The 288,358-nt window shown below is 38.9% G+C and overlaps 1 protein-coding gene across 3 annotated transcripts; it reads right to left on the reverse strand.

Moving 5' to 3' along the window:
• Window positions 1–78,426: 78,426 nt before the first annotated feature.
• DNAJB6 (DnaJ heat shock protein family (Hsp40) member B6) lies at window positions 78,427–197,542 on the reverse strand. 3 transcript variants are annotated; one of them, XM_044678731.1, is made up of 10 exons: window positions 197,409–197,542; window positions 162,823–162,913; window positions 160,246–160,355; window positions 151,249–151,314; window positions 149,586–149,696; window positions 134,768–134,896; window positions 133,157–133,298; window positions 132,481–132,551; window positions 89,911–90,162; window positions 78,427–78,588 (listed from the first exon to the last, which is right to left on the reverse strand). In XM_044678731.1, exons 2-10 carry the CDS (start codon window positions 162,885–162,887, stop codon window positions 78,506–78,508), a joined length of 1,029 nt encoding a protein of 342 aa, XP_044534666.1. In that variant the 5' UTR covers window positions 162,888–162,913; window positions 197,409–197,542; the 3' UTR covers window positions 78,427–78,505. The 3 variants fall into 3 exon arrangements, with proteins under 3 accessions (XP_044534666.1, XP_044534667.1, XP_044534665.1); XM_044678732.1 differs by having other exon boundaries at window positions 89,947–90,162; window positions 134,768–134,899; XM_044678730.1 differs by having other exon boundaries at window positions 134,768–134,899.
• Window positions 197,543–288,358: the final 90,816 nt, after the last annotated feature.

The raw sequence follows: 288,358 nt of genomic DNA on the forward strand, positions 1-288,358 counted from the left end.
AGATGCAGTTTAAAGGTTTCCCTTACATGATTGGGGATGTAGACTCGAAACTACCACACCAATGCAACTATCAACAATTTGGAAATAGGTCTTGATCAATGACACATGTTAAAACCAATGGAAATGCGCATCGGCTATGGGGGAGAGGGAGAAGTCGGGGGGGCGGTGAAGGGGAAAGTAAGAGCATGAATCATGCAACCATGTTAAATTTTCTAAAAAATAAAAATTATTAAATAAACAAAAAAAAAAGGTTTCCCTTCTTTCACAAAAGGTTGAGGTAAAAAACACTCAAAAGAGAGCAACAACCTTACTCTCCCAGCTCAGGACAGGAAGTAACAGTTGCTTCCTCCAGCTCCCTGTACATTCCAAGATCCTTTCCAGGATTCTTGGAATGAGCTCATGCTAGTAACCCTGGAGACAGCATCCAATATTCTTAAACTTAACCCTACCAAAATTTAGCTTTCTATAATCCCATTCCTATAATACATACATATATAGATGATATAGTTAGATAGACCATGGATACCTAGATAGATGAATAAATGAATATAATAGAATCTATATACCCAAATGAAAATCGAAGTTATATACTTACTACAATGATAAAGACATTGGTCAACATTTTTGGAATTCCTCTATGGAATGGCCTTCAAGGCCCCTCTATAAGACACCAAAAAAATCAATTACAGTAATACAGTAATTACTAGTCATTCCTCACTTTGTATAAAAAATATCATTATCCATCCTTACTTATCATTCGCTTTACTCATCAGAGGTGATTCCAGGTAGCATCTGCCCATTTCCAAAATTCAAATGGGCCTTTGGAGGAAGATTTGCCTCCACTAAGGACATTCAAAAGAATGTGCTATAGGCTTTAAAGATTTCACCAATGATTTTGAACTGGAACATTGTTGGAATCCGTGGATGGTCTCCCATAGGGATTACTTGGAAGAGAATAACATTCATTTGGACAGCTATGATCTGGTGAGTTTTCTAAAACATAAGTCTCATTACCCTTTGGTCACACCTCATCTGTGTGTGTGTGTGTGTGTGTGTGTGTGTTTATCTTACTGAGAATAGTGTTGCCGAAATATGTTGCATTTGTTTTTCACAAATAGACTCTGGTTATGTTTAGTCCAGGACATATTAATACATAATTATCTTACAGGCTATCCCATAGGATTTGTGGAGTCAGCAGAGCAAATACAGTTCTCAGAGGGAGAAGTCCATAAGCAGCCACGGAAGAGAGAAGCAGTTAGCAGAGGGCGAACATGTACTTTATATGAGTTAGAACATACTTAGCTATGTAATATGTTGGAACACAATATGAGGTATTTCCCTAAGACGCTCCTCATGGTATCAATATAGAAGCAGCTGGACACTCAATGAACATTTATGGAGAATTTATAGTGTCGGGCACTATCTCAGACCTGGAAAGAAAGCTAAAAAACAGTCCTTCTTCTTAAGGAGTTTATAATCTAATGAGGGAGGGGATATGCAAATAACTGTATACATAGAAGATACACTATAAATGGAAGATAAGGGAAGTGAGGAAGAAGAACATTCTAGGTATGAGAGGTAGTTGTTGTTCAGTAATTTCATCATGACATTCTCTCACTGACTCCACAGGGGATTTTCTTGTTAAAGATACTAGAGTGGTTTGTCATTTCCTTCTCTAGTTCATTTTACAGATGAGGATACTGAGGCAAACAGGGTTAAGTGACTTGCCCAGGGTCACATATCTAGTGTGAGACCAGATTTGAACCAGATTTGAAAATGAGTCCTCTTGATTCCAAGTCCAGTGTTCTATCCATTGTACCACCTAGCTGCCTAGGCATGAAAGATAGCCAGTACAAGTGCATGGAGTTAGGAGATGGCCTGACATGTATGAGGAATAGCAATGGAGATAGATTGTAGAGCATGTGGAGGGCACTAAAATGTAAGAAGATCAAAAAAGTAGGAGGGGCCAAATTGTGAAGGCTTTGAGTTTCAACATAATATTTTATATTTGATCATAGAGATAATGGGGAGCCAATGGGGTTTATGGAGTAGAGGAGTAACACGGTCAGACAGGGGTTTAATAGAATCATTTTGTTAACTAAAAGGAGAATGAATTGGAGTAAGAAGAGGCTTAAGGCAAGTATACCATTTAAAAGGTTCCTATCTAGGAAAGGAGTAACAAGGGCTTATACAAGTGTGCTACCTGTGTGGGTGGAAAAAAGGGAACCTATAAGAGAGATGTTGTAAAGATCAAAACATACGGTTTGATGACAGACTGGGTGTGTGGGGCAACAGAAAATGAAGAGCTGAAAATGACACCCAGGTTGGGAACATGGGTGTCTGGGAGGATGGCCACACACTCAACAGTAACAGAAAAGATGGGAGGATGGGAGAGTTGAGGGAAGGGGAAAGATAATGAGTTCTGTTTTTGATATGTTGAGTTTGAGATGCCTACAACTGGACAGCTAGATGGCCAGTGGACAGAGTTCTCGGCCTGCGGTTAGGAAGATCTGAGTTTAAATCTGGGCAAGTCACTTAACCTCTGTCTGCCACAGTTTTCTCATCTGCAAGGTGGTTGTGAGGATCAAATGAGATATTCATAAAATACACTTAATACTATGCCTTGCACATAGTAGATACTATATAAATACTTATTCCCTTCCCCTTTTTCTTTTCCCTTCTCTATAGGACATTTAGAGTTCAGAAGAGAAATAAGAGCTAGAAATATAAATATACAATATATATGTATTTATATATGCACATATACACATACACATGTATATGAGAGAGATGAATCTTCTTCTGCATTATGACAACGTTATAGCATTAAAATTTCTCAAAGATCTTTGAGATCATCCTGTCTCTTCCAACTCTCATGTAAATCATGGTATCCCATTCATAGAAGTATACTGAAATTATTCAGCAGCCTGTTGACTTTTCCCCCCCTAAAGGGGATAAGGCCTTAGAACAGCCTGATGTTTGATCAGATCTAAACTGAAACACATTTTTTGATATGACAAATGTGGAAATTTATTTTACTTAACTACACATAACATGTTATAAGGGTTTAGTTTTGTTATTCACTGGGGAAAGAAGCAGGAGGATAAGACAATAAATGTTAATTGAAAAAGAATGGCAGGCTCCTTGCTATCAGTATTCACTCTTCAAGAGCACAGATTAGGGGTAACTGGATGGCTCCGGGGATTGAGAGCCAGTACTAAAGACAGAAGATCCTGGGTTCAAATATGACCTCAGACACTTCCTAGATATGTGACCCTGGGCAAGTCACTGAACCCCCATTTGCCTTGCCCTTACCACTCTTCTCTCTTGGAACCAATATACAGAATTGATTCAAAGACAGAAGATAAGGGTTTTTTTTTTTAATAAAAATAAATTTTAAAAGAGCACAGCTTGAGGAATCAAAGGGATCTTCACGGTCATCTCATCTAATGTCCTCATTTTATAGTTAAGAACACCAAGGCCCCAAAGGTTAAAACATTTGCCAATGGTCATAATGGTAGTAAAGGGCAGAGAGCCAAGACATGAACCCAGAGTCTTTTGATGATTCCAGATCCATCACACTTTCCACCATACCAAGCTGCTCCCCAAATCATTGGTTAAGTGGCAAATTATCACATTGAGAAGAGTTAGAGGACTATTTTTTTTAATGTTAGGATTTATCTTTCCCTTTCCTTCAACTCTCCCTTCTTCCCAACTTTTCTGTTACTCTCTAGGGTGTGGCCATCCTCCCAGACACCCAAGCTCCCAACCTGGGTGCCATTTTCAGCTCTTCATTTTCTGTTGCCCCACACATCCAGTCCATCATCAAATCTTATGTTGTGATCTTTACAACATCTCTCTTATAGGTCCCCTTCTATCTACTCACACAGGTAGCGCTCTTGTATAAGCCCTTGTCACCCCTTTCCTAGACAGACCTTTTAAGTGATGCCTTTGCCTTAAGCCTCTCCCTACTTCATTTGTTGGCTTCCATCAACTCCAGCAAAAAAACAGATTTCAGTTCAACTCAAGAAAGTATTATTGAGATATTAAGTTCCTAGTATACAGAACACTGAACACACTCCAAAGCAGGTACAGAATATAAATGGAGCTCCTCATGGAACATGGGATCTAGATTTGAAGGCATCATTAAAATTGTGAATTTGGCCATTAGTTTCTCTAGGAAAGCTTAGCCTGTGTGTCAGTTCCCTCTGGTAATGAAGACTCCTGAGATTAATTCAATTCAGCAAACTTCTATTGAACACCTTACTCTGTGCTGGGCATTGAAGTAGAAACAAAGTTGAAGACAGCAACACTAATTAAGCTTGGTCAGGAAGAACTAGGTACATCAAGCAATATGATGTATTCTTAATAAATGCTTGTTGACTGCCCAACTGCTTCTATATTGCATAATGATACATGGCTACTCCATAAAAATGGAATAGAGGAGGGAGCCACCCCTTGGTTCCATGGGGAGGAATTCTAATCCAACACGCCTCTCATATAAAGGAAAACACTAAAAAGCAATTTAATGCTGATAAGTTTGGATGACCCATTTCAGTTCCAGAAAACTGATAATGAAACACATTTCCCTTTTCTCACAAGAGAGGAAAGGGATTACCAGTGTGAAATGTGATAAACACTGTCCGAGAGCCTTGTTAGTTTGATTTTGCCCAAGTGGTGGTAGTGGTGGTAGTAGAGACGATAGTGATGGTGGTGGTGGTAGTGTTACAAGGGAAGGATCAACGGGGGGAGGGAAAGAAGGGGGAATTACTAAGTATACAAATAGACCATTAAAAAAAGGGTGTGTTTTTTTTTTAATGAGCTCTACTAAGGAGTCTACAGTGTAGTAGAAGATCAGTATGTGCATTCTTAAACAAATTCAAGGTGATCTGTAAAATAGCCATGAGATTCTTTAAGAGACACTAGAAGAGTTGCTTCATCTTCTAAAATTAGGAGCATCTCCCGAGTGAGAAAAGCATTCCACCATACAAAAATCTTAGTTGTTATTGCGATGGATATAATTATTCCCACTGATCAAATTTAAAGGCACAAAATAATAGACAGTTTTCCGAGGTGCAAATCTCTTTTCCCACTGAATCAATTCCTCTTCCCCTAAAACCAGAAGTGTTTTCCTGTTAATAGCTACCGAGATAGAGAAGGGGAAGGAAAAGAAGAGCAGCAAGTTATTACCCAGATGCCCCACTCCAAACTAGTTTGTCACAGTTTGTCTAATGTGAGTAACATTAACACGTTGAAACAGAAACTGTTTCTGTGTCATCAGAATCAAATATAGAAAGGAGACCAGATTCTCAGTTTGGGGAAATTTCTGAAATTTGTTGGTAATAGTTTTCCTCATTAGTCACCACAGATGGTATGTGACAAAGGAAAAACATACCTCATTTCCAACGTTGCATTATTCAGTATTGATTGCCCCGAAGGTCACTCCAGTTCACTTTGATGATTTGTTTCAAGGGAGTCGGTGTATTTTTTTTTTTTTTTAACTTTAGCTTCCAATATTCTCCACTTTATCTAATGTACTTCACCATTTACAAATGTCATTTAGAACCCAAGGAACAAGTGACAGGTATTAAAAACCCATGTATGTACCTCCAACAATGCTATTAATTTTAATTGAATATTCAACCAGTCTGTGGGAATACTTTCAAGTTTAAATTCTGTTCTTTTTGTGTGTGTGTGGCAGCTTTAATGCATTGATATTCATATCAAATTAGGAACTTTTAAGTTGTTAATCTGTATCACCTAAAACTGATAATAAAAATATATCTATATATTTCAGGGCAATTACAGTTTCAGTCAAGAGAGCTCATTTTATGAAATACCTGCTTGCCAAAGACTACAATTTACTTTTTACAGTTCCATTTAATGATCTGACATTTGAGACATTTCCTAATTAATTCAAACTCTGTCTAAACCAGCTGTGATAAATATAACCTGTACAGAGAGGATTATAATGTCACTTCTGGCAAATCTGGAGAGTGGGCAAAGATGAGAGTCACACAGAAGGAAATTCATATCAGCCCGGTGATTAGTAGAGGGACAGGTCTTGGGATTCTGACCTGGTTCGCTGGAGAAGGATGGTATAGGAAAATAAAATACCAGAACTCCTCAGGCAGCCTCTTAATTTGAAATGAATTCTGTTGCACAGTGATAGATATGCCATGTATCAGAGACTGATAAAAGTTACTGTAGCCAGCAAATCAAACTCTCTCTTTTATATTCTCCCAAGGTGCTTGGTGGGAATAGCTAAGCAGTCTTCAATGTAGCCAGATATTAAAGGAGTTGGACTTTAAAAGAGTGCCAGAAAAAGAGGAAGGACGGTCTTCATTCCAGGCTAAGCAGATTTCATTTATTTGTTGGTTTGATTGTTTGTTCGTTTGTCATGTACTTCTTTCCAGATGTTAGGGGAAGCCATCATCATTCTAGACTTTGGGATATCAAAGAGAATCAAGATAATATAGATGTCAAGTTTGAGGAGGGGGTTGGCTGAGAATGTGAATATTGGGGATTTTTTCATCCTCCTTCTACGAATCATGTTTGGTGGAGGTTTTTCTTTTTGTTGTTATTTTTTTACAACCGCACAAAAGGCTAGGCATTTAAATTTAAAGAAGGCTTTTAGAGACGAGCCTTCAAAATGTGAAATCCCATTGTTGCCATCACACACAGCACCTTCAAGCTTCAGACAATAAATCCTTGAAATATAAGATTGAAGTTAACAAAAGGACCACATAAAAACTAAGTTCTCCAATTGAAATGAATGCCATTTTCACAGGGGGGACTTTTTTTATCCCCCCCCCTTTTTTTTTGGAGGAAAGAGGAAAGCTACTGGGATAGGTCCCAATGTTTAAAGAATTCAGAGGTTGCAAGTTTTATTTTTTAGTCCTTTGAGGGGGGGAGGGAAGGGGGAAGGGAGAGGCATTGTTGTTACTGTCTCCTCTAAATTCTACCACGTTTAAAAAGAAATTTTTTTATCCATATCTATAGATTCTCGCTTTTACCAGTAAATATGGAGGTGAGGGGTGATTTTTGTTGTTTTGATCCTTGATACCACACACTCCTGTGCTACAGAGATGTCAAAAGTGAAAGACTCTAACCTCGTTCCTGAGGATTTTTATGAGAAAACTAAAAAATCTTAGAAAGAAAATCAGCCCCCGGAGCTGTCCATCTCAGCATTATTAACTAGTATGTTAAAGAGCTTCATTAAGAAATTACTAATGGCTAAAAAACTAGATTAAAGAAACAGTCGTGTGTTTCCACCAGTGCTGCCAGTAAACAAGTTGAAGGCTGATTTTGAAATGCATGAACATGAAATTTCTTTTCCTTCTGTCTCAAGCAGCTAGAATAATCTGCCTTCCTAACTGCTTGGTGATAGGATTTAGACAGGCTTGACATTTTCTTCCTATTATTCGCCCTTATTTTGGAGGGGGGAGAAGAGGGAAAGGGTTATTGAATTATTTTAGCTGAAAGGTTCTGGAAATGATGGCCATGAATATTACTTTCTCCATTTGTCCTGGAAGACACAAATTAGGAATTTGTTAGGCAGCATTTAGTGAGATTGTAGGTGCTTGGGGCTCCTTGCCCCTGAATGAGTGGCAGAAGGGGAGGAAATGAGGGTTTCATGTTATCCCAGAAGGTAGGAGAACTTGGGCAGTGGTTTTTGATGGCTTTACATTTTTTTAATTTAAATTAAAAATATCCATTTATTCACTTGAAGATTCTGAGTACAGCTCTGTATTATCTTATCAATTGCATTTGTGTAAATCCTTCCATGGGGGAGGGGGTGGAATTGATTAGGTGACGGGAATGGGTGGCAAATGTGAAACAAACAAAACTCCTCGTCCTGGAGGATCTCTCACTCTCCACCCTGAAAGAAATCCCTTTTCTCATTGGACCAAAGAGAGGCTATCTCCCAGGTCCCCTTGCCCCCTCCACTTCATGCAGAACCTCTCTCGATTTTGTTCCCAATTAACTTAAACACAGTCAAAGTAATGCTGACTAATTTGCTCCATCTTCTGCATGTGTGTGCGAGAGAGATGTTTTCCTGTGGGTGTGGGTGTGGGTGTGGGTGTGGATGGCTCGAGCCCTGTGCTGTTTTCTTTTATGGAGGTGCCCTCCAGTGGCTCCCGAGAAAAATGCAAAGAAAATGTTAATATCACAACCACTGGGATTTGTACCCAGAAAACAGAATAATTTTTTTTAATTTCTATTTTTAATCCTATGATGCCATTAATATGAGGACATTTGCTATTTATGGTGAGCGTGTATCTACACACACACACACACACACACACACACACACACAGTTCTTTAGAGGCAGGAACTGCCTCACTTTGGCATTTGTGTGTCCACAATCTAGCACAGTGCCTAACACAGTAGGCACTTAATAAATTGCTGTAAGTAGGGCAAAAACCATAGCAAAGCTCTCAACGCTGAAGGCCGTGAAGTGATAATGACCAAGTTTGGACCCATAGAAGAATTCTGAGAAAGCCTCTCCTCCCCACCTTCACTTCCACCTTGCCTCCTTTCCAGAGATGGGGGACTATGGGTATAGATTAGAATGTTGCATATAATATCAGTCTTTTTTGATATATGGCTTGGTTTTTGTTTTATCTAGGGTTTTTTGTCCTCCTTCTTATTCTTCCTTATGAGAAATAGATCCCTAGGAAGGGAAGGAGGAGGAACACAATGGGAAATGGAGGTGATGTACAAAGAAAAATACCAATAAAAGTTATTTTATAAAAAGAGAGCTGGGTGGCTCAGTGGACTGAGAGCCAGGCCCATAGACTGGAAGTCCTGGGTTCAAATCTGACTTCAGATACTTCCTAGATCTGTGACCCTGGGCAAGTCACTTGACCCCCATTGCCTACCCTTACCACTCTTCTGCCTTGGAACCAATACACAGTATTGATTCCAAGATGGAAGGCAAGGGTTTTTTAAAAGAGTGGATTGAGGTAAGGCAACTAGGTAGGGCACCTTACCTGGAACCAAGAGGACATCGGTTCAAAGCCAGCCTCAGACACTTCTTAGTTGTATGACTCTGGGTAAGTCACTTAACCCCAATTGCCTAGCCCATGCCATTTCAAATTGATACTAAGATAGAAGGTAAGGGTTTTTAGACAGGGGAAAAAGTGTATTGGGGACATTCCATGAACCAACCAAAAAATACTTATTCATTTCTTGGTTCCCTTGGATTTTGTTTGTTTGTTTTAAGACTATTGAGCTACTCAGACTTTACAGGAATTCTTCTGGAAACAATCTTGGCTTTGAATTTTTAAGTAGACAATTCATAGGACCATAGATTTAGAACTAGACAGGAACTTTGAAGACATCTACTTGCATACCTTTCTTTTCTTTTTTTTTTTTTTAAACCCCAGGCCTGTTGCTCTATCCACTATGCTACCTAGCCACCCCTCATGCCCTTATTTTCAAGTTATAGAAACTGAAGCTTAAAGAGGTTTGTGGACTGATTCAAAGTTATACAGGTTGTCAAAGACAAAGCAAAGATATGAACCCAGTTCTCTGACTCCAAATCCAGCACTCTTTTCACTATCCTGCATGATTTCCCCAGTGCTAGCTAAGAAATTGAAATTCTTGTCCCCAAAGCCTAAGAATAGTATGTGTTACAAGGTAAGAAAGGTCTCAGGGAATGAGGCAGGAGTGGGGTTGGGGGGAAGAATAAATTGCCTTGTGAACTGAGCACAAGAGAACAATTTGAATTGTCTCCCCTATGCCCATCCTTTCAACTTTCCACAATCCTGTCAGGTTAAATAAAACCAATACCCTTGAAATCTCTTGACATCCAGGCTTATTCTCTCTCCCTCACCTCATCCTGCCAGGTCTTCCCATCCATTTAATGGGTTTGCACATACATTTCCCTGTCACTGTTCCTTCAGAGTTAATTAGGGCTCTTAGTCAGCCCCAGATCCCTGTCTGTATTTTCATTGGGCTTGTTGTAGTTGAGCTGAGTTTAGAGCTTATTGTGTGTGTGCAGATTTAAGGCTATAGAACAACACTCAATTCCCAATCAAGTCTTTCAAAAACATCTTGGTCATAATAAAAATTTGGAAAAACAAAAGGTCAGGAATATCAAAGGAGATAATGGAAAAAATGTTAAATAAGAATGTCTAATGGTATCAGGTTTCAAATTATATTATAAAGCAATAATTATCAAAACTATTTGGTACTCACTAAGCAATAAACAAGTAGATCAGTGGAATAGCAATAGGCATATAACAAACAGTCATGAAATAATATAGTAACCTTGTGTTTGACAAAAGTAAATTTCCAAGTTTTTGTTATAAGAATTCATTATTTGGCAAAATTTGTTGAGAAAACTGGAAAGCAGTTTGGCAGAAATTACATACAAACCAATATTTTACAATATTGGCCAAGATAAGATCAAAATGGATACATGACCTAGGTGTTAAGGGAAATATTATAAGCAAATTAGAAGAAGAGAAAATATATTATCTATCAGGTTTATGAATAGGAGAAGAATTTATTAATAAATAAGAGATTGAAAGCCTTGTGAAATGTAAAATAGATAAATCTGAATAAATTAAATTGAAACAGTATTGTATAAATAAAACTATGGAAAGCAATAAGTTGGAGAGATATTTTATAAACAGTTTCTCATACATAAAGAACTATGTCAAATATACAAGAATATGAGCTATTTCCCAATTGGTAAATGGTCAAAAGATATGGAAAGACAATTGTTAGAAGAAGAAGTCAAAGCTATATGTAACTATATGAAAAAGTGTTCTAAGTCATGGTTGATTAGAGAAATACAAATCAAAGCAAATCTGAGATACCATTTCATAACTATCATATTGGCAAAATTATAAAAGGACAAAATGACAAGTGTTGGAGACAATGTGGAAAAATAGGGACACTCATACATTGTTGGTAGAACTATAAACATATCCAGCCTTTTGGAGAGCAATTTGGAATTATACTTAGAGTTACAAAACTGTGTAAATCTCTTGGCCCAGTAATACCACTATTAGGTTTATTTCCTAATGTGATCAAAAAAAGAAAAAGAAAAAGAAACTATATGTCCTAAAATATTTATAGCAACTCTTTTTGTGATAGCAAAGAACTGGAAACTGAAGAGATGTCCATTAATTGGGAAATGGCTAAACAAGTTGTGGGTTATGAGGAATAAGATTGTACCATAAGAAATGACAAACAAAATGATTACAAAAAGCCTGAAAAGACTACTATGAAGTGATGCAAAATGAAGTAAGCAAAACTAGGAAAACAGTACACAGTAAAAACAATAATGATGTGTGATGATCAATCACAAATGACTTAACTATTATCAACAAGGCAAGGATCTAGTACAATGCCAAAGGACTCATGACAAAAAAATGTATATCCACTGCCATAAAAGGAGCAGAGTCCAAATACAGATTGAAACATATCATTCTTCACTTTATTTCCTCCATGAATTTTTCTCTAGAGTAAATAATGTGTCTTATTTCACAACATGATGGACAGAGAAATACGTATTATTTGATAATATATTTACAATCTATATCATATTATGTATCTTCTTGGGGAGAGTTTGGGGGTGAGAAGAAAGGAGAAAAAAGAATGAGACAAATTTTTGGATATAGCTGATGTAGGAATTTATTACATATTTATAATGATCATATTGTTACATTATTATGTTATATATTATATTGTTAAATATTTTTAAAATAAAAATTAATCATAACTCAAAAAAAAATATTGGACCTGAGGATGGAAAGAGTATTATGGATAGACTGATATAGCTCTATCTACACTACTTAGAAAAATAATCCAAAGTACATACTTTTGAAAATTGAAGCAAGCACAACCAGGACTCCATTGTACACAGTAATAGCAATGCTCTACTCTAATCAACTGTGAATGAGTTAACTATTATCAGCAATGCAAGGATCCAAAACAACTCCAAGGAGCTCATGATAGAAAAAGCTATCCATTGCCATAGAAGAAACTGATAGAGTCTAAATGCAGATCAAAACATACCATTTTTTCACAGTTTTTTCCATGAGTTTTTTTCTTGTATGTGCCATATTTACAATATGACAAATACAGAAATAGTATTGCAGGATAGCACATGAATAACCTACGTCAGATTACTTGCCATCTTAGGAAGGGGAAAGGAGAAAGAGAATTTGGTTGGCAAATTGTCAGGAAACAAATGCTTAAAACTGTTTCTACATGAAACTGGAAGGGAAATACAATAAAATATCATGGGGGATGGGGGTGAAGTATATGTTTTGTTGATGGGAAGTTCAGTAGTCAGTAGCTCCCCATTATCAACTAAATAAATTCTAAACTTATTCTGGGCTTCCAGACTTCCACAGTCAGGTTCCAACCTCTTTTCCTCCTCTTATCTCTCATTATTGTCTATATAACTCTCTAATCTGGCCACAGTGGAAGAAATGCCTCCCACCCCACACCACCCCCACCATTTACAGTTATAACATATCTTTGCTCCTTCCTCCTACCCATTTCTAAAAGACCAATCATGGAGATTTCCGCAGGCACTCAGTCAGAAAAGCTATCTCCCTTCCATTGAATTCAATGGGACCTTAGATCATCCAACCCTGCGGTGTCAAACATGTGGCCCACGGTCCATAGGCAGCCCAAACCAGATTAAAATATAATCAGAAAATATTTAACCAAATAAAAATACAACAAAACTTAGATATGAATAATAATTCTAAATCAATGCGCACCGGAAAGTATCTTATGTATGGTTTAGTGGTCTTTTTCTATTTGAGTTAGATACTCCTGATCTAGCCCAACTTATTCAACTTACAGTGGTTCCCAAACTTTTTTGGCCTACTGCCTCCTTTCCAGAAAAAATATTACTTAGCCCCCTGGAAATTAATTTTTTTTAATTTTAATAGCAATTAATAGGAAAGATAAATGCACCTGTGGCCATCATCACTTTCCTAGATGGCTGCAGCACCCACCAGGGGGTGGTAGCACCCACTTTGGGAATCACTGAACTAACAGATAATAAAACAGACAAAGAGGTAGAGAAAGTACTTGTCCATGATCATATGGCTAGAAAATGGTGTCACTGAGACTTGAATGCACCTAATTCTTTCCATTTCCAATTATCAATGATGTTTCTGCCACAACACATTCCTATAATTCATGTGGTGCTTATCCATATTCCTTTGTATTGACGCATATTTCTTATCTTCTCTATCAGATCACAAGCTCCTAGAAGGCCAAGTGTTCTGTCTCTTAATCTTTCTTTATCTCCTGAAGCATCTAGCATATAGTAATCACTAAGGAATATCTGTTAAATGTGTGATTTTTGTCTTCAGGCGTGAAGTCCTATATCACTCCAAACACATAATGTCCCAAAAGTCTTAGCAATCAAAAGTTATTCAAGCTTAAAATTGCACTGACTCCTTAGGTAACACCCTTCCTTTCCCTGTTCTTACTCCATCTAGCTTTTACCACGCCTGGCCTATAATTGCATTCTGACTGACTTTTGCTTGATCTTCCCTAGCTAGCCTCCCCAAAAGAGCTTGATCCAGTTCTTTTATTTTTCCTTCTACCCCTGTCTCTGTGTGTTTGGCTAATGACCTGCCAAAGGTAAATACTTGTGTGGCCCTTCATAAAGGAGATTCCCATTTACGTGGTATTATAAGCCTCTCACCATTGTATGTAGATCCTAAGATGCCATATAACAGTAGCCTACCTGTCCTCTCCAATTAACTAACCATTACACTTTGCTTGTATATTTTCTAAAGCAATAAGGTTATATGACTTCTTTTTCAGTATATAACTATACTCTTTCTTCCTCTTAGATGTCATTTTCAGGGTACAGCCCACAGAGCAACCTGCCAATATTGAAACAAATATGATATTCATACTCCAACTTGATTCTCAAAGGGCTAAATATGAGGCTCTTGGACTGGATCTACTCAAATTGGAGTGGAACAGAATATCCAGGGTATCTGATACTCAGATCCATTAGTGACATGCAACTGATAGAACTGATACAACGTAGTCTCATTATTAAAAAGGTACATTCTTTTTTTTTTTAGAAAAAGGCACATTCTAGTGTAACTTTACCACCTTCCCCAAATGATGCCTTCTGAAAACTGAGAACAGAAGAAAAATGTAACAAAGCACAGTTATTCTGAGAAGATGATGCTCTACCTTCCTCTCAATAGAAGGAAGAAAGTATAAGAAAGAAAGAGGAATAGAAGGAAGAAAGAGGGGAAGAGAGGGAAGGAGAAGAGGAAGGGAAGGAGAAGGGGAAGGGAAAGGAAGGAGAAGAAGAAGGGAAGGGAAGGGAAGGGAAGGGAAGGGAAGGGAAGGGAAGGGAAGGGAAGGGAAGGGAAGGGAAGGGAAGGGAAGGGAAGGGAAGGGAAGGGAATAAGAAAGACATGAAAGAAGATGGTGGCCATGTCAGTGAAAAGAAAGTGAGTGATGTGAGAGATCTCGTGGAAGAAGGAAGCTTGTAACTTGACAAGAGATTCCATGTGGGAGTTGGGGAAGGGCAAAGAGTCAAAAATGCCTTTGAGTTCTAAGCCTAGTGGTCTGTTCCATGGGCTTCCAGGACCAAAGAATTTATATCACCCAGTATTTAATCTTCTGGAGATGATTCTTTCCCTATTTAGCAATGCAGGGCCCCAGACAGCAAATACTCCTTTCCTGGAATCATCTTCAGAACTGTTGCAAGTTGGCAGGACCTGATGGAGCTTGAGCTCCACTAGCATATCCTTCAAGAATCCAGGCTCATTTTCTCACCCGAATAAGACATCATAGGTGGAGAGACAATCACTCACATTTATATGTGTTTTAGGGTTCATGAAATGTATCATGTAAATCTTCTCACTTGATCTTCACAGCAATTTTGAGAATTAGGCAGCATGCATATTATTGGAATGCATTCAAACACTGTAATCATATAGACTCAAACAAGCTCCCTTATCTTTTATCTCCCCACAGAGCCTGGGCACATGGTGGATTTTTCAATAAAGATTTGCTGGGATTTCATCCAAAAGCCAATTCAATTCAACCAATATATATTAAATGCCTACTAGACTAAGCTATGGTTTTTTTCCGGTAGCAATGTATGGCTATGAGATTCAGACTAGAAGGAAAGGTGAAAGCCACAGAATCGATGCTTTCAAAGTGTAGTGCTAGAGAAGACTTTTGGACAGCAAAGGGACTGAATCAATCAATACTTAAAGCAATTAATTCAGATTATTCACTGCGGGGTCAAATACTGAAGCTAAAGCTTAAACAGTTTGGCTACAAAATGAGAAGTCGGGGCTCATTGAAAAAGACCCTGATTTGGGGTAATACTGAAAGCAAAAGGAGAAGGGGACAGCTAAGGATGAGATGGAAAGTGTCATGGAAATAATGTACGTGAACTTGGAAAGACTTTGAGAGATTAGTGAAGGATAGAAGAATCTGGCATGCTATGGACTATAGGGTCACAAAGAGTCAGACACGACTGAACAACTGAACAACAAATTCATGGGATGCTGGACTGTGTCCCATGTACAAAAGTAAAGCAAGCAATCATTGCCCCCAAGGAGTTTAATTCTTCTTAGAGACTATAATATAGTAAATGCAATATCATTTCAAGTGGAAAGAGAACACGAACTGCTTAAAAGGAGAGCAGGAATCAAGAAAGGCCTGGAGGTGGAATATGAGTCATACTTTGAAGGAAGCTACATGATTGAGAGTTTTGGTTTGTTTTCTTTTTTAAAACCTTTACCTTCCATCTTAAAATCAACACTATGTATTGGTTCGAAGGCAGAAGAGCAGAAAGGCGAGGCAATAGGGGTTAAGTGATTTGCCCAGAGTCATCCAGCTAGGAAGTGTCTGAGGTCAAATTTGAACCCAGGACTTCCCAGCTTTAATCATGACTCTCAATCCACTAAGTCACCCAACTGCCCCCAATCAAGAGTTTTTTGATGTCATGCCAATGATTTGCTGTCTACTGTGGAAGAAAATAAAGTGGAATACATAGGTTCTGAAATAGAATGCTAGACAGTGAACCCTAATGAAAGTAGCATGCCCATTGTTCCATCTAAATTAAAGCAGTCTGCCATTGCTGGTTTGGGTTTGTCCTCCCCATGGCTGGCATTGTTTTATGAGGTTAGCTGCAGGAAATTCTAGTTTGCACTAGTAAAGCACCAAACTTGAGATCCCAAGGGAAAATCTTTGGAGGAAGAAAAAGCAGAGGTAGAGCTGAGATACAGATAGCCAAAACATGATATTTCCCAACAAAGTACTTATTTTTTCATTCCCTGCTGTCCTAGGACTGCCCATAATACCTTATCATCCATTCATTCATCCATCCATTTAACATGAATTTCTTAGGAGTCTTCTATACAATCTCAGTAGGTGATAGATTACAAGCAAAGACAAAAACAGTCCCTGCCCTCAAGGAGTTTACATTCTTCTCTGGGAACTGACATATATACAAATAAGGAAAAGCAAACTATATATCATCTATAAAGTATATAAATATATATTCTTTATGATAGATATGCACTATAATTAGGTGCGTGTATACATGCAATTTATTATGTGTGTTATATTTTGTGTGTATACATACTTGTATATATGCTATAATCATGGCTGATATTTTTTAGAGTGCTTTGCTATGTGCTTTATAAGTCACATCTTATTTAATCTTCACAATAACTCTGAGAAGCAGGAAGGATTATTATTTCCTTTTTAAAAAAAAACTCTTACCTTCCATTTTAGAATCAATACTGTGTATTGGCAATGAGGGTTAAGTGACTTGCCCAGGGCCAGAATTGAACCCAGAACCTCCCATCTCTAGGCTTGGCTCTTTGTACACTGAGACACCTAGCTGCCCCCTATTTTTCCCTTTTTACAGATGAAATTCAGAAAGACAGAGGTTAAGTGACTTGCCCAAGGTCACATACCTAATAAGTGTCTGAGGTCAGATTTGAACTCAGTTCTCCCTAATGTTAAGTCCACTGATCCACCTAGTTGCCACAAAGTATTATTGGGGATGGAGGGGTCTAACAATTAGAGATCAAGAGAGACTTCATGTCAGAGTTTCTACTTTAATTAAACCTTAAAAGAAACCAGGGGTTCTAAGAGAGGCTGTGAGGAAAGAAGTCATGGCAGACATGGGGAATAGCTTCTATAAAAGCTCTTTATCCAGCAGTCAGTGAATTTCTGGGCTACCAATCAAGACTCTTGAATTCTTGCCTACTAATGACATGCTGTTTGACCTTGGACAAGACATATCTTTTCTAGGTTTCATCCACCCCCACTCTAAAATTATCAAATCTAAAACAAAGTCACCACTGTTACCAAACACTCATGCATTTGGATATGCACTTTCCTGAACCAAAATGTCATTGAAAGCTCTTTTCTTAATGAAATACAACACACAAAACCAACAGGGTTCTTTGAAAAGGCAAAGAAAAAGAAAAAAGAGAAATCATAAAGTAAAATGAAGATGCATACAGAGAAAATATTGATCCTTTTGGCTGAAGTAGGATGTTAAGGAGAAAGATTCAGTTCTCACTTCAACATCTTGATAATGAATATTTTCCTCTCAAATGCACATTGTCAATAAACATCAGTAAAAGGGGAAAATCTATAGGAGTAAAAAGAGAAGATACCATTTTACAACATTCTAATAAAAGAGAGTTGGGAACATAGTAGGCACTCAATAAAAAGTGCATTGTCAGTTATAGGATGAACCTGAGTCCATGGTAGTATTTAGGACAGACCTCTCTGTAGTAATGCTAAATATACACATTTTTATATGTGGAATTCAAACATCTTTTCACTCATACTTAAACCTTATTAATAGCAAAATTAACTTGCCTGCTTCAATGTCATCTGCAAAAGTATGGTCCTGGTAAACCAATTTTACAAATGGAAGCCTAAGGTCCAAAGAATTGGTGAGGTGGCTGACAAGCTCAGATGGCTTCCTTTTTTAGGGACTAGCATATTTTTTAAGTGTCTTGTCCCCATGCTCCAATAACTCCTTTAGGGATAGTTGAAGAAATCATGGGCCCACAGAAGATGAACATGACTAGGAATTTTTGTCCCTAGGGCAATACAAACTAGGACCAGAAGGAAGAGGCACCAACTCAGCCTTGACCCTGATCAAAGATAGGAGTGGAGCAGGGAAGAGCTCACCTGTAGCCTGGCCTCCAGGGGGAGGCAACAAACAATCTGCTAACTTCCAATTTTAAATGGTAACTAGGTACTAAGCTCAATTGTTTCTAGCTGCTGTTGGACTAAAAGGGCATTCGGTGCCTTCTATATTCAATGTCCTGAAGGAATGCCCTAATTGCCTCTTTTACTGCTGGTTCTGCACTAATAATAAACTGTGCTAAGTGCTTTATTAATATCTCATTTGAAGGTATGGGAACATAAACAGAAAGCATTCATTCTTTATCTCTGATGTTAGTCCATAAAAATAATTAAATCTTAGTCTTGGATAAAATGCGAGAGGTCAATAAGCTAGTCTCCTCCTACATAAAGAAATTCCTTCCTAAGCAATGCTCAAACACCTCCAGGGACAGGAAACACTACTTGGCTATGATTAGAAATATCTTTTGGATATTAGACAATGCCTGCCTGCCTTGTACTCTGGTCCAAGGTCTGTCCTCTGAAGAAACACATAATCAAATCTATTCCCTAATATGATAGTTAACCCTTCAAATATTTTAAGTCAGCTATCATGTTCACACTAAATCTTCTCTTCTTCCAGCAAATCATTTCCAGATTCCTAAATTACTCCTCATAACTACAGGCAGTCATCTAAGGGAGAGGAGAAGGGAGAGAAAGAGGGAGAGAACATGGATCTCAAAATGTTAGAAAATGACCACCAAAAATTATTTTTATATGTAAATGGGGAAAAAGAAAATATAACAAATAATAGTGATAATAACTGCGGGCAGTGCCAAACAGTGAATAGAAAGTTGGTCTCAGAGACAAAAAGACTGGTTCAAGTCCTGCTTTTGACACATATTGGCTGTGTGATCCTGAGCAAGTCATTTGACCTTGATAGCTCAGATGATTTTCTCAGAGTATAATAAGTCACAGAGCAGGTACTGCTCCATATTGGTGAAGGGACTATCTTCACTAGGAGTTCCCTAGACCAACAAAAGAGATCATTTCTTAACTACTAAGCTCTTCTGAAGGCACTTCAGTTTGTCGCTGCCTTTTTTTTTTTTAATGTGTCCCTCATAATATTTCCAATTGTACCTAGACAATAAAGAATAAAGTGGAACTAATTCTTATGCTGATCTGGCCATGATCATTGTACAAATGCAGTCTAAAATAACAACAGTTTCTTTAACTTCCATGTCATACGTTTGCTTCATTCATATTAACCTTGAGGTCAGCAAAAACCCGTGTGAGCCCTGCCTTTATCAATCTATTCTGTCTACTGGCAGCTAGGGATGTCAGAGTAAGAACAGAGGCCTATGAATGTATAACATTTGGGAAAACCAAAAGAATAATAAGGAAGGACAGACCAACTCTAAAATGAAGTCCTTTCGCTACGCATCCTTGTTTGGAAGGGAAGGCAGGGAAGAGGGGAAGGGAATAAATCCACCAGATTTTCCTGGACAATCCCAGCAGCCCCTCAGGCTTTCCCACATATCAGTAGTTTCCTTCTTCGATATTTCAACAGATTTGTGATTCTCATTAATGAAATACAGTATTATTCATTTGTTTATCATATATTTATTGATACTTGCCAGCATAGGGCAATGCTAGTTTCTGGGGAAAAGATCAAGAAACCTAAGATACAGTCTCTGTCCTTTAATGGATTGGGCTTTGATAAACCAGTCTTTGCCTTCCCAGCCATCCAAGGCTCTTCCTACATACCTCTTCCTCCTGGCCAGCTCCCCTTTCTGGGTGATCTTCCCCATCAGAATGGAAGCTTTTTGAGGGCAGCGAGTGTCTGGCTTGTATTTGTATCCCCAATACTTAGCACTGGACCTGGCACATAGAGTAAGGGCTTTAAAAAGTCTATATCTATATAATGAACTCTCTACTTCCATTTCTATGTGTGTCTTATTTGATCCTCAGGAAGACCCCTTGAGCTAGGTAGACCAGTCCAGGTATTTCAAGTCTTATTTTATAGATTAGGAGATAGAGCCTTTTTCCAGAGGAAGAAACAAAGAGATTAAGCAATTTCACCAGTCACGCAGCTTTGAAGTGACTGAGACAGGACTCCCACCCAAGCTTTTGGGTTTGGTTTTTTTTTTTTTGGGGGGGGGGGTTGTTTTTTTTTTTTTTATTTCCAGGACGAGTTCTCTTTCTCCTTGACAATAACAATGCAAAGCAGCATCTGAGGGGTGCAGACAATAAGTGCTCTGGGCTTTCAGAGGAAACTTGAGTGATCAGGGAAGAATTCCCAAAAGCAGGGAAACTTGAAGGGGAATTCAAAGGAGGGTAGGATTTAAAGAGGTAAAGAGGAGGAGGAGGAGGGCATTCCAGGTGGAGGGCACAGCTTGAGCAAAGATATTTTCTCCTTTACCCACTAACTGAGACAACTGAATGAATATAGAAGGGCAAATGAAGAGAACTGGATAGCAAGATATTGGGCACTCTCTCTCTCTCTCTTTTTTTTTTTCTTTGCATTTGACAAAGTACTTTCCTGCATCTGTGCTTGGCCCCCATCTCATTTATATGTCTCCTTTCAGCCTTTAGGGCTGGGATGGTGTCATTCTTTCAGCTGCTGAGAGTTCCCAGCTCACCATGGGTGTTCCCTAATTTGCTTTCTTAAATTGCAGCCTTTGTCTGAGGGTGGCCAGACGGTCCATTTTTGTGGGCTTAGCCTGCTTTTTAGTACAATAAAAACTCGATTAACCAGAGCCCAGTGAAACAGAACCCTCCAATGGTGGGAATGTTTTCAGTGTTCACTTTTAGGAGAAAGAGCTAAATCATAAGAAAGAAAGCAAGGACCTCCATATCCCATAGGCAGACATTCCTAGAAAGACGGCTCTGCTTCCCAGCCTTCTCAGCTCCATCAGGACCTTTCCAGAAACCCTGGGAGCCCACATTGGGCTTCTCTCTCCATTTTCCCTCCCAATGCTTGAGGATGGGAGGCTGGCAGGCAGGCAGGCAAGCATCCATTTTGCAGAGGTTAATTGATGATGGTTTTAACTGAGTAGTCCTCACATTACCCGTGTCTAATTCGTTATAATATTATATGAACAACCTGATGAGCTGGCAACTGGATGAAGGTTTAATTAAGTTGAGAACAGGGCTAAATTGAATACAATTTAAGATGTGGCTTCCCTGTGCCAAGTACAATCCAGAGGTAACATGATATGTAAGAACTATGGAAACTGGCCAATCTCACCTTTGTTGGTCATTTTTGGGAGGTGAAGAGAGATTACAAGAGGAATGTGTGACCTTAAATGAACCAAGAAAATCTTTTCTGAGACCAGTGTGGATGATCTTCAGAAAGAGCACTTTTATCCTTCAGAGAACTCCGGGACCTCATATTTTATTGTCCATAATGAAAGAGGATCTTCAACACCCTCTGCCTTTGCTGAGACCAAAAACCTGTTAATAATGGCAAAAATGTTTTATCTACTTGTTTTCCCTCATGGAGCCTCCAGAAAAAGTTCAAAGTTTTCTCTGGATCAGCACTATAGCCCCCATCAATGGGTTTACTTTTACCAACCAACCAGAAGGTACATTCGCTCAAAATAAAAGAGATTTCATCAAATATCATAGCAAATGGAGAAACAAGAAAAAAATCTCATTCGTTCTAAAGTATACTCCCTCCTAGGTTAGCCCAAATAATAGCAAAGGCAGAGGAAACAATAGCAAAGAACACACATAACCTAGCAACATGAGTGAAGGGGTACACAGAGACACATGTATAACCAAGATATGTGTGCGGCTGAGGCAACTATTCCCTCCAATGCTACAGAACTGCTGACATCCTCTAGTGATGCCAGTGAACTGCTCTTTCCTGTGCTCTGAGGAATATTGCAGCCCTTCTGGGTATCCGCTGTCGATCACATCATCTCTATTGGGTAGCTCTTCTGTTGTCATGGTTTCAAGCTGCACCTTGCTTCATTTGCTGACTATCTGCTCTTCTCTGCTACCATCTACTGGAATGGGCTGACTAAAAAAAAAAACAAAACTGCCTGTCAGGGAGCTATGCACAGGGAAGAAAGAGAATTATCAATCAGTGTAGAGGTTAGAGAGGAAGGAAGAGAACCAGAGAGTAACAGTATCACAGCAGCCAAGAGAGGAAAGTATATCAAGAATGAAAGGGGGGAGGGGGCAACTGAGGGACTCAGTAGATAGAGATCCAGGCCTGGAAACAGGGGGGGTTCTGGGTTCAAATCTGAACTCAAACACTTCCTAGCTCTTTGTATCTGGGCAAGTCACTTAACCCCAATTGCCTAGCCCTTACTGCCCTTCTGTCATGAAACCAGTGCTTTTAGGATTAATTCTAAGACCAAAGGTAAGGGTTTTTAAAGGGTTTTTTTAAGGGTTTAAAAAATGAAGGGAAGTTCAGAGGATCGAATACTAAGTGTCAAAAACTAAAATGCTAAGAACTAAAAAAGACCCATAGATTTAGCAAACAAAGGTCAGCCCATTTGCAAGGAGTTGAGTAGTGTGTGGATGATCAGGAAGTGGAATTAATAAGACTACTCTTCCTAGAAGTTTGAATAGAAGAGAAACAGGAAGATAGTTTGAGAAAGTAGCAAGATCAAAGAAAGGCTTTTGAGGAAAGAGAAAAACCAGAACAATTTCTAAGCTGAGAAGAAAGATCTAGCAAGTGAAAAATCCTCAAGATGAATAAAAGGGAGGATGAAGAATTGTTGGAGCTCAATTCTAAAGGAGAATGGAGTTGGGATCAAGGCACAACTTTCTCGGGAAAGAAGAAAATCCCCTCATTCTCTGAAACTGAAGGGAAGGAGAAGAAAATGACTAAAGATAGATTTTGAGGAAAGGACAGAAGGGAGTTCATACTCTATGGTCTCAGTCGTCGCAGTAAAGTAAAATGTGAGATCCCCTATTAAGAATGATGGAGTAGGGGTTAGGTGGGTGGCTCAGCAGATTGAGAGCCAGGCCTAGAGATGGGAGGAACTGGGTTCAAATGCAGGCTCAGATACTTTCTTGCTGTGTGGCCTTGGACAAGTCACTTAACTCCCATTGTCTAGCCCTTACCACTCTTCTGCCTTGGAACCAATACACAGAGTTTAAAAAAAAAATGATGGCGTGGAATAGAGCTAGAATTTTGAGGAGAAAGATAGTTTGCAATATTTGGGGACATGATAGGGAATTTGTATAAAATGAATTAAAGGATTGTTAGACTCTTTTAATCTTTCCACTGAACCAAACCACTCTATCCAAGACTTCCTTGGAAGAAATTATTTAATTCAGACTTGAAGTGAATGAAGATACCTGAAAACCATGTTCTAACCCATTCTCTAACCAGAAATATATTCTACAATATGCCCACAATGTCCCAGCCTGGAATCCAGTTTTCTCTTCTTAGACTGATCAATCTAAAGAAATTCAAACAAGGAATCAGATCCATGGCCCTGCAGAATTTAGGACAGTAGAGTTATTCTATGTCCATTTGCTTCCCAAACACCTAGAATCTTACATCTGAAGAGGACCTCAGAAACAACCAAGTATAATCCTCTCATTTTATAAATTAAAGAAACTAAAATCCAGAAGGGTATATTGCATGAGGCCAGATAGCTTGTTAGCAGCCTAGTTGGAATTAGTACGGAGGAAAATTTAATGCTTTTTTTCCCCCATTCTACTTTCCACTGTGATTTTCAACAATGTACCAAGGAGAAAATGCACTGCAATGTGACAGACATTTATTAAGTGCCTACAATGTGCCTAGCAGGGTGCTGAGCACTGGGATCACAAAGATGAAAAAAGACAAAATCCCTTCCCTCAAGGAATTTATAATCTAATTGTCTATAACATGTACACAAGTAAGTACGAGGCAGAGTGGAATATGATGGGGCAAAGCAAATATACAGACAAAAAACCAGCAAAGATCAAGACCATGAAAACACCAAGAGAGAGCATCTCAGAAAAGAAGGTGATAACAGTGACATGAAGACAGGTAGAGAAGGATCAGCCCCAAGAAAAGGCCATTGGACGTAGCAATCATGAAACTCTGTATTTAACAGTCTATATTTGAAGGTCATCTGATTAAGGAACCTAAAACCTCCCAAGTCTAGAAGATGCTCAAAATATTGGAAGTCTCCTTTCTGTCAGACCCAATTAGATCTTCTGAGGTCCTGATTCTTACCATTCCCCTGGAAGAGAGTATAAAAATTAAGACCATGCATTGCTCTCATTCAGAGTAAGGTGTCTTCATGCTGTTTGCACCATAGTTGGAAAGAGAAGATATATGTATAGAAAGAGAGAAAGGGAGTAAGGAAACAAGAGGAAATACTGTCATTGCTTGAGGTGAGGAAAGGGATCAAGGCTCCTCTGTTTCATGCCATTCTCAAATGAAGATCTTGAGAGTCATCACTGCTCCAATCTATTAGCAAATCTGAACTGAAGGAGGCATAAGGAGTGAGGGAAGGGGTTCAAGAAATAGAGACTATAGAGCTAGGAGTAAGGCACTATGCAAGGCATCAAGGGTGAGATAAAAAATTGTAAGGTAGGTTCTCTGGAGGATTTTGAAATCTGCAGGAGATTTCAACATACAGGAGAGGGAGAGAGAAGACTCTCCAATAATTTAGATGTCTGTGATTTCATAGGTATAGGAACTCCCTCCATCAAGAGGTTATCACACAGCTGGTAAATTAATAAGTAATCTGAGAGAGTTGCTTAAGATTCAGAGACTTTTAAATAACTTGTTTGTTGTCCTACAGCTAACAAGCGTCAGAGATAGGTCGGAACCCAGTTCTTCTTGACTCCAAAACTCAGACTGTGTGACATAGATACAGGTGCATGAAAAGAACATTAGTGACAGAAAAATACATGTCAAATGAATAGTACATACAATAAACATTATAATTCAGAAAAAGAAGGGATCACAGAGGAGTCTAAGAAGGAAGATATAGTCATGGAAGGCTTCAACGAGTAGGTAAGGACTTGGACTGGGCCTTGAAGAATGAAATTATTATAGATAGTTAAGGAAGGAAGGAAGGAAGGAAGGAAGGAATTGAGGGAAAAAGAAAGAAAAGGAGGAAGAGAGGGAGGGAAGAAAGGAGGAAAAGAAGGAAGGAAGGAAGGAAGGAAGGAAGGAAGGAAGGAAGGAAGGAAGGAAGGAAGGAAGGAAGGAAGGAAGGAAGGAAAGAAGGAAGGAAATAAACATTTATTAAGTCCCTACTGATCCAGGCACTGTGCCAAGCACTTTACAAATTTCTCACTTAATCCTCCCAATAATCCTGAGGGAGGTTCTACTATTATCCTCATTTTACAGTTGAAGAAACTGAGGTAGGCAGCAGTTAAATGATTTGCCCAATGTCATATAACTAGTAAGTATCTAAGGCTGAATTTGAACTCGGGTCTTCCTGACTCCAGGCCCAGCACTTTATTTACTACATTACCTAGCTGCCTTCTGAAGAGATAAGGGGCGGGCATTCCAGGCAGAGACACAGCTGAGCAAAGGTTCTTAGATTTGGGAAAGTGAATGAGGAATCTGATGCTTGTGAATTCTGTCAGACTGACTTTGCATTTGGCCTCAGCATCTAAATCTAAGTAGAGGGTCTCTGCAGAAGGGTGTTTGTATGAGTAGAATCTAAATTGAGACCCACTAAATTCAAGGAGAAGATTGGTCAGAAAGAGCACATGAATGTGAATGTTCTAACTCATTCTCGTGTGGATACCCCGCTTGTTATCACTGGGGATCAAGAGAGTCCAGCCCAGCACTCAACACCTTCTGATTCTCGATCCACCAAATGGCAGCTTCTCTCTTCTCCAAGAAGGCAATAAACACTTGCTTGCACTAGTTGGTGCCTGAATGGTGATTATAGCACAGCTCTGTCTGATAAGAGCTTGAAACATTTTCAGTAATTACCATTGTCATTCTTTCCTCTATTTCAATTACAGGCATCAAACTTCCAGTTCCTCAAATCACATCTCACAGCTGCAGTACAATGGTGGGAAGGCTAAGCTCTCCCTGGTGCCCCCCTTCACATGATATCTACTGCAAGCTGCCCTAAAGCCTCGGCTAGGTTGGGTGGAAGCCATGGGAGCCAGCTCAGATCCTGGGGGCTTTCAGAACCATTCAGAGCCACCAGGACTAAAACAGACATGATTACAAGTCTGAAACAGGGATGCGTGCCTCGTGGTAATTGCCCAATATTGTTCAAGTGCTATTATGGGGGGAAATGGGTCAAGGAGAGATGAGAACTTTAAATACTGGGCTCTTATTCAGTGAGTCACAGGATCATAGACTACAGCTGGAAGGTCATCTAGCCCAACCCCTTTCTTTATTTTACAGATAAGGAAACTGAGACTCAGAGTCATTCATATATTAGGGCAGGACCAGGACTCAAACCCAGGTCCTCTGATGAGACCCAGCACTCTTTCTACCACATCCTGCTCATTCTTAGCGTTTCAGATCTTTGGTGTAATGAGCAATGTGATCTCCTCATTCCTTTGGTTTCTGCCAGCATGGGAGTAAACTAAGCTATTGTGGTCAGTGTTTTCTCTGAGGCAGGAGGGAAGGTATTCTTCTACCTCTTCACAGGAGGGATGGATGCCATCTGTCTACCTTTCAGCAGAATTGTCCGAAAGGGCTGTGCCTGGTGTCAGGTTGTGGACCTGACAGGATGCTGGCCCTTTCAGAAGAGGATCCAATGGGGGCCAGCCAAAAGGTAACATCCTATCTACTCCCTCAGAAACCTACCCATATGCAATTCCCCTTCATCTTTCTTTTAAACCAAACAAAAATAAATAAACTTACTTTCTGGCTTAGTAATAACTCTAAGACAGAAGAGAAAGGGCTTGGGAAACAGAGTTAAGTGGCTTGCCCAGTCACACAGCTTGGAACTGTCTGAGGTCACATTCGAACGCAGGTCCCCAAATTTTAGGTCTGGCTCTCTGGAGCCACCTTGCTGCCCCTTTCCTCCATCTTTATAGCTAGTTGTTGTTCTGCCCTGACTAGGACCTGATCCTGCTCTTTGACTCAGTGATCACAAATGTTCCCATGCAACGCTGTTGATTTTTATTTTATTATTTATCTTATTATTTTTTATTAGACTGCTTCACAAGCTTCTGAGATTTAGAGCTGGATAAGATCTTAGAGTCCATCTAGGCCAGCTCCCTCATTTTTCATATGGAGCCCAAAGTCACACAGCTAATATGTAACAAAAGCAGAAATTTAACCCATCTTTTCATTCCAGATCTGATTCCATCCCCCCCCCCAACACACACACACACACACACACACACACACACACAGAGCATGGCTCATCCAGGCTTGGCATTCTTGCACATTTTGCTAAGCTAACCACCTCCCCCAACCCCCCACCCCTGGGGGGGCCTTAGCTCTGTCTTGAGTTGACCTGCCCAGTGTCCCAGTGAGTGAGGCTTGCTTGGGCAGTGTTCCTAGAGCCAGGGCACTGCTCAGCTGCCTGCCAACACCAGGCTGCTGCTGCCCTCTGCTGGCTTGCCTCAATCAAGCACCACCCTGGCTAACCCTGCCTGTCCCCAAAGCCTACCTTGGTTTCCCGACTTCCTTCAATAATCCAAGGATCTGGTCCCAGTTGTGGGGGCTCCTACTGCTGACATAGACCCCAACCCTCATATACTCTAGTTCTCAAATCTTGAGAGCTACAATGCCTCCAACCCCCCCAAAATTCAACACCCCACGTCTACCTCTGGGTAACTAGCCTTTCCTAACCAGCCTTTCCAAACTTGGCTCTCCTGGTACCTGATGACTGGCAATCCCCCTGAAAACCTTTCCTCAGAGCCTTGGTAGGACATACCAGAGTTTGGGTGCCAACGGCATGGAAAAAATCCAAAGCTCACCTCCATGCCTTGAGGAAGCATTAGGAGAGAACTGGTGGAAGGGACTCATGAAGGCTGAGGGCCAGCTCTCTCATTCATTATTCTTCCAACTGAAATCACAATAATACCTTTCCTTTGCCCTTTGAAGGTTTATGACACACTTTCCTCACAAAAAAAAAAAAATGCTAAGAGGATAGTTACCTAAGGATTCTCAGTCCCAGGAAACCAAGGCTCAGAGAGGTCCTTCCTTTGTCACTGATTACCCAAGTAATAGGTGTCAGCAGCAGTGCTCCTCCCACTCCTCAGGCCACCATCTTACTTGATTTGTTTTAGAAATCTGACTTAAAGCATTGAATATGACTACAGGCCCCTAAATAAGCTTCCAGCAAGGATGGGATGAAATTAGGCAGCAACAGGCTAAATTGTAAGACAAGAGTATTTTTCTGTTTATTTTCCTTCCTTGGAAGATAGGGAAGAACCATTTCCTATGACTCTGGTGACCTAGCATTTTCAGAATTTGTCCAGTGTATTCTGGCCACGCCTTGCTCTCCAGCTATGCCCTTCACATGATAGCCCAGTACCTCAAATCCTCTTAGGTTCTTCTAAGAGGAAGAAACACTCAAAGATAGCACCAAGACATTAAGTGAATTAGATTATTTTTAAGACTAAAAGGCAGGATGTCTCAAAAGGAATGTAAGATTTAAATCAATGTCAATAACTCCAAGGATTATATTTTTATAAGATTTATTCATAATCACTTGAAATAGAAGAAATACAAGAACAAAAGTAAAAACCTGAGTAAAATTCTCCTGCCTGGCACTCACCCAATCGCCCCAGCCGCGTTCCCGAGAGCATAGAGCAAGGGCAGAGCTACAGAAAACTTATATCTTCCCTACATTAGTATGTTTCATAGAGTCGTAACTAGGGATGCTCCCTGGGGAGCAAAATTCTAATTACACAGGAGCAAGTATATAATAGTCTACTGCAGTGGTGTCAAACTCAAATGAAAACAGAGGCCACCATACTGTCCATAAGGATCCCTGCAGTCTGGACAGATAGTGACTATGAAAATCAGATATGTGTGAATTTCTTTTTTACAACAACATAAGAAAATCATAGTGACATCTGGTAAATTGAAAGCCAGCCAAGAGGTCCAGGGTTCAAATCTAGCCTTAGATACTTCCTAGCTGTGTGACCCTGGGCAAGTCACTAACCCCCAATGCCACTCTTACCACTTACCACTCTTCTGATTTGGAACCAATACATAGTATTGATTCTAAGGGTTTTAAAAATATATGAAAATCAGATAGAAACTGCATTTTAATCTGGTTTGGGCTACACTCAGCAAGACTGTGAGCTGTGCAGTTTGACACTTCTAGGCTATAGGTTAGAATCAGTGGTTCCCAAACTTTTTTGGCCACCTGCCCCCTTTCCAGAAAAAAATATTACTTAGCCCCTTGGAAATTAATTTTTTTAATTTTAATAGAAATTAATAGGAAAGATAAATGCACCTGTGACCATCACTGCCCCTCTGGATCGCTACAGCACCCACAAGGGGTGGTAGCACCCACCTTGGGAATCACTGGGTTAGATCAAAAGACAAGAAATTCCAGTATATGGCTTTTCCAATATATGGTCAGTAGGCAGAACTTTGGGGGCAAGGTCTATTTTTTGTTTTGTCTTTGTACCACCAATACCTAACACAGTTCCTGGTATGTAGTAGGCATTTAATAAATACTTGTTAAATTTATCTAAATTGTTTCTTTTGCAAGTCTGTTTCCTACTGTAGTTTAATTTATATCCAAAAAGCACACACATGCTTTTTGAGGTGGTAAAGAATTAGAAGTTAAAGGGGTGCCCATAAATTAAGAAATGGCTGAATTAATTATGATATATGAATGTAAAAGAATAAGATGGTCCCATAAGAAATAATGAAGGGCATAGTTTTTTGTTAGGTTTTTCTTTTTATAATCCTTATGTTTTAGTAATCCTTTATTTTATAATTTATAATTTATAATCCTTTAATGTTTTAGTAATAACTCTAAGACAAAAGAGCAAGGGTTAAGCAAACAGAGTTAACTGACTTGCCTAGGGTCACACATAGAAGTCCATAGCATCAAAAGAAACTTGGGAAGATTTATGCAACCTGATGGTGAAATGAGCAGAACCAGGAAAACAATTAATATTATCACAAGTGCTATACATTGGATAGGCAAGCAAGCCTAGCCTAAGAGAGAGACAGCAGGGAATGTGTGCATATCTGTTGTAAGAGTTTTCTTTTTCTTCTTCTTTTTCTTTTTCTTTTCCCCTAGAGGTCTTCAAGCAAAGGTCTGATAACCACTTGCTGGTGATACAGTACTGAGTAGACATTGTGGGTAAGTTTTGAATTCAGTGACTAAAGAGGTCCTTTCATCTCTCAAGATTCTGCCATTCAGTAATCCTAATGAGATTTCTGATCCCTGGATTCTATGTGCCCTCTTAGTGGCCAAAGAAGCCTGCTCTCCTTCCCAACTCTGTGCTGTAGAAGGGAGAAAGCACCAGTTCTAGAGCCATAGGACCTTGGTTCAAACTCTCACCTCTGGCACTTGCTACTTTGAGGAAATCCCTTAACCTCCTTTGGCCTCAATTTTCTCATCTGTAAAATGGAGATTTTACAAAGATGGGCTCTAATTTCCCTTTCAGCTCTAGTTCTATAACCCTATGATCCATTCCAGCCACCTCAGTCTTTCCATCCACTTGGAAGGGTATCAGTCTTTCCACATGTCCAAATCCAGTCTCCCCTGCAAAACCCAACTCAAATCACATCTCTTGTATTTGCCCTTTCACTAACAATTCTCTGCCCAAAGTGAATCCCTCCATTTTCTAAAGCTGGTGGTGCCTATTGTCCACGTCTATTTCCATTTGCTCTCCGTTGGGTCCTATCTCCTAACATTTCTCCCACTGTTATCTTGAACTGCTATTGAAATTTTGTGTTCTTAATTGCTTAATCCATATGCTTTACCTCCCCAACAATATTTTTAATCTTCTCAAAGGCAACGACCTTGTCTTTTGTCTCCCCCATAGCCCAGAACCTTGGATATAATAAGAGCTGCATAAATGCTTGTTGATTTGATCTTATCTGAAAATGATGCCCAGGCAACTAGATATGAAAGTGGCCAAATACCTCTATCCCTCATCAGTTGGCAGGGAGCTAAGAGAACAGGTGCTCCATCGCTTAGGGAAACCTGTCAAAGGTGATGGCAGAACTGAAAGGCTGACCTACATTGAAACTGAAATTGATGCCTCTCCCCACCTCCCTCTGCCAGACTCTTGACATAAGGAAGATTGTGAGTGGTCCACCCACACCTTGGTCTTTGGCCAACCTCTACTCCTCTGCTCGGGTTTCTTCTCTGGTTTCTTCACAGAAGGCAACGAGAATGCCTACATTTGCTAAAAGACAAACTGGACCCCGTGCTTTGCTTCATGTTGTCTCCTATTTCTCTTCCAAGGGATAGGGTGAGCTCCTTGAGGGCAGGGACTGTCTTTTGCCTCTTTTTGTACCCTCAGGACTTTGTGCGGTGCCTGACACTTAATAAGTGTTTACTGATTGATAAGAATAATTCGAATGTCTACAGTGCTTGAAAGTTTACAAAGCACTGCCCATAATACCCTGGGAGGGAGGTGATAGAAGTGTCAGGGAATATTTGCAGTGGTTATAATCTTATTTCTTAAGGGAATATTTATTCATTCTGTATGGCTTTACCAGAGTTCTACCTACTTAGGAAATTGAAGTAATTTGTTGTTCAACAAAGGTTTATTGGGCATGAAGTATGTGCCCATTACTGTGTGAGGCACGATGGAAATGTGAGAAAGTCTAAGACTCAGTGTGTGCCCTCAGAGAGTTTATAATGTAGTTCTAGAAACAAGAAACAATTACAAAACAGAGGTGGAGAAAGCATGTAATTTAGAGTCAGAAGTGCTGAATTCAAATTCAGGTCCTTCCATTTAATACCCGTATGACTTTAGACAAGTCCTTTCATTTTCATAGATGTCATTTTCCTAATTTGTAAAATGAAGAGGTTGAATTATGCATCTAAAAATCTAGCTAGGTGGCAAAGTAAATAGAGATCCATACCTGAAATCAGAAAGATCTAGGTTCAAATCTGACCTCAGACCCTGGACAAGTCACCTAACCCAATTTACTTAGCCCTTGCCCTTCTGTCTGGAGTTGTTACTAAGACAGAAAATAAGGGTTTGGTGGTTTGTTTTTTTAACTCCAAATCTATGTGTCTATATTCAAGGGTGAAATGACGTGGAACATTCAAAGACGTCAGCTCTGATCTGAAGAGTCAGGAAAGGTAATACAGATAGAACTTAAGTTGGGCCAAATTTGAATGGAAAAAGAGGAATGAGAAGGGCACTTTAAAGAAGGGAAATGAGTCTTATTTTATCATGGCTGCCAGGAGTGAGGAATTTTCCAAAAAGGTTCCTTAATAAGTAACTCACCTTTTTAATATCCCTTTAGAGTTTGCAAAGCACCTTCTCTACAAAAGCCCTGTAAGAAGTGGGTAGCACAAATAGTATCATCTTCATCTCACAAATGATTGCGAAAAGGGGAGAATTAGATGGTTCCATGGATTTAATCCCCATTTAGTCATTTAATCCTCATTGCCCTTGCCATCTCTCCTGCCTTGGAACTAATGCACAGTATTGTGTAAGGTAAGGGTTATAAACAAAATTCTTCAGAAAGATTAAGTGACTTATCCAAAGTCACTTAGCAAATTCAGTTTCCTACTGAGATTTTCTGACTCCCATTTGACTGAGTTGCCTACCCAATTTGGGGTCCTTTCAGGCTTCAGGGTGTGTGGTTTGAGCTGCTTCTGCATTTATACTCACACTTGAAGAGAGATTATAAAATTCCAGAAATAGACTTCAAGGTCTCCATTGGGGAAATCGTCACTCCAGAATCTGTCAGAGAGGGAACACTGACCCGGTTGCCAGGAAATGTGGGTCTGGTCCAGGCTTTGCCAATAGCTCCCTGGGAGATGAGTATCAGTCTCTTCCCTTCCCTGGGCCTCAATCTCACCATCTGTAAACCGAGGAGACTGGCTTAAATTATGTCTACGGTCCTTCCCAGCTGAAAGATGCTATTAGTCTATTATTCATGATTAGGGTGGAGTAACTTGAGTCACTGGGTACATCTACAGATTCCTAAATTAAACACCAAGTGTCTAATGAAAAGGGGATTGATGCAAGGTAATTCACAGAGACTGTCTTGGTGCCTTAGGTGCACATTCTAGGCTGGAATGATAAAAAAGAAACCAAAGAGAGAAATACGAGCAGGAGGCCCCCATTCCCTGGGTCTCTCTCATGCGTCTGTCTTTAAGGTCTTCTAGCTTTGCCTGCTTCAGATGACAGCCTGCCTGACGCAGTAAAGTCGAGGTTGGCAAACCACCACCCAAAAGCTGAATCTAGCCAGAAAGTGTTAATGTCTTAGCTTGGGAGCCACACAGAAACAGGCTGCAGGCCAGATCTGGCCCCTGGGCAGTAGTTTGTCTACCCAGAAGCTAATGGAATCCTCTCTCCAAATGTAGAGAAATTCAGGTAATCTTAAGATTGGTCAGATTTAAACCACGAGCTATTGATCATGAAAATTTTTCCTACAAACATTTTTTAACATACACAAGGCACCAAAGGATTGTTATTATCATTGTTCAGTCAAATCTCACTCTTCATAACTCCATTTGGGATTTTCTTGGCAAAGATATTGGAGTGGTTTGCCATTTCCTTCTCCAGCTCATTTTTACAGATGGGAAACTGAGGCAGATAGGATTAAGTGACTTGCCAAAGGTCACACAGCTAGAAAGTGTCTGGAGCCAGAAGAAAAGAGCCCCATAACAACTGCAGGCTATCAGAATGACATTTTCTAGGCTCCAAAATAACGTGCATTTCTAAAACATTTAGAAGCTTTAAATTTAAAAGATTTTCTTTAGGATGTAATGATGTGGCTCAACGTGATGGAGACAGGGAGTAAGCAGTAATAGGAACAAGACCCTCATACTCTGAAATCTTGTATTTCCTACCAGTTACACTAGTTAAACATCTGTAGTTTCAGCATGAGTCAAGCATGAATTGCAGGATCTGTATTATTGATCAGTTCATCAGTCATCTAACCTGGATCCCTGAGAGTCTATGCTGGCTTTCACCTTTGTGCCTAATCTGTGTGGTTTTTTTTTAATTACTTATATTGTTCTTTATCTACTTTAGTTCAGAACTGTAAGACATAATTAATTACCTATAGTGTTCCTCCAATGTTCTGCTTCATTCTCCCACCACCACCAATTCTCATTCCAGAAGGGCAGCAAGACCTCTCCCACATTGACAAACGATGGCAAGGTGGACAATGGGGGGACCTGGAACCTGCCCGCTGGGGACTCTGGCATTCCAGAAGAATCCCCCAAGCTTGCACATGGTTCTTATTCCCTATGATGTACATGTCAAACACAAAGAAAGCACCTCCTCCTGAATCTGGCCGTGCCCATTTTCCAGGGTTTTGGGAAGAGGCAAAGATTTCTATGAAACAGGAGATGACTAGCTCCCAGACCCCAAACCCTGCTACACACCTCGGGCTGCCACTCCACAGATGGGGTTACAAGTCCACACCTGGGGCTGCTACTCCATTACTAATTGGGCTATTCTATCACCCTGAGAATCAGCCCAGGGCTGCTATTCCAGTAGCTGAAAAGGGATCCATAAGCTTCGAACATTTTGTCAAAGTGATCCGTGATAAAGAAAAGGTTAGGAACCCCTGGTATAGAGCAAACATTTTTATTTTTTCTCTAAAATGTTTATTTTATGGAAATAGGCCTTGATCAATGGCATATGTAAAACCCAGTGGAATTACTCGTGGTGAGGGGAAGAGGAGAAGAAAAGAACATGAATCATGCAAGCATGGGAAAATATTCTAAAATAATTCATTAAATGAAATTTTTCAATTAAAAAATAAAATGTTTATTTTATTCTATTTATTTTAGCATATATGCTATTAATATAAATATGATTTATTTTAAATTTTGTATTTCAGAGCTCAGTAGCAGAGCACATATTTGCTCTCATGAAAGCTTTCCCTGGCTATGACTCATTTTGGACTTGAAGACATCATCATCCGTGCCTGAATGCCCCCGGTTTATTCTGCCCCCCCATACACAAAGGTGCAGACCTGGCCTCAGGGTCTCCAGGACCCCTGAAGTGATTAGCTGCTTTTTCCCATGGGCATGACTAAGTTGGAACATTCTTGTCAGGTGTGGCTTCCTCTCTCTTGAGGGAGCGCTGAAAAAGCAGACGCCAGTCTTTCGGAGCCTGAGGATGCCGACTACTGCAGCCTTGTCACCTGGGAATGGCAAGTCTGTTTTGAGCTGTGGCAACCTGCGGCTGACTCGCTGAACCATCAGAATTCATAGACGGAGTCAGCAGATGCAGCGCCTGAAGACAGAGCAGCGAAAGAATCCTCACTGGACATCCCAAATATTCTCAGAGTAGTTAGGATGCCATTGTTATTTGTAGAGCATCACTATCAAAATGTGTGGATTTTATTCAAGGCAGATCTATAGATCTACTGCTCTCAGGCCATTTCGTGGCTGAGTTGGGATGGACGGGGCATAAAAATAACCCTATTTAGTTAAGTTCATCATCACTCCTCCAATGGAGCCTGTCCTTAGAGTACTCCTCTCCAGCACCCGGACTCAGCCAGCTCTTTTCCTTCTCCTTGTAGTTTATCACTATCTGGGACTCCTCATTCCTAGCCTCCAAATTCACAGTCCAATCTCTTCCATCCTGCTCTAGGACCACCCTCTCCTTTTCAGGTTCTAGACTCTAGAATCTAGAGCATCTGCTCCTACCCATTGACCTTTTCGTAATATCCCCCATCACCATCTTCTCCATGGAAGTATCTCTCTTGCCTCTACCCCGCCTTATCTCTCCCTTCACCTCCAGGCTCCAAACCTCCTGCCAAATAAAGCCCCTTTACAATTTGAGCAGCTGAGTTGCAAGCAGACACTGGGTAGCTGCCATTAGCGAGTGAAGTTTCCTTCATCTGCCCAAGAAAAGCCTGAAGCAGTCAAATTTCTATGAAGCTCCTCTGCTCAGGGGCCTCTTCCCACCTCCTGGCAATACTGTGATCTTATGCACAACAGAGGGGCACCATGTATCCTCAGGGTGGCTCCCCCTTCATCCTGAAATTTGTTCTGCACCTGCGTTTTACAAACTGTTCTTGCTTCTTGAAGAACCCGGACGATTTGAGAGTGTTTTCGCACGGATTTTTTTTTAACATCCAACTAAGTAGAATAGGCTTTATTGAAACTTACATGGCAGTTTTTAATAATATATCCATCACTAGTACTAATTTTCCCATTTTAATGATGTTGAAACTGAGGCCCAGAGAAATTAGTATTACAAAGCTGGTTTCTTACATCAGATTTGAGCTGAGATCTTCCTGAACACACAAGTCCAACACTCTTCCCATTATGCCATGTTGTCTCTTGAATCTCATTCCTGACACATTCTGCCTGCGCATCTCTTGTAGGTCAGTTGGTCTTTTGGTATCCCCGGCAGCCATTTAAGATGAAAAATTGCAAAGCTCTGGATATTCTCCCCCAACCCCTCTGGATGGGGGTTGGGGAGAATATTCCTCACTAGGACTTCCCTATATCAATAAAATTATAGGTCCAGTCCAAAATAATAGCAATGAACCATTATTAGTAATCTTAAATATTCAAATAGATTGATGTTCTCTTCAATTGAGAAATTCTCTCCAAAAATATGGATAGTAAGTAATCTATCCTAGAGAAAGCTTAAACTGGGTGAGTTCAATAATACAGACTAGTAGAGTTGGGGAGTGAGGAGTGCTGAAATGCAATGAGGTGGGGACAGTTAGGTCACTCAATGGATTGAGAGCCAGGCCCAGAGACAAGAGGTCCCGGGTTCAAACCTGGCCTCAGAAACTTCCTAGCTGTGTGATGCTGGGTAAGTCACTTAATCCCCATTGCCTAGCTCCTATCACTCTTCTGCCTAGGAACCAATACACGGAATTGATTCTAAGATGAAGGGGGGGAGGAAAGAAAGAAAGGAAGAAAGGAAGAAAGGAAGAAAGGAAGAAAGGAAGAAAGGAAGAAAGGAAGAAAGGAAGAAAGGAAGAAAGGAAGAAAGGAAGAAAGGAAGAAAGGAAGAAAGGAAGAAAGGAAGAAAGGAAGAAAGGAAGAAAGGAAGAAAGAAAGAAAGAAAGAAAGAAAGAAAGAAAGGAAGGAAGGAAGGAAGGAAGGAAGGAAGGAATGCAATGAGGCATTTGAAGACCATGAATACAATAATTAATAATAATAAAACTTTATTAATCATAAGAAATTAAAAGAATACACTTATGAGTTAGTAATTCAGGTCAAGAACTCCTTCCTTACAGACAAGAGACACTGATTAGAAACAATAACAACAAAACTTCTGATAGAATTTCCCTCTTGACTGGGTCTCTTTTTCTTCAGGCAGCAAAGAAACCAATGGGCACACCCTTAAAGAACTAGCTCCAGCCTACCTGTAGCCAGCTACTGCCCTATATGAGCGTTGTGCCAGGTTACCAATGAAGAAGAAAAAAGGAAAGTAAGGGGGTGATGGAGAAAGGGAAAAGTTGGAAAAGGGACTCCAGCTGCAGCTAGAGGGGGCCACGACTTGTCTTCTCATATTGAGCTTCCTAGGGCAGGAATTGTCTTGCTATCCCAAAGACTTAGCAGTGCTTAATAAACGCTTTATCATTCACTCATTCATTCAGGGTCCGCAGACTGTAGTCCTGGCTCTCACCCTTAACTTATTGTGTGACCTTAGACAAGTCCAGTTTCTACTATGGCTAAATAAATAAGAGGATTTCCTCCCCTGAAAAAATGAGAGGGTTAGACTAGATGACATCCAAAGTCCCTTCTTAGAGCTCCAATGTGCTGATCAGTCCTCCAAGGGGAAAGGATTCTACCTTCATCCCACCTTGCTTCCTAGGAAGTGCAGCTGGAGGATCTCCCAGCGATTGCCCAGGGCTCTTTCTAAGCCCGTTTCATGTCTCACCTTTAGCGATGGGTTAAGAAAGTAATTCTTACCCAGCTGGATTTCATTTTATTATTTAAAGGTGACAGGCAAGACTTCTCTCATCCCTATTCCTCCTCTTTTCGGGCGCAGTCAATGTCATTTGGATTCTGTTGCTGTTTTCTTCCCACATCTCATTAACCCAATGACTGCTGCTGCTGCTGCTACATTTGCTGAGGAAGTGTGGGCAATGCCAAGAGTTTCTTCCCTCCCAATTAAGGAATTTGCTGAAACAGATTCCCTAGTCCTTGGAAACTCTTCTCTCCTCCCTGGAGTCTTATAATTCCTACCGGCACTCAATAAAGCCCCACTTTCAACTAAGAAAGTCCTGTCAGAGGCTCTCTGCATGCTGACAAGGGCAGCAGGGCAGGATCCTGTCAGGAAGGCCATCCTTAAAACACCTTGGACAAACAAACAAAAAACATCATCATCATAAAAAAGAGAGAGCTAACAGGCTTTGTCATAGAGGGGACATCATAGCCTCCAAAAAGAGAATTGGCTAAAGGATATCAGGCCTTCGCTGTAAGTGGGGTGGGCTTATATGATATGATCTTGGGGTAGACCAGATGTATCCTTATTTACCTTCCTGCTGATTCTTAAAATTCTACCATGAACCCAACCATTCCAAGGGGCAATTTAGAACTATGCCCAAAGGGCTATAAAACTGTGCATGCTCCTTGATCCAGTAATACCATTACTAAATCTATATCCCAAAGAGATAAAAAGGGCAGAGGGGGCAGAGGACCTACTTGTGCAAAATATTCATAGCAGCTCTTTTTGTGGTGGCAAAGAATTGGAAATTGAGGAGATATCCATCAACTGGGGAATGGCTGAACCAATTGTGGCATACGTTGGTGATGGAATACTAGTGTGCTATAAGAAATGATAAGCAAGATGATTTCAGAAAAAGCTGGAAAGATCTGCGGGAACAGATGCAGAGTGAAATAAGCAGAACTAGGAGAATGTTGTACAAGATAACAGCAATATTGCTCTATGATTATCTTTGAAAACTTGGCTACTCTTAGCAGTGCAATGATCTGGGACAATCCTGAAAGACTTATGACAAGGAAAGCTATCCAGCTCCAGAGAAAGAACTGTTGGAGTCATCTTTCACATCAGTGCATTTAGGGTTTTGTTTGGGGGTTCTGGTTTTGTATGAATGTGCCCTTCCAACAATGGCCGATATGGAAGTGTGTTTTGCATGACAATAAAAATAATTGTTTTAATTCTACCAGGAAAGCTGGGCTAAGGGTCTATAATATCCCTGAAAAAGAAATGAACACACCGTGCCATTATCAGTTATCACCACCAGGCTGTAAACTACAGCTGCCATAGCTTTTAAATTATTTTTATTTTGTCTAATTAATTGATTTTTCAAGTTTTACTTATGCCTTTTGTTGTCACAGTAGTGCAAGCAGATGACATCCAAGCGCCCTTCCTCAGAGCTCCAAATCTGGTGGTCAATCCTCCAAGGGGAAAGGGTTCTGCCTTCATTACCTCGCTTCCCAAGAAGTATGACCAGAGGATCTCCCAGCTATTGCATAAGGTTCTTTCTAAACCTTCCCTTACAATCAAAAACAAAAACCTCCACAAACCACAAAATAAATAATTCAGCAAAGCCAAACAACACATCAACTGTCTGGTAGCATAGACAGTATTCTATACCCATAGTTTCCCACCTCTCCAACAGAAGAGAGGAAATAAGTTTCCTCATTTTTCCTTTATAGTCATTACGGTTATAAGACTTCACCTTTATTTGGTTATTTTTCATGTACATGATGGAAATCATTGTTTATTTTGTTTTTCTTATTGTTTGCTTGTTTCATTCATCCAGATTTTTAATATCAACTCCCTTAAATTCCTAGGCTTTGAAATTTCCCTGCCTCCTCTAAATCCCATCACCTACTGCTTTATTCCACCTCAGTCACCTATAGGAATAGTTACTCTATTTTGTTTAGTCATTTTAGTCTCTTTGTAAGCCTATCTGGGGTTTCCTTGGAAATGATAATGGAGTGGTTTGCCATTTCCTTCTCCAGTTCATTTTACAGAAGAAGAAACTGAAGCAAACAGGGTTAAATGACATGTCCAAGATCACACAGCTAGTTATTGTCTGAGGCTGGATTTGAACTCACAAAAATAAGTTCCCAATTCCAAGCATAGTACTCCACTTACTATGCCACCTAGCTCCCCAGTTACCCTAGAGATCTCACCCATAAAGGATTTACTTTCCTAATGAAAAATACTGGCATGCCTTCACCTGACTCTAACCTCCTAAATCTGTTCTTTGTCTGTATCAAGAATTTCAGACCCTCCAAGACTCTCTCAGGCTATCACTGCTTTGACTTCACTTTCCTCTCTCTCCAACCATTTCAGCTCTACGCTGTCCCCTGCACTTTGACCCCTCTTTTCCCCTTTATCCTATCCCTAATTTCTTGCTAAATCTCAGCTCTGGATTTCTCCCACCATCATCTTCCTCAACCCCTACTCACAAGTTGCCCCTAGACATCTCACAACTCCACTGAATGGATACCTTACAAATTTGTATTTTCCAATCACAACTGGACCCTCTCTGCAGCAAGGGCAGTCCTTTTATTGTCCCCAAATGATTCTCTAAGAGGCAACTAGATGGCTCAGGGGATAGAGTGTAGGGCTTGGAGTCAGGATAGACCTGAGTTCAAATCTAACCTCAGGCACTTAATGAGTTCTGTGACACTGGCCAAGTCACTTAACCTATGCTTGATTTAGTTTTCTCATCTGCAAAATGGCAATAATAAATAACAACTACCTCCCAGGGTTGTTACAAGGATCAAATGAGATAATAATTATTAATTATAAAATTAGCACAATGACTGACATGTAGTAAGTGCTATGTAGATGTTAGCTATTATTATCTTTGACATGAAGCCCTTTCCTGATTCCTTTATAGCTCTTGGGTCAAATCTGGCTGTGTGATCCTGGGCAAGTCACTTAACCCCCATTGCCTAGTTCTTACCACTCTTCTGCCTTAGAACCAATACAGAGTATTGATTCCAAGATGGAAGGTAAGCATTTAAAAAAAAAAAAAAAAAAAAAGACTTTTGGTTCAGCTAGGTGGCTCAGTAGATTAAGAGCTAGGCCTAGAGATAGGAAGTCCTGGGTTCAAATCTAGCCTTAGTCACTTCCTAGCTGTGTGACATTGGGCAAGTCACTTAACCCCAATTGTCTAGCTCTTACTGCTCCTTTGCCTTGGAACCAATATTTAGTATTGATTCCAAGACAGAAAGTAAAGGTTTCTTTTTTCATTTTTTTAAGTTAATTCTCTCCTCTCAAACAACCTCTCTCCTCATCTTGAAGAATCCTCTGGCTCGGCAAAGATAGTATATTCTAAATCCTAAGCATAATAATAGCTAATAATAATAATAACAATAACTAACACATATCTTTTTAAGGTTTGCAATTTATTTTACATTTATTATCCCATTTGAACCTCCCAAAACTCTGTGAGCTAGTTATTATTATTATTCCCATTTCCAAGACAAAAAGGTTAAACCACTTTTCCAAAGTTGAATAGCTAGTTAGAGGCGAGATTTGAACTAAGATCTTCCTGGTTCCAGGTCCAGCCTCTATTCACTCCATGACTGTTTCTTAACATGGGAACAGAGAAGGTCACTGTAGAGCAGAGGAAGATTTCACAAAAGCTGAGCAAATGAAAAAGGGACAGAAAATGGGAGGGGAAGAACGAGCATATGTTGAAAATATATTGCTTTTTTCCCCCATTTATGAATGCATCCCAAGTACAATCACCCTTCCCTTTTGTTTTCCCTGCATGGAGGGAGCTTTGAAAAATGACACATCTCCTGCATGATTTTCACGTGTAGAAGACTCTCTTTGGACAGAACTTCATGACAGACCATGTTGGTCTTTGGCATCCTTCCTTCTCTTCTGGAGTTCCCTTTTTCCTCCCTCTGAGCTGCCCAACTCTTCCCATTTTGCCACCTTCCCAAGCCTATACTCCTCTCTGTGCAGTTTAAAACCCTTCTGAACCCTGGGAGACAACATCTCCCAGGGCTCCCTACCACAACTTCCTCAGACACCTCCCACTTCCTTTGTGGGAGGTGTCTGAGAAAGTATAAAAGAGAGAGAGAGAGAGAGAGAGAGAGAGAGAGAGAGAGAGAGAGAGAGTGGTGCCAGTGTTTGGTGCCTTTTTTGGAGAAGGGATTTGGAGCTCCTTTTCCCGGGAACCAGAAACAGAGGAGAGCCTTGGTCCCGACATAGCTGTAGGAGATCTACCTCCTAGCTTCCCCAGACCTTTTGTGTCCTAACCTAAATAAACCCAGTTAAATATCTCTAAAGTGTAGCCTAAATTTTGTTGGGCTCCGAAGGGCTGGGTTTAATTTCCCCACCAGGGCTGAGGGCTACCCTGGCCACCTACCTTCCTTTTCCCTTACCTTCTTCCCATCTACATCCTTCCTCCCTTTTTCAGCATCAACATCTCCCTGCCTCTCCAGTACTTTAAATTCCAAACTTACCCTCCACTCCTCTTCAGATTACCTATACCTGTTCCATTATGTGGGGATCCTCTCAGAGCAGAAGGTCCTTCTTAGTTGGAGTTTCAGGCAGTATGAAAGTGAAGAGAAACCTGAGGGGGAAAGCTTTGGGGCAAGGGGACTTCCCTTCCTGGTGGCCCTCAGATCTAGAGATGTAAAGTTTCTAAAATATTAAAAGCATAGCAAATGAGTGCTGGAGGGAATTAGTTTGGAAGCTTTTGTTTTTAGAGAGAAGGAAAATTTAATAATCCTAAAGAGATCTCTTGTTTTGATTGTATTTTATGACTTGCAATACACTTTCCTCACTATGTTGCTGCAGCAGGTGGTGGTCATGTTATTATTCCCACTTTACAGGAAAGAAAATCAAGGTTCAGAAAAATGAAAGGCCTTGCCCAAGGCCACACAATTAGTGTCAAAGTTGAGACTCAATCCCAGCTTGATTGTGTACATATTGTTTCCCCCCACACACACACACCCTTCAGCCCACTAGAATGCAAAGTCTTTGAGGTCGAAGACTGTTTTGTTTGTCTTTTAGTGCTCTGAATTTAACAGGTACTTAATAAATAAGTGTGTGTGTGTGTGTGCATGTGTTAGCATGTTGAACTGAATAGTAGGTGTTTAATAAATCTTTGACAAATTGTATAGAGCAGCTTGTCACCTCTGACTTAACTAACCAAACTCCTCCAGACCAGTGACCTCACCCATCCTTGGACCCTGCTGTCTTTGATTTGGTGCTGACTCATTTCAGGAGAGAATCCTTTTGTCTTCTCCACAACCACACCCCATGGTGGAACACCCACTATCAGTGAGTCCCACCCATGCCTTACTTCTGAGTACCGGAAGAAAAAAAGAAAAAGTTTCTGGGAACAACCCCCCTTGTAATAAAGGAATGAAAGGTACAGACAACAGTGGAAAAGTCCAAAAAATTACAAGGAAATAACCATGTTGATGGCACAGGAAAATTCTTGAAGGGGGTGTGGACATTACTAAGCCTATTTCTGGAATACTAAATAATCTCCCAGACATGATCCATGGTGGTGAAGTATGAAACATGACTGTCTCAGAAGAATCCGAATTCCAGGTGACACAAATGGAGAATGATGGGAATGAAATGCAAAGAACACTGACATTGGAGCCAAAAAACCAGGACAAAAGGATTATTAGATAGATAGCCTCTGAATTTCCTTCTAGCTCTAAATCAATGATCCAATGGGCAATGGAGAGACACATGGAAGATGTGAGCAGGCTATGACATATTTTAAATGATTTGCACTCAAGTAATTATATAAAAGGCCTCATATTAATTTTAATATTTTATATAATGGCTTGTTTTCATTTTCATTTACAAAAAGATATGGATGTACAGGATGGGAAGGAAAGGAAAGAGAAAAGATGTCTCCTCTTAAGATGACAGAGAGAATCAGTGGCTTCCATTCTCTTTTCTTCGGTCCTAGACTAGCCAAGTTCTCTCTCAGGTAGCCTCAAGAAACAAAGCTCTCTTATTAGGCTATCAGGGAATAAAAGGAAAACAGTAAAAACAGTAGCCATATAAAACCCTTCCCCTTCCCCAGCCTGAAACCCTGGGGCTCATTTTCCCACAAACACACAGAACCATCACTGAAAGAAAGTATATTAGAGAGTTGCATTCTTAGAAAAGATAGGTGGTCAAAGCAAATGATGCCTCTGATGCTATAGATACAATAGATGAGAAGCTCTGATATTATCTTGGTACCCTTGTGGTATTAAAGGAGAAAGAGGAAAGTCCTAGCATGTTGGAAGAATCCTTTGCAGAGGATTTGCAAAAACATATGGATGTGCAGGATGGGAAGGAAAGGAATGGAGAACCTTCAGGCTTCATTGATGGAGGCTCTACTTAGACCAGTGAGAAATCAGATCCATTTAAGTATCTAATTCCACAAATTTTTTAGACCAGTATTCCCTGGGGAGTAGTTTAATCTCTGGAAAGCTAGTGAGCTGGTTTTCCTCTGAATAGTTTTCAAATTACTTCCATCTCCTAAAAAATCTCTAAGCATATAAAGGACACACCCTCCCCTACAACATCTTATCCTTACAAATGCTGTCTTCTGGACTGCTTCCAGTCTCAGGATATTTAGGATCTTTTCTGAAAGACCCAGCAACACCCTAAAGACATGATTTTAAATTGAAGCTCCCTCACCCCTCCTTCATTACTTATGCTTATACCATCTACAAAAGATGTTTTGCATAAACCAGCAAGCCTCAATTGGGCTGTACAATTCCCACTTGACCATCAGGCCTTACTGTTTCCTACACAGCTGCTCTATTTCCCCAGAACTCCTTTTTACCTAACACACATTCTTTTCTTCATGATAAAGTAGACGGATCTGGGGTTCATATGTTTATTTCTGTTATTCCACAACCCCACAGCCCATTTTCAGAAACAGGAATAATAATCTCTGATTATCTCAAAGGTTTGTTTGGAGGGTTAAATGAAGCAATTTATGAGAAAGTACTTTGTAAGCTGCAAATTCCTCTGCAAAAACAAAGCCTTATTGCCATTCAAATGGCTATGGGTAGGAGAATCAACCAAAGTATTTGTATACCTAGTTAGATCATGTTTTCTAAGGACTGCCTACATTTTTGGACACCCTGTGGGAGTTTTATAGATCCTTCTTGACTGACTGAGTGATTGTGAAGTTATAGGTTGGGCCAACCCAATGATTTCCTTAGGTCTATAACCATGACTAGGAAGGAGAAATGTTTTCTTCCCTGGCTTCTCTCCAAACTTCTTACATCATTTATGCATCATTTGCCTTCCTATATGCCCACTCTCTTCTACCTGTGCCCATCGATAGCACTTGTATTACTGCCACCACCTTGGGAATCTTGGGGTGGAAGAAGAGTTCATAGCTTTTCTTCAGTGAATTACACACATCATAGTCTCAAGCTGCCCTTTAGAATATGAGCTATTTGACTATCTGTAATATGGAAAATGGCAGGGGGTCCCCTGGAATTCTGGGTGAAGTTTGACCCTGTATCCTGTAGGAATTCCACCCTGACATTTTCCATATTACAGTATTACAAGAGGAAACTCAGAATGCGTATTCTGGTAGCTAAATTATAGATTCATAGCAGTTATAGAACCCAGCTTTACTCAGTTCTAATGGAGACAGTAGAGAGAATAGTGATTCTGTGGAGTTAGAAGACCTGAATTTGAATCCCGATTCTGACTCTACTTCCTCTGTGACATAGGGCAAGTTATTTAATGTCCCTAGGCCTCTGTTTCCTCATCCATAAAGTGAGAAGGAATGGACTCTATCTGTGATGGGAAAACCTTTGACACATATGCTGGAAGGAGTTGCTCCCTTCCCCTTCTCCAACATATCTGAGGACATTTCTCTCATCACCCATGCCTCTTCCCAGCAGCCCAATAGGAGCTTTTCCTCCCTCCCCTGTCTGGGGTAAGGAGACAGCTCATATGTGGCGAGAGGGTCCAGTTTGGGTGCTCAGTCTCTAAAAGGTTCGCCATCACTGGACTATATGATCTCTGATTTTCCACCTCTGAATCTATGATCCTATGGTATAATCATTTAAAGCTAGAAAGTATAAAGGTGAAAAAGAATTGTTGACTAAAGTATATGAAGATTATAAATAATAGTAGTGGTTGCCTATTCAAAGTATTATTACTCAAAGTTGAAATGATTTTAATAGCTTTTATTTACAAAAGAGGTGGAAAGAGTGAAAGCAGAGAAATACAAAAGGGTAGAGAAGACATTAGCCTATCTAACTAAATATTGCTCTGATGCTTGACTCAGCCAGGACTTGTTGACCTTCAACAGGAATTAAACTCTCTCCATAAGACGAGAAGAGAAAGCCAGCTATCCACTCACCCAAGTCCCTCCAAGAGGCAGGTCAAGACAATGACTCGAGCTGAAGGTGATTCTTGAGGCCGACTTTCTTCCTTGAGCCGACCTTCTTCTTGAAGCTGACTTCCCTCTTGAAGTCCAACTCCTTGAAGTTGACTTCCTTCCTGGAGTTGACTTCCTTCTCTAGCCCCAGAAATTCAGGGCCTTTTATAGTGGGTTCTTGTCCCTTCCTTTTTTCACAGGGGCCAATCACAACTTCCAAATTGTCTAGCACTGCCCAGGGGGCAGTGTTTGTGGGAACCAGTTCTCACCTTCTGGAGAAGTGAATACTCATCAAAAGGGTTCACAGATTACTGGCAGATTGACTTTCTTCAGGTGTGAATTCTCTAAGTGGTTTGTGAGCTCCTCCACCTAGTTCAAGTTTTTGTTAATTCAATCAAAAGTAGACAAAGGCGAGTTAATCCTGTCTTCACAATGTGGTGAGGTACTAGGTAGGGATAGTTAAGTTATTGTTAACCAAAGTGTTAGCTCCAACTAGGCAAAGAGAATAAGGGATTCCTTTTCATAAGTGTAAACTCAAAGAGAACAAAGAATTCCCTGTTACAAAAGAAACGCCTTAGAAATCATCTGGTGCAATTTCCTCATATTTTTGTTGTTTTTCAGTCATGTCCAACTTTTGTGGTCTTCCTGACCACATTTGGGGTTTTCTTGGAAAAGATAATTAAAGAGGTTTGCCATTTCCTTCTCTAGTTCATTTTACAAAGGAGGAACTAAGGCACACAGGTTTAAGTGAATTGTCCAGGAGCACATAGCTGGTAGTATCTGAGATCACATTTGAACTCAGGAAGATGAGTCTTCCTGATTCTGGGCCTGACACCTTGCCCTTTGCCACTTCCTTTGTTACCTCCTAGCTGCCCTTCTTCCTGTCAATTCAAGATGACACAAAGAATCAGTGGCTTCCATTCTAATGCCACTTTTCTTCAGTCCTAGACTAGCCAAGTTCTCTCTCAGCCTCAGGAACTAAAAGAAACAAAGCTCTCCTATTGGGCTATCAGGTGTAACCAACAAACATTTATTCATTTGTTCTGACCTAGAAAAAGACTCTTGTGCTATCAGTAGTATAATTTATCAGTAGTATAAGATGATAAGCCCGTCTTGGGATACCTCTACTAAAATCAGAACACAGCTCTAACTATGCTAGGACAGTTATGATAGGAAGGATGGTCATTGTTGAATTATATACATTAGTTCCACCCACTGAGATTTGGGGCTTGGAAGAGATAGAAGCAATGCAAGTAATTGGTAAGGGCTTGGATGGCATAAAGGCTAGCTTATGGAGCAATCTTATATCTATGGCTTTAGCAGACCTACTTGACAGGATGCAACTAACAGAATAAAGCTTATAGGACAGGAAGAAGAGATGAGCTTGGGAAAATCAAGCTGTTAGAACAAGCAGAGTGTCTCAAGCCCACACAAGCCCAGGATCAGAAATTTTGGTCCCCTTCCTATTCACCATGGCCCAGGCTCCCAATGCAGTATCCCTGACAATCTACCTTAGTAGTATCAGTGAGACTGGGACATGGACCACATGCTATAGGAGAGATTTTTTTTAACCCTTACCTTCCACCTTAGAATTAATACTGAGTATTGTTTCCAAGGCAGAAGAGTGGTAAGGACTAGGCAATGGGAGTTAAGTGACTTGCCCATCACTAGGAAGTATCTGAGCTAGATTTGAATGCAGGACCTCCCCATCTCTAGGTCTGGCTTTCATTCCACTGAGCTACTGAGCTGCCTCCCCCAAAGGAGAGAATTCTTCATGAATCAAGCAAGACCTGAGACAAGACAAGGAGAGAGGACCCAGAAACCTGATTTTCAGAGTATGGCCCCAATAGGCTTGCCAAGGCAAATGCTTCTTCCAGTTCCAGGGCTTCAATCAGCTGGCCCATGGGTGTTAGCAACAACTGAGCAGAGAAGACCCACCAGTTTCTGAGAAGAAAAATGTCCTAAAATGAAAGTTACCATGAAAACAAGCCCCCAGGATAGATGGGGAGGGAGGGGACATTTCACTGGCCTTCGAGCCTATGTCACATTGGGTGTGGCCAACATCAACTCAACAAGAAAATATAAGAGTTGCAATGACTCAGGGAGCATAGTCCCAACCACAAATGTAATTCAGGTCGATGTGTTTTCCTTCATCCTAGTTTACAGTACCAAGGCTTCGAGCCATCCCTATAACAGCCTCTACTTTAACAGCTGAAACCTGAAGGCAAAGTTATCTGTGATCATTTAACAGGGCATTATAGACCCTTGCCACTACACTGATATTTTGTCATAGCTTCATTTGCCCGGGTTACTTCCCAAGAATCTTAGCACTGGAAGGATGACAGAGATTAGTGGCATCAAGTGCAGGGTGGTGCAAGTTTTTCAAAGTGAGAGATAAGAGATAAAAGAGAGATTCACTGATGCCCCGTAGTACACCTGTCCCCATGCCACATTGGACAGTCGATTTATGGCAGGCTCTGCCCATGGACACGATCTTTGGACCATAATATCAGTACCACACTTTAGTGATGAGTTTGCAGGGACAGACTAAAACAAAGAAAAATTTCAGGTCCTGGAGAATAGTATCACTGAGGCCTTGGAGCAACATTCTGTTAGCCTATGTACAGGACATCCTGCACAGCTCCAACAAGGAGATATATGCAGGTTTTTATGGTTTCTTCTTTCATTGGGAGCCAGGATATTTATAAGCAGATACTAATTTTTACTGACCAGGACCAAGATCTTGGGGCAAGAAGTCAGAAGCGGTAAGTAGGGGAAATGGACAGCAAGCAGACAGGGTTTCTCCAGTCTGGGGAGTAGACGTGAGGATTAAACTAAAGTCACAGTTTGTGATACAAGCCACCATTGCTTTGATATTAACTCACTTGGATTTTTTTTTTCCATTTTGATTAAATGTTTTTCTGAATCACTGTCCTCTGTAAAGGTGATTCAATAGCTCAAGGGGATAGAATGGGAATGGCAAACTGGTGGGAAGCCAAGCCGAGTAATTAGATTTGCAGATTCATCTACATACATCTTGTAGACATAGACCTCATCATCCACTGTGACCCATGCTAGGGGTGAAGCTAGGGGATGATTAGCAGTAAGCTGCCTCAAGATTTTGACAGGGAGGATCAAATGGCTTGGCTGATACTCAAAGAACACTCTGGTGTTGAGTGCGTAGAAGTAAGAAAGCTCCTGGTGAGGGGCTTTTAACTCAAGTTCCTGCCCCAACTGGGGAAGACAAGAAGAGGAAAAAGTGCAGAGGATAGCAATTTACCCCTCCTGGTAGAACCCTTAAAAGTACAAAAGAAGCAAAGGGAACAATCCAAACGGCCATTAGCACCGTCCTATTCCACCCAAAGGAGGGTTCTCACACGCTGGTCATCAGACAAAAATATCCATGGAGGCAAAGGGAAAGAAGGGCCGGGTCCAATTTGGGGTCAATCCAAGCATAAATCAAAAAGTCAGGCCAGTTTGGTACCAAGACTTCTTTGAGGGTGCAGGCAGGGTGGGTGGAACTAAAGTCCAAAGTGCAGAGACAAGCTGAAAAACTATTTGCTGAAACAGGTCTTCCAGCAGGTCAGGATCAGGAAGAAAGATGTAGGGTGTGTCACAGGAGTTGACTGTTTTTCTGACTCAACCGATCTCCCCAGGGCTTCAGTCTTTTACAGCCTCCTTTCTTTTCACCACCCTGCCCCTGCCCTTCATTGATATGCCAAAATGGCCCTAGACTGGGTCTGCTCTTGCCCCTTCCTAACCCACTTGTATGCTATTTAGGGAATGGGCTTGGATATTAAAAAACCCTTTAAGAGAAAGTCTGGAAGCAAGTCCTCGGGAAGAGATTAAATCTATCTTAATTATCTCCACAACTAGGTGTCAGCAGTGAATAGAGCACCAGGCTTGGAATCAGGAGGTCTCTCATCTTCCTGAGTTCAAATCTGGCCAGACACTTACTAACTATGTGAACCTGGACAAGTCAATTAATTCTCATTTGCAAAATAAGCTGGAGAAGGAAATGGCAAACTATTCCAGTGGCTTGGCCAAATGGGGTCACGGAGAGTTGGACACAACTGAACAACAACAAAAATAAGCCAGTTCCCTGGAAGGAAAGAAGTATTTATGTAGAGCCTACTATGTGCCAGGCAATATGTTAAGCACTTTACGAATATGATCTCATTTGATGAGGACAAATTCCATAACCCTGTGAAAGGGAATTTTGGAAAGAAGAAACAGGTTTGCAGCAAAGGGGAATGGAATTCTGATGAAACTGCAGACACTGGGGTAAACCTGGTTGGAATGTAGCAGGAGAGAGTCTGGAGATTCTAACTGCCAGCCTGGGGGGAGTTGGCTCCATTCCCCTTTGCTGCAAACCTGTTTCTTCTTTCCAAAATTCCCTTTGGCAAGCCCTCCCAGGTAATGGGGAGTAGGAGGTAGATACATCATTAACCCTGGAACATATTCAAGGATCAAGAGCACCTGGAGCAGTTTAACTTTTCTCCTAGAAGTCTGCAAAGGTGGAAGGTCAGTCAGGAGCTGAGACAGTTAAGGAAGGAAAAAGGAGAGCTATTAGCTGTAGATAATTAGGGTTGTAGTTGTAGATAAGTTGGTGCCTTTAATCATTTGGGGTGATCATATTATAATACTCCTCCTTCCCGAAACCTTGGGAATTTGGAAAAAGTAGGGTATGGTTTCATTGTCTAGGTCCAGAGGAAGTGGCTTTGATGTGAGGATGTCTTTCCTAGTATGATGATCATCAGGGAGATAGTTAGGAGGGCAGCATATATATCTTTGCTTTTCTGGTGATATTATGTCCTATGACAAAGTTTTGTATATTCTTCCAATAGCAAGAGGTTGGATTTCTAGCAAGGGATGAATCTTTGATGATAAGGACTTTCTGAAACATCTAAGGCTGCATCTCCTTAGGCTGCAAACCTTAAAGCAAAATATTAATGTCAGCTATTATTATCAGAGAAGTAAGACTTTTATCATCAAAGACACAGCCCTAACCAGAATATTTCTAGTGTAGGTTCCTTCCTTATCTCTCTGTTTTTTGAATGTTTGCTTTTTAAGACAGCATGATGGTAACTCTTGCTTTTTCTTGGTTTCATTTGGAAAATTTTCCCCATTTTTTCACTTTTATTTTCTACATGGCTTAGTGTTTTTTAATGTATTTCTAAATAAGGAATAGATTGAAGGTTTTGTTTTCTCATACAATCTGTCTATTTTTAGCTTTATTTGACTGTTTGATCACATTTAAAGTTTGATCACATTTAAAGTTATGGGTTAGGTTTATATTTTCCTCCATTTGTCTCTAATATTGGGTTTTTCAAGTTATGATTTTCCCCCTTCTCTAAATAGAATGCTATGGGGTTTGGTTTTTTGTTTTTTTGTTTTGTTTTGTTTTGTTTTTTCAGTTACTTTAGCTTAATCTTTTTTAAGGTGGCTTTATTCCCACTGACTCTCTTCCTTTCACCTCCAGCCCCTTCCTCCCCTTCATTACCTCTTTCTTTTATTTTAGGGTTTTACTTACTCGTTCCTTTTTCTTTCCTGCTTTTATCTGGTTCCTCAATCCTTGCCCCTTTTTTCCTTCTCAGTTTGTAAAGTAGATTTTCCCTTCCTCTCCAACTATTTCTGTTCATTAGTTTTTTAAATTTCACCTTTTCCACTCCTTTCCATAGATTTCCCTAACTCTCTTCATTATCCATCTGTTCTTTCTGCCTATTCCAGGCCTTCATTCTCTGGTTCATGAGCCTTATAATTATCTAGTCTCTCTCTATTCTCTATATGCCTCATGGAATCAGAACTTCAAAGGTACCCATTCTGGGCTCTCTCCTCTAGGCAGTTATTGTCCCTGCCTTTGTAGAACTTGCTCTGAGGAATCCCTTTCTCCATGGTGCCTCACTCCCAGAACAATGTGAATTTCTGCAGGTGACAGAGAGGATACAGCCTTGTGGTAGGACACCTCCCTCCTCCAACATCCCTGATTATTCAGCCTATCAACAATCTATACTAGTTACCTTCTTTTCCTATTTCTCTCAAAATCTCTTCCCTAAATTCATACCCTCTCATTCTTCCAAGTATCAGTTGTCCCCTTCCTAGATAGTCTTATGGGGGGAAAACTGGGGGTTAAATTAAATATTTATCTGGGATCAGAAGGGTGAGTAGGAGACAGGAATGGACAATAAGGGGGGAACCTACAGTTCAATGGGGAAATACAGTTCAATGAATGGTTTGGGCAACTGACAGGAGTGACAATTGGGCCTTAACTGCCACACTGATCCACCCAGTCAGAGAAACCAGCAAGTGAATGATAGGAGGGTTTATCAGCACAAGTTTTAATAATAATAGGGGGTCAGGGTTAATGGGGAAAGGTCACATTGAATCTAAACACTAGGGACTACACAGGGGCTGGGAGAATGGGTTAAAGCCTATACTGCACTATCCGACTATTACATACTAGAAGGGAAAATGGGTCCCTCACAAAATCATGTCTTCTTCAGCTCCTGTTGGTGGCACAGGAAACGGGTCCACAGAAAGGTAAAACCAGGAAATGCTAATCAAGGAGCTTGTCTCAGACTGGGATGTCCACCACCCCAGCTAGATCTTCCTGCTCACTTGATCTTCCCTGGCAGGTCTTCCTTGACAGTGGTAACTCTACTCTCCTTGGGCAGATAAAGGCATCCACACCTTCTCCCTTTCCCAGTTTGACCAGAGTCCACAAGGGCAAAACAGTTTTTCCCTTCATTCTATTTAGAATGTCCTTGGCCGGCAGCCAAGGCTTTTCGCCTTAGTCTGTCTGCAAAAATCTGCTTTTCTACTTCTAAAGCCTATACCTATTACAGTAGGATGAGTGGTCTTTTCAAGCACCAAATCCCCCAGATAATGCCCAGCACAATGTTCCAGCTCTCTTCACAGAACATCTCTCTTGACCCATAGAAGCATTCATCTGTGGAATTGCCTCCCACCACCAAAACAAGTTTTCCTTCATTTGCCTCCTTTTTCAAGTCATTCTCCCCTCTTCCCCAACTATTCCCCTGCAGGCTCTTCTCTCTGAGAGACCACAAAGCCACCTTCCCCTCATCACTAGCCTTTGATTTGACCCAGACACATTACATATACCCTTCTATTCTCCTATTCACTTTCCTCCTTTCATGCACCCTCCCTCAAAAAAAATATTGATTCACCTGTAGGTAGGGTGTTACAAGGCTCTGTCCATGATGTCCAAGGCCATTGTTTTTATCTCAGTCTCCTAGTGTACATTTAGAAAAAACTCTCTTGCCAGACTCTCTCCTGTCATTCTGTTGCTATTGCTGTCCTTGACAACTGCATTTCATTTTTATTGTCTGGGGTATTCAAGAAACAAATAATCTCTTCAGGCCTGGTTTTCTAAGAATGTTTCAAATGCTTTTTATTATTGAACTTCTATATATTTTTTCATTTATGGTTCAGCTTAGATTTTTCAGGGTAGTTCACCCTGGGCTGCATGCTGAGCTCCATTGTTCTTGTGAACATATTGTTCCATTCCCTCCTGCATTTTCTGGTTAGTGCAGAATAGTCTTGTATTATGCCAATTTCCTTTCCTTCATATTTAAAGGTCTTTTTCCTGATCCCTTGAAAAACTTGTTTCTGAAATGAATTGTTAAATTTAACTATTATGTGTCTTAGAAATGAATTATGGAGCCAGGGCTAGACACAGGAAGTCCTGGGTACAAATATGGCCTCGGATATGTCCTAGCTATGTGATCCCAGGCAAGTCACTTAACCTCCATAGCCTAGCCCTTGATGCTCTTCTGTTTTGGAAATGATACATAGTATTGATTCTAAAATGGAAGGTAAGGGTTAAAAAAAAAAAAGAAATTGTTAAATTTAACTATTATGTGTCTTAGAGTTTATAGCCTCAGATTTCGGTTTGGTTTGATTTTTTTCCTTTATATCTATAAATTCTTTCAATTGGAATTTTATTTTTTGGGTTCAGAAATTCTGGGCAGTTCTCTTGCATACTTTCTCACATTATTATATTCAGGTTTTTTGTCTTGTTATGCCTTTCTAGGAGACTATGAATCTTATGGTTGTCCCTACATATCCTGTCTCTGGAAAACGATTATGTTTTCTTTTAACATTATTATTTTTGCTTCTCTTCTTCTAGATTGTCATTCTTCTCAGTGTATTTGTATTACTAAACAATTGGCTTCTCTTGTTTCTTTGTTAAAACTTGCCATCACAGATTCAAGTTTTCCTATTCTGCCAATTTTGTTTTCTGCACTGGTCCTAATTCTACTCTAATTTCAATCTTTTTCTCTGCCCTTATTTTCTCCTGTTGCTCACGTTTTTGACTCCTCTCTAATGGTAGTTTCTCTGGGGATTAGATCTTGTTCCAGTGTCCAGTTCAGCTACTTCTGTTCTTCAATTCTTTGATCCAGTATGAGCAGTTTAAAGAGATTCCAAGCTATCACTAAAGAGTTGATTTCTGTAGTTTGGGTCTCCAAGGTTCTAGGAGGTGAGCTGGAGGGTTTTAGCTCTATTTTAAGCCTAGACATATATCTATCCCTTTCCTTCTGTTCTTCTGCTCTCCTGAAGAGATGTTTTGCAACATAGAATGCTGCCGCAGTGCTGGCTATTTGTTCCCCCCAGAAACCTCTGTAACCTGAATTTTCCTTAGCACTAAAAAGAGGGAAGGGGGACCAAAGTGTGGGACTGGGTTTTGTTGCAAGTCTGTGGGTCATGTTCTTAGATTGTGTAATGACTAAAATTAATCTTGGAGACTTTATTATTATGTTATTATTAAAATATTTTATTACATTAAATTATTATTATTTTATTAAATTATAGGCATATTACATTTTTATTACTATGTTAAATTATATTATTTATTAGTTAAAAGTGTTAGAGAGAATGAGAAGAAAAATCACCAAGTTGCCCTAACTAAAAAACGGCTTCAGTGCTTCCCTGGATCCAGTACCCAGATGAGGTTCAAATGAAGTGCTCCAGAGAAGAAAGAGAACTTGAACTCCATTCGGGGTTCAGTTCAGAAGAGCCCTGAGCCAAAAGGCCCACAGTACCATTTGGTCCTTGTCTCTTTATAAGGTCAATGATATCACTCCTACTGGGGCGCTCTGACTGGACAGCCTAGGTCCCAAGTCCTGATTTCCAGACATATCACTCACCACGCAGGGACTTCTGCCAGCCCCTCCTGGAAGTCAGGACTCCAGATGCCCATATGGCCCCTTCATTACATGACTTGTTGGCATCCTGACTTAATGCTCTGAGGTCATTTCCAGTTCTAGTTCCAATCTATTATCCTACAGTCCTCTAACCTCCCTCCAAGTTCATATCAATCCAGGAAGCTACATTCTCGTGGAAGGACGTCAGCCTTTCCTCAGGCTGTCTGTGGATGATTGTTGAGTTCCTAGGACAGAGTATAGTGCAGTGGTTCCCAAACTTTTTTGGCCTACCGCCCCCTTTCCAGAAAAAATATTACTTAGTCCCCTGGAAATTAATTTTTTTTAATTTTAATAGCAATTAATAGGAAAGATAAATGCGCCTGTGGCCATCACTGCACCCCTGGATCGCTACAGCACCCTCCAGGGAGCAGTGGCGCCCACTTTGGGAATCACTGGTCTAATGCCAGGTCCTTGTCCTGAAGAATCTCCATGGAGATTGGAGAAAATCCGCAAGGGGTAGAGCTGAGGATGACTTCCAAGAAAGATAAAGATGTTTCTGGTGGGTGGAAGGAACCCACAGTTCCTTATACTGTCCCAGTTAAACCTCAGACAGATAGCCTTCCTAAATCAACCTCAGGGACTTTCCCCTTTGACAATAGGGCTGCAAAGTGTTAAATCTGAATGAATATAAACATAGCCTGATTTCAGTTATTCAGGAGTTGATGATCTAATAACGTCTATTTAATAGGGGGAAGGATCAAAAGAGATAACACAGTGTTTGGGTTTTTTGTCTGTTTTGTTTTTAGTTCAACTGTTCTTTACTTAGAAAGATACTTTTAGGTTTCCAGACTATCTAAAAGAAACAAAAGCGTTATAAAATAAAGTCACTCTTGAAACTAAGTCTTACTGTTCAATCTGGAACATTCCCATGGAGATTAGACGAATTCATACTCCCAAAACAGTGCCCAGAAGTAGTTACAGACATCCTCAAGATAACAAAATAACTCTCCCTTTCCAAGTTGACTTAATATCCTATTAATATCCTTAACAACATACTATATTTGTAACATACTTTTGTAAGTATGTTGTAAGACGTTTTACAAACCTTAAGGTACTGTATAGCTAATAGTTGCCTGCTGAGTGTTCTTTTAAAAATTCCTTCTCTTCATTCATTTAATAAGCATATATTGAGCACCTACTATGTGCCAGAAACTGTGCTAGACACTGGGAATTCAAAGACAAAATGAAACCAAAAACTCAAAAGCTTACATACTACTGGAAAGGCTCTGGCTCCTTCTGTCTGCCTCATTCTGGGGCACTTCTTTCAGAAAGTTATCATTTGGGAGATAGGGTGAAAAATCAATAGAGTAAGAGTGTAGACTAGTTGTGTGGCCCTGAGCAAGTCATTTAAGCCCAATTGCCGAGCCCTTGCTGCTCTTCTTCTGTCTTGGAAATGATACTAAGACTGAAGGTCAGGGTTTGAGGGGAGGTGGGCAAAAAATAGGACTCAATTCCTATTTGTGAAACCTGTATAGTTGCAGGTAAGACCTGTAGCAGTTGCAGGTTAGATCTCCGAATCTTATTTTCTCCATCTTTAACAACGTGTGCATTGTATTCTGGGGTGTGCAAAGAGCCAACTTGTGCACTTATGCAAGCGTCTGGTTGAATTTTTCATGCGAGTGTTTATACCTCTGGAGTTGGCAAATGCTACAAATCAGGGCTCTCAATTTATAGTTTTGTTGGTTGTTTAGCCTTAAAACTTGAATGGAAAATGGTGATAAAATGTGGATTAGGCGTAAATGGGCAAACATTCCATTTTGAGAACTGTCGTTAAACATTTACCCACCGTTCTAGCCCCCGGTTTTGTTAGATGATTTCTCGAGTCGTTTCCCAGTTCATATCTTATAAAACAAATATGTTCATTTTGCTATTGACTTTACTGCAAATAAACCTTGCCATCCGGGGGCTCCAGAACCACATCTACCCAAAGAGTGTATTTAAAAAAGAGATAGCCAGAGCTTCCCTCTAGTCCCACTTTGCCACCACATGCCCGCACACAGACCTACAACCTCAGAAGACCCTAAAGAGAGCCCTGCCAAGACTCAGAGACAGAAACCCAATTCCTGATAACTGCAGTAACCCAAGACGAATGCTGCCTTATTTATGAGCTCCCAAACGCCAATAAACTGAACAAAGAAGGAAGTGCATTAAGACGGGCAGAGGAAACCCAGTCTATCTCTGGACCCACAGCAGTAATATAGTATTAGTACTTGGAGTCCCTGCTGAAACTAACTACTCAGAGCAATAAGATCTGCACCAGAAAGCCAGTTATGTTGGCCAGAGACTCCCCTTTTAACTTCTCAAAGTCACTCATTCATAGCTAGCTCTCTTAGCTACCTGGGAGCTACAGAAACCAAAAGCAATCGGCTTCATATTGGGCAGAACAGAACAGCTCCAGAAAGAGCTGCCTCCTCACTTCTATATTTTTGTTATGCTTTCAGAGGAATAGAACCTAATTTTAGAAGAAAAAAAATCTACCAAAACAATCTGGCCCCATAATCTGGAGTAATAAACAGAACCAAATGTCCCAAACCTTCCTTTATTTCACGTCAAACAACCATCACCACCAGGCAAAAATCTCAGCAAGATCCCCCCTTTTTGTTCTTCACAATGAAATGAAGCTATCTTTATTAATATATTAATATAATATAAATAACTGCAGTTTTTTTAATTTTTTAAAATATTTTTCCATGTCTACATGATTCATTTTCTTTCCCTCCCCTCTACCCTCCCCCTTCTAAGATCCAATAAGCACTTCCACTGGGTTATACAAATGTTATCACTTATACCTATTTCCATATTATTCATTTTTGCAATAGAGCAATCTTAACCATAACTTCAAAGAACTGCTGTAAAGCATGTCTCCTTCCTCTTGGTGGAAAGGTGGTAGATTACAGACGTGGAATAAGACATACTCCCAGACTTTCTCTGTCACTACTATTTTGTGATCTTGAGTAAGTCACTGAACCCGTGGGCCTCTGTTTCCCCATATGTAAAATGAAGAGGTGAACTAGATGATGTCTAAGGTTCCTTCCTTATATCTGCAGACAGGGCTATTGCATTGACCAAATGAGATCATATCTGTAAAGCACTTAGCATAGTGCCTGGTGAAAAGTGGGTGATTAATGTCGGCTCCCTCCCTTGTCTTGTTTGGCTTTGCTGTGTTTCTTTGTGGGTAGATTGGGGGGGTGGGTTCCAGTGGCAGAAAAGCCAAAACAGAAAAGCATTAATGAAACATTTATGTCAAAATTTAAAAATAAAGATTCCACTTTTTTGGGGGAAAGTACTCCTCTGCCAGGCACCTCCTACAAAGAGTGCATTCACTTTTGTGGGTGGAGGGTCCCAATCGTATAGTTTACGGAATTACTCACTGCTTATTGCTGTGGCCCTACCTAAAGAAAACGCCGAAGAATTTTAAGGAAGAACTAATGGGATCTTGTATCCTGAGTCTACTTCACATCCACTTTCCCCTCCTTCCCTCATTGCCCGCCTTTAAGCCATAGTCCCACAGAGAAGTTACTCAGCTCTCCAAGGAAACATCCAAGGAAAAGGGGATTCAGGCTCAGGAGGCTATTGATTCTCACTCCCATATATCAAATTTACTTTCTTAATAACTGGAAGATTCATTGTCTCCTGACAACCAGTGTCACTGGGTAATGGCCAACCAGTCAGAGAAACGATAATTTTTATGCCATAAAAACTGAATTCCGTTTGTTCACTGAAGAGACTGAATGCTGCTTATCAAGCAAAAACCTATAAAATCCCAAGTGACAAAAGGCAAAGAATTAAGCCGTGATGTACGGTGGACTGACAGACCTTTCATTATCCATGTCCATTACCCAGTGGCCTCCCTCTCCCTCATTTGGGGGAATTTACAGCTTGGCCACTCAACAACCCCTGCTCTTCCATCGATTGTGTCTGGAGCCAGCACTGACTAAGAAGCATGGAATCTTGAAGTTGGAAGGGCCCCTAAAAGCTGTTCTAGCCCAATCTCCTCTCCTATGCAGCTCCAGGAGCAGGAAGCCCACACCTTCTTTGGGATACTTCAGCAGCAAAACATCCTGTAGGTTGACCACAGGTTGTCCAGGACAGGTACAACTAGATTGTCCATCCCACGCAGAACATGTTGTGTGACCTCACCACAGGAGACCTAACCTTTGAAAAGAGAGTGGAAGAAGTTCCAGACCACAGAATCACACTGGAACCTTAATGCACTGCTCTCCCTAGGATTCCGTATTAGGTTAAAGGCTCTTTATAGGTATAAATTGTCCTATAAGAGTAAAGTCAGTCCTGCTATAACTCAACACATTCACTCCTAAAAATCACCGGCCTATGCAAACCCTCACAATAAAAACCACAGGGCTTATGGGGGAAATGATTTAAGGGACAAAATGCTTAAAAACTTCATTAGTTTAAAAAAAAATTAGGCAAACAGGGTGAAATACTTGCCCAGGGTCATACAGCTAGTAAGTGTTTGAGGCTGGATTTGAACTCATGAAGATGAATCTTACTAATTTCAAGCCCAGAGATCAATCCATTGTGGCCGAATTTACAATTTTTTTAAAATATAGGAATCCTATAAAAACAGCAGCATAATTTTATTCATGTCAAATGGTTAAGAAACACATAAATACCATAATAAATAGTGGTGGAAGCCTCAGCTTGAGGCCAAGGATTCTCTTTGGGGGGTTTGGGGAAATACGTTAGTGTATAGGTGCTGCCCATCCCTCAGTCCACAGTTCCTACTGCACCAGAAGATATATAATAAATCTGCTACTTTACTTTGAAAACTGCTACTCACAGCAATTCAATAATCCAGAACAATCGTGAGAGGCTTATGAAAGAGAATACTATCTGCCTCTAGAGAAAGAACCGTTGGAGTAGGAACGCAGATGAAAACATAGGATTTATCACTTGTTTATTTGGATATATAATTTGGGAGGTTGGATTCTATAAGATGACTCACTAACAAAAATGAATAATATGGAAATCTGTTTTGCGTGATACTACACGTATAATAACCCAGACTGAACGGCTTGTCAGCTCCCTGAGAAAGGAAGGAAGATGGGTGGGAAACAATTTAGATCACACAACTTTGGAAAGCTTATGTGGAAATTTGTTATTAAAAATAATAATAATCAAATGAAAAGGACCTGAAGTTTGCTTGTGGAAGTGGGCTCCTAATTCCATCCCAGCTTGTCCAAGACCAAGTACAACTGGATTGCCCATCCCATCGGGTACGTGAATTCACATGGGAGAAAGAATGCATCTGTGCTTGACCCTCTAGGAAACCCTACAGAGAAGGCAGTTTAGTGATGGCAGGGATCAAAGTGACTGATTCATCAATTGGTTTTTGGTGGTGTATGTGTGTTTGGGGGGGGGGGAGGTTCCCAACATCTCTTTCCCACTCTATTCTTTCCAGCGTTCATGCCCGGACCTCTCAGGGCCACACTGGATGACAGGAGAAGTTGGAGCCTCACCACAGGCTGGGATAGCTTTCCCCACCACAAGATTCTTGAGGTTACCCTCCTGACAGAATGCCCCAGTACCCACCATGGTGCAATTTTTTGTTCTTCCTGTTTCTAAAGGACACAATCCCACATTAGCAAACACGAGGTTCAAGTCATGCTCAAACCGTTTTGTAATATTTCAACTGTGTTGGAACAAATGCATGTTTTCAATGCAAGCATTATAGCAGAACTGACTGTACTGCAGCAAATTTAATAAAAAGCATTATTCAAGAGGCATAAGCTTTGTACCAAATTTTGTACCAAATTGTCCTGTAGCTGCGTAATTCAGTCATTAAAATCCCTAAAAAAGGTATTTAAGAGTACTACGCCTTATTCCATATTCTACAGATAGTAATATTATTTCAAGATTCTGGAGAAAAAGCTTTGCCATTTAAACAATACCCTTCGAGCCTCCCAAAATCTTTGTGAGGACCCCCTGATACACGTCAGGCTTCAAAGCCATCATCAGTGTGTTGGCTAGTTTACTGAACTGCTTTATTTGGACTCTCTTTAAGAAAATATTATTTGACAGGCAATTATCTCTCCCTCTCACTGGTCCCTCATTGAACCATTTTTTTAAATGAAAAAAGCAGAACTCTCCTAACAAATATGTGGGGCCTAACAAAATAAATTCCCAGTGCCCATGTCCAAAACAGCATCATTGTGTGCTCTTTAAGTCCATCTCCTCTCTGGCATCTCCTCTCTTTCTTTGACTTTTTTTTTTTAGTTACAAAGGATGGTCCGAAAGGAAGGAAAAGGTGGGGGGAGGTCTATATCAGAAAGCAATGTGATATAAAACACAGTAAAATAAGACCATTTTTAAATGAAAGAAAAAATAAAACTTTCAAAATTAAAGGCATTTGACACAAATTTACAAGATTAAAAACGATTCTTCAAAAGATAAGTGGACAAAGGACATCTGTGAAAGGCGTCACCAATGGATGGAGAGTTGGGACCAGACTTGAATATGAGTAGGGGAGAAAATTAGATTTCCTTTGTGAAATTGCTCAGTTCTTTCCATGATCTCAAGCTTCTCCCTAAAATGAAGGCCCATTTGGCTAATTAGCGTCAACATTTCTCCAGTGATGAGGAGCAATAAGCCCTTTGATTTGACACATTAAGAGCAGTAGCTGTCGCATAGTAGATACAGAGCGAGCCTTGAAATCAGGAAGACCAGGTGCAAATCTTGCCTTTGCCATGTATTCTCTGTGCAGTGCTGGGCAAATCCCTTAATCTCTCAGCACCCTCAGGAGAGAACAACAATAACAGCAATAATAATAATTACAGCTTACATTTGCATCACACTCTAAAGTTTGCAAAAGGCATACATTCTCTCATTGGTTCTTATGATCTATAGAGCAGCTACCCATCTGTTCTGGTAGAGAAGAAAAATAAAAGGAATTCTCAATCCCCCAAAAGCATAAATCTGGTCCAAAAGAAAGAGGAGGGAGAGAGAGGAAGGCCATGTGCCTTAATTGTAGACACCCAAGGGAGTACAGAGGAGGAAAGAGAGACAGCAAGGGGAATCGAGGCATCAGTTAACACCTCCAAAAATAGGGCAGCCAACCTCCAAGGCAGGACAGGGAAGGGCAGGGAACAGATACAGCGAGCAACCGCGCTAAGAGCCTCAGGAACAATGGTCTTCAGGCCCAGGCAGGGGGAGGAAGTCCACAGCATCCTGTGAGATGATGCTCCCAAGACTTGGTACAAGTTATACCCCACTCTTGCTGCTATCACCACAATGGATGTCAGAGCAGCTCAGAGATGCTGAAACGGGGCAGATGTTTCCTAGGAAGGGGCAGGGTCTTGCTTGGACCCCTCTGATTGGTCTCACAATTCTTATGTCATAGGCAGGAGAGATTGCATGGAAATTGGAAGATTCCAGCAAGATTCCAGAAGAGGAAATGCCAAGCAGGGGAAAAGAGTATATATGGCTAGAGTAGCTACAACCGGTTAGAGAAAGACTAGACTCCTAGCACCAGGACCTCTGATTCCTGGTCCAACTTTTTTTCCCCCTATATTACACCATACAGAGTTTGGAGCAGCCAAAAGCAATTGATCGATAAACATTTATTTAACATTAAATGCTGGACAGCATTGGCAGTATGGTTGACACTAGGGGGAGGGAGAGGGCAGAGGGGACTAGAAGGAGAAAGCATGGCTAGAGTTAAGAGGAATCTCTGCCAAAAATAATTGCTTCCACTGCAACATTCCTTGGAACTGGGCTGGCCCTGGGAGAAGCCGTTGATAAGCTCTAAGAGAAACAGGACCTCATTTTCAAACTGCCAAATTGACTAACCCTAATATTGTGAATTTCCCATAATCCTCTTCTGATTCTAGAATTAGGACCCAGGACAGATGTGCAGTAAATACACTGGCTCAAGAATGTGTAAATAGTCCAAGAAAAATCAGAGCTGCCTGACCAATGGGGCCCAACTCTGTGTAGGTGTATTAAGGAGTCACAACTTGAGAAAGTTCAGAAATAATGTACTGGGGTCATCCTACCTGCGTCCCTGTGCTGCATGCACTCCATCACATTAGAGCTCTCCAGCATGAGGTCACAGGAGAAGGGAGCTAGGCACACTGACCCAGAAAGGATCAGGTTAAGATGGGGTCAGGGGGTAAAGGAGAAGAAATAAAAGAGGGGGTTCCAGGAAATGAGGTCTCTCTATTCCCTTGGATGCTGTGGTGGAAGGATGGTGCCTGAGAGAGCCATAAGAGCCCACATGACTAGTTTGAGAATAGACTTCAATCTCTCTCTGTCTGTCCTATCTTATTCAAGGAAATATTAATAAACTCTATGGGAATTAAGAACTGAAGGGTTTTTTAATTTTGATTAAGAAAATTTTTCCATGATTACATGATTCATGTTCTTTCCCTTCCCTCCTCCCACCCGCCTCCTGTAGCCAATGGGTTTTACATGTGTCATTGATCAAGACCTATTTCCATATTATCAATAATTACACTAGGGTGATCATTTAGAGTCTACATCCCCAATCATATCCCCATCATCCCAGGTGATCAAGCAGTTATTTTTCTTCTGTGTTTCTGCTCCCACAGTTCTTTCTCTGGATGTGGGTAGTTTTCTTTCTCATAAGACCCTCAGAAATGTTATGGGTCATTGCATTGCTGCTAGTAGAGAAGTCCATTATGATTGATTGTGCCACAGTGTATCAGTCTCTGTGTATAAGGTTCTCCTGGTTCTGCTCTTTTCACCTTGCATCAATTCCTGGAGGTCGTTTCAGTTCACATGAAATTTGAAGAACTGGAGTTTTAATTCAGCTTTAACACTAGCATGGGAGTGACAAGGGAAAGATCCAGTAGGTAATTGCATTGATTGTTGAAAGGAGTTATAGGGATTCTACAAGATAGAGGTGAAGAGAGGATATATTATAGCCTTGGTGGACAACAGATAGATGGAGGATGGAATACTGCATGTGAGCAACAGCAAGTGGGATGGTTTGGTTGTAACATAGATTGTGAAGTGTAATATGCAATAAGTATAGAGAAATAAGATGGAACCAGGGTGAGAAGAGCCGTAGATGCCAAACAGAGGAATCTGGATCCTAGAGGCAATAGGGAGCTTCTGTAGGTTCTTGAGCATGGATGCTACTCAGTTTTTTAGAAATGTTGGTTTGTCAGCTGTGTGGAGGATAGATTGGAGAGGAGAAAGAAGAGACAGGGAAACCATTGGATAACTAATGTAAGGGTTCAGTTGAAAGGGCTATGAATGGAAATAAAAAGATGGAGATGAGAGATATGGAAGTAGAATTGGCAAAACTTGGCAACTCATTGGTTCAGGCATTTTTTCCAGCTATTCCCCCACACTTGTAATGCTCTCCAGTCTCTGCTCTATCTATGAAATTCCATCTTTTTTTTTTTCTTTCAGGAATATTTTATTTTCTTCCCATTTAAATGTCAAAGTAACTTTTAACATTTGTTTTTTCACATTTTGAATTTCAAATTCTTTCCCTCATCTCCTCTCCCTGAGACAATAAGCAGTTTGATGTAGGTTACACATGTGCTAACATATCTCCATATTCGTCATATTGCAGAAGAAGACATATCATTAATTCTTTTTTTTTACCTTCTTAGAATCAATACTGTGTATTGGTTCCAAGACAGAAGAATGGAAAGGGCTAGGCAATGGGGGTTACATGACTTGCCCACAGTAACAGCTAGGAAGTGTCTGAGGCCAAATTTGAACCTAGGACCTCCTGTCTCTAAGCCTGGCTCTCCATTCACTGAGCCACCCAGCTGCTCCCTACATCATTAATTCTTTTTTTTTCTTATATCATTAATTCTTGAAGAAAATAGAGTAAATAATGATGTGCTTCAATCTGCATTGGAATTTGATCAATTCTTTGTTTGCTGGTGGATAGCATTTTTTATCATGAGTCCTTTGGAAGGTTTTAGAAACCTTCTCCCACTATTCTTTTTTTAAAAAAAACCTTTAACTTCTGTCTTAGAATTGATGTTGAATAACAGTTTCCAGGCAGAGAAAGGTAAGAGTTAGGTAATGGGGGTTAAGGGACTTGCCCAAGGTCACACAGCTAGGAAGTATCTGAAGCCAGATTTGAACCTAGGACCTCCCATCTCCCGGCCTGGCCCTCAATGCACTGAGCCATCTAGCTGTCCCCAACTGCTCTTAATTCCAGTGCCTTCCCTGTCAATTATTTCCTATTTATCCTGTGAATAGCTTCCTTTGTTTATATTGATTTGTATGTTATCTCCCCCATTAAATAAGCTCCTTGAAAGCAGGAACTATCTTTTGACTCTTTTTTGCCTGGCACATAATAAGGGTTTAATAAATACTGATTGATAGATTGATTATATAGAGAATGAGGAAGGGGAAGGAGTCATGGATGATTCTGAAGTCAAAAATCTGGGTGAATAGAAAGATAGAAGTGCTCGCCACAGAAATAGGGAAATCAGGAAAAGGAGTTTGGTAAGAAAGATGAGTTCTATTCTAGATGTTGAGTTAAGATGGTGGAATGCATTCTTGAGGCCAAAAGGGATTAAGTGACTTGTCTAAGATCATAGTGCTAGTTTGGTCAGAGGCAGGAATGTTATCCACGTCTCTTCCCTCTGAGTTCCCCACACCTGAAATTCCCACTTGTTATTTTCTCAATACCTATCAAAAGCATCACAGATCTGGGCAAATGGCCACCTGTGCCCTGCCTCAAAAAGCAGACCTTATTCCAAGTCAGTGATTCCCAAAGTGGGCGCGACCACCCCCTGGTGGGTGCTGCAGCGATCCAGGGAGGCAGTAATGGCCACAGGTGCATTCATCTTTCCTATTAATTGCTATTAAATTTTTTTTTTAAATTAATTTCCAGGGGCGCTAAGTAATATTTTTTCTGGAAAGGGGGTGGTAGGCCAAAAAAGTTTGAGAACCACTGTTCTAAGTGAACTCATGCCCAGAAGTCCAGCACTGTCCCCACCTGACCCCTGGGTTCCTTGCCAGAGCCTATCCAGCTCTTCCAGTTTCTAGACTATATAAACTATATAGTATTGGCCAATTCATCTGAACAAGTCAAGGTTACCCTCACTTAAAAAGTCTTCATGAATGCTTCTCCCGAATTTCAGGAAGAAGAAAAAAGAAACTAGTTTTGGTCACTCCTTCCATATCCCTGACTAATTTGCCTCCATCCTCTACTATCCTCTGCTCCTGAGGTTACAAACGTGCTTTTGTCTTAGATGTGGTCCTTTCCAACCCCATCTACTGGCCTTCACTGAGACCTGATTCCCTCCTGATGAAACAACCTCCCTGGCCAACCTTACCAATACTAGTTTTATTTATTTCCTGCCCCATTCCCATCAATGGCAATGGTGGGGGACAAGGGGATGACAATAATGTTCCCCATTGTCACTTCCAAGCTCTCCCTCTACCATCATCAGTTAGGAATCTGTCCTCCTTTGAGGTTCATTCAAACTACATCTACCACCCAATCAAAATTCTGATTTTGGACAGTACCCTGCAGGACACTGCCCTTCTTTCTTCAATGAGTTCAAGGTCAGGCTCACCATCTTTCTCTCTTCCCCGACTCCTGCTTTTGTGCTGAGGGTCCAGATGCATTCTCCCTCAAACAGCCTAATGTGGCATTTCCTGATAACTACTCCTCCACCTCACCTCAGATACACACAGAGAAGCTCAGACCCTGGTTCTTTGCCATCACTCCCTAGTGTTTCACTTCCATGTTCATGAACTCTGAAATCCCTTTATCTAATCACAATGTTATCATTTCACTCCTCCTTCTGCCACGCAAGCACCAATGCTGTTCTTTGCCCTTTCCATGACTTCCTATTCTCTTGACCTCTCTGTTCTTTCCCAAGCCATCACCCTCGTACTGACTACGCTCTATTTCTTTCCCTATCTTGACCCTTTGATGAACCGGTTCAATCCTACACTATCCTCCTCTTGCCCCCTTGTCCTATTGCCAGTCTTGACCTACCAAGCCTCAGCCTTGGATAATTCCCACTCTCCTTTGTTCCTATTCATATTGTGCTGAATGAACTGGAGAAAAATGACAAAACTTTGCTGACTAGATTTACGATCTACTAAGTTTAAGCTATATAATCTCAACTGGGCCATTATTGTGGCAAGGCAATACTTTTATACCTTCCTAATTGTTCCATTATTCCACTCACCACAGCATTTCCACAGCCCTTTCATTCCTCTTCCAACCACCCATAGCTCTCCTTCCCTCCGCCCTCTCAGGTGGGAAATGTAACTGCTATTTCACAGGGTGGGAAATGAGGTCATTCACCTCATTTATCTCTCTTCTACTCTCCTCATCAACTCATATCAACTCTCTACTCCTTCACCCAACTGACAAAAAGCAGTGGCCCACATCCTGGACATGGCAAACCTCTCAAGATGCCAACAGATCTCATTCCTTTCAGTCTTCTCCAGCATATTGCCTTTCTATCATCCCCACTCTCTCACTTATCTTCCATCTCTTCCTGTCTACTGGCTTCCTCCCAACTGTCTCTTGTTTCCCTCATTCTCAAAAAGACTCTCTTAATCCATCCATCCCATTTGCTATTTATCTCATATTCCTCCTCCCTTTTGTGACTCCTCCTTGAGGAGTCCATCTACAATCAATGCCTTTACTTCCTTTCCTCTCACTTTCTATAATCCTCTACAGTCTGACTCCATACTTCAGCAGCAAACCAAACTGCTCTCTCCAAAGTTACAAATGATCTCTTCATTGCCAGATCTAATGATCTTTTCTCATTCTTTATCCTTCTAGACTTCTTTGCAGCCTTTGACCCTCTCACTCTCTTTTTCTTGATACTCTCTGTTCTCTAGGTTTCCATGATGTTTCTCCAACTTGATTTCCCTCCAACCTGATTGTTCCTGCTCAGTCTCCTTTACTGGATCTTAATTCAGGTCACTCCTCCTTAATGGTAGGTTTCCTGCAGGGCTGTGTCTTAACTCTTCTTCTTCCTCTATACAATTTCACTTGGTTATCTCCTCAACTCCCATGAATTCAATTATCATCTCTATGAAGAGGATTCTCAGATTTATTTGTCTAACCCTAACTTCTCACATTTCCAACTACCTATTGAACATCTTAAATTGGGTGTCCCATAGACATCTTAAACTCAACATGTTCAAAACTGATTTTATTTTCCCCCAAAACCTTACCTTCTTTTCTAACTTTCCTATTACTGTAGAGAATACCATCATCCTCTCAGTCACCCAGGCTTGTAACCTAAATATAATCCTTCACTCCTCTCACTAAGAGCCATATCCAATCTGTTGCCAAGGCCTGTCCACTCTATATTCCTAACATCTCCCTCATATCCTACCCTGTTGTCCCCCATGATGCTACCACCCCATTGGGTGTAGGAAGTCATCACATCGGTTGCAATAGTTATTTGGTTGATCTCCCAGCCACACATCTCTTCCATACCTAGGCCATTCTCTCACTTAGCTCTCAAAAATGATTTTTCTGACTATGTTATCCCACCATTTAATAAGCTCCAGTGACCTATCACCTCCAAGATCAAATATAAAATCCTTTGGTGTTCAAAGCCCTTCATAACTTAACCCCCTCTTACCTTTCCAGTCTCCTTAACTTTACTCATCCCACATATATTCTATGATCCAGTGACTGGCTTCCTTGGCTCTTCCTCAAATATCTACCAACCTCCATCTACCAACTCTGGGCATTTTCCCTGGTTATCCCCCTGGCTTAGAATTCTCTTTCCTGATCTCTGCCTTCTGACTGCCCCACCTTCCTTCAAGTCCTGCTATGACTTCACCTTCTACAAGCCTTTCCCAGTCCCCCTTTACTGCTGGTGCCTTCCCTCTGTTGATTAACTCCGATTTATCCTGGATACATCTTGTTTGCCCATAGTTGTTTTCAGGCTATCTCCCCCATTAGACTGTGAGCTCTTCAAGAGCATGGACTGTCTTTCGCCTTTCTTTGTATCTGCAATGTTGGGCACAATGCCTGGCACATAGCAAGTGTTTATGGACAGTTTGGATTGAAGAGTTCAGGAGAGGGAGTAAGATGCAAGAAGGTTAGAAAGATGGTTTGAGGCTTGCTAATGGACAATGTCCTTCCCAATGAAAAGGAGCACAGCTGTGGTACATGGCCAATAGAGTCAGGAGACCTGAATTAAGAGTCTTGTCTCCTACATTTAGAGGCTATGTGACTTCTGGTAGTCTATTAACCTCCTGGAGCCTCAGTTTACATATCTGTAAGCCACACAGAATACTGCTTACATTATCTCCCTTTTGAATAAGAACTGCCTCACTATTATTTGCCTTCTTTCCTTTTGAATCAAAGAACTCTTCCTGCACAGCAACAAACTGGAGGCTCCTTAGGGAGAGGGACTGTGTCTTCTCTAAATTTAGTATATCTCAGAACTAAACAAAGCAGGTGCTTTATGGATGTTTGTTGAGTGGATGATGAATCAATAACTTCCTTAGACTCTAACGTGTTTCAAGAAATTGTATTCTCATTGCATTAGTGGAATAAACACCCCTTAACTTTTTACTAAGGAAAGAGACAGATACCATCAGAGGAAGCTCTTGTTACCAAAGTATCACTAGGGATGCTACTCTTAAGCTATTTAATAATCTATTTTTCCACCTGGATAAGGAGTGTGATTGTACTTCCTAAATCTCTCAACAGGTGCTGAGGAAAATTTCCACGGTCTAGAAAAGAGGGCTTGGGAATAATATCCCTTTACAGAGTCTTGGTAAAAGAAAGGGGCCAGTGTTAAAAGCCTATGAAAGCCAATCTAACTGAAAGGCTAGAGCTCACTCAAACTATGATCAAGGATCTTAAGACTCCACAAAGAACACCCATTTCTATAACTTTGTATAGCATCAATTATTCTCTTTCCTCTTCAGCTTTAATTTTTTTAAAGGTCCAAAATTTGTGCAGTAACTTCAGTATTGTAAGGGGAAATAGCTTTGAAATACTTCAGATTTCTGATCATTTCTGTGATCCATCAGACTCTAGAAGAATGATAATGAAACATACTTCCCACCTATTGACAGAAGAACTAGAGTACAAGGGCAGGGTGAGACAGGTACTTTCTTTTTTTTTTTTTTAACCCTTGTACTTCGGTGTATTGTCTCATAGGTGGAAGAGTGGTAAGGGTGGGCAATGGGGGTCAAGTGACTTGCCCAGGGTCACACAGCTGGGAAGTGGCTGAGGCCGGATTTGAACCTAGGACCTCCTGTCTCTAGGCCTGACTCTCACTCCACTGAGCTACCCAGCTGCCCCCATGAGACAGGTACTTTCTGAAATGACCAATGGATATGGATCGGTTTTGCTTTATTATACTTGTTACGAGAGAAGGCATTTTAAAATTTTTTATTTGCTTTAGTGAGAAAGAATGATAGGGGACGAAAGTAAATAGAGGTGTCAAAAAAACTCAGAAAAGAATATTAACGAAACATTTCTAAAATATGCAGCTGAGAGAGCAAAAGGAAATTCAGAGACGAATAGGATACTTAATAAGAGATTCACAACTTCCTATGCAATTTTTTTTCAAGTTGTTTGAAAATGGAAATGATTGTGTTTTCTGACTTCTCTGTCAATGTCATTTTAAGAGAGGGAAAAAAACTTCCTTTTTCCAATTTTGTCTTAATGGAAATGGAAAAGAAAAGGGATTTTTCTATACTATATCAGCAAATATATAATATATATACATATATATATGTATCAGTAGATATGTACTATATCAGTAGAGTTAAATGTATCAGTAGAGATTCTAGAGGAAGTGATATAGTAGTGAGTTCAGACTTGCTCCAGAATCCAGACAGGGAGAAAAACCCTCAAAGGGCTAGAAGACCTCTGCCCATTCCCCTCCAATACTTCAGCCGTCTCCTTCCCAGCATCCTCAGTAGGAAAAGAACCTCTGTTCAATGACAAAGAACCACAGAGAGAAGAGCTAAGCCAGAATTCTTTTTTTTTTAATTATTTTAATTTACCAATTATATGAATTAACAAATTTCCACACAAATTTTCCTAAGTTATATGATTGAACTTACCTCCTCCTTCCCTCCCTTCCCTTCCCACTCCCAATGCTGGCGGGTGATTTGATCTGGGTTATACATGTATCATCATCTAAGCCAGAGACCCATTTCAAATTGTTTCACAAATGAATTGACTTCAGCCGATCCAGTAGAAGCTCCCAGAAGGCAAGGTATATCTTACATTTGTCATTATAGTCCAAGTGTCTGTCACATAGCAAAGTTTTAATAATAAATGTTTGCTGAATTAAATTGAAAATCCTGTTTCTGTGGCCTTATGTTTGTTTTTTGTTTTTTTGTTGGTTTTTTTTTTGGCTTTTTTTGGCCAATCTATTCCCCACCACTCTCATTCTAGGTTCCCATGTTATCTGAAAAAACCCTATCCTTAGCTGCCCCGGTCATTATTATTTCGCAGTAACATTCTTCTACAGCTGCTCCCTTCCCTGATTTGATACTCTCTGGTTTTCCAGTCCTGCCATCTGCTTAGATATATAATCACCAGTCCAGCACAGCTCCAATTGGGCCCCTAGCCTTTGATACTAGTTGCTATTTTATCCTCTTTATCCTGTTGTTTCCTCTTTCTGCAAGCTGCATCTTTCATCTCCTGCCTTCATCCCAGCCCCCACTCCTAGTTAACCTCCTCTGTCCTCACCCTCATCTTAGCTGCTTGGTTTGGGTCTAGTCTCTGAGAGCACAGCTTTATTATCCATTCTCCCCATCACCCACCAAAAACAAAATTAAAAGGGGAGATGGGCACTGATGTTCTTTCATGTTTAATGGGCAACCCCAGGGTGTTGGAAATTGGAATAGATCACAGTACGAGGGATGAACTTTAGCTCTTTCTGTTTGTTAAGTTTTAACTCTAGATCAGAGGTTCATAATAACCTTTTATTGTTTATCATGGACCCTTTGGGTAATCTGGTGAAACCTATGGGCCCTTCTCAGAATAATGTTTTTAAATGCAAATAAAACCCCAAATAAATACAAAAATAAAACTATAGGAAAATCATTGTTAAAATATTTTTTATAATATTGGTACCTCCCCATCCTGCCTCTGAAATCTATTCCTGTGGAGTCTGCGTTAAGAACCCCTGCTTTAGAGAATGTTTAAGTGCTTAAACTACTGTCCCAGCAGAATTCCTGAGATGGCTATGCAAGATCTTCACTGGATCCCAATATCCCTGACTTAGTGTTAGAGTAATGCATACCTGGGGCCTCCTTCTGCCACTCAGGGATTGTGTTCATTCATTATTTACGAGCACTTCTTATGAACAAGGCACTGAACCAGGTGCCAGAAAACACAAAAATCATCCCTGCTATCAGGGAACTCACATTTTAATGGGGAAATATAATATGAAAAAGGGTATGTGTAAGTTCAAGGTAATGGAAGAGAGCTCTAGCACTAAGAGAACAGAAAAAGCCCCTATAACATGAGATGATACTCGAAAAAAGAGGATTTTAGGAGCTGGTTATGAGAAGGAAGTGTATTCCAGCCATACAGCTTATTGGCTCTAAATGGAATTTCAAGTTTATGTAATAGGCCCACGGGCCAGTGTGAGTGGGACAAAGAACACCTCAAGGAGTCATGTGAAATAAGTTTGGAAAGATAGGCTGCTTTGATTGCATTTCTCTAATCAATAATGATTTAGAGCACTTTTTCATAGTTATATATAGCTTTAATTTCTTCATCCAAAAACTGTTTGCTCAAAACTTTTTACAATTTAGCAATTTGAGAATGGGTCATAGTCTTAGAAATTTGACAAAGTTCTCTATATATTTTAGGTTTGAGACCTCTATTGGAGAAATTGCCTATAACTTTTCCCAAAAATTGACTGCTTTTCTTCTAAACTTGGCTATGATAGTTGTATTTTTTCTTTTCTTTTTTTTATTTAGAATATTTTCCTTGGTTACATGATTCATGATTTTTCCCACCCTTCTCCCTCCCCCTCCCAGAGCTGACAAGCAATTCCACTGGGTTGTTAGTTGTATTTCTATGAAAACTTCTTTAATGTATTCAAAATCATCCTTTTTACATCTCACAGTGCTACCTCTTGTTTATTCATGAATTCTTCTCTACCTTCTAATTTGCTAATGATATCTCCTTTTTCTTGCCTATTTGGGTACCCATTTTGATCTCATGTCATCCCCTCCTCTTTATCACCAGAGTAGCCGCCTGTTAGGTTTAGCTCTCCCTTAACAATCATTATTTTGAAACTCATCCACTTGTTCCCTTGATCTATTTTCTTCTCTCAAACCACCCTTCCTCAACTCCCCTCTTTCTGTCTCTTTGTCCTTCCAATGGTGCTAAAGTGGAAAGAATACAAGACTTGGAGTTGGAGGGCAAGGATTCAAATTTTGGTTCTGCTGCTGAGTACCCAGATGACCTCGAGCAATGAGGAGATTGGATTCTGGGCTTCTTCTGGATAAATGTGACTCTAGGATTAGCCAGGCTTGCGGATCTCTCAAAGTCATGCTCAATTCTTTCCTCTCCCCCAACCCAAATCCAATCAGTTGCCAGTCTCCATCACTGGTATCTGCTTGTCTCTACACTCACCACCTCTGTTCAAGCCTTCACCTCTCTCAACCAGGCACCCACAATAAGGGATCCTTCCCTAATCAGACTCTTCTCCATTCTCCATACTGTCTTCTATACCTCTTTTGTTGATTCGAGGGAATTGCACCTGTAAACTCTCCCCTTCCCCACTTGGAAATCCCCTAGTCTTTCCTCCAATTAGAAACTAGATGACCTAATTTTGTATCCTGGTTATTTTTATTCTAATTTACTTTTATATTAATTACAACTTACATGTTTAAAATTTATATGCTTATTATATTGTAAAAATTTGCTTTACTCTGTATTCAAGGTCTTTAGACTGACTAGGACATCCATTGACCCATATATTCCGATTGCCTAGCTAGTGAAGTATTTGTGTTCAAAAGATTATTTTCTTAGCCAAACGATTTCCTAAAAGTCCAAGTGTGACTGTTTCACTCTCCTGTTTAAAAAAACCCTTTCAAGCTCCAAGTTGCTTCTAGGACCAAATATAAATTCCAAACTTGGTTTTTAAAGCCCATTACTATTGAGCTCCAGTTTACCTTTCCAGATTTATTCACATTATACCTTTAACTCATTCCCATGTGCCACTCAAACTGGCCTACTGACTTTGCTCTAAACCAGCAACAGGCAAACTTTTTAGAGGGGCCAAAGGAAAGAAAATGTTCATCTGTCAGTCTGTTTCTAAGGCAACTCTTCCGAAGTTTCATTGTATTGTATCCTACTTGTTGTATTCTTCAGTCTCACTGCCAGATAGAACATTTTAGGGGGCTGCACCTGGCCCATGGGCCTTAGTTTGCCCATCGCTGCCTAAACTCTAAATTCTACTTCCTACCTCCATGACTTGGCATAGTCCCCATGCCTAGAATGTATTCTTTTTCTATTTTTTTGGAAACCTTAGTTTTTATCAGGTTCAGCTCATATTCCATTTTCATGGGGAATAGCCATTTTTGAGTATTTTCTAATTTTTTTTTAACCTTTACTTTCTGCCTTAAAATCATTACTCTGTATTGGTTCCAAGGCAGAAGAGTGGTAAGGGTTAGGCAATGGGGGTTAAGTGACTTGCCCAGGATCACACAGCTAGGAGGTGTTGAGCATTCTCTCTCTCTCTCTCTCTCTCTCTCTCTCTCTCTCTCAAAATAAGAAGCTTCAGCACCTGGGGTGAGTACTGTTGAGCAGGTTGATGGGGAGGGGTGCCTTTCACAGAGCGGGCAGAAGAACAGAAAAGCCAGTGGGTGTGAAGGGGCAGGATTTGTGATCCAAGTCCTGAACTTATTGAGGAATAGGGAGCGTGGCCTAAAGATCCACAAATGACACCAACAAAGATCTGGATAGGATACAGTTGGCTTTGAAGAGTGCCAATTTCTTTCCTCTTGTGGTCAGAGGGGACGAGAGGATTTCTGGACTTGGAAAAGGTGTCAAGAGATTTGATGTCTTCAAGAGGAAGTTAGGTTTTAATGGGAACCATTAAAGATATAAGAAATATGGACACTGATAGGATGAAGGAGAGTTAAAACAACAGAGTGAGGTTCCCAGGGGCACAATGGAAAGGGAAAGCAGAGAATTATAGGAACTAGAGATGACTAAGGCTGATCTGAATAGGGAGAATATGTGGAGAGAGAGCAGGGGGAAAGCTTTTGAAGGTAGATCAATCTATTAAAAAATGCAACAGGGCAGCTGTGTAGCTCAGTGGATTGAGAGCCAGGCCTAGAGACTGGAGGTCCTAGGTTCAAACCCGGCCTCAGCCACTTCCCAGCTGTGTGACCCTGGGCAAGTCACTTGACCCCCATTGCCCACCCTTACCACTCTTCCACCTATGAGACAATACACCGAAGTTAAGGGTTTAAAAAAAAAATGCAACAATCGATACTATGATGGAGAAGGAATGTCTTATCCACTCCCCAAACCAATGATGAAGGATCTTCTTCCCTTAGCCTCCAACCTTCCCCTCCCCTCCACCGAGGGCAGAGGTGTAGACCAAAAACAGAGCTCAAGTGAGATACAGGGAGAAAGAGCACCACCCACTACCCAGATGTCATTGATGAAGACCAAGCCCCAGGTGTCCTGTTATTGTCAATGACGAATCTGACTCTTTGTGGCCCCATTTTGTGTTTTCTTGGCAAAGAAACTGGAATGGTTTTCCATTTCCTTCTCTAGTTCATTTTACAGATGACGGATCTGAGACAAACACCTGTCCCAGTTATGGTTTGGGCTCAGAGAGTGGTCCAAGGGGCTCTGTCTTTACACTCAATATTTCCTGTGTAAGGGAGAGGAAGATGTTACCGTTGAGAGAACAATTTCCTTCTCCTGGTATGCACCTCGCAGTAGGCTTATTCCATACCTACCTCACCCTCGACTCCCAAAATAAAGTATCCCTACATTCTAATCCTAACAATTGAAAATGATGCCAAGTTCACTAGGAACATCAATTCCTCCACTCACCACCCCTCTCCTCCCAAAAAAGACAAAACAATGAAGAGAATTGCTTTTATTTTTAAATATTAGTAACACAGCACAAACAACTTAGTGATACTTATCAAGGGACCAACAGAACAGCTATGCTAAGTCTTAATGTTTCACATATGTAGTACCTAAAATATCCTGTGTATGAAATAAAGAATCTTAATGTTTATTAAGGTTACAGTTTTCACAATAAGCATAAATACTAAACCACCCCAGGATTCTAAATTAAACTCCCCTCCTCCCCTCCCCTTTAAAGACCCTTAAGCATAATCTGAACAATTGTTTCATACAAGCAGAGGCTACATTTCTATTCTGGCTTCCGAAGCCCGGTATGCTATTACAGCATATAGAGATGCTGCATTTTACCAAAGAGAGCTTGGCCTTCAACAGTGCTAGGTGGATGCTGCTAGCTTATTTTTTTCCCCAGTCACATCAAAGTTTTCACAATGACTACATCTCGAAGAAACAAAAGAACAAACCAGTGTGACCCAGAGGTCCCGGTGTTAAGAGGGAAAGAGGAATTCACTGCCAAGGAACATGCAAGGAATCAAGTTAAGGCAATACAAGGATTCTAGTCAGTGCTCATAGGGGAAAAAAAAAAAAAGGAGGGGGATAAAGAGCAATAAGGTCATGCAAATGAAATAATTATAGGAAGCAAGAAAGTGATCCTTCCAGATTCAAAAGAAAAGTTTGTTTGTTTTTTAAATGAAGAGAATATTTGCAAACTGAAAGTCAACTCAGTCTATTCACTCAGGATAGCAGATGTCACCTTAAACTAGCTTATTCTTTCTCCTTCATCTTAATCCTACATTAGAAAAGCCAAACTATCACTGTGGAACAATGATTAGTGGGGCAGAATCCTGTCTATCCACTCAAAAGGAATCTCATAAAGACAGTAAAATAAAGAGGAGATTCTGTATTCACCATCCCTCCCTTCCCTCCCTTCCCTCCCAAACCCCTGGGGGAAAAAAAAAGACAGGATTTTAAAATAAAATTTAGACAGCTTGGAAAGTTTAAGGATCAAGGTCATAATAAAGAAATGATTACACCTCTGGAGTGATTCACCTGGCAGCTATGATGAGACAAAACCAGAGGCTTAGAAATATCTCGGCCCAGACTAGCTATCTTCTACATAAAAGAAAGTACCATCTTCACGATCCAATGTCTAACTCACAGTATTACAGTTTTCTTAAATTATCGATCTTTAAGTATCTTGCTAAGTAGTATGTTCTACCTCCATTAGGGAGATCCTTCAAGAGCCCACACCTGCTGCCAGTTAAGTTTACGAGGGCTTGGCCATCCGGGGCTCTGCCACAACCATTGGCATGAGAGTCGTGTGGATGAAAAGAATGAGATGGATGTTTAAGAGGAGGACCCAGAAGGAAACAAGCTTCCCTTTGCCCTCTCGGGGAAGGACATGAGGTAAGAACATCTATTGACCTTCCAGAGCTCCAGCACGTCACACGTATCACCAAACCGTCAGTCACAAAATGGCAGCCGTCTCACCTGCCTAACCCGATGACAAGCCCTTAGGAAGATGTCTGGAGGTTCACTAAAAATGGTGATAGTGCAATTTTAGTACAATATTAAAACTTGAGCTGTCTTCTGCCTAACAATGTGTACAACCAAAAACAACACACACACACACACACACATACACACACACACACACACACACACACGCACGCACACACACACAGAGATGTGTTCAAATGTTATAGGATCATAAGGTGAAAAGGTAGTGTGGCGTCTGACAAGTCCATTTTAATGGTTCCCTTTGGTCGACTTCTTCTTCTTCTGATCTTCTCTCTGTTTCTGTTTCTTCCTCTTGCCACCTTCTTTGTGTCCTGAGGAAATATGGCTTGTAAAACACTGTTCAGATATTAACTGCATTTCCTCTTTAAGAGGCAAATAGTTCTATATACCCCACTTAAGACACACACAGACTAGCATCTTCACTTGCAATGTTTCCACCTTTAAAACTTCCGTACACAGGGGTGATCAGGGGAAGCCCCTATTGGTGAGGGGAGCTGGGCATGGACCTTTTGGCTCTTTGGGGAAGGGCACATCCATTGGTCCTTTACTAGAGGTCACGTACAACCAGCAGCTCTTGGTTAGGGCTCCTGGTTGGGTCTTTATATCCTTACGTAATAAATAAAAATTGATCTGGAGGCTTATTACCAGATTTATAAGCATTTATAACTAGAGGATGTGCATGAATCCCTCTCTATGGAGTCAAGGCACATGCATAGTTTTGTGTGAAGTGCCTCAGGCCAGCAGATCAGGAGGTTCCCTTGATCAACCCAATTACATATAAAACAAATCTAAATTCAGGTTGTTTTTTTTTTTTAAATATAGGTTGAAAGCCTCCTATTAGGAAGAAAGAAATCATTCAAAGGTCTTCAAAACCCTTTGAATTTGACAGAGGCAACCTATCGATCTTTCTATAGCTATAATCCTCCTAAGCCTCTCCACACCTTCCAGTTCGGGGAAACCTCAACTACTTCCCTGGTAATCTGGCTTATTAGCAGTGCTATTTATCCAGGTGATCACACTGGAGAACATTTGACTGCATTGGAGTTTTCCAACACAGAAGTTACTTTCTCTGGGTCCCCTTTTTGGGGAAAAGGTTTGCTGAATGAAGCCTGGGCTCATTTTGTGGCATGTTAGGATGCTCTCCATTAGAACAAGAACCCCAAACTCTGGCCTGGCCAAGTATTTTTCACCTTTTAAGTCTCCCATGCTCCAAGTCAGGATTTTGCCTGTCAGAGCCGCCTGCTAAAAACAAAAGAAGAATCATCTGGTTCTGGCTAGTGATGGCACCGCATGGCTGCATGCACTTATGCTCTGAAGCTCTAGCCAAAGGGGTCAAGGCACACTGGCCTTGAATCTGTTGTCACTCTGGTAGAAGGAGCTTCCAGCTGCAAAATAGGCTTGGCAGATGGATGGGCCTGATGCTTAATTTAGGCAAGAGAAGAGAAGGAACTCAACCTGAATTTCTTGACTGGGAATCTAACCATGAAACCTGTAATAAGGCCAGGTCAGCACCAGCCTGCATTTTACAAAGCACAAACCCTTTTTCCACAAATGAACTAAACTAAATATAAATCACAAAACCAGAAGGCAGCCCTGCTAAAATGTAACAAAATACCAAACTAAAGCTGGCTGAAATAGATGGGTCATCAGTGAACATTTGCTTTTTTACACACTCTCCAAGTAGAATGACACAGAATGCTACCATGCCAGGGACGCCCACTCAAGACTTCAGATATTTAGATTAAGGCCTCACTTCTTTCTGTCTTAATTCACCCCATCTCATGGCCTGGTCTGAGGCATGCGATACATGGCCCGTGAAGAGCTACAGCTCTCTCACACCAAGAATGACATGTCAACAAGGGCATCAGCCTAATGATTTCCACATCAAAGCTTGCTGACCTTGGCTCATCCGTGTTAAAGCCAAGCATATGCAGCCTTGGTTGAGGCATGAGATAGGAGGTTTTTACTTAAAACCAACCACTAGCCTTCTAAAAGAAAGCTTAAACAGAGCACAACACGGGGATTTGTTGATTATTCCTCCTCCATTCCACACTGGCATCAAGTTTCAGGCATGACACTTCCAGGTTAAAACAACAACCCTCGAGACAATCTCTAATTCCCATCCAACGAGGTTCCCTTATTTTACGGGGACAGACCTGGCACTCAGGACTGAAAAATTCAAAGCTTTCTTAACTCGCTCCCTTCCATAGCACAATGAAAAGATGCCCTTAGCCTTGAAAAATGGTCTGACCGTTCAATACGCCAAGTGGTTTGGAGGCCCCAACAGGTTTGAAAATGAAGCAAACGTTCCACTTCCCTGCCAAGATCCCGCCACGGCACAAGAGTGCCGCTAGGTTGGCCAGCGTTAGATGGAGACTAAAAGCCACAGCTTGCCAGCAGAAGGAGCAATCCGAGACAGAGAGCGGGTCTCCCTTGATCTCCTTCCACAAATAAGGATGGACGAAATAACTAGCTGAGGCAGAGAGCTTGCTTGGGAAAGAGAGCGTTGGTCCCTCAGCTTGTCCCGTGGGCTATGTGGACATGGAGTGGAAATGGATGATCCCAGTCCTCTTAATGCACCATTTCAAAGTCATTCCAGAAGCACGTTATGAAGAAGACATCACAGCGTGAAGCAAGTCGCCTACCTTACTATCATGGTGGAGAGCAACTCTTTCATGGTTTGAAAAAAGTATGGCTTCAGTTGAGCTCTCTTCTCAATCAATCTAAGAAGTTCTTTCTCTGTGGCAACCTGTCCCCCACCCTCCCGAGGGAGTTTCTATCTGAGAGCCTAAGAAATCTTCCCCAGACTTCAAAACCATTTTGGGTGCCCCCCACACCCCACTTTCGGCTCCCTTTAGAGTGGTGTCTTCTCCCATTAGGACATAAGCTCTTTTGACTATCTTTTTGTTTATATTTGTATACCCAAATGCTTGACACAGAATGGGTGCTGAAAAAACACTTGATTCTTTCTTTCCTTTCTTCCTTCTCTGGTTAATCTAATTCAGGAACCCAGGGTTCAAATTCCAGTTGTGACACGTTCTACTTGGGTAACCCAATTTCTTTGAACTTTGGCTCAAAAACAGAGTCATTAACAATTATTTTTAAAACCTTATTTTATATCTTAGAATCAATACGATGTATTGGTTCCAAGATAGAAGAGAGAGCTGTAAGGGCTAGCCAATGGGGATTAAGTAACTTGCCAGAGTCATATAGCTTGAAAAGTGTCTGAGGCCAGCTTTGAAGCCAAGAACTCACATACATCTCTAGGCCTGGGCCTGGATCCACTGAGCCACTGAACTGCCCTAAAGTTAGTAATTTTACTACTGACTCTCCACATGACTATGGTGAAGAAAGTGTTCTGTAAACTTCAAGTGCTATAAAGTGTTATCATCTAAGGGGCAGACTGTGAACTTCAAGAGACACAGCAAAGATTTCTGGCTCTTGTTACCTCTAACCTACCCTTGGTTTGGTGAGATGGGGGAATCCAGACCAGTTAAGGGAAGAGAAAAGATGGAAGAAGAGAAGGGCAAGAAAGATACAACAAAAGTAGCAAAAATTATCATCTGAGTGCCAGGTGTGTATATGCCAATTGTATGCAAATTCATCTCGGACACTTGGATTTCTAGAGGGAGAAAAATCTTACTGGATACAAGGCCCTGGATTCTTACTGGGGGAGGAGGGAGAGTCACAATTAACTAAAGGCCCTCAAGGATGTAACGGAAACTCTTTTAAAGCTATAACTTGCCCATCATTACAGAGGGTGGGATTTGAACTTAAGTCCTCCAGACTTTCTTCACTTTACTTTACAACCCTTTGGGTCATACCTCTTAAAGGCCACATACCAGGGTATCCCTATCTTCTCTCTCTTAAAAGTCTTCCCTTCAAAGATGCAACTGTTCACAAGAAACATGAGAAATGTTTGTAGGGCACTTTTTCTCTCACATCTTGTTCAAATCCTGCTCATTGCAAGTTTTATCCTCTCCCTCATTTGTTTAAAAGAATAAAAAGATGTGTTTTATTAAAACCACCTTTTAGGGTGAGCTTTTTACAACAAAACCAATGAGTTCTACCACAAAGTAGGTCTTTTTACATTCTCCCTTTTCCCATTCTCCACTGGGAATTAACAGGGGTTAAGAACATATTTTCTCTAAAACCACCTCTTATGATTTCATACTCACTAGCTCAGCTACCATAGGGCAGAGAGAGAGGCAACAGAGAAAGAAGAGGAGGAAGAAGCTCCCTTATTGGGGGGGAGAAAGGCACTCGATGGCTCCTCTGCCAGTCAGCCAGTAAACATTGATCCAGTGCCTGCTATGTACAGGAGTACGTAAGCCCAGGCTATGAAAGTATAAAGCCGCTTGGAAATGTAGCCTGGGGATCTGAATGGAAGCCTAGAAGCAAAGGGAACTGGAAAACCAAAGGGAAAATTATTCCCCAAACTGCTTTCTAGCCATCTTTCCTTCAACTGGAGCTCCTCCCCTTTGCATGGGCCATTGATGGAGAGGGAACAAGGCCCTATATCAGAGGGGCCACCTGTCCTGGGGCAAAGGCAAAGTTAAGAGCCTGGCTTTTTAGTTCTTGGCAGAATGTTTGGGAAATGTTTTGGGAAATGCCTGTCCAAGTGGCCCTCCAAAAACACCATTTGGGTTTTTAACCAGGGATTCCAAGGCTCAGGATTCAACTGACCACACAGGACATGACTAGGCTGATAAGGATGACTACCTCACGGATACCGGCAGGGCTGCTCATTAGTAAACACAGGAAGTTCTTGCTGGTCTTTAACTTATTGTTGGAAGCAACCAGGAGAGAGAAGTAGAATTCATTTTCCCCCCTCTTAAAACCCTTACCTCCCATCTTAGAATCAACAATGTGTATTGGTTCCAAGGTGAAAGAGTGGTAAAGGTTAGATGATGGAGGTTAAGTGACTTGCCCAGGGTCGCAACTAGGAAGTGCCTGGGGTCACATTTGAATCCAGGACCTCCCCTCTCTAAGGCCTGGCTCTCAAGCCACTGAGCTACCAGCTAGTCCAATATTCATTTTAAATGAAACATTTACGTGCCACCAGGAGCTTTGGAGAAGTCCTAGAAAAAAAAGGTACCCAGAAAAATGACTGCCTGACCAATAGAGACAGAGCATGAATGGAAGTGGGAGCCAAGCCCAGACTCCGGGTAGGCAAAGGAGGCAGCTGTCTAAGGTGCAGCACTTTAGAGACAAGAGGCTTAATGAGAAATATTTTTAAAAATAAACAAATGAACACTTTTAATGCTATGAAATTCAGCTGTCCACGGCCCTTAGCATGCGTTAGAGGAAAGGCTCCAAGGCCTCTGTGGGTAGCAGTAACGCAGAGCCCACAAATGCCTCGTCCCAAGGGCCCAGGCAAGCAGCTCCATACAGGTTAAAGAGCACGGGACAGAAGCCTGGCAAGGGAAAGTGGGCCCGGCATGATTATCGTCTAAACCGTCACTGAGGGCTGTCACCAAAGCTTGTCATCATGTCCTGTCTCTGGCAGACACAGAGCAGGTCCCCGGACGTGCCTTCCCCATCCATCATCGAGTCACCCTATAGCCTTGCTCAGGAATGTGCTTAATGCCTAAGCTCCTCCTTATAGACGGCTCTCAGTTATTCACATTGACTTAGGGAACAGTACCGCACTTTCTACAAGAGCTCCCCATCTTCTTATGAATCATGGAACCCTCTGGCAGTCTGGGGAAGACCACAGAGACCTTTGAAAGGAACCTTTTTAGAGAACTGAAGGAAAGGCTACATTTCCACTGGAGGGGAGTGAAAAGAAAGCTGCCTCGGGAAATCTATCTAGAGGCCCTGTTGGGTCTGCCGATTCTCCTGCTTTACCTGGATACCTCCCAAGGCCAGCAGATGTGAAGCTAGAACAGCTCTCCATGGACAGACGAGGACGTGGAGGGGCTGTGAGAAATGACCTGCCCAGAATCACCCAAAGACTAAAGAGATTCGAGCCCGGCTCTTCTGCCCTCCAGGGCTCATTCACAGGCCACCAAGCTGCTCCTGTTTTCCAATGTGTCACCGATAAAGCACACACTGCCAACAGGGACTCGCTCTACAATGTCTTTCCTATCTGCTTCCCTAAGGTTTGCCTTGGCACACTTCCCCTCTACCATGCAGGGGTCGAGAGGGAGGAAGGTGGAGAGGGTGAAGATGCAAATCGTCCCCACAGGACTAATTCAAATGGCTTTTTAGACAAATTAGTAAAAGATCTGCGTTCGTACGACAGTTCTTTGTGGCTTGTTTTTAAGGCTGTAAATCTTCACTGAAAAAACCTAAGTAATAAAATACACAGATGTTAAGCTAGTTATATGGAAAGGAAGGGCACTGAGGATGACAAGCTGAACGTGAGGTTAACTAGGAATGATTAGTTTTACAAGCTCCATGCTGAATGCAGTATAGGTCATGGCAATAACAAAACACTCGGCAGCATTCGTGGGCAAGTTAAGTGCTTAAAAAAATAAAATAAAAATAAAAAGCACAATACTTTTCAGTACAAAAACTTCTCAACCACATTCACTGTCCAAAGGACGTAAGAGACTGCCTTTACAGGGTTCTCTTTTTCTCCAAAGTCTTATAACATGTTTGGAATTTGTCAGTCTCGGGGGAAGCCGATAGTTTGTCCTTCCCCATGACATGAGTCCTGTGAAATGAATTCTCTTTCCAAGATCATAGTTTTAAGGGACACAATCATTTTGGCCATTTGGAACAATGCGGCTGAATTTTAAAGAAACTTTCAAATGGAGATTAAATATAAATAGGGCCAAGGACCAATGGGTCAAACCTGCAACGGGCTTTATCGCCCCATTGTCTTTACGATACAGTCCATGCTCTTGGCACCATAAAATGATCCCATTAACCAGAAACCAAGGCAGGACTTGCCAAAAGAAAACATATTCTTCAGTAGAGTCTCCTTTGATTTTTATCCTTAAAGAAATTTAACTGGGACTGGCTGGACATAATTACTCATGAGAACACATCAACATTTAAAAAAATGAAACAAAGGGAAAGATAACTTGTAGCATATTGATATCCTTCATTAGAAACAATGGGTGCCTCCTGCCCACACAGACGTGTGCTGTGGCTGAGGAAGAAATGATTTCTCAGTCAGATCCTGGGGATCCTACAAGGCTGTGTGGCCTGAGCTCTGAGAGCAAGGTTCTCCGCTTAGCGACCTGTCCTCGGATTGCTGCAGCATGAACGTCTCTGACCTCTGGCCTATTCTCTTAAGGACCTCTTCAGGCCCCTCTTGCTTCATTTTCCAGGGCCTAATGTTTAGCCTTAACAAATCTCAGCACTGCATACCCAAAACTCCCTTTGGTGGCATACTCTTTTCCCATAAAGATTTCCACAACAAAAAAAAATACTTCCCAAAAAATGATGTTCGACCAGGTGAGAACAAACTTATGGACTTAGAATTAATTATTTCTTAAGAATTCTCCACTAACATCCTATTCTGATACTGTGGTGTGATAGAGAGGCTCAGGTGAGTTGAAGCTGTTGGTCCAGAGGGGGCATCATGACAAGGCTGGCCAATTGGGGAATTATGAGGAAGGAGGCCATGGCCACACATGAAAAATCATCACCCAAGGGATGAAGGGGCCACCATCTGAACTGGTAGGGGGAAGAGCCTCATCGTTACATCATGAATCTTTAGGTCAACGAATACCCCAAGGATGGAAGGCACTGTGCCAGGGGATAGAAATCTGAGCCCTGCTCTCTCCCTTGGGAAGTGTTTGCTCCCCAGCAAGGAAAAGAAGGTTGAAGGTGACAATAAAACCAATTCATTGGAGGGGGGGGAATTAAACTTATGTGTGTGCCACACTATGGTAATACCAAATGATAGAATTTTGGAAATGAAATGAAATTGGGGCTTGGCATTTAAAAGCATGTTGGGCTTTACATGAATGCAAGAAGGAAATGACTCTTGAGCCGTGTCTCTACAGGACGATTATTTAACCTATTCCTGCACCAACGGTGTCTTAGGGCTCAGGCGGTTGGTGTGCACTGAATAAAGCACTGGGCCTGGAGTCTGGAAAAACCAGAGTTCAAATTCTACCTGGGACACATACTCTGGCTATCTGACCCTGGACAAGTCACTTAATCTCTGCCTCAGTTTCTTCAGCTATAAAACGGGAATGACAGCACCTACATTGCAGGAATGCAGTGAGGATAAAATGAGACATTTCTAAAGGCACTGAGCACAGTGCCTGTCACACAGTAGGTACTATGTAAAAGCTTTTTCTCTCCCCCTTCCTCCAGTAATGTAGTGGACACTTGTGTTAAAGATTAACTCTTTTTCTCACCAAGGAGGCATGCCCAACACACAAGCTAAGGTCCTTTAAATTACACCAGAAGTACTTGGTGTCTACCAAATTCTCCAAACTCAAAGCAACTTGGCATTCTCGGATCTGGCTTATCAAATAACAAATGACACTTGCTAGGAATACCTAAGACTTTCTCTAGGGTGCCCATGCTACATCCTTCAGCCTCACCCTCTAAAAACATCTCCTTCTCCCCAAACCTCCAAAACCAGTCAGTGCCCCAGGGTGTACTAGAACTGGATAAAGTTTCTAAACTCATTCAATTCAGAAGTGAATTTATTCTGCATTCTCAAATGCTCCCCAATTGCATCTATTTTTCATTCAATTGCACAGGAAAGGGCTGATGCCTCTAAATCACCCATCTGCTTTTGCTGGCAACTCTCCATCTAGAATCCTAGTTTTGTTTGTGACATTGCTGTTGGTTGTTATGCTCATCCTGAAGCTTCAACTTCAAATAGAGAAAAATGGGTCACAGTAACAGAAGATTTAGAACTTGAAGGGGTCATCTGGTCTAATTTAAGAAAAGAGTTAACTGAGAGTGACTTGCCCAAGGTCACCCAGGTTCCATCTGCAGAGTGTGCATTCTACATCTATTGTTAACAACACTGCAAAGACACTCTGCTTTTTCACCAGATCAGAGCATTCCTAGAAACACTAACCTCACCTTTTCCTTAGCATTAGAGATCCTAAAATCATAGATTCTGGAGCCAGAAAGGAACTTAGTTAATTAGCACTATCCAACTGCCTTAATTTTCACAAGTAAGAAAACCGAGGTTTAGAAAAATTAAGTGACTTGCCTATGGTCACCCCCTGGAATAACTGGCTGAGCCAGTATTTAAATCCAAAGTCCTTCTCCTCTTTTCCCATCATGCTGTTTTCCCATTTGACAAATGCCAAAGTCAAGTATGGTACCCTACTTTATCATGGGGGCATGAAAACTGCAAGGAGTAGCTGTTTCTTTATAAAATCAAGTCCTCCAATCAGCAAGGACCAGGACCTCATCTCTGTTTCCTAGATCAGGGCTTCAGACCATGTTGCCTTTTAAGAGGCAGAAGATTTTCCCCTCAAGTTCTTAGTATTGAGCATTGAAAAAGAAAATTAAATTTAGAAGAAGGTTCTGCCATAAGGCACCCCATGATTCTTAAAAACCAAAGGAATAGTTTGAGGGGGGCCCCACTTAAGTAAATTGTCCAGTGGGTATTTATCAGTATACCTCCAAAATAGACTGGTTTAGCCATCTGATCTCACACTGGCCAACTCTCTCATTTACCTAAATTAATGATCCTCTATTAACAAAGAAAAGGGAAAGCATGGACAATGCAAAATGTCATTTATGTTCAACTTTGGGATACAATCAGTGAATTCACAATTGGTTGGTCTTGGTGTCTCTCTCTCTCTCTCTCTCTCTCTCTCTCTCTCTCTCTCTCTGTACTTGCTTGCTCTCTCTCTCTCTCTCTCTCTCAATCTCTCTCAATCTTTCCCCCCCCTTCATGTCTACAACTAGACCCAATCCATTAATGGGTTGTCTCTAACAGAACCCAGGGGAGGTAGAGGCTGCTATAGTTAACGCTCACTGGAATTAGCTAAGATAGGGAAGATATGCACCAACTCTATAAATAGATTGGAAATTCCATTTCAGTCTAAAAGTCTTGGATCACAATTTCCTTTCTATAGCAGCCTTTTAAAATCCCTCCATAATTGATGAGGAGGAGATCACAGGATTAGATCTGGAAGGGGCCCTTAGGGCCAAGGAGTCTTGTCCAACTCCTTCATGTTACAGTTGAATAAACTGGGGCCAGTAGAAAATAAGTGACTTGTCCCAGGTCACAGAGGTTATTAGGAACAAAGTTAAGATCAGGACCCAAGTCTCCTGGCTCCACTCTTCTGTTAGGCTATTCTGGTGACATTCTGCAATGTGGTCACCCCATCTGGCTCCCAAACTGTGGGTGTCAGAGAACTGTGCCCATGTGGGGGCCATCCCACGGCTGAAGGGGCAGCAGGCTGACAAATGGGGATCTGTAACTCCTGCAGAGCTCTAGAGGAGGACACACACGGACACACACACACACACACACACACACACACACACACACACACACACACACACACACACACTCTCAGGCTTCATGTTCACTCACAATAGACCACCCCGCTTAGCTCAATCCTTCTTACTGCAGGGCTCTGGTTTGGAGGTGGAGGGAAGAGGATGACTTCTTCAGCGAGCGTGTGGAGGAAATACATACAACACGTCTTTGGCACTTAAGAGGCATCCCACTTTACTAGGGCATGAAGGTATCCTATGGCTTATTGCTGACACCAGGAAAAGGCATGAAGTTTTTTCCAGAGTTACAGAGTTCTCTACCTGCTCTATCTGTACGGAGCCTGTTGGACCTTACTGTCAAACACACCTGAAGCACCAGAATCCGCTCCCAATTCCACAGTCCCAGGGGATGGGCCCAGCATGTGTATCGGGGGTGAGTTTGTCAGAACCAGAGCGCTAAGGCATTAGCTGCTGCCGAGGGGGGCTCAAGGGGGTTTAAAGATAAGCAGCCCTTTGCAGTTACATGTATAGCACCTTTTGTCCTGGAATAACAGTACACTTCACACACACCAAAAAGAACCATACAGCACCCCACTGGTTTTAGAAATGGGGGGAACTCAGAGGCTTGGAGAAATTAAGAGTTACTTGTAAGGATGTCTGTCTCCTGAGTTAGGGAAAAGAGCTGAGCAAGGAAACCTAAAGCTGCCACCTAGCACTCTGCTACGCTGCCCTTTGGGCATCTCCCCTGACACCATTCCCCCCACCCCCAGACACACCATGCCCAGGTCAAGTCAGAATACAACAGCACTGGGTAGCATCTTTCTCTACAGTTTGGACTTTGGGAACTGCTGGGGCTTTCTCTGTGGTTGGGCCTGTTTGGACTTTCTCTGCGGTTTGGACTGCTGGCACTTTCGCTGCAGTTTGGACTGCTGGCACTTTCGCTGCAGTTTGGACTGCTGGCACTTTCGCTGCAGTTTGGACTGCTGGAACTTTCACTGCAGTTTTGACTGTTGGGATTTTCTCTATGGTTGGGACTTTGGGAACTGCTGGGACTTTCTCTGTGGTTCGGACTGTTGGGACTTTCTCTGTGGTTTGGGCTCTACGAAGGTATCCCTCATTTGGGAAAATCTTCCTATCAACCTTTCTCGGCTGTACTGCAGGGCTTTGGGAACCTGTGGCCTTTTTCTGCTCCTTAGAAATATCAACATGTACACTTCTGGGGGGCAGAGGAATAGGAGGGGTTTTCTTACTTGGGGGTTCCTCCTTATCAACCTTTTTTTGCACACCTGCTAAGAAAATGGGGGACTCCCAGCTGCTGCTGACACGAGGCTTTTCCTGCTCCTCCTCCTCAGAAATATTTTGAGGCACATTTTGAGGCACATGTCTGGGGGGAGCAGCACTAGGTCGGTTGTTCTTCTGAGAACGGACACCGGACTGGAAAGATAAAGCAGGCTGTCCTCTGCGACTGCACTCCGCTGCAAAAGCTTCTTGATCTTCTACACCTGAAAGTGCACACAAATGCAAGAAGAATATAAGAAGAACATTCTGGGAAAAGACAACCACCGCACCAAGAGATGGCTCTCCCTTTATTCCCTAGCAGGAACAAGATATCCAGTGCTGGCTTTGAAAAATTTGAAGACAAAGAGCTTGGCCTTGGTCCCCTTTCAAATGATTCCTGAAACAGAAGAGAGGGCACCAATTTTAAATCCTTCTCACAAGCCATATGTTTCACCATGCACACCTAATCTACTTCCCATTTCAGCTTAGGTAGATGGGAAGAAGGAAAGTATGAAATGTCACAAAAACCCAATCCTGGCCATTTCTGCCACTGAGAGTTCTTCCTTTTGCATATTTTTGACAGTTCAATAAACAAAGCATTCCTTAGAGTGATCATGTTCTACATTTCTAAAAAATGATCTTGAGGCAGACTGACCTAGGCAAATTCAACAATCACCATGAGAGGTGAAAAAGGCAAGGGACTGAGTTGGGCATCTCATTCCTAGGCGGCTTTTAATCTAACAAGAGTACAGGAAGCTCCTGAGAACTAAAGACATTTGTGAACCTTCCAACATGGAAAGAAACAAATATTGTGAAAGAAGTGGTGCCCTAAGAGAACTCAAATGATAGGAATAGTCAAATGCCTCACCAGATGCCACCATCTACTTCCCAAATGGCTTCAATTATTAGGAAGTCCTTTTCAGAGATTCCAGGCTTTATGTGCACTGAATTGAGTCTCTCAGAATTTGAAGATTTATCATTCAGAAAGTAGACATCTCTGATATATCTTGCCACGTTGTGTCTTTTGTATTTTTTCTTTTAAACTTTTCGCAATGGGAGTGGGGAATAGCTTTGAATACTGGCTGGGGAATGAAAACAAAATATTGCGACTGGCCAAAAACACTTGCAGAATGATTTCAATTTAAGATCTCAGGAACTGCTTAGACTGAACTTTTGATTGAGCAGTCAAGATGACACAGGCACAAATAAAAAGAGCTTGAAGCAATGGGAAAAATTCATTAATTTCATTTGAAAAAATTCAATGATTCGCATGAAGAAAAAAGAAGAGGTGCTATTTCTGGTGCACCTTCACACAAGAAACTCCATCTCCCAACTGAGCATTTTCTCTAGCTATCCTCCACATGTGAAATGTTCTCTCTCCTCACCTCCACCTCGTGGCTTCCTGTAAGTCTCAGCTAAAAATCCTTCCTTTTCCAAGAGATGTTTCCTAATCCTCCTCAATCTTAGTGCTTTCTGTCTCTTCAGTCAGCCCCCAATTTATCCTCTTTATATCATTTGTAAATCGCTATTTGTCTGTTGTCATCAGACTGTGACCCAGGCCCTTAAAAGCAAGGATTTTCAAATAGCAGCAATCCCCATCCTCAAAAATCAAAACAACAACAACAAAAACCTGTTTTTTTTTTGGCTTTCTTTGTATCCTTAGCTCCCAAGCACATAGAAAGCTAATTGGTTATATTCTAATGGTGGGATACTTAGAAGCCCAAAGCCAAACTAAGTATGTTACTGTCATCCTAAAACTTTGTACCTTCGCTCAAACCCATCTGACATCCAAAATCACAAGTGCAATTACAGTGGGCCAGGGGAGTGTATCACTCCCTTCCACCCATCACTAATACAATCTCCCTTGAAATAAAGAATTCAGCTCAATAATAGCAGGTTGTACTTATATGTTACTTGCCAAAATGAGGATTTCATAAGGGCAGAGTTCTCAAGCTTTCATCATCTATGCTCCCCCCTCCCCACCCCTAGGTTCTCCTCCTCTTCCAAAAGGCAAAGGAATAGAACAGTCATTCTTGTAGGCATGAACAAAGGAGTCCTTTAGCTCTGCGACAGCCATAACCTGGGCAAATTATAAAGACTGGGGCACCAGAAAAGAATTGTTGATGAACAATTCTCCCACCCATAGTGTGTGGTTTTGCTACCACCCAACATGGAAACTTTGGTCTTTCATCTCCCACCCATTGGCCACAGAGCTCCTTCCTTTGCCTCTTGGGGATTCCAATGGACAGGTTTGTCAGATCCCACCATTCCAAGTTGGAAGAGATCTTAAAAATCTTAAGATCCTAGATACAAAGCTGGAAGGAACCTCGAAAGATAGCTAATCAAGTTGTTTCACTAAGATGAGGAAACTAAGGTACAAGTGATTAAGATTTGTCCAGTCACACAGAGAATTAAATATTAGATGGGATTTGGACCTGGTCCTGACTCTAGAGCCAATGCTCTTTCCACTGTGAACATGACAGAATGTAGGGTTGGAAGAGACCTTAAGAGATTTAAGTTTCTATCAACTCTGAGTAGTCCAATGATCTATTCCTTACAGGCATGAGAAAACCAAGTTCAAGAGAGAAATTACTTCCCTAATGGTCACAGTACTAATTAGTGACAGAACAGAGACTAGAATTCAGGTCCAAAGTAGATCCACTAAACCAGGTGGCCCACAAGTGCCACCAGTGTAGTCTTATTTTCTAAAAAAATGATTCCAATGGGTGCTTCATTCTCTGGTCTTCAATTTCCTTGTCTCTAACACAAGGGGGTTGGACTAGATGGTCTCCTTTAGCTCTCAATTTCTGAAATTCTATGACATTTTAAGAAAAGAAAATGAAATAAAAGTCCAGTATCAGAACTCTCTGGGCACTGACTTCAAAGGAACACAGCAGAGACTCGAGTCTTGAGGCAGCTTCCTATAGGCAGGACCTAACTGGGGAATGGAAAAAACTGCCCAGAACTCAAGAGTCTGCAGATGATTCAGCCACAAAAGGAGTTTCCCCAGAAAAATTGAGGCGGCAACTGGAAACCAGTTTCACCCTCTCTGGGGTTTCTGTGGTGCGATGATGCAGCAAGCTGTGTAACTCTAAAATGTTCTGCCTGCAGGGCGAGGTAAAGCTTAGCACTCAAGAGTCATCAAAGAGGAAGCGGGGCTCCCGAGTGGCTGCCGGGTGGACTTCCCTGGGAAAAGGACAATGGGGGGACGTCCTGGTGGTCGGGGCAGGGTATCTGGGACACGGTTCATAAAACCCTGACTGTGAAACCGAACAAGGCAGGAAGGGAAGTTGGGTGACCAGGTTTTCGTCAGCTCACCTGGCTGCTTCCTCGGAGCTATGTGGTTTCCCTGGCAATGAGTCGTGAGCAGTCAACATTACAGGGCAGAGTTGCCAAGCGCAGCAGCCACCCAGGACGGCTCCTCTGCCTTCACACATTAACCCCTGGCCAAGCACTCCGTTTCTTTCCTTCCTGGTGAGGAATAGCTGTGGGTCCTGGGCTTGGGACTCCATACTAGTCTATCTTCCTGCCCCCGGGTGGACCCACACTAGACAAGTGAAGAACTCAGGAACTCACGTAAGTACATAAAAATTAATATATTTCTGGCTAATTAGCGTAGATTGGATGGCATTAAAAGCTTTAGCCGTGTGGCATTTTGAGCCTAGTTCAAAGTCTCCTCCTGGATCGCTGCCTTGTCGTGGTGGATTTTTTAAGATTTTTTTAAGATCTCTTCTTACTGAAATTACCTTCTATTTAATTGTTTTTTTGCATGGTCATTTCCCTAGGAGAATGTAAGTCCCTTGAGGACTAGGACTATCTCAACTTTGTCTTTGCATCCCCAATGCCTAGGGTAGTGCCTTGTACATAGTGGGTGCATAAAAGAGACAGCTGGGTGATGTAGTGAGGAGAACACTGGATTTGGAGTCAGGAAAATCTAAGTTCGAATCTGGTCCGAGACACTTTCTTGCTATGTAACCCTAGGAAAGCCACTTAAGCACGCTCAACCTGAGTTTCCTCATCTGTAGGATGGAGCAAACCATAGCACCTATTCCCCAGGGTGATTGTGAGGGACAAAGGAGGTGACATTTATTTGTAAAGTACTTTACAAACCTTAAAGAGCTATAGAAGTGCTAGCTATTATTGCTGTTGTTGTTATGGATGTTAATGTGTGTTCAATTGAACCACTAGACACCAAAGGACAAAAATCAAACATGAAAACAGTTTCAGCCTTAAAAGAGATTACATTCTCAACATACGACATAGAAGGGATAATATGGAGGAAAGCATGCTAGTCAACTAATCACCAAGTGTTTCTTAATGCCTCTCATGTGCCAATAACTGCCCCAGGCATTGAGGTAAATAGTCCCTTGCCTTGGGGTGTGGGTATATTCTACAAACAAACAATTTATCAAGTCAGGTTTCATGGAAACTGGACTGAGGCACCTCAAGGAAAGTGGAGTGGAGCCTCGTGCAAAGGCAGGTGCAAAGGAAGATGGAATGGTGATCTAGGCACAAAAACATATGGATAACACAGCTCTAACCCCATCCCCATGCAGGGGCTTACAGACACTGTAACATCTGGGACTCGATGCCCTTTTTTGCCCATAGATGGATGGGGGCTGGGGCAGAGGGAACTTATCCACAAGGATGTCTAAGAACATGAATACTATAAATCTGTATTAAATAGGTATAAACTAATATTAAAGTTCAGTTATGATTACTACAACCAACCAGCAGGAGACCACCCACTAATTGTTGCCCACCTGCTGCTGCCCACTCTCAAGGAAGCTTTTAGTTCTGCCCATGGCACTTTCTGACACTGGGAAAGCATCTGTGTTTGAGTCACACAGCCATAAGCCCTGGCCAAGTTCCAGGCTCAGAAAAGCCTGGCTGCTTCCTGATTCTCCATGACTGTGAATTACTTCCAATGCCTTAAAAATGACAAAGAAGAAGGCAAAACCTTAAAGAAGAAGAGAAGGGATTTGTAGTGATGGGATGAGGGAGAAGGGGATGGCTAAGGGAGTTGCCCAATGGGCAGTGTGGCAAGAGCACTTCAATATGTACTGGCCATTTTTTCTTAATTTAGAGACTAGCATCTCTAAGACTCCTTCCAATTTACAATCAAGAGTCCATTATCCTAAAAAGAGGCGACATTTACGACTGAGTCAGGGCTACAGGCACATAAATTTCCCTAATTGTCAGTAGTTTTTTTTTTTCTTTTTTGGGGGGGCTTGGGGGGGACACACAACGAAACCAGTCATTTTATTGGTGCAAGGAACTTCTAGTGAGCACAAACCCTCAAACAATGAAGCTCACCACATTCTCTGCAACCGATAGTCTTAGTTTCCTAAGGTTAAAGTGACCTGTTCAGGGTCACGCACACAGTATATGTTAGAGATCTTACTGAGACCAGCTCTTAATCCACTCACTACTAAACTATGTTATCTTTCATCTAGATGGCTGTTGGAGATTACCATTAAATGCAGTCATTTAATGGAATGAGTAATGGGAATGAGGAGAAAAAATTTTCCCCATTTTACAAACCTAGTTCTTTTTTTTTTCCTTTGGGTAATAATAATAACAATATTTATATAGTATATAGAAAGCTTACAAATTTTATATATTAACTCAAAACCCTTTGAGGTATACCCAGTTATTATCCCCCTTTATAGTCAAGGAAAATGAAGGTGAGAGGTCACATAGTCAATAAAAAGAAGACAGGGTGAAGACAAGATGAGCCTAGATATTTTAAGGGTAGACTTATATAGCCCCATATCTCGAAGTTCAGCTAGCCGGAAACCCCAAGTCAGGGCAGGAATCATTGCTATTTGTGTAGATTAGGAAAAAGAGATCCAGGGAAGCAAGTGACTCACCCTAGGCCATGGGAATCCAGTGCTCTCCCATTATTTCATGTTGCTTTCTTCAAGAAAAGCTATTGGCCACAGAAGGATGGATTTAGGGGTAATGAACCTGAAATGACCCAGCAAACTCCACCTGGGGACTTTGAGCTACTGATTGGCAAAGGTCAGGGCTATTTTTTTTTCCTGGCATGCCCTAAGGCCATTTCCTTCTTCCCAAACCTGTTCTTCAGCTCTGGAAACTAAAGGGGGGAAAAAGCAGGAGGTGGGAGGAGGGGAGGGAAGAAGGAGAAAGACTAAGAAGAGAATCAAGGGAACCTATTCTGCCTGCAGATACTAGGATACAGTTAAGTACGTCTCTCCTTTTTTTCTCCTCTTTGTCACAGGTTTAGAAAAATTACTGGGTACTGGTAAACAGGGCAGGGGATTTATCTAATATGATCCCTTAATTTTACAAATAATGAAAATGAAACTGAGGCATTAAGTAATTGGGGTTGGTATAGGGAAAAGAAATTCTGCCCTAAAAGTCAGAAAACTAGATTGATACTTTGTTCCATGAAACCATTTCTCTTGGACTCCCAGTCATTGGTCTGAGATTTGTAAAAGCAAGCCCAAGCAATGCCACAGCTGGGGAGCCGGGCCTGGCCTGCCCCGTGTAGCTGCCATCTAATGCACGAGGGTCAGCAGTTACAGAGTGACAGTACCACTGTTATAAAAGCAGCGGCCTCTTGGCTGGACAGATTGGCTCCTGAATCCCTAGGGTCTGGTCAGCCTTTCCATTTCTCACAGAATCAGTCTCTATTTGGGAAAAGCAGTCATGGGCTCAAAACCACTTTAAATTCACACAGACATATGATATTTAATTGACTAGTAACTTTCTAGCCTGTTTTTTTTTTGGGGGGGGAGGAAATGGGGCAGAATTATAGGACAAAATACTAATTATAACCTCTGACTAACATAGCAGCTGATCTTTTTCTGCCCAGATCCATGCAGCCTGAACCTATCAAAGCAAGTGACAAGATTCTGGGGTAGAGTGACCCCCAAAATATGGCTCTCCAGGTTGGTAAATCAAATGGGAACAAGGCCTGAGTCCTTTTGCCATTCCCACACCCAATGAAATAATGAACTGCAAAAGCAATATTCAAACTGGAACCCAGCCATCTATCCATAGAGCTCTCCTGCTGCAGAATGGGCCCACATTTGCTCCAAATTCCCAACAGAGAAGGGAGTTCCTTGCCAAAGGTGACCTCCTCCTCCTCCTCCTCCTCCTCCCCCCCCCCCCAAAGGTGAAGAACTTCTACTTAAGCCCAGGGACTTGACCATTCCATCTCACCCACTTCCTGCCAGGTTTTCAGGGAAAATGAAAATTAGTTTTTCCCTGTCAGGAAGAAGGGGAGAAATGGGATGGGAAAGGAGTACAGCGATGTCAAACAGGAGGGTCGGTCAGTGGTACATGGCACTCCAGAGGGCAGTTGAACCATATTAAAAAGTAATGCGGAAATTATTTGACAAAATAAAATACAATAAAGTGTTAAATTTGATGTTTTCTAAGTCAATATACCACTGCAGGGATCCTTATGTATGGTTTAGTAGCCCCACTTCTATCTGAATTGGGCACCACTACCCTGGAGTGTCTATGGCAGTCAGAAACCATTTTTTGAAAAACTTTTGAAGATACTATTTTGGTTGAGGAAAGAGTGGCCCAGAGGAGGAGGAAGAGGAGTGTTTTACTCCTCCAGTGGACATATATTTGAAAGGAGGCTCAAATAACTCATCCAAATGGAGAAAAAGGGGGGGAAATCCTTTATACAATTTTTCCAAATTATTTACCAGCAGAGGGCAATATTGTATATGAAGAGCTCAAAGCAAGCAAAGCATAGCTCCTGTTGCTTGGGTGTAAGTGTTCTTTTCAGGAAGATGGAGAATGTGTTTGTTTGCTTCTGGGGAGCTCACCTGTTTGCTGTCACCAAGACAAAATGTGTAACAAAAACACAAGCTCAGGAATCTGATGGAGAAGGACTTCAACAAAACTGGATCTCTAAAGGGGGTAACACTATCCAATTCTGGCCAACTGTGGCCAACCACACTCTGGTTTTCTCCTGACCACATTCAAAACAACAGCCTGAAAACCCAGAATGGCCTGGCTTAGGAAGGCGTTTGATCGTGCCTGCTTTGGGAGCCTGTGGGGGAAGAGATGGCTTCCTTCGTGGTACCCCACGTGTCTGAGCCCCCCACACAGCAGGCACTACAGGAATGCCTGCACAGGACACCCCATCACCTTCTGCGGGATGGGCCTGCAGGGCAGCTCTTTCCAAGGGCCACTCCTAGAAAAGCCACCCTCGAGGCAAAGAGTGTGTTTTCTGGCCCACAGAACCTCATTTAACTGTCAAATCTGACTTATTTAGTTTCTTTTGCACCTAAGGACACCCAGCAGGTTTATGCCATTTTAGGCCTATTACATTTATCACCCTCCTGTGTTAAAAACCAATTTTAAAAGAGGCAAAGTTTAATGGTAGGGGAAGGCACAGTCTGGTTGCAAATGAAATGTTTGAAATGTTCAGAAAACACCTAGCAAAAATGTAAAATGCAAAATGAAGACTCAAATTGGAACCTAGCTATATCTTTATATTTATCAAGCTTTCATGCAATGTAATGGGTCTTCCTTTCCTACAACAATAGGGTTGTGAGGATCAAATGGGAGAGCATATGTACAGTGCTCTGGAAACCTTAAGCCACCATAAAATTGTTAGGGATTATGTGAACATCGTTGGCCTAGGCACCACGAAGTCTTAAATAGATTCCAAGTTGTTTTCTAGAAAAGGAAATGGACTTTGCCTCTATCTGGCCACACACTGCAACAGTGGTCTTTGAGACAAGAAGTATACATTTATTTGGTAGCTGATACATTGTCAAAAGGAAAGAAAACATTACAAAGAAAGGCCACCTGGTCCAAATGAAGGGGAAGGAGCTGGGGAAAGAAACCCATGAGAAGCCTCAATAACTCCATGCCCTCATCAACTAAGTTAACGACCATATTCCATCTTTTATATTGCATATGAAAAATTAATTTTCCAACTAGGAAAATGATTCATCTCTACATAGTTGGAATTGCCAAGTGTGTGGAAGAATAGGTGACAAGATTAATATTTTCACACCAAGAGGGTTCTGTTTATCTGGAGAGGCAGCAAGATTGGTTGATATATTGTTAGACTTATAATCTGGATTCAAATCCTACCTTTGACTATACGACTATAGGGACCACCTATAAAATTGGGATAAAAGTTATATAATCCCTACCTCAAAGGATTGTTTTGTGGGTCAAATGAAATAGCATGTAAAAAGTACTTTGCCAACTTTAAAGTTCTCTATAAAATGCCAGCTATTATTATTAACCAACACGGCAATTTTAATTTTTGGGTTCCCACACTAAACAAATTCATATAAAAGGCTACCAAGACAAAGATTTATTTCTTTGGGCCATATAAGGCACAGAAACATAATCCTCCGAGTACTGGAAAAAAGCCAGTAACAAATGATATGTATTCAAGAGGGAATTTCTTATTATTTACTGTATAGGTTGTGAGAGCAAATGACTTTAATTTAAAAAAAAAAACAAAAAAAAAAAACCCTGTAACTCACAATAACACAGTTGTCATTACAGATGTGGTTCTGACAGTTTGAATCACATTCCCCAAAACCTAAGCAGCAACACAGGTTGAGTCTTGAGTTTTAGGACTGTACCCCTATTGTCAGCATTATAAAGGAGGATCCCCTCCAAACATTTTTCTCTTCTCTGCCCACCACACAAAGCAACTTCAAAACCGGAAACCTTTAATCCTAAAGGCTCTGGGTCTTTGACAGCTGTCTTTTGCCTTCTGATAATTCACAACCTTCCTTCGAGATCTCAACCCCAAAGCGGACATTCAGGTTTTAAGTTCAACTCCTCTGGAGCAGAGATTCTATTTTTACACTCAGTAATAATGAGATACGCCATTAGATCAACCATAAAAATTAGCACAGGCCTGAGAGAAATTATGTTGGGCAGGGGGTGAAAAAGTGGGAGAAAAAAAATGAATGCTAATAAAAACTGACAACTAAAACCACAGGTCTGGAAATGTCACTCTGTAGGCTAAGGCTCTATAGAGAATGTGATATTTACACCAAAAACATTTATGCTCAAGTCTAGCAAGGTGAAAGAACAATTTGGAAGAACTAGCATCAGTCTTAGGAGGTAGGGAATGAGCCCTTTCTAAATAGATATTAACATTTTCACACCCAGGAAGGTCCTATTTATCTGCAGAGGCAGCAAGATTAGTTGATATATTGCTGGGTTTATAATCTGGATTATAATGGGTATTTTAGTAGGTAAATGACCTCTACAAAAAGCCATCTACAGTAAATAGGGTTGGCCAAGATGAGTAATCAAAGGCTTTACTGGTGTTAAGATGTTAGGCTTACCAACTAAAATTAGCTATTTTTTGAAAGTGTGGAGGAAGGTTCAACATATACCAAAATATTCAAGCCGTACCACTTTTTGCCCAACAACTGGGGAATGACTGAAGAAGCAGGGATATGTGATGCAAGGCAATATTTTTGTGGGCCAGAAAGCAAATGAGTTGCAGAGTGCACAGAGCTCCAGACTTGGAGTCAGAAGACTTGAGCTTGCGTCCTGCCTCAGATAAGTTTCTGACCCAACCCAGAACAAGTTGCAACCTGTCTCAGTTCTGCTCCTCTGTAAAACGGGGATAATAGTACCTCACAAGTTTGTTGTAAGGATCAAATTACTTAATACATTTAAGTTTAAAATAATAAATAAAATTTTAAAGCTTTATAAACCCTTAAAGTACTATAATTAGCTATTATTATTATGAACTATTTATTCAGAAAAACCAAGAAAATAGACAGACATCTCTGCCCTTCAGCAGGGATGGATATAGGGACAATTGGAACAGAATGGTGTACATGCTGGTAGATTGCATTCATTTGTTTTTTTCTCAAATCATCACTTTCCCTCATTTTAAGAGGGTTCCATTTGGGGGTGAGAGAGTACATCTCCAGAAATCATTGTGATATAAAAACAAAAGGCATCAATAAAAAAAAAATTCTGTCACTTGCAAAGAACTGGGTCTTGCAGATTTATTTTGAAATTCACAACTATATAAGCTTTTAGGCATCAGAATATTATCTATTAAGCCTTTTAGGGGTGTGTTAATCACATGATGACTAATGTTCTGGCTTTTCCCAGCATTTCCTTAAATATTAGTCACTTTCATGCATCTGTGGGGGGGAAAGTTAATTCCAAATCTCTTACAACAGTGTGTTTATTAACACATTTAACTTTTTCAAAGGCCAGTAAAAGTTTTGGGAGTTTTGCTCACGATTAACAGACACTCAAAACTTGTGTTTCAAATACCATCAGTTGGCAAAGACACTATTTATTTAATACCTTTACCTTCAGTCTTAGAATTGATTCTAAGACAGAAGAGTAACAAGGGCAAGGCAAACAGGGTTAAGTGACTTGCCCAGGGTCACACAGGCAGTATCTGAGGCCAGATTTGAACCTAGATCCTCCTGACAACAGACCTGGTACTCTATCCATTGTGCTACCTAGCTGCCCCTGCAAAGACACTTTACCAAAATTTAACTTAAGGATGGTAATCACTAATATTTATCTAATGCTTTGAGGCTTCCACAATGCTACAGATAAAGGCAGATACATGTATGTATATATATAGATATAGATATATAAAATCATAAACACATGTATATAATTTTTTTTTTATTTTAAACCCTTAACTTCTGTGTATTGACTTATAGGTGGAAGATTGGTAAGGGTAGGCAATGGGGGTCAAGTGACTTGCCCAGGGTCACACAGCTGGGAAGTGGCTGAGGCCGGATTTGAACCTAGGACCTCCTGACTCTAGTCCTGGCTCTCAATCCACTGAGCTACCCAGCTGCCCTATAATTTTTGAAAACACACATTAATCAGTACAGCCTCGAGGTCCCTATTATCTCCATTTTACAGAGTTGGAAAGTGAAGCACAAAGAGGTTTGTTCATGTGACTCAGACCCAGATCTAATTCCAAATATAATAACTCAGAATTCAAACACATCACAGGGTCTTTCTTGGGTTCATAATTTCAGAGATTTAGATAAGAGTTTAAGCGAGATCTCAGAAGTCTAGTCCAACTGCTTCATTTTACAAATGAGGAAAATGGACCAGAGAGATTAAGTGATTTACTCAAAGTCACAGGTCCTGAGTGGCAGAATTGGGATTTGAACCCACTCCTCTAACTACAGAATTTAAGCTCTTTTCTACTTTATTGCCTTTGCCCTGTTGTTTAAACTAGGTAATGCTAGATAACTAGCTGAACAGATCTTGGCTTTCTTTTGGTTTAGTGGAATGAAAACAATTTAGAACCACTTTCTCACCGCCCTAATAAGCACACAAGGGCAGTTTCACCAAATTAGGATAAGCTGCAGTAAGTCCCCAGTAGCAACATTCAAGTATTACTTATGAACCAAAAAACAGATGACTATCGGTTAAGTCCTGGGCTTCTCTGTGTAAGCAATTCCAAACATTTCAAAAATGTTTCAGTTCTCAAATACTGACTGCATTTCTGTTGAGGACTCTAACTACCAACTGAACCCACTAACATCACAAAACTCACGGAGAATCAAGTTATTAAGCCTCACAAATCCAGGCTGCCCCAATTTCTTCATACTCAAAAATTTCAAATTTTCTTGCATTGTCTTAAAGTTACCAACAAATTTGGGTGACAATTGGTCAGGCCCTTTTCCAGATTAAGAAGCAACACCATAACAAAAGGTAGAAAATTAAAAAAAAAATTAATAATAAAACAAGACAAAAATGTCAGTATCCTCTTGGGCTAAAAAAGGCTGAAATCATTCAGAAGCTATCCGTGGAATGTAATGGCAGCTGTTACATTTGCACCATCATCTCACAAGCCTCTGTTCTTTCCCAAACTAGAGAGGTCCTCAGACCATGGAGGAGTTTAGTTGATAAAATGCAAATCAAAACATGAACCCAAGTGCTCTTTTCCTTAAATACAAACTGAGTAGCTTTGACCAAATATGAACTGCTTCCCAAGGAATTCAGAGAATACTCTGCTCTCTTCTTCCCACACTAGTGCCAGCACCGCATACCACCTGAATAGCATTTGTTCATGATCACTTCCATTCAAATCAATGCAAGAAGTATTTCCCTAAGGAGTTTCACCAGTCTTTGTTGGCAGCCTCATTGGGTTGGTGAGGGGCACACACTCATCCTTGGCAATTAACCCAAACTCAAACAGTTGTCCTCAACGTTTCTATTCTAAGGGCTTTGGATCTCATCTAGCCCAGCCTCTCCTTTTCCCAGAGGAGAAAACTCGGGTCCCAAAGGTGAAGTGACGTGGCACATAGCACAAAAACGGACCCCTTGTTCTAAGAGTGAAAAGACCTAATTGTGTGTTTAAATGGGAAAGGCAGCCCAGTTCCCTGAGCATTGCTGCTTCTCTGTAAAACAGGATTTCTGACATCTCATGGGGTTGTTTGTTTAGAAAGTAACTTCATAAACTACAAAATGCCAAAAGATTGAGTTGTTTTTAGTGATTACCTGGAGTCACAGAGTTCTTTTCACTATCCCACACATGCCAGCTCTTCTGTAGCTCTTTCCAAAGCCAAGGTCAATGGAAAAACGAAAAATCAGTCAGGGGCAACTGGGAAGCAGCATCCTTCAGAGGGTGAAAAGGACTGGAGGCTACAGGAGGAACCCAAATACTCAATGACAATTGAGGCCAGGTTTGAGGTAGCTATCATTGGATCACGTCAATAGAGAAGAGACCTGAGAAGCCATCTCTTCCAAACCCTTCATTTTACAGTTTAGGAAACTGATAGGAAAGTGACCTGCCTGAGGTCGGACATGTCAGAGGCAGGATCAAACATAGGTCTTTGGATGTCAGAGTCAATATTTTTCTGCTCTCTGTTGGGCTACACCGCAGGGAGGAACAACAGTGGTTCAGAGCCCCACAAAAAATATCAAAGTGGACAAATGGTAAACTGAACTGCATGGCTTTGGGTGAGTCATTTCACCTAGATCAGTTTTAAATGTTTTTTCTCTCAAATTAGAAATGACCTTGGGGTTGCCTTCTTTAATGGACTTTAGAAACCAATATTTATGACAAGCAAAGTTGGAGCCAGAGACACCAAATAAGGGGAGGAAAAGGTGACAGGACAAAGAACAATGGACAAAGGTTGGTGGGAAGAACTGAACCCGATTGTTCTCTCTCTCAGATCTTTAAGATCTGCCTTTGGGGAGTTCATATTTTCATCTGGCTTACGATCCCCTCAACATATTACAACACAGTCACTTGACAGCACTGCCAGTTCACCCTGTTCCTCTCCTTCTTACAAGTTAATTTTGTCTGGTGACTCAATTGCCATCCACTCAGTCTTGAGCTGTTCAGGGTGGAGAACAGAGGCTGGAAGGGGAAGAAAGAGTGATCACTCCTCCCCTTCTGCCTGCCCTTCCTCACTCCCTCCTTTTCCTTCCTAAAGGACTACTTCGTGGGATACAGCCTGTGTGTACAGACTGGTTGGGGGAAGAGGATGAAAACAGTTTGATTATTTTAACTGCCAGCTCTCCCAAAACAGACCCAGAGGAATGATTCACGCCAAAACAAATCTTTGCAAATGAAAGCCTGTATTGACAATAACTAAAAATAGATATGTAAACCTATTCACCCCAAATTAGCTCACAGGGCTGCCACCTTCTCTCTCAATCCTCTTTTATCATGTTGGAAACTATACTCATGCTATGGGTGATTTAACTATGATATGCTGTAATGCTGTCCACAAAAGTGGATTTTATAATTTTTAAAGGGAAAAGAGCAGCTATAAAATTATGAGACAGCTGGAATAAATCTCTTAAAGATATCTTAGGGGCTTCTAACAAGCCACTCCAAGAAGTGACATTTTAAAGAATCGAATTTCTGTTAGCTACTCTGTCGGCATAGATATTTCCCACAGAGGTACCAGCCCTTGCTTTAGTTATGAGGTTGACCCCTTTGTTAGAGGTCTACCCCACTGCAGGAAACTGGAGACAAAATAATGGAAAGTCCAGGAAAGAAAATGTCAATCAAAAGAAAACATAGGTATATACTTCCAGGAGCACCATCAGGACTATCTTGAAAAGTTGCCCATAGGATGTAGACTCTAAGTGATCACCCCGATGCAAATATTAATAATGCAGAAATAGATCTTAATCAATGACACATGTAAAAGCCAGTGGAATTGCACATTGGCTACAGAAGGGGGTGGGAGGAGAGGAAAAGAACATGAATCATGTAACCATGGAAAAATACCCTAAATTAATTAAAGTTTTTCAAGCAAGCAAAAAAATTAAAAATAGAAATAAAAATAGAATTTAGTAACAACAAAAAAGTTGCCCACAGGGCGAAACATTGTATGATAAATGCTTTACTCCTGATTCATTTAAGGAAAGATGCTGTTGCATGGCAGGCCACACTTACTGTACCAGGACATGACAGGGAACTCCTCCTGAAAGTTGGAGGCTCTCTGCTGAGGGTTTCCTTTGGATTAGCAGGAGGTGGGGAACCAGTGGAGGAAAAAAATCTGCAACATGGAGTTCTCTCTGGAGGCTTGTCACCATGGAAAAAGCAGGGGATGCAACTGGGGACCCACCCCTCCCTGGTATTCATTAAGAAGCACTTAGCCCATCCCAAGATAGCTGAAGGGATTTCAGGATCCCAGCCTGATGGGGCTTCTGAAGCTCATTACTTGGGACACTGCTGCTGCTCCACAGAGGTATCATTCACTTGAATAAGATTAGAGTCGTTTTTTTAATGATCCCTTGACTACACCATGAAACTAAAAACTTAATCCAGAAAATGAAATAACCTTAATGGCAATGACTTCAAAAGGATAAACTAGGAAACCCCAGAATAAAAGGAAGTACACATATTCTACAATAAACCATCCACAACACAAATAACTATAAAGGACTATACATTTACAATGGCATCAGAAAAGGGGTGAGAGCTGTTGGTCGGCTCACCTTCAGGTAACAAACACCTATTGTGTGCAGTCACTGGCTGGGTTAGGGAAGATACTAAAAAGTATGTTCTGATTCTTCTTAGGGAGTTTCAGTTCTTATGTTGGCCACGTGCAAATTTGGGAGGAGTGGAATGGGGAGAAAAGGGGTTTTGGAGAGAAATGTTTGAGAGTTTTTCTATTTACCTGATTCTCCTATGATAAAAGTTAATTTAATGTTAATCTGATCTGGGACCACAATAATTTGGTTTTTTTACTGGGAGGAAAAAAGTTATTTCTCTGACTCTAATACAACCAGAAGCAACTTCCATTTGTTTGGCAATTGTTAAAGAATCTACCCCCAACAGATTCCTGTGATGCTTCTTGGTGGGGTGGGGATATGCAAGCTGAGTGCCAGCTCTGGCAGGTCCTATATATAAGCTGGAAAGACTTCTAGTCTGAGTCAGTGAGATGGTGATGAAGAAAGTCTAAATTGACCAAAGTTCAACACCAGGTTGGCTACTGGGTGATGAATATTTTAACCACAGCTATTCTCAAAGACCATCTACTACTGTCATACAGAAAAGCTGAATTCTGGCTTTGTGGAAGGAATATCTACACTTATACATTATAGATCCTTGAAGTACTAAAGTCTAAATTAAGCACAAAAAGTCTGTTAGGCTACGTGCCTAGAGGCTCTCAACTCAAACACTGTTTATTGTATTCATGCCTGGAAATAACTGACATGTTAAAAAAAGTTTTCAAGTTAGGAGAGTGTTTTAGAACCTCTTTTGAGCCTTTCATAGTTTTGTGAACTAAATATTTCAGGTATATTTTCCCCCCATTTTTACAGATGAAGAAATTGAAACATGGAAAGATTATGACTTGCCCATGGTCAGTTCAGCATTCCACCCAATGTTGGTACAATACACTGGTGGCTGGCTTAACTCAACATATTAGAAAGAGCTGAATACATTAAAACATTAAAATGCATAGGAATAAATGGAGCCTTTCTTAAAATAAGTATTATCTATCTACAGCCAAAAGCAAGCATTATCTGTAATGGGGATAAACTAGAACCATTTCCAATAAGATCAGAGTGAAGCAAAAAGGTCCATCATCATCATCATTATTCAAGAATGTACTAGAAATGCTAGCTATAGCAAAAAGAAAAATGTATTGAAGGAATAAACCTCGACAATGAGGAAATTAAAACTATCACTCTTTGCAGGTGATATAATGGTATACTTAGGGAACTCAAGAGAGTCAAAACAATTCACAACCATAGCAAAGTTACAGGATGTAAAATAAATTCACATAAATCATCAACATTTCTATATATTATCACCAAGAGGCAACAGTGTAAGAGATAGAAAGATAAATTCCATTTAAAATAACTGGAGACACTATAAAATAATTGGAAATCTACCTGCCAAGACACACAAGAACTCATCAAACACAATTACAAGATACCCCCCACCCCCCCACACACACACACACTCGAAGTATCTATTGCTCATGGGTAGGCAGAGCCAATATAACAAAAATTACAATACAATCTAGATTAATTGACGTATTCATCATCATACCAAACTATAAAAATCTTTATAGAGCTAGACAAAGAAATAAAGGGAAGCATATGTACAAAAATATTTAGTAGTTCTTTTTGTAGTAACAAAGAATGGGAAACTAAGGTAATGTACATCAATTGGGGAATGCCTGAACAAGATGTTATATTAATGTGATGGAATATTACTGTGCTATAAGAAATGATATAGGGGAAGTTTTTAGAAAAACTTGGGAAAACCTATCTGAACTGTTTCAAAGTGAAATGAGCAGAACCAAGAGTACAATTTACCCAGTAACAGTACTATTGTACAGATGAACAGCCATGAAAGACTTGGTGCTTCTGATCAATACAATGGTTTACCACAATTGAAAAGGACTCATGATGAAAATGCTATTCACTTCCAGACAAAGAAATGATCGACTTGGAATACAGATTGAAGCAAATTTTTTTCCCATTTTCTTTTTCTAGTTTGTTTTCCTCCAGAAGACAACAAATGAAGAAACGGTTTCAATGACTTCACACATAAAATAGGTATTATAATTCTTGCCTTCTAAAGAGTGGGGAAGGGAGTAAAGAGAGAAAATTTGGAACTAAACATAAAATTGAATTTTTTAAAAAGTTGTAAGAATACAGGAGGTTTTTGGTTTAGTCATTTTAAAGAATCATTTGGGATGACAAAAGGGAAAAATACGATTTTCTCATAATCCCAGGCTCAAAATCAAACCCAATTTGAAATCCTTCCTCTGACCCTGGAGCAAGTCTTTTAACCATTGTCTGCCTCAGTTTCCCCAAGCATCAAATGGAGTTCCTACCATTACCTACCTTACAGTTGTTTAATTGTAATATCAATTATGTTTATAAAGCACTTAGTATAGTGCTCAACACAAAAGCAGGTGTTTAATAAATGCTTGCTTCCTTTCCCCTCCTTCCCTTCCTTCCTGTGAGGCAGCTTGTCAAATCATTATCCTCTTTTATCCCACCTTTCTTCTCCAGTTGGTAAGTATGGTATAAGTATTGTATATATAATTTAATCAGTCTGGAGAACTCTTCAACGAAGAAACTCTTCCAAAGCAGGTCTGCACTAACACTTTAAGTGTTAAGTTTAAGAGTCTCATAGTGGCAGCTAGGCGGCTCCATGGGTGGAGGTTCTGGGTTCAAATGTGGCCTTGGACACTTCCTCGCTATGTGACTCTGGGCGAGGCCCTGAACCCAATTGCCTAGCCCCTATTGCTCTTCTGCCTTGGAACTGATACTTGGTGTCGATTTTAAGAGAGAAAAGGAGGGTTCAAAGAAACAAGAGTTTCAGGGGCTTGCCCAGAGTCCTTGGCCAGGTATACAGGAGAAGGAAGACATGAATTGAGGACTTCCTGCTCCAAAGCTAGTGCTCTGTCCGCTCTGCCACTCTACATCTCTCAAATGAATTGTTATATAAATAATAAATGTTAAATAATAAAAATGAAGCGTCTACTTACCTCAGAGGGGCCATAAGTTATTCTAGAGCGATCAGTAACTTAAAAGAAAGAAAGCACTAGGCAGAGAAAATGAGTGTCGATGGGCGGATCCTGCCTTGGTTTAGGTAAGAGGCTGCCCGCGGCCCCTGCCCAGCAAGCCGTGCTCGGGCCCTGTACGGCCCACGGGTAACGCCTCTGACCGTGTCCCGGAGTTCCCAAACTAGATTACAACGTGGTCAGGGAATCTGACAAAACCGAAGCACAACAGGACACGCTCTTTAACACGCGGGCCTCGTCCTGTGGCGGCACGGTGTCAGGCGTGGCCGAGTCCTCTCCACCTTTCCCACTGGAGCCTGCCATCGTGGCTCTACACTGCCAGGGAAGGACCCTCCCCCTTCGCCCCGCTCCGGCCCCTGGCGCGGGATCTCCGCCGACCCCCACAGCAACCCTAGTAAAGGGGCTTCCAGAGAAACAGACAACTTGCTCTTCTTCAGAACTTGGGCCCAAGTCTTGCAGAGCTGAACGCCCCCGCCATAGTAATAGCTAAATGCTCCCATGTAGGGTTTGCAAAGCACCTTACAAATAACCTCATTTCGCCCTCACTGCTTTATGGGGTGGATGCCATTATAGTGTTTAAGCCACGTGCCTGGGGGCTGCACAGCCAGGGTCTAAGGTGGGATTTGAACTCCAGGACCAGCATCCTAGCCTATCCTTGTGTGGCATAGATGCCTGGTGTTTAGGGCCACACTTTGCTCAGTGCAAATCAAAGGGTTAGGCTTCTTCTTCCCTACTTCCTGGACGCCTTCTGATGGAGCAGATAGCATCTCCCCTCAGGCATACCTGAGAACATGAACAAGTGGAAAGAGAAGGCCTGGCATTTGCCCTCAAGCATGCTTCACCCTTTTCTTACCCTCCCAATTGTCCTAAACCATCCTAACTAGAATATCCTTCTATAAGACTGGCTGGAATCCTGCCTTTGCCCAAGGCCTTCCCTGATCATTCCTAATGTGGGCATTTCTGCCACTCGAGGAGTCGACTTTTAATCTATATAGCTACTTTTATGCTTATTTTTGTAGATGTTGTCTCCCCAATTAAGCTGCAAACTTCTGAAGGGTAAGACTTACACTTCCTCCATAAAAAGAACTTGCTAAACACTATTGTATTTCTAATAGAATGCTTCCAAGAGGTTGCTGAAAATAATGAAAACATCCTTGGTGATTCTGATGCAGTTTCCTAGTAATGGCACCTGTGGGCAAGACGGAAGGGGGCAAAGTAAGAGAAGTAAAAGGAAGTGTCATATAATAGGAAGAATGTGCAACTTGCCTCCAAAGACTCTATCTTGCTGTATGACTACATCAGTTATGAGTGCTCCAAAACCTGATCGCATGTCTATAAAAGGAGAGGGGACCCTACTTATGGAAGGAAACTTGCATTACCTGGCTCGTGTTGTTACAGTGACAAACCTGTTATATAAAATGAAAGAATATAAATGTGAATTAATTACTTAAATGGGTGATAAGACAGGAGCATTTTTTTTCCAAACACTTTGGGTCTGAAGAAAGCCAGCTTTAAGTCACTTAAGACTATCTTCCTGAGTGTGACAGACCAATCCCTAAGGGAGAGAGGAATCTGAATTTATCTCAAAAGGTCAAGTCTAGGAAGTATTGGGGAGGATTATAATGGATCCAACGGGCAAAAAATAGAAATATGTTAAATGTCTATGAAATGGCCTGTAATACAAAATGTGTGTACAGGGTTATCCAGAAAATACATGAAAAGGATACTGAAAAATAACAGGATTCATCATCATACTGAGAAGATTCTAGTTATTAGAATAAATGCTCTCAATAATAATCCTCCTAAACCAAGAGATTCTTCTGGCTATATAACATTTGGCTAATGAAGGTTAATCAGAAACCTTTTATTAACAATTTGTTTTCATTTCACTTTCTTCTTCCTTTTCCCTAATTTAAATGAGACTTACATTTTTATCCCCATACACACCAGGTGGATCTTATTTCCTTGATGTGTTTAAAAAACAATTTAAGATTTTCCATAGGGGGAAAGTGTCCTCAACATGCATTACAAACAAGCTTTATGACCCTGGGCAAGTCACAATGCTTCTTTTAACTTTTTTTCTCCCCATCTATAAAATGAGAGGATTCACTTCAGGGTCTTATCAGGCAACTGCCACAAGAAAAATAGGTCTTTGGGCATTTAAAAGTATACATATTCTCTCCCCTTAAAAACATATACAAGAAACAGACTACAGTTCATGCCACGGTTTATTGCTGTTGTGATGGGAATTCTCACTGACTCCATGGCATTAGATTCACAGGCAGCCACTCAGGTTACCTTTTCTCTAAGGCCAGGGGAAAGTATGACTAAGCAAGGTTACTCATTTATCAAGGGTACTGGAGAGTGCCAGGGGAGTAGCAAATTCTCCTTGGACCTAGAATCCAACACAGCAGAGGCTTAATGTCTTTGAACAATTCACTTGCCAACATTCAGAGCCCATTTCCTTTTGGCTAAATAAGGAACCTAGCCTAGGTAGTGTCCAACATTGACTAGCTATAAAATCCAAACCATCTATGGATTTTATAAGCCAAAGTTAACTTTGATTATATGGGTCCTTTGAAGTTTGTTTTGGTTCCAGGCCAGGGAAGGGAGATTCAAGAAGATCTAGCCAATCTAAGTGGAGAAGTGGGCAAAGGAATCAATCACAGAAAATGAGTGCGTTCAAATCTTATCAGGTCACTGCTATAATTAAAACCTTCAGTGGAACCAACCATAACTTTAGTCAATTTTGGTCAGCACTAATGAGAGAAAAAAAAATCAATACCAAAAATACTAAATAATTTTTACATTTTTTTAGTATATTATGATGTATCCCACCCAAACAACTTACACTCCTAATTTAGTTTAATTAGGTTATAAGCATTTCACATGGAACATGTCCAACACAGAACTCAACTTCTTCCCCAAACCCACTTCTCTAAAGTTCCTTCTTTCTGTACCATGCCAACATTCTAGTCTCTCCCATTCAAAATCTCCCTTGTCCTCTGCGCCTATTAAACTCCTTCCGCTTGGTCAATCAATTGCCAAATACTGCTGTTTCTGTTTGCCACATCGATCCCCTTCTCTCCACTTGCTGCCTTGTTTGCTGGGGCCCCCGTCACCTCTTATCGAGTGAACTTACTGTATCACAAGAGCTTCCTGTTTTCCCTACGCTATCTTCATACAAATTCATACATGATTTTCTTCAAGGAGAGGCTTAACCATGCCTCTCTCCTATTCAAAAGTTTCTGGCTTTTAATTTTTTAAATAAAATGTAAATTGTCACATAAAACCTACCTTTCCAACCTCTTTATGGAGACCCCCATTGGGTACACTCTCATCTCCGTCCAGTCCAACTGGCCCTTTTTGCTATTCCTCAAACATGACATTCTGTGCCTTTTTATGCCTGTCTCCCCATACTTGGAAAGTATACCGTCCTTATCTCTGCCTCACGCACAGGAAACCTTTCCCCATCGTCCCTGTCCCTAGAGCACTAGTGCTCCTCCTCCCCAGAAGGGAGGTAAAGATACTTTACAACCTGACACATTTTTCTCGATTGAATGGAAGCTTCTTGAGGACAGAAAGATGTGTTTATGTTTGCTGACTGCTATAATTAGCCCTGGACTTTGGGATCTGGGTCTAGTTTTTCCACCGATTCATCTGAATCACCTTAAGCTAATAACTTTACCCCACAGAGCTTCAATTTCCCATAATCGTGAGGAGACAATACTAAATTAGATCTGTAGGGTACTTTCCACCTCTAAAATTTTATAGTCTCAACACTGCTGTCCTATTCATAATAAGTACTAGCTGGGTGGCACTGAGCAAGTCACTCAGTTTCTCAGGGGACCAGGAAACTAAAAATGAAAGAACAATTGTTTTAAAGTGTGGTAGTCTTTTCAACACAGAGCAATGAAATCAAATGTATTTTCTTTTTTTTTTTTTTTTTCAAATGAAAAGGGTTGTAACTCAGTAGAGCAAGCTATATGACATAGTCAACTTGAAATTTAAAGCCTGCTATAGATACTCCATGCATTGATAAGTGATTCTATGGGGCCATCAATCGTGTTATAAAATACTCATCTTAACTTCAATTTTAATTTCCTGGGGAAAAGTCTCTCCTTTAAAATAGATTGTATTGCTCAATCATCTCCAATGTTCTATATAAACTGGTTCTATATAAACTGTTCTATATATAAACTTATTTCACACTATGTAAAGGGGCTTTGTATTGCTATAAAAGATTTTTAATCTCTGAAATTGTCTTTACAAAGAATTTCACAAGGAAAAGTTGACATAATTGGCTATTGAAATTTGTCTTTTCTTGGCTTCTCTTGGTATGGACTCAGTATTCCAAAGAAATTGTCATAAAATACCAAAATGGAATTTGAAGATCTGCTTGGTTTGTTCTTTTGTTTGTTTGTTTTTTTAAAGAAAGGAATTTCTAAAGTAACAGGTACAAAGCTTATTCTAATGATATTTCATTATCACTGTGATTCAAGTATAAGGAAGTAATAGAGAAGAACAGAGGCAAAGAACAAGAGAAAAGAAGAGGCTGTTTTAACTTTTGATTCCTCAAACATTTTACATACAAGCACAAGGCAAGTCAGTAAAATATGATGCATTAGCATGCTACCATTTAAATGTCCCACTAGTATTGTGTCTGTACATAAACCCAGAACTTGAAGATGTGTGTAAGTTCAATAAACCTAAAGAATCTATAGCACCACATAATCTTTGATATACCTTCTACAAGAGAAGAGGCCTTGCTACCATGACTCCCTTTTCCAATCTTTATTTCTTATATACTACACATATTTACTTATCTGTTGTCCTAGGGCAGTGTTTCATGTCTGTGGAATCAGAGCTAATTACTGTCCCCCTTTAAAGGGGAGACCCGAGGAAGCTATACATAGTATACTAAAACAATGTGGTCAGTACTCAATAAACATTCAGATCTGGAATCAGCTTCACAGACCATCCATCATCTTTACAAAAAAAAATCCTTCTCACTGCTTCACGTACATTCTAATGTTTGACTTGTAAGTCTTAACAGTTATCATTCTATCTTATTCAACAGGTTTGATTCCAGGTACCTTTTGGCTGTTCCCCTAAACACACTCTCCCCCCCCCTCTGCAAAAGAAACAACTCTCAAAATGAAATGAAAGTGGGCGGTTGGGTAGCTCAGTGGATTGAGAGCCAGGCCTAGAGACTGGAGGTCCTAGGTTCAAATCCGGCTTCAGACACTTCCCAGCTGTGTGACCCTGGGCAAGTCACTTGACCTCCATTGCCCACCCTTACCACTCTTCCACCTAGGAGCCAATACACAGAAGTTAAGGGTTGAAAAAAAAGGAAATGAAAGTGGAAAATGATGTCACTACTAAAGACAGTAAAAGGAATTATCTGAAAGATCTAAAAGCATTTCCACAAAAAAAGTCCCAAAAAATGTTCTTAATATTAATTGTTGGGTAAGTATGAATTCTACACTACAACAACTTCAGGTGGAATATTTAGGTTACATATTTCTGATAACAAATACTAATCTATCATCTATACATAAATAGTATTCCTCATATTCCTAGATCTTTTTCTCCTCTCCTATGAAAAAAAAATTACCACATAAAATGTTACACAAAGTTGTAAGAAAGAGACAAAAAAAGTTTTTTTGTTTCTCCCCTCTTTCCTTTAATTCAACAAATATTATGTGCCTACTACATACAGGGCAGGGAATAAAAAAAATACCTTATTCCAAGAAGAAAATGCAATTTCAAGAAAAAGAGAAACCAACAACACAGCAAGTTAGAAATAGGTATAAAGGTACCAAGTAATTAAAGGTATGCACACTTGTGGGCCAGCTTCCATCAGACTGTTTTGTGAAATTACTCATCAGAATATATAAATGTTATATTATTATTCTTGGCAAAAAGATAGCTTGGTTACCAAAAAGCTCAATCCAATGATCTATTTGCCCCAAAGAGTCAAGATAAGAAAACTGAAGTCCACATATTTAAGGCAATTTCTTTAATTTTTAAAAAAATTTCTCTAATCTCTTTCTTCCCCATTTCTGCCATGGGTACCACCATTCATCTAGTCACCTACATATGCAATCTTAGAGTCACCTTCAATTTCTCCCTCTCTTCACTCCATATATCCATCCATTTTCAAGAGCTATTTTGGAAAGTCTATATTCGAATCATTCCCTGTATCTCTCACCTTCTCTACAATCATAGGGTAACCACCAAAATTCAGAACCTAATTACCTCTAGCCTGGACTATTGTAATAACGAACTAATTGGTCTCCAAGCTTCAATTAAGTTTGTCCTATCTCCAATTTATCCATTCCCCTACTCAAAATACTTCCTACTACATTTAGAATTTAAAAAAAAAAAAACTCATTTGGCATGCAGGGCACTTGCCAATATGGTTCCAACCTACCTTTCCAGTCTTTTTATACTTTACTCTTCCTTCATGCTCTTGAAGTTCACACAAAGAATGACCACAAACCTCCCATCTTTGTCTTTAAACTATTCCCCATGTCTGGTATGTACACCCTTCTCATTTCTGCCTCTCAAAACCCCTATCTTCCTTGAAAATTCTGATTTTGCCCCTTTTTTCTAAAATACATTCAGTATTTTCCTGAATACCCTAAGTTGCTGCCTATTTTTTAAAAAAAAAAAAACCCTTCATTTTACTTTTACATTCTATTCATGCATTAGAAAGAATATGCTTATGATTTCATCAATAGCATTTTTTTCTCATCCATGCCATCTCATCCAATTTTTGTCCATGTTTCCACTCTTGGTCAATTCTTCCTGGGATGCTCACTCAACATACTTGGAGTGCTCTTATATTTCATGGATGTCATTGGAATACACAAACTATCATTTATCCTCCACTTGTCAAAATAAAGATTTTATTACTTAGCATCTACAAAGTGTAAAGGATAGAAACAGAAAACACAGCCCCTACCCTCAAGGAGCTTATATGCTAATGGTGAAGACAATAAATATGGAAGGTTTCAAATACAAATAGGGTAGAAAGATGTCATGGTTCTTAAGGTACAGGAACAAAGCAGACGGTAATATCTCTTCTTATTCTCACTGATAAAAATGACATCAGTTATGCTGATAAAACATCTGACAATGCCAAGGACTTTCATAACAAACTTTCTTTTTGGGGATCTTCAAATTTGTGGTTTTTAGGCTGAATCTCCACAAAGGCTGCTTCCCAGGATGATGGCTGAGTACCCCAAACCTCTCCAGTTCAGAGGCTTTCTCCATCAGGTCTGAAGTGAGATGGTGGCCAAGGTGGTGGTTGTGACTTGACTATGATGACCATTCTATGTCCTTTTTTTGATAATAATTCATGCAATTTCTTCTGAATAATTTTTTTTGTAATCTACTGCAACATATTCCCTCTTTTGATATGCCTCTTCAATGACCTGTGGGTGACCTACAATTTTCATTTGCATGGACAGTTTTTCCTATTTTGTTGCCATATAACATCACTAGAGGAATACAGGTTATTTCTTTAAACGCCCTTTGTTTCGCACAGAAATCAGCAGTGACTGAACAGGCTGCAGTTTTCCCAAAGTCCACACTCCAGTTCTAAGACTAGTTTACTATTCTGCAATGTCTTTTCAAGAAACATACTATTGCACTCTTCATTCCAATGCCAATCACTTTAGAGCAACGGTCAGCAACCTTTTTAGCAGTGAGAGCCATAAACGCCTGCAGAAGGAGGAGGATGGAGGTGGAAGGCACTGGAATATGGGGCGGGGGCTGAAGGGTCCCCTGGGGCACATCCTGGGGCTCTGCCCAGCCTGGCTGGAAGGGAGGTGGAGTCAGATATGGCTCAAGAGCCATACGTTGCGGACCCCTGCTTTAGAGAATAAACATTCTTCACCCACCTGAAGATCCATCCACTTCTCAATGGTTAGTTATGACTTCTGAGTAATTATAATTTGTATGGGGGATTGGGGGTCATGGGGAGGAGGCTGTACAATCAGCACAATATCATCCATCAGGAAAATCTGGACGATTTCATCAGCCTTCTGTCTCATCATTATGGCTCATCAGCCATATGTCTTGGACTCTGTACAGGATGTCCTCCATGATGCTAGTAAATGTCCTATGCCTGGTTTAATTGAATCATGAGGGGGACTGATTGCCTAAAAATATTCTGATGCATCTTTTAACAAATCTAGTATATTTTTAGAATCATTAGAGATGTTTTAGTAGAAAAGCTTTTATTAAATTCCATCTCTTAATTTTTTCTAGTAAAAATATTTTGCATTCTCTGCACCTTTCATTCAAATAGATGACTGTAAAGATAAAGTCTATTGTAAAATATGGCTTGCCTGTCCATTCTCTTACAATCATCAAACATGTCCTGATACATATTCAGGTTATGCTTATGTTGTACAAGTAAGAAAGTAGGCATATGGATTAATATTCTTGATTGCTTTTTATTTTAGAATAAAAACATTAATGATTTCTCCTAAGCACTAGACCTTCTTTCTTTCAGATTTATTATGTTCACAGTTGTGTTGTCTTCAGAACAGGCCTGCTTTGTATATACTCATCTTCCCATTTTTGTTTTCTTGGGGACCACCAATTTTCCTTTAAATGGCACGCTGCAAATGGTGACATTCCTGTATCATGATCCACTTTATGGCCCTCTTTTTATTGCTCTCTAACCTATACAATTTCTCCAGTTGTCTGATTCTTCTTCAAACACTAGTTGCATATGCCAGATCTTCTGATGTTCTTTCACTTATCAGTTTAAAATAAATTCTATTATAAGGTATGACTATAGGGATGAACAAGGGAGAGGATACAGGAAAAAAATCTAGATAATAACAAAACGAAATATCAATTAATGTTTTTTAAGTTCCAGCTCTTCAGATTTTTTAAATGGATAATCAATGACAGAATTTGTTATTAAATCACAAATGAATCTTAGAGATACAGGTAAATCCTTTTTTCTAAGTAAACTGTATGAAATAAAGCCTTGCATCTTATTCTGGAGGCTGCTAAATTAAAATACAACACTTTAAAATTTATAAAAAGCCATACAACTTAGTGAGATAAGCAATATAAATATTATCCCCATTTTTAGAGATGACAAAAGTAAGACTATTAGACTGAAACAACATACCATGTCTTACAAAGAAAATAAATACCAAATCCAGGCCTAAAATCAAGAGCTTTCCCAGTTAGCCATGGCAAGTTATTTTCATTCTCTTGTTTTATCTTCACTTGCTATACAGGGTTAACAGAGTAGAGAGTGCTGGACTTGGAATGAGTAAAACCTGAGTTCAAATCCTAACTCAGCTATGAGGCTACAGGTAAATCACTGAACTCCTCAGCCTCATTTTCTTCACCCATAAAATAAGGATAATAGTATATTCCTCACAAATTATATAAAGCATTTCAAAATCTTAAAGCAGTATGCAAATATTATTATTATATTACCTTTTTCTAGACTATCCAGTGTGAAAGCTTTATCAACATAAATGGGCACTACTATTAAGACTACGGCCCAAAAAGAACCCAATTTTGTTATCTTTTTATAATAGTCATAAACCAGATAACCTATTTGCATTTAATCTATGGGCCAGGGAAAATTAAGGACCGGGCTTAGTTTTTATCTGTCCTCCTCCAAAATTCTTAAGCTATGAGGAAAGATAATATAGAAGGTTCTATTTAAATAACAAAAAGAAAAAAATAAGACTTTTTTTTTTTTAAAAAGCAACCTAAACAAAAAAGACTAAACAAAACAGAACACTCACCTCACAGATATACCTTTTAACATAACAGAAATAAGGTCTGCAAAAGCACTTGCTTTATATTTTCTCTCATTTGATTCTAACTCTGTAGGCAGGTCCTATTATTATTATTCCAATTTTATAGATGAGGAAACTGAAGTCAAGGCAGGTTTTAGTAATTTGATCAATGTCTCAAAGCTGTTAGGCGTTTCAAGAAGCACTTGAGGGGTTAGCTGGGTGGCTCAGTGGATTGAGAGCCAGGGCTAGAGACAGGAGGTCCTAGGTTCAAATCTGCCCTCAGACACTTCCCAGCTGTGTGACCCTGGGCAAGTCACTTAACTCCTATTGCCTAGCCCTGACTGCTCTTCTGCCTTAGAACCAATACATAGTATTGATTCTAAGATGGATCTTCTGCCTTGGAACCAATACATAGTATTGATTTTAAGATGGAAGGTAAGGGTTCCCCTACCCCACAAAAAAAAGCACTTGAGCTCAGTCCAACACTACTTATTGTACCAATTAGCTATCACTTACATAGCTCCCCTTCAATGATGAAAATTCCAACCAATCTATATTCTTGTATGTTATATCATATCCACCAGTAAATAGTCCACTATAGAATCCACTCAACATTCTTAGAAAGTCCTCTGTCTTGCAGCAGCTAGGAGGTACAGCGGATAAAGCATCAAGCCTGGAGTCAAGAGGACCTGGCTTCAAATCTAAACTCAGACACTTTCTAGCTGTGTGACCCGGGGTAAGTCACATAACCCTATTTGTCTAGGCCATGTCCATCCATCTTAATTGTTACTAAGATAGACAGTATGGGTTAATAAAAAAAAAAAGGTCCCCCCTCATTCCCTTAGCATTACCTATCTATCATTCATGTTACATAGAGACAGGATCATACACAGAATATAATATTTGTAAATGATCTTAGTCTTAGCTTTATTTTACATGAGAAAACTGAGGTCAAGGGGAAATGACTCATCCAGAACAACCAAAGATAAATGCATAGTAAAGAAGCTTAATGTGAACCTAGGCTGTTTGCTTGGAGGGGAGGGAGGTGCCATGGGGCTTTCAGCTCACTTCCACAGAACTGGACCAGGAACTTCATACGTGTAAAGAAAATCTTTCTATTGGTACAGACAGGCACCCACTGCTCTCCAATTTACAGGCTATCAAGTTGCAGGTGACTTGCTCTAAATAGCACAGTCAATCTATGTTTCTGAGGCTGGAATTCAAACAGGTCTCACTGGCTCACGTCATAGCTGCCATGCAACAAGAGCACACATGACTAAATCATCCTTTCCCTTACAGTCATGCATTTCTCTGACAATTTTTCATTATTTCTTCTGCAAGTTTTCTCATTTATATGTTGCAACCTGGTCATACCCTTTGAATGACGTTCAATTTCAAGTATTCAAAAATTGTACTGTTCTACATCTTACAATCACCCACTGCCAGAAGAATACTGTTAAGTTTTAAAACTATTCTTTTATGGAAAGCTTGGAATAACTGATATAAATACAACTTTCTTCAAATATTCTGTTTTTTGTTCATTTCTGGATCCATCTCAATGTCCATTTCTGCATCTGGCCAAGATACATTCATGGATTGACTGTCCAGATAATTGGTAGCCTTCATCCACCTATTTTTCCTATATGGATATTTAGGCCAAACTTCCAACTTTCCAAGCTCTCCTTAGAGTACTCTACAGTGTTATGAGAGTTGATATAATATAAACAGATAAACACATCAGGGGGACTTTTACCATCTATGCAGAAAATATCATTTAGACCAGACAATACTAGATGTCCTCCATTACACATAAGATCACAAATCTGGTTAGAGCCTTACTTAGTAATTAGGACTGCACACAACTATATCAGTTGTTACTTACTTGAAATAATTTTATATATTTGCATATGCCCAAAAGATACACTGCTGAGTCTTTAAAGTGATAACCACTATTCTACCAAATCAAATGCCTTTTTAACTGTAATACAACAATTAAGCAAGAACAGTGGGATCTTTTATTCCCCATACTTGTATATACAACTATGTATAATTATAAATATGTGCTATGCAATAGGATATAATTTATGGAAACTTTCATGCTCCACACTAATAGTTAAGGATGCTCTGATAGGTTCTCATAAAAACTTTGGAGAGATGGGAAAGTCAGTATATAGGTCAGTCAGTAGTCAATTTTTCTTCTGACATCACATAACAAGGTCTAAAAATTTCCCCACAACGTAGTATATTTCTATAGTTCAGACAGCATGAGAATCAATGCTTCAAATCCCTCGAAACTGTCAACTTCAGGGCAGACTTTCTCTATATGTATTTTGGTCTAGTTTTCTTCTAATGGCTACTTTTCTTCAATAACATTTAGCTTTCAAGTATAGCACATCCAAGATGCAAGAAATAAACACAGTAGCTCCAGTAAATTCAATGGTCAGGTTTACAATAAAAATATTGTATAAAATCTTTAAAATATTTTTCATTCTTGTCTATTTTCATCTCTTAATGCCCTAGGGATTTAAATTGGTCAGTTTCAGTCTCTGGCCAGGATCTCTCCAAACTTGTTCTTACTTCCATCGGTTCACCATTTCATAAGGTGGTATCTACCCATAAACTTCTGTATCCTACTAGAAGTTTTATTTTCTGAAATGGAACACTTGGCTGGTATGCCTTTCTGCTCAGCAAGGAAATTTACTGACAGACAACTACTAGAATCTTACAATCTCCTCTTCATGGCAACTGATTCAGACCAATCAAACTTCCTTAGAAAAATGATTTTATTTCAAAATACATTCTTCTATTCATTTTCTACTTTTAACACTAAATACTGAAGGTTAAAGGGTCTTATTTTACATGATATCTTTATTTCCTTGTTTAGCAGCAATTTATTTGCTCTTAACGAGTTAGTGGATCAAATGTTTAAATAGTAGACTTGGGGAACAGTTAACAGAATTAGTTATGAGTCATTTCATGTACCTTAAAACATGATTAATTTAATTTCTATTTATTTGGTCCTCCTCATGTCCAATGCTACCCACTTCTTTTCTCAAAGTAATTTTTCTAAGGTTTCAATGTAGTCTGTCTCTGGCGTTTCTGACTTTTTAATCCTCTACCATATTTTCCAAAATGAGGAGAGTTTCCTATGCACACTCAAGTCAAAGAATCAAGGCTGTCAGTTTAAATTACTTGGAAGATCTATACTTCCTCTTTCTGTGACAGATGACAGGGATGTACACAGCAATTTTCTTTCATGGCGAGATTTGTCCAGAAACTTACTGTTAATTCTAGAATGAGATGATCAAGGGTCTCCTGAAGGGATTTTTCATATTGAATTTTTTTTAAACACATGAATAAAATTCTGCCAACTCTCTTCTTTTCCCTTCCAAGAACCCATAAAAACATCCTTCTATTTAGCTGTAAATGCCTTCTTAAGTTTCACTTACAGCTGGTCATTTTTTTAAAACAAAATATCCAGGAGGCAGCTGGGGAGCTCAGTGGATTGAGAGCCAGCCCTAGAGACGGGAGGTCCTAGGTTCAAATCTGGCCTCAGACATTTCCCAGCTGTGTGACCCTGGGCAAGTCACTTGACCCCCATTGCCACAAATAAATGAATGAAATGTCCACTCAAAGCTCATTAGATAAGGATCTCATATTTTGACTATAAAGAGCAAACAATGATATTTAGTGACTGTCTAAACTGTAATTTTTATTTTGTCTCTTTCCAACTATTCTGTCACCATTACTAGAGGGAAAAAGGTCTTGTGGGACTGAGGGTCATTTAAAAAATGTCTCATTATTGTTCTTCCAGGCCTAATTATACAAATTTTTTGTTATTTGGTGCTTACAATGTGCCATATCTTCTGATTCTCTTCTGAAAGTATTAATAACATTGACGAATGAAAATTTTAAATAGACTATAAAACATTGGGCTCTGATTTCTTAATTTTGAACCATATTTTCCTATGTGTTTTTTACCATCTTCCCCTAAAGCAACCTTTACAATGACATCAAGTATCAAAATATGTGCTAATTTCTCTCAAATGGTTGTATCAACTTCATGTTAGGTTTTCTTTATCTCTTTATCTGATCTCCTACAACTAATGCTGATCCAAAACCTATAATTAGATTCATGGTGGTCTTTTATAATGTACACTGCAATATACAATGACCAATTGACCTACAAGAATCCATATTCCAAACCCATCTAGTATGACATAACTTCCCAGAGTCTGTCCCCCACTAGTACATGTCTAGCCTTTTGAGAAACCAGGATCAATACCATCTAACAATGAGGAACTGCAGGACAATTTGGGGGGGAGAATTTGCAAGAAGAGAGGCAACACAAGAAAGGTTGTAGTGATGAATGCCTTAGAAGCAAAGCTCAAAAAAACATGGCTTTTAAGCCTTTATTAAATAATGAAGTGTTGCTGCTTTGACTTTGAATAAACTTTGGCTGAGAAATCTCAATAATTTTAGAAAAACAGACAAAACTACTGTAAAAATTTTCAAATAGACCTCAGTTTCTAAGTTGTATACATTTAAACAATGTAAACAAACTTGAATATATAAAACAAAATTTAATTACAAAGCCATAATTTGCTATTTTTTTATATTCATACTTCAAAAGGAAAAAAAAACCCCATCATTGATGCATTTCCATTACATTTTATTTTATGCCTCCCTTGGAGTAAATTGAATATTTTTGTTCTTTCAGTAGAAAATTCATGCTTATTTCTTCCCTAGTAAACTTTTCCCTAGTAAAGAATTTTCTGTCTTTCATGTAAGGGAGCTCCTTTATTCATATTTCTCTCCAGTAACACAGAAGAACTAAGAGACTAAAATATCCACATATCAACTAGCTATCATGTCATAAAATTATTTTTCCTATAACCTGCCTTTAAAGAACATCTAGATGTTCTAGGAAAAAACACCCTTACCTTTGGTCTTAGAATCATTATCAATACTGCTATCAAGGCAGAAAGAAGGCTGGGGTGGGGGGTGGCTTAGTGCCTTAACCTAGGGTTGCATATCTGGGGAAGTGTCCGAAGACAGATTTGAACTTAGTAAGGCCTGTCTCTAGGCTTGCCTCTCCATTGACTGAACCAAATAGCTGCCCTAATTATCTTTTGAAGAAGTAAACATCCCCTGCCAAGTACTTACTAGCATGCCTTACCTTTCATTTTCTTACCTCACATTCTTTAACACATCTTACCTTTAAAATCTTCCACCCCAATAATAACTCCCTGCTCTTTTTTGGAACAAACTCACCTTCAAATTATCAGCTGCTTCAAGACAGCTAAATTGTTGTTGCTGTTAATACTTCCCTTTCCTAGGAGAACATCAACCGTATCAACCACTGGACAATTTGTTGGATGTCTCCTGCATATTTTTTCTAACTCTTGGCTGAACTACTGATGAATTGTACTAAATGCTGTATTTACTTCAGGATGGAAAAAACTTTAATCTCTTTACCTTGACACATTATAAGTTATTGTTTACTAAGTGCATATCATACTTTATATTTTAAATGAGCCCCCATAGGAACAAACACTGAGCTTAAATAAAATAAAAATTGTACAGGAATAAAAAATGAGTATCTAGGACAAAAGTAGGATGAAGAGTGAAGTGACGGGAGTACCTAATACCTTGAAGAAAGAAATAGCTGGCAAAACAAAGTTATCTTATGTACCTTATTACATATCAAATTGTAACCGCTTCCACCTCAAATACTGTAGAAGACCAGGATCTATATTGAGGAAACAACTTGCTGTTCTTGGCAGTGGGGTTGAAAGGTAAGGTAATTGAAAGAAGAAAAAATAGCAGCTAACAGTTCCCCTCAGAACAGCAACTGCCAAAAAGGCAGGCCCACAAACTCCTATTTCAATCCACTGAGAAAGAAAGCTTCAATGGATACCTTCGAATGAAAATTCTAATTAGAACCCTGGAGTCTACCATTCCTGTAAGTTAATTCCTTCTTCCCTGCTGCCTTTATGAACCCTACATTACTGAATTAAGCAAAAGCCTTTTCCCTTGTACTCCCTCCCTAATCTAAACACTATCCATATTTCAGCTGTACTCCTCCCTTCCTTCACTATTTTTTTATTATATTCTCCGAGCTCCTCACTCATTAACAAACTCATCTTCATCCTAAAGCTCCTATTCATGTTCTTTCCCTCGTCTGCCATTCTTGGAAACCTAGGTTTCTCTAGAAAACCCTGTAATGCCTCCCCTATTTCTTTTCCATACTACTGAGAAGTCCGCTCATTTCGCCGCTTGTTACCACCCTGATCTCCCTTCAGCCCAAGCAGGCAAGGCTCTTGTCATCTACCAACAAATCACCCTATTTTCTCAAAATCTTGAGCACCAGGTACAGTTTTTTTATTTCTTAAAACCTTCACCTTCTATTTTAGAATGTACTAATTATCAGTAGTAAGCCAGAAGAGCAGTAAGGGATAGCTAACTGAGGTTAAGTGATTTGCTCAGGGTCACATAACTAGGACACATCTGAAGTCCCATGTGAACCCAGGACCTGTCTTTCTATCCACTGAGCCACCCAGCTAACCCCAGTCTTTCTTTTCCAACTCCCCTTTATGTTTCTTCCTTGAACATCTTGGTCTTCCAGTTTATAAATTTGAAGATACCACAATCATCTCCATTCTGATAAACTCTGTGACTAGCTGAGATGCACAAACATCAATATAGATCTAATTTCATTAGATCCTACAACTTTTCAATTCCCACATCTGATCACAAACGCTATTCCATCTTTCCCACTGATTTAACTTGTCCAAAATCTGTTACAGATATTACACGAAATGCTACTCTGCCTTTTCGATGTTCAAATTTCTGAAAAACTTAAATAAGTATTAAAGATATCAAAGCTATGTAGCAGGCATAGCTACAGGAACATGGCCCTTAATTAATTGGTTCCTCTAGGATTTTAAGTTTCCGCACCAGGCTTAAAGTCTTTTCAAAACTACCTGGCTTCCCGAGTCTTCAGTCTCCAAACAGCTATGACTTAAAACAACAAAAAGTATAATCACCTCATCATCACTCAAAATGATTCTACCTCCATGGTCACAATCTATGAAACTCACGTCTTTGATCGTAACCATTATCTTCTATCTCCCCTTCACATCTTCTTTCAATTGTCACATCTTCTTTTAATTTGTCTCCAGTGCTCACCTTCTACTCATTATTCAATGTCTCACAATTTGGCTTCTGACAATGTTACTCTATTGAAAGTATCCTCTCAAGATGACCTGAAACTTAATTACAAATCCAATTTTACTCATCTGTTCTGAAGTTTAGCCTCCGGGTTACTGCTCTGCACTAAACTTGCTTCCTATTTTGTCTGACCCTAGACTCCCATCTCCTTTAATCTACCTCCAGCCTACTAAGCATCTCCTAGACCACCTCTTTTTTCCTCTTTAGACACTCAGTAGATAGGGTAACCAGGTTGCGGGGAACCAATTGGCCTCAACTCTGTTGGTAAGTTAGGGGGATGTCTACCCCAGAAATGTATTAAGATTTCCCCTGTTGGAAAGAACAGATAAGAACAAATTGATCAAAAAAACCATGAAGGTAGTGGAACCAGGAGCAGTGGAGCCCTTAAGAGCTTAGTCAGACATCAAAGAAATGAAAGTCATGCCCTGAGTCCAAAGTCATCACCAGTCATCTTGATTTTTTTCTTGCCACTGGAATTTAATGATTCTGGAAAAGAACGGGGTATTATGTGGCTCTGTCTCATTTAAATCCAATTTATGTGTGAATCAAAAGGCATTATGGGTAATGTTATTTGGACCTCAAGTACAACTATATAGAAAGAGTTTACTAACTCATCTCCTTGCTTCTGGCTGGTACTTCCATCTTAGCCTAAAGAGCTCACATGGGGAAGGAGCAAAGAGAAGAAACCCAATAGCCATAAGCAGTCCATTCCACTTTGGTGCATCTCTATGTGTGAGGGAGCTCTTCCTTCCTTCAGACCTCAATTTGCCTTTTGCAAATTTATAGGTCTGCCTTCTGGGGCTAAACAGAACAAGTCAAATGTCTTTCACATTTGACAGCTCTTAAATACAAAAAGCTTTCACGTCTCCCTGGATTCTTCTTTTCTCAAAGTTAAACATATACAATTCCTTCATATAATCACCTGCTTTATGGATTCCAGTCCTTTCAGCACTTATTCATAGCCTTCCTCAACTGTGGTACTCAAAAAAGAATACAAAAGGGGGCAGCTGGGTAGCTCAGTGGAGTGAGAGTCAGGCCTAGAGACAGGAGGTCCTAGGTTCAAACCCGGCCTCAGACACTTCCCAGCTGTGTGACCCTGGGCAAGTCACTTGACCCCCATTGGCCACCCATACCACTCTTCCACCTATAAGACAATACACCAAAATTAAGGGTTAAAAAAAAAAAAAAAAAAAAAAGAATACAAAATTCCAAATTTGATTACAGATATGTACATTGGGAACTATCACTTCTATCTAGAAGCTAATATAAGTCCTTAATACTAGCAAAAATCACATGACCTTTTTATCTACAAGATCAAATTTTGGCTTATGTTGAGTTTAATTTATTAATAGTCAATTTTTTAAAAGGTAAACTATGCCAATATCTCGTATTCTTGAAGTTGATGTTTTGGATCCAAATGTAAGCCTAGCCATTTTATTCCTATTCATGATTTTGATGGCAATATTATTAATAATAAATTCACATATTGTGTACTGCGTTAAGACCTTATTAAACATGATCCCTTTTGACCCTCAAAGCAATCTTCTATCCACTGTGCCAACTAGCTATTACATTTTTATCTTCACATAGATTCAGCTCAATGTTCAGGCATGTTAAGATCTTTCACAGGAGCTGACTCTGTCCTTTGGTCTATTAGGCTGTCTCTTCCAGCTATGATCATCTGAAAATTGATAACCATTCCATCTGTGCCATAATCTAAAGCACTGATAGAAATGCTCATCAAAATGAAATCACATTCTCTTAGAGATAAATTGTTAATTTCACACCCAGGGAATTGAAGCCCTCAAAAAATTTGGTTCCCATCTATTTTCCTAGACTTATATATTTTATAATCCCCTTCATTCTATTCCAGTCAGACTAGTATAACAGGTATTCCCCAAATTCAATATTCTATGTCCAGTTCTAGAATTCTCTCTATCTCCAACTCCCCTATTCACCTAAACCTCTTAGAATCCCTAAGGGATCAGCTTAGGAGCAAGCTTGTATAGGAAGCCTATCATGAGCTCCATCAATGATCTCCTTATTTAATATTGTTTAACATTTACTAATATCTGTTTTATGTTGTATCTCTATCCCTGATAGAATTTAAGATCCTTAAGGACAACTGTATTTTTACTCTACTCCACCTCCTCACACCTCCCACCAAGTACCAAGCAGGTGCTGAAGAAATGCTTTTTGAATTTCATCGTTTCCATTTAAGTTTTGCGGAGCTATTGAAGAAAATAACTTACTATCAACAGTATATTAGGGGGCAGCTGGGTAGCTCAGTGGAGTGAGAGTCAGGCCTAGAGACAGGAGGTCCTAGGTTCAAACCCGGCCTCAGCCACTTCCAGCTGTGTGACCCTGGGCAAGTCACTTGACCCCCATTGCCCACCCTTACCACTCTTCCACCTATGAGAAAATACACCGAGTACAAGGGTTTAAAAAAAAATGAATTAAAATAAAAATAAACAGTATATTAACCATTCTACTGATATCACTGTGTATACAACCTTAACTTTTATCTTAAAGCTAAACAGATTGCTGGAAATTAAGTCAAGCCTTTTAAAAAAGTTTAATTGCTTCCTTGGTATAAATGAAAAAGTATACAAACTTAAGAGAGGAGAAACTAGAGTTCAGGCAAAGATTTTACAATAATTTGAAAGAGATGCTATCAAGTAGGCTAGTCTCTTAGTGAAATGGGTAATCACATTTTAGTATCATTATTTTTGCCTAAAGGAGTCTCAAATTGGCCACATTCAAATTAAATACATAGTGGATTTCTTTAATAAATATATAGTAACTTTTTATGTTATACTCTTTTTACCTCCAATGAAAATAATAAAAATATGATAGTTTAACTGGTTACATAGAAAAACAAATCCTATAAGTAAAACTTTATGTCATACTATCTCTAAAGGTATTATCAAAGACAACCGGATATATATCTAAACACTTATTAGAAGCATGATGGCTGGGGGCAGCTGGGTAGCTCAGTGAATTGAGATCCAGGCCTAGAGACAGAAGGTCTTAGGTTCAAATCTGGCCTCAGACACTTCCCAGCTATGTGACCCTGGGCAAGTCACTTAACCCCCACTGCCTAGCCATTACCACTCTTCTGCCTTGGAACCAATACACAGTAATGATTCCAAGACGGAAGGTAAGGGTTTTAAAAAAAAAAAGCCATAAAAACCTAAAATCCTGTTGCTCCAATAACCTTACATCAATGAAAATTAAACTTTTAGAGACCCTGTGTTGTACCCTGCCCCCGCATCCCAGAGAAGAAAGGGAGGAAGTGCTCCCATTGGATTGCTGGGCAAAGAGGCTGGTGATGAAAAAAATGCTATCAAGCACAGTGGAAAGGGGGAAGAGAGGAGTTCTGCCAGAGACCCTCTGCCTTTCTAGTAATGAACTCTGTGGAGTGGGGAGGGCAACAGGCATGCCAACAGAAAGTGCTCTGCGGTTCGCCGTCACTGCTTTGGATGGTAAACATCACATCCAAATCCACAGGCTCAGAAATGAAGGTCAAAGAGATCTTAAAATTCAAGTCTAATCCATATAAATTTTCCATAAAAATATTTCATCACATAACTAGATCTCACACACATGTTAATGGAATTTTGAAAACTATTAAGACAGCCAAAAAAGTATGTAGGTATTTTGACAGTTGAAAAAAAATGTAGTGATTATATATATATATATATATATGGTAAAGAACTGTTAAATATGGAAAGACATCGAGAAAGAGTATCAGGAAATAAGTTTCCTACTCCTAGTCTCAGCCTATAATAAAAACCCTGGCAAACATTTATTTTTATTTATTCCCTTTCTGCTTCAAAGTTCAATGATTCTTGGCCTTCAGCAATGAATTTATTTTTCCTGTGGTAATTTTACTACACAGAGAACCAAAAACGAATAAAGAAAAAAGGCTGTACTATATTACAAGGACATGTCAATCTTGAATTGTCTCTTTTTAAACAATCTTCCTCCTATGATCAGCATTTACCAATGAATTCCTCCTATAACCAGCTACCAATATCACATAATGTCACGAAACTCTAAATTACCTAAGGATCAAAGTATAACTCAGGCAGCAAGTGACTAATTAAAATTTAATACTCCTGTTTAACTAATGTAAGGAATTAACAAGATTTTATAGATAGATCAATATAGTCATTTGGAAAGCAGTACTAAATTATTAAGAAACAGACTGATGTAAATTTTACTTTAACACAACCCATGAATCAAACAGATGGAATGTCACCATCAAATTCCTATTTGTGACAACAAAAAAAAATAAGCAATCATATAATCAGAAAAATAAAGAAAAAGTGAAATTGCTCAAATATACATAAAGAACACAATATTATGAGTTTTCCTCAAAAAGTTAAATTTAACAATTTTACTTAATGATAACTTGATCAAGGAATTTAGTTATGAAATAACTGCATGTAGAAGAAATCAAGATTCCGGCATCAATGTTGTCCCAAAAATGTTGAAATAAGTACTTTTATTAACCACAAAGTTTTTCATTATACTTTTAAATTATGGGATCAATCTATTTTCCCTGTAAAATATATTTCAACATAAAACTTTCAATCTCTCTATCTCCTTACTAACACCGATTCTTTTCACCAGTGTATGTACAAAACATAGGGAGCTAAATAAAAAATTTTTAAAAACCCCTAAGATACTTATTAATATATATTTAAAGTCAGAAGAACCTAAACTGATCATTATAACATAGAATGTTATTCTCATTCTAGCTGCAAAAATTGCAAGATTTACAATTACAATTCCTGAATAAAATACCTTCAAATGTTTTCCCACCACTGATTAAAAAAAAAAAACTTACCTTCTTTTTGAGGATCAATAACTCTGAAATGTTATTCTTATATAAATATATGTATAGATATTATTCAACAAATGTATAAAACATTTCTTGTTTTAAACTATTTTCAAGAATTCAAAATCTCTTCAAACACCTAACTTTAATCATAATTTAAACAAATGCTTTGTCTTTGGCATGGTTAAGTCGATCTTGTTATCTATAAAGTCTTTCTGAATACTAAATTAAGTAATAATTGTAAAACATTATCCATTTTCAACTATTTAAAAATTTTATTCTAAATATGCATTTAAAAGATAACAGGTAAAATAATTTAAGTAATATTAACTTTCCAACTAATCCAATATGCAATGTCTTGGGATTTATTTTTTTTCCCTAATGAATCAGTCTATCTCGGGAAAGTTTCATTTATTTGTACATGCCCTACCTATTCACAAAAGAATTTCAGTCAGACTAAGATAGCTTGGGTGCAAAAAAATTTTGGTAGTCTTGTATTTTTTTCTTTGTGTAAAATTTTTAACAATACTGATACCTTTATAAAACTTCACAGATACTTCATTCCTGTTCAAATCAATACAAAGGATTTAACCATGCAAAGTGTCTTTAATTATTTGCTTTCAATTATTTAATCCCATAAAATATATGTGTATGCGTGCATGTGTGCACACAGGGACACATACACACACGCGCACGCACACACACACACACAAAATTCCTATAAAAGCAATCTCTCTTTAAAAAAACTTCCAATAACTGAAATGTTCGTTCACCCAAGTGCTATGACTTACCCTAAAGAGGTATGGGAAACTACATATATGTTGCAATGATAAAAAGAAAGCATCCACATATAAAAAAGATCCTTATCCATATCCAATTTGAAATACTAATAAAGCAAAACTGGCTCCCCAAGTCCCCGAATCACACACAGACACAAGAAGGCTACAAAATCCCATTCATGAAAGAATGCACCACAAACATTAGCATTTATTCATTTTCTTTTTTTTTATAGCAAATGACAAAGACCCAGTTTACCAGCTTTACTTATTTTTTTTTGCCTAGGCTTAACATTACATATTTAAACAATTGTCAAAACTTACTAAGTTGCCAGCATTCATGCACAACTAGAAAACATCCTTAATTTATTTCAAACCAGAAATGTATTACCATTAACGTATTAATACGTTTTACTACTACTTTTAAAAAAATTGAAATTTAAAAAAAAAAAAAAAAAAAAAAGATTCATCCTGGCAATGTTAACTTCACAGCAGACTTAAACTACTACTTGGCTCACATTTCAAACAAAATGGAAAAGCAAGATTCATGCTGGTGTTAGTGTACATTTTGCCCTAGCACTACTAAAGGATCACTGTTCACCTTGGATTAATTTTAATAAAAAGCAAAGTGCATACAGAAATTTACAACAATTTTAAAGACAAAAAAAAAAAAAAAAAGGTCCTATTAATGTGGTCCCAACAATAAACTCAAAAGTCTATGACAAATAGGAGCTTCGATGAGCCGTTTATAAATACTTTAGATTAGGTACAGTTATACTGAAAGAGTTCTTTTGAAATCTTCAAAAAAATGTTCCTGTTAATCCTCAAATGGTGCTTGTTATAGCTTAATATTTCTGTTAAATGCGTGCGTTGAATTACTTGTTATCCAAGCGTAGCAGCTGCTCCTTACCATTTATTGTTAAGGACTTTAACTGGCCATCTTCTTCAACTTCTACTCTTTCTTGACCATTCTCAACAGTTCTGTAGGACAAAATTCATTTAAAAACCTTTTTGGATTATGTTTTTTAAAGAATGTAATAACAACAAACAAATACATGAAAAAACTAAACTCCATTCTCGTGTTGTTGAATTAAATAAGAGGATGCAACAACTTATAAGACAAGCTTTCAGGCAAGAAGTTTGCTAGCCATCTTTTCTACCAAAACAAATTATAGGAGTAAACTCTGGCTAAACAAATATATAAGTTTGATACTAAAAAATGAATAAAGACAACCTCCTAATCAAAAAAGATTAGTAGGTTGGTTTTTTTTTACAAAGTAATAAAGAAAATAAAAACACAGATTCACTTTTCGAATAGTGTCAGATAAGTGATAATCTCATTCTATATTAAAATAACTACTTGGGATTCAGAGTACAATTTAAAAAGGAAAAAGCTCTTAATAATTATGTCCTTTTTCACAGAAACATATAAAATCAACAAAATTTTTAAGATTTTAGATTTAATCCTAAGCCTAAGTTTTTTGCTCTCAGAATGAGTATCTAAACAAAAATTTGTTAAGACTAAAATATTTCAACAGATCATCAGTCTTTTAATCCATAAGATACTGTTTAAAATACCACTGTACCTCTTTGTAGTGATTTTTCTGCCATTTACTATTTTAGTCGTAGTTGATATGGATTTGAAGTTACCCATTCCACTACCACCAAATGACGTAGAAGAGAACGAAGAAAGGCCTCCATGCCCCACTGAACCAAATGAAGTAAATCCTATATAATAGAAAGATATGGTTACGTATTTAAAATAAAGTTTCTGTTAAATTACATTATAACAACTATTCAATGATAATACAGTTAACTTAACAGAGTGCCTTTTGGGAATACAGCTGTCTTTTCATCATTACTAAATAATCATATATAAATCAAGTAACCCAAAAAAAAAGAAATCAAGGGTGCAAATGAATCAATTATGCTAATCAGTCATGTCAATAATATGTAAAGTTCATTGAAAGGGATTTTAGAATTTTACTTAAGAAACAATATTCCCTGGACTTAGAAAACAAAATAGTTGCACTCTTTTCACCAACAGTCATGCTTTTCAGTTATACACAATGCGTTGGAACTTTTTAATGGAACCAGGTTCAAGGAACACATTTCTTCTCTCCTAATAGGTTATAATTTTCCTATTATCTTCTCCGTACTATAAAAGGACATGTGAGACTGTAATCCTGAGAAACTCTGTCCAAATATTTCATATAGCATTCAGGTAGCAGAATATCTATATAAATTACCTATTTTTAAAATATTTTGTATAGTTGTCTTAGCTCTAACTATAAATAAGGTTAGGAGATAGTTTCTTAAATAAAAATGAACTAATATGCAGTTTTAGAATCTTACATCATGTTTGTCTTTGTACATCAACACTCAATTGAAACTGGTAAAATTAATACCATCACTTTTCTCCATGACTGGTTTTCTTTATAAGCATCTACAATTCTGTTTGTAGGAGAAAATAGCTAAAATTTACTTTATTATTTACTAAATATCATAGCCTAGACCAAAAAAAAAAAAAAAAAAAAAAAAAAAAAGGGAGAATGATGCTCTGGTCTAATTCCAAGGATAAGGATACTCATTATTAATATTGGGCACCAACTGTGTAAAGATATCCTAAGCATCAAACACTTCAGGGTACAGGAATGATCATGAAAGAGCAGAAAAATGAACTTTATTCAAGATAAAAAATGTTTTAAGTAAAAGAAAAATTTTATTTCAAACCTTGGAGCATCTTTTAAATCTCTAACATTCTATAATATTGTACCCCCTCCTAAAAGTACATTAAAAAGGTTTTTTGAAAAAAGCAGCAATAGTAAGGCAAAGGAACAGAAATTATTAAAAGTCTTAAGACAATATAGCCAATCAGATGCAATAAGGTAACCTAAAGATAAGATTGAGAGGCTTATATTAACTTAAAAATTGTGTAAAGTTGGAAGCAAAGCGGAAAATAAAGGACATTGCTCTTTCATCTTTTCAGAGAAACACAGCAAGCAAAAAGATAACTTTCCCTTTTGTTTGGTGAAAGGCACATCTAATTCCATTCTTTAGAAAAGCTAGGTAACAAAATTCTAACATCCTAAAGAACACAATGACAAATTTGATCAACCAAAAGAAAGAATTACAAAAAATACACTAGTAAATCTTATTAAAGAGCATTAGTTCCTGTTTATAAGATTGTAAAATACCTGTATCAAATGAAGAAAGTCCACTTCCAAAACCTGGAAATCCACCAAAGGCAGAGAAAAAGGGTCCTGCACCTCTGCTTCTGTTTCCACGAGTCCCTCTTCGATTTCCAAAAAAGTCCTCAAATGGATCTTCTAGGAACAAATAAACATGGTTACTTTAAATCCCATTTAAATTACCTTTATTATTACAGATGGGTATGATGAACTAAATAAAAACTACAAGGTACTTCTTAATTTCAATATGGTATTCTTTAACTGTAGGGGAAAGATGATTATCATCAATGGAAAAAACTTACCGATTAGCAAAAATAGTTATACTTTTAACTGAACCTCTAGAAAGTCATTAGAATAATCTTCCCAAACAGCTCCTTTCTCTTACTGAGGGAGTAAAACTGGTAAGTTAAAGCTAGAAAACCATCATGAATAAAAATATTCACATTTTTCAAAGATAATGAAAATACTTTCCTAATCCTGTCCTTTTAAAAAAAAGGACAAGATACCTTCATGGTTAGGCATTGTACCAAGTTTTATATTTCAAATAGTAAATAATTGCTGAGAAGTTAATAATGATCAACATTCATGTAAAATATATAATGAATGACATGATATAGACATGTGCAATAGCTGGAATTATGCTGATACCAAGTTCCTAAAGGAAAATGAGCCTCCTTAATGAAAGCCACAATGGAGAAAAATCCAAATAAAGAACACTTGTCTAGTTTGAATGGGCAGACTACTGAATTAATCTATTTTTAAATATATTGTCAGCTAGTATAAATGAAAAAATGAGATTGTTCCAGAAAGAGACAGAATGAAGAAAACAGAGATTCCATCTGAAAATATTACATTGCTTTAAAATATCCTAAATGGCAATCATATGTGGAAAAGATAAAAACACCCCCCCCACAAAGTGCTTGCCTTCTCAAGGAGGGGCAGAAGAGAATTTGGAACTCAATTTTTAAATGTTAAAATTGTTTTTACTTATAATTGGAAGAAATAAAATGTTAAATGTAAAAAAATTTTACTTTGGAAAAAAAAGATTTTCATTATTTATATTTAGCAGTAGAATCATGACATTCCTCAATGAAAAGCTATTCACTTAATATGTATCATATTCTCAGCACCATGTACAATGGAAGAAAAAAAAATCATTCTCCTATCTTGGCTCATAGGGAGACAAAGAATTTATGTTGAAACAAGAAATATAAAAGAATTAATTCCAAAATGTAGACAATGTTAGTTATCAGTTAAAGGAAAGAACAAAGACAGTGACAACTTCCAAGAAAGAGAACAACCATAAATGATGAATGCTACATAGAAATATAAATGAAAAAGGAGAATGAACCATGTGATAAGAAAACTGAAAGTAGATGTCAAAAATAAGTAATATATTACATAGTGAAGATTGCATATTACACACAGTCTGGATAACCTATGATGTCCATGTAGAGAAGAAGTAGGAATTCAGGTTATATATGTGAGCTACATTGGTATTACAGAGACCCATTAAGAATTATAGTTTTTATGGGGTCAAAAAAAGAAAAGTTATTGGTTAATGAGCAACTGACTATTGATGGAACAGAGATCTGGATGAAATCTCTAAGCTAAAATACTCAATAGGTATAAAACAAACACTAATGAGGGCCTGGTCCAGATTGGTGGGGATAAGAATGAGAAACACTGCAAGGAAGAATAAAAACATTTGCTGACTAGTTCATGATGAAAGAGGTAGAATATGGTGAATATTCAAAATTTTGATGTCTATATGGCTGGGAATATGGTAAAAACCACAATAAAGGGGGATTTACATAATAGTTTTATGAAAGATATATGTTTGGTTTGCAATGAATTTAAAGTAATGGTGGGGAATACCTAGTAGAGATATATAAAAATATAGCTTTGAAATATAAAGCAATAATTTCTGAGGTAGCATAAAACTTCAAATGAAATACACACCTATCATTTGGGGAAAGGACTGATTGTGCCCTAAGAAATATGAGAAATTTACTGGGATCTGTAAAATAAGCAGAACAATTTATATAACCACTAGGGAAAGTACCAATGAAGTCTTCATAACTCCGAACAAATTCTCATTTGTAACTTGAAAAGATTTAATAGTGAAGATAACCTCCCATTTACTGCATAGAAGAGGTGGGCAAGAGGAATGGAATTATACACATATTCTGAAATGTGGTCAATGTGTTGATATTCTTTGCTTGAATATATATTTGTTACAAGGCAAAGAAATAATGTTCTAGTTGGAAGGTAAATTACTAGGAAATGAATAAGAGACAGAAACACAAAGCAATGAATATTTGTAATACAAAAAATATATATCTTAAGAGATAGCAAAGCTGAAATTTTAAATGTGGCAAATGTGAATATGAAACAATTGATTTCCTTAACAGTGGAAAAGTTCTCTGAGAATTGATTATTATAGGGACAGGGGGAAAAGGTTAATTTAATACACAACTTATTATAGGGTTAAATATATAAAAGAGAATAAAGCCAGAGAAAGGTGGAAGGCCTAGGAGAATAGGAGACAAGTAGATTAACTAAAGAACAAAGGAAAAGAAAATAAATTTGAGGAGACAGGTCAATTACAGAGATAAGAATTTCAGAACTCAAAACTGTACTTTGTAAAACAAAGATAAATGATGGCAAGTTCAAGGGTGAATGGATGGCTCAGGCCACCAACAAAAGGTAGACTGAAGTGAAAACATAGATTTATGACAATTGAAGTTAATGAATCAGTATGTTAGGGTGTCAAGGAGGGGACATCAATGTGTATATTGAAATTCCCAAGTATAAGAGCAAGGACCTGTGGGGGAGGGGGGGCTATCTAGTACCAAACTCCTTGTATAAAAGAGAAAAAATGACTTGGACATTAATTAATAACTGTGACATGGATCTGTACTAGGTGATGCTGAGAAATGGTGGCAAGGGAAAGTCTAGGTGCCAGTGAGGAACAATAAAAATCAGTATCTACTAGCCCAGGGTTTCAAGTAGCACTTGCAGTTTTAGTTAATACCTAGTATAGTATTAAAAAGGATTGCCAGGTACCAGAGGGCCAGATTTCTATTACAATTAACACAAGAAGATAACACAAGAAGTCTAAGAAAAGAAACTTTTTGGTTTTTGGAATCATTTTAATAAAACAGTGAGAATTAGAGAGTACAATGAAAAAGAAAAGCAGAAGAGAATATGAAATGGAAAATAGAGCTTTAGTAGGGATAGAACAAACAAACTGACCATGGGCTCACACCCATGGGGAAGGAGAGGTTCTATAATAAATGAGCAAAGTCACTGTGAGGAAAACTAAGGACAGAGAACTCTTTCCAAGAATATAGGGCAGGTTCTTGGTTTGGACTGAATTCACTCAGTGTTATCACAGAGGAAAAGGATATATATAGCCCAAATATGGAAAAACTCCCTTTAACTCATTTTTACAATTTTGTATTTTTTTAACATATTGCTAACTCTTAGAAACAAATTAATTCAATTATTCCTGTTGCTTATTAATTCAAAAGAGAAACAAAATCAGAAATAAAACTTCTTGAGCTTCAAAATCCCAGCAAAAAACATAAAGAAAAAACCCCACACATTTAAAAACAACTCCATGAAATACTAATAGCTAGAATTAAAAATTCAAGTGGCAATTTATAATAACTTACACACTACACAAAAATCCTATGAAATGTTTCATTAAAAATTAAAAACAAATTATTCCAAGTATACAATATATCAACCTATATTTCAGAGTGGCATGTTCACAGCTAAGCAGTTCTGTAAGGTCTGTAACCACACAGACTTTGTACACATATGTATAGACCACTAGCCTATTAACTTACTACTTATAATTGAACTAAATTACTTCCAACTTTAAGCCTGTATTTCTTATAGCTCAACATGCTCAGAAATGCAAATGAAGCAAAATTTGCTTAAAGCCTTAAATTTTTCAAGGAGGAAGGGGAGCATATTCAAGTTTCCAATCCTTTCATTTGCTTTTATAGCAATAAATATGGTTCAATATAGATCAAGAATCTGGTTTTAACCCACCTCTATTTGGTTAAATTCCTCATTTCTAATAAAGGCTGACAAAAAAAAAATTTTTGTTTAAATTGCTTCAAAGGGCCACCACAAAGGTGATTTAGATATAAAAGTTACTTCAAAAAAATAACTATTTGTGTCCCAAGTGCCTTCTATAGTAACTTATACATATTAATATAATCAACTCTTACTGAAGAGACACATTGTGAATCACCTATAAATTTTAGAATGTTAACAAAGACAATTACAATTCTATACAACAGGGGGCAGCTGGGTAGCTCAGTGGATTGAGAGCCAGGCCTAGAGATGGGAGGTACTGGGTTCAAATTTGGCCTCAGACACTTACCAGCTCTGTGACCGTGGGCAAGTCACTTGAACGCCAATGCCTACCACCCTAACCACTCTTCTGCATTGGAGCCAATACACAGTATTGACTCTAAGATGAAAGGTAATGGTTTTAAAAAAAAAAAAAAAGAAAAAAAAAGAAAAACAATTCTATACAATAAACTCACGGTCCAGTAAAGTAAATGCTATCCCTATCTTCCAGAAATATTAAAATCATTTCACAAGAGAAACTATGGTTAGTAATGTTTGACATGGCTTTGTAAAATCTTGTTATTCTAAAATATAACTTTCTGGTTTTCTGAAGAAAAAATTATTGAACATATAAAGACGATATGTTAATTCTATTACAACATTCACTGTTGAATTTAATGTTTTACCCAAAGACAGCCCTATCAAACTTAATTATAACTATATGGCTTTTACCCAATTATTTACTAATTTCCCCCCCTCAATTAAATGAAAAACATTTTTTCTTTTTTTAATACATTCTGATGGAAATTATTCCCCTCCCTCCAACCTAAGAGGGCAAACAATCTGATACAGATTTTACACATGTAATATATTTCACCTTATTATTTACTAGCATGACTATATGATTGGGAGTGATTCAACTCACTTGCAAGGTAACTAAAAAGAATACATTTCAGAGTTAATAAATTTTTCTTCAATAAACTTTTTCTTCAATATCTGGTAAATGTGTCTGATTGAAAGAACCCAAAGAATCAAAGACAACAAAAGCATAAGGGATATTAGCCTCCTACGAAAATAACAAAGCTGCTTAATTTTTTTTTAGTTTTTTGGTATTTTCTTTTATTAAAAATCACCTTTGGGGCAGCTGGTTAGCTCAGTAGATTTAGAGCCAGGTCTAGACATGAGGTCCTAGGTTCAAAATCTAAGCCTCTGGGCAAGTCACTTAACCCCCATTACCTAGCCCTTACTACTCTTCTGCCTTGGAACCAATACATAGTATTGATTCTAAGATGGAAGTTAAGGGCTTAAAAAAAATCACCTTTAATGTTTTTTGGATTCTTATACATGACAATGCAATGATTCTTCTTATCCTACCAAGTACTTAACAATTATCATTTAAACTTATTTTTACCTGAAAACTCATTATTTAAGTTTGTTTATACCTTCTGTATTACTTTTTCTTGAACAAGCAGTAATTCCTAGGATATAACAAACACTTCTGACATTAAACAGAAATTAATACATATTACAGAAATAATCAAAATATATCAAATAAAAATATTATTTAAGAAAAAACACATTAAAAGATAAGTTGAAAATAATCCAGGCAACAGACGATTTTGCTATTAAATACCTAACAAATGAAAAACAATTTGTTTTAAATAGTTAAGGACAGCTTAAAGTAAACATATATATGGATGTTACAATATAAAGTTTAAGAAACTTACAACCATTCCTACATTCTCTATTAAGAAATAAAGCAAACACATTCTAGACATATAATACTGGAAAACATGTTCCTTAAGTTACAGTGTACATAATAATCCAAAATCTTGTCAAGTTTTTGGCTATTTTAAGGTTTCTTCAACTAAACAGAATACTTATAGTCTATCACGCAAGATCCACAATAAAGGTTAATATAATCCAAATGTACAGCAGGATAAACTTTAACAAATGAACTAAAAAAGCTATATGTATTAAATAAGCATTGATGCTCCTTTAAAAAAAATCCCAGGGTGGGGGGAGGTTTGGTGAGGTTCGAGGGATATAAAGTGACAGTTACCTTTTTTAAAAGCTTTAACAAGTGTATCTGTGTCAGTATATATAATTTTTTTCAAACTCCTCATCTTAGAACAGATACTAAGTATAGATTCCAAGGTAGAAGAGTCGAAAGGGCCAGGCAAGTTTTAGAGGACTTGCTCAGGGTCACACAATTATGAAGTGTCTGAGGACTGATTTTAACCCAGGACCTCCCATCTCTAGGTCCTCTACTTATAAAGTCACCTAAATGCCCCTCAAAAAAAAAAATTTTTTTTTAATTAACGTACCACTCGTTTAAACTATAAACAACCTGTGAGGTAAACTAGTATAAGTCTCTTATTTCACAAAGAAGATGTGCAAGATATGAGCTACTATACAGAGCAACCCATTTCTTATACGGTAGAGGAAAGTAATTATACCTAAATTCCTATATCCGGGTCACTCCTCTTTCCACTAACTTACGCCTTCAACAAAATACATGGGGGGCCCCACATGTGTGAAGACAGTTTTGCCAATATTACCAAGAAACAAATCAATAAGCAACTACTTATCCTTAACATCAACCCTACCTCTTTTAAATCATTTGACTAATAATTTCTCAATAAATAATTGTTACACTGTTGATTCCAAGTGCTTTCTTACTCATTTTTTTGTTTCCTTTGCCTTAAATGTTTTTAGAACAATGGCATCACAGAAGGGAATAATAAAACTTAGGGCTTTGACTTTTAAGATTTGCTCTCCAATTACAATGGCTAAGATAAAGCCAATTCTGACTTCTAGGTTAAAGTTTGCAAAAACATTAGCATGAATAAATTATAGTAGATATTAAAAATAAATGTAAATATTTAAAAAATAACTACTAAGATTAAAACATGTTTTTAATAAGCCTAATCAAAACAATGGAAATTATCAAATATGCCTGGAAAGGAAACTATAATTTTAAAACAACAATGTTCATCCTGCAAACAAAACATGTAAAGATCAGGCAGTTTTAATTTTTGTTCTTTATATCCTTACCTTCAGTCTTGGAATCAGTACTAAGAATTGGGTTAGGCAATAGAGTTTTAGTAACTTGCCCAGGGTCACAGAGCTAAAAGGTACCTATGGTCAAAGGAGTGCCCCTGTCTCCAGGTCTGGCTCTCCATCCACTGAATCACCTAGCTGCCCTGATAAGATAGTTTTTAATTTCTACAACATATATACATTCAACAACACACTTTTTATTTTGATCAAGTGAAACCAGGTAGGTTCAAACTCAAGCAGTTATCTTTAAATGATTTTTGGAATGTACTAATTTATATTCTTTACCTACAACTATTATTAAGAGTCTTGGAAAATTAGATTTTATTTATATATATATATACACACACACGCGCGCGCGCGCGCACACATATACATACATACACACACACACACAACCCTTAGATAAGGAGTAATAATTTAAACTCAAAGGTCAAAAGTAGTAATTTAATTCCACATACTCTAGTTCATCAACTCATTTTCCTCTTATTAGAAACTATATTTTATATGAAATCAAAAATCTGAGGCCTTGGGTGTTTCTTGTTGATTGAGGAAGTAAAATCAGAAAACTTTTAGAAATGAAATGTTTAAGCAGTCATTACTGAACAAAATCAAATCGTATTCTCAAGTCTGAAAAAGACCAGGTAAGCAATAAGGGGAAAGGCAGAAAACTTGAACACACCGATAATAACAGCAATTTCACTTTAAATAATACCATCAAGGAAACAGCATGCCAAAATTTTCTATTTTGCAATAAGATAAAATACCAACACATGATCTCCAAATCCTTTAGGAAAAGTCAAAATTTCAAAATACAGTAACTTTATTTTTAGATTTAAATGTGTACAGACATAAAATAAATAATTTTCATTAACGGTGAGAATTACTTTTCTCATAGGAGAAACCTAATACAATTTGTCTTTCAGGTAAAGCTAAATGTAAAGATAAAAAACTTTTTAACATTAAAACAAATTTTATAAGACTACGAATCTAATCAAAATAATGGAAATCATCATATACCTGGAAAAGAAATAACAACTATAAAATAAATTTCTCTAGCTTCTTAATTCAACTTTCCTAGTTCTACAATTCCCTCAAATACTATATACTTCTTTGTAAATCTTTGTTATAAATAGTAAATATTATACTAATGCACAGAAACAGTTAATAAAATCCCATACAATTCTTAATAACTAACAGGGTTATAATTACTTCCCTTAAATACTTGAACTTTTTGAGAACGAGTACAAAATTTAAATCCTTAATAAAATCTAATGTTAAAGTTGCTGGTACTTAATTTCCTGAAGGGAATTGTCTACCTTGTGAAGACCTAGAATTCTGTAACAATCACATAACCATAGAATTTAACACCTGTATGGTTCCTTGCAGTTGATCTTAAACAATTCAAACTGTATACAAATATAGTAAATAAGTCGAAGTGCCTTTAGAAAAAAATTGTTACAGGGCACAGAGACATCAACAGTAATCTCTATTTCAGACTATTCTATTGAACTTTTATTTAAGAATTCCTCACTAACATACATGCACTGCCATCACCTCAGAGCAGGTGTAGTTTCTTCCTGTTCCTGGGATGAGCCCTAATTCTTCATTTAGTTATTTACAAGTCAAGCAAAAAAGGAGATGAATTAAAGTTTAGAAAAAATGAGCAATTCCTAACCCTATCGTATCTAAGTTTTTAAACTTTTTTAAACTTTACTGTTAAGATATAACTGAAGTTGTCAGGACTGTTTTTCATTCATGTGTAGGATTTATTAATTCTAAAAGGAAAGGGAAAAAAGATGTTATTTGTAAAAAAAGTTAGGTAGTTTGGAAGCTATAATAGTAGCAGTACAGCTAAATCTTTAATTCTAAATACTCTCAAGTCTCTCGCTCACAGACACCAGAGAGAGTTCAGATGGCTCTTACATAGGTCTAATAAATTAATCTTGTCACTGGATTTAAAAACAACAGCATCATATTTCTCATATAAGTTATAATTGAGTGGAGGAAAGAACAACTTCTGGAATTATTTTTCAATTTGGTGGATTTTCTTGAATATTTGATTTTTTTAAAAAAGGCAGAACAATAATATACATGAATCACCTCCCTCTCCAATAGGATATTATATATTAACCAAGGCAGGATGGATTTAATGCTAGAAAAGATTATCCAACTATTTCATTTTACAAAAAAAGGAAACAGGCTTCTAAGAAACATTGTCTTTCCTCTGTATTTTCATCATTGGTGAACGAGTTTGCTTCATGCAACTTGGTTTGCCAAGGTTTTATTTTAACCACTCATTCTGGATATCATAGGTAGCAAATAGTAAAGGGAAAGGAATGGAGGGAAGAGGAGAGAGGAGGAGGAGGAAAAGATGAATAGATAGCATTTCCTTCTGTAAAAGAAGGAAAATAAACCATGAACAAAAATTAAATAACTGTCATGAGTATGAGCAATGGGTACTATATTACATTGTAATATAACAAAGTCTTTTAAGGGTTTTAACTAAGTAGCAAAGATGACTCTGAACTAATTCTCTTTTGAGTTTTGCAGCTGCCTTAAAAATAAAACAAGAAACTTCCTTTTTCTTCCCAAAAATTACCTATTATTGCAGATATGGGCAAAGGCCTCCTCCCCATCTCCATTTCTTATCTACTGTGTGCTAGAGAACAACAAACTAATCTTATGTCTAAAATTAAAAGGCTAAGAAGTGAGGGGCCAAGGAATTTTCGTAATAAATAGCAAATGTCTTGAGTTTTTAAGTGCTTGGAATATGAGGCCTCTAATTTGTGTCCTCAAAAGATTTTTTTTTTTTACTCATTTCCTGGTTTCCTTCTGTGTTCAGGATAGCTGAGGTTCCCTTTTTTATTTTGGTTATTAAATAAACAGGTAACAGAATTCTGTTAACAAGTATTTTATAAAACAAAATGAGTCACATCACCCACATTTTCTTTTAATGTTTATTGTTAAACCAGTAGTGCCTCACGTTCCGCCTCACTATGTTCTTCCTCGCTGAGCAGTTCTTCATATTCGCTGAGCTCTTCCATATCCCCATAATAGGGAAGCCTTTCACTTGTTTCTTCTTCACTAGATACAACTTCCAATTCCTCACTAAGCACTTCCCCTGGGCCCCGACTGTTCACCTCACTTGTTTCCTCTTCACTAGAGATAACATCCAGCTCCTCACTGGTCAAATCTTCAAAACACTGATGTTGTCCCGAAACACAGAGTTCATCCTCACTGGACACCACATCCAAAACCTCACTGCTATCTTCACTGGGAACTTCGTCAAACCCATCACTTGTATCCTCAAAACCAGTCTGATCTAATTCCTCATTAGCCTCCAATTCTTCACTGGTCAGCTCGTCAAATCCTGGTAGGGTAAAATGACTCATCACATTAATGGTTAAATCATGGCTCATAAAATAAAACATTAAACTATCTTATACTCATAGATTGTGCTTTTGAATGTCCTCAACTCCCTTGTGTTTCTATCCTTTTACTCCTCCAATTCTCTATTAGCTTACTTGTTCTCAAAACTAAATAATTAACATTCATTAAGGGGAAAAGTTTCAGTAAAAAGCCACTGTGAACACTTCTGGGTTATAAAATATTCATGCTTATCTACTTAATGAATTTAAAAATAAATTATAATTACAAGTAATATAAAATTCATCCCACCCAAAAATTAGTTATTTTATGGGATAAACAATTATGTGTTCACAGTAAAAAAGTATTTAATTTAGTTGTTTTATTTTAATGGTGCCACTTCTTTACTAGTAGCAATGCAATGATCCAGGACAATCCCAAGGGACTTATAAGAAAGCTATCCAGGGGCAGCTGGGTAGCTCAGTGGATTGAGAGTCAGGCCTGGAGACGAGAGGTCCTGGGTTCAAGTCTGGCCTCAGACACTTCCCAGCTGTGTGACCCTGGGCAGGTCACTTGACCCCCATTGCCCACTCTTGCCACTCTTCCACCTATGAGCCAATACACAGAAGTTAAGGGTTTAAAAAAAAAAAAAAAAAAGAACGCTATCCACCCACATCCAGAGAAAGAACTGAGGAAGTAGAAAAGCAGTATGATTAATCACATGATTCGATGGGGATATGATTGGGAATGTGGACTGAATGATCACTCTACTGCAAATATTAATGATATGGAAATAGGTTTTGATCAGTGACACATGTAAAACACAGTGAATTGCTCATCGACTCTGGGAGAGAGGAGGGGAGGGAAAGAACATGAATCATGCAACCATGGAAAAATATAATTAATTAATCAATAAAAAATTTAAAGATTAAAAGAAATGGTGCCATCAGGGACATCATTATTTTAAAGTATTTAGTGGCTGACTCATTCCCACTCTGAGTTTTATAATGCTTTAATACTAAAAATTTCCAATTAACATCTTAATATATACATGTACACCATGCATTTAAGTTTTCTCATCAGTCTATAGATGATGTAAAGTTAGGCCATCTAGTTCACCACCATAAAGGTAGGTAATTCCAACCATCCCTTTAATAGAAGGGGTTTCAGAACTGATCTTAAAACTAAATCTGAATCTCTAAAGCTCCATAGGGAACATAGTTCCTGATCAATTTTTTGAGTTATAAAGTTCATCATCATGTCTAACCTAATTGTTTACTGCCATAATTTAAACTTCCTTTATATTGTAATGTGCTCAATAAAAAGAGAATGGCTGCCTACCACCACGTGTATCATGTCCTTAAATATATCCCCTTCAATCTTCCCTTGGTCTTTCTACCCAAGTTCTCTAAATTTTTCAATGAGAAGGGTTTGCTTTTCTTCCTAATCTAATTAATTTTCCACACCTCTTCTGATGCAGGGCACCTAGTAGCAGGATATAGTATTCTAGGTGCTGATAATATAATTTTTAAAAATTCAGAAGTGTGCCTGGTGGTATCAGATTTGCAAAGAAATGTGTTGCATATGCACAAGCACAAACACACCCAGAGCACTAGAAAGAAATTTTAAAAGTTGATTTGTGGAAGGAATCAAGATTAAAATTAAATGATATCCAACAGGAGAAAATTGTAAATTCATATATATCACATTCATCTTTGTGGATAACAAAAATATCCTGCATCATGGAAATAACAACAACAACAAAAACCCACAATTCTAAATAAAGCTGAGAATCCCTGAATTCACCCAAAACTACACTAAACATACCACCTGTAGGACGAACAGTTACTTCATACACGTGGAAGCCATCAAGCATCCTCTTTTCCCTTGCGTAAATCCTTAGTGACTGAAAATGGAAGCCACCTAGAAGACCTATAAGAATGGATTGAAGAAGTGTCACTGCCAAACTAATATAAAAGTCGTAAATATAAAAAGGGGGCAGGGATTTTAAAAACAAGATACATTAGGAAATACCCAAAAATGTATTTAAGAAAGAGAGCCTTGGGTATTCTACTATTAAAATTACAAAATTGGCTATTTCCTTGAAGATCTTCATTTACATGTAATAAATAATTTCTCTTTACTACCAATTATTTTTCTTATCACTATAACTTCATTCTTTTAATGATATATCTATGCATATAAACACTAATCTTCCCTGGCAATAATATAAATTGTTATGGTTTAAAAGAATCTTATCTTACATATAATATAAAATAATCTAATTTTTTTTTATCCTCAACCAAAGAAATTACTCAAGGAAAACATGTTAGAAAGAGGTCTTTTTTGACTAAGTTGGCATAGTTACAATACCTCTTTTTCCTCCCAAATGGAAATCAGGACAGAGTTCAAATGAAACTAGTCATTAATGAATGATACTTCTCACTCTTTTTTTCATGTCATAAAAGATAAACCATCTTCAACAAGCCTAATGACAGAAATAGATCTAAATAGGAACTTAGTCCAATTCCCCTACCTCCAGGGGAAAAACAAATTACCCACTCCCAGACAGGAGAATTCAAAGTATTAAGAGTTTTCACAAAAATTGGGCTCCCTATTTATTACATTAGGTACAATCCATCCAAAAAAGGTCTGTCCCCACCTTATTGTTACCCTAAGAAAAAAAAAGCAGCTGAAGTACGCTTATTTTATAGCTAAAGAGAGCAAGATACATAAAAACATATACTGACAGATTAGCAATTACTAATCCTAGTGCACTATTTATATTCCTATCATCTATTTTAATAATTTCTTTGAACAAAGTTCTGCCTTAATTATAATGTGAAGATTCAAATATAAATTTATTGAAAGTTTCACATATTGGGACATTTGGATATACTCAATCTTAGTATTCACATATATTTATACTTGTAATCAAAGCTAAGACATGACCATCCTTCATAACAGAAGGACAAACAAGTTCCCTATCTACTCACTGTGCTTCCTTCTTGTAAATATTAGCCCCTTTTCCATATGTACTAGGTCTTTAGCTCTTACATGTATAAATGAAAATAGCAAAAAAATTACAACTATTTTTCCTTTTCCTATCAGGTTATTTAAAAATACAAGCATGGGAGCGTGAGAGTAAATGCTGGAATTGCCTTCTATCCCCACACTAGGACATGTTGCTGAGTTGCACCATAAATAAAACCTATTACCTACCCGAAGCGATGGTGATTTAATTCCTCTTCTGTGCCTACGATGGGCAGGGGGCTCCACTTGTTTTCCCCTGTATTCTTTGTAGACAGAATTGTTCTTCTTGTTTCCCTCTTGGAGGGGGGTTCCAGATGGTGATCACATTCTCCAATCAGGCTCCAGGGAAATGAGGGGAAAACACAGGATGTGTTTCCCCTTCAATGAGCCAGAAGACAAAAGTGGCTGCAGTAGCACAAATTTCAACCCTGACCTCCAACATAAGCAGTGCATGCATTGAACACCCTGACAGTTCAAACAGCCAACTGGAAAAACGGGAAGACGCTCTAAAAGCAAAATGCTGACTAACATCAGGTACCTGACAAGCCTTGAGGGATAGTCAAAGCACAGTTCTTTGCAGAATTGGCGCTTAGTAAACATTTCTTTAATATAATAATTCAGGCATATGTTAGAAAGTAACAAAGACGAACGACACACCTATTTTGATCATAAGTCCATAATTCTACCAAGGAAGAAGCAATCTAATCAAACCACTACCTCCCATTATAAAACTATTTTCTCACTTAAAAGAACACCTCCGGGATCTGAATCTGGTGATATCTTTCCCACCCTCCTTTTCACAAAACTGTACCCAAAGATCATATAACACCATACTTATAAAAAGAATAATTATTGGTAGGTCAGACTAACATTTCTTCTGCTTCTGAAAAATATCTAAGCTATTGCTTGAGGTTTCTATGACAAACGTATACAACCCAAGAACCTGTTTTCCAAATAGGAACCAACATATACAAAACACCTGAATCCTTAAGTTTCCCCACTTATACACTGGCAAAAGAAATTTAAATTGGTATTTTATAACTTTCAACATTCTTAAATATGACTTCTATTTCATAAAATCAGAAAGCTCTATTAATTAGGCAAAAGTAAAACAAAGGTAAGAAATTTCCCATATATTTTAAATAGAAAGGTGAAAAACATTAGCATAATACAAATGAAAAGAACCTGATTAAGTAAATCCTGAGGATCATTATAAAATCTTGTATAGTGCCATTATTTCAGAGATATGGCACCACAAACAATAGCTTACCAAAGAAGTCAAATGAAAATGGGTCCCTTCCACCAAAAAATTCCCTGAAGACATCATCTGGGTTCCGGAATGTGAATCCATATTCAAATGGATTTTCAAAATGACTTCCTCCTATAGGAATGGTTTAAGAAAATTACAGAGTTTATGAGTATATTGTTATCTAAGTATATTATTTGAGAACACATGGCACAATTAAAAAGCTACATAGAAGGCAATAACAGTAGTAAATTCGTAAATTTGAACTTCTTAAATTGACAAAAGTTAATTTGATTTAAAATATCCTGCCTTAATTTATACAGGAGTAGAATTTATACATTACAGTAGATATGGAAACCTAACTACCACATTGATCTTATTAACACCTATAATTCACACAATTTTCAACACATTTTTTATATGATCTCTTGATCTTGAAGTTTATATACTCATGATTCATGAATTTCATAGTCACGAATAAACATATTAAGCAAACATTTAAGGGATTAGATTTTTTGTTTTATTCTTAGAATGAAACCAAGACCACACACACACACAATTTTTTGGTTTCAAATTTTTTTGGTTCCAAAATGGCATGGACTTTACAATAATTACATCTATTCTGCTTTCTGTACTTTGAATTGTGTATTTTTAAAAGTTAAAAATATAAAAAGACCAAGTAATGTAGTTTCAGAATGCTCTCATTAAAATTCAAATGTGGGGAACAGAAGAACTCCAGTAGATTTTTCCAATTTTCAAAATATTTTTATTTAATCAGTTGTTTCCTATGAAGGCAAAGACAATGTACATAGCCTTCTGGAATGAAAAGAAGACCAACTAGTTAAGAGGAATGAAAGAGGCAACAATAAGCTTTAGGGGTAGAATACCTGGAAAAACTCTCTCAAGTTTGAGCTCTACTTCCCTCAGGGAAGTTGCTCAATTTCATACTAATGCAGTGTGTCAACAATTACAGAGTTTTAATTTTAGTCATTTTTAATTTTATGTTTAAAGAATTGTCTTGGACTCCTTATGGGCTAGGAGGAGTCATCAAGATTACAAGTTAAATGAAAAATTTGTGGCATACATATTTTCTACTCTTCTAAAGTAAAATTCTTCTAAGTTGATCAAAAATAAAAACTCAATTATTGGGTTTCTCTCAAAGAAGAGATTTTAAAACTGTATGAACAAAATAAAATATTTTAAGTTTAAAAAAATCAAGAACTGTATAATGAATGACCATGTGTAGACTCAATAAGACTTGGGAAGATGCCATTCTATGCCTTATTAGAATTGAGTTACTATTAAGTTTTTTAACAATTCTACTTTTTGGTTTTACTGGCAAGCTTTCTTTTCTCCTCTTTCTTTTTGATTATTTTGTTACAAGTGATGTCTTGAAAGAAAGGAAAGATCTAGTTGAAAATGAAGTTCAGGCATTATCAATAACAAATTTTTAAAGGAAAAAAATATGGCTATTTGCATCAACATTTCTAATACCTACATATTTATAATCATAGAGTGAACATGCTTATAAATTAAAGAGATCATAGCTTAAAAGGAGCATTAACAGTAAATTACAGCAAAATTTGGGGGTCAGGCTTATGGCCTTATCTCAACATCAATTAATATAATTGAAAAGCCAAATTCAAATTGGGGGGAAAGCATTTTTTGGTGTAAAATGTCTACATACCTCCTCCTCCACCTCCACCATTTAATCCTTCTTTTCCATATTTGTCATACATGTCTCGTTTTTTAGCTAAACATCGAAAGAAAAAAATAAAGTTAAGATATCTATCCTTTCTACCTCAAAAGCAAAGAGAAAGTTACTTCCCCAATTAAATACTGTTCTTAAGCATCCATAAGTATATATTTAAGTTTTACATAGTACCGAAATTTCTCAATAACTGATGTAAAATTCAGGAAAAAACAAGTAATCAAAGGAAACAAAAAACATCAAAATAATCATCTTTTTTAAATGTTCCAATTCATTAAATGAAAATATAAAAGAAACCTAAAAAACTTCAAAGTATTTTCTATACATTACCTCCTTTGAACCTAACAATAACCCTTTAATTATTCCAATTAAATCCCTATATTCAATTTTATATTTAATATCAATCAATCAACAAGCTTAAAATATCAGGAACTGTCTTAGACGCTGGAAAAGAGAAAAAAATGAAACCAGTTTATGCCCTCAAGAGGCTTTTTACTGCATCAAGGAAGAAAGCATAAATACAATACTATAAACACTATATATACAAATTAAATACCAGGTAATGGAGAAGGAGGGAGGAGGCTAAAAATAGCAAACTAAGATTCAGAAAAGTTAAATGGCTTGTCCATAGTTACACAGCTCTTACATCAGGCATTCTGGACTTACCATTTTACCAACAACCCATTGTTTCTCAAACTAGCAAAGCTAAGACACAATGGAAAACCATCTCATTCTTGGAAGAGCAGTGGGAAGAAAAGAATGCCAATTCACAATTGATAAAAACTATTTACTGGCTTAGCCACTTTTAAGGAATTATTTTTTAAAGGAGTATATAATACACCATTTTACAGCTAACTTGAAATGAACATCATTATATAATGAGTAATTACAAAGATGAAAAAGTATGTTAGGCGAGATTTGGGATGGGCAGAGGGAGTAATTTATTGGAGGAAGAGAGTGCTTTATATGGAGCATGAAGCATTGGAACACCAAATGATTCATACAAAAATGAAACAGACAAGCACTAAAATGTGCAGAAATCTTCCTAATAATGACAATTTATGCTCTAAACTAAAGTATTTATTGAATGAATTCTATTGCATCAGTGAGTTAGTTTAAAATATCAAGTAGTAAATTGGTCTAGGTACTGAAAATAAGGTTAAATTTAATCAATGTCCAGTTCAGGTTTCTCTTATTAGCAATGCTTCTTATTGTCTCTTCTGATTCATTTCTCCATTTCAAATTTCTCTATCACTAACCTAAACATGAGGTTTTATATTTTCTACCACAAAGCAACAAGTTGCACTAAGAATTCACCACTTCACATTTACTGTCGTGCCTGGTTTCAAATCCACAAAACAAGAAAATAAGTTTCTAAAACACTCATCCATACTGTGATAACTCAAGCTACCCCCCACAAAAAACCAAAGGTGTGATTTTTATTTCCCATTCAAGTTGTAATTTATAGTTTTAAGAGTTACTTGGGGATACTGAAAGATAATCTAGTTCTTCCTATCATTTACACTCTGCCATAAAAAGTTATTTCTACCTTTTTTCTTAAACCCTTGCCTTCTATAACAATTTGAAAACAGAAAGAAGGGTAAGGGCTAAGCAAACAGGGTTAAGTGACTTACCTGGGGGTCAAATAGCTAGGAAGTTTCTGAGGCCTTATCTGAACCCAAGATCTCCTGTCAGCCAGGTCTGGTGTTCTATCCAATGAGCCATCTAGCTATTGCCCAACTGCTACTTCTTTCAGAACACCTAAAAATAATCCTAAAACATCCTATGTCATGCTAAATAAACCAAATCTGTGAAATGTAATCTGACTCCATATAAAGTTTGTAACTCTTCACTGTTCACAAATTAGCCACTAAGTCACTGATGGTTTCACACCAAAGAGGAAGGTTTGTGAGGCTGTGGTTTTCAATGCAGAAGCTCAGCTCAAAGTCCTGCCATACCACTTGCTTTGTTTGATACTCCAAGACGTGCCTATTCTTTTGGTAAAAAAACATTGGTTAAGCAGCTCTACAATCAGCCATTCATTCTCAGAGATCCAGGATAGTAAACTTAACTTTTAATGAGAATTTAAATACCAAAGCACATTAATTGTGAGAATAATGCTTTACAACTTTGAATTTAAAACTCATTAAAACACATCTAAACATCTAATAATAATGTCATAAGTACTTTTAAGTAATAAGAAAAAAGTTCTATTTCAGCAATGAGCACTTCTGACTACAAACTAGATTTATATTCAATAAGGTAAAACAATCTATCAGACTATGGAAAATCCCAGCTATAAATTACTAATTTGGAAAATTGGTTGATTAATCTGAATTCTCTAAAATCTAAACTTCCACAGAAAAATCAACAAAAATAAGCTCTTAGAAAACACTTTTTAAAAAATCTCTGAAAAGTGTCTTCCCTTTGTAAAACTGAAATAAATTTAAGAATTCTCATTGGTTTATCATCATTAAAATATCAAAATGAAATATAAAGGGTTTATGAAATTTTGGTTAACTCCAGTTGGAAATAAAATTCATAACTATATTCACCTTTTCTTTAGAATAATCTAATTAGGTGGTAATTAAGTAGAGCAGATTTTCTCATTTAGGTGTAGTAAAAAGCTTACAACATAAACAAAAATAGGTTCTGATACCAGTCCTAGACCTAGTTAGCTATAAATACTGTTGCTTCACTAGAGAAAAATCAGCATAATACATATTCTAAACCATAAAACAATTTATGAATAAGTATTAGAGAAAAATTACTCAAAAATTGCATACATTATCTTTGGTAGGTAATGAAATAGTTCATACTAGTCAGAGTTAAGTGGGATAGCAATGGACCTAGAATCAAGAGGACCCATGTTCAAATCTGACCTCAGACACTAACTAGCTATGTAGCCTAACTATGTAGCCTTCAGCAAAAAAAGTCATTTACCCATCTCCACTAATTTCCTCAACTATAAAATGGAGGTAATAAAAGCACACTGCCCCTGCAGGAATGCTGAGAATCCAATGAGATGTTTGGTTTTCTTTCTCTCTTTTTAAAATACATGTAGATGTTTATATGGATATATGATTTGGGGTTTTGGTTTTAAAGGATTATTCTTTTACAAAAATGAACATGGAAATGGATTCAAATGATAATATAACTCCCTGGATTTGCTTGTCAACTCCAGAAGGGGGAAAGGAGGAGGCAGCTGAGTGGCTCAGTTGATTGAGAGCCAGGCCCAGAGATGGGAAGTCCTGGGTTCAAATCTGACCTCAGACACTTCCTAGCTGTGTGACCCTAGGCAGGATACTCAAGACATACCATTTCTAATATACCTATTTAGCTCAGAATATTCTACAAGTGTTTAAATATAGTGAGCAGATGCTTAATAAAATGTTGTTTGACAAGAAATGAAAGTCAAATACAAATCATCTTAATAGTTTACTAGAAGAATAAAACATCCTTCTAACAAAAAAAAAATCAACATTAACTGTTAGTTGTCCCTGCACCCCCACCTCCTCCAAAGCAACAAAAATGGACTAAGTACTTGATATAGCCTGAGCACCTGTGCTAGTGATAAGTATACAAAGAAAAAGTGAAAAAGTTCTCCACCTTGAAGAAGCTCACATTCCAATGGAGAAGACCATATAGACCAGTGGTTCCCAAACTTTTTTGGCCTACCACCCCCTTTCCAGAAAAAATATTACTTAGCCCCCTGGAAACTATTTTTTTTTATTTTAATAGCAATTAATAGGAAAGATAAATGCACCTGTGGCCATCACCGCTCCCGCTGCAGCACCCACTTTGGGAATCACTGATATAGACATATATTTAAGATATACATAAGATATTTACAAACTGGATATAAGGTAACTTAAGGGAGGGAAGTTTTCTAGGAGGAAGAGGAGGGGCATACAGAGAGGCTGAGATGACTATCAGAAAAGGGCTTTTAACTGAAGGAAGTTATTTGATCTAAGCCCTGAAAAAAGCTAAAACCTGTAAGAGGTATATAGAAGGGAGATCATTTCAGTAATGAAATGCAACCAATACAAAAGGAGAGAGAGAATGGAGATGGCATACACTGAGTCAGGAAAAGTGGATGAACATGGACAGAGCTATATTTCAAGGAAACTAATTTAAAACTTATGGAAAATAGAATGGGGTGGGGAGAGATAAGGCAAGGAAATCTTGGGAAACTACTGCAATGGTCTAGGGTGAGAAATAATCATGGTCTGAACTAGGATGACAACTATGGGCATAAAAAAATAAAACTTTATGAGATGTGAGATAGAAATGGTATCTGACAACTCAAACAGAACATGGTATTGAAGTTGCAAAACCTGGGTGACTTGAAAGAATCGTGCTGCCTCAATATGAGTGGGGAAGTTCAAAAGAAGGGATTGAAGTGGGTGGAGAAGAAAAATTAAGATTTGGGAATGTTGAGTTTGAGATGTCAATAGAATACTCTGACGAAGGATATACAATTGGGGAGCTCTTAGGAGTGAGACTAGGTCTGGATATATAGATATCAGAGTCAACTGCACAGAAATGACAGTTGAACCCCTAGCATCTAAAGAGATCACCAAGTGAAAGGAGAGATGGCAAAGAGAAAAGGGCCCAGGACAGAGCTTTGAGGAAATACTCATATTGAGTGGTCACAGCATAGATGAAAGACTTCAAGAGACTGAAGACAAAAGGTCATACAGGTAGAAGAATGAGGGAGATCCATGACACAAAAACCTAGGAGAGAATCAGGTGATCAAATCAACAGTGCAAAACTCTGCAGAGAGGTCAAGAAGAACTGAGAAGAGGTTATTAGGTTTGTCAATTAAGAAATCACAGATAACTTTGAAAAGAGCATTTGCAGATAAATGACTAAGCCAGAAGCTAGATTTAGGGAGGGAGGGAGGGGCTTATATGACATTGAGAAAAGAGGAAGAGAAGGTACAGCATAGAACAGCTTTTTCAACAAAGGGCAGTTAAAAAAGAGAATCTATCTAGAACAGTAGGATCTAGTCAGGGTTTTTGAAGAGTGGCAAAGAATTCAGATTGTGGGCATAGTGATGAACCAGTATGTTAGGACAGACTGAAGATGGGGAAATGAAGGAAGGAAAGTGATGGAAGGCAATCCACTGAAAGAGGGGGAAATAAGATCAAGGATACATATAAAATGGGTAGCCTGGTCAAAGATAGGGATCACAGTAAAGGAGATGGTGGGATTATGTCAGAGAAAAGGAAAAGAGAAAACTTGTGACAAATAACTTCAATTTTTCTGGCTAAGTAGGAGGTGAGCTCCTCAACTGAGAAGGACCATGAGCTGGAGCATGAGTAGGAAAGATGGAAAGAGAGAAAGATTTATAACAACCTCTGTGGTAAATGTTACAGGAGAACAGAAAAAATTGCTTTGCTACTATGAAGGTCCAATTGAGATTATAATAGTTTGCAAACACAGCATAATGAACGACATAACACAATTATTTAATATTTAATCCTAAAAATACAAGAATTATACTTATATTAACAAAGTCATGTAGTAATCTGAGAGAACTGTCAAAAATGGAATTTCCATCCAAATACAGAACCAAGACTAAACATTTGGCATTCACTTTCCTGCAATAAACTACCTGTGTGGGATTAAATTGCTTACCATCTCTGGGAAGGGGGAGGGAAGAGAAGGGAGATAATTTAGATCTTAAAACTTCAGAAAACTTATGAGGAAAACTGCTATTATATGTAATTGGCAAAATAAATTATCTTTACAAAAATAAAAATAGTAATAATAAACTACCTGTGTGCTACATTTCAATCTCATAGCAATTTTTGATTCTCCATCAATATAAGTAGAATAAAAAGATAAGAAATTTCTATACACTATACTGAAGACAGTGTAGTACTATTAACAGGGCCATGATTCTTTTCCGAATGTGTCACCAGCAATTCCGTTTAATAATCTTTGTCCTACAGCAGGATTCAGTTGCCTATTTAACTTCATGTTTTTGTTGCTTTTTTTCAGTTCTTTTAGCTACAACTGGCACTTTGTGGGGTTCTCTTAGCAAGGTTACTGGACATTTCCTTTCCCAGCTCATTTTACAAAGGAGGAAACTGAGGCAGGCAAGGTTAAGTGGCTTGCCCAGGGTCACACAACAACTAAGTGTCTATGGCGAGATTTTGAACTCAGCAAGATAAGTCTCCCTTACTCCAGGCCTAGCACTCTATCCAATGGGCCAGCTAGCTGCCCCAAATCCATGCTTACAAAAACCACCAACAGACCTAGGGGATAAACCAAGGAGACTAATCAACAAAAAAGGAAAGGGGAAAAAAACAGGAGATAGAAAAGGGTTGGGGGGAGCTAAATAATTATGTGGGCAGATCATTCAGAGGATTGCAGAGTGAAGGCTACCTACCCCAAACTAGAAATTCCTGTAGATTCTATAATGAAGTATTCAAACTAATATAAAATTCAAAAGGTGGTGAAAACTAGGTATGTTACCTTTAGACCTAAAATATGTGTAATAAATCAAGGATGTTTGTTAACACTAATAGATTGCACAAAAATAAAATCTCCAAAAAGATCAATTAATCTCTAGCTATAAATTGACTATATTGTCTAACATGTTTAGAGTGCAGGAAAATATAGCAAAACTATACTTTTCCACTACCATAATATATGGCAACAGTTCTCAGATTGTTATTTGGCAAATAACAATTATGTGCACAGAGCATAGTGAGGCATGGCATGAGAGGTGTGGTTGCTCAATCTGAGCCTCTGTGCAACTATAAAAATAGTGATACAAAGAACAGCCAACTTCTGTAAAAATCACCCCAAAATGCAACATATATGGAACAATAAGATTTGGGAAGCCATTTAGTTTATCTTCAGCTCTTCTAACACATAGGAATGATATGCTCAAGAGCTTTTAATAAGAAATAACACTGAGGTAACAAGCTTACCAGGTAAATGGGGGGGAAAAAACACCAGAATCTATACTGACTGTTTTAGTAACTAAAAATACTTCTGTGTACATACAAGTATTAGCTGTTTTTAGTTTTTTAAAAAAGGGTTAATATAGGACAGGGGTCAACCAACTACCAGTCCTAAATATAATAAAAACTTTACTTTAAAATATGAAAACCAGGAGGCAGCTGAGTGGCTCAGAGGATTGAGAGTCAGGCCCAGAGATGGGAAATTCTGGGTTCAAATACATCCTACCTGTGTGACCCTGGACAAGTCACTTAACCCCCAATGCTAGCCCTTACCACTCCTCTGCCTTAGAACCAATACCTAATATTGATTCTAAGACAGAAGATAAGGGTTTTAAAAAATAAAAATAAAATATGAAAACCATTCTTAGCTTGCAGATCAAGCAGCCAGTGGACCAAATCCCGAGGCTCTAACAACCTCTGCTATAGAGCAATAGGCTCCAAAATAGTATTTTGTAATTGTCTCCAAAAAAAAAAAAAAAGAGGATAAAATCCTAATTTGTAGTTATATTTAGTTGGTAAGAATTTCTGAAAAATACAGTGTCTTTTAAATATATACAAAGAACTATTTCCATTTAGGGATGAAAAAACAGGCTTTGAGAAGACAGGAGACTTGTCAGTGGTCACACAAAGCCAATAAATTTTTAAGCTGGAATTTGAACTCAGATATTCATATGCAAAATCCATTTCTTTTCTACACTAAATATATATATATATATATATACACACACACACACATGCACATGCACATAACATACACACACACACACACCATCACCACCACCACTGTTACCACTACCACCAATACAAGAGAAATTAAAAAACAAGCAACTAAAATTTATCAAATTATTTTGAATCAAAACAAATCAAATAATCCACTTTTCAACAACTGAGACATTTAAGACTTATATACCCAGGTGGTTCAACGGATTGAGACTTAGGTCTGGAGATGGGAGGCCCTGGGTTCAAATCTGGCCATAGACACTTTCTAACTATATGAACCTGGGCAAGTCACTTAATCCCCATTGCCTAGCCCTTAATACTCTTTTGCCTTGGAACCAATACATAATATTGATTCTAAAAAAGAGACTATAGACGCAAATTTCTTATGAATAGTTTTATTCTAAGATCTGTCACCATCACAGGAATATCAGTATAATACTACAAAGTCTAGGAAGGTCTTAGAAAAATCTTGCAGATTTACTTTATGTCAACAAGGCTTTTTTCAAAGTTGATTTATCTTCTGCACTAAATAACAAAGACAGAATCTAAATAGAATCAAATGGCTTTGATAATTGTGAGGTAATTCTGAAGGCTAATCAAAGAAAGCAACTATTCTACCAGTCTCAACAAGTTTAATATAACTGATTAAAACATTTATGGAGCATAAACTGCTAACAAAACACTAGCTATATTTACTGTTGTTAGTTATCTTTCACAAATAGTGACCAAATAAAACAGTGGGGGAGAAATTTCAGTGATTCATACTATTTTTTGGTTCCTTAAATATCACAGAGAGGGTGAGCATTGTTTTTAATTGTCTACTATCATCATATAATCTATGAAACAAAACCACACCATCCATAACTATTACTGCCAAATCACACTGTCTATAATATTGACAAATTTAGATCCTGTCAAAATTTCCTAGCTTCTTGAAAACAGAACTTTAGGGGGGAAGCTGGGTAGCTCAATGGATTGAGAGCCAGGCCCAGAGACGGGAGGGTCCTAAATTCAAATACTGACCTCAGACACTTCCCAGCTGTGTGACCCTGGGCAAGTCACTTGACCCCCATTGCCGACCCTTACCACTCTTCTGCCTTGGAGCCAAGACAGAAGGTAAGGGTTTAAAAAATAAAAGAATTTTAGCACTGCTTTTCTCTGATGATGCCAAAATCTACTGAAAAGGGCAAATTACTGTATATATTTTGCCTGCATTTAGAATACCATTTTCTTCACTATTCATCCAATGAACTGCAGTTCTGCAGTACTTACCATCTGATAACACTTCATACGCCTCAGCTACTTGTTTGAATCTCCTTTCTGCTTCTTCTTTATTTTCAGGATTTTTATCCGGGTGCCACTTAAGTGCTAATTTACGATACCTAGAATAAGCAGAAGTACAGAGAGAGATATTTAATACATAGGAATGTGTAAAAGCAATTTGCCTGGGGTAGCTAGTTAGCTCAGTATATAGAAAAGCAAACCTAGAAACAAGATGTCCTGGGTTTGAATTTGCCATAAGACTAATCCTAGCTGTGTGACCCTAGACAAGTCATTTAACACCCAATTGCCTGGCTCTCACTGTTCTTTTAGCATTGATTCTAAGAGAGAAGGTAAGGGTTTTTTTTTTTTTTAAACTCAATTTACCTCCAAAGATAATACATTTTAAAGGAAACAAAACATTTCAGAGATGATAGTTTGTAGGATAGTTGTGACAATTTGTTTTAAATCAAAATGTTTGTCATTTCTCTCCAATATTAAGAGAAATGGACTATAAACTAAAAATGCAAGACAGCCTGTTATACTGAGATAGGAGGCTGGTTGGCCTTGGGATACCAAAAAACCAAGTCCTACCTCTGACACATGATACATTTGTGAAAAAGAGTCGCCACCATGTATCAGTAGAGGGAGTTTTCTTTCAGGAATGAAAATGGTAAAGAAAAGAAAAGAAAGGGTAGAGGTGCCAACTCAATGCATCAAAGTATGGGAAGCTCACTAATGCCTGAGGAAATGGAGTCCATCAAGATATGGGGGATTAAATGCACAAAACAATGCCACAAATGGCAAATATTTGTGTAAGTTATGGAGAAAGAAGGTCTAGGAAACTAACCAATGAGATTCTTGTCCCATTCAATCCTAGATTCCAGGAGTCATTAAGGCTCTTCCCCTACTTTCCTAGTCTTATACAAATTAACTCACCTGAGGGTAGATGCAGTATAGAGTTTACTAATATAACTGACAAATACAAAAGTATCTTTTAGGTTCTCTTATTCTAAGATCTAAAAACCTCTTACTTTTAATACTCAAAATAACTGAAATATATTGATTCTCTGAAACTATCAATCACTGAAGTTCATGTTCTTTTTTTGCCCATTCTTTTATCACAGAATTAAGTTTCCTGCAGAACATATTCTTTGAATATTCTTTTTCATCCATATTCCAGTGTCCAAATGGATTTTGAACACAGTCCATAACTGTGGTGGTGCAAGTATTATTAATAATCAATTTTGATGTCCTTCAATTGGGGAATGGCTGAACAAATTGTGGTATATGCGGGTGATGGAATAGTATTGTGCTATATGCGGGTGATAGAATAGTATTGTGCTAAAAGGAATAATAAACTGGAGGAATTCCATGCAAATTGGAGAGACCTCCAGGAAGTGATGCAGAGTGAAAGGAGCAGAGCCAGAAGAACACTGTACACAGAGACTGATATACTAAGGTAAAATCAAATGTAATGGGCTCCTGTACCAGCAGCACTGCAATGACACAAGACAGCTCTGAGGGATTTATGGTAAAGATGCTACCCACATTCAGAGGAAGGACTGCAGGAGAGGAAACATATAAGATAAACAATTGCTTGAATGCATGGACTGAGGCGGACATGAATGGGAAATAGACCCTGAACAAGGACACTTGTTACAACCAGTGGAAATGTGCGTTGGCCATGGGTGGAGGGAGAGCGGGGGGTGAAGGGGAAAGTAGGGGCATAAAGTATGTAAACAGATTAAAAACAAATATTAATAAATGTCTAATAAAAAAAAACTCTTCTTGGAAAAAAAATAATCAATTTGGATACAAATTAGTCCTATAATTAGTGCTACATATAATTTTGTGTCTGCAACTGTTCTGAAACTATGGTGCCCCCAGCAGTCTCCTCTGATTTAATTTGATATTTCCCTGTCAATCACCACTAACCAGACTATATTAGGACAACATCATACCCTTGTTTCTTTATATTCTAAATTTTTAATTAAAATACCTTATTTTCAGGTAGTTTTCCCAATATATGCTGAAATATAGCCATTTTCAAATTCATCATCTATCTTTATTATAATCAATTACAAGGGTAATACAGGGATTTTTTTTTTAAACTCTTAACTTCCTACCTACTCTGTATTGGTTCTAAAGCATAAGATTGGTAAGGGCTAGGCAATGGGAGTTAAGTGACTTGCCCAGGGTCATGCAAGGGGAAATGGTTTTTAAAAAAACAAGTGAGGAGGGCCCAAGTTCAAATCTACCTCAGACACTTCCTAGCTGTGTAATCCTGGGTAAGCAAGTCACTTAATGCCATTTGCCTAGCCTTTGCCCTTCTGTCTTACTAAGACAGAGTTTTGTGTTTTTTTTTTAAACTCAAGACAGATTATTCATTCAAGGTTAATTGGGGCCTTGGCTGGCAGATCTATGTAATCAATATAATACAAAGTCAAATAAGTATATCATCACTACATTTTCTGAATCTACTTAAAAGAAAAAATTAACTCAAAGCATTTTAAAACAAGGTTAAATGTTCACCTAAAAAGACATTCTAATGAAACTTTATTTCAAGGCAATAAAAAGAATACTTACGCCTTTTTAATATCCTCGGGTGAGGCATGTCTCTGCACACCTAGAACTTCATAGTAATCCACCATGGTTTAATAGTTTGTTGGAACAAGTCCTGAAATTAAAAATATTTTGTAAATGACAAGATCATCACAATTTCTAAATTGGTGGGTTAAAGAGTTACTTCACCCCAATGTCTAATGGCCCTTTTTCATTGACAGTAGAGATGCCTTAAGTTATTTAATAACCAAGACTGCTTACCTATTAATCTTAGGCCTAATGGTAAAGTTAAAAATCATAATGGCTAAGAAAACAAATTCGAAACTGTGTATCTTCTCTTTGCTTGCTATGATATTTTATAACCTGAACTAAACTGATTATAATTTAGGGAGACCCCAAGTTTGATCACAAGCTGGCACATACCCTGAATCAAATGCTCAGAGAATCCTGCAGATAGAGGCAGGAGACAAGTCTCAAATAACAAGCATTTATTAAGCATTTACCATCTGTGCTAAGTGGTAAGGATACAAAGAAAGGGCCAAAACCTGCTTCTACTCTCAAGAACTCACATTCTTATGGAATATACAACACAGAAAACAGCTATAAGAAATATAGATGCAGTCTGAGTAGACCCTTCAGAATCTCTTTGGGAAAGGGTAATCAAAAGACCTTCTGAAGGTAAGGTCTTTTGATTACCCTTAATCTGGGTTTAATCTGGGTTTAATCTGGGTTTTGGAGATCAAGGAAGGACATAGAAGGTGAGGAATGAGGGAAACATCAAGCATAGAGGTGAACTACTTCAAAGGAAGAGTCAAGAGATGGAATGTGGAAGGAACAGCAAGTATGGCTGAATCATAGTTAGGAGTAGGGAATCAGGCATAATACTGGAAAGGTAGGACAGAACCAAGTGCTTGAGCTTTGAAATGCCAACTAGTGCATTTTATATTTTATTCTAAAGATAACTGGACACCATGGATGGAGTAGACTGAGTAGAGAATTAAGATGGTCAGACTTCAGCAGCTAAGCAGGAAAATGCTCCGCAATAAAAGTTAGGGATAGAAAGATAAGAAACCTTCCCTACCCTCAAAGAGCTTTCATTATAATGTTAAAGGGAATAAGATAGTTTGGGGAAAGGCTATACCAACAGATTGGGGGGAGGGGAACAGGGAGTTGATGGAGAATCAGAGAAGCTCTGTGTATTTGGTAGTCTTTGAATAAGAAAACTAGGGATTCTAAAAAACAGTGGTGAAGATAATGTACATTCCAAGCATGGAGATCAACCAATACAAAGACCCAAGAAAGAAATGAGATGAGACAGAGGGGCACACATTCAGAAAATCAATTTTAAACCAAAATAGCTAAATTTCAGGGAATTAATCAAATTCTCAGGAACCCTCACTTCTTAACCTAAATATACCCAACCTCTCTTCCAACATTCACTCTATCTTCATCCCTTGTAAGATATCACTCATTATTCATCAATCACCTAATGTGTGCAAGTAATATTGAGTCTAGGTAGAAATCTATGACACAATCTCTGCCCTCAAAGACAGGTAAGACATCAACACAAATAGTCAAATTGTTTCCTTATCTGTAAAAATGAGAGCATGATTTAAATCAGTGGTGTCAAGTTCAAATAGAAATGGATACTAGTAGGCCCCACATTGACTTAGAAAATGACAAATTAACATCTTCATGTTATCATTTTTTAAATTTTTCCCAATTATATTTTAATCTAGTTCAAAGCTCCAAGAAAATTTTACAAGAGTTTGGCAGTTCTCATGTAGAACACATAAGATTTCTTTCAACTCTAAATTTATTATCCTATTTATGCTACAAATAATGTTACATCAGTATCATTTGAAGTCCAAGAAAGTTGGATTGGGGGGGGGGGGAAGGATGGAGGGCAGTAAAGGCCTTCTGAAGTAAGTGGAATGAGATGGATGGCCCAGAGGTTCTAAATTTTCTTGGTTTTCAGGTTCCCTGGATTTTGGATATCTTTACCTGGGCACCAATGTTATAGTAGCTATTACAGTCACATTGTGGATATTACATTGTGGCTATTACAGGGGGGACACTAAACAAAAAACTGCTGCTATGCCTCTTGAGGGTGTGCTTCCTCTGGGCACAAGGAAAAATCAAGGGCAACATTTGGACTGATTTACTGCTTCAACAAGAGCTCAAGGTAAAGTGATATAATAAAAAGCTAAAAAAAGACAGTGGTAGCTACAAATTGATCATGTCATTACCTAACACCTTAAAAAATTAAAATAAAGAATTTTCCTGTTGCCTAAAGTTATTGTAGCTAACTTGTCACTTCTGTGAATTTGTCCTTTTTATCTTAGCTTCCCCAAACTCCATCCAAACTAGCTAAATCTCCATAGTGAACTACAGAGAACTTCCAAAACTATCTGCTTTTTTTGGTACTCAAAATATCTCTTTCATCTAATTAGCCAAGTTCTCAAAGGTTCATTCCCAAACCAGATACTAAGCCTTAATCTATCTTCTACATAATCACTTCTACATAAAAGCATCTGATTTATCCTTTTTTTGGAGAAGTTCAAATCAAGACTTATGGCCTCAAAAGTCTATATGTAAATCATATTCATTCTTGAATTCCAAATACTAAGTTATCCTAACCTCAGTTGAAATAGAGTGCCAAAATTATGAGTCATCTTTTCTTTTTCATGTCTTATTTTGCTTCTATTTTTTCTTCTGGGTTGAAATAACTGAATATTTAAAAAAGTATAGCTAGTTATCTCATGAAAACATCAAATGATCTAAAATCATAAGCAAGAGATTAACTGTAACAAGTAATTATTTGATAAAAACATCAAACTGATCTCAATAAAGCGATCATCCAAATACAAAATCAAGGTGGTACTAATCTATCACAAACACAAAGAGAAATGTATTGCTTTTTTATTTTTTTTTTTTAAACCCTAACCTCCTGTCTTGGAATCATTACTGTGTATTGGTTCCAAGCCAGAAGAGTGATAAAGGCTAGGCAATGGGGGTTAAGTGACTTGCTCAGGGTCACACAGCTAGGAAGTATCTGAGGCCAAATTTGAACACAGGACCTGCCGTCTCTAGGCTTGGCTCTCAATCCACTGAGTCAACCCAGGTGCCCCTTTGTTGTTTGTTATTTTAAAATGAGAACAACACTGTTCTATAAATTAACAAAATGAACACATTAGACTTACTCTCTATAAATATAAATCCAAATAATTTAACTACAGATTATATATGCTGAATATAGATTTAATTGCTTATTACTTTGCACATTTTAGTGGCTTACGCTAGATCAGGTGTCAACCCCTGACAGGCCAAAAAAATGTAACAAATAAAAGCACAATAGAACATAAATTATGTTAAAATATGGTTTTCTTATATAAGGCTTAGTAGTCTCCATTTCTATTTAAGTTGATATTACTATACTAGATAACTTATGGGGCACAAATAGTAAATATTACTATTAAGAAGGACAAGAAGTATTATTTGCTTCTTCTAGCCCCCTTCAATCAATAACCATCCTATACATCTAAGCCTTTATAGCAGAAATCATCTCCCAACTCCTCCATGCATCTTCAACTTCTTGCTCTATGCCTCTCACCTGTCTACAAGTTGAGTCCTCATTTCTCTTCCTCCCCAGACACCAAGAAGGTATTCATATTTTATATAGATTTTAAATGTACAGTCATGTAAACTGTTTTGCCATTAGTCATTTTATATAGAAGAAAACTTAAAAAATAAAATAAAATATCGTATGCTTTAGTCTGGATTTATACTCCACCAATTCTTTCTCTGGAGGGCATTTTTTGTCATGAGTCCTTAGGGACTGTCTTGGATCACTATACTGTTAAGAATGGATAAGTCATTCACAATTGGTTGCTGTACAATATTCTCCTGGTTCTGCTCACTTCATTCTGCATCGGTTCATATGAGTCTTGCCAGGTTTTTCTAGAATCATCCTAGTTGTGATTTTTTATAACACAATTATACTCCATCGCAATCATATACCATAACTTGTTCAGTTCTTCTCCAACTGATGGCCATCCCTTCACTTTCTAATTCTTTGCACCACAAAAAAAGTAGCTATAAATATTTTTTGCACATATAGGTCTTCTTTTTGTTTTTTTCTCTCTTTGGAATACAGACCTAGTAATGGTATTGCTGACTCAAAAGGTGTATGACTTTATAATCCTTTGGGCACAGTTCCAAATTGCTCTCCAGAATGGCTGAATAAGCTCCACTCCATTTCCCACATCCCCTCCAACTTGTCATTTTCCTTTTTCATCATAATAGCCAATCTGATAGATGCAAAGTGGTACCTCAGAGTTGAGTTTCTCCAGGCCTTGTTCTAATAAGATGGCTTTTAAGAGAATCTGGGCTCAAACCCCATCTTAGATGCCTTTGGGAAGTCATTTAGTCCCAAGGTCTGCTTCATCTATAAAATGAAGTGGTTATACTATATGGTCCCTTCTAACTTAATGATGCTTTTCCTTTGACCTCTCTGAAGAATGATACATCCAACCATATTCCTGAAGTTACCAATACTCTTTTTGCTCTCCTGGGACCATTATGCTCCTGGCAATCATGCTCTCCCAGATTCTGATGTCTCCTCAATTGTTTTATAATTCTTGGCATTCAAAAGAAGGGAAAGGGATGGGGGGAAGAGAAAGGAGGGCGCCTCTTGGCACATTAGGCACTGAAAAAAATGCTTACTGACTGAATTCTTTCCCTTGGCAAATTCATTCAGGTAAGGGGCTTCAACTGAAATCTGAAAAGATGACTTCTAAATCTATTATCTCTAGTCCTGACCTCTCTTGTGTGTTCAACTTCCACAACACCTGCCTACAATCTCTACCTGAATGTCCTGCCAGAACCTCAGAGGTCCAAATCCTAATGTATTATCCTCCTTCTGAAACACTTCCTTCTGAATTTTCTGTTCCTGTCAGTAGCACCACCTTTCATTTCAGGGTTAAAACACTTATCTTTTACTATTCGTTCAAATTGTCAATGAAGACTGAAATCCTATTGATTCTACTTCAATAGTATTTCCTATTCATCCTCCTTTGTTCTACTTCCATTTCCACTAGTCTAGTAGAAGCAAGCTGTCAACACACCTAATGAGACTTACCAGAAAGAATTTTTTTTTAAACCCTTACCTTCCATCTTGGAGTCAATACTGTGTATTGGCTCCAACAAAGAAGAGTGGTGAGGGCTGGGCAATGGGGTGTTGTGACTTGCCCAGGGTCACACAGCTGGGAGTGTCTGAGGCCAGATTTGAACCTAGGACCTCCAGTCTCTAGGCCTGGCTCTCAATCCACTGAACTACCGAGCTGCCCCTCTGAAAGAATTTAACAAATCTTTACTCTCTCCTCTTTGATTCTGCTGCAAGACATCTTAATGCCTAATCTGATCATGCTATTATTACTCCTCTGCTCAGAATCCTTCTCTATTACTAACCAAGAAAAGTTTGAATGTATTTTTTTTTTTATTTTTAAACCCTTAACTTCTGAGTATTGACTTATAGGTGGAAGAGTGGTAAGGGTAGGTAATGGGGGGGTCAAGTGACTTGCCCAGGGTCACACAGCTGGGAAGTGTCTGAGGCCGCATTTGAACCTAGGACCTCCTGTCTCTAGGCCTGGCTCTCAATCCACTGAGCTACCCAGCTGCCCCTTGAATGTATTTTTGCTTAGTGTCTAAAGACTTTCCACAATACAATCTTACTTTTCTATCTTGTTTTTTAACATTATTCCCATTCGTATACTCTACATTCTAGTCAGCTCCATTATTTTCTGTTCCTGAAAACCACCAGCAATATCCCACCTTCACACCTTTTCTCATACTATTCCAGGATTCAATCTCCTACCTGTTGAATTCTTACACATTAAAGTTAAACTGAAATTCCAAGCTACTTCAACCCACTCTCAATTGGTAATGACTCATGTTCAAGAAAAGATTTTAAGACCAAGCAAGAGTTAGAAAAAATACAAAATGTAAATTAAATAATTTTGATTACATTAAATTAAAAAGGTTTTGTACAAACAAAACCAATGCCACCAAAATTAGAAGGGAAACAACAAATTGGGGAAAAAATCTTTATAACAAAAACCTCGGGAAAAGGTCTAATTACTCAAATATATAAGTAGCTAAATCAATTGTGCAAAAAAAAACAAGCCATTCTCCAACTGATAAATGGGCAAAGGACATGAATAGTCAATTTTCAGAAAAAGAAATCAAAACTATCAATAAGCCCATGAAAAAGTGTTCAAAATCTCTTATTTAGAGAAATGTAAATCAAAACAACTATGAGGTACCACTTTACACCTAGCAAATTGGCTAACATGACAGCAAAGTAATAAATGTTGGAGAGCAGGTAGCAAAACTGGGACATTAATGCATTGCTGGTGGAGTTGTGAATTGATCCAACCATTCCGGATGGCAATTTGGAACTATGCCCAAAGGGCTTTAAAAGACTGCCTGCCCTTTGATCCAGCCATACCACTGCTGGATTTGTACCCCAAAGAGATTATAAGGAAAAAGACTTGTACAAAAATATTTATAACTACACTCTTTGTGGTGGCAAAAAATTGGAAAATGTGGGGATGTCCTCCAATTGAGGAATGGCTGAATAAATTGTGGTATCTGTTGTTGATGGAATACTATTGTGCTCAAAGGAATAATGAACTGGAGGAATTCCATGTGAACTAGAATGACCTCCAGGAATTGATGCAGAGTGAAAGAAGAACCAAGAGAACCTTATACAGAGACAGATACACTGTGGCACAATCGAAATATAATAAAAGACTTCTCTACTAGCAGCAATGCAATGATCCAGGAACCATGAGAAAGAACACTATCCACATCCAGAGAGAACTGTGGGAGTAGAAACATAGAAGAAAAACAATTGCTTGATCACATGGGTTGATGGGGATATGATTGGGATTGCAGACTCTAAACCAGTGGTTCCCAAACTTTTTTGGCCTACTGCCCCCTTTCCAGAAAAAAATATTACTTAGCCCCCTGGAAATTAATTTTTTTTAATTTTAATAGCAATTAATGGGAAAAGATAAATGCACCTGTGGCCATCACCTTACCCCCCCCCCACTCTGATCGCTGCAGTACCCACCAGGGGGTGGTGGCACCCACTTTGGGAATCACTGCTCTAAACGGATCATCCTAGTGCAAATATCAATAATATGGAAATAGATATTGATCAGTGACACATATAAAACCCAGTGGAATTATGCTTTGGCTATGGGAGGGGGGTGAGAGAAGAGAAGGGGAAGAACATGAATCATGTAACAATGGAAAAATTTTCTTAATCAATTAAATAAAACCCAAAAAATAATTAATTGATTAGTAAGTAAATATGAAGAACTGAGGGATATAGATGCTAAATGACTTGCCCAAGGTCCAACAGCTAAGGAGTAGATCACAATTAAGTTTATACAAGACCTTAGACATCAGATCCAGGGTTCATTCTCTTTATCACATTACCTCTTAGTTACCTATAACCTTCTAGTTGGTCTATTAAAAATTTAATAGTGGTTTTTTCCCCTTTGTAACCTTTGCAATGATTTACTGCTGTTTTATCACTAAGTCTACTCTACTACACCCAAATAAGAGTAATTAGAAGATCATTGGTGTGCACCAAGCATATTCAGATGTTCATTTTACAGATGCAGTCAGACTAGAATTCAGGGGTTTCTAACCTGGAATCTGTTAACCTTTTCCTTTAAATTAACTTTTTTAATAACTTAATTTGGATTTTTGTAACTGTATAACCTTTCCTTTGTAATCCCTATACTATTTTAAGCATTTAAAATTCTAAGAAGTGAACCAAACTTTTTCACCAGCCACTGCCAAAAAGGTTAAAAAAAAAAAAAAAAAAAAAAAAACAACTTAAGATGCTGGTCATCAGAAATCCAAGCTCTAATTCACGTTCTATCACTGACTGTGTCCAGTCTTAAATGAATCACTTTTTTTCCCCTGAACATCAGTTTTTTATACTTTTTAAAATGAGTGGATTAGACTACATACCTAACTCAGTTCTCTCCAATACTAAAATTCTGTGGGAAAAAATGGCTGCAGAAAAACTATATGTAAAAATCAATTAGATGTCTAATAATTATCCTAAAGATAGCAGATGCATTGGTATATGTGTATGTATGTGTGCATAAAACATAACAAAAACCAAGAACTATAAGTTTAGGGAAGGCAATGGTTACCATTTTCAGAAGTTGGCTGACAAAAATTCCTTTCCAGCCTCTGCTTAAATGCTTGAGAGCAAGACAACTCTTAGAAGAACAATCAAGTGTCCTAGCAGGCACTTTTTAAATAATATGACAATGAAGCTCCTTAAAAATACGAGACTTTTATAAATTTTAATTCTCACAGCTTTTTTTTTGTTTTAAACAGTATTGGAGGCTATAGAAATGGAATACTAAATGTTATCTTAGTGAATCTACTTGGACTATTAAGAATGATGAGAAAAGATATGATAAATTGGAATAAAGGGAAGTACTTCTTGATATATTGATCCTACTCTAAAGCCTTAAAAGTACTTAGTCTGCAATATAAAAAAGTTTATTATGAACTTAAAAGAATCATTAACAAGCACAAATATTCAAAAAAATAGAAAGGAATTTTTTAAATGACTGCTCATAAACCATGAACTTCCACCATTAGTTTAATAATTTTTTAAAGGTTATCTTTGTGTCTCCTTAATTTTCATACTTTCTTTTAAAAAAAAAAAAAACCCTTACCTTCCATCTTGGAGTCAATACTGCGTATTGGCTCCAAGGCAGAAGAGCGGTAAGGGCTAGGCAATGGGGGTTAAGTGACTTGCCCAGGTCACAAAGATAGAAGTGCCTGAGGCCAGATTAGAACCTAGGACCTCTCCCATCTGGCTCTCAATCCACTGAGCCACCCAGCTGCCCCCTTCATATTGTTTCTTACAGTTGTTGCTTTGAGTGTATTATTACTTTTATTTATTTGTTCATTTAGCATCATTTTATATAAATCTTCCCACATTACTTTGTACTTTGTCATTTCTTATGGTACTAATCAGTTATTCTGATATGAATATTTTTGTACAGCTATTTTTCCCTGTAATGAGTCCTACAACTAGGTTAGCAGTTTTGTAGGGCCTATCAATCAATTATTTCTACACAGATTTTCAAATATATGAACACACAGCTCTATGACGGTAGAAAGTCTTTACCAGGTTAGCATTCAATTCTACACTGTCCAGTATTTACTTTTCATTGCCTCATTTGATTCAGTCTTATATTCAATTAAATTTTAAGTTCCCTGAGGGGAAGAATCATACCTTCCACCATTTATGCCTCAAGGAAAAGTAGCAGAGTTCTCAGCACAAACTAAAGTGGTCAGATATTATTCCTTTTACAAACAGAGTCAGACTAGAATTCAGAGGTTTCTAACCTGGAACCTGTTAGCTTTTTTTAAATTATCTCTTTTAATAACTTAATTTGGATTTTGGTAACTGTATAACCTTTCCTTTGTAATCCCTATACTATTTTAAGCATTTAATATTATTCTGAGAAGTGAACCAAACAAACTTTTTCACCAGACATTGCCAAAGAGAGAAAAAAAATCTCTAAACTAGATATTGGCTCTGGTCCCTTCCAACTCTAAAAATTCTATGAGGCTTTATTTTTCTATTAAGACTTATTTAAGAGATATAAAATAAGATCCTCCTTTTTCAGGCAGGCTGCACTCAAGAGTTCTGCATAACAGAAACATCTTCATCCTGAAGATCACTCCAATCCTGGAACACACATTTCAGGGGCCATCATTCCCTGTCTGTGCTTGGATAACTCTTCCCAAAACCTCCAAATGCTAAAATGGAAGCCTAAATAAACAAAGATCAATTTCATTGATCCAGGTCCATTTGGTTGATGAGAATTCCTTCCATCAAAGCAGATCTCAACCAGATTGTGTTGGAACAGTTAAGTGGTGGGATTTGAACCCATTCCATCCTAGCTTGTAGCCTAACACGATGGCTGGCAGAGGACGGCCATCTATTTCTTAATTTCTCAACAAGTTACACTGCCCTTTGAACTTATCTATCATGTCCCCTTGCAATTTCCTTTTATGCATAGGCTTCCTTATTAGAAGGTATGCTCCTTGAGGGCAGGAACTATCTTTTTTGCTTGTATTTATTTATATTCTCAATGCTTAACAGTGCTATATAGTAAGCACTTAATGCTTGTTGACTTGTGACAAAGAGAAGGGACATTAAAAATCATCAGAAAGGTAGGAATATCAACACTAATGACAATAGCCTGAGTCTGTTGCTGCTACTAAAGCTGCTAGAGATTTGCAGTTTTTACCAGCTCTCATTTGAACTTGGCAGGGGGAAAGTTATTTTATTGCTATTTGTTACTTCATTTGGCCCTATTTTGTTAAATGCTAAGATAATAATAATAATTGCTATTATTATTATTATTATTCTCCTCTGTGTTCACTGAAAACAATGAGCCATCGTGTTAGGCTACAAGCTAGGATGGAATGGGTTCAAATCCCACCACTTAACTGTTCCAACACAATCTGGTTGAGATCTGCTTTGATGGAAGGAATTCTCATCAACCAGGATGGACCTGGATCAATGAAATTGATCTTTGGTTATTTAGGCTTCCATTTTAGCATTTTGAGACCCTATTTTTTTTAATAATTCAAAATGCAAAATATTCCTCCCAGCTTATCATGTATAACTAGCAAGTTTCTCTATGATGGAAATCTTCAAACAAAGGCTAGATGAACATTTGTGGTACCTGTAGGAAAGGAGATTCAGGTACAGATTCAACTAAATAGTCTCTGATAATCCTTCTAATTCTGTGATAAGCCTCTTCACTTATATCTTAATTCACTAATAAAAACATTGAACAAAAAGAACCAGGCCAGAACTCTGTAGCATGCCACTAGGGATCTTTTTGCTGATAATCTTTTTGCTATAATCTATCCATTAATCAATATTTAGGGTCAAATAATTCAACTAATTCTAAATATCCTTAACCAAATTTATCCAGGTCATCTCTCCATTTTGATCACAAAGGTTTTACCAAATGATTTACTCCCCTATACAAACTTATCCATATATATATATCCCCTATCCTTACAAAATTATAAATTGATCCTAATATCCCTGTTAGCTCCTCCCCTCCAGGGTCAAATTCCTTGAGAAACCTATCTAAACAGTTATCTCCATCTCCTCTTTTCATTGTCTTCTAAACATTCTAAAATATAGCCTCCCCCCAACTGACCAAAACTGTTCGTCAAAATCACCAATATTCTCTTAGCTGCCAAATCTAATGACCTTTTCACCATCTTCCTTCTTGATTAATCTCTCTGTAACCTTTGATACTGGGAATAGTCACCACTTGGGTATTTGCTCCTCTGTAGGTTGTCATGACACTTATTTGTATCCTCTTACTACTTCTGAGTTCTTCATTCAGGCCCTACTGATTTAGTTGAGTCCCCTACTACTTTGTCCTGGGCTGCCTTCTCTTCCTTCCTCCACATCAGGGACAAGCAAACTACTAACTACCGCCCCAGCCAAATCCAAGTCTATCGCCTGTTTTTGTACAACTCACAAGCTAGTTTCTTATATTTGTAAAGTTTTCTTGTATTTAAAAAAAATGTGTGCCCATCAACTGGCTCTAGACAATTTCACTTGGTCATCTTATTTGTTCCCATGGGTTCAATTTCCACTCCAATTTCTCTCCAGAGACCCAATTCTCAGATTATTAACTGCTTCTTGGACATCTTGACCTACGTGTCCCATACACACACATCTCAAATGGAACATGTCCAGAACTGTACTATCTTCCTCTCACAAATCTCTCCTCTTCCAAACACCCTAATACTGAGGGGTACCACCATCCTCCCAAACAACCAAGCATCATCCTCTTGTACTCACCTCCCACATCCAATTTCTTGCCAAATCTTGTCCTTTCATCACAAGTATTTCCCCTACATATCACATTCTCTCCATCACACAGTACATAGTATAAACTCATATCACCTTATACCTACACTAATGCAACAGCCTCCTGAAAAATCTGCCTGCCTTGAGTCTTTCCTCTCTCCCCAATGCATTCTCTAGTTAACACCAAAGTATTTCTAAAGTACAGATGTGACCATGACCTCTTCACCAAAAGCTTTAGGGAATAAAAAATGGTGTTTGGCATTTAAAGCCCTTCACAATCTTGTCCCTTCCCATATTTTCAATCTTCTTACACTCATACCCCATTCCACTTACTCTATAATTGAGCAACACTGGTCCTCTTATTCTGCCACATTTTATCTCCTGACTCCAGTGATTCTGTGGCCAACTCTCATGCAAGGCACTTACTGATGTGGTTCAAATTCTATTTCAGGCACCTACTCAATGACCCTGGGCAAGATGCTTGACCTCTCTGTCTCAGTTCTCTAGCATGTATTATTATGAGGATCCCTTACAACTCTAAATCTATGCTGAAGAAAGCATTTATTGAGTGCCTGCTATGTGTAAGGCACTGTGAGAGGTACCTGAGATGCAACTATATAAAGATAGTCATTCTCTTTTCCTCAAGCAACATATTACACTCTATGAATAATATGCACACATTAGTACACACATAGTAGTAACATTAGTAACAGAAGCAATCTGTTGCCATTGCTAAATCTTGTTGACTCTATATCCTAATACCTCTTGCATTTGTGCCCTTCAGTCCACTCATAGGGCAACTAACCAGGTTCAGGGTCCTTTCTACCTCTTGTCTGAATTATTGCATTAATCTCTTAATAAGTGTCCCTGCTTCAAATCTCTCCCTATTCCAATCTATTCTCCACCAAATTAACACTCCCAAAGCACAGATATTCTCCTCACTCAACAGACTTCAGGGACTCCTTATATTTACCTCTTAAAATCAAATACAAACTCCTTTTCTTGGAATTCTAAGCCTTTTTCAATCTGCTCTTTAACCTGGATTTAAAGTATCTTTCTGGGTTTACTTCCCCCAAAATGACTCCCCTTCATGTATTCTTGGGTCCAGTCAAATGACCTTCATGCTATTCCTAACACACAGCACTCCTCCCATTGCCATACTTTTGAACAGTCATTCCTAGAATGAACTACATTCCTCCTCAAGAAGTCCCTAATTTCTTTCAAAATTCAGTTCAAATATCAGCTCCTACATTTATGAATTATTTCCTGAACTAACCACCCCAAGTCCTGATTGGCATCAACTCTATCTCTATTCTGTACAAATGCTGGCATAGTTAGGTGTAAACAAACGCTATCTCGCCACACCATTTAATAGAACACCTTCTTTGAGAGTATGGAGGGTTCCTCTTTTGTTCTTTGAATCTCCAGCACTTAATACAGTTATGCCACACAGTAAGCACTTAACAAATATTGATGACTAATACAAAAAAAAAGAAAATTAATGATTTTTAATTATTTACTGTATTATATATTATTTACTGCCCTATGTGTTGGGGAACTGAAGGTTCCCTTTCCTTATAAACTAGCAAGGAAGATAAGAGACAGTCATTTTATATAGAAGCATACTACAAAGAATCAAAACAAGGCATTCTTGTGTGTTATATCAGAAACACATAAGGCTCCTTGAAGTGGCATGTGAGTTGGGCTTTTGAAAGTGGGTAGATAAAAAAAGCTATAAGGGAGGGCATTCTGGGAATAGAGAATGTGAGGATGTAGTGTACTTCCCAATATTCAATAAAGATAGAATGGCATCAGATAGTGAGGGACCCTAGAATGCCAGACAAAGGAGTATGAACTCTATTTATAATAAGCAATAGGGAGCCATAGAGGATTTTTTTCTAAGCATATAAGTAACATTTCAAGATCTACAAGAAATAAGGACTTTGACAAGCTATGTACATAGTAAACTGGAAGGGGAAAGTGGAGAGTCTTTTTCAAGCTGTTGGTAGCAGTGAAAATAAAAAGTGAACAAGTAACACAAAATATCAGATGTAAACTTGATAAGGGGTTTTATAGAAAAGAGAAAGTTGGAGTAGATGGGTGGCTCAGTGGATTGAGAGCCAGGCCTAGAGATGGGAGGTCCTAGATTCAAATCTGGTCTCAAGACACTTCCTAGCTCTGTGACCATGGACAAGTCACTTAACCCTCGCTGCCTAGCTCTTACCACCCTTCTGCCTTGGAACCAATATGCAATATTGATTCTAAGAGGGAAGGTATGGGTTTAAAAAAAAGAAAGTTAAGATAACCTTTTAGGGTAGAAGCACTACCCTAATTCTTGCCCCACTTTTTCCTTAAAGATACTGAAACCAACCTCTAAAACAGATTGGGTCAGGGTTAAGACTAAAAGCTCAGATTACTGGTATTATTTTTTATCTTTTTTTAATAAATTACAAAATTGATCAATTTGATAAAATATGAACTTTATCATATTTTATAATATAAGCATGATGAGCAGCTCCAGGAATGTTGGACTACAAAGAACAACTTAAGGAAAGGAGATTCAATCAATTGGGTTTGTCCTCCTGCTATGGCTAAATAAATCTCCTTTTGTTAACTGCTGAATAACCCACAAGTCTCCTTCTGCACCAATACTGGATATAAGTTATTAAGGAACTGGCTTGAGTAAAATCCAGACTATCTTGGAATTCCAAGCTTACAAAAATATGAGAAATCAAGTGAGTCGTGATAACAGACAAAAATAAGAATTGTGCAGTGAAACTTCTGCTGTAATCTGCCCTGGTAAGATCACACCTGGAATATTAGGTTCAACTCTAGGCACCACAATTTTAGAACAGACATCAATTAACAGGCCAAAATGACTCAGTGATTTCAAAATCAAATCAAATTTAATATGTAGATTTGAGAAGATGTTTTATGTGAAACTTGAACTTTTTAATGACTGAATTCACAAATGATATGGCTATAATGTTACTTAAGGTGGACCATTATTTAAAAATTCAAAGGAAGCCTTAAAATCCTCTATGCAGGATTAACAGAAAAACAAGAGTAAGAAGAAAATCACAGGAAGTGAGAAAGAGAAGATGGATCTGCACCAGAAGGTGCACCTAATAAACAAAACAAAAATTTCAAAATAGTACATGTCTTCAAAGAAAAGATGGTAAGTGCAATCTGAATATGAAGAGTTTTTGACCAACAGATTAAGAAAGATTTTTAGGCCAGTAAACTTGAAGTAAAAACTATTCATACAATTTAAGTATTAGGTCATGGTTCAATTTTATCCTATGGCTATCATTACTCATAACATAGGGAGCTAATTTTGCTTTCTCTTCTTATTGCTGCCACATTCTTAGATACAGAAGCAAAACAGCCTCCTCCAAACATTTAACCATAGAGGAATAGGAACTTTCATAGTGTAGATGTCTCATACATAACAGGTGTTAAAATAGTTTTGGTATAATATACAAATCACTAAAGATACAAAGATGAAAGAGTATGTATAATCCTTGCTTTCAAGAGTTCGCAATTCAGCAGAAAGGTAAGAGACATATAAACTATGTGTCATAAAATGACTTAGTGCATAGGTTTATGTCAAGATTCATTTATGTCATAGATTTATGAAAGATTCTAAGATGGAAGGATTCACTCCAAAATATAATCTCAGTTATGGCTTTATGTTTATGCAAAAACATAGAAGAGGACAAAATGATATCAAGGGCTACAGAGTAAATGGAAGTTCAGAGAGTGAAATAAGGCTGTAAAGAAAGGTAAGCTGGAATTAAATAGCAAATAGTTTTTGACTACTGGGATAAAGTATACAGCTACCAGGGACAGCAAAGTGCTGGGGGGGGGTGGGAAGGGGTGGAGAGTCAAGCCTAGAGATGGGAGGTCCTGGGTTCAAATCCAACCTTATATACTTCCTAGCTGTATGACTCTAGGCAAGTCCCTTAACCCCAATTGCATAGCTCTTCAAATTCTTCTGCCTTAGAACCAATACTTAATTTCTAAGACAGAAGGGAAGGGTTTAAAAAAAAATTTTAAGGTTATTAAGAATGGCATATCCTAATCTGATTCTCTCAATTTATTAGGAAAATAATTTGGTAGCAATTATCAGTCTAAGAATGAGATTATAGGAGCCTTAACTAGAGTAGAAATGGATGAATATTAGCAGATATGCTGGAGGTAGAATTAATTAGGTTTCTGATTAGATGTGGAAGTGTTTGAGAAGGAAGAATCTGGAATAACCTCAAGGTTTTATGCCTGCATGACTTGGAAGAATGACAGCATTATTAATAAGACATTTCAAATTACCTGAATAGGTTGTATTTTTTGGTGGGAAAATGCAACCCCACTCCTCCATAAAAGTGTTTTTACCACCTCTACCAATAACTTTTAAATGTTTTACATTTCGTCCATTTAAGGAGGACCAGAGAAACATCTCAGAAGCTTTATTTCCTACCCCGCTGCAGCTTGTTTTGCACTTGTTTGACTTCTCCATCCATCAAGTTCCAAGCAATCTCACCACTGAGACATCTCATCATCTTGCAAGATCTAATTAACCTTGTTACTCACACCTAATCAGTATCCTCTGACTGGAGGTGGAAGCCATAAACTTAAGGATAAGAAACATAACTGAAATCTCCTCATTTCCCACCCAGCAGCACTCTTCTGGACTTCTCTGGCAGCCCTTATTTTGTACTTGACTTCCCCATGCCTCTATGTCACACCCCCTTTTAGCTTTGTGTACTGTCTTCCTCCATTAAGCTCTTTAAGGACTGGACTCTCTTTCATATTTGTATCCCCAGTTCATAGCACAGTACCTAGAACACATAGAAGACAGTTAATATTTATTATTGATTAAGTGCTTGTTATAAAGTTTCAAATATAGAGGAAGAGTCTACCAGCTATGGTTAAGTCAAGGTGTTATTCAGGAATCAATTCAGGAAATCATTTAGAATTAGATTCTCTGCTTGATGAACTGCAGTCACTTCAAAATCTGAACTCTGGTTCTTCTCATGAGTAATGTGAAACAAATGTTATAAAGGTGTACATACAGGCGTTTAAATAGTTTATTTCATGTTACACTCTACTTATGCTATATATTTTCATTCTAAGGATGTCAGCATTTCCCATCAGTTAGGAATGACCAAGTATTTAAATAGCAAGTTGGGCTCTTCCTGCAACAACTGCACTTTTCCAACGTAATCACTATTCCACAAGAAAAGAGCAATTTTCTATCAAACTTATAATATTCCCTTTTGTCTCCAGGATCTGAATCCCAGTTGAGACAAGACCCCTCAGATCTTCAGTGTCTAATAAGAAATTAGGTGACCACTTGCCCATGATCACAGTTAGTTAATTGTCAAAAGGTGGGTATTTAGGAAGAGTCTACTAAGGCAATGGGAATGGAGGACTAGACTTGGAGTCTGACACAAATTTTGTGAACACCAGCCTTGGTTTGTTCATCAATAAATGAGACACTACAAACCTTAAAGCTCATTACAAATATAAACAGTCATTAGAAATACTGGACCCTCATCCCATTTTGTAATAGAAGATTGTTCTATGGGAGGAAATAAAGGAGTTTGTACGTTAGAAAATGTAATACAAGAACAAAAGAAATGAAAAAAATTTAATTCCTTCAGCAAAAGTCAAAGTAAAATTTTCTCCATATATGGAGTAAGAAATTAGTGTGTTATTAATGGCTATGGATATCTCCAAAAGGTTAATATAAACCCATCCTTCCTTCCCACCCCCACCCCCCCACACACACCTGCCAATTCTTTTCTCTTCAAGCTCCCCTTCAAGACAAGATTACTCCACCCTTCTCCCAGTAGGACAGTGTTTTGAATTGTTTGATATCAGACTGTATTGAGGGAGAGGGAGGGAGTCTGTCCCCTGGTGCCTCAGAGGCACATTTGGCTAGATCTCTCTCTGTAACTCTTTTGGGGGGTGGGGAGGTGGGGTTCTGCTTTCGGTCAATGACTTGAGGCAGTGCCCCCACATATCTCTCAATAAAGCATTGTATTTTAAGTGATGGCTCTCTCAGGTCATATTGTTTAATGGTGGTTAAAGAGAGTGTACTTTGGATTTTCAATGTCCCTTCAATTTCCACTTCATACACTAGTGGACAAGATTTGTTTTTAGAATCTTTTTAAGGTGTAAAAACAGCAAACTTTGACATCTTAGGATTAGTTTATTTCATGTTACACTCTACTTATGCTATATATTTTCATTCTAAGGATGTCAGTTTTATTTAAGTCTATGCTATTCCAATATTATTTGTGACACCAGCAAATTATTGACTTCAAAATACAAATTCAATCTTTATGTTATGATTTTAAAGAGACAACAATGAAAATATCTATAAATAAAAAAGTTCTATAAATACAGATCCAAAACAGACAGATGGAGCATTTGAGAACTATGAAAGCAGACTATTAGAGCATCTCAGTAGAGAAGTACAGAATCTACATATTTCATACCCCCAATTGTTCTTAAGCTGGGAATCATTTATTTTAGCCCTATCTGGACTTTCCATTTACTCAATTTTATGATCAGGATGAGCATCAAACTCCAAATATGCCCTAATTGGGAGCTCTACCAGCAGTCACACAAACAATTTCATACAAATTAATACTAGCTATTATTCTACTCTCCATCATGCTTATTAATGGCTCTTTCACCCTAAAAAATCTAACAATTACCCAAGAAAATATAAGATTAATTACCTCAACCTGACCCCTAGCCATAATATGATATATTTCCACATTAGCCAAAACAAACCAGGCTCATTTGAGCTGGCAAAAGGAGAATGAGAGGCTTCAATGGAGAATATGCTGCAGAACCATCCACCATATTTTTTCTAGCAGAATATGCTAATATCATTGCAATAAATGCCATAACATCTATCCTCTTCCTAGGTTCTTCCCTCAACTATAACCTCCCTTACCTCAATACAACCACCTTCATAATTAAAACAATTCTCCTAACAGTAGCTTTCCTATGAATTCAAGCATTATATCCACATTCTGATATGATCAACTAATATACTTATTATGAAAAAACTTCCTACCAATTACACTAGCACTCTGCTTATGATTTATTTCTATTCAAATTGCACTATCTAGCATCTCTCCCCACACGCACACAAATATAAGAAATGTCTGACAAAAGAATTATCTTGACAGGATAAGAGTTTAAATCCCCTTATTTCTAGAATAGGAATTGAACCTACATCTAAGAACTCAAAATTCTTAGATGTAGGAAGGTCAGCTAACTAAGCTATTGGGCTCATATCCCAAAAATGTCAGTTTACATCCTTACCATATTAATGTCTCCATATATACTAATAATTATCTCTCTTAGACAACTCATAGGTACATCAATCACACTCATTAGTAGCCACTGACTAACTGCTTGAATAGGCCTAGAAATTACCATACTACTCATTATTCCAATAATAACCTACCCACACCACACATGCAATACAGAATTTGCAACCAAATACTTCCTAACTCAAGTCACAGTCTCTATAATCATCACATTTTCTACCTATTTCTACCTATTTGACTTGGTAAATTTGTATTGGTATTGACTATAGTATTTGACTTGGATTTCTAAGTACTTCATATGTGAAGGAAACCAAAGTTGGAAAAAATTAACTTTAGCATCCCTTTCTACAAGTTCCTTCAAAGCTCAACAAGATAAACAATGGGGTAGTGCTCAAAACATAATTACATAACTACAAAATCCATGTTATAGTAATGTTTTTAATGTTAAATACCTTTGATAATTTAAAAAAAGAGAGAAAGGTTGTTTTAAAATTCATTTACACCAGTGATTTACCTGGAGGAAAAAAATGAACACAACATCCTTCCAAATGCCATGTTTAATTTTTTAAAGTGCATGCTGGAGTACAGGTTAAAGAGCTAGCCTCAAAATCAGAAAGATTTGAGTTTAAGCCCCACCTTTGACTCCTACTGTGACCTCAAACAAGTCGTTCAACCCGTCAGTGTCTAAGGAAACCAAGGCTATAGATTACAGAACCTTTGCTGATCTGCATTGGTGAAGGCTAACAATAGCAAAAATCACAGATCCATCCAAAAATAAATTGTGCTAAACTTTGATTTCTGCACAGAAATATTACCTTAAAAGCACAATTGGAAAAAAGATACTTATTGCCAACCCACAAAATGTTAAATTATTTCGATGCAAATTCGTGAAGCATCTAGGGACATAACCAAACAAAAACACACTGCCCATGGTTGTAGTCAAGAGAATGAGCCTGGCTTAATTCATCAAAATACATGATAAGTGAATATGTAGAATAATGTAGATGAAACAAAATGATACATAAAATGCAAGAAAGCAACATTGCTATCTACAAAGTATTCAGGAAAATATATTCCCAGAAAAGGTAGTATTTGAATAATAACAATTAATTTCCCATCCTCTCCCCATCATTGGATATATCTTTTCCTCATCTCCACTTACAGAATCTCTCCCACTTCAAGATTTTCAGTACTACCTTCTCAATTTTAAGTCTTTTCAGATCCTCCCAACCATCACTTTATTCCCTTACCTAACTACTTTGTATTTATTCTGTACACACATATTCTACACACATTTCTCTCCTCCCAAAAAGAATAAAACTTCAAAGCAGGGATTGTTTCATTTTTGTCTTTGTTAACTAATTGAATGAACATTTTTTAAATGCCTACTCTATGCCATACACTGTTCTAGGCTCTGAAGATGCAAATACAAAATTGAGTTAGTCTCCATCTTTTAGGGACCAGAGTAAGATCACATTCCAGATAAATACAGGAATTATTACAAAATAAAATTACACAGTGACTGGGGAAACATTAATTGGAGGAAATCAGGAAAGGTATTTTAAAGGAGGTGGTACATGAGAGCTTTGAGGATGGGTGTTCCAAGAGAAAGAAGGTGGATGGAGAACAAATTCAGTCATGAAGTTTGGAGTGAGAAAGGAATGTCTTCCGTAACCATTAGTAAAGATGAAAAGTAGACTGGGTTAGGGGGCAGCTGGGTAGCTCAGTGGATTGAGAGCCAGGCCTAGAGATGGGAGGTCCTAGGTTCAAATCTGGCCTCAGACACTTCCTAGCTGTGTAACCCTGGGCAAGTCACTTGACCCCCATTGCCTACCCTTACCACTCTTCTGCCTTGGAGCCAATACAAAGACGGAAGGTAAGGGTTTAAAAAAAAAAAAAAAGTAGACTGGGTTAGAGCAAAGGGAAGAGATTATTTTTTACCAGAAGAGGAATTTAAAGGGGAGACTTGTAACAAAGAAAGTTTCTTGAAAGGGATGTTACCTAAAATGAGTGTTAAGGAAAAACATGTATCCAAGCATAAGGGACTAGGAAACAAAAAAGATGGGAAAAGATATGGGAACAGCCAAAAGTATTCCAATTTCGCTTATGTAGGATAATGAGAATTGGTAGATTGTAGTTAGCATGTGAAGGGCCTATCCATTTTCCATTCTTTATTTTTTTTTTTTAAATTTAGAATATTTTTCCATGGTTACATAATTCATGTTCTTTTCCTCTCCCCAAACCCCTCCTCCCCTACTCCCCTCTCCCCACCAGTAGCCACACACAATTCCACTGAGTTTTACATGTATTACTGATCAAGATCTATTTCCATATTATTGATGGTTGCACTAGAGTGATCATTTAGCATCGACATCCCCAATAATATCCCCATCAATCCATGTGTTCAAGCAGTTGTTTTTCTTCTATGTTTCTACTCCCACAGTTCTTCCTCTGAATGTGGATAGCATTCTTTCTCATAAGTCCCTCAGAATTGTTTTGGATCACTGCATTGCTGCTACTAGAAGTCCATTATGTTCGATTGTACCACAGTGTATCAGTCCCTCTGTATAAGGTTCTCCTGCTTCTGCTCTTTTACTCTGCATCAATTCCTGGAGGTCATTCCAGTTCACATGGAATTCCTCCAGTTCATTATTCTTTTGAGCATAATAGTATTCCATCACCAACAGATACCACAATTTGTTCAACCATTCCCCAATTGAAGGACATTCGCGAAGGGCTTATCCAAAAGACAATAGTCACTGAAGATTTCTAAGCAAATCTGCATAAGAGGAAAGATTTGGAGAGCTATATGAAGAATTGAAGAGGCTAGAGACAGATATTATAATAAGCTATTATAATAGTCCAGAAATATGCTTACAAATGCCTAAATGAAAGTACAACTGGAATGGAGAAAAGGGGCAAATGCAAGATATATTTTGGAGACAGAATCCACAAAATTTTGAACTGTTTTAAAGGAGGAAAGAATAGAGAAAGAGGCATAAGGAACAAGGTTTTTTTTTGTTTGTTTGTTTTTTAACCCTTGCACTTTGGTGTATTGTCTCATAGGTGGAAGATTGGTAAGGGTGGGCAATGGGGGTTAAGTGACTTGTCCAGGGTCACACAGCTAGGAAGTCTCTGAGGCCACATTTGAACCTAGGACCTCCCATCTCTGGGTCTGGCTCTCAATCCATTGAGCCACCCAGCTGCCCCCAGGAACAAGTTTAAAAAAAAAAAAAAAAAAAAAGTTGTATTTCAGGCACAAGTTTGAGGGAGCCAAAGGAAATCAGGTGGATATATTCAGAAGTAGTCAAAATGGAAATGCAAGGCTAGAGCTCAGATTGAGGGGCTGGTATTCAGAATCAAGAATCCTTAAAAATATATATATATATCTTGCCTAGAAACTTCACACAGAAATAAGTGCACTCTAAATGTTATCACAGGATTGAAAATTTCTAGATGAAATGGACTTAAAAATTTGAATTCATAGGAGCATAAATTTATATTAAGAAGCAACCTCAGATCAGCTCCTCTCATTTTACCAACCTCCTCTCATTTTACAGTACGGGACATTGAGTGCCAAAGAGCAAAAGTGATTTGCCCAAAGTAACACAAGCAACATATGGTATATTTGGGATTTGAACTCATGTCTTTGATTCCAGATACAGCAATTTCTCCTTTATGATACAACTCACAAACCACAGGAAGAGTATTCAGAGATTAAGATGAAAGACTGTCAAAAGGGTTTTGAAATCTTCCTCTGTGAAGTTGCTCTAAAAAGTCCCTTGAAAAAAATTTTAATTTAATTTTTTCAGGACTATGCTCCCAAAGTCATTAAAAGCTGTGAATATCCTTTAACCTAGAAATCTCACTACAAGAGATCAAAGAAAGAGGGGAAGGACCAACATGCAAAAAAAATCTTTTGGTTGCTGCAAGGAAATGTAAACTAAATGAGTGTCTTCATCAATACTACTGAACAGTAATAACAAAATGAACAGTTCCAGACAAACTGTATGAATTGATGCAGATCCAAAAAAATTTATTCAAAAGCAACATTAAAACGAAAAACAACTTTGAAAGACCTGAGAAATCTGATAAATATAACTAATTACAATTCCAGAGGACAACTGATGAAGCACACTGCACACACTACAGACCTCTTCACAAAGTTGATGCAATCAAGATGAAGAATGTCATATACATTCTCAGACACGGGCAGTATCAGAATTTGTTTTGCTTGACTAAGCTTACTTATTAAAAGTCCTTTTATTTTTCTTGTCATGGAAATGGGAGTATGATGATGAGAAGGGAAACAAGAATAGAAATTGGGTAGAAAAAAACAAGGAAGCTAATCAACGAGGTATTAAAAAAAACACACAGAGGTAGCCTTGAAATAGCAGATAATTAGGGTACTTGGGGGAAAAAACGATGTTAAATTTACCATATATTTCAAAAGAAAAGCAAGTTTTACATAAGAGATCTGCAGTTTCATGTACAATCATCTTGTCTGTTCTACTGCATATAAGGAAATGCTTATTTTATTTTTGGTGTTCAACTCCTGATTCTGGACTTATTTTTCCACACTACCCCCCTGGAAAATGATTTCCCTCCCCTCTCCAACTTTCCAGCTTTTTCTTAAGAGTTATCTTCCCCATAAGACTATAAGTTCCTTGAGAGTAGTAACTGTCATTCTTTTTTTGCTTCTATTTCCCTTCTCTCCAGTGATGGGGACAAAGTTAAGTGGTTAATAAATGCTTGCTATAGACTTTACTTTTTGATAGCCATTTGTTGCAAAATTAAACATACTATACCTAATGAAGTCCAGAAGTTATAAAGACATTTGCAGGCCAATGCATTAAGGTAGGGCAGGATGAAAGTCAGCCAACTGAAAATGAAGTACAACTTTCAACAAATTCCATATATTACTTTCAGTAAAAAGAAATTCCTTAAGAAGAAAGATATAGATTTCAATATTTATTGACCCTTTCAAGACAATCAAGCAATATTCCCTAATATTAAATACATGATTAACAATAATCTACATACACCCCCAGTGCTCTCTCTCTAAAAGTATTATTACTCCCAGACTTTGCATTAAAAAATTCAAAAACAAAGTTTTCTTATATTTTTTTTAAAAGGCTTCTCTTCCTTCTCTTCCAAAAAATAATTAGGGAGGGCAGGTGGGTGGCTCAGTGGATTGAGAGCCAGGCCTAGAAAGGGGAGGTTGTAGGCCTCAAGACACTTCCTAGCTCTGTGACCTTAGGTTTAACCCCCATTGCCTAGCCCTTAGCACTCTTCTGCCTTGGAACCAATACACAATATTAGATGGAAGGTATGGGTTTAAAAAGTTAGTAACTCTATCCCATAGTGATTTTAAAGATTTTTTTTTAAATAAATGATATCATATCTGAATCCCACCTCACAAAAATGATAATATTTGGTTCTAACACCAAATGGTGTATTTACACATGGGAACTAAAGATCAGGAAAACTGCAAAAACAGTAAGAAATTGTTTTGAAAACAAAAATATTGCCACAAATGTACCACAATTTAAAAAGTAAAATACTCTTCAAGTCTGTAAACTCTTAATATTGTCAAATTACTATTTCTGACTTAATAAAAAGCAAAAAAATTTCACCAAATATAAGTTTTTGTTGATTTATATATAGAAGTTTTAAAAACTGGTAGGCAGCATTGCAGGAAAAAGTTATAAATTATCTGAAATTAAAAATATCATGAAACACTATGAATTATTTGAACTAAATTATTAGAATTCAGAGTGAAAGTACCACTTTGGAAATTCCAGTTTCAAATTTTTAAGGCAAGAAGCCATATTGTCCCTAATCAATGTTCCTTCCTATATACTCGACCAGTAAAGTATTCAAACTTCAGTTGACTATCTCCCCAATTTCACATGTAATGATGCCATAAAATTCATCTCTTCAAATCTTTTTTATTTGTAGTACATTGATTCTCCCCTGACCTCCATTTTTGGTAAAGTCCTAGATGGAGGCATCTGAGTCAACTAAATCAAAATATTATAAACGAGATACAATTATTTGAAATACTTCAGCATGTACTTTTAAGTAATAAGTTCATAGATCTATTGTGATCTGTGAAAGCCAAAATAACATGGTGGCAATTAAAAGTTCTTCACAACCTCATTCTAGCCCTTTCCAACTTGTCCAATTTTCTTAATATATTACTCCCTTCAAAACACATTCTATACTGATTTGATGCTCCTCACCTCAGGACAAAGGTTTTATGCTGGCTTTCTCCTAGGCCTGGACACAGCTAGGCACCACTTTCAAGAGAACCTTCTGGTTCTACCTGTCTCCCCCTTCTTATATTTGGTCCCTTTTTCTAAACATGTGCCTCACCTATCAGAAGGTAAGCTCCTTGTGGGAAGGGGGACTGTTTTTCTTTGGTCTCTGAATATATAATACAGTGGCTGGCATGAAGTAGGCATTTAATATTTGCTGATTGAACTGATAATTGACAACCCACATTTATGACACTGAAAGTTTACATACTGTTTGTATCAGAAATATTTTACTCCTAGTTTAAAGATTCAGAATAAGGTAAAAGAAGGTTAAGTGCTGTATCCAGTCTAGGTAATTTCTAGAAGGGAAATAAACATTTTCAATCTGACTTGCTCAGATAAGGTTCCGAGTTCTTCATAAAATATTTTAATGACTCATCCCTTTGTTTCATTGGAAAAAACTTCACTGATCCTATGATCACCCATTCCAACAGCCATCTATGATATCTAGCTACTCTGACAAGATAACCACCATCTTTCCCCAACCCCAGTGAAATTAATCCCCCCCTAAATCACTTGTCAGAGGTACCTGCATCTAGCTAGGGAAACAGAAATGTCACAAGACTTAACTTTCTTAACGTATTTAACTTATAAAAGAGAGAGACAGAAAATAAATACAATTAGTTGGTTGGGGGAGGGTGATATTCAGAACTAGATTGGAAAAGCAAATCCTGTTTCTTTCAGTGCACCTTGAACTTTTTCCTACTTTTACTATGGTCTAGTAGTATATACTTCCCCCTCAATACCTTGTTTTTCTCAAATATTCTTCAAAAGCTCTTGACTGACAAAACAACTGCAGTACAAAAACATCAATTATGCAAAACTCTCAATGAGTTTTTCTTAAAAGCTATTTCCCAAGGATCCTAATTTGCTACTCTCAAAGAAACAACACTTTTTAATCATTTTACACTGAAATTTTTCTAAAATACATTAATAGCTCATTTATATAAAACTTTAAAGTTTCTAAATCATCTTCCTCGCAACTAATGGGGGGGGGGGCTAGGGGAGGAATGTTTCCAAGTCTCCGATTTCATCAGTGTGGGAATTCCCTATGTCAAAACTCTCTCAGATTAACAAACTGTAACTTGCTAAGAAAAGTTACTTAGGTCACTAAAAGATTGATATGTGACTTGCCCATGGTCACATAGAAGAAGCAAAACTCAAAATTCAGGTCCTTCCAAACTCCAAGACAACCCTCTAGACTCCATGTAAGGTAGACAGTATATTAACCCAATTTGGCATGTGAAAAATCAGGCTCAAAAAGGAAAAGCAATTTTTCTAAGATCATACAAACAGCAAGTAGCAGAAACAGGATTTGAACACAAATTTAATATTTCTTACACTACATGTAACTCTGTTCTTCAAATGAGTATACTAAATAATTTACTCTTTTCCCACAACTCAGGATGATTATCAAATGCTTTGGTTTAGTGGAAGGTAAACAAATATGTTCCCATACTTTTTATATACATATTTTATATTGAACATTAAATATTATATATGTAAATATTTAAATATTTAAACATATATTTTATATCAGCTTTTTAGGTTTTCCTTCTCCCTCTCCTCAGCTGTATTTTTTTTCCTTGTATTTTTTGGTGTGTTCCTCTCCAAACTGCTACACAACTGAAAACCAAAAAAACAAGCTTACTTAAAGTCTGAGTCAAAAAGCTCAGCATTAAGAAGCTTGAAAGTTTGTCCCATGAGTCAAGTACACAAACTTAAAGCATCTCATTCAACTTAACTCATTCTCTAGATTACCCAACTTCCTTCCCAGCACAACAGCCTTGCCCTTTCTCCTGCCTTATGGTCTCCTGGACCTAACCCTTCAGTTTCAGGAGTTTTCCATAATGTAAGCCCCTCAAGGGTAAGAAATGTTTTGCTTACTTCATCGTCGTATTTGCATACCCAGCATGCTGAAAATTCCTGGCATATAGTATTTAACAAATGTTCTACCTCTACTTTTTATGATATTTACTCTAACTGATGGAATGAAAATTGTTTACTTTCTACTTCCTAGTTAAGTTATACATAGGTGAATGATTACTACTACACATAAGCAGTATCTCACTATCTCACTAATAGTCTCCAAGTTATTTCCCCAATAACTTTTACATGGATCTTTCTAATAATCATGTCTGTGTACCAACCTTGAGTTTCATCCCTCAAATCAAATTCTACCTTATTTATATAATTTTAAAGAGAAATAAATGTCATCCTGAGACCTAAATTATCTTAATAGTTGATAAATTGATTTGTCTCTTAGGATGCCCCACTCCAATTCTTTCTATAAACCTCTTTTAGATACTATTTTCATTACCTCCACTCCCAGGCCCAAGAACCAATAATATTGTTCCATATCAATTATATATCAAACAAAATCCTTAACTTACTAATTCAAGCATTTAACTTATACATATTTCTAGACAAAACTTCCCCCCTAAAATATCTTAACCTAACCAAACTAATATGCTTGCTAACCCAGCAAGAACCGATTCCTTCTTCTAGGCCTTTCATATGTCATTTCCAAATGAGATGCCCTTTTCAACTCTTTTCCAATCCTGTAAAAATTTCTCCAAGAAGCCTTCCATGATGATACATATTTATCCTTCTTTTACTATCTGATATAAGGATTATGAACTTATTTGCTTTCAAGTAATTAAGATATTTATTAAGCAAAGATGAAACCCTAGAATCATAGAAGATTGAAGAACTGAAATGAATTCAAGAGAGCAGGTTCAGACCTATCTCACTCTGAAGCATATAGCCTTGAAGGCTCCCAATATAAACTATAATACTTAATATCTCCAAAACCTCAGAAAAGGAATCAAAACAGGTATTTTGTTTTGTTTTACCCTGAGTGATGGATTAATTTAAGATTATTCCTTTTCATGGAAGAGAAGATAGCAAAACGTCTAAGGAAGGTAGGATGGAGAAGCTAGACAAGTTTCCAACTTTATGCAAATTAAATTGACAGTATGATTTTATGGGTCCCATTTCTAGCATGATGAATTCACAGGTCAGATAAATTCATATTCGAGCAAGTATGAAAATGATCTAAAGCCAAGCTTACCATTAAGTTATCAAGTCATATCATTTTGTGCTTACTAAGCTTGCTTGCTAGTGATCTTATACATTAAGAGACTTATCTACTCAAATGGATTTTAAAATTTCTTAAAGTCAGGGACTAAAGTATTTTTTTTTACTATAATGTCCACTACATATTTGAAATTCAATAAATAGCTGGGTGAGGGATACCAAGTGGACAGAGCACTTCCTTAGTCAGCTCAGGGACCAAAGTTTTATTTATTTATTTTACTTTATCTCTACTAAAGTGCCTAGTGCATATTTGGAACTCCATATTTGGAGCTGGGTGAGGAACAGAGTACTGCCTTAGAGTAAGGAAGACCTGGGTTCCTCAGACCTCTAATATAGACAAGATGAGTAGTGCTGCACAAGTTGCTTAAACTCAGGTTAAACATTTATTAAGTGCCTACTATGTGCCAGACATTGTAATTGTAATAAGCAGTGGAGATACAAAGAAAAGCAAAATATTCCTTATTCTAAAGGAGCTCACACTCTAGGCAGCATACAAATTATGTACAAGACAAACTGGAAATAATCAACAAAAAGTAGGCACTATAACTCAGGGGCATCAATAAAGGCTTTCTTTAGAAGCTGGGAATTTTAACTGGGACTTGAAGAAAGCCAGGGAGATGGGGAGGGGGGATAAAGAAGAATTACAGGGCATGAGGGTCAGTGAAAATACCCAGTGTTGGGAAATGAGAATGTTTTGTTCCAGAAATAGCAGAGTTTAGTGTTACTGGTGTTTGGTGAAAGGTTTCATCAAGAACTCAAATTATACGGCTAAAAAAAAAATAACTTAAGTAAACTAAGTAACTTCCTGTCTTACAGTTTTAAAAAAAAAACAGTTCTTTAATATGTAGGAGTCACAGAGTTATACAATGTCTGAGCGGGAAGGAACTTAAGAGGTATCTAGTCCAACTCTTTCCTGTTACAGATGATGAGGTTGAAATCCAGAAGAGTCAAATGAATTGACCAAGGTCATCCTGCAAGTAAATCACAAAGCTAAGAATTTGAACTTCAATAATGTGCGTAATGAATAAATAGGAGCTTTTATGTCACATATATAGCTTCATATCCTTAATTTCTAAACTTAACTTTGCAAATAAATATATTAAAATTATGTTGATAGAAATCAATAAAAGAATAAATAGTGTCAGGATAATAATGATGGGCATATTAGATCCCAAAAAAAAGTAAAGTCATGAGAAAAAAACATATTCTTCCAAAAATTGCCCAACCTTATGATTCCAAAAAAGATGTTAAGCAATTAATCACTTTCAAATTCAAATTATCTTTTTATCTTCTACCATTTCAAAGTCTCTTCCTTTATATGCCAGTTTTAAAAAGAAACAATACACCACTATAAACACCTAAGGAAATTATAAACCTTGATAATGATACCTTTACAGGAGGCTCCAGATAGTCAAGCAAATACTTCGGCCTAGCCAGTGCTGTTAAATAAAAGATTAGCAGATCAAGCAAAAGCCCTTTTACAAAGAAGTTCTAAAAGCTTACAGCTTTAGGTAGTCAGATAATTTCAAAAGTAACCCCAAAATATCATCTTATGGCTGCCAATATAGTAGTTTTACAGCTTTAGAGTGATAATTTTATGATAATATTTATTGCTTCATTTTAAAAAACTTCTCTCTATAATCTTCATATTAACTCTGAAAAGAAAGTGATTCCCCTTTATAAAAAAAAGCTACAGGGAAAAGTGTATTGAATAGCTGTTGTCAATCTATAAACTTAGTAAGTCACTAAGGATTTACCAAAAGTCTAGTCTTCAAATTGAATTGTCTTGAGAGCCAAGCCTAGAGAGGGGAGGGTCCTAGGTTCAAATTTGGCCTCAGACACCTAGCTGTGTGACTCTGGGCAAGTCACCCCATTGCCTACCCTTACCTCTCTTCTGCCTTGGAGCCAATAGACAGTATTGACTACAAGACAGATGGTAAGGGCTTTAAAAAATTTTTAATTTAAAAAAATTGAATTGTCTTTCAGTTTTTATACCTCACCTTTCTTCATTTCCATCACTGTCTCTGTACCAACTAACTTTTCTTTCTTCACTGTATTCAATTTCTTCAAACTCAAATTATCTTTAGTTCTATCCCTAGCTAGCTATTATCTATAACTTATCTGATCCCATGTTTGAAGCTGACCGAATCCTTGCCATGTTTCTCCACTAGGTGGTGCTCCTATGTGAATTTAAGAGAATCCCAGAATTTTGTGAGGAGGAAATCAATTTTTCTTTCAGGTTTTAGGGGGACCTCAGACCAAAATATTTCCATGAGAACAAATCTCCAAGTTTATGATGAAAATTAATAAGAGTAATGTTATGTAGATTGCAGATTCTGGAGTACACTATTTAAAAAATTCTGAAAAGCTGCTTAAATTTAAATATAATTTAAATAAATTACACTTTAAATTTCCTACAAGCTTAAATTAATAATATTTAAAGGAATCCCAAGGTAAATTTTTTTAAAAGGCAATTAATTACCATTCCCTTTGCACTGCCACCAAAGGTGCTCTTTTGTTAGTGCCTAAATGTGGTTTCTGGTATAGAGCCCTGGAAAAGCTGGAGAATAAAATTTCTGTTCCTTTCAAACTGGAAAGTTTTCTAGTGAAATTGTCACTCAAATACTAGTTTAGCTAGGGACAAAGTAACTCACAGAAAGTGGCTTTTCTGGACACATCAATTCATTAAATGAAAAGATAATTTGGTTGGGGAAATGTCAACTCTTCGTGGGGTTTGGTGGATTTTTTTTGGTTTTGTTTTACATTTTGATAGCTGTTACTTCAATATAATTTTATGCATTTTAAAACAGCCAAAAATGGTCTATGGCACAAAGTTAAGAATCTCTATATTAAGCTCTCCACAAAAGCAACAGAAAAGTTGCAATCAGGATTTGTATAAAGTATATCCAAACATATGAAACTGAAATTCTTTTGAGGTGTTTAAAAAAAGAATAAAATTGGTTTAATAAATGTTTCATAAAATGTATTTAGTAAAAAAGTACCAGTTTTAGAGCCAATATTTAGTTTAGAGCTGAAACCTCAATTCTTTCATATTCCAGTTCGGTTAAAGAAACAGAAGGATATATAAACTATTTATCAAGGTCACAAAGTGGCTAAGCAAGACTAGATACATCCCAACTATATATCTAAAGCATTCTATAGTATCTGGTTTCCTGTTTGCTTAAAGAGGGACCTACAGCCAACTTTTCCTAAATCATTTATAGGAGAGGTGTATTAGGAGTCAGCAAGAAAAATTTAATAAAAAACTGGCTTTGAAATCACAAAGATTGAGACTTAAGCCCTAATTAGCACACTTTATGGTTTGCCTGACCCTGTACAAGTCATTTAAACTCATCTCCTGGGCAACTCTTCCAGATGGTAAAACTCCATGCATTGCTGACAAGCAATGGTAGAAAGTTTCCTCCAAGATAGAATTCCCTAAACCAAGTATCAGATAAAATCACAGGTCTTGACATATGAATATGTTACTTTTCCAGGCTTTAAATATCTCAGTTCTGCTACTGGACTGGCATTGATCTTTCTCCTTGGATCAGTCTGACCTCTAGAACAAAAAACAGCTTACAAGCCCACAGCTTTGAGATGTAAAAACTATGATGTAAAAGTTGGGGGCTCAAAAATCTCAATTTAACACTTTACTCACTTTAGACTTTTCAGGTAACCTATTTCATCATGACTGGCACACTTTACCTTTTCACTATTATATAAGCTAAATTCTACCTCAAGTATCCACATTTATAGTCATTACTCTAGCTGCCTTTTCTATCCAAACCTCAAATTCTAGAATAAAAAGTAACTAAATGTATGCTCAAGAATGTCTAATGTAAACATTCATCTGTTGTTTTTTTTTTTTTCCAAAATGTTGCATATTACCTTCTAGAGAAGCTAATACATCCAGAAGAATCTCTTGTATTCCAGTCAGGAATTCAGCATAGAAGAAAGGAAAGAATTTATTAAGTGCCTAATATGTGCCTGGTCCTGTGCCAAGTTATGTTACAAATATTATCTCATTTGTTCCTCATAACGATCCTGAAAGGTAGGTACTATTATTATCCCCATTTTACAAATGAGGCAACTGAAGCAAAGTAATTAAGTGAGCTGCCCAGGGCTCCACAATGTGGCAAGGGTCTGAAGCCGGAACTGAATTACTCCTCTCCCAATTTTGTTGCTGTATCTATCCAATGTCAATTCTCTTTGGAGAATCATTCCTTTGACCTATTGATTACATAAAACAGAAGTGAATAGAAACTACTTTCATAAAAGTGCAAGAGAGTGAATAAATTTGACAGTGGTTTAGGGTTTTTTCTATGCTTCTTTTAAAATATCTTGGAAATTAACACCTTTTAACCAGGAATTACATATAACATAACTACGTCAAGTCAGTTGGTTTAACGCAGAAATGATCTACAAGTTATCTATGTTTAAAAGGAGATGTTTAAATCTTATAATGCACTGGATCTGGTCAGGAAGAGCAGAGTTCAAATTCATCAGTAGTGGTGGGAACCTGGGCAAGTCACTTAACCAGTCTCTTGTTTCTTCATCTGTAAAAATGGGTATCTGCACCTACCTCCCAAGATTGTAGTGGGGATAAAATAAGCAAATAGTATGAAAGTGCTGATGGCACTATAAAAGTTTGCCGGCAAGCTGTAAGTCACTAAATAAATTCTACTAGTTGCTATTATTTTCCCCCCAACTCTCACGTTTATCCTTAACAGAATATAAAAAAACTTATTTCTTCCAACTATCTAGCTTTCATTCTAGTAAAAAGTTTACCAAAAAAGGTGGGGGCGGGGGGGAGGGAAGGATATAAACAAGTAACTAAAAACACAAAGATCTATTTGCCCCCTGTCTACAATGAAAGGTCTCCTACCTCAACTGCACTTTCCCCAAACTTACAGGAGACCTCTATCCAGCACTACTTGGGTGATAACTGGAACCATCTGCACGGCCTTTCGCAAAGTATTTTCAAAATCAGAACAGCCTCAAGTTAAACCATCTAACAACCCTAACCCACCTCTACCTTTCTGGAATCTGTGTTTATCTCGTTTGTTCGTGTTTGTAGTCCACCTGCCCCCCCACCCCATTAGACTTCGAGCTTCCAGACGGCAGAGTCTGGACTGGCTTTTTGCCTGTCTTGGTATCCCCAGAGTTTAGCAGAGGGACTGACGCACAGTAGGCGATTAATAAAGGTTATCTGAATGGGAAAATACCCCGTAGTGTCCCCAAACGTGGTTCCCTTCACGGTTCAGTGTTCACAATCCTGATCTAACTGACCACATTTTGGGGAGAGGAAGGAGTCTAATTTTAGTCAGGTGAAAATAAGAGGTACTACACTAAACCAGTGACACTAGAAAAATCAATCCGCCTTTTGCCTCAGCCCAACGAGTTGCAACCCCAGCCTTTGGGCCTCAGCTACCAAAGCATACATTACCATGAGAAGGTTTTTAACGCCTTCCTGGCCCGGCTCGAGGTTCGAGCTTTCGGACTCCAGTGTGGCAGGGGTCGGGCTAAGAGGCCTCCAAACGGACACCTCGGTCGAGATGGCCGAGAAGCGGGAGAAGGCGAGGGCCCGAGCGTCCGGACGCGTCCTCACCCTCCCCCAACGGCCCCGGAGCCGCATGCCCGGCGGCGGCAGACAAGGACAACCGACCCGGCAGCCACAGCTGAAAGCGTAGACACCAGGTCCACATCCCGTCCCGCCCCACCCCGCACGCAGGCCGCGAGGCCCGAGGAGCCGGCGCGCCGGGCGGGTCATCAACACCGCCGTTGCTAAGGCTCTGGGGAAAGAGTCCGTCAGCCTGGCCACGGCTCGGCCCGACTCCCTCCTCCCGGATCCCTGAGTCCTGTCAGGGCTTCCCTTACCCGAGGGAGGTTGACAGCTGGCGGCGGGGAGGAGGAGGGGCTGGGCGGCGAGGCCCGAAGTCTCCTCTCGGCTCCGGCGCTGCTGGAGGTGGCGGTGGTGGTGGTGGCGGCGGCGACTCCTCGCGCTTTCCTTTCTCTTCGTTTCTCCAACAACAAACAGGAAGTGCGTCAGACGTCGGAGCAGCGTGGCGACGCTCCACTTCCCTTCCACCATTAAGCCCTCTGGATTGGGGGCGGTGGCCGCGGTGGGGGTGGCTGCGGCCGAGTCCTCTAGATACCTACGCCCCGCCCCTACGCCACCTTCCCGAAAATTCTCCGCTCCTCTCCGCGGATGCGCAGCTGTCTGTGGCAGTTGGTGCCATCTGCCGGCCGCCGAGTTAGGGGTGATGAAGAAAAGCTACTGCGGTCCCTTTGGGCCCACTAGCCTAGTGGAGACATCCGGGACTTCCCGCCACGTTCCCCATCCGTGTCATCCACTCTTGAAATCACATACACACACCCAAGAGCCTTTCGGGGAAGTCAAAGGGGCTGCAGCGGTTGGCGGTCTCCGGCCTCCTTCGCTGCCCCTTCCCCCCACTCCCAACCGTTTGGGCCAATGGGGGAGGGGAGAGGAGGGGAGAGCTCTTGGGGGAGCCCCAGAGGGTCCGTGGTGCGACCCGCGGGGAAAACCATTCTGACTGAAGCATATATTAACCGCCTACCGAGTACTACGCTGGACGCAGAATGAACAATTTAGTGCTTTTTAATTTATGCTAAGGTTACTAAGATGCAATGAGTAATGGACTATTAGCTGCCCTACAATCCTGGGAGGAGGAAAAAACTCTTCCCAAAAATCTGCCCAGTGTCTCTCATCTGTCTCTTGTCTCTCCCTCTCCAAGTTGCCAATGTAGTGGCTTTTCTTCCTTGACATCTAAACGACATTTGGCATTGAAGATCATCTTTTTGTTCTCTCACTTTTTGTCTGTCTCCTTTGCTGGCTCTTTATCAATATCCTGCTACCTAACTGTGTACCTCAAGACTCTCTCTTGGGCACTTCCTAATTTTCTCTCTACATTCCCCAACTTGGTGTGCCCATCAATTCCCATGGCTTCAGTTGTCATTTCAATGTAGATATGTGGATGGCAGCTAGGTAATGCAGTGAATAGAGCTTGAACTTGGAGTCAGGTGTTCAAACTTGACCTTACTTACTCCTGGGGAAGCTGATTAAATTCTGTTGGACTCGGTTTCCACCACTGTAAAATGGGGATAATGATAGCACCTACCTTCCAAGGTTGTGAAGATTAATGAGATAATTGTACTTAGCACAGTGTCTGCTATCATTTCAGAAATACCCAACCAGCCCTAGTCTCTTGACTGCACACTAGTCCTACACCATTATCAATTATTAGTCATTTCCAAAAGAAAATAAGCAGTGGGTATTTGAACTCAACATGTACAAAATGGAGTTTATTATCTTTATTATTTTTCAAGTAACAAGTGTTTTTTTTTCCTTAAATCTGTCCTGCCCACTATCCTTCATTGAACAATTTTTTTAAAAGCTGAAAAATCCTTCAATACATGGCTACATAACCTGACAAAATGCATTCCCACATTCGCCAACTCCAAATATGTATGTTTCTACATATTAAATTCATTATTACTTTGTCAGGAATTGAGTGGTATGTTTCATTTCCTTTTGGATTTGTGTTTTATCATTGCACTATCAGAATTTTAGTCTATCAAAATTGTTTTTCTCTATATTACTGTTAATATTGAATAATTGTTCCTCTATTTCTACTCACTTTGCTATGCAGATCTTCCCAATTATCTCTGAAATCCCTTTCATCATTTCATGTGGCAAAATAATTTTCCATCCCATTCATATACCAAAATTTGTAGAAACATTCCCCAGTATGAAGACACCTCCTTAGTTTCCAATTTTGAACTAAAATGAAAAGGGTTACTATAAGTATCTTTGCACATATCAATTCTTTTCCTCTTTGATTTCTTTGAGGCTATATAGGCCAGTGGTTCCCAAACTTTTTTGGCCTACCGCCCCCTTTCCAGAAAAAATATTACTTAGCCCCCTGGAAATTAATTTTTTTTTATTTTAATAGCAATTAATAGGAAAGATAAATGCACCTGTGGCCATCACCACCTCCCAGGATTGCTGCAGCACCCACCAGGGGGCGGTGGTGCCCACTTTGGGAATCACTGGTATAGGCCCTGTAGTGATATAGCTAGATCAAAGAGTACACAGTTTAAACTTGTTGGGCATTGTTACAAATTGTTTTCTAGAATGACTGGACCAATTTGCAGCTTTACCAACAGGACATCTGTGTACCTATTTTCCCAGAAGCCTTCTAATATTTGTTATTTTCTGCTTTTGTCATCTTTGACATTGTGAAAAATGAATGGAGTCTCAAGACTGCTTTAATTTACATTCTCTATTAGTGATTTAGAGCATTTTTTCTTGTGATTATTAATAGTTTGGATTTCTTCCTTAAAGAACTTTCCATTTAAAGGCAGCTAGGTAGCACAATGGGATAGAGCTCCAGGCCTGAGTTTAAATCTGGCTTCAGACACTTCCTTGCTATATGACCCTGGACAAGTCACTTAAGTCTTTTTGCCTAGCCCTTGCTGTTCTTCTATCTTAGAATTAATACTAAGACAGAAGGTAAGGATTTTAAAAAAATACACACATGTTCACATCCTCTGACCATTTATCAAGGAATGGTGTAGTTTTTTTTCCTTTTTAAAAGACTGGTTCTCTCCATTTTACTCAAGCTGAAAGTACAGTGACTACTCCTGGACTGATTCCAAATCTGATAGACACAGAAGCTTTGACCTGCTCCATTTTGTACCATTGCTTGTTCACTCCTGCTTAGGAAACTCAGTGGCCCTTTGCTCCTGGAGATGTACCACAATCATACCAAACTTCTGCTACCCATTTTAACTAAAAACTCCCCAAGATCAAGAGATCATGAACCTCAACCTCTCAAAACTCAAGACATCAATAAGCATCAACCTTCTTGGTAGAAATGATTACAGCAATGTACCAGTGTGCTCAGCAGTCTTAAAATTTGAATTAATTCCTTTATATGGGAAATGAAACTTTTATTAAAGAATCTTATTGCAAAGCATTTTCTAAGTTGTTTCCCTTATAATTTTTACTATATTTTACTATGCAAAACTTTTAAATGTTATATAGTTTAAATTGTTCATTTTATCTTGTTATACTCTCCATCACTTGTTTTGCCATGAACCATCCAGAGAATCAACGGGTAATTTCTTCCTTTTTATCCTATAATTATAATGTGTGTCATCACGGTATGTAGTTATCTTTCTCCCAAAATTAACATTTCCTACAAATTTTTTTGTTTTTGTTTTTATTTTGTACAACCAAGGAAAACAAATTCCCCAACAAAATGACCATGTATGAAAATGTGTCTCTTATACTACAGCTTGAATTAATTGTTTTTCAGGAGATCAATAGCATGCTTCGTTGTCTGTCCTTTATATTAGTAATAAGCAATTGCATTGTTCAGAGTTTATAGTTTTTCAAAGTTGTTTTTCTTTATAATGTTATTGTGTATAAACTATTCTACTGATTCTGTTCATATTACTGCAGTCATTCATACAAATCTTCCCAGGGTTCTCTGAAATCATCCTTTTTGTCATTTTTTATTGTTCAATAATATTACTCTGCATTCATGTATTATAATTTGTTCAACCATTCACTGATTGATAGGCACCCCCTTAGTTTGAAAGAGCTGCTATAAATATTTTTGTTCATGAGTCCTTTTTCTCTTTGTGGTAAAAGCTTCATAGAGATACAGCTGGGTCAAAAGGAAAACATAATTTAGTGAATTACTGGGCCCAATTCCAGATTACTTTCCACAGAATAACTGTGGAATAATTAATAATTCACAGTTCCAACAATGGTTCCTTAATGCACTAGTTTTCCCAGAAACCTTCCCACATTTTCATTTTCCCTTTATTTTTTTGGTCATCTTTGTCAACCTGATAGGTATGAGGTAGAACCTAAATCGTATCTATTAGTGATTATATTATTATCTATTAGAGATTCTTGCAATTTTTCTCATTCTTGTTGGTAGTTTCTATTTCTTTTTTTGAAAACTGCTTAGTATATCCCATTGACTATTTATCTTTTGGGGGAGTAGCGAATTTTATAAATTTGAATCTTGTGTACAAAATTTTTAACAGAGAAAACAGAATAGTAAAAAGTCTATGCACAAAAATGCAAATCTCTATCATATATAGCTTGCTTTTCTTTGTTAAGTATTTTATAAAACGTTCAAACCCATCCTGCTTTTCTCTGATTCCTACTGTCTCCTTCCTTCTGTTCTCTTTTATATGTTTTTTAGTGCTTCAGTGGCCTTCCTATTCTTTTATCTTTTTTGAGAACCATATTCCTATCCAACCTTCTCTCTTATCTCCATCCTTACCCCTCAGTTAAAAAAAGAAGAAAACAATCTTGTACCAAATATTAATCCATTGGTCCTTCCATGTTGGTGACCAATAAGGAGACTATCTTGTTTTCTCAAAGCACAGAGAACCTCATCACTGGGTCATATACATGTGCTTAACCAGAATCAGACAGGGAATCTCTGCTCATGCACTATACAAGAACTTCTATATATGTATACGTAATGTAATATAAAGATGAATCATATTAATAAAGCCTTATAAAGAACTTTGTATATTAGAAACTTATTCCCTCTCTCCTATGGAATCTAAGTTAGTATTTCATATGTAGAATTCCCGCTTGAAAAAAAAGCCCAAGGCCATTCTTCTGGTACTTGCCAAATAACTTGATACAAAATTCCCTGGGAAGATGGGAACCATATCACTTGGCATGTGTCTTATAAAAAGTGTATAGTTCCTTTTTGCTAAAGCCAAAGTCTCCCCCACTTTTCCCAATAATAACTTCATAGATAGGTTTCTATCTGAGCTCAGATGACTTTATAGAACTTGGCATCATAGATAAGACCCTCCCCATGCCCTTTGTTAGCAGACCTTGAGTTTATCAAAGAAACATTCCAGTTGCATACTCTCATTCCTTTCAACAATTTTCTGTGCTCAAAGATCTCAAGACATAACTCTGGGTATGAAGATAGCAAATAACATCTTGATACTTACCAATAACCATCCTCAAAGCTCCCTTACAGGAAAAACATCTTTAACACGTTTCAGAAAAGTGAAGTCTCTCTCTCTCTCTGACTCTTTTAGTTTCTGTCTCTCATCTGGTAATTTTCTTTAAAAAAAAAAAAAAAAAAGGATAGTCTAGGAAGACATCTTCAGAACTACTATACCACCCCAATCCAGATATGATTCAGAGAATCACAGCCTTCCTCTCCCATCTCCATCTATCCCAAGGCCTGGCGGGGAGGGAGGGAGAGCTTAATAAATATCCTTTAATAGTTTTTAGACATGTTTTTTTCCTTTAGATGTTTTCCTTTCTTCTAGTGTGGATGCTGAGTTGCCATATAATCCCTCATTTGGAAATGTCTTTAACACAAAATATAGTAACTTAACGGAGTCAAAGCCCTCAAAGCCAGAGAGTGGCCCTAATTTCCCATGGCCATATAGAATTGGGTTTAATGATGTCTAATTTGCAACTATGGGCAAAACACAACTTATTGTTACCAATTGGTAAGATCAAGTTTTTGGACTGAACTATGGAATTCATCCATAGGGATTCCTGGAAAGACAGTAGGATAATGATAGTGATGACAGGATAACTTGGGTCTCATGTCCAGCACCACAGGGCATTAAAACACAATAAAAAAATTTTTTGAACCACTAGATTAAAAAGAGTGGCTTTCCATGCAGAGGGACACAGAAGGGCCATAGCTTCAAATGCTGATCCAAGAAGAGAAACTACCAGTGCCCCAAGTCAATGCATCAATGTTGAAATAGATGTTGATATTCCTAAAACATAAATCTGACTATGTTATTCCCCAGCTCAAGAAGCTCCAATAGAGCTCTTCCAAATCTGGCTCTAGATAACCTGTGAAGGCTGATCCCAAACACTTTTCATTCCAGCTAAATGGCCTAATTACTATTGTCTACACACGACATTCACTTTCTATCTCCATGCTTTTGCATAAACTGCCCTTCATGCTTGGAATGTGCTCTTCGTTTCCAATTCTTCAGAATCCCTACTTTCCTTTAAGGTTCAGCCCAAGGCTGCTTCTGATTTCCAGATCCCACCCTGGCCCTATTACTTGTTTTTACTTTGTAGATATAGCTGCTCTTGTGAAGAGTAAAGTTGGGAGACTAGTACTCATTCCTCCTCCCCTTCCTTCTCTCCTCCCACTCACCTTCTTAGGGTAAATCTACGTAAAAGTACCTTCTCAGACCATACCTCTCCTCGAACTAGGAGAGCTAGAAATAGGACTTTCATTTCTATACATTCTCTTCAGGTAAAGGGCAGAAACTTTTTGCCTAAAGCAAAAAGTAGTTCTTTACCATTTTTTGTGTCATGGGCCTCTTTGGCACTGTGGTGAAGCCTATGAAGGCCCTTTTGCTCAGAATGACTTTTTTGTCTAAATTCATAATTGAAGAAAATGCCAGATTTCAGTTGGGGGAAATGAAAATATAAATGTAATATTTTTTTCCTCTCCAAGTTCACCGACCTCCCCCTAAAATGTATCCATTGACCCCTGTGGTCTCTGTGCCTCCAGTTAAGAATTCCTGCTTTAAAGGGCTCTTGAACAAGCTCTCTTCTCTTCCCCTACCCATATTCTCAGAATAAGAGACTTATTTAGCCACATCCAAATGGGCAGCTAGGTGGTAAAGTGGCTAAAGCACCTAGCCTGGAGTCAGCAAGATTTATCACCCTCAGTTCAAATCTGGCCTCAGATACTTTCCTAGCTGTATGTCCCTGGGCAAATAAATCATTTAACAATGTTTGCCTCCATTTTCCTCATCTATAAAATGAGCTAGAAAAGGAAATAGCAAACCACTCCAGTATCTTTGCCAGGAAAACCCCAGATGGAGTCATCATGAAGGGTCAAACACAACCAAACAATAACAACAGCCTAATTAAAAAACTGATTATGCCTGTCTCCCTATTTACCTTCATCTTCAAATGTGACACCAGTAAACAGTTGAGTTTCCTTATCTCAATACAGGAAATTAAGGCCAGTAGCTATCAGATTCTACCTGTACAGCACAATCCTAACATCTGTAGTAGCCCTGTGGCTGACCTCAGATATTTCCTAAAGGTGTGATCAAGAGTAAATCACTTAGGGGGCAGCTGGGTAGCTCAATGGATTGAGAGCCAGGCCTAGAGACAGGAGGTCCTGGGTTCAAATTTAGCCTCAGACACTTCCCAGCTGTGTGACCCTGGGCAAGTCACCCCATTGCCTATCCTTACCACTCTTCAGCCTTGGAACCAATACACAGTATTGATTCTAAGACAGAAAGTAAGGGTTTAAAAAAAAAAGAGTAAGTTACTTAACCCCATTTGCCCTTATGTCCTAGAGTTATTACTAGGACAGAAAGTAAAAGTAAAAAAAAAAAAAGATTGCTCAAAAAACACCTTCTACAGGAAGCCTCCTCCTCATTGCCCTACTTCTGAGATTATCTTTCTTTTACATTGTATCTATCTTGAATGCACAGTTATTGTTAGCATGTTGTCTCCCCAATTGCAATTTGAGATCCTTAAGAAAAGAACCAGATTTTTGCATTTTTTATGTCCCCAGCATAGCACAATGCCTAGCACTTAGTAAGCATCCAGCATAGCTTATTGACTATTTCTCCCCAATAGAATGGAAGTTCCTTGAGGGGAAGACATTTTTATTTTTATTCAGGTACATAATAAAAGTTTCTTGAATGAATGTATGCATGTAAGGTGAAATGATCTACTGCCTCAGGTTGAACTTGTCAATCCAGTGATACTTTCCTTTGCTTCCTCTCTAATGCTTAGGCAAAATTTGTCTAGTACCTCAGTTTCTCTAAATATAACCATTTTATGTTCCCCATGAAAAGTTAGAAAACCAACTGTATCATATATAAACACCTTGAAAATGTGAAATGATGTAAAAATTCTGTTGTTGAGCCATAATGGAGGTTATAAACACATTTACTAGTTCCACATTTATTGAACATCCTCTCATGGAAGCCCTTGAGACCCATGGGTAAAAGACACCTTACTAACAACATTTTATTTTTTTATAACAACTTAATAGTCACAAACCAAGAAATCTGAATAGGTAGGAAAAGTATGCCCTCCCACTTAAAAACAATTTAAAAGATTGCTTTTTATTCCTTATTAGTTTCATTTTCACTAAAACATTATTATAGGTCCCAATTGGATAAGATCCATGACATGTACCCAGAGCAGTACAGCAGTTGGTTAGAACTCTGTATTCATTCTAGTGGCTTTTATAAGTGGCCAATACAAATGGGGGCACTAACACAGCATTTCACCTGAAATATTCTTTTCAAGTTATAATTGGCTTAGTAGCCAAGAGAAGTATAAAGAGCTAGATTCCTGTCACATCAAAACTGAGTTAAGCTTAACACCGAGGCTAGAATTTCATTGAGAAATATGCAAAGAACTTGGCTCTGTCATATATTTACAACAGCAGGTTGTTGGATTTTTATTTCTCTTGAAGTGCTGACCACACTATCTTCTGTCAAGGTTCTACATTTTACATTTAAATAATTACCAACAGTAAATATAGGGAGCAGCTGGGTAGCTCAGTGGATGGAGAGTCAGGTTCAAATCTGGCCTCAGATACTTCCCAGCTGTGTTACCCTGGGCAAGTCAATTAACCCCCATTGCCTAGCCCTTACCACTCTTCTGCCTTGGAGCCAATACCCAAAATTGATTCTAATTTGGAAGGTAAGGGTTTAAAAACAAACAAACAGGAAATGTGAGCTCTTCTTGAAATGGGTGCAACCCACAGAGACATGTGAGTCCAAAATGAAGGGTAACTTTATTTTTAAAAGATATTTTCAAGTCACTAAACCTATTGAATAAATGAATGAAAAAGCATTTATTAAGCATTTACTATGTACCAGACAGTGTGCTAAACATTTGGGATACAAATGCAAAAACCAGACAGTCCCTGCTTTCATGGAGGTCACATTCTAATCAGAGGAGAAAACATTTACAGGAAGGTTTGTCTGCCAGGAGAATGGGGAGTCCTAAGGGTGGTAGGGTGAACCATAAGACTCAAGGGTCCTTAGATTCATTGGCAGATCAAATAGCAATGTCTTCAGATCTGGGGGAATAGCAGCAGGGCAAAAGGTGAAGCTCAATGGACCTCAAGCTACAGTGGCAGGACAGATGATAAGGCCTCCATCTTTTCTAAAGGATTAGAGTTGGTAACTTCTGCTCATCCAAGTGAAAGAAACAAGAGTGAAGGAGCCCAATCCATCACCATAGGGAAGAGAAGAATGATCTGAAGGGTTTCGGTAGAGTAGAGATGCTAGTGGTCCACATCTAGCCAGACTGGAAAGGTAAAAGTAAGCTCTGCAGTGCCTACTCTTGTTAGATGGGATCATGGAGGACCTTGAATGCCAAGCTAAATTTGGATGTAATCTAGTTGGCAACATAGTGTTTTCAGACTATTAATCTGACAGCAATTATAGTAAAGACTGTAAGCCTAAAGATTAGTCAGTTAGCTTTTTTCAATTGTCCAGACATGATACAATTAAAAACTCAGGAATCAAATTTCTTTTTTTTTAATCCATAATTTTATTGTTTAATCTCACTATAGTATCAGAATTGTAATGCTGACATTGTGGCATAAAATATATTCCCAGGACTACCCAACTCCTAGATATAATACAGTTTGCTAAAGCCACTTTCTCTCTTATCCCTAACACTGTTGGTAGTTATAATTATTCAAGCCATTCTGGAAAGCAATTTGGAACTATGTCCAAAGTGTTTCTAAACTACATATCCTTTAATCTAGCTACAATACTATTAGAAGTATACTCAAAAGAGATAAGAGAAAAAAAGAAAAGGATTCAAATTTACAAAAATATTTATAGCACCAGAACATTGAACAAAGACTGATATACTGTGGTAAAATTGAATGTAATGGACCTCTGTACCAGCAGCAATACAATGACACAAGACAACTCTGAGGGATTTATGGTAAAGATGCTGCCCACATTCAGAGGAAGGACTGCAGGAGAGGAAACATATAAGAAAAACAACCGCTTGAACGCATGGGTCGGGGTGGACATGATTGAGGGTGTGGACTTGAAACTACCACACCAATGCAACTACCAACAATTTGGAAATTGGTCTTGATCAAGGACACATGACAAAACTAGTGGAAATGTGCATCGGCCATGGGTGGGGGGAGTGCGGGGGTGGGGGGTGAAGGGGAAAGGAGGAGCATGAATCATGTAACCATGTTAAAAATGAATATTAATAAATATTTAAAAAAATATTTATAGCAGCTCTTATTTTGGTACAAAGAACTAGAAACTAAGGGGGTACCCATCCCAATTGAGGAATGGAAGAACAAATTATGACATAAAAATGTAACAAAATATTATGGTAGTGAAAGAAATAATGAAAGGCACAATTTCAGAGAAGCCTGGGAAGACTAGTATGAACTGAGGAAGAATGTACTCAGAACAATTTACACAATAACATCATTATAAAAACAAATGACTTTGAAATGTTTAAGACTTCTAATCAACACACTGATCAACCACAATTTCAGAGAAATGATGAGGAAGCACACACTACCCACATCCTGATGGGGAAGTGATTAACTCAGGGTGCAGAATAAGATAAATACTCTTTTGAACATGGCCAATGTAGGAATTTTTTTAAATAAATATTTGTTACAAGTATTTTGTTTTTATTTTTTTCTAATGGGGATAAGGTAAAAGAGAGAGAGAATTTATTCTGGTTAATGAAAACTAAGATTAAGGAGATACTGGATAAGAGGAAACAAAGGCTCTGAAAAGAAGGATATAAATATTAAAAAGAAGTAACAGGAACAGTTGGGTGAAGTAGGGGGATTTATTGCATACTTTTTTAAGATAAGAAAGAGTTGTGTATATATGTAAGTAGAGGAAAAAGAATCAATGCAAAGGGACAGATTAAAGTTGCTGGAGAAAGGATAAATAATGAAAACCAAAGATGCCTCAGAGAAAATGGAACTGGGACACAGGTTTATCCTTGGAAAGTAAGAAGGTAATTCCTTCCTTTGTCATAGGAGAGAATTAAAAAGGAATACAGGTGAAAGTTATTTAGAAGTAATCAAGGCATTCAGGCTGGATAGTCTTGTTCTTAATGAAGAAAAGATTTAATGTCAAGAATTTATTAGTTTTCTAAATTTGGAAAAAATTAAAAACAAAACTTGAGGGACAGTTCTGCATTTTGTTGGCTAAGTAAATAGAAGTAATAACTTAATATTGACTTATTACTAGAAATAGAGACCAATAAGTCAAAAATTATATTTGTTTGTGATGGCCACTTATTTAGAATTCAAATCTAGTGCTATTGGTCTAATGGAGTTTCCACAAAAGCTTTGGGTTATTGATGATATTACTTGAAACAAGCCATCTACCCTCTGTTTCTCTTTCTATAAAGGGGGAATAATGACAGCTACTGTACTTCACATGGGTGTTAGAAATAATTAGTGCTTTGATATCCCCAGATAAAAAGGTACTATAAAAGTACAAAGTATTATTATATATGATAAATGACATATCTTACATCCAGAATTCATTCTTTTAATGAACCATCTTCAAAACTACAAAGGAAACTATATAGATCAGATCTCAGTGAGTATTCAAAATTTCAGCACAGCCTAGAGCTGTGATGGTGAACTGGGAGCCATAGAAACCTCTCTGTGGGCATGCACCAGTGAGCTGCTCCCTTTCCCCTCTCCATCTTGCCTCCCTGCCCCTCTGCCCAAAGGGAGCACTTACTCCCTCCCCCAAGCAGAGTACTCAGGCCACTCACCTCCCTTTCTCCTCCTCTGTCTGGGGTAAAGGTGTGTGTGTGGAGGGGGAGGGGGGAAGGCACAGCACCTGGAGCATGTAGTCTGGGGTGGGGGCAGGACATGGCACGTGGTCTCTAAAAAGGTTCACCATCCCTGGCGTAGAGAATGTTCTAATACTAGAAAATCTATCCCTTGCTTTCTAAGCATCATTAAAGACTATCTTCAAGTCAATTAGAAAAACCTGCACACAGTCTACATTTGAATTATTTAACTCTTAGATATCCTGAGCAATTAGTAGATACTGTCACCATATTGGAGGATCATCCAGTTCCACCTACAGATAGATATATTCTTAGAAGAGATTTTCTCTTATACCTACTTAAGAACCTATTAATTCTATTTTAGGAGTTTAAGCTGTTGGGTTAGAGAAATAAGCATCTATGACACTTGACCAGTAATAACCATAATTTATTATGAGGAGAACTCACATAAGTTTTTGTTTCTCAGAAGTTTACTTAAATCTGTATCTGAAACACATTCTGCACACTCTTGGGAAAATAAACAATTAAATAGAAAATATTAAATAATACCAGAGCTAAACTATGATCTCCAATTCTACTTCCATGGCCACTCATGATCCTGACAATCAGCTAGAAAAAGAAAATCCCTATTTGTAGCTATAGATTAAGAGTGAAGTAAATGGCATTGCTTTGTAAATTATAAAACCAATATTTGACCAGCTAATTCACACAAATAATTTATGTTGTAAACAATTTTTCTTTAACTTAGAATCCTGGCTTTAGGAAAAATTATCCAGCAGTCCTGCTACTTTTACTTTATTCTAGGTTAAAGGAACACCTTAGACCTACTTGTACAACTCTGAGATTTGGTGTTAGAACAGTAATAAAGACAAAGAAAGGATCAGGTTTATGGGCCATCCCATGGAGCACGCTCACAGGTACATTTCCTGTTTCTGGTCAACTATGATGGAATTCTGGGTCCCATATCCAGCCACATGTGACTCAGGGCTAATGAGCTTGCCCTCTGAGATGATGAAAAGTCTTCTGATTGACTATGGATCTGAAAGAGCTGATGACTGTTGAAAGTGAATGTTTAAAGAGAATGCCCTATCCTTGGTCCTCTTGTTCTTTGTGGCTACAAATCATACATAATTATTTTGAATTCATTCCCAAGAATAGGGTAGAGAAAAGGATAGCTTTCCTTATTCCCTACCTTGGCTTCCATTTGGCTATGAGCACATGGCATCTAAATCTCAAATCTAACTTAAGGAAGGCTGAACCTGGTTTAGACTGCCTGTTTTGTGTTAACATTTCCTGTGTAGGTGACCTGACAGTGGTTGGGAGGGGCCATATTCTGGATTGGAGATGACTTTATGAGTTTAAAAAAAGTATGGAATATGAGATCCTGGGTCCATAGAATAAAACTAACTGGGGAAAAGGAGGTTTCATCAGGTATGATGACCACCACCAAGAGAATTAGCCCAAACCTAGAGTGTTTTACTACCAGACACATAACCAAGAATTGTGCAAAGGCAAAGTAAAAGAGAAAATGCCTAATTAGAAATGTTACAAACTGCTTTATGTTTATACTGTTTAAGTATTAACTTCTCAGACTAGAATAATAGTAGTTAGATATTACTAAATCCTTACTGTCAGTGTACACCAGTGAGAATTTTTTGTAGTCTAGCATTTATTTTATAGGTAGGAAATAACTTTCTGAGACATAACTAATTCATTTTGTATTTTGAGTACCTTTCCATTCTCCTTTTGGGGAAATGATAGAAAGGAGCTTAAATCTGTGTTTTATGCAACACATGTTGCCCACATAAAATGTGTATTTCCACGTGAAACGTCTAAACATCTAAAGTGTGATTCTTATCATCGGGAGAGCAAGAGAAAGGGCCATGAGGCTGACTGCTCTGTGGTCTTCTGATGAAAAAAATTACCAGACTAGAATTATTTCTTATTTGTACTCCCTTCAATTTTGCTGGCCTGGAAGCAGAATTTTTAGGCTCAAAAGCCAAAAAGCAGCCAACTTCCTTGGTTTTTATCTTTTCAAAGGAGGAGGTAGCCTTATCTTATATCCATAACCTGGATTCTACCAAATGCTCATAATAGACTGTCACAAATAGTAGTGGGTAAACTCATTTCTCCACAGAAAAAGCAAACAGAAATCAGAGATCTACTGATTAGAATATGCCAGAAAATGCATGACTAAGTAAATTCTTTAGATGAGAGATGAGCTCACATTCAAATAAGAGACACTCCAATATCATCCAAGGGGAAATTCCCTAAAGTGTCTAGTGAAGCTCGAAATCAGGGAAGAATTGAGGAGTTTGTTGCCTCTATATGTCTGCCACTTCAAAAGTCTTTTCACTCTCCACAATTTCCTCCCTAAAGAAAGTCTGAACCATAGAATCTCTCTCTCAAAGAAGGAATTTTTTTTAAAAAACCTTTTGTTTTAGAATCAATACTAAATATCAGTTCCATGGCAAAAGAACAGGAAGGATTATGCAATTGGGGTTATAAGTAACTTACTCAGGGTCACACAGTGAGGAAATGTCTGAAGTGAGTGTTTGAACCCAAGCCCTCTGGTCTCCAGCCCGGCCTCTCTATGCATTCAACTACCTAGATGCCCCTCCCATAGAAGGGATTAAGATTTCCTGGCCCCAAAGCTATTTTACCAATTCATTCATTCACACCTCATTTTATGCCATCAATCCATTTGGATTCACACAAAGAATAGGGCGGTTCTTCCCTCCATCTAGCTCAATTAGGAGTTGGGTTAAATATAAATAATTTGTCCCTTGAAATACCAGGGTGTAGAGCAGGGGTCGGCAACATATGGCTCTCCAGCCATATCTGGCTCCACCTCCGGACTGGCCAATCTGGGCAGAGCCCCAGGATGTGCCCCAGGGGGCCCCTCAGCCCCCGCCCCATATTCTGGCCCCTTCCGCCTCCATCCCCTTCTTCCTCAGGTGTTTATGGCTCTCACTGCCAAAAAGGTTGCAGCTGGTGTAGGGGTTACCAAGACAAATAGGAAGAGAAAACAGAGTCTGTGCTGCATTCTCCCAGGATTGAACACAGTCTAGAACACATGGCTCAGTCTAGACTAGAAGGACATCTTAGGGAAGGGATACAAGTTCAGTGTCCTAGTTTCTTAAGCCCAGCATAGGATGCTTATTATTAGGGTTTTGTTGTTGTTGTTGTCATCATTTTAATTTACAGTGAATCAAGAGTCCTCAGTTTAGGAAATACCTAGAATCATCTCCTATCTCCTCAACTTAATCTCTTTAACTCTCCCCTAAGTATTTACAAAGTTGTTGTTTTTAACCAAGATTAACAAATCAGCACTCCTAGTAAAGAATAAAAAATAATTTGTAACAATTTCTGACATTTTTAAGAGTAAGTGTATAAGAAAACTAGAACTCTGGAAACAAACCCAATGATCCAGGGTTTAAAGTTTTGTCCAGATTTTTTTTTTTTTTTTTTGCTTACACTTCATAGGATTAGACTGATTCTTTGCAGACCAAATGATGCCTATATCTATCTTGTCTCTCAATCGGACTTTGAGAGTAGATCCTATTTCACTTATTATTGGATTCATATCATCGGTGTCTAGTACAGGGCCTAGCACATGGTAGACACAATAAATACTTATTGATTAATGGCATTCTCTATATAGTCAATGCAATTCCAGTGGAAATGTGCACCAGTTTGGGGGGGGGGGGGGAGAGCAAGAATATGAATCATGTAAACATGGAAAAAATTTTTCTTAAAAAATAAAAAATAAATAAATTAAAAAATAAAAGACAAAAAAAAGATGTTTTAGTTATTTAGGTCATGTTACTTGGCAATCAATACACAGTTTCCATGATATTAATTTATCCTCAAGACCTGATATTATATGGCTCCTGGGAACACCTTATGAAACTATCACTAAAACTAAAAATTTATCCAGAGCTAGTTGAATTCTATTTTGCCAAAAGATGCAATGATTTAAAATGATTCTTTGTTGGAATAGTAAATTCAGGATTCGCAATTGACTATACTAGTGATGATAAATCTTTTAGAGACCACGTGCCATGCCCCACCCTCCAGAGACTCCATGCCATGTGTCCCCCCCAACCCTTACCCCAACAGGGGAGGAAGCGCTCCCATTGGGCTGCTGAGCAGAGGGGCAGGTGAAGTAAAAAAAATGTCCTCAGTGTGGTAGAGAGGGGGAAGGGAATAGCTCCCTCAAGTCCCTTTGCCTTTCTAGCAATGAACTCTGGCAGGCTACCGCTCACATGCCTACAAAGAGGGCTCTGCCTGCCCTTTTTGGCACGTGTGCCATAGGTTCACCATCACAGAACTATACTGATTGCTCATACCCTGAATATATGTGTTTGGAGATGATTGAACCAATGAGCTTAAGTCTCTAAAATATACTTCTCACCACTCAAGCCAGTAGAAGGCGTGGAAGTGGAAGAAGAGAATATTAAATTAATTTAGAAGCTCTTGATTAACTATGAAACCATTGAAGCCTGCCCTTTTTGGCACATGTGCCATAGGTTCACCATCACAGAACTATAACTGATTGCTCATACCCTGAATATATGTGTTTGGAGATAACCGAACCAATGGGCTTAAGTCTCCAAAATATACTTCCCACCATTCAAGCCAGTAGAAGGCTTGGAAGTGGAAGAATATAATATTAAATTAATTTAGAAGCCCTTGATAACTATGGAACCATGTAGCACTTAGTCGATGGGCTAAAATGGAGTCATTCAGTTAATCAATGAACCCACTAAATATATACTATGTACCCATTAAGAGTAAATGAGTTTAAATTCACTTCTCCAACATGAAGAAATGCTGATAAAAGCCAGAAATGGAACCTAATGATCAAGAAAAACCAAGGGGGAAAAAAGTAGTCTCGTTGAACCCCACTGTTGTATTCACCAATTCATGTAACTGACTCCCACCATCAGAGAATTATGTCCATTGAGATCTGAGGCTCTTAAGGAACCCCCAAATCTCAGTGAAAGGAAGTTTGGGCTTTACTTATTTTTATAAGGACAAACTTTCCACCTCACTGAATTTCAGTATTAACACCACAGGCTTCATTTCATTGCTACCAATTTTTTTTTTCTACTTGGAGGGTACTTCCATGATGAGAGGATCTTCTCTTACATTAATTATTATTGTCTTGCTAGCTGCAGAATATGATACATCCCCAAATAACGCTGTATTGTTTGTTTCCATTTTGATGTTTTCAAGATGTATCGGCATCAAACCTTACCAAGATAAAATAAACATAAAAACACAACCTGAGAGTTTTACTGATGGGTTTTGGAACCTTTGACCTAATAGTGTTAGAAAACCCTTTACTTCTCAAATGTTAGAAACTCAAGCAGGAAGTGCCCTCCTTCCATAAGCCTCAGTGTATATGTGGGAAATACCTATGTAGTAAGACAGGTTTTTCCTTCTGGTTTCTCTTCTATTGATTGTAATGGGTCTTAAAAGTAAATGACGCAGTAGTAAGTACTTCCTGAAACTAGTAGGATTGTTTCATGGCTATGGACTTTATGTATTCTGTAGTGCAAAACAATGAATTAACAAGACATGTGATCTGGCCTTTTGAATAAAAGAAATAACCCTGAAGTATTATTTACAGCCATATAAAATAGTATGGCCAATATTCCTTGGCAAATAAAAATGAATATGGTTGCAGCATGTCAGGAATTTAAGTTCAGAAAAAGCAAACTTGTTGAGGGAAGAAGAAATCGTATTATTTTATTAATACTCCCAGAACCTAACACAATACAGTACATTTTGTAGGTATTTAATAAATATTTGTTAAATTGAGTTTTCTACTTGAGCCAAAGTTTAAGCCAAATAAGAATCCTCACTGAGGCTATAAGACACCATCAATTTTTTTTAACTCTTACCTTTTGTCTTAGAATCAATGCTAAGTATTGGCTATAAGGCAGAAAAATGTTAAGAGTTAAGCAATTAAAGTTAAGTGACTTGCCCAGGATTACACAGCTAGAAATGTCTAAGACCAAATTTGAACCCAGGACCTCCTATCTCTAGGCCTGGCTCTCTATCCATATTGAGTCACCTAGTTTCTCCAGGTACCATCATTTAAATTTACCTTCCTGGGGGCAGCTGGGTAGCTTAATGGATTGAGAGCCAGGCCTAGAGATGGGGGTTCCTAGGTTCAAATCTGGCCTCAGACACTTCCCAGCTGTGTGACCCTGGGCCAGTCACTTGACCCCCATTGCCTAGCCCTTACTGCTCTTCTGCCTTGGAGCCAATCCATAGTATTGACTCCAAGATGGAAGGTAAGGGGTTTTAAAAATTAATTAATTAATTAAATTTACCTTCCTCTTAGGGCTTTTACCTCAGATTTGAAAATGTGTATGGTAGTTTCATCCCTGTACTAAACTTGTTGCGTTCCTCTATATAAGTTTAATATTTAATAATTTAGACATTTTTAGATTTTTTATTTAAATTTTAGATTTTTAATTTAAACTTTTAAATTTAAATTTTAGAAATTTTGAATTCTTTAACTTTGATCATATATCTTGTAACAATTCCATTAAACTGAAAATATGAATAACAATAGCTTTTATATAGGACTTTAAGATTTACAAAGCATTTTATATACATTGTTTTGTTGAATTCTTACAAAAAACTCAAAGGGCAACTACTGTGGTTATTGGTGTCCTCATATTATAGGTGAAAAGACTGAGGTTTAGAGAAGCTAAGAGACTAAAGTAAAATCACAAAGGTACTAAGAGATAAAGCTGGGGTCTGAAAATGGGATTATAACTCAGTAATTCATTAAACACCTAGTATGTGCAAACAACTGCGGTGAACATTCTGAAACTAGTAAAACATGGTCTTTATCCTCTAGAGACTGTTAAGAATAAAATTCTCAAGAGATTGTATCTTGACTTAAAATTATTTATTAAATAAATTTAAAAAGCTGGTCAGAAAGAAAAGGCATTTTGACCCTTTGCTTCCTTTGAAAGCCTCCTACCCTAGGCAAACACTTGCCTGAATTTGCACTCATCTAGCTGCCTCTTCCCACCATGATTCTAGCACAACAGAGGCTCTTCCTTCCCCAGACTTGAAATGATATCTTCCATGATGTCACTTTTCTGAGTCTTTCTGATGTGGCAGACTTGACTTCGGTCCAGGTCAGAGGCTGTTCTTCCCAGAGGCCAGGAGTCACAGAGGTCAAGAAGCAAGCATCTTCTGGGTACCAGGAAGCCAAGAGACTTCTGGCATCCCTCTTAGACAGATATGCCCCAGACCTTGTTCTTAACTCAATCAGAAGGTGGAGTTTGTAATAATTAAAATTGGGTGGCCAAATGTAATAATTAAAAATTTGGTTTGACAAATATAGTAATAGTTAAAAAAAAAAGAATAATTGTTGTGGTCAACATTTATAAAAGTTAAACTGTGAGTCAGTAAGCTATTAGTAGCTCTTAATAATTTAATTTCATATAAATATAGTAAAAGGGAGGAAATATATGAGGGAAGTAGAAAATATTTCCTAGCCTACCACCCTAGAGCTCCTATCCAAAGAAATTCAGCTCGCTCCCCAACAAAGTTCTGATCTCCATGTGGAAGTCTGGTGGCATCTTCAACAAGGGTGTCACTAGCATAAGCTGTAAGGCCTGGAAGTAGACTGGCTATAAGAGCTGATAAAAATAGCAGCACCTATTCAATGGCAGGAAATCCCCCAACCAGTAACATCTGCTGAAGGAATGAGAGGAAGACCCTCAAACAATAGCATCTGCTGAATAAAAAACAGCAAACACCCAGCCCCAAGTTCCTACTCAAACTATATAATATAAGCCAGCCAAGGGCCCTCATTCAAAGGTTCCATTGTGGGACCCAAGCTCGAGCTTGCAATAAAACAGTAGCTCTTGCTTTTACATTATCTGGTGTGCCTCCTGATTTGGGAAATCAGAACCAGCCTGAACAAAGCCTCTTCCTTCAGCTCAAGTTCCAACTCCGAATCTACGCAGCACAGAATGCTTCTTCAGCCCAACTCACCAATGGCCACTGTGTCTTCCTAAAGTGCCTCCCAGAATAGATTGCAGAAAAAGCCTCCTAAAATGCATCCTCAGGGACTTATGAGAAAGAAAACTAGCCACATTCAGAGGAAGAACTGTGGGAGGAGAAACACAGAAGAAAAAACAACTGCTTGAACACATGGGCTGATGGGGATATTATTGGGGATGTAGACACTAAACCTGGTTCCCAAACTTTTTTGGCTTACTGCCCCCTTTCCAGAAAAATATTGCTTATCGCCTCTGGAAATTAATTTTTTTTAATTTTAATAGCAATTAATAGGAAAGATAAATGCACCTGTGGTCATCACTGCCTCCCTAGATTGCTGCAGCACCCACCAGGGGGTAGTGACGCCCACTTTGGGAATCACTGTACTAAATGATAACTCTAATCCAACTATCAATAATATGGCATTAGGTCTTAATCAATAATACACGTAAAACCAGTGGAATTGTGCATCAGCTAAGGCGGGTTAGGGGGACTTGGGGGAGAGAGAAAGAACATGAAACATGTAACTATGGGAAAATATTCAAAATAAAAACCTTAATAAAATAAAATGAAATGCATCCTCAGGAGACCTTGGGCTGGCTTTTCATATGCAATTTCTCCACATCAATTCCTATCTCTCTCCCACTTTACAGAAACCAATCACAGCCTCCCAATTTGCCTGGCACCGCCCAGTGCTTGTGGTCTTTGGGAGTGTGAAGTTTTTCTAGTAAAAGGCTCTTACTAAGTGTTAAGTAGGGGTACTTTAAGTTCTAGATTGATTAACTTAAAATAGACAAAGAGAATAAAAATCCCCTTTCACAGGTTGAACTGCAACCTCAAAAGAATAGGGGTTCTGAATAATAAGTTCTCATAGGATCTCATAATTAAGTAAGGGAAAAGGAAAGCCAAGTATACCAAAACTATAAATATGAAGTAGTTGCAGTCAAAATAAAAGATTATAGGGGGCAGCTGGGTAGCTCAGTGAATTGAGAGTCAAGCCTAGAGATGGGAGGTCCTGGGTTCAAATTTGATCTCAGACACTTCCCAGCTGTGTGACCCTGGGCCAGTCACTTGACCCCCATGGTGTAGCCCTTACTGCTCTTCTGCCTTGGAGCCAATCCACAGTATTGACTCCAAGATGGAAGGTAAGGGTTTTTTTAAAAAATTAATAATAAATTTAAAATAAATAAAAAAAAGATTATATTTTTCACATATGAAAATGTACATCTCATTCCATACCTATAGTCCACCTAAAGGTAAGAAACATACTATATATTCAGTCCTCTAAAGCAAAAATTATTTCCTGTTCTATTGGTTTATTTTCATTATTACCAGAGATGATTTTATGGACATGTGCGTGTTTAAGGGAGGGGCAGGGGAAGGTGATAAAGAGGAAATTACTTATTAAAATAGAAAGCACAAATAAAATCTAACATTAAAAAAAGCAAAAAAAAAAAAACAGAATAAAATAAAAGGAGAAAGCTGGGATGAGTGTTCTCTAATCTCCAATTCTAAAATCCTAAGATAAGTACCTTTAAAAAGTGTAACAATCCAGGTATACATTAATTTTGATATGATTTCAAGAGTGCTCAAAAACTGACTCTTGTATTGCTTATGATTGATTTCTGTAACCGAGTTAAATTGAACCTCAACCTAGCCAAATTCCTAGCCCTTCCCTAAGGCTACACAGTTATCTCAGGCTCCTTCTTTTACTTACAATAATCAATTAACATATCAAACTCCTAATCTGGGTATTTATTGTCTTAGTATGGGCACTTGGTGTCTCCTGAGGATTACCTCATACTGTTGGTGTATCAGACCCCTTGGCTCTCCCCTTCCCCCCATACTGCTGTAACCCCAATAAAAATAGCGATACGGCAGTTGAGGATGAAGCTCTTGCCCACTGGAGTTTACTTGCTGTCTGACTACTTTATGCCAGAACTTTCTTTGTGTGTCTTTATTCTCGCCTTATGTTCTCTTTCCATTAGTTCTTAACCCATAACTCATTTTCTCTCAGTCTCTGGTTCCCCTTTCTGAGTGTCCAACCCACTAGGAACCTTCGTGGAGCTGCTGGACGGCTTCAAAAAGGATGAAAAAAAAAAGGACTATGGGTGTTCAGAGAAGGAAGAGGAGAGCGCCAGTTGTGGGGAAATCAGGATAGGCTTAATAAAGTATTTAGCTAGATCTTGAATTGGAAATAGGTTTTTGACAAGCAGAAATGGGGCTGGAAGGTCATTCTAGAAAGAGAGAATTATATAATCAAAGATTTGGGTTTCAAAAAACACAAGTTAATCATCTATACTGTAGGAGCATCTAATTTGGCTGATTTGATACAAAGACAGATATGAAAGATGAGTCTGGAAATGGGAATTGGGTTCATTTTGTGGAGTGCCTTAAATATTAAACTGAGGAGCCTGGACTTTACCAAAGAGGCAATAGGGAGCTCTCTCTCTCTCTAGTTTGAAAACATGATTCCAACAAGGGTGCTTTTACATGAAACCTTTCCTGATTTCCTCCAACTGCTGGTGTGTCTCTCCCTCCATGACTGCAAGTATATAAATAAACTCCTTGAATTCAGAGATTGTCTCATTCTCTGAGTTTGTGTCCCCATTACCTACAACACACTGTCTGGCACCCACTAATGGACATTAATCAATACTTGTTGATTGTTGCTCTACTGATGATTGGAGACTCCTCAGTTTTAAAAATATTAATCTTATGCCAGGATGCAGGATGAACTAGAGGGAAGAAAGGATAGATATAGGGAGACCACTTCACTTAAATTCAACAAATATTTCTTAATATATTCCATATTTGGGAAGCTATTGTAATAGTTTAGGAGAGATAATGGCAGCATTAGGAATGGAAAGGGACCAGTTTAAGAAATTACAGGCAACATCCTTTAAGAGGCATAGGAAAAAGAGAAGCCTTTTTAGTTGGTTGATTAGTTTTGTTAAATAAAGTCCTGACAAAATCTGACTTCACATTCAGAGGTTTGATTTTAGAATAAAACATGGTACTCCTAAATCATTAAAAAGTTAACAAAAAAAAAAAAAGGTTTACTTAGCTCTAACACCGCAAGGATGTACAATATGGATACAGAGGTACTTAGCTTCTCTAGAAAGGCCTCACTTACCTCTACATGGAAATAGTTTAATGAGAGGTCCTCAGGATGGAAGGGTCCTGACTCCATGTGAGTGAGAAAACGAATCCATTATGAGGAAGAGGGTAGGGGATGGTGGTATCAGAAGACCCTGGTCCTTTCATAAGTAAGTCACAGAATCATAGTTGGATGGTATCTACACAGGCCATGAGTCTAACCTTTATTTGAACAAGGCTCCCCTCTCCAAAATGTATTGTACCAAAGACCTTCTTCTAAAGTCTCTAGAATTTTGAACCATTAATAACTACTCTTTGCATCTGGACATTTAACCAGTTCCAAACCTACTTAAAATCTAGCATGCATAGATCACTGATTTATAACTGAAATGGACCTTAGTCCAACTTCTCATTTTATAAATGAGGAAACTGAGTCCCAGATACTTAAGTGACTGGTCCATGGTAATGTTGTCAGGAGGATTACTTATTTATTATTTGGGAGACCTAGCAGGAAAGGCTGGAGAATTCCAAATGGAATGGGGAAGCAGGAAGTGTTGCTTCTCTCTCTGAGATGACTCCATGGTGGTTGGGACAAGCTGTAACTGGCCCTGGGAGACCTCAGAGGAAGTGGAGTTTGCACCCAGATTTCCAGAGATCCTGAAGGAAGACCGACATCTACTTGTGGGAGATTTCGGTAGAGACTATTAATCCCAACCTGAGCTGCAGGTTAACTTGGGCTGGGTCAGCTCCCAGAATCTACCCACCTGAAAGAGTACAGCAGGTGGTCCTGGAGGAGCTGCAGCATTGCTAGAGTGTGTCAGGACTCTGCTGTGAGGATGCCCACTTCTGTCCTGCTATTCTCTGGGCTCTGCCTTGTTTTAGGTCTCAGTTCAGTGGAGATAAATCCCTCCCCTGACCCTGTGGTTTGCCCTTAGTCTAGAAGTGTAGAAACCCCTATTCCCATCCTTTACCATAATTCCCTTAATTAAATTTGCTATAAAATCTTGTAATTTGCCTGCTAGTTTCCACAGGTCCCTTATCTAGATGGTGCAGAGTGACAGTTAGGTCTAACTGCCACTTCTGTTAACAGACATTGTCCTTAGCAGTTAAACCCAGGCTCCCTAATTTAAGTCCCCATCTTTTGTCATTCCTGTCTCCTTCACACCCTCCTGAGCCCACAAATAATATTTGAGTTAATTTCCCTGGTTTTCCCCATAAGAGTAATACAATTAGTAAGTGGCAGAGCTAAAATTTGAACTGATTCCAAACTTAGTATGCTTCCACTGTTGCTTCTTATTTCTCTATTTTTTCCACAGGAGTAAAATGACAGGGTTTGTCAAATGTTTTGATAAAACTGAAGCATGCTATATTTACAGCATTCCTCTGGTCTACCAATCTAGTAACTATGAAAACAGGAAAACTGATTAGTTTGGAATGACTAGTTCTTGATGACTTGGTCCTTCATCAACATAGTTTACACAACTCTTCCAAACCTTAGTAAATGGTTTTTGTGAGGTTCGGTGGACAACAAAACCCAACATTCCCTTAAAGCCAGTTAATAAACTAGAAAGTAATATGGAAGAAATTAGGAATAGACCAATTACTCACACCTTAAGCCAAGATAAACTCCCAACAACTGTGACCTAAACATAAAAGGTCACATCATAAACAAATTAGAGAGGATCACAAACTAGACAATTTTGGTTATATGAAATTTAAAAGGCTTTATACCAACAAATCCAATAGAGCTGAGATTAAAAGAAAAACTAGTAGGAAAAAAAATTTACAGCAACTTTTCCTGAAAGGCCCCGTTTCCAAGCTGTTTTAGGAACCAATGCAGATATATAGGAATAAGAGCCATTCCCCAATTGATACATAGTGTAAGGATATGAACAAGTAATTAATTGTAAAAGGAAAAACCCCAGCTATCTATAGCTATATAAAAAATGTTCACAATCACTAATGATTAGAGGAAGGCAAATAAAGCAATTCTGGATTTCCGCTTCACACCTGTCAGATTGGCAAAGATGACAATAAAAGAAAATGATAAATGTTGCAAGGATTATGGGAAAAGAGGCATAGCAATGTATTTGTGATTGGTGGAGCTATGAAAGAGAAAGCAATTTGGAATTATGCAAAAAAGTCACTAAATGGTACATGCCCGTTGACCCAGCTATACCACAACCCAAAGAGATCAAGGAAAAGAGGAAAAAGTCTTATGTATACATGTTATTTATAACAGCTCTTATTGTGGTGGCAAAACCTGGAAATTAAGAGGACATTCTTCAGTTAAGGAATGGTTGAACAGCCCTGGTATACAAATGAAATTAAAGATGGTACCCTAAGAAATAAGGGAAAAGATAATTTCAAAGAGATATGAAAAAATTTGTAGGAACTGATTCAGAGTAAAGTGAACAGAACCAGAAGAACTCTTTTTAGTATAATGTCAATATTATAAAAATGAATCACTGGGAGCAGCTAGGTGGCTCAGTGGATTGAGAGCCAGGTCTAGAGTTATGAGTTCAAATCTGGTCTCAGTTACTTCCCAAATATATTATCCTGATCAAGTCACTTAACTGCCATCACCCATCCCAGTGATGGGGAATCTATGGCATGGGTGCCAAAGATGGCCCTCAGACACCATAGTTCCCTTAATTAAATTTGTTATAAAATCTTGCCATTTGCCTGATAGTTTCCATAGGCCCCTTGTCTAGATGGTGCAGGGTGTCATTTAGGCCTGACTGCCACTTCTGTTAACAGACATTCACCATTAGTTGCTTTGTATTGGGCTAGTCTTTCAGGTCAGCTCCATACCATGATGAGGTATGTAGGTAGATCTAGAGGGATGGGTCTTCATTAAGAAATCATATATAAACTCTGAGGGACTTATGAGAAAGAACACTATCTACATTCAGAGGAAGAACTGTGGGAGTAGAAACAGAAGAAAAATAACTGCTTAATCACATGGGTTGATGGGGATATGACTGGAAATATAGACTCAAATGAGTGCCCTAGCGCAAATATCAATAATATTGAAATAGGTATTGATCAATGACATATGTAAAACCCAGTGGAATTAATTGTATGTTGGCTATGGGAGGGGAGGGAAAGAATGTGAATCCTGTAGCCATGGAAAAATGCTCTTAATTAATTAAATAAATAAAAATTTCAAATACAAAATAAAAATTATAATAAAAAAGAAATCATGTATGTCTCTAATGACATTAAGACTGATGAATTTCATTCTCCAATTATAGAACTGATAAACCCAGTTAACTTTACAAAGTTCAGTCAGCTGAGAAAAGTGAAACTGAAAGCGACTGGTTTCAGAAAATAGTTTTGGTACTTTGGACATCAGGAATAGCATAATCAAGGCAGAATGTAAACACCAGAACAAAATGTGTAACTTCTCTGTTTGATGATCTTGAAAGCTTTTTAAGAACCTGATTTTTTTAAGCCAAATCCCCCTCCAAACCTGACCCTAAGAGTCTCTTCCGAAAAGAAGCATAAAAAAATCCTTAAGCTGTGGCTCCCAAAATTTTCTTGTTATCCAAGAACTCCTTTTGAAGTCTTAAACTGAGGTTTTAAGAAGTGACATATCATGCCCTTTAGGAAATATTCTTTTAATTCACCAATTGACAAATGGTCAAAAGATATGAATAAGTAATTCTCAGATGAAGAAATAAAAGCTATCAATAATTATATGAAAAAATGTTCTAAATCATTCTGAAATCGAAAAATGCAAATTAAAATCACTCAGGTACCACCTCACCCATATCAGATTGGTTAATATGACAGAAAAGGAAAATGATAAAGATTAAAGGGGATGGGGGAAAATTGGGACCACTACCCCTATCTACTACCACTATCGAGGCTAATATTATTGAGTGCTTGAAGGTTTATTGTTCAGTTTAGGACAAACTAATAATCCTATCTAGGGTGAATCAGGGGTACCTAAGTGGTTCATAAAACAACTTGTCAACATAAATAAATATGTAGAGATAGATATAGTTAACAACTAAAGCAGTGAATTCCTAGGTAAACAAGGAATGTCTTCTCTTACACAAGAAAACACACAAGTTCTCTTGGCTAAACAGAAAACAAGATAAAAAGATGATATTGTTTGCCTTCACTAGAGAGCTAGAAGCTTTAAGGAATGGTATTATTATAGGGGTGCAAATGGTGAACCCCTGGGTTTGGGAAGGAAATCTTTCTCAAGATAGAGAGGACTTCAAGTTTAGCTTAAAAGTAAAAAGAAAGATTCATTAGCAAGATAGGATTGATGGCCAGCAAGACAGCATGAGTGGAACAGTCATGGGAGGCTGCTCCCTGAGTGCCTCAGTTCTGGGCTTTTTATATTCTTTCCAGTAGTGTGGACATGACTCCTTACCCTCAGGCATTCAGTGGGTGGGGGTCTGTCGGAGACCCTCAGGGCTTGGGCTGTGTCCCAGAGGTGTATCTCTTTTGTCTATCTCAACTTAAAGGACATCCAAGGATAAGGGTCCTTGTCTAGGGAGTCACAAGGGCAGGAAAGGGGAAGGGAATTTCCCTGTTGACAGCTTGCCTGAGTTAAGGGATTCCGGGTCTCTGCCATCTCTGCACAATGCCCAAGTCTGTATGTTGCATATGCAATAAGATATGGTTGATTGGTTAATTAGTTTTTCTGAAGCATTGGGTTTTTAAAAATCTTTTTCACAAGTGAAGGTTCTCAGCAGGACCAGAGGACTGGCACATTCATAAATGAATGGGATATGTCCCTCTGTCTTAGAGTTGTTCCTAAGACAGTAAGGGCTTAAAAAAATAAAAATTAAAAAAATAAGTAAATGGAATGTAAAACCAAAAAATACTAATAAAAATGATTCATGATTTTTCAGGGTTAGTAAGAAACAAGAGGATATTTGGGGAAAGTTTGAGCTTTGCAGAAGAGGACAAGATCAAAAGGTCTAACTTCTAGAACAGTCAGTGGGAAAGTTAATTTAGGAAAAAGGAGAGAGAAAGCCTGAGAGATTAAAGTGATTTAATTTAAAGCAGATTGCTGTTACTTGAAAGAAACTCTGCTTGACCAAAGATAGAAAGTTCAAACTGTTTAGGAAGCTAGGATAAAAGGACTCCAGAATGAGACAATGATTGGATTCAGAAAGCTAAATAGAGCTTTACAGAACAGGAACCAATACTCATTCTCCTAAATTGTAAAAATGAATTCTTTATCTTATCTATTAAATGATAATTTCCTAATCTTGGAGGAGTTCATATCCATAAACACATAAAATATATAGGTATTATAAAATCTAAATTGGATTGTTTACCAGCTCAGTGAGGGGGGAAAGGGGAGCAAGGAAAGGAGAGAATTCAGGACTCAAAGAAAAAATTTTAATGAGTGTGTGGAGTGTGTTATTCTCATGTTATTGATAGTTATTAATATCTAAAAGTTGGTGCCTCCCCCCCAATTCTTACAAAAGCTTTACAGCTTTAAGTGAGTCTGTCTGGGAATTGCCTTAGGCAGGAGTCCCAGGCTGATGGTCTCAGATCCTGAAGTATTCAAGACCAATTTTAAGTACCAATCTTGAGTACCCTTTTGTCTTAGAAGACTCTTCTATTGTATCTTTGTATTGACTGATCCTGTCATCAGCCCCTCTTAGATAATCCAGGCCCAAACTACTTCCCTCCTTGTATTTGTCTTCAACTCCTGGTCATTTCTTTAAAATATTGATTTGATTAATAATATGGAAATAGGTCTTAATCAAAGACATAAGTAAAACCCAGTGGAATTACTCATTGACTGGGAGTGGGAGGAGGGGGTTAGGGGGAAAGGGAGGGAAAGAACGTGAATCATGTAACCCTGGAAAAATATTCTAAATCAATTAATTAAATAAAAATTTTCAAAGACCGTTAAAAATTTAAAAAAATATTGATTTGCTTGGATATAACCATTCTGAGGCTATTCTCCAATTTCTTAAAGATGTTAATTAGCTTGAATGTGCTCCTTGTAAAGCCAATGTAAAACTATTCAACACTTGTCTCCAACTATTATAAAATGTTATGCTCCCTTCTGGGAGACTTGATTACATCAGGATCCTCCTATAAGTAAGGGATTTTTTTCTGTGATTTTTTGGGCATTAGTCTTGGGTCAATGACTTGAGGCAGTGCCCCATATTTTCTCTGTAATCCCTTGAGGGCATCTGTCTTGGGTCCTCCACCCAGACAGTGACTCTTTCCCCCATCTCTCAATAAAGCATTATATTTTAAATGATTGACTTTCATAGTCATATATTTTTTAAGAAGCGGTAAAAGAGGGTGAAATTTGAAATTTCCAAGGTCCCCTCAACTTCCACTCCACACTAGTGTTAAAAATTGTTTTTACATATAATTGGGGAAAAATAAAGTAAAAAAATAAAAATTTAAAATATGTGTATATATATGAGAGATATAGAAACAGACAGAGAAAAAAGAAAGGAGAAAGAGAAGAGAAGGGAAGGGGCAGTATTGTGTAATGGAAAGTGCAATAGCTTTAGACTTAGATGACCTAGATTCAGGACAAAAATGGCAAGAGTGCTGAGTCAGAGGATCAGGGTTCATACCATCTTTGATGTGACCTAGGATAATTCACTAAACTATTCTGGACTTTAGTCTCATCCTATAATGAGGAGGAAGGGGAATTATACTAATGGGCTTCCAGGTCCCTCCCAATGATAAAGCTTTGCTTTAATGATCTTTTCTAATTCCAATATTACATAAATCTAATAAAAGATTCCAAGATCTGGGACCTTGGTGCTCCCATTGGCTGCTGGGCAGAGGGGCCCAGGATGGGAGAAATGTCCTCAGGCATGTTGGAGAGGGGGAGGGGAGCAACTCCCTCAGTATGTGTGTATGAAAGGGAATTCTTGGTTCTCTTTGAGTTCACACTCGTGAAAAGAGAATCCTTTGTTCTCTTTGCCTAGTTGGAGTTAAAACTTTGACAATAATTTAAGTACCCCTACTTAGTACCTCACTAGATTGTGAGGACAGGATTTGCTACAAGCTTGAACTAGGTGGAGGAGCTCACTTAGTGAGTTCACTCCTTATTTGATGCTAGGTGAGAAGCCAGTAAGATACTTGGAGAGCTCCACCTTTTTCCCCAAACTCAAAAAAAGTGGAATTCTTCTAGGAGTTCACTCTCTCCTTCTTGGAGTGTCTCTCTTCTTGGAGTTCACTCTCCACTAGACTCTCTTCACTAGAGTCAACTTCACCAGACTGACTGCTCAGGGATTTTCATGGCTTTTGTGGTGGTTTCCTATCCCCACCCCTTTTCATGGGGGCCAATCACAGTTTCCAAATTGTTTGAGTTGTCACCTTTGGATTCACACCTTTCTGAGTATGTGAACTCTTAAGTTTCTGGCTGTTTTCATCTGGGGAAAAAGATGGAGCTCTTTAAGTATCTTAATAGCCCATCCAGACACCAGGACACTAGGAATACTGTTTTGACCGGCTCACTAGGGAAATGGGGGGCCAACACCCAGCTCCTCAGAGATGTTCTGAGTGGAGGGAACAAAGAAGGTAAAGTGATATATGCTCTCTGCTCCCTCACAATATTGCTGATAAATCTGTAAATGTTTTTAGAGGCTCAGATTTAAATTTGCCCAAATACATGACTCAGATGATGAAGATCTTACAAGTTATATCTAAATACTTTGATTGAATTCAGGGGCATTTAGTAAAATAGCAGGCACACCAGAGAAATGAAAGATATAAAACTAATGGACCTGAATCTACATTTAATGAAATGAAATTATGAATGCAGTCAACTGATCCTTGATTCCCAGCAGGCAAAAACATGGCTGCTAAAAAGAAGCCCCTTGGGGGCAGCTGGGCAGCTTGATGAATAAAGAGCCAGTCCTGAAGACAGGAGGTCCTGAGTTCAAATATGGCCTCAGATGCTTCCTAGCTGTGTGTCCCTGGGCAAGTCACTTAGTCCCCATTGCCTAACTCTTACCACTCTTTTGTTTTAGTATTGATTCTAAGACAGGAGGTAAGGGTTTGTTTGTTTTTTTAATGAGCCACTTGAACTCTTATCATTGGGTCGAGTTCCTTCAACATTGCAGTGGTTGTTGGCCTTGTCAGGAGAGAGAAGGGAGTGTATTTGAAGGATAAAAACAAATCTTAAAAAGCAAAATAAGAATATAAAGATAGACACTGTGCCTGCATCCACACACACAAATGTAAGGGAATATATGCATGCATATGTTTTCCTATTCTATTTTTTTAAACCCTTACCTTCTGTCTTAGAATCTATACTCTGTATTGGTTCCAAGGCAGAAGAGTGGTAAGGGCTAGGCAATGGGGATTAAGTGACTTGCCCAGGGTCACACAGCTAGGAAGTATCTGAGATCAGATTTGAACTCAGGACCTCCCCTTTCTGGACCTGGCTCTCAGTCTACTGAGCCACCTAGCTGCCCTGTTTTCCTATTCTAATTCAAGATTTTCTGAGTAAAATAACATAAATAATAAAACCACATTAATAAAAATATACATATACACAAAGAAATTGTCATACTATTCATCAGGAAATCTATTACTCCACTCAGTAAATGCTAATAAAACATTTCTCCAAGAAATAGGAGCTAATAGACTTGCTTTCCTCTCCCTGTGAATTAGGCTAGTTCAATAGAAAAACAAAGAAACATCTTTTTAACAACAATAAAAACAATCAGGAATTTTTAGGTCCTTTCTGGAGGTGGATGGGGGAAAGCACAGGTTCATTCTTATATTGTAAAACAGGGTTGGGAGAAGAAAGAAAAGAAAAAATATTAAAGTAAAATTACGCATATGTATAAGTGCATATGTGTTATATCATCATCAATCAACAAACATTTATTAAGTGTCTACTATGTGTCAGGCATTGTGCTAAGCAACAAGAGACCATCCCTATCCTCAAGAAGCTTACAGTCTAACCAGGGAGACCACATGCAAACAAATCTATATAACGCTAACCATATACCTGATGAATAGGAAATAATTCAGAAAGAGAAGGCACTGGAATGGAGAGGGTCTGAGGAGGGCTTCCTGTAGAAGGTGAGATTTGAGATGGGTCTTAAAGGAAGCCGGGGATTCAATAGTTGGAGCAGAGGAGGAAGAGCATTTAGGGAATGGGAGGACAGTCAGAGAAAATGCCCAGAGCCAAGAGATGGAGAGCATCTTGCTTGGAGAACACACTCGGAAGGCCAGTATCACTGGATGGGAGACTGTGCTGGGGAGTAAGTTATAAGAAGCCTGAAAAGGGAGGCAGGAACTAGGTTAGGAAGAACTTTGAATGCTGGACAGAGCATTTTGTATTTATTTACTCCTGGAGGCAATAGGCAGCCCCTGAAGTTTCCTGAGTAGGGGAAGGACATGATCAGACTTTTTAGGAAAAGCTAGTTAGTGGTTGGATGGAGGGTGGATTGGAGTGGGGAGAGATTGGAGACAGGCAGATGCACCACCAGGCTATTACAATAATCAGGGGTGAGGTGATGAGGGTCCACGTTAGAGAGATGTCAGTGTCAGAAGAGAGGAGGGGGTATATTTGAGGGAGAAAATTGCAACGGTGAAATGGACAGACCTTGGCAACAGCTTGGACATGGCGGGGTAAGAGATAGTGAGGAATCCAGGATGATACCTAGTATGGAGATTAAAATCAATATTCAATAACTAAATATTATATTTAATAAAGTTTTATTAATAATAAACTAACATAAAAAAACTAGAGGGAAAAGGTGCTAAACTCACCCAGCCCAATCTCCGAGAGCAAAAGAAAAAGAGGGAGGAGCTGCAGAACTTATAAAACAATAATGTGACTACGCAAATGTGGAGGTGCAGGAGAGATTAAAGGGAATTTGGGGAAATACTAAGGGACACATGGGGGATGCAGTCCAAGGTTCAAAATCTCCATTTATACATTAGGTTGTGAGCCCAAAGGACCAGGAGGATAATGTTGTCCTCTCTATGCATAATGAGTTCTGTTTTAGACAAACTGAGTTTAAAATGTCTACTGAATGGACATACAGTTTAGGTTATCTGAAAGGCAGTTGGAAATGCAAGACTGGTTGTTATCAGAGAAACTGAGGAACAGTAGGCAGACTTGAGAATGATCATCTTGAAGATAAATAAATCCACAGAACTAAGAGAACATTATCCACAATAATAGCAATAAGGTCCAGATGATTAACTGTGAATAATTTAACTAGTATCAGCAATGCAAGCATCCAGGACAACTCCAAGAGACTCATGATGAAAAAGCTGTCCATCACCATAGAAGGAACTGATGGAATCTCAATGCAGATTGATAGCATTTTTCACTTTATCTCTTTTATGAGTTTCTTTTCTTGTATAAACTATATGTACCTTCTTTCATAACATGATGAACATGGAAATATGTATTACATGATAACACATGTATAACTTTATATCATACTACCTACTATTTCAAGGAAGGGGAAGGAGAAGGAAGAAGGAAGAGAAGATGGATCATAAAATGTCAGAAAACAATTTTTAAAAATTGTATTGACATGTAAAAGACAAAAACAAGTGGGACCAATTCAGAAAGGATCTAGAGAAAAAAGAAAATGTGGCAACTGGATCCATCAGGAGATTTCTTCATCAAAAATTAAGTATATTTTGTTTAATGTAAAACAAAATAAATAAATCCATGGAAGTCAATGAGATCACCAATATGAGACAGGGATGAAGGAGAAGAGAGTGGCAGGAGGCTTCTGAGTGATAGAAGATGAAGAAAAGAGAAGAGGGAGCTCATGGCAAATGGTCTCAGTTTTACCTATAAAATATGAGGCAAGGTTTTCAGCTGAGAGAATGGGAGAAAAGAGGGCCATAGGAGGTTTGAATAAGGATGAATGGTTTGGAAGAGCCACAGTGAGGACCCAGTTGAGGTAACATAACATAAATTTGCAGTGGTTCCAGTCAGAATGATTGCATGATTATTTCCACCTTTGATCTGCAGCACATGATTAGGAGCAAAGTCAATAAATGGTGTTGGGGGTGATCCAAGGCTGAGGGTTGACTGGGAATAATTGGTGATATGATAAGGAGGAGGTAAGGATTCAAGAAAGGAGGATAATGTAGAGCTGCATTGGTTCACCAGGGAGACAAGTTGGAGATAAAAGGAGTGACTAGTGTAGGAGAGATGGGCTAAGAAGGAATATAAGTAGATATATGTATATACATGTTTATGCCTGTATGTAAATATAGATACTAATTATTTATAAAAATATATTGGGGTATATCTATAAATATATGTAGATTTATATCTAGACACAAAAGTTAGGACTAGATTTATGATTTTATTGATAAAGGGAACTGCCTCCCAATAAGGAAAGTTGCTATACCCATTCTATAGATCTGAACCTTTTCTGTGAATTACATGAGAGTAAGTGAGAAACTATGGAAAATCATGCAAATATATATAAGCATATATATAACATATATGAATCTATACATGCATGTATGTAGACACATATATTCAACACTATTATTGATTTGTAGAAGTTAGACAACTGTACATATATTTGTCAAACAAATAGCCCTCTTTGGTTCTTATTGAGACAGTGTCCCTTGGTATGTTTAAAGAAATATATTTTATTGATATCTTATTTTTATTCACATACATTTCTCAATGTTTTTATCCTTGTCCCCAGTCTTTTTAACAAAGAACAAATGAGGAGAGGGAAATTCATAAAAATTAACAAATATATCCCCAAAAGTCCTATATTTCATGTAGTGGATATTCCACATTCACAGTGCCCCTTTTCTGCAAGTAATAGTGTCTTCTTACTTCTCTTCTCTGAGGCCAAACTTAAACATGATCATTTCACTACATTTGACTTTGATTATTATTGTTCAATTGTGGTTAATTGATGTTATTCAATTTTGATTGTTTTTTATTGTTCTTTCTATTTATGTTACTGTAGACATTATGTATAATGTTTTCCAGTGCTTAGCACAGTGCTTGGTATATACCAAGTACTTAGTAAATCATTTTGTCTTGATTTCCTGGTTCTGCCTATTTCATTTGGCACCCATTCATATAAGCTTTTTACATTTCTCTGTATTTATCAGTCATCATTTGTTATAGCACTATAATATTCCATTATTTTCATATACCACAATGTGTTAATCATTCCCTCATTAAGAGGCATCTCCTTTTTTTTCAATTCTTTGCTAATAGTAAAAGAGCAGCTGTAAATATTTGGGTGTATATGGGTCTTTGGTTTTATCATTGACTTCTTTGTGATCTGCCCCTCTACTCCAAGAGAAACTCTCTAACAATGCCCCACTCTGCCTGAAAGAGGCAATTCCCTAAGATTTGGGACTCTGCCCTAAGCCTGAGATGTTCACATTGGTGGGGGAGACTGAAAACTCAATACAACTTATATCTAACTGTCCCCCATTATGGTTCACATCCCTTCCAGGGATCCACCATTTTGTAGACTTTTTGTCTACATGCCCTCTTGTCATGTACTCTCTCCTGTCTCCTGTCTCCATGTCCTACCACACACCCTCAGTTTCACTTTCTACCTATTACTCCTGCAGAGATAAAGTCATTACAATGGGAGTGATGATTTATGGTGGTTTATGGTGATCCTGGCCTCTGTTCTGGGCAAGGCCTGTTGCCTGGAGGTTTATGTTCCTGGAACAAAGTGGGACATTTACAGGTCATTCAACAAGGACTAGAGTTCAGACACATTAGTGTGCCCATTTTTCCACAGCTCCTCCAACACTGATTCTTTCTACCTTTGGTCATAATCACTTTTGCCAAAGTTAATAAAAGTTAGTTAAATGAGTTAATTAATAAAAGGAGATACGCTTAACCATAGCAAGAGGGATATTCAATAGGGATAGGTATTAAGAATACTTTTGGTATTCCTAACTAAGTTGCCTAAATGATCCACTAGCTAAGCATCAGAGATTGTGCCTAGGATTCCTCAGGTTGTTTTGTATTTAGGAGTCCAGCTAGTGAATGACAACAGCATAAGTCTTTAATCTCCTGAGTCAATCACATCCCTAGAATGGTCTCCATACCATTTAAGGAAAAACTAGCTAAACTTTCCTGGGGGGCAGGGGTTAGGATATTGCTTCCTGCCCAGTTCCCTATCCCTAAAATTACATAAGGACTTGTTTAATGTTTAATATATTACCTTTATTGCTTGTTTGGTTAAGAATGAACTGCTAGGCTGCCATAGATGTTAAAAGGAAATGATAGGAGCGGCTAGTAGATAGAGAGCCAGGTCTGAAGATCAAAGGTCCTGGGTTCAAATTTGACCATAAACATTTCCTAGTTGTGTGACCCTCAGTAAGTCCCTTAATCCTAATTGATTAGCCCTTACAACTTTTCTGCCTTGGAACCGATATTTATTATTGATTCTAAAATAGAAGATAAGCGTTTGTTTTTTTTAAAGGATATGCCCTGCTTTTCTTCTCATTAAAAAAAATAGTATCTGTTAATATTCAGGTCACATTCATTTTTACTACATTGTGGCATAGCATGTAAGATGCTAAACCTTTAAATGTTTAAATATAACACCCTGTCTCTCTTGAATCTATGAGATAGGTGAGCAGACAAGTAGAAAAGGCTAAATAAAGGCCACAGTACATATGTCAATAATTCAATATATTCAGACATCATAGACACATAAAGAGATGGCAACCCCTTCATGTTTTGATATATTTTATCTTTGGAAGTTGCCATAACCAGAAAAAATGTCATCCCTGATGGCCAGCCTTATAGTGATTAAAGTTTATCCCTTAGCTTCTGATGATGAACCTCTCCAAACTTTGCTAGGCTGATCCTTTGCTGGACTTGTACTCCAAATCTTTCCAGTTTCTCAGTACCTCCCTGATCTTGTATTCTTCTCTGTGACCTTCAAGAATTCAGGATCATCCCACATTAGGATGAGGCAATAGTAGGACTCTCCCAGAAGAGCTACTTAAATATGTTATATGACTGAGTCATTACCTATTCTTGGCTAGTAGAATGACAACACACCCTATTTTGCATACTTTATTTACTTAATGTATGCATATTTACCATTTTCACATAGCTAGTTATTTCTGAAATTAGCAAAGGGGGTTGAACCTTACTAATCAAAGCATTTACATCAGTTAGATTAAATACAATTTTTATAGCCATTCTGAAAGTATCTTTTAATTAAATTCAGGCTTTATAAATGAATTTTGTTGATACCTTATCAGAATCTATTAGATCAGGGACAGCGAGGGGGTTTAGTGAATACAGAGCCAGGCCTGAAGACAAGAGGTCCTGGGTTCAAATTTGAGCTCAGATACATCTTAGCTATATGATGTTGGGCAAGTCACTTAACCTCAATTGACTCTTATCACTCTTCTGCTTTAGAGGTGATACTTAATATTGACTCTACAACAGAAGGTAAGGGTTAAAAACAAAAAAGAACCAATTAGATCATAAAAACTGGAAAGGCAGCACACATAGGATTTCCAAATTAGAGCCATAAGACTTTAAGGAACATTGGAAATTATATCAAAACCAGTTTTTACTGATGAGTATCACAAGTCTTAAACCTCTAATTTTTTTTTTCTTAATCAGGTATTGTGACTATCTAGAGGAACAGTCATTATGATACTTTCAGTTTGTGGCAATTATGTTTTCATCAGTAGGAATGAGCTCATATTGTATACACTGTTATTTCAGTATGAGCCTGTATTTTTATATTCTTCTCCATAAATTTATAGAAATCACACCCTAAGCTACTTGGTCTCTGGGCATAATCATATCTTTAGCTTCTCTTATTTCGCTGATCAATCCCATAATCACCAACCTCTCAGGCAAGAAACTCAGAATAATTTTTGATTCATTATCCTTTGTTCTCTCATGCCAATTCCATTTTGTCCTAACGGTTCTCTATTCCAGCTTCTCATCTCTCTGATTAGTTCAAATCCTGTTCATCCCACCTGTCTAATAGCTTCTTCTTCCTTATTGGACTCCCCCATTTCCAGGGCTAACCTCTTTAAATCAATCTTCACTTTCTGTTGAAATTGATTTGTATAATGTCCACAAATTCTCTGATTTTATAGAACTCTCTGGCATATTCTTTTATGTTGCTTAGGTCTAAAAAACCTTATTTGTCAAAGTCATTCACCAAGCCATTCTGGACTGTCTTATTTCTTTTATTATTATTGTAATTATTTAATAATCATAGTAATGATGCTATTATTTTGAGTAAGGATTTATATTCACATAGCACTTTAAGTTTTAAAATAGCAGTGAACTAAGTAGTTCAAATATTATGGCTGTTTTATAGTTGAGGAAACAAAGTCACATAGCTAGAATGTGTTAAGAGTCATGATTTGTGCCTTGGTCTCCTGACTCCAATGCTCTTTCTTTTGCATCTTTCATTTTCCTGTTCCTCCATTCTAATCTCCTTGTTCAGGTCAAATAGAGAAGAGAAGACTCAGAGGACATAGCAGTCATCTTCAGGTATTTGAAGGATTCTTGTGTGAGAGAAGAATTACATTTCTAATATTTGGCCCCAGAAGGCAAATTAGAAGCTGACATCTGAAAGAAGCAAATTTAGACTTGATTTAAGAAAAATTGTCCTTATAATCAGAGCAATCTCATTGTGAAATTATTGGCTTAGGAGGTACTGGGTTCCCTGTCATTTGGAGATCTTTAATATTACAGAAAGTATTCTTTTTTGGAGTTAGACTAGATAGCCATTGAATTCCCCTTCCACCTCTGAAATTATGTGATTCCATAAATTTCACTGTGTTCCTATTGTCTGATTATCTTTCACTCTTACTTCCAAGTATTCTCCTCTATTGCATTGTAGGCTAGACATTTCCTCTCTCTATTCATATCATGAATTTATTTCTATTTACTAATTAAAGAAGTTCCTGAATCTTATCTCCTTCATAAAGCCTTTTCTACTTAATTAGAAAAAAGAGGTAAATACCCATAAGTCCACCTTGTCTAAACATTTCCATAACTGCCCTTTTCTTTGCCATTTCAGAAAGTCACTCATTTTTTTGCTCATATGAAGACCTGCTGGCTCAGAGGCCAGGGTACCTATTCCCATGGGTCCTATCTCTGGGTTCATGTAGATTGGGCATAATTCTTAGCTCGACAAGGGCGATCAGGTTCTTCTCATAGACTCTCATTCGTTACATCCCTTCCCTAGAGTAAAATGAGGGAATTTTTTTCAGATCTAAGGTCTTGCCACAAGGGATTAACAGAATCCATTATGGAGTAGTAACCAATGTACAAAGCAAATGAGAAGACACTTATTTATTTCTTCCACCACATAAGAAATGTCCAAACTAAATATTAAAGTTAAATTAAAAACTCCTGGTTCTTAGTTTCCATAGAGTTTATTCATATTATTTGAAACAGAGAAAGCAGAGAGGTAGAAATTAAAGCCTATTTCTAATCTAACCACATGTCTCTCCATGTGGCTATCTCTCTCAATCACGGTCCTCCACCAACCACCACCAATCGAGGACCAAAGGAATAGAGAAAGCTCACCCTCTCGCCCCTCTTTTATCCTCTCTTTTGGCCCAGACCAGTAACCTTCAGTTCTGGTCATGTCCCTGGGACTCCTCATCTGAGACCTCTGTCTGAAGAGCCAGGGAGAAAGGGGTTCCCTTTGCATGTAAGCCAACATTGACATACTTAAAATGTTGAACACAGTAACTCATCATTCTTATTCTATTCTATTCGAAGACTGATCTATAAAGCATGACATTTTGTGATACCTTTGAGCAGATAATCCACTAATCATCTCAGTTCTAGAGAGTATGAATAACTCACTGGAAGTATTTATCTTCTGGTAAGCCAGGGAAGGGCTTGTACTCAGCCTCCTAGAAGGGCTCATCTACTACAAGAAGTTGTTTCAGAGTCACCTGCTAATGGACCATCAGGTACCCAGACCCAGAAATTCTCAACTCCTCAAATTCATCAATTATCCATCAAGGCTAGAAATATCCCTCTTAGGATCCCAAGTTGGCCATTTATGCTTAGAGAATGAAAGACAAAACAGAAGAGATAACCAGAAACTTGAAGTCTAAGCCCAGGTTTATTTAGACCAGTGAAACGCTCCCTACTGTGTGCAAGAAACCACTTTAGGCACTGAGGCTATGGAGGAAAGAGAAATTCCCTCCCTCACCTCTCATGGAAAGAGAGGAACAGTCACAATCTCAAGGTATAGATTCAGAAGGAAAGGCAGAAGGAAGCTGTGTTTCCTTTAAAAGTCTACTAAGTGGAAGACTTTTCTGGTTTAGTGGCTAATTCTCTTTGACATAGTCATCATGGGAGAGGGAGCAGGGGAAGAGATTGTTTGAGGTGGCTCACAAAACCAATAAAAAAATCTCTGGCTGTGCTGTCTTTTTTTTTTTTTTTTTTAAACCCTTGCCTTCTGTCTTAGAATCAATACTAAGTTCCAAGGCAGAAGAGCAGTAAGGTCTAGGCAACTAGGGTTAACTAACTTGCCCAGGGTGATAGAGGCAGGAAGTATCTGAGGCCACATTTGAACCCAGAACCTCCCATCTCTGGGTCTGGCTCTCAATCACTGAAACTAACTGGTCCTGTGCATGTCTTTTATCAAGAGCACCACAAAAGACCAGGGCACATGTGTCCTTGGAAAGAGTTTTGCTCCTAGTACTACATATATTTCACCAGAATGGACGCAGCTAGAGGTATACTTCCCAGGAGGGGTGGCCACTGTTGCACTTATAGATAACATTTTCTCACTTTCAAAATAATAATAATACATTTTATTGAAACTTCCCTTTGGCATGTACCCCCCAAATTCAGGCAAACTAAGCTGGGAAATTCCTTTGCTCCCAACCCAAAATATCAGACCTAGAGGATTGCCCTCCTTTGATTGTCCCATTGATTTGAGATGGACAAAGAGACATACCCCATTCATCTGTCCTCCAAATTAAGAGAACTGCCCCCACACCTTCAGGCAAGCCTCCCCCCAACCTCTTGCTCCAGAGTCCTTTCCTCACTGTTATAAAGAATATAAAAACCCCAGAACTGGTGTCCTCTGGGGAACAGCTATTCCATCCATGCTGTCCTCCCAAGGTGCAACTTTCCACCCATGCTGTTCCACCTAATTGGCAAGCTTCCACCTATGCTGCCCTCCAGGCCACATTCAACATTACCTTCCAAATTAATAAATTTCTCTTTTTATTTTAAGCTAAATTTTGGAGTCTTGCATTCTTGCAAAAGTTACCCTTCCCAAACCCCAGGGGCTCATCCTACAACATCTTGACAAGTAAAAGCATTCAAACATGTCAGAAAGGATGAACAAACAAAAATAACACTTCCCCTTAATAAAAAAGGAAGTTTGATTTATCTTAGACCTTTGATACTTTCGTATTATTTTCTAAGGATTTGTAGTAGTTCAATGTTACTTTAGTCATGTACATTTGTGGAGTTTAAAACATTTCAATGAAAAGAATCTATGCTCTTAGAGTAAGAAACTGTTTTGTTAAAAGTCTATCTTAGCTGTGTGACCCTGGGCAAGTCACTTGACCCCCATTGCCCACCCTTACCACTCTTCCACCTAGGAGCCAATACACAGAAGTTAAGGCTTTAAAAAAAAAAAAGAAAAGAAAAAAGAAAGAAAAGTCTATCTTACATGTTATAGAGTCAGTGAACAATTTAGTCGAGAGATAGAAGAAAATTATTCTCTATTTAAAAAAAAAAAAAAGGCCACCCCAGGATTTTACAGACAAAAGAGAACATTAGGAAGCTGATTGTCCACATAGATCTACAGGAAGTGGCAATATCTCTTTCAGTTTAGAACACGCAGCTAACATAGAGCAGAAGAATAATTCTCCATAATATAAATATGCAAGGGAGACGAAGTAAGCAGGAAACACTTTGAGGACTAATTAGAAGTGCAAAAGTCATATTAACTCAATTCAATGGCTTCTCTCTAATAGCAGAACAGAGGTTTTGACATCCAGGATAGAGGTACCACAGTGGACTTGGTGGGCTAGGGGGGAAGGGAGGTTAGCTTCTTTTATTCTTGCTCCAGAATAAATGTTTCCTTTGGGTTATTGCATCCCAATACCTAGAGCAGTGCACTGTACATAATATATTCTTAAGAAGTTTGTTGAATTTAATTAAAATCAAAGGAGTAGTTATTCAGCATCTATTGTAGCTTTCTTTTAAATGGTATGGAAATAAAGTGGTAATTTATTTTAATAAAGAGAGATTTTTAATTTAAAAAAAAAGGATAAATGCTTTCTAACTTCTTACCAGTTGACCCACACAGATATGAGCCAGGCACCACCATTGAGCAGCTACTTACATTGCAAGGATAGAGCCTAGGAGAAAGACTAGCTTGGCAAAGTCTAACACCCAAAATGTTCAATACTTCCTTTGTGTCTGATATCCAAATTATCTGTCTAAACCCACAAATTTCCAGGAAGTAATAGTAGTAGAGGTAGGTGTGTAAATCATCTTCTACAGTGCCTACTATGGCATTTCTGCCTATGATGCTGTGTTTAATTATTTTTGTGTTGACAATATTCTATTTTATCGGTATACTTCACATGTAGGACTCAGACACTTAATCTATCAGACACTTAACCAGACTATATAACTGTGCATCCAATATCTGCAGGACTGACCCATCAGATTCAGAATTTGACTCATGAATCATCCATCTCAGATCCACCAACAGTTGGTCTGGTCTGAGTTATTTAACTTTGAATATCCTTTCCCTGTCTGCCCCGTTCATCTTGCTCTTCCTCTTTTTCCTCCTCCTCCTTCTCCTCTTCCACCACCCTTTCATATTCTCTCCCTGATTGGATCACTGGCACCTCAAGTCAAGTTGTGAGTTTCATTCCTTCTCACTTCTGAATATCACATCTGAATTTTGTCTCACTTAGTTTCCCTCTGCTAGTTTACATCTGCTCTTGCTAGACTACATCTCTCCCTGGTGCCATTTGTAGAGGAACTTCCAACTGACCACCATTTTGCCTCCTACTAGCCATGATAAATCCAACAGTTGCCTCTGCCAAGAGAACGTCCAGTTGGTTGCCCTCTTATTTGGCCAGATTATATAATAGCTTATGGGGAGTTTAGCAAGAAAAACTTCAGATGGTGACCCTTATATTCCAAGTCTTGTAAAAAATGGTCTGATCAGTGCAGAATACTTCTACGACTTCCCTTGATGAGGACACTTCAAGTCTACTCTTTGTAAGCATGTGTTAACTACTATGTGTTAACACTATCAATCCATGTTGTTTGTTGTTGTTTCAAAGCCCCAAATCTTTTTCTCATATATAGGCTATTGATAATATAGGTCTTTCTCATTTTGCAATTTTTTTAAAGACCTAAAATGTAGAATTTTACACTGTTAAACTTCATCTTCATGGTTTGGATCCAGTATTCCAACTTGTCAAAATCATTTAGGATCTTCATTTTATCATCTGTCATCTCAGGTTAGCTATCCCTCCCAGCTCTGTTTCATGGGCAAACTTGATAAATATGTTTTCTCGGACTCCGTTCAAGCCTTTGATAGAAATGTTGAACAGGAAAGGGCCAAGGACAAAGCCCTACTCTACTTATTTCCCAAACATTTTCTAGGTCCCTCTCTAAGCTAGGGAGAAATATAGGCAGTGCTTTGCAAAAGCTAGGACAGTTCTGGTTTGAAAGCTTATTGGGGACCAAAATGCAAGTGTGTGAAACGATGTGATTTCTATTCCTTGTTATAAAATATCACACAACTGCTAGACTCAGATGATTTTTCTACAAGCCTGAAGTAGCAGCTTTAAACCACTCATTTCCTGTGACTGATTCAAGAGTGCAAGCTTCCACACAGTTTAGCTGAGCTCTGTGAAAGTATCCTCATATTTTTAGCATTTTTTTTGAAAGGTCTACTTTGGGGGCAATTCAGTAGTTCAGAGGATAGAGAGCCACGCCTTGAGACAGAAAGTCCTGGGTTCAAATTTGACCTCAGATAATTCTCAGGTGTGTGACTCTGAGCAAGTCACTTAACCCCCATTGCCTAGCTCTTATTGTTCTTTTGCCTTGGAAGCAATATACAAAATTGACTCTAAGACAGGAGGGAAGAATTGGGTTTTTTTTTTTTTCCAAGAGGTCTATTTTTTTCAAAGATGAAAATGGGAGAATCATGAACCATTTGGGAGCAACATGACTGAGCTCCTAAGTAGCCTCTGTACTCCCTATTTCAGAATTCTAAATTTTAAAATTCACAAGATAAAATGCATAGAATTACAATGGAACTCAATGACATTGGAATAAAGATGTTCTTTTTTCAGATCCAAGTTCCCAGACCCCCTGAACCCTCTGTTAAAAACCAATGCTCCATTTCCACAGCCAGGGCAAAGCTGAAAGGACAATATTGAGGAGAGGAAAACTTGACTTTTTCTCTGGGATTCTGCAATTGTGCATAGTTTCTGGACAGATACTGAGTAGACAAAATGTATCTGTATTATCTGCCTGCCTTTTGAGAAACAGCATATGGTGGCATGACTAAGTGTTAGTCATGCACATTTTGAAAAACTCTGCTATGAAGGCTGACCTTCTCAGTAATCACCGCCTGGTCCCAGAGAAGATAGCCCTGCCTCCCAGATCTCTCCCAGAAAGATATGGGCTCTGAGGGTCAAAACTCTTCATAAAGTTGTCCTCATATTAAAGACTCAGATTAACAGGTTCAACACCTTTCAAAAGAACAGTAAAATGATAACCTCATTCACTTGGGTGAAGAGATTCCGCTCGTTGGCTGTCCTAGGCAAGGTGTCCCTTAAACCTTCTAGTGATTGGACTAGGTTAGCCAGAATATTCATCCAAACCACACACTGGGACAAAGCCACCCAGTCTGCCTGACCATATGGCTAGTTTAGTGAATAAGGTAAGCACTGTTGACCCACACAATCATCAGTGAGTTAGATCGTCTAGTCATCCAGATCACATAGGACTTCTGGACTTACTCTTTGGGAAAAAGTCAACCATTTCTTGGTCAAAACTTTTTTGACACAAGATGACTCCATGGGAAGTTGTTTTGCCACACTGGCTCCTTAAAACAGGAAGTCTAACCTTAAAAGGCAAACATCATTAACCAGGATATGAGTAGGGATTCATGGATCAGTTGAGCACGTTTCTTTATTGAATCAGTTGAATCAAGGAAAACGTAATCCTATAATCTCCTATAAGTTTGTAGTTCTCTCCATTGGCATGGACAGTAGAGTGATTCCTTGGAGTAGGAATACTATGGAGAAGGGCTGTGAACCTAGAGAGAAGGCTGGTACAAACAGTGTGCCATCCATTTTGCTGTAGATGTCTCCATATTATCTACATCAAAATCCTATTTCAATACAATCAGCATCAGGTCATCTGCCCACTGGCAGGCACACACATACATATGACAATGTCAACTTGGAAAGACACAGAACCACCCAAGCAGTTACAAAAGGACAAGGAGGACAATGTTTCTCTGGACACCACACAGAGCCAAGCTCTGAGACTCAGGGAACGATGACTCCTGGGGGAAAAAAAACACCAGGAAGGGGAATTTTCCATTGAACCAAAGAACTTGGGGTTCTATTTATTCCTTAGGGAATGTAATCAAAGAGAAACAACTGACTTGGTTACACTGGAGCTTCTGGAAGAGGTTGTAGAGCCCAAGGTTAGAGTATCAAGGAAAGGTCCAAATACAATAAGAGAAACTTAGAAGACAAAAAAGTGTACTTAAGAACTTCCCTACCTCTACCACTCCTATCCAGGGTGCTCCATGGGATGCTGAATGGCCTATTGTTCAGTCTGGGACTAGGGTCAGGCTTGGAGTTTCTTGAAGGGCAAGTTTCCTTCAAGTACTTTTCAATCAGCCAAGCTAGAACTCTGCTAAAGACAGTCAAAATCTCAGTTACTTGTCTGATTACCCTCGCCTCGGGCTACTGCATCTAGGCATTTAGAGGGTGGCTAGTGCTTCCTTCCCAAGTGGATGCCAGGATCTATGCCCTTCCTCCTCTCCAAAAATCCATCTAAGTGCATGAGAAGTCGCCCAGGGCGGAGGTTCTATGCATCTTCCCAGGTTAAACTGTCTCCCTTGATTAAAGACTCTTACAACTACTTTGGTAGTTCTATGTTTTTCAGGTTGACTCATATATTGATAAGGTTTCTTTTTTCACACAGTGGTATATACCTGCATTCCTTTTCAACAAGAAAATCCCAGTGAATAGTTGATGGACCATAATCAGGTTTAGCTCAACCTTCATTTAAACCAACATTAGAATTGGATTGTTTTTAGCAAAGTGTGTACCTGGGATAGTGGTCTTGGGCTCTGGTAGCATCAGAAAGGAAACCATTGAAAAAGCATCAGAAGAATTAGACAAAAAGGCAGCAGCACTTATAGTCCCCAGAATCTAATTTAGAGGATATTGACAACTTTGTTTTATGAAACCCTCAAGTACCCACTGATCATCCTAGATAGGATTAGCAGATATAATCAAACCTTAACCTGTTTGTATTCTTAGTTCCTCTTATGGTATGTAGGCCCCTCCTGGGTATTCCAGTCTCTGGCTACATCCCTTTTTCTAACCTCTCCCAATCAATCAGTTGTCCTTCCTGTCCTGGCTTCCTTATATATAATTTTCTTATATATAATAAGACCCTGAGTTCCACAGTTCAGTGGAAATTCTCATTATTGACATCTTTTCTGAGACTGTGGTCTTAGAGTGATGACTTAGAGTGATGGCCTATGGGCAATGTCTCTCTTGTACTGATTAAAGACTTGTTCTATTATAACTACATTGGTAGTTCTATATTTTTCTAGGTTGACAACATATTTAGGCAATAAGCGTCTAAGTATCTTCTTCATTTTGGATTAAAACCATTTATTAGATTTTCAAGACTCCAAAAGAAATACATTCTTCCCAGCCCTTTTTGGGTATCCCTTGCTAGGAGTTCATCCTGCCTAACAGAATCTCTTGAAATTCAAATATGTCTTGTGAAAACTATAGCCACATTGGTGGAGGATGTCGCCAAATGCATTTGCCAAGTCAAACCAGGCCAAGACGAGCCCTTTTCTGCCATTTGCTATACCATCCTTGCCAGATTTCCCAATGGGGCTCTGCTCAACGTATCTCTCCATGCTCCATAAGTTGTTTTTTTTCTGTATCAGCTATATAAACCCTGCAGTCCTATGCCCTGGACTGTGACCTGGATAGTCATTTCATTGGCAAACAATCCTTTCATAGTTTCCCTACAATGAGAACAGCCTCCAGTTGAAAAGGTGAATGCTGTGGCTGCTCTGCTATATAACAACACTGAGTGACTCACACCAGTAGACCAGGAAAGTGGAGTTTTTTCCTTCAAAGTAGCAATTAAATGTGACTCTGAAATTTCCCCACAGGCTAGATTAGTTTTCTTTGACTATATATACAATTGATATTGGCCTTTTCTGGGCTGTGTTTGACATCCTACAATACCAACCAGACATTCCTCGTGGTGACGGTGTCTAAGAAAAGTCATGTTTTTATTCATCTTCCACTAAAGGGAGCACCTTATGAAAACGTCACTCACAGCCACACATGCTCCATGCCCCACGTCTTCCTGTCTGCCCCTTCTTACCACCATTCCCCAGAGAGACTAAAGGATTCAGATGGGCAGGACAAGACCAAATAGGATTAACACCCTTTTAGTGAGTTCTTTTCTACTGGTATATATTGGGAAGCTAAACAAAAAAAAAAAACCCTAAACACAGTCATAAAGAGTTAGACATACCTGAAATGACTGAATAACAATAATTGGTATATATTACTATATAAAGGACATCAGGAAGCATATTCCCACCACACTTCCTTGGATCATGATCCAATATATAGCTGAGGAGAGCCAATTCTACATTTGCAAGAATGCTTTATCTCTCCCATAGTTTCTGTCTTTCTTTATCTTTATGGTATTCTCCCCATACAGGACCACAGGACTGAGAGGCCTGGCTCTCTACAGTCAAGAAGACTAGAGTTCAACATGATTCATGTAACCATGGAAAAATATCCTTAATTAATTGATTAAATGAACTACAAGAAAAACAAAAAAGACTAGAGTTCAAATTTGACCCCAGATGCTTACTAACCACATGACTCAAGGCAAGTTACTTGACATCTCTGTCTCAGTTTCTTCAACTGTAAAATGGGGATAATAATGGCACCTACCTCTTTGGGTTATTATTAGGATCAAATAAGATAATATTTGTAAAGTACCTGGCACATTTCAGGCATTTTCTCTCAATTGTGTCAGATTCTTTGTGATCCCATTTGGGGTTTTCTTGGCACAGACACAGGAATATTTTGCCATTTTCTTCTCCAGCTCATTTTACAGAAGAGGAACTGAGGTGCTTTATAAGCCCTTCCTTCTTTCCTTCCTTCTTTCCATCCTTCTTCCCCTACTTCCTTTTTTCCTTCCTTCCTTTCTTCCTTCCTTCTTTCCTTCCTTCCATCATAGCCACTGAATCTTCCCAATCAGTTTCTTCTCACCCTTTCTAAATGTTTATAATCAAATTTCTCTACCACATAAGTCTTGCACATACCATTTTTCCACAACTTCCTTTTCCACAGCTAGGCTAGTTTCTACTCTACAACCAGATGGAAGGTAACTTTCTTAAATAGGCCCCCAAAGTCACAGGCAATTACATACAGGCATTCAGCCTTGGATTCTTCTGGAGGTTCCTCCTTTCCCAAATGGGTATCCAACATCTAACCTAAAAGATTCCTACCCAGACAATCTTGGTCAAATTTCAATTCTGCCACTTACTAGTGGAGAAATCTAGAACAATTCATTTCTCTAATCTGCAAGATTCCACGCTGACACCTTTTATATGGTTGTTATGAAGATCAAGTGAGATGAGGTTCTTCAAATTTAAATCTAAATCTGTTTGAAGCAGTCCAATGAAATTAATGTTGGAAATGTGCAATCCCTGAATGAGCTGGGGTTTTCAAGGAAAACTAAAGATCAAAAGGTTTCTTGGTGGATATTTGAGCTATGTTCAAGGGAAAGAAGAGAATCAAAGAGAAATAAAGGCCCCCAGCCCAGGGTGGATGGAATGATAACTGATATGGGAGAGACAGGAGAGATGGCAAAATCTTATTCTGTAACTATTTTCTCTGCCAAGAAAAGTGACCTTTGGTTTTTTTTTTAAATTTAATAAAGATATTTTATTCTACCAATTACATGCAATAATTTTCCACATAAGTTTTCTGAAGTTATGTGGCCTAAATTGTCTTCCTTCTCTCCTGCCCTTCTTTCCTCCCAGAGTTGGCAAGCAATCTGATCTGGGCTATACATGAACCATCATGCAAACCATATTTCCCTATTGTTTATTTTTGTAAGACAATAGTCATATAAAACAAACCTAAATAAAGTAAAAGATAGTATGTATGCTTTGATCTACTTTCTGACTCCAAGTACTTTCTCTGGAGGTGGATAGCATTTTTTGAACTAAGTCCTTCAGAATTGTCCTGGATCATTGTATTGCTGACAGTAGCTAAGTCTATTACATTTGATCGTTCCACAATATTCCTGTTACTATATACAATGCTCTCCTGGTTCTGCTTATTTCACTCTGCATCAGTTCACGGAGGTCTTTCCAGCTCTAAGAAAAGGACTCTTTGGCCTGAAAAGGAAAGAATTAAAAGTAACTCAGAGAGAATTGATACACAAGGTAATAAAGGAGCTAGTAAGAGAATATCTATATGGCTTTGATGAATTCTAGACATTTGGTCCAGATGAACTTCATCCTAGGCTTCTGAAGACTGTCAGATGTGATTGCAGAATCACTGTCCATGGTCTTTGAAGGATTATAGAAGACAGTGGAAGTTGAAAGAAATTTTGAAGAAAAGGAAAATTGTTGAGATTAAGTTTTGAATCCCTTAGCACCTAGTGCTATTCTGTGTTCATTTGTCTGTGTCAACTACAGTATTTCAATTTCTACACTATAGTCACCTTAAGGGCACCTACTGCCACAGTGCATTGCATTTTTATTGTTGTTCAGCCATGTCTGACCCTTTGTGACCTTTTTTGGTGTTTTCTTGGCAAAGATTCTGGAGTAGTTGGACATTTCCTTCTCTGGTTAATTTTAGAGATGAGGAAACTAAGGCAAACAGGGTTAAGTGACTTGTCCAGGGTCACACAGGTACTACGTGTCTGAGGCCAGGTTTGACTGTAGGAGGATGAGTCTTCCTAACTCCAGGCCAAACAATCTATGCTCTTGGTCACCTCGCTGCCCCATACTGCATACAGAAAATATCTAAATGTTGAATGTAATGGATAGCTTAACCTTTAACCAGCTTTAAATTCCAAGGTTTCAGATCCCTTTTCTCTCTTTCTTAAAATAAAAGTTTAAAGGTCCCTCAACTTTACCAAGAATGAATCAGTCTTCAAAGCCTTTTCAAGCTTGCCCTATAGGAAAGAAGGAAGTGATCTCAGTAAGTATTCACTAGAAAATCAGCTTTTGATGACTATGTAGCTTGAATTCCATGCAAATTTACTTCCCAATGAGGCCATAATGCCCATATGATGCCACATGAGCCCAGACTTTGGGTAGCTCAGTTCATTACACTTGGATTTTGTGAGGCACAGAATTCCCCACAATCTGCTCCTCTCTTTCCCCAGGATTCCCTCACATGGCCAGGAAAACATCTTAAGAGACATAGCCTACTATCTCAGGAACACATGAAATCCTGTGGCTTCACAGTTCTAACCTATATGGCTCCTCCTCTCTCTCCAAGCACTGTATGCAGGGGTCTGCTGATAAATGTGTTAGGATTGGATCTCTGAGGGGAAATGTAGCCATGGTACTTTTTTGAGTTCAATCTGCGTTATTGACATTTTCTCCATCACTTTCTTAACTCTAGACAATCAACAAAACAGTAAGTCAAGTCCTTTGTTTGCTGAGCCCCAAGGTGTAAATTCTCACACTAAAATTTAACAATTAATTCTCTGGATCCCATGTCAAGTTGGCTCCAATACATCCCTGACTGTATACCTCTGCAAATGTAGTAGTATTAAGGGGAATAATCTCCAAATACTCATGGTGGAAATCCTGTTTTCCCCTTCTAAAATATGTTGCTGTAGCCTGGGCACTATCTGAGGGAAGGTAGATCTGCTTGGACTCTTCCTTCCTCTGTGGCTGAACTTCATTGCCTTTCTCGCTATGCTAATGTAACCCCAAAATCTCCTAACACTGCCATAAAGACTGCTACTGCCAGAGTTAAATCTTTGCTTGAAAATTGTTTTAAAATTCCCTACTGGATTGGCTAATATGACAGTAAAGGAAAATGATAAATGTTGGAGGGGGTATGGCAAAATTAGGGCACTAATACATTGTTGGTGGAGTTGTGAACTGACACAACCATTCTGGAGGGCAATTTGGAATTATGTCCAAAGAGCCACAAAAGAATGCCTACCCTTTGATTCAGTAATAACCACTACTAGATCTATATCTCAAAGAGATTTTTTTAAATGGGAAAGGACTTGTTTGTTCAAAAACATTTATAGTTGCTCTCTTTGTGGTGGCAAAGAATTGGAAACTAAAGGGATGCCCCTCAATTGGGGAATGGCTGGACAAATTGTGGCATATGACACTATCGTACTATATAAGGAATGATGAACAGGATGGTTTCAGAAAGAGTGAAATAAGTAGAACCAGGAGAACAGTATGCACAATAACAGTAATAGTATAGTGTAATGGAGCAGAGAGGACTCAAAAGTAAGAGCCCTTCAGGGGGCCAGCAGCCTAGCTAGGTTTTCACCCAACCTCTTATCTCACCTCCCTTCTGTCTGCTTGCTAGACCCACCCTGACGCTGCTGTAATGTTCTATTTCTGCTTCTGAGAAATTTCTTGCTTAAGGAATGTATATTTTTTGAACACACCAATCCTATCCTTTGAAATGTGCACCAAGGAAAATTCCCGCCAACTTATTTTCCTATATATGTTCTGTGCTTCCTTATGAGGGGTGCGATTCTCTCTCATGTGAGGAGGACACCCCAGTTGGCTGGTTATTAAAGGTCCCTAAAACTTCTAAACCTGAGTGTTTAGCATTTTTTAGGAGGTGTCCCACTTCATAGAAGGATCAAATGTGATAGACTTTGTTACTAACAGCAATACGATGATCTGGGATTTATGAAAAAGAATGCTCTCCACTTCCAGAGAAAGAACTGTTGGAGTCAGAATGCAGATGGAAGCATATGATTTATTCCTTGTTTATTTGCACATATGTTTTAGGGGTTTAGTTTTATGAGATTATTCACTTATAAAAATGGATAATATGGAAACATGTTTTGTGTGATAATACATGTATAACCCTGATTGAATTGCCTTTCAACTGGGGGTGGGCTGGGGGGATGGAATGGGAAGAAGGAAGGAATACAATTTGGATTATATAACTTCAGAAAATTCATGTGGAAATTTAAAAAAAAAATTAATTCCCTGCCAAAGAGAGAAGATTCAGGAGAACCCTGTGCACAATAATAGCAATGTTAGAATAATGATGACAGTGAAAGAATTGGCTACTCTGATCAATACAATGATCTAAGACAATTCTAGAGGTAATGAAAAAATGATGATGAAAAAAATGTTATCTGCCTCCAGAGGGAGATCTGATGAACTCTGAGCACAAATTGAAGTATAATTTTTTCACTTTATTTTTCTTGCTTTTCCCCCCCATTATGGCTAATATGGAAATATGTTTTGCATGATTTTACATACATAATTGATAACATATTGCATGCCTTTTCCATGGGCATAAGAAAGTGGTGGGAGGAGAATTTGGAACTAAAGTTTAAAAAGAAAAGAAATGTTAAAGATAAATAATAAATTGAAATGTTAAAAGAAAAGAAAAAATATTCCCTGATGTGGGAAGAAAGTTTGCCCCAGTTTGAGAACTCTCTCCAAGGTCAGGAAAAGAACTCAACCTCCCTGGCACTATGATTCCCAGAATTCACAGTTCCGTTTCAGAACTTCGAGTAATCTCTCCTAGGAGGGGGAGAAACAAATTTGTCCCTTTATGGCACAGTCCGTCTACTGACCCACACGCTTTCTCCTTTCTGTATATCTTGGCAGGGGACTGAGAGCAAATGAGGTTAGACTAATGAGCAGAGAATGTACACACAGGAAGCTTGGGGGTGGAGGGGGAGAGGCGTACAAGGAAGGCAACAAGAATGGAGAAGTCACAACCGCTTCTCTGCATCCAGAGTGATGGTGGCTATGGCCCCGCCCCCACTGCTAGCTGCGCTGCAGATACTGGGATGCTGCCACTGATAACTATCTGGTTGGTCAGGTAATCGCGTCAAGCTGCAGGATCCTGCTCAGCTTCAGGAACACCGTGACAGCTCTGCTCTCTGCTGCCCTCTCCTGGTCCTCTAGGCCTGGACTGTTCTCTACCTGCTGCCTTTCTGCTGACTTGCCCCTCCTTTGTAGTCCTTTTCTATTCTAGAGGAAAGGTTTTCTTATTTTCGAGGGATTAGAGCTGTTTTTAGCGCTTTAAGGGAGTTCAGATTGCCAAGAGGTGACAGCAATCAAGGCATTCTGGGCATGGGAGGCAGCCCGAGCAAAGGCAGGGTGCAAGCTGGATCTCAAAAGTTCCTCTGAGGGGGCAGCCTAGAGAAAGCCCTCGGGCTTAGATTAAATCCTTCTTTTAATCGGCTTTCATTCTCCCTGAACTTCCAGGCTGGGAGTTCAGTTTCTTATTTGATAGTGAGAAAACTACTTGCAATTCTTCAACTCTCTTGATGCCGGTTGTAGCCCCTGCAAATCAGCATCCCCAGGATATTCAGTTAGCAAGATCGGAAGGTCAGAGCAGAGCTAGTAGTGACTGTTTTTGTCCTGTATCCCTGCCTATGACAAAATTGTTACTTGACTTAGAATAATGATAGCATTTAGATAGGGCTTTGACATTTACAAAGAACCTTCCCTACGATCTGCTGACAAGCATTTATTTTATTTTTTTTAAAGCCTTACCTTCTGCCTTCCTATCAATTCCAAATTGGGGTTAAGTGACTTGTCCAGGGTCACACAGCTGGGAAGTACCTGTGGTCACATTTGAACCCAGGACTGACAAGCATTTATTAAATGCCTACTATATACCAGTGCAAGACTCTGGGGGTGCAAATACAAAGGAGACATTTCCTATCTTCAAGAAGCTTTCATTCATTAGGGATGTAGACTTGAAATACACCAATGCAACTATCAATAATATGGAAGTAAGTCTTGATTGATGACACATGTTAAAACCAGTGGAAATGCGCGTTGGCTAAGGGGGGAGATGAAGGGGTGGTGGTGAAGGGGAAAGTAAAAACATGAATCATGTAACCATGGAAAATTTTTCTAAAAAAGAAAAATAAATGGAGAAGAAACTGTCAAAAAAAAAAAAAAAGAGGCTTTCATTCTCCTGGGAGCATGGAAACATATTCACAGATTTTAAAAATTACAATCTACGTCCAAATATTTAGTGATTTGATGGAGGAGCTAGCACGGGGGCTGAGTCTGGAAGGGTTTTTAGGAGGCGGAGGCAATTACGCTAGATCATTATGCTAGAATCTAGATCCTCCACCTCTGGAGAAAGGGCAGGATGGGACAGTGGGACGAGCATGGATCTGGAACCAGAGGACTCAGGTTTCAAATCCTGATGCCGCCACTTATTCCAAGATCACCTGTGTGAAATCGAGCAGGTTTCCTTAACTTTTCAAGGCTTATTTCCTCATCTATGAAATGAAGGGAGTGGAACTGGAAGACCTTCCAGGTCTCTTCTAGCTCTAATCTATCACTCTAGGTCCCAACCTTAACCTAATTAGCAAGTTAATAGCCTTCTGTCTTCACTTGGAAATCCCACAAAAATACACACATAAAATGGAATGTGTTTTTGCCATTAATCACATGCTTCCTAGAACCTACTGTACTGGTTTTTTGAATCGTCATTATGAATTATGACGATCATAACTTAGGATACCACCGTCACTACAGTTTCAGACGACCCAGCCTTTTCTCATAGATACACCTCTTATAATATCCACATGAAACTGAAAGCCAGCTTGCCTCATTTGCACTTTTTTCCCTGCATACCCCTGAGCACTTAGCAAAATCTAGTTTGGGATGAAGTTACTCAGGATAGGGACTTCTGCTTTGTTCCCACCTCATCATTCACGACAATATTTATAGCTGTCTCTGATACTGAGCCTGGTCCGAAAAATTTTCAGGTCTACAAGGTACTACTCACTACTGGATCAGTCTAAAATATACTGTCAAAAATAAACAAATAAATAAAAATAAAATGTGCTCTATCATTCAGAAGATATTTAAAGGGAAGACCTTCAGTAATAAGCAAAAGAACTAGATTTTTAATTGTAAAATAAAACCGTTCAACACAAATTGTTGTTAGAATCCCAGAGTTCTGATTCCCAAGGATCAAATAATAAGCAACTGACACCACGACCAAAAAACCAAGAGCCTTTCCAGATATCTTTTCCTATGTTTTAGCTTCTATTGAGTATGCTTTGGCAAATTAAAAAGAAAAAAGAAAAGAAACACAAAAGAACCAGTAATGAAGGAGATAAGCTATAGTCTATGAATTTGTTGGAATATTATATTGCCATAAGAAGTGACAAAAGGGGGGGGGGGCGCAGCTGGATGGTTCAGTGGATTGAGAGCCAGGCCTAGAGATGGGAAGTGCTGGGTTCAAATTGGCTTCAGACACTTCCTAGCTGTATGACTCTGGGCAAGTCACTTAACTCCCATTGAGAAGTCCTTAAAGCTCCTCTGCCTTGGAACCAATACACAGTATTGATTCTAATTTGGAAGGTAAGGGTTTAAAAAAAAAAAGACGAGAGTGACAAAAGAGACAATTTCAGAAAACCACAAAAAATGTGAACTGAGGCAAAATGAAATGATCAGGACCAGAACGATTTATACAAGAACAATCTCAAAAAAAATCACCTTTGAAGGCTTAAGTACTCTGATCAAAGCAATGACTAACCATGACTACCAGGGAGCTGTGATGAAGAACATTAGCCACATCCTGCAAGAGAGGTGATGGGCTCAACAGTGCAGAAAAAGAGTTATTTCTGAACACGGCCATTGTTTGGATTTGTTTAGCCAGGCTATATCTGTTGGCTCTTTATGCAAAAAGTGAGAGTCCCTGAAAAATTTTTATGTTTCATTATTGTTTCAGATTGTGCACATAACAGGAAGAAGCTGACTTGTATGACAGTTTTTGAATGTAAAGTTGAATCTGTTATTTATGTTTTTAAAAAAGCAAAAATGATCATATGTTCTATGCAAATGGAGAAAGCTTTTTTAGTATTTAAATTCAGAATAAAACAGTGACATTAAAAAAAAAAAGATATACACTTGATACACCACAAATTAAATACTTTCATCCTTGGGAGGATTTGTGATCTCATCAAAGTATAAATTTTTTTCACTGAAACTGATTTCAACTCATGGATGCCTGACTATAGGATAGGGTTCTTGTCTCTTTGCTCCTATAAATCCTCAACAGTGAACTGGGGGGGTTAAGGAAGGGCAGGAAACCAACAGGATGGGGGTCTTCTTCTAGTTCACTTGATAATGCGTGGATGCCAGTGGAACGCCTTGGGCTACCCATCTGTTATCCCTCATTCTTGACACATGACTGGCCCACCTTCTTTGCCAGTCATAAATCTCTTCAAGGACATCCTTTAAGCAGCTTCTCCTACAGCCAAATTAAATAGCTAGCTGAATAATGCATTTTATTAGTACCTGATAAGAGATGATATACTCTCATTTCTCTATTTGTTTAAGTGTGCTTGGTAAGTAATTGTGCTGTATTAGGTCACAACCATCAATCAAAAGCCCAGAGCTTTAAGCAACAAATGCTTAAGAAATAAACCATTGAGATCCCTGCTTTGGCAGGGTGCCAGCCTCTAGGAGACACACCCTCTCCCTAATAGCCTTTCCTTAGCAGGGGAGAGGAATCTTCCCTAGGAATCCAAATCTCAGAAGAAAATCTGAACAGGAAATCACAGTGGTGACACCAACATTACCTAAGATGGGGAATTTCCTACCTAATTGAAATTCCAGTAAGAGTGGCTTGTATCATGCCCACAGAAAATCCCACTGGTGGAGCCCCTATCCACAAAGGGATGGGGAAGTGGGGGTGGAGATCTGGAGGCCACAGATCTGGAGAGATCAACCTTGGCAGTGGTTCCATTTGAATTCTTTGCGGAATTCAAAACCTGCCAATGTAGCAACAGGCAGTACATGGAAAGACCTTCCAACTGGTTCCATGAGATTTTGTTGGCTCTCTCCTAATTTCAATGGGACAGTTGTGGAGAGGCTAAATAGTCATTCTTGATGGCAAAGAAAGCTAAAGAAGGTTAAGTCACTGTTGGAAGGATCTTGGGACATCATATAGTTGAAATCCCTCATTTTACACATGAAGAAACTGGGAAACAGGACTTAAACATTAGCTCATGCAAAGTTCCAGATTGCCAGGTGAGTTCTCTTTGCTTTAAACCATGCTGTCTTGCTAACAGTGGACCTATTCTACCCATTAGGGAAGTTCTTCCTCTCCCATCTAATAGAATTCACCTCAAGAGAAACTTTGGCTTCTTCAGAAGGAAAGGAAGCACAGACTAGTATGGAAGAGACCTCCACCTGTTAAACTCTTGCCTGTCTGGGATGGCTCAAGTGTGGTTGTGCCCAGAGGCAGAAAAAAGCCTGGCAAGGTCCTTGCCAGCATCTGAATCTCGTTGGCTACTCTTCTGATGATTTCTCCATGGATCCTGTGGACTCAGCAGGATGTCAACCATTAGAGAGACAGAGACCACTCTAAATAACCCTTCCCCATGCCACAAGGACACTTCCCCTCTGAGGGATGCCACAAGGACACTTCTCCTCTGAGGGATGCCGGATGTGGAAGGGTAATAAACAAGTCATCAGGCTAGATAGTGAAGGGTATCTGGGACAGAAGGAAGGAGACAATCTTTTCTAGGGAACAGCAACAGCTGATGTCAAAAGGCAACAGTAAAAGCCAGGAGATAGGCAGAAGACAGAGACGGAACTAGTTTTGATAAGAGAAAAGGAAGTCCTAGATGTTCTGGGGGTGAGGGCTGGGCCAGAGCAAGAGAAGTTTGTCCCAGTTCTTCCTAAGCACCAATGTCAAGTTCCAGAGTAGCAGGGTATTGATTTCCCAATAAAGTAAATGTTGATAAAATTTAAGTTTTTACTCCTCTCCGGGGTATTTATATTTTATTAAACTAAAAAGCCTCACAACCCCAAAGAATGAATCTCTAATGGTAGAATTTCAGGTCAAAAGAGGAGGTATGTGTTTGGCCAAGAAGGGTCTTCCCAGCACCTCAGAATTATTCTTTATAGACCTTGGTCTACTCCATTGATGCTTAAAGCCAGTTCCACTTAGAGGACAAGGATGAAATCTGCTAGGTCCCAAGTGGTCAAGAGGTCACAAAGAAGTAGAAATTTAGGTTTAGCATGAGTCGTAGCCATAGTCACCTTTGGAAAAACTCACATTGCCATGACATTAGGAAAAAGGAACAGATAGAAAATTAATGTTCTGGTTCAAATCTGGCTTGGGACACTTCCTAGCTGTGTGATCCTGAGCAAGTCACTTAACTCCAGTTGCCTAGCCCTTACCAATCTCCTGCCTTGGAACAGATTTTTAGTATCAATTCTAAGAAGATAAGGGTTAAAAATGTTTAATTTTCAAGTGGGGATTGATAAGAAATATTCTAGGAAGGCATGGTGAGCACTGGACCAGACAAACTGCCTCTTAATAGCTGGAGGACTTTGAAGGAGAAAGAAAGAAGCATTTAAGAGTCAGACACTCTTGACTAAATGGGGAGGATACAAAAAGGAAGAAAAGGCAGTCTCTGTTCTCAAGGAGCTCCCAGTCTAAGGGAGAAGCCTATATGTGTGCAAGAGAGCTGTCTAGGGGTGCCAGGGGCCAGGTGACTTGTGGGAAGCCAATAAGACAATAGATAAAAATCTGAGACTCCTCTTTTGACCCCTTTTGTGATCCTTTTGATTTCTTCTTGAAAAGTATTGTGGCCTTACTGAAAAGCTTTAAGTTCCTATCAAACCTGAATTTAAAGAGTTAACACTGTTAACACAGCAAGGAATGCTGCTGCCTGTTATAGCTAAGGCCAAGATACTCCCCAACTTGGCTTTCTGATAAGAGCCTAGTCAAAATTCAGCCTTGGCCTTGGTCTATTCTGAAGCCAATATTTTATGTTTTGATGTGACATAATTTGTAACTTCTGTGCATCTGCAAAGTTTTTTTGGGGGGGTTCTTTTGTGTGAAATGAGTCTTGAAATATATATAATAAACTCCATGCTCCTGGAGCCAGAGCTAGAAGCATGAAGTAAAAGACATTTCCCTTGTCCTGGCCTTATTTCCTTATCAACTAAACTGTCATCAGATTATCAGAGATGATAAAGAGATCTCCACAGTGACTTGCCCAAGGTCACATAGTCTACTTTGTCTAAAGTATAATTTGAACCTAGAGGACTAGTGTAAAGAGTGATGCAGGGCTGACCTTTTGAGGGAAGCTCCAGCCATCAGTGCTCTCCTGAGGGCACAGTGTGTCCACAGTGGACAGAGCATGAGATTAAGATGAAAAGGACGTGGTTCAAGTCCCTCCTGCTTCCAGCACCTTCCAGCTATGTAGTTGAGAACTCATTACTTCATACTCATGCATATACACATCCTAAGCCTCAGTTTCCCAATCAGTAAAACAGAGAGAAGAGTTATTGTAATGAATGTATTTTATAGACTCCACAGAGCTAAAGAAACCAAAAGTGGTCTTTGGAGAGGAGGGAATTAGCCGGACGAGAGTCAAACATCATAGATGAAACACAGCAAAGGCAGGGGGCAATGCTAAGGGAGGGTTAGGGATGGAGGACATTGGGTAGTAGGGCACCAAAAGGAGGTGGAAGCTGGAGGACAATGCCAGCAACAGAGCATCCATGGGGAGGGTCAAGCCTCAGCCTCTCTTCTTGCTGGACCTCCACAGTCATCATCATCATCATCATCATCATCATCATCATCATTAGAATTTATACAGCACTTTAAGGTCTGCAGAGTGCTTTATAAATATTTGATGCTCACAATAATTCTGTTAGGTAGATAATGTCATTCTCTCCATTTTCTAGATGAAGAAACTGAGACCATCCAGAACCCCCGAGAGAGAAGGTGTTTCACTAGAGGGAAAAGGATGTCTTGATTCTCTGCTAAGTTCCTAATACTTCATAGATAATGAGATGTTTAGATATTTTCCTCTGTGTTAGGAAAGATGAGACTGACTGGGCCAAAGGGTGTTTGGGGCATCAGGGAGTAGGTGAAATGGGGAAAAGGGCAGAGGCAAGATTGATGAATGGAAAAATTCTGAATGACATGATTCACTCTACACAACAGGAACTTCATTTAACAAAATGTTGGTAGATTGTCTAAAGATGGACACTTTTTCCTGATTCATGGCCTAAGAATCCTGGGACAGAAGAGTCCTTTGCTTTTCCTAGGATGCTGTTTATGATGCTTAAAAGAGAATGAACCCAGGCTTGACCAGTGACTGACCTATTAAAGTGTTCTCTTAATAGTTTAGAGTCCAGACCTGAGTGTATATTATTAATATAATAGCTGGCTTTTATAGTTTCCTGTTTGCAAATGTGTTCTTTTATGCAAAGTCAGCCTCATCTTAGCCCCTGCATTTCCTTCATCTCCACTGACAGGCATCAGACCATGGATGTCCAATTTTAAATTGCTCAACTTCTGGCCCTAATATTTTGCCTCTGGCTGCAAGGTGTCACAGGAGAGGGACTGGCCCATCTTGCAGACAATAATTGGGTCAGGTCTAGGAAGGAAGGTGTGACTCAGGTCTGAGAAAGGAGAACCACAGCTTCCTGCTAGCAAATAACCATTGGATGACTGTCTAGATTCTAGCTCACCTTCCTTCCTGTGGAGGCCTCCCAAGAGCTGGTTTACAAGTCAGGTTTAGAGAAGAGCAACTAAAGAAAAAAATTGTATTAGGTTTTGGGACTGAAACCCTTCCAGGGCAAATTGGAATCCTTTGACTCATGAGGGATTTGCTTCTGGGGGAGGTGAAGGACAAATGCAGCTCGCTGCCATTTGAGGTAAACAAGCAGAGAATCTTTTCTGGTGAACAAAATTCAGGAAAGCTTCCTCCTCCTCATGGTGGTCCCAGGCAGTTAGGTGGCACACTGGAGAGACCCTGCACCTGGAGTCAGGAAGGCCCAAGTTCAAATCCAGTTTTAGACATCTACAATTGTGTGACCCTGGGCAAGTCCACTTAACCCTGAGTGCCTCAGTTTCCTCATCTGTAAAATGATCTGGAGAAGGAAATGGCAAACTGCTGTGTTGTGGGGTTCAGAGGTGAACCCTTGGGGCTCGTGAAGGGTACCTTTTGCAGACATGTATTTATTTGGAAGGTAATGTTGAATGTGGCCAGGAGGGCAGCATAGGTGGTCCTAGGGGGACCAGCATGGGTGAAAGCTGCTCCTGGGGAGGACAGCATGGTTGGACTAGCTGTCCCCCAGAGGACATCAATTCTGAGGGTTTTATACTCTTTACAACAGTGAAGCCCTGGCTCTAAGGAGTGGGGGAGGTTTGCCCTAAGGCATGGGGGTGGTTCTTCTGGAGGACTGATGGTGTGTCTCTTTGTCCATCTCAAATCAATGGGACAGTCCCAGGAGGGTAATCCTCAAAGTCAGATGTTTAGGGTGGGGAGTCCTGAGGGTGTAAGGGAGCAAAGGAATTTCCCTGCTTAGTTTTGCCTGAGTTTGGCGGGGGCACAATGCCCATGCCATCTCCAATATCTTTGCCAAGAAAACACCAAAAAGGGACACAAAGATTCAACTAAACTAAATGACTAAACAGCGCTGGTCTCCGAGGGAGAGATGGGATGCCTCTTTACTTTCTGTGGTTTTTGGGGAGGTTTCTGGGGATTCCATTTGACCCAACAGTTATCTGAGTCTCTGTTCTACCTTACCTGTTTGACCTTGGTCAAACAAATATCTAGTAGGTACTTTCTATGTTCCAGGCACTGTGCTAGGAGAGACAAAAAGGAAAAGAATTCCTGACCTCCAGGAGCTTACCTTCCAATATATGTAGATCCAGATGTAACCCCTCTGCTGGTCTGGGCTAGTCCACCATGGGAGGCACCCTTAAGGGTTTCTGGAGGACATCCAGACTTGCCTAAAATGGAAGTCTTTTCATCCCCTCCTTGGCCAACTCTTAACTCCATGGATTCCATGAACTAAACCTGTGAGAGGGGAAGGAAAGTCCTTCCTTTGCTTTCTTTCTTTTGTTGTGGGAGGCAGAGTGAAGGTGGAAAACTGCCTCTCTGAGGGATAGGAGAGTGGGGTTTAGATACAGGCACAGAAGAAGCACAGGTGGCTATGCCATACACCAGGACAGAAAACTGGGGGGAAGGGGGAGCCCCGAGATTTGAAATGTTGTTTATCAATGAGATAAGCAAATCTCAAACATATGGAACGTGTGTGCCTTTTTTTTCTTTCTTTGCTTATCAATGTTTACCAGAGGTGCGCTCTGGCAGCATCTCTGGCCATATCTTCCTTAGGTCAGAAGCTCCAGAAGTCCTTCATGTGTCGCTTAGAATTTTTTTTTTTAACCCTTACCTCCTGTCTTGGAGTCAATACTGTGTATTGGCACCAAGGCAGAAGAGTGGTAAAGGCTAGGCAATGGGGGTCAAGTGACTTGCCCAGGGTCACACAGCTGAGAAGTGTCCCCTCCAGTCTCTAGGTCTGGTTCTTAATCCACTGAGCTACCCAACTGCCTCCTATCCCTTAGAATTTCTAGGTTTCCCACATACCACTACATTTCTACTCCTGGCTCCAGGAATTTCTCTTTAGTTTCAGGTTCCAAATCTCCATGAGATTAGGTGATTGAGCCAAGGTCACTTTGGATTGCAGGAATTGGGGTGGATCACCAAGACAGACCAACACCACCTCCTGAAAAGCCAAAGTGACCAGGACTCGAGCCTGAGGAGTCTGGGACTGGAAAACAGGACTGAGATAGAGAGACTGAACTAAACTGTGAACCCAATCTCCTAATCCCCAGAGATTGAGGTGTAAGGGGGTGATGGTGAGGGATTACATCTCCCCTGTGTGTGTGTGTGGAAAGGCAGTACATTTCCATATTAGTAATTATACTGGTCAATGTGGAATCTAGAAGCCCCCAAACTAGTAAAATTCAATGACCCCCAGTTGAGTTAGTTTAAAGGCGAAAAAGCCCAAGTTTGACTTTGTCATAGGAGAGTCTCTCCCTGAGGGGAAAATCCAACCTCTGAGTCTCAGACTAACAATAGACCTTAAAGTAGTTTAGGTGGGGAGGGCTAATCCGTCAGGTGTTAAGTATCTCTTTGGTCCCAATGGTCTCTCCCCCCCCCCCCTTAGGGCAAAGTCCTTTACCTAGATAGCCCAGTTCTTTTCCCTTTTGTGTCCATTGTAAAGCCCCTCACAATTATTCCTGTCTGGGACTCCCCATTTTCCTTTGTTACCATTGTAAAGCCAATCAACTATCCCACTCATCCTCAGTTTCCATGTTCCCCTCAAAAGGTATTTAAACTTCCAACTTTCTTTTTTAAACCCTTACCTTCTGCCTGGGAGTCTATACTGTGTAGTGGCTCCCAGGCAGAAGAGTGGTAAGGGCTAGGCAATGGGGGTTAAGTGACTTGCCCAGGGTCACACAGCTGGGAAGTGGCTGAGGTCAGACTTGAACCCAGGACCTCCCATCTCTAGGCCTGGCTCTCAATCCACTGAGCTACCCAGCTGCCCCCTAAACTTCCCACTTTAATGGCTTCTTGGAGTTGTCAATTTAGTGTGCTTGGTTCTCCCAGGGTTCAGTGGCCAGAGCAACCAAGAGTCCTGAATTTCAGGGCTCCGGATGTAGTGCACAGCTCTGTGTGGAGGTCTAATTTGGCACTGAATCTCTTTCTTTAATTAAAGAGTGGTTTTTCTGACTATTTAATAGTTCTGTTGTTTTTTTCCAGTCGGCATACTGTGGGCGTGGAATCTAGAGACCCCAAACTTGTGGCTTAGTGAGATCTGATGAACCCCAAGTTTTAGAAATAGCTTATAGGTTGGAGACCCCCAAAGCTTGTATCTGTTCCCTGTTCCCCTGAGAATTCACCATGAAAGGAATCCCAGACTAGTGGTTGTAGGCTGAACAATGGACCCCAGGGTAAATGCTAAATGCCCTTTCCTCTTGGATGGTCTTCCCCACTGAATCAAAGACCCTTTCCCAGGAAGGGACACCTGGGCAGGGACCATCCTTTAGCATCCATTATTAGTAGCCCCTTCCCTTACACCCTAGCCTCTGGCTAGGATTCCTTTCCCAAGCTTGATTGTAAATCCCATCCTTACCAGTATAAAGTCAATCATCTTTCCCAGCCCCTGGATCTTCCCAAGTGGTATATAAATCCCCCAATTTCCTTTGCTCCTTGGAGTCATCATATAGCGAGGTGTCACTCCCAGGGGGTCAGGGATTAGAGAGAAGCAGTGTTCACTCTGCATAAGACCCAGCTCTGCATAAGAGGTGTAATCAGCCCTGTTCCCCCTTTCCCTTGATTAAAGAGTGGCTTTATGACTATTTAAGAGTTCTGTTTTTTCTAAGTTAACAATACCTTTTCTTTTTTCTTTTTTAATTTTAATTTTGAATGTTTTCCCATAGTTACATGTTTCCTGTTCTTTCCCTCTACCCTAACCCCTCCCATTGGCCCCCCCTTAGCCAACGCACAATTCCACTGGGTTTTACATGTATCAAGACCTAATTCCATATTACTGATAGTTGGACTAGAGTTATCGTTTAGTGTCTACATCCCCAATAATATCCCCATCAGCCCATGTGTTCAAGCAGTTGTTTTTCTTCTGTGTTTCTCCTCCCACAGTTCTTCCTCTGAATGTGGCTAGTTTTCTTTCTCACAAGTTCCTCAGCCTTGCTCTGGATCCTTGCATTGCTACTAGTAGAGAAGTCTGTTATGTTCGATTGTACCACAGTGTATCAGTCTCTGTGTACAATGTTCTCCTGGATCTGCTCCTTTAACTCTTCCAGGCATCATTCTTTTTAAATAAATATTTTCTTCCAAAAGCTAATCCAGCTGTTAGTGACTAGTGGCACTAAGGAGGATTACAATAGAAATTTTTTTCCCTTTTGAGAGAACATATTGGAAAGCGCTGGAGCTATGCACAGAGAGCCTAGACCCTGGCTCCTCTGAAGAGTATTAGGGAACCCTTGGGGAAGGGGTGATGTCTAAGCAACTTGGACTTCCAGGCAATGAGGAACCAACTATGGTAGTCTGCATTGCCCTGAATAAATACAAAATTGATACAAAGTAGTTAAGAAGGGAGTCACTTATTCTCTGTGTGCCTCATTTTTCTCATGAGTGGATTGAAGTATATAGAAGTCTATAGATATAGACAGACAGATAAGACAGACATAGACAGACAAACAGAAAGAGATAAGACAGACATTGATAGACATAGATAGAGATAGATGGATAGCAAACAGCCAAATAGACAGATAGATATAGACAGACAGACACAAATAGATGGACAGATAATAGTGTTAACTGGAAAAAAAAAAACACGAAACTATTAAATAGTCAGAAAAACCACTCTTTAATTAAGGAAAGGGGTTCAGTGCTTTCCTCAAGGCCTCCACACAGAGCTGTGGCAGAGTCCTAAAACCCTGCTTGCTCTGGTCACTCACCCCTGGGAGAACCAACTGCGCTAGATTGACAACTCTGAGGAACAAAAGAATTTGGGGGACCTATATACTGTTTGAGGAATCCAGGGGCAGGGAAAGATGATTGACATTACCATAACTACAAGGAAATGGGAGTGTTCAAACTATACTGACAGGATACAATCAAGCTTGGGAAAGGAATCAGAAGCAGAGACTAGGGTGTAAGGCAGTGACGGGCAACTTCTTGAGCTTGATGTGTCAAAATTCGCCAAAAAACCGAGCATAACTGGGGTGGTATGTCACTTCAAGAAAAAAACCATAATTTTGTGATATTTATAGTTTAAATAACAAAAATGTATAATGTTAATATATACCTGTATTTAATAAACCAAAATAGATAAATTAACATAGGTAGAATTGTCATCTATAGTGCACAGAGTGTCTATACTACACTACAGCAAATGTTTCATCCTCAGCATGCAGCCCCATACTTCTCTGTATGCAGCCACGTGTCAGCGAAAATGGCTACGCGTGTCAGTGCTGACACGCGTAAAAGGTTTGCCATCACCAGTGTAAGGGAAGGGGCTACTTACAATGGATACTAAAAGAATGGTCCCTGCCCAGGTGTGGGTCTTCTTGGAAAGGGTCTCTGATACAATGGGGGAGACTACTAAGACAAAAAGGGCACTTAGCATTTGCTTAGCCCCACCTAACTGGGGTTGTCATTTACCTTGGTCCATTATTCAATCTGAAACTGCTTAGCCTGAGATTCCCTTCAGGGTGGATTCTCACGGGAACAGGGAACAAGGACAAGCTTTGGGGTCTCCAGTTTACAAACTAATCCTAAATCTTGGGGTTCACCAGATCTTACTAGACTATACATTTGGGGGTTCCTCTGAGGTCTCTCAGCTCTAGAACTATGGCATAGATATATAGTAATTCCTAGAGATAAAACTAGAAAAGGTGGTACCAGTTTTTGTAGGGTCTTGAAGGCTAGGCCAGGGAGTTTGAACTTGACTTAGGATGTAGTAAGTTAAAAGTCACCTCTTGGGAGACAGTATGATGCAGTAAAAAAATAGCCTCAAGAAGTGGGGTTCTTAGGTTTGTGATAATGAAATTAAATCTGCCCTGCCCACCCTTAATCTAATCACTAAAGATGAGAACATCCCCACTTAATTCACAAGTTGGGAGGTCCATGACCCACGTGTGCTAGAGTGAGTGACAAATCAAAATTTACTGACTGCCTCCTGGGAAGTCCTAAGAAAAGCGTCTGTTGTGATTGGACATGTAAACTAGGAGGAAGGCACAGGAAGTGATGCAAAAGAAGCCCCTTTAAAAGAGAGTTCAGTGAGTTCAGCTTTTGTCTTGTTTTTTGTGACTTGGACCTGGAGGAGCACTGAGACCTTGGTGAGACTGTTCTTTAATCTTTCCCTTAGAACTACATGTGGTGATTGAAGAAGACTGACTACCTTAGCCTCTGGAGGGGCCCTTGATTTGGAGAAGCCCTTGTGACTAAACCCCTTGTTAATTGACTTTTAAGCTCTCTGTAAAACCCAGACTTGAATACAAATCTAGTTCAATAAGTAAGATCACTTACTCTACCCTCTTTTCATCTCTCTACTTCTACTCTCTCCTATATATATATATATATATATTTTTTTTTTTAAACCCTTGTACTTCAGTGTATTGTCTCATAGGTGGAAGATTGGTAAGGGTGGGCAATGGGGGTCAAGTGACTTGCCCAGGGTCACACAGCTGGGAAGTGGCTGAGGCCGGGTTTGAACCTAGGACCTCCTGTCTCTAGGCCTGACTCTCACTCCACTGAGCTACCCAGCTGCCCCTACTCTCTCCTATATTTTTGTAAATAAATCACTAAAATCATTTTAGGAATTGGTATTCAGTTCCTTGGTGAACACACCTTTAAATATTAATATATCCAATCAAAAAAACCCTTTTCCCTCTTACAGGTTCAAATCCCATCTTTAAAATCCCTACTATATCTGTGACTTTAGGCAAATCATTTAAACTTCCTTACCTGTAAAATGAGGGGCCATGGATATCCCTTTCAGCTCTGGATCTATGATCCTATCTTTTCTCCTCCCCACAAGACTTTGCACAATGCTGCCTCACTTAAATCCAACTCACAGACAAGTGAAGACATCACTTTAGTGATGCCATTGGTTCTGTCCAAAAAAACAAACTCTTCTGCTTCAACACAGTCTTGCACATGGTGGCATTGTGTGATAGCAACCAAAAGCCTACAGAGAAATTACATTCTGTTTTCTCCAGGCAGCTTCAAAGGCATATAAGTCTCCTATTACAATCCATGGAGTGCTTCTAACAATCTATAGATGATCAACAAATCTTACATGTAATGTGAGTTACTCCTTATTCCTTGCAGCCAGACTTTCATCAGCAATTCTGCTGAATGTCTCAGTTTCATTAACTTGATCTATGGTTGCCTTGGTAAGAAAAATTCTCATCCAGGGGTCCATGAGGAATATTAGTTAATTCTATAGAGTCTTTGATGGATAAGTAGCATTACGTGAAGCACTCGGGGAAAACTCTTAGCAGCATTTTGCCTTTGGAATGGTCTCCAAGTCTCAGCACCAGTGCCATTTCCAGGTTTCCCAGAGGGCAAGATAAAAAGAGCCCTCCAACATTGCTTTTATTTTTGAATGTGGGTAGGAGATTGTTCACTCTTTGAGGGGAGGTACTATCTCATTTTTGCTGATTGCATCCCTAGATCTCAACATATTATATGTACTTAATAAATGTATGTTTCTGAATTGAATTTATATACTTGAATTCTGCTTTCAGAATTTACATTCCGGACAACCCAAAAACTGGCTCAGAGTAGACTAGGTCAGCTCATCTTTTAATCACCTGGGAAAGGAATTTTATTCAATTCAACTTTTAATAATAACTCACATGGATATAATATTTTAAGTTTGCAGGTTCTCATGAAAACTCTGTGAGATGAGGTAGAGGAAGTATTATTATCACCATCTTACAGAAAGAAAAAACTGAAGCTCCAAGAAATAAAGGGATTTGCTCATGCAGCTGGTGTCTGAGGTGGGTCTACCACTCTTGCCACATATAGTGTGGTATACACCGCTCAGAGAATTACCTACTTCAGTCCAAGATTGATTGAAAACAAGCCTCAAAGCCAGGAAGACCTAGACTCGAGTCCCATCTCTGCAATATACTGGACAACACTGAACTTTCCAATACTCTAAGCAACTCTCAGCTATAAGTTGCAGAGATGTCAACCTCTAATGGCTGGGGGAGTTTGTTTCCCATATAGTGAAATCATAGACTCAATAATGATGATTTCCTGCCCCTACTACATCCAAAACACTGGAGATAAAAGAGCAAATATAAGACATCTTGGCTAGGCAGTAGAAGCAGGAGAATACTGAATGAAATTTTCCTTTCATTATTATAGGGAAACTGACTACAGCTCAGTCAAAGATGGAATCATCTTGAAAATAACTGGAATCTCCCAGCAACTGGGTGGTTCAGTGGATAGAATACCAGGCCTAGAGATGGGAGGTCCTGGGTTCAAATCTGGCCTCAGACACTTCCTAGCAGTGTGACTCTGTGAAAGTTACTAAACCCCAATTTCCTACTAAGCTCTTACTGTCTTACTGGCTTACTGGTATCAATTCTAAGACCTAAGGTAGGAGTTTAAAAAAAAACTGGAATATTAAACTATGATACCTGGGCTGGGGGTGGGGGGTGGAAGAATCCTGTAGATTTTGCAAATAAATGAACTAATTACAGCAAGAGGTTTAGGATGCTTCCAAATCAACTGAAGTGAATAACCTTTGAAAGAAAGCTATTAGTAATGCAAATACTCTGTCTTCTGTTCTCATAAACAAAATAATGAACCCTGGAGAAGGGGCCTGAATAGTGTTGCTAATTCAGACAACTTCATTTTCATGACTTTGGAAGGCCAAAAAAGGAAGCAGCATCAGCTCCTATTTGGGCTGCAGGGATTCCTTTATTCTGCTTAGTTTTGGTGAGGGCCCATCTCGATTAGGAAATGGTTTTCATTGTCCTGAAAGGAATCTTTCATTTTGGAAAGGAAGGTGGGAGTACCTCTAGCTCCCAACAGCAAAGCCAATTTCTCTAAAATGCATGTGCTTTCAAATGAAAATAACTGCATTAAGTTGCATAGCTTTCCTGTGTGAAACCCTTTACCTTGGGGTCTGATGGATAATGCATGGACCCTACCTTGCTGATGGTGGAAAGGATGAAGGCTAAAATGTACAAAGCACTTAGCATAGTCCCAGACTTGCTGATTTGATCTGCATTTAAGAAAAATTCCTCCTGCAGCTGTGTGAAGGATGGATTGGAGTGGGGAGTGATGGGAAGCTGGGAGACCAATTTGGAGGCTCCTGCCACAGAATGAATGAGAGGCGATGAGGTCCTGTGTGTATGGAGAGAAGAGGATGTGAGCCAGATAGGTCCAGGAGTCAGGAATGAGGAGATCTGGCAACTGGGTGAGCCTGGAGGTTTCCAAGATGACACTGAGCTTGCAGGGCTGGGTGACAGAAGGATGGAGATGTCCTTGGTAATAATGGGGAAGTTTGGAAAGAGTCGTTGCTCTTCACTGGTGAAGAAAAGTTTTCCACACCAGGCATTCTCTCCACCAGTGAGATCATAGGCCTGGATCAAAAACCTGCTGAGGGCTGCCTGCCCATTTCTAGCCCTCTACAGGGCCTAATCTGGAACTTGCCCTGCCAGCAGTCCTTGGTCTGCAGCTGGGGCACCAGGCACTCCTTTGGATATTTATGTGCAATTCCAGCACACGCGAACTAAGAGATCCCAGCATCCCTGGGACAACCAGACCACACTCAGGAGATGGGAGGAAACAAGGCAGGGTCCTTCGATGGGAGGAAACAAGGCAGGGTCCTTCGTGCTGCTTCTTTCGGATCAGAGTTCCACTTGGGCTACTTCTGAGTCTGGGAGTCGAGGGGCCCGAGTTCTAGTACCTACCGGGCTACCTTCTACCTTTGGACAACCTTATTGAGCCTCAGTGTCCCCCTCCCTGTCTAATGAGGATGTGGGACGATATGATTCATAAGATCTCTTCTGGCTCCAAAATGCTTTCTCTGGCTTTCTGAACAGCAACCACAGTTTGTGGACAAGGACTCGATGGCTTCTTCCCAGCCCTCCCTGCGGGGCTTGATCCTGGGCGAATTAGACCTTCTATAGCTTTCCTGCCCAGCTCAATTCCCCTTCTGGTCCTCCTTGACCCGCTGTCACCCTGGGCCCACACTGAAGAAATGAGGTGATGTCAGAAAGAAATAAGGAGAATGCAGCTACCTTCTTAGGTGATTCAACAGAGAGAACATTGGATTGGGAGTCAATAAAATCTGGTTCAAATCCCACCTCAGACACTTACTAGCTCTATGACCCTGGGCAAGTGCCTTCATCTCTTTAGGACTATTTCCCCATTGATAAAATAAGGGTACTAACAAACTCTACCTCAAAGTATTGGAGTCAGGATCAAGCAAGATAACAGATGTAAAATGCTTTGCAGACCTTTAAAGAGTTAAAGTCTTAGATATGGGAGACTCATGGTAAATGCTAGCTCTATTATTATTGTCATTTATATACTGTCCTTAATCCAGAGGAGCACAGGGACTTTCCCAAACAGTATTCAATTATTCAGTCAATATCCATTTATTTAATATTTATTACACACGAGGCACTGTGCCAGGAGGCAGCTAGGGGAATCAATGGATAGAGAGCTGGGCCTGGAGTCAGGAAGACCTGAGTTAATATGACCTCAGATACTTAATAGCTGTGTGACCCTGGGCAAGTCACTTAACCCTGTTTGCCTCCATTTCCCCATCTGTATAATGAACTGGAGAAAAAAATGGCAAACCTCTCCAGTACTTTTGCCAAGAAAAGCTCATAGACAGTATTTGGTCCATGAGGAAAAGTTGGACATGACTCAGTGATGATAACAACAAAAATGAAAGAGTCCTTGCCTCAAGGAGACTCTCTTTTACTGAGAGAGACAACCTGTACCAGGTTCAAGAATTTTTTTGGGAGGGTGGGAGGATGGGTTGTTACTTTGATTATCAAAATATATACAAGGTGATTTGGATTGGAAGGCATTAGCAGTAGGTGAATCTGGAAAGGCTTCATGAAGAAGACTGGATTTGAATCTTGAAGACAACAAAGATTCTAAGAATCAGAGGTAAGGAGAGAGACATTTGTAATGGGTAAAAGGGGGGTTTGGGTCAAATATGTTAAAGATTGGTCACCAGGGGAAAAATCCCCAATGAAGGAATAACCTCAAGTCAAAATTAACTTTTATGGAAATTTATTTACAATTGAGAACAGTAAGAAGAAATAAGGAAATAAGAATCTAACACAGTAGGTAAATGACTACCATCCCCTAGTTAATCCAGGTAGATCTAATTAACCCAAGCCGAGAGTCAGAGAGCCAGAGAGCCAGAGAGCCAGAGAGCCAGAGGGCCGGGGGCTGGTTGGGGGGTGCGGGGGGCCAGAGGCGAATGAAGATAAAGCTTCAGTCACAGAGTCTCCATTAAAGGGAATTTCCTTAAGAGAAGTTCAGGAAGATTCAGTCTTTAAACTCACCACGTGGAATTCCAAAGGAAGATTTAAGAACAGTCTCACCAAGGTTTCAAGGATCCCAGCCAGCACTCCTCCACGAACCAGAAGAGCTCTTCCACCAGAAGACCTCCTGACTCACTCAACTCTCTCTTTTTAAAGGGGTCATTTATGCATCACTTCCTGTGCCTCCCTCCTAGTCTGTGTGTCCAATCACAACAGACGCTTCTCTTAGGACGTCTGGGGGCCGTCGATTCTGATTCATCACCCACTCTAGCACACGTGGATTACAGTCCTCCCAAAATTGGAGATGTTCTCACCTTTGGTGATTAAATCTAAAGATGGGCAGTGTAGTCTTAATCTAATTACCACACATTCTAGGACAAAAGCTTGGAAATGGGAAAAGGAATGTCAGTGAACAAACTGAGGCCCTCAGGCCAAATCCAATCCACTGACTGATTTTTATACAACTCACTAGCTAAGTATGGAACAAACCATGGATGAAGAACAGGTAGACCTCAATATGGACCTAGTAGGGAGAAGGGTGGTAGGGAGAGAGGGAGGAGAAAAGGAGAAAAGGAGAGAGGGAGGAGGAAAGTAGGGAGGGAGAGAAGAAAGGAAGGGAGAGAGGGAGGAGGAAAGAAGGGAGGGAAGAAGGGAGGAAGGAAGGGAGGGAGGGAGGAACCAAGGACTGAAAGGATTTTTAAAAGTGCTTACAATGTGTCAGGTGCTGTGCTCAACACTGGAGATACAAATACAAACAAAAAGGGAAACAGTGGAGGCCAGGAATATGTAAGAAGATATCAGAACCTCTCATGCCCACAAAGCTGGGTTGTGAAGGGTTTTAAATGACCAAGAAGTTTGAATTTGGTCCTAGAAGCATAATGGAGCTTATGACATTCCCACAAAAATAGCTTTGGCAGGCAGTAACTTGTAAAATCATACATTAGAGAATCAACAATCTTTTCTGATCTGTTCCTTTGTAACTAAAGAGTAGGATTTATTTTTTTCTTTTTACTGTTGAATGTTTCTTCTCATTTCAAAGCATTATTTGTGTGGACAGGAGATTACTTAGTATGACCAATTGTTTTGTTAAAGATATAAATAACAGAAACTGTCATATAAGTTACAGTCCAATACAGCTTTGTCTTGTTCGAGCCATTCAGAAAATTGAGTTACATAGTCATATGACAGGTTATTTCCTAAGACCATATCAATCAATCAACAAGTATACTATGCCATTCAATAAGCATTTATTAACTGACTACTGTATGCCTACCAGTGCTGGGAACATGGAGAAAAGCCAAATATAGCCTCTACTCTCAAGGTGCTCACAGTGTAATGGGGGGAGACCCCATACAAACAACCAGGTCCATCCAAGTTACCACCAGGATAAAATGGATGTCAACAACAGAGGGAAGATGCTAGAATTAAGAGGCACAAGGAGACTTCTCCTAGAACGTGGGATCTTAGCTGAGGCTGGAAGGAAGCCAGGAGGCAATGGTGAGAAGGGAGAATATTCCAGGCCAGTGAAAATGCCCAGAATCTGGAAAGGAACAGCAAAAAGACTGGCATCACTGGATCTCAGAGTGTGTGGATGGAAGAAAAGTAAAAGACTAGAAAGGGAAGAGAGGGATCAAAATCCCATGACTGTGCCTGCCCACAATGAGGGATTTTACAGTGAGGGGGAAGAAGAATTTATTAAGAGCCTACTATGTGCCAGGAGCTGGCCTGAGCACCTTACAGGTATTGTTTCATTTGATTTTCACAACGACCCTAGGAGGTAGGTACTATGGTGCCCTTTTTACAGTTGGGGAAACTGAGGCAAGAAGAGGTTAAGTGACTTGCCCAGAGACACATGCAGCTAGTAAGTGTCTAAGATCATATCTGAATTGAGGTCTTCCTGACTCCACTTAGGAGGAACATGTATATATGTATAGTATCTACAAACGATTTCAAATAAGCACAAGGTGGGAATGCAGAGGTGGCTATGTGTAGAGAGCCATTGGAGAAACAGGGTCAAAATTAGGGTCTGTTATCTGGATTCCCTACATGACCAATCCAGGCTGAGGCAGCCTTTGTGTTTGGTCCTGGTCACCTGAGCCCTGAAAAGCTCTGGTACCAGCAGGTAGGTTAATCCAAAAACAACTTGACCCCTCCAAGAGGCTATTAGGAGTCATTTAGAGAAATAGAGTCTCTAATAGATGTTTTATCTGGATCCCATTACAAAATCATCAGCAAGTAAAACTGTGTGTATGATTTTTTTGCACTGCATGTCAGATGCAGATAGAATGGGCCAGCTAAGGTAAAAATCTAAGGCTCCTCTTTTGACTCATTTTCAGATCCCCACCTTTTCTTAATATTCTTATTGGAAAGCTTTCAGTCCTTAGCAGACCAGCAGCTACTGAGTTCACCATTTTTCTCCTTGATAATTAAGAAGCCTGAACCCTAAAAAATATTACTTAGATAAGACTGGAGCCGGACAATCTAGTCCAGACTTTATCTGACCAGGTCCAATTCTGTAAATCAGGAAGACAGGACTCAATTAGTAAAAATCTCCATGAAATATATTTCTGCTCCCAGAATTAACCCCCTACTAATTGGTGGTTAGAATTTGGCCCTTGCCCTGGTACCCAACTCTCTACTTTTTAGACTTTAATGGGTTGTGTATGATTTGTAACCCCTTCACAGCTGTGACTCTTTCTTTGTGTTCTTTGTTTGAAACCAGTATAAAATAAACCCAAAACTCCATAGCGGTTAGATCAGCGATGGGCTAAACAATTAGTCTGGCTGTTCTCATTTTCTGTTTCCTGTCTTTTCAATCCAACACCATTAAACACCACTCGGGACCCCTACCATATAGAGCTGGCTCTCTATAGCTATGAAGATCAGAGAAGCCCTCCTGGAGAAGGTAGCACTGGAGCTGACTCTTAAATGCATCTAGGACCCTGAAAGATAGAGGTGAGAAACAAGAACAAAGGCAATTGATAAGAGTGTCATATTGGAGGAACAGCAAGGCTAATTTGGCTGGACCACACAGGAACATGGACTTAGAGTTCAAAAGTGACTTAGAGGTTGCTAGTTCAACCCTTCCATTTTACAGATGAGGAAACTGAGGCTCTATGGATTAAAAAAGTGATTTGCCCAGAGTCATATGAAGGGGTGGCCATTTAATTAGGCAGAAAAATAACTTGCAGTGAAGAAATCAAGGATTGTGTCACCTAAAGAAGTAGGAGAGTGAATGGTCACAGGAGAGAGGATGAAAGCAGATGCATAGGAATGTGAGTAGACACACTAGGACTTGGGGCAACTTCTGAGAATGGAAGATCAAGGTTTAAAACATTATAGGGCTGTAGTGGACTTTTACGGGTACCATGGCTTGTAGACAGAGGATCTGAGATGAAATCCCATCTCTGATGCTTGCTCCCTGGGCAACCTTAGCACTCACACGCCTGGACTCTTTTTCCCTTGCAAGTCGCCTGGTCATCCTGGAGAAATCTCTACCCTGAGACCCTCCTCTCCTGACTGGCGACTCCCCCTTTGGGACCACCATTTTAGGAAGGACTTCCAGCCATGACCTTGCTCACACTTGGACTCCCTTCTTCCTCCTCCAGTTGCATGACCCTCATGTAAGTACACTGTCATTCCTGCTCCTCTTTCTATGTTTGACTCCCCTCATAAGAACATAAGCTCCTTGAAGGTAGGGCTCATTTTCTTTAAAACTCTACCATGGGATTGTTGCTGGAGTTGTGAACTGATCCAACTCCGGCAATTTGAACTATGCCTTAACAGCTATAAAATTGTGCATGCCCTTTGACCCAGCAATATCACTACTGGGTCTGTATCCCAAAGAGATCAGAAACATGGAAAAGGATCTTTTTGTTAAAAATATTTATAGCTGCTCTTTTTGTGGTAGCAAGAATTGAAAATTGAGGGGATGCCCATCAGTTGCTGGAATGGCTAAACACCTTGTGGTAGATGATGGTGATGGAATATTAGGGTGCTATAAGGAATGGGGAGCAGGATGATTTCAGGAAAACCTGGAAAGACCTACATGACCGGATGCAAAGTAAATTGAGCAAAATCAGGAGAATGTTGTATATAGTAATAGCAATCCCGTATGATGATCAACTGTGAATAATTTAGTCATATTCAGCTATTCAATGATCCAAGACTTCTCCAAAGGACTCAATGAAAAATGCTATCTATTGCCAGAGAAAGAACTGATGGAATCTGAATGCAGATCAAAGTATATCATTTTGCGGGACAGAGCTCAGTGGATTGAGAGCAGAGCCTGGAAATGGGAGGTCCTGGGTACAAATCTGGCCTCAGACACTTCCTAGCTGTGCCACCCTGGGCAAGTCACTTGACCCCCATTGTCTAGCCCTTCTGCCTTCGAACCAATACGCAGTATTGATTCTAAGATGGAAGGTAAAGATACCATTTTTCACTTTATTTTCTTCTTTTTTTATATGTATCTTCTTTTACAATGTGACTAATATGGAAATACATTTTTCATGATTGTACATGTGTCAGTATCAAATTGTTTCCTGTCTTAGGAAGTGGGGAGGGAATTGAGGGAAGGTGAGAAAGAAAATTGAAACTCCAAATTTTAAAAAAATGTTAGAAATTGCTTTTACAAGTAATTGGGAAAAAAGAAAATGTTATTGAAGAAAACACCTCCCTGGCTTAGAACAATATCTGGTATACAGCAAGAATAAATGTTTTATCTAGGTATTCTTATTTTACAGATGAGGAAACTGAGCCATAAGGAGGTTAACTCTTCTGGCTTGGGCTAAACTTGGGCTTCAGGTTAAACATGGAGGTGACTTAGTTCTCAGAAATGCAGAATCTCCTTCCTCTAAGATGCTTTGTATGTCTGGTTTAGTACCTGCAGGACATATTCAGAAGGCCTGAACATTGCTGCTACTGGATTTCCAGTCTTAAAAAAATTTTTTTAAAATAACTTCTGTCTTAGAATTAATACTATATATTGGTTCTAAGTCAGAAGAGCAATAAGGGCTAGACAGTGGGGGTAAGTGACTTGCCCAGGGTCACACAGCTAGGAAGCATCTGAGGTCAGATTTGAACCTAAGACCTCCCATCTCTAGGTCAAGCTCTCAAACCATTGAGCCACCCAGCTGCCCCCAACTTCTAGTCTTTTAAAGATTTTTTCTCTATTTTTCCTAAACAAAATCAACTTAAAAAAAAAAACAACCAGTAACAACAACAACAACAACAAAACCCTCTGCTAATTTGGTAAAGATTAAACAATCTACACAGGAGTATGAAATGATTGACTAGCAAGATTCACAAAGCTCTTAGCAAGCATGATCTCATCAGATGCTTGCAACAAGTCTGTGATATAACCTTTGTCCTCCTCACTGTCTCCACCCAGATGATGTGGGAACTCAGTGTCTGAAACTCTCTCCCTCTCACCCAAGGGAAGTCACCAATACTCCTAACAAGCACACGGGCTCACAAGGTTTAAAATAGAAAAGTATTATTTATAAGGTACTGGAAACTGACTCCCACATGAACGTCCAGAAAGTAACAATCCCTTCCACTGAGCAAGCTTCCCCCACAAGCTCTGGGTAGTCACAACAGCACTTTATTGCTGCTTTGCTGAAGATTCCACTTGGGGGGGGCAGTCAGAATCCCCCCACCGTCCTCACTATGGCTTCTTTTAAGGCTGTTTTGTGTGAGACATGTTGCTTGCTTTTAGCAGCTCTTACCATCTGCTGCTCTCAGCAGGTGTTGGGGTCACTGCCCCTTCTCAGGGCTTCCATCTGCTTTCCTTCTTTATCTCCTAACACGTGGTGACTGTCTCCCTGCCAGTTCTGTCCTCAGCCCAGACTCCCTGCTGCTCAGATCTCATTGTCTCCTCTCCTCTGCACCCATCCCTGGCTGCTGCCCTCAGTAGGTCAGTGGGGTCTACTTCCCTTTAACAATTGCTGTTTCTTTCTGCAGAAACTATTCGGCTCTCCTTCTGCTTGATGCTCTCTAAGGTTCAGCTCTCCCTAAGCAGATGGCACTCATCTTCTCCCTGGCCATTTCTCTCCCTGAGACTCAATTCTTTCACCTGGTCTCTATGAAGACAGATCTTCATATTCTTCATAGCTCAAAATCCCCAACCATTGTTATTCTTAAACCTCCTTTATATATGGTTTCCATGCTGCAAAACATACCTAAAACCTTCCTTCTTGGCACAGGGCAGATCTCCAGTCCCCAAGCAGGTTTATGATGAGGCTAGTCTGCCTTTTCTATTCCTCTTGGGAGTCCTATGATGGGAATTCATCTCCTATGTGTTAGCTCTTTTCACTTGGTCCTGGGGTCAAGGGAAGCATTCTTATTGCCTGTTTTCCTAGGACACTCTTTAGATGACTTAAATCATACAGGGCTGCTTCAGAAAGGGAACAGGAGATCCCCAGAATGGGCCCCCAGAAAATACAAAGAAGGCAAGACTTATAGTCCTTGATAAGAAAAGGACATAGGATGGTCATGCAACAAGAGCGAGAGATAAGAGATGGCCAGCCCAAATATTGTACCAATACCTACAATGTTAAAATATCTAGAAGAAGCATCTCTATTACACTGGGAAGGCAGCTCCTTTATGGAGGATTTTTTGGAAATTGTGGAAAAAGAATTGAAGAGAATGAGAGAGGGTGGATAGGTTGTGATCCATACCAATAAAATCTTGTATGTACTTGAAGTACTCCATGGGAACCATGAAGAATAAAGTATTATGCAAGAAGATGTAAATTCAAATCACAGGAACAACATTTAGTAGCTATATGACCTTGGGCAAGTCTTGTAATCTCTTTGTTCCTTGTTTTCTTCATATGTTATATCAGTGATTACCAAAGTGGGCGCCACTGCCCCCTGGTGGGTGCTGCAGCGATCCCAAGAAAGTGCCCAAATTCCCACAGGTAACAAATTTCAGAGGTGGACTTTGAACCCAGATTCTCTAAATTCTTATTTTGCTAATAAGGAAATTCAATCCAGAGAAATTAAATGGTTTGCCCACAGGCACACATCTAGTCTGTGGTGAAATCAGGTTCTCATACAGGGTCTTCCAGTCTCCTTGGTCCAGGCCTTTTTTCACTAGACCACCCAAGCTGTTATTCTCTCTGGCCACTTCTGTAATGCCCCCAGAAAAATCTTTGCCAATGTGAATTCCTGAGTGCATGAGAAAGCATTCATTCTAATTACCCACTTCATGCTGCCCATGTTCTGAGTACTGCCAGAAGGAGCCAAATTAGTTGCCAACAGAGCTGGGAAACTCATTCACTGCTAATTCTAGGACAGCCTCCTGGAGAGCAGTGAAGATTGAAACCCACTCCAGGAAGGTGCTCACTGAGCTCCTGGGGAAGGATACTAGAAATCATCCGTGGCAGTGTACCTTCACACTTCTCACCTGGCTTCCTTTCTCCCCCTCCCTCCGCAAGCAAGGAGGTCATTTTCAGAGAACTGACAAGTTTCAGAAAGCCTAGCCAAGCCCAGCAGATGTTTGGGGTGGTTGGTGGGGGCCTAAATTCTGTTCCACAGCTGAGCTAGTTGGCATTTCAAATGAAATGCTTCACCAGCTCTTTCTGTCAGGGCTTTAAAAAAAAAGAAAAAGAAAAAAAAACAACTGTAGCTAATTTGTTTTTCTTTGATTCTAAACTAGTTTGAGAATTAATCACTAGATGGGAATGCTATTCATCTGTGCTGTTCAAGGCTTGAGGACCACAGGGGAAACGACTTGGTACCCAAGCTTAGGAGAATAGACTTATTTGTCTGCACCTGACCCTGATTCACCTTTTTCTTGGAACTTCCCAATCCTGTTTGGGATAGAGTTTGTGGAGGAGAGGGTTACCATATGTAAGAATGAAAACTGGCATTAGCAGGGGGTAGGATTCTATGTGCTGGAGGGTAGAGGTGACATCTTACCTAGAAGGTGAAATTTGAGAGGTACCAACAAGTCCCAACTGATCAAAAATACTTTCCATTTCCTATGTCTTGATAATTACTCAAATATTCATATAGATCTGTGATCTCATCAATGTGGATGTTCCTTCCAATGATGCAGAGCAGAACCCATCTATGGCAGCCCATCATGTGTGACTTGGCTCTTATTTTTATTTTATAGAGCTCTACCACAAGAAGACCACCCAATGTGGGCTATTTAGTCCTCTCACATTCTGACTACACTGACAAGGTACCACTGGAGCATTCTGGCTGTCCACTTGTCATCCCCTTCCATTGACACAAGACCAGTCCATCTTCTCTTCCGGACATAAATTTCCATATTGACATCTTTTATTGCTCCTTTCCTTTGGGTTCCTCAAATGTCAGATGTTGCAGCCTACTACCATTTTCTTTGTGCCTCTTCTTAGAAGACTGTCCTTTGTGTGATTTTTGTTTTCATTTTTTATAAGATTGTTGTGTTCCAAGTCTTTGAGTTCATATATCAAAATTAGTAGGATGTCGATATTTAAAAGTAGAGTCTTTCACCCTAATGCAAATATTAATAATATGGAAATATCATTGATCAATGACATATGCAAAACCCAGTGGAATTACTCCTTCGCTATAGGGAGGGAGGGCTGGGAGGGAGAAGGAGAGGGAAAGAACAAGAATCAGGTAACCATGGAAAAATATTCTAAAGCAATTAATTAAATAAAATCAAATAAACAAATAAAAATAAAAGTTGTGTCTTTGTTTCCAGAAGGAGATTGGGGGTCATTAAAGAAGGTTTTATTATTTTTTCCTGAAGGCAATCAAACTTGCTCTCTTCTTGTTCAATTCTGGGCCCCATTTGCCCATTTGTACTATATGGCATGGATACACACACTGATGGATAAATTTTATAGGTTGTCCATCCAAATAAATATTGTTTTCTGAACAAAAGACATTCTTCATCCACTTGTGTTTCCTGTGTAGATGGTCCAGCCAAATCCTTTTGAAATTTTACAGATCTCTTCCAGGAGGCTCTGTTTTCAGCACAATATCATCCATAAACAGGAGTATCTGGCAGAGTTTACCATCATTGAAACTTGGACTTTGTGCTGTTTCTTCTCTACAACATCTTTGGAAGGCATATATCCCTCTGGTTTACTCTGCACTTGGATGTTTATTATCAGAAGTTTATCAAGCAAGGTTATTTCTATTGTTGTAGCTTCCAAAGCCTCTAGAATGAATTTGATGGATCCCTTGTTGGAGGAGAGCTCTTAATGTGATATTTAGTTTCACCAAATCAAATTCTTTTTCATAATAAAAAAACAGTTGAAATCTTGTAATGGTACATAAATAGTAAAGATATGTTCTATTGTAGAATATTGTTGGAAAAGGCTGCTTGTTCCCTATCCCTACTGTCCCTGAGGATGCCCTCGATTTATGTGTAGATGATTCTCAAAAAGAGTTTGTATAGATGGGGAAATATTCATGGAAATGATTTTAGAAATTATCCCATCAATGTCCTTATTTGTTACATACTTTTTTTTGACTTTCCTTTTTAGTTGGAGAGGGAGGTAACAGGGAGAAAAATGCTTAATCATTGAAAAAAGTAGTTAAGAAATTAAAAAGAAAGAAATGATCTAGCCTAGCCCCCATATTTTGTACACTTGAGATAGGTAAGTCAGGGCTGATGGGTTTTTTGATAGATAAGAAACTTGATACTCAGAGGGAGGTACCCAGGGTCGCAGAGCTATCAATGACAGAGTTGAAACTCCATCCCAGATCTCCTGACTCCCAGTTCAGTGTTCTTTCCATTAATTACCACAATTGCATGTTCCCTCGTTTGGCTTAGGGCATTATCTCTTCTTAAACTTCAAATGTCTTGGGAAGGATTGCAAATCGAGTTCTTATAAGCCAGAAATACCTTAACAGGAAATGGTATAGATCCACTACTTAAGAATCAGTTTGGATAATAGAAAGGGAGGAAGGCCAGTCCCAGAACACAGGTAATTTCTGATCCAAAGAAGGCAAGCTTGAGGAGGTTTTGGTGTAAGGAGAGAGCAGATAGTTTGAGAGATACCGTGAGGACAGTAGATGTCTGGGGAATAGGGCCCCACAAGAGAGGAATAATGAAAAGGAAACAGGTTGGGTACTGCTAATAGACAAACTTCATTGGTCAAGGGCTAGCCTTGCACAGAGCCGTCCAAGACCAATACCAATAAGAAAAGTGATAAAAAGGTAGGTCCCGACCCTTAGATGGGGCCAGTCAGAATGTACAGTAACCATTACATGGGCACATTTGTCTGTTGAGACAGTGGAAAATTCCTCCTTCAACTGGGTTTGAAAGTTATTCTTTCTCTCCGGGCAAAACAGCTCCAAGTCCCAGGAGACCATGATAAGAATCTGCATTTAGTCTAGTTTCTTTTTTGTGCCCAGAGTCATGGTTCTTCTAATCAGTGAGGTTACTGGGATTCAAGACCTCCTAACAAAAGCTTGAAAAATAAAAGCCCTTCTGTATTCTTTGCTAAATGCATCAATGCTCCACCATTGTCTCCATTCTAACTCTCCTTTTCTCACCTCAAAGCAGAGGCTATTTAGGTAGAATTTATGGAGTAGGAGGACTTTTATACTCTCCCTATGCAGACTAGAACCCATGATCAGGTTGCCACAAGTAAGTGAGGGAGTGAGTGGGTACCATCTTAACATTTTGAAGGTTTAGCTGAATTGAACACTGTTGTGTAACATAGAGATTTAGAGATCTATGAAAACGCTGTCAGTATTCCTTGTTGTACCTGGCATTCCCCCAAGGATGACCACTAGCTCCTCTTATAAACACTGGAGCTCACAAAGCTTCAAAACATGACAGGCTTATTTACACAGTCAGGGTTACTGAAAGGCCAAATATTGGAGACCACAGAGAGTCAAGAAATGCCTTCCTCATGGTCCCACCCTCCCCTGGGACTCACTATCATCTCCAGGTCTTCCCATTTCTCCCCTGAATGGTGCCCCAACTTGGGAGGTGGCCAGGCAGGACCTGCTTCTCTTCATTGGTGTTCTGCATGGCAGTGGCCTTTGGATGAAGGTTTTCTTCTAGTTGCTGTTTCTTGATGCTTCTTTTCACTCTTGCCAGGGTTCAGTGCCCTCAGCTACTTTTGGTTCTCTGGTCAGCTGCTTTACATGACGATGATCCCCCAGCTCCTTCTCCTCCCCAAAGGGTCTCCAGGTGGCTTGGCTAACATTTTTTGTATTCTGATTGAAATAGGTTTCTGTTTTCTTTACTACCCTGTTTGACTCTTCTTTCCCTCAGAACCAGTTTGCGTCAGCATCTCCTGATGAATTTTTGGATTCATCAACACTCATGCTTTCTTTCCATTTTCTCTTTCAATCTCCCCACTTTCTTTATTTTTTATTATTTTATTCCATACCCCACCACTTTCTTTAGATGCAGCTAGGTGGCACACTGGATAGAGAGCCAGGCCTAAATCAGGAAGACTCAGTTTCATGAGTTCAAATATGGTCTCAGACACTTACTAGTTGTATGACCGTAGGCAAGTCACTTAACCCTGTTTGCCTCAGTTTCCTCATTTGTAAAATAAACTGGAGAATGAAATGCCAAACCACTCTATTATCTTTGCCAAGAAAACTCCAAATGGGGTCATGAAGAATCAGACATAACAACATTTTCTCTAGGGCAACTGGACCAGGCAGTTTGAATGACCTCAGGCTGCTTTTTGGAGCTCTCCAGAAGGGAGAGGGAAAGCTTAGCTGGTTTGGGAATAGGGGAGTAGGACTTGTGATTTGACCTACATGGACAACTCCTAGTATGGCAAATCCTTTCATCAATGTAAAAGGGCTTCTCAAGAGCTGATTATGGGCACTGAGGGTACTCATATGACTTGCCCATATTCACACAACTAGCGGATGTCAAAGACAACACTTGAAGCCAGATGTTTCTAACTGCAAAACTAGCTGTCTGTTTATCACACAATTCTCTATGTTAATTCCAAATTGTGGGCAATAGTCTGAAGTGGTCAGGGAGGAATTCATGAAAGAAGTGAGATCTGAGTGATGTCTTAAAGAAGAAACAGAATTCAGCTAGGCAGAGGGGTAAGAAGCATTATAGCTGAGGGAAATAGAGGCAGGAATAAATGTGATGTATTCTTGGGACCACAGATCTAGAAAGTGTTTAAACCCCGACTCTGGTGGCATTCGAATGTGGAGAGTTTCAAATGGAGCTTGATTTTACTTGGGGCCGGTGATCTCACAGCTCTTTCCCAGTGTTAGATTAGTTCCTTTGCATTAGAGGAGAGGTAAGGCTCACCCTGATAGAAGCATCATATTTCTTCCATGATTGAGCATTATTGATTATTCATTGTAACCTGAAAGCAATTAATTGATTGAGTGAATTAATTTAAGCAGCTCCTATTATCAGTCTCCTGGGGGAAATAGCCATCCTTCTGTTGGTGTTTATTTTATACGGTAATTTTAGTAATGTTATGACTGAAAATGGATTTATGGGAATTTCATTCCTGAATTATTGTCCAATTTAATGAGATGGGAACGAATTCTTTACGTGTGATAGAAACTAGGGCAGAGGAAGGGCTGGTATCAGCTGCTCCACAGCTGGGTGGGGGTGCCTGGAATAATATCCCAGACTTTTTGTCTGTCTACTCTTAGAGATTTTGGGAGGCAGGCAGTGTACTGTCAGGGGCTGCCCAGCTTTTCCTTTCTTCCTGAGGTATCTTCACCTGGATCAGATGCAGATGAAGGCTCTTTCCTGGTTTCCCTTCCCTGCCCATCTGTGGACCATCAGTGAACACCTGTTCTAGCCACCATAGAGAGGGGAGAGTGTTTCCTGACCTCTCCTGAGTCCTGATAAGTGGCCAGCATGAGCACAGGAAATGAAGAGGATGAAATTTGACCAACATCTTTGATCCTTCCTGCTGCCTAATTCCTAAATCCAGCCCCAGGATTCTTCTGTAATGAACGTCATGATTCTGGTTATGACTGATGACTTGTACTGTACTCTGTCCCCTGAAAAGGAGTCTTACAGACCACAAGAGGAGCCAAATTGAACCGACAACCAAAAGGGCTCCTACATGTTTCCTCCAAGGAGCTCAAAACTCATTTCTTGTCTTCCCTCTGAGCCTCTTATTATTCACCTGGGATAAGGAACATGTTCATTCCCTCCAAAACTATAAGGCACTGCCCTTGGAGTGAGGAAGACTTGGGTTCAAATCCCACTTCAGTAAGTAATAGGGCAAATCACTTAATTTCTCTGTGCCTCAGTTTCTTCATTAGTCAAGTGAATTTTTCTTGATAACTACCTCTAGACATATGATCTTAAGGAGAATTGCTTTGCCAAGGACCTCATTTGTTCACCCAAAGTCAAAAGAGAGCAGATTATGTACTGCCACTCACAGTCCATTCCACTTTCCATTGTTCTCATGAAGGTGGAGGGGTTGTTAACCTGGAAAAACACAACTACTAAAAACCAAGTCTTTAATCAGGAAAGGGATAGGTCCAATATTTCAGCCATGTCCAGAGCCCAGTGCCAAAAACTTTTACAGGGTCTACACTCTGGGAGAATCACCATGCGAGAGAGATGATAGGTCCAAAGTACCATAGAATTTGGGAAACTTATATACCTTTTGGGGAACTGAGGGACAGGGAAATATGATTGATTGACATTGTCATGACTACAAGAAAATGGCAGTGTTCAAACTACACTGACAGGCTTGGGAAAGGAACCATAGCCAGAGGCTAGGGCAGAAGGGAATGGACTATTTACAATGGACACTAAAAGGATGGTCCCTGCCCCGGTGTGGGTCTTCTTGGAAAGGGTCTCTGATACAATGGGGGAGACTACTAAGACAAAAAGAGTATTTAGGATTTGCTTAGCCCCACCTAACTGGGATTATCATTTACTTTCTAGTCTATTATTCAGTCTGAAACTGGCAGTCTGAGATTCCCTTGGAGGTGGATTCTCATAGGAACAGGGCAAACTTGGAGTTTCTAGCTTTCAAGCTGATTAAACTTGGGGTTGCTAGATCCCAAATAAACACAGACTTTGGGATCCCCCAGATTACAAGTTGATAGCATTCTACATTAGAACAGAGTTCAGCCCATTCCTGACTTCTTATTCTGTGCTATTTGTCCATCAATCTCCATTGAAGATCCTTCCTTCTAGTGTTTTCACTATTTCAGAGGATAGCACACAGACTAGCCATTATCCCAAGCTCTAGCTATAGGTACAACTGCTGGCCTACCAACTTTTCCAGGGTGCTCATCAATCAATTACTCAACAGGCATTTATTTAAGCACCTATTATGTGGCAGACCCTGTGCTAAGATCCAGTGACACAAAGGCAAAAACAAAAGCAAAGCCATCTTTAACCATGCTTTCTTTTTAAAATGTCATTCCCTATTGTCTTTGGTGGTGTGCTGCAGCTACCTTACACCCACCATGTGCCTTTCTATTGTCTTTCAGATCAGCCATCATTTTGATCCTCCTGAGACTGTGATGTTTGGTGACTCAGTCACAGAGCATCACTGGGAGCACTTTGGGGTTTCAAAGATGGGCTTTTGCAACAAGCACTGAACTAGTACTGAAGGTACTACAGGATCTCCCAAATGCATTCCAATGTTAGACTCTGGTCCATATGGTTCTGTGTCCAGTATGTTGCTCATCTAGCCTGCCTAAAAGATAATAATAATAATAATAACAATAATAATGATATATAGCATGAATATAACATTTTAATGTTTGCAAAGCGTCTTTTGGTATTATTTTATTTGAGTTTCACAGCAATTGAGGAAAGAGTTGTAGATATTATTCCCATCTTACAGATGGGGAAGATGAAAGATATCCATGATGAGACATTAAATCAACGGGTTGCCTGTCTGTCCATTTGCATGAAGTAACAGTTTAGTGCAGCAATGGGCAAACTATAGCCAGCTGGCCAGATAAGGCCCCCTGAAATGTTCTTGAACCACAGGACATTATTCCTAATCTGAAGAATACAATGAGTAGTATATAATACAATTAAACTTCAAAAGAGTTGCCTTAGAAACAGACTGACAGATGAGCATTTTCTTTCCTTTGGCCCCCTGTTTAAAAAGTTTGCCCATCACTGGTCTAGTCTATGATCTTTTCCATTCTTTTAGATTTTTTTCTAAGATAGATCTTACCATTCTTTCTCCCACTTTTAAAATTAACCCCTTAGTGCTTTTTAAATTATGTTGCTTCCTCCCACCTTCTAGCACAGTGATGGTAAACCTATGGCACAAGTGCCAAAGATGACACACAGTGCACTCTCTGCAGGCACTTGGCCACCCTCCCCCCCAATCCCTCTACTTAGAGTTTGTTATTAGAAAGGCAGAGAGACTCGGATAGAGCTGTTCCCTTCCCCTTCTCCAACATGCCTGATGACATTTTCGAATACCCCCACCCCTCTGCCCACAAGCCCAATGGGAGGGTGGGAAGGTGGGAAGTTTACAGGTGACAGAGCTGGAGGGGAGCAGAGCACTTGGGCCACTTTCTTCCTCCTCTCCACAAGTGCCTCTCATCACCCACCCCTCTGCCCAACAGCCCAATGGGAGTACTTCCTCCCTCCCCTGTCTGGGGTAAAGGGAGGGGCTGGCACAGCACTCAGTCTAGGGCATAGGGGTGGGACGGGGCCTGGCACTCTGTCTTCTTAATATATTGGGTCAGGTCTAGTAGGTTTTCCTGATGTTGTCTTCTTTAATCTCTTTGCTCCTTCCTTATATGTTAGAAACTTAACTGGTAGAGTCTAATATGTCCTGATTTCACTATCACTGTTGATAAGGATAGTTCACTGTATGATATCTGGCAGCTCTGTTCTATCTCACATTCCTTTGGTGTCCTTCTTTAGGTTTTAGCTTCACACATTCTCAGAATGATCTATTTTAGATGAGTCTTCAACTGAACTCTTCACAGGCTTTTCTCCCTGAAGAGATGCTACTCATAGTCTGCCATTTTTCTCTTCTTGGATACTCTGCAAACTTTTGTCTTCTATCTTAGCTAACATCAGTCAAATTCACATTTACAGGTGGTTGAAGAACTGTGCCAGTCTTAACACCGACTGTCCTCTTTTTTTTTGCTGCTTTATCAAGGTTTCCAAGGAAGTGGAGAGGGGCTGCAGATAGAGGCTGTTTTGTATTTTTACACGTTGCCATGACCATGACATTTAATACCTGGTGACTCACCTATTCGTGAAGTTTGTGGTTGAGCCCATTATTCAAAGGCTCTTCAGTGTGGTTGAATCTGCCAACACTTGTTCTCCAATTAATCAACCAACTAATAAAAAAAGGATTTATGAAGCACCTACTATATTCTAGTTACCAGTCTAGGTGCTGGGGATAAAAAGACGAAAAGATGTTCAGTGGCGTGTTGGGTTGTGGAACAAATGGAATAAGTCTTATATGTGATGGACATTCTCATACTTGAAGGTAGCTCTCATATCTCCCCTTGTGGCACTTAGGTGGAACAGTGGAGAGAGTGCTTGCCCCAAAGTCAGGGATACTGAATTCAAATGTAGCCTCAGATACTTATTAGCTATATGACCCTGGATAACAAACAGAGTACTGCTCTGATGCAGGGTATAGTCTGTTGGGGAAAGGCAACAGTTCATGTCTCTAGATATACATATATACATTACATATACTTTGTTGTTGTTCAGTTGTGTCTGACTCTTCATGATCTCATTTGGGGTTTTCATGGCAAAGATACTGGAGTGGTTTGCCATTTCCTACTCCAGCTCATTTTACAGATGAAGAAACACGCAAACAGGGTTAAGTGATTTGCCCAGGGTTGTAAGTGTCTACAACCAGATTTGAACTCAGAAAGATATGAGTTTTCCTGACTCTAGGCCTGGTACCACTTATCTGTCCACACTATATGTGTGTGTGTGTATACATAAATATACAAATACATATCCACACATTTATACATATAATCTTCAATTTTCATAGGGATAATATTCCTAGAAAGTGGAACAAAAGTAAAAAAATGTAAATGTTGATACATTAAACCTGTGGAGAAAGGAGATTAGGTTCCCTTGACCACCAAAAAACCTGTAATTTTTTGCTAGATTGCTGAAAATACACTTTTCTGCATACAATTCTTTATAACAAAACATTAATTCTGATCATATGTACTTTTCCTAACACAGTAACCATGAAATAACCTATAAAATGCAGTACACAAAATAAAATTGGTAACATGTGAAACATTTTTTTCTTCCTAGTAATTTCCTAAAATTCTGTGACTTCTTGTGCTAACATCTTAATTTTTTAAAAACCAGTGATTTCAGGCAATAATAATTTTTTTATAAAACTTGAAATCTGCAGCAACAGAATTTTTCTCCTTTTTGAAAACATAATGACAGATGATTCATTAACACCAAACTTGGGTTGACAGTCGCTGGAGGCATTTTGCAATACATAATTGGAGTTTTAAAGGCAAACAATGAAAATATGTAAAGACTACACAGGAAATTCTTTACAACAGTAGGATAAACATGCTATGAGATCAGTGAAGCACCTAGGAGGATAGCAGCCACTTCATAAACTTGTACTCATTGAATCTTGCATTTTTTTTCTCTACACCACATAGTGTGTTACCAACACAAAAGTGAAAATGAAGCTACTAATACAATCATAGAAATGCTTAAAGTCACAAAAATAAAATATGAGAATGTTGAGGATTAACTGTACTCTATATACACATTTTTTTTTTATCCTGGGACTCCATTCTAGGAGCATAGGGCCACAACCAGTAGGCAATGGGACACACAGTCACTCAGGGTCACCTAGCTGGGAAGTGTCTGAGCCCGGACTTGAACCTAGGACCTTTCGTCTCTAGGCCTGGCTCTCAATCCACTGAGCTAGCCCAGCTGCCCCTACTTTAGGTTGCAGTTTCTTTAGCAGATGTAGTTTTTACAGGGTGGGGTTGCTAGCCCCACGTCCAACCTTCCTCCTTTTTTCATCCGGGCTAGGGACCGTCCTTGGCCAAGGAGTGGTAAGGGTGGGCAGTAGGGGTCAAGTGACTTGCCCAAGGTCACACAGCTGGAAGTGTCCGAGGCTGGACTTGAACCTAGGACCTCCAGTCTCTGGGCCTGGCTCTCAATCCACTGAGCCACTCAGCTGCCCTATATACACATATAGACCCAGAAAACAAATATAAGGCAGTTTAGGTAGGACAAGCACAGGGGGAATCAGGAAAGAGTTCATATAGAAGTTAGGTAAGGAGTTCAGTTTTGAAGGGTGTAAAGGATTATGAGTGGTGAAAGTGGGCTGAGAGAGAATTCTAGGCATAGTCAAAGGCACAGAGATTGGAGATGGCAGCCATCCAGTGGGAAGGAGCAAAAAGACGAATTTGGCAAGACTGTAGAGTTTTTGTAAGGGGAATAAGATAGAAGGCTGAAAAAATAGATTTGAACCAAGTTGTGAAAGGTTTTCAAAGCCAATTTAAAAATGTTAAACAGTAGGCAATTAAGGAAGGACTTGTAAGTCCTTGAGTAAGGGTCTGACTACTA

The sequence above is a fragment of the Gracilinanus agilis genome, chromosome 5, assembly GCF_016433145.1.
Source record: "Gracilinanus agilis isolate LMUSP501 chromosome 5, AgileGrace, whole genome shotgun sequence".
NCBI lineage: Eukaryota > Metazoa > Chordata > Mammalia > Didelphimorphia > Didelphidae > Gracilinanus > Gracilinanus agilis.

Bases quoted from the DNA above. Each gene is read 5' to 3' on its own strand.
- DNAJB6 (XM_044678730.1), bottom strand. From the start codon at position 162,887: ATGGTGGATTACTATGAAGTTCTAGGTGTGCAGAGACATGCCTCACCC. The intron at 133,299-134,767 runs GTATTTTACAAT...TCTATTATATAG, and splicing joins ACTTTCTTCATTTGATACAG to GATTTACTTCATTTGGTTCA. The intron at 132,552-133,156 runs GTACAGTGGTAT...TTTGTCCTACAG, and splicing joins AGAAAAATCACTACAAAGAG to AACTGTTGAGAATGGTCAAG.